At 41.8% G+C, this 284281-nt stretch overlaps 5 protein-coding genes across 5 annotated transcripts; 4 read left to right on the top strand and 1 right to left on the bottom strand.

The window, feature by feature from the left end:
* Positions 1 to 17726: 17726 nt before the first annotated feature.
* On the top strand, positions 17727 to 30825 carry LOC311005746 (uncharacterized protein). Its single transcript, XM_083998292.1, has 4 exons — positions 17727 to 20061; positions 22740 to 22863; positions 23935 to 24831; positions 29539 to 30825. The coding sequence occupies exons 1-4, from the start codon at positions 17901 to 17903 to the stop codon at positions 30110 to 30112; spliced, it is 3756 nt and encodes a 1251-aa protein (XP_083854418.1). The 5' UTR covers positions 17727 to 17900; the 3' UTR covers positions 30113 to 30825.
* Positions 30826 to 49206: 18381 nt separating this feature from the next.
* LOC311005358 (acireductone dioxygenase-like) lies at positions 49207 to 58192 on the top strand. Its single transcript, XM_083997742.1, has 4 exons — positions 49207 to 49384; positions 49984 to 50103; positions 51447 to 51626; positions 57583 to 58192. The coding sequence occupies exons 1-4, from the start codon at positions 49262 to 49264 to the stop codon at positions 57697 to 57699; spliced, it is 540 nt and encodes a 179-aa protein (XP_083853868.1). The 5' UTR covers positions 49207 to 49261; the 3' UTR covers positions 57700 to 58192.
* A 4082-nt stretch (positions 58193 to 62274) lies between these two features.
* LOC311005359 (acireductone dioxygenase-like) lies at positions 62275 to 64349 on the top strand. The gene is made up of 4 exons (XM_083997743.1): positions 62275 to 62467; positions 62725 to 62844; positions 63029 to 63208; positions 64060 to 64349. The coding sequence occupies exons 1-4, from the start codon at positions 62345 to 62347 to the stop codon at positions 64174 to 64176; spliced, it is 540 nt and encodes a 179-aa protein (XP_083853869.1). The 5' UTR covers positions 62275 to 62344; the 3' UTR covers positions 64177 to 64349.
* Positions 64350 to 71303: 6954 nt separating this feature from the next.
* Positions 71304 to 121604, bottom strand: trappc12 (trafficking protein particle complex subunit 12). Its single transcript, XM_083998295.1, has 12 exons — positions 121547 to 121604; positions 119668 to 121030; positions 117362 to 117478; positions 89728 to 89841; positions 86986 to 87124; positions 83739 to 83851; positions 83404 to 83476; positions 81462 to 81535; positions 78868 to 78966; positions 76056 to 76159; positions 74268 to 74355; positions 71304 to 71672 (listed from the first exon to the last, which is right to left on the bottom strand). Exons 2-12 carry the CDS (start codon positions 121015 to 121017, stop codon positions 71430 to 71432), a joined length of 2514 nt encoding a protein of 837 aa, XP_083854421.1. The 5' UTR covers positions 121018 to 121030; positions 121547 to 121604; the 3' UTR covers positions 71304 to 71429.
* Positions 121605 to 121666: 62 nt separating this feature from the next.
* On the top strand, positions 121667 to 197282 carry eipr1 (EARP complex and GARP complex interacting protein 1). The gene is made up of 9 exons (XM_083998305.1): positions 121667 to 121934; positions 122088 to 122171; positions 134078 to 134210; positions 137834 to 137990; positions 154329 to 154428; positions 166061 to 166197; positions 186529 to 186696; positions 192843 to 193010; positions 196933 to 197282. The coding sequence occupies exons 1-9, from the start codon at positions 121893 to 121895 to the stop codon at positions 197105 to 197107; spliced, it is 1164 nt and encodes a 387-aa protein (XP_083854431.1). The 5' UTR covers positions 121667 to 121892; the 3' UTR covers positions 197108 to 197282.
* Positions 197283 to 284281: the final 86999 nt, after the last annotated feature.

The following is a 284281-nucleotide window of genomic DNA, read 5'->3' as shown; positions in this document are numbered from 1 at the left end:
TTGTACATTTTCGGCAGCTTTTGCAACAAGAGAAAGGTCAAAATCTGGCTAAATATCCAACTGTACAAAATAGATTTGAATATAGGCAGTAAATGTAGATGTTTTTCATAGCAGTTGAATGTGAATACAGCTCAGAAGTCACCCTCTCTTTTTGCTGTACAACTTATATTTACCTTCCAGAGATTTACCACACTTTGGGGGTTTGTTTCGAAACTAAATTTTAAATACAAAAAAAAAATTTCCCCCTGCTTGCGCTGCTCTCTCGATGTCAAGGTGCACGGACTCACATTTGTGGTCAAAGACACACACTCACACACCCATGCAGCCAAGCTTCATAACTGTTCAGCAGCTGCTTCCTGTGCAAACAGCAGTGGTCACACAAGCCTGACTCCTCATCTACTTTCACACTAAGTTTTGAAAAGCAGTAAATAGCCAGGAGAGGGAGCTATGGTACAGAGGATTACACCATGTAGTGGTGGTGGCCGTTGGGCTACCCTGGAGTGGAATAACAAATCCTATCACACACAACAAGCCTTGGTCAGTAGGCAAAGTTAGAAACGTGTTAGACAGTGGGGTCACAACAGTAGAGGACCATGTCCTCTGAATCCTGGTGTCTCTTCTGTTGAGGCAGCAGACGGCTGGGTCCGAATCTGACATCAACAGCATGGTGGCCTGGAAGCTAGGCTGCTGCTGGTGCAGTGGTGGGAGGAGAGCGCTCCTCAATTCAATGTCACAGTCTATAATCTATGTGTCATTACTGACCACACCATGGCCACCCCATCGTGGCTACAGTTCACCATCTTCTACTTCCAGCAGGATGATGATCTGTGGCACAAAGCTCAAGTGGTCTCAACCTGCTTGCATCATGCATCAAACATCGGTGGTGGTTTCTTAGGGCAAAGGGAGCCGTACCCTGCGTGCTGGTCCCAATGAAACACTCTTTGTGAACATACACAACACAGGTGTCAGTCTACACAAACAGCAGACATAGAAACATTGGCGTTAAAGGGATAGTAGCATTCTTTTTTAAAGTGGGGTTGTATGATCTACAAATAGCCCCTAAGTACTTTAAATGCAGTAGCAGACTCTCTACACTCCTCCCGTTAGCAACGCCAGCCCATAGCCCTGCCCAGAGATTTACAACATAGTGTTGTGAACGGACCCAAAGAAACGGCCTATTTTTGTGGCCTAAAAGAGGTTTTACCTGAAAAAAAAAGACACAGTTCCATTGTTCGCTATAATATAATTTTTTCCAGCCCCTCAAAGTGCAGGAAAAACACAGTTTTTATTTGGAGCTAACCAACTGCTGATCAGCAGGTGCTAACCCTGGGCGCAGGGATACGTGAGTTGGTTAGGTCCGAATAAAAACTGTGTTTTTATTATAGCGAACAATGGAACTGTGTATTTTTTTTCACGTAGAACCTCTTTTAGGCCGCGAAAATAGGCAGTTTCTTTGGGTCCATTCACAACAATGTATGTTGTAAATCTCTGGGCAGCGCTATGGGCTGGCGTTGCTAACGGGAGGAGTGCAGAGAGTCTTCTACTGCAATTAAAGTACTCAGGGGCTATTTGTAGATCATACAACCCCACTTTTTTAAAAAAAAGCTGCTATCCCTTTAATGTTGACCTGTATTTTCCTGCTGAGTCCAATAGAGGGTATGCACGTGACGTCACGGTACTCAGAAGTCGCTGTGGAATGTCCACTGAGTGGCAAAAAGACGAGTGGCAGAGCCGCCAAAGTTAAAAAACGAGCAAGTAACAGAGCGATTTTCTCCGAGCCCACACAAGTCTGACATGTCTAGCTTTACCAGCATGTAAAGCAGCATGACCTCACAGAGCTGCTAAAAATCTTGAGGATACGTTTCACTTTGACCGAGTTACATTCAAGAACCTGTTCTCAATGACAGAAAGTAAATTCACTGGAGCGGTCATTTTTTTCGATCGATCAGCTGTGTTTACAGTTTCAGGTGTCGTAGTTCTGATGTTTAGACAGATAAATTAGTCCTCTAACACATCCTACAGTTTGACTGGTCAGAGGTTTTCAGAATAAAAGCAGCGCGCAGGTTTAAGTGTCGGGAGTCACGGTCAGGACGACAGTAACAGCCAGGGGCGGAGTGGCCATCGGGAGGACCGGGAGATTTCCCGGTCGGCCGGCGGCCAATAAACTCAAGGGAGCCAGCCACAAGCTACCCTGCGTGGCCGTATGGTGTTCACGAGTTAATGTAACTTTACGCCCCCATGAAAATCTCCAAGCTCTACCTCTATATTCAAGTCGAAAGTCCAACCATTATTTGTACCCCTTCATGTCTCTCTACATCTCACTCATGGTTGCGGTAGTGAATCACACTCTCATCAATCCAGCCTACTAAATGATTTTTGTTTAGCCTCCTATCTTTATCTAATTATTTTTGTTCAATGTTACAGAACTTTCATGACCACAAAATATAAAATAACCAGCAATTTAATTTGTTTGTTTGTTTTTAAACTAATGTAGAATGGTGCAAAGCCTCATGGGAAACGGTAAATGCGTCAGCCTATCACTGTGAAAGTTATCATTAAACTAGCGGCTACGGCTAAAAACAGAACGACTCACGGAAGCTACCCAGCAAACCTGATCAGTCCTGCCCGTGTGTTACGTTATCTACAAGTTATATTCATTTAACAAGACAACACAGTCCGTGCTTTACTGTAAGTGGGCCAGTGCGCGTCGGTACGCGGACCGCGGTATCATTACGAGCCGGAACCTCTCACATCACAGCAGCAGCTGCTCTGTCTTCTCCATGGGCACCGAAGCATGTTGGTGAGTAGGACAAGACCCGAAACGAAACCGTGGCGTTTGCAGCGCGCTGTCAGTAAAATCCATTTGCAGAGTAGAGTAGTTGAGAGGGGGAAATAAAGGAGTAAACATGACTGGATGTAATGTTATGGTCAGCAGTGTTAAGTAGGCTAAATCTGCTCGGGAGGCACTAATTGAAGCTCTTTCACATTCTGTATTTCTATTTCTTTCTTTCTTTCTTTTAGCTAGATAAAAGTAAGTTAACAATGTGTTAAAATGCACCAGAATATGGGAAATGGTGTAGCCTTTATAAAAAAAAATTATGTGGGAGGACCCCCAGACCCCCAATTAAGTTGTTTCACCCACATTTTTTTTTTTTTTTTTTTGCTTCTGGCACTCATATATTTTGCCATATGGAATGACACATAGCTCTGTTTGAGTGGTGAGCGGTACAGAAATATGTAAATGGTGTGTGTGTGTGTGTGTGCGTGCGTGCGTGCGTGCGTGTGGGTTGGGCCGATCGTGGGCCGGTGCGGTCAGAATTTTCCCGGTAGATTTTGGTGCCCCACTCCGCCCCTGGTAACAGCTGTAATCTCGTCCTTCTGCACAATAACAGCAGCCTGGCAGTCACTCTGCAGGCACCGCGGTCACACTGCGTGTTACAGGAAGTGTCCGTGCAGCAGACGGCTTTGTGGAGCTGGTTGTCGATTCCTTTTTACATCAATTTGTTTTGATATAAGATATTTTATCCAGTTTATGAGTCCACCGCTATCCGCCAGCATGTTGAGGGACGCTTGTTTTGCCACTCAGTCCGATCGAACGGGGCGTTGCCGAGGGCAACGTGACGTAAACGCATACCCTCTATATTCACTCTCCTTGTTCGGTCCAGTGTTGCCAACTTGGCGACTTTGTCGCTAAATCTGGCGACTTTCCAACCCCTCTTGGTGACTTTTTTTGTCAAAAGCGACTAGCGACAAATCTAGCGACTTTTTCCCGTGATATTACAAACGTTTCTGGACCTGAAATCACGTTATCACAGCTGTTTTCAACGAGCAGCGGCGCTGCCGCAGGTATTCAGCCTACACACAGTAGTGTCACGGAGCTGCCTCCGCTGCATTCAGGGACGCACTGCTCCACGCCACAGACATAAAGAGCGCCGCTGGCCGCTGCTGCCGCCGGCACCCCCCCCCCCCCCCCCCCCCCCCCCCCGCTGAGATAATGACGTCATTTAGCGACTTTTAGCGACTTTTACGACAGCCAATAGCGACTTTGCTTACTGAGGAGTTGGCAACACTGGTTCGGTCTCCACAAACTCCTGAGAAAATATTATATGTAGCTGTTGCTCCACATCTTCTTTTTATACAGTACATACATTTGATCCATGTTCATATGAAAACACTGACTAGTGCAACTTTAAAGCCCCACTACAGGGGAAAATAACAATACTCAGTCATTCCAGCAGGTGCAAGAGAACAAGTAGCCTACAAAACACTAGTTCAAAAAAGGACTATTATTAGTCCCACACAGAGTGGTGTTATAACGGCATACACTGCACAGTATGTATAGTGTTAAATAATTTACCAGACATTTCTGTTGCTTCTCCTCTCTCCTTGGCAACTATTACTGTGAAAATGTGATTTGTGGTATTTGTGTCAGTTTGAGGCCACCATATGCTGTGGCAGAAGTCTACTGTGGTTCCTCTGAATATCAGTAACCAGTACTTCATCTCTTATTTCTTTTCTGAATACAGACACTCTTCTCTGTTTCAGCTAAAATAGACAGTGAGCATTTGGTTCTGATGATTCATTTGTTTACCAGGAGCTGGGTGTGGGATTTGACTGTCTTTCAGTGTCTCTTGCTTACCAAAAAGAGGACTGATGAATGAGTGGAGCCACAAGGCTTGCTGCTGATAGACATGATTGATTGAAGAGGGTGCATAATTAATATTAAACACATGACAATTGAACAATTATATATATTTTTTAAAACTAACATACATGGATAAATGCTTTATACTTATTAAACCTTATTACACAGGGCACTGAAAACCTCTTGTCACATTTTCATATGGTGCCGACAATGCTGAAATTACACTTCACACAGAGAAAGTAAAACTGGAAAAGGTAAATTGTTATTTAGAATGTCAATTCAGACTGTAAGAGGGAGCAAAGCTGCCCAAGGAAATAAAACTGTTACCATATAGATGAAACAGCTGTAGCTAATGCAGTATTTTACATCAAATGCTACAGGTGTTTTCACCTTGAGTCTCTCTCTCTCTTGGCATGATGAGTTCTTCAGTGAAGATCAGAATGAGGGCAGCTGTTGATTGTGTTGGGCAGGCGTCTCGGCTGCTGTAATCCCATCAGAAAATGGTTTCTAAAAAAAAAAAGGTGTCTAGAACTGGTCAGGATCAGGGTGAATGTGGACCCAAATGCAGACTCAAAGTGGTGGGCAACAAAAAAGGTGTTTATTGAATGAAGGCAAACACAAAAAGGGGTCTAGGAAGTCCAACATAAAATAGCAAAGCAACAACAAAAAGGGTCAAGCACGGACGAGCACGGAGTAAAAATCACAAAGAACTAAAACAAGAGACCTTAGACATAACAACTCACAGGGAGAAACACAATGAAAGGAACAAGGGACAAACACAACGCATGGACAACAGATGAGAACACTGGGGTTATACCTGTCCTACACAAGGAAACCAGGCAGGTGGTGCGATCAGACACAGGTGAGACTGATGAGGAAAGCACAGGAGGGAGAGCACAGGGAGACCCTGAACTTTAAAAAAAAAAAAAAAAAAAAACAGGAAGTAAACAGGGGACGAAAGACACAGACCATGACAGAACTTCAACCATTGCTGTCTTTATAATAAACCAAAACTTCAGATCAGACTGCAGTGAGTCGCTATCAGAAATAGCTGGGGCTAGTTAAGTTAGCTTGCTAACTTCAGTAGAAGAAAAAACATGATAGAGATAAGAATGGACATTGGTGATTCTATCCTCCGGTGACTAAAGGAATTTAGTGATGTTGAATGTTGAGCAGTTGCTAATCTTGCCAACATAGTAATTAGCAAAACTACAAATAGCTGATTTGATGACATGAATGTTCATTTGTTGATATATTTAGTAGGTATTATTGGCATGTAAACATTGTCTTTCTGAGGACAGTGGGATGTTGCTTTTGATTATAAAGTCAAGTACGCTACTGAACAAACTGTTATTCCAGCCTGCTAATGGCGCTATAACTTGTGGAACAGGGGGGTCTCTCATTCAGAAACAGTAAGTGTGGTGTTGGGTGATGTTATGAAGCATGGGCTCATGGGAGTTGTCCTCCCCACCCTCAAGAACTTTAGAATCTCCTCAGCACCAGTGGTTCAGGAAATCAGACAGAGCCAGTGATGTACGTATATACTGTAATAAATCAGACAGTTTCACACATAAAGCCAGTATTTCACTGAGACTGTTCGTCAGACAGAGGTGTCAGGGGAGGGTCAGGATGGCAGCTTAATTATCCATGGATATTAACACTGAATAAAGTGTCAATGATAAAGTTCTTCAGCAAACACAGGACAAGACATCTCCAGCAGCTGGGAGCTGGGCTGTCCAACATTTACTCAGCTTTTCTCCCTGATCACTTAAGATGCATTTCTGATGTCTAAACTCCAAAAGACATAAATGTAAAAAGGTAAAAAAAAAAATGAATCTTGAGTCAATCTTGATCTTCTTGTAGGCAACCATAACACTAACACATGCACACATACAGTATTATGACATCATTAATAGTCAACTAAATGAAATTTACTGTTACCGTGATCATGTATTTCTGAATGGCTGGAAACATTTCAGCTGAGGCCAACCAGTCGGTGGATAAATTGCATATCCAATGCTTGTATCTTTGGATCAAAACTCATGGTCTAGACTGTCAAACTTGCAGCCTCATTAGCAAATAGCACCTCAGGAAACAGAAAAGAGACATAAACATAAAGTTTAAACTCATTACTGCCAGGCTTCATGCTTTCACAGCTGTTGGTCTTATCAAACTCAACATGATCAGCTGTCTGATGTGGACACGCCAGACTGTGGAGACTGGATCAGATGCAGCCACGGAGATTCAGGCAAATTCATTCCTCACTTTTTTCAGACATTTGTTTTGTGTTTGGCTGTTGACTGAGATCTCTCTCCCTGTCTCTGCTTGCCTCTTCCTGTCTGCTGTCACACACGCATTCACAGAGTCAACACCATGAGCTCACAGAGCGAGCAAGCATAATAAAGAAAAGTGAGAGTCACTCTTTCTCTCTGTCAGTCATACAAGACATGAAAATGACTGGCCTCATTTTAACAAGACTGTGGTGAATTGAACATTTTCAAATTGAAGCTGCAGATATCACATAGAATCTATTTTTTTTTTTTTTTACCTATTGTTTTCTTCTTCTTCCTCTTCTTCCTATAATCCTACTTCCCATACATGAAAAATCACCAAACTTTGCACAAAGGTCCAGTCCCATGCCAGATTTACTCAACTCCAAGGACATGTCAATATTCCTTGTGGAGGGGCCACAATAAGTGTTTAAATATAAAAACTTTGAAAATTCCTAACATGCTACGGTTTTACAACTTTCACCAATATGTAGCCCCAATACTTTAGAAACTTTTGTCCATTTAAACTCATTACAAATTATGAAGTCCATCACTCTGTTTTTTTCAAAAACGGTATTTCTTGTCCCACACTTTTTGCTCAATTGGCACCAAACTTGCTACACTGCATCTTCAGACTGTCCTCCACAAAGTTACCACCTGAGTTTAATAATTGATAATAATTATTAATTCTTGCTTAATACATTTTCAATCTTCCTGAAAAAAATTGAGAACATTTTGGAGGCATGGTTGATAAAGTTAGACAAATATCAGAATTTGGTCAAAAACTGAATTTTTGAAAACATTTTGAATTTTACCCTCATAGGAACAATTGGAGTCAATGTAAGAGTGGCATTTTTAAACATCAGATTTTCTCTTGTGAAGCAAAACACTTAAAGGTGTACAGAAATGGCCGTTTGTCCTGTTTGTCGCGCCGAGTTGTCACGAGCTGCAACACGAGTTTACCCGAGTGAGGAAAACGAATTTGATTGGTTGTTATCGAGCGGGCGGGATATTCAAAGCTTGGGGCGAGACCGAGCTCCGTGTGTGTGTGCGTGTCTCAGACGTTTGAATGACGGATGACGGATCCAATATCAGTGGCTGGTGAATCGTGTACAGGCTGACGTATAATCCGTGCGCCTGCATTATCCAATGGGGAAAAAAAATACACACTTTCATCCCGGATTTACTCAAAAATAGAATTTTGCACAAAGTTTGGCCTACAACGTCTGAAAGATGAGTTATCACATTAATTTTATGACCCAAAGTGGGCTCAAATTCAATTTTCTTTTCTGTACACCTTTAACGTTAAAAACAAATCACCAACATCTCCATGCTGTCAAGATGCAATTTAAGTATTATCATATTTTTGTCTTGATAACAGAATTTTTGACATTTTGAAAACTCTGAGTTAGTTGACTCTGAGTAGGGAAACTCTGGGTTTTTGGTTCCACAAAGCCGGTTCAGCTCGACTGAGTCAGTTACCGTGACAACATAGCCTACTCCGTGAACCTATCCTGGTCGGGAGCAGGTTTTCTTCAACTAACCCTCCTCTTTATCTGAAGCTGCAGACTGAAAGCAGCGGCTGATAGGCCGTTTATACTCCGTCAGGAGGTGCAAACCAACATTACAAAATCCGAAACACTTTTACAAAGCTTGAGACAAATTAACATTTTAGAAAACATTTTTACATATCATAAAACAAAATTACATTACCATAACACATTTACAAGTCCCGAAACAAATTTACATTTCAGAAAACAAATTAACAAGAAACGAAAACACTTTTACAAACACAGAGACAAATTTACAAGTGTTGAAACACTTTTACAAGTCCCAAAACAACTTTACAAGTAACATATCAACCGGAAAGGGAATGTACCAACTACTGGAAGTGATAACGGGAGCAGCCACTATGAGTTGGTATTGTTCATGGTGACCCAAGATGGACAGCACTGGGTGCTGTCACCGGCAGTAGACTAGCCTAAGTGAATTTGCCGCCGTCATTACCGGCACCGCAGCGAATTTACAGGCTACAGTGGAGACCTGTCACAGTGTCATCTGTGCATTTCATTAATATGAACTTCAACCTCAGACTGTCTGCTTCCCAGATGATCACACAGGGAGAGCATGTAGCTGCTTGTGTACCGGTGCCGTCGCCGGTGCGGTAATTACGGCGGCAAATTCACTAGGCTAGTCTACTGCCGGGGACAGCCATGGTGACAGCACCGATCGCTGTCCATCTTGGGTCACCATGAAATAACAACTCGTATTGGCTGCTCCTGTTATCACTTCCGGTAGTTGGTACATTCCCTTTCCGGTTGATATGTTACTCGTAAATTTGTTTCGGGACTTGTAAAAGTGTTTCAACACAAATTTGTCTCGGTGTTTGTAAAAGTGTTTTTGTTTCTTGTTAACTCATTGAGTGCCGCGCTCCTTTCCAAAGTTTTAGTCAAGTGTACCGGCAATTTAGACCATTTTTGACTTTTTATGTAGAGCCATAGTGTATTCTATATTATTGCCACCAACACATACTGTAGCTCAATTGAAAGGTTTAACTTTATGCTTCAAATGACCACAAACCGTTTGTTTCTACGTGCCTCCGTTCCTGAGAAAAGTCAAGCTAAACATGGCTGGGTTTCACCAAAATCCCTCCTTTTTTTCTAGAAAAGGAGATAGAGCGTCTTTTATGAAAGGTGCTCTGTTTGTGTCTGTCGCTCTTCTGACACTCGCATTTCTGGATCAAAGGGCTCGTATAAGATAAATATATACAACAATTGTTGTTCTATTCACAAAACCACCATCGGGGGCGGGGGGGGGGGGCGCCACTAAACAACAATAACACAGCCGCGCTGCATCTGCATGCAGAACTCCGTTTGCAAAAGCCGAGTTATGATAAAAACTTCCAGATCATGAGCTGTCATGTGACTTTGATCGTCATCTATTTCAGTTCTCCTCGTCGTAGAGTCCCCAAATTTACATATAATGTGTATTAAAGTGTCTATTTTCATAATTTAACTCATTGAGTGCCAACCACGTAATTTCTCGTTTTTCGTTCCCATGCGTTGAGTGCCAAAAACGTAATTTTACGTTTTTTGCTTTTTTTTTAAATTATGAAAATAGACACTTTAATACACATTATATGTAAATTTGGGGACTCTACGACGAGGAGAACTGAAATAGATGACGATCAAAGTCACATGACAGCTCATGATCTGGAAGTTTTTATCATAACTCGGCTTCTGCAAACGAGTTCTGCATGCAGATGCAGCGCAGCTGCTCTGCTCTCACCCGCGCTGCTGCTCCAGCTGCTCGAGCTGCTCGGAGCTGAACCAGGAAGCTCTCAGCCGACTGTCCCGCCCGGTCTTCATCTGGAGCAACACCGTGTCCTCCCCAAAGTCCTCCCGCGGTAAAATCTGATGGTCTCTGGGCCAAAGCAGACCGGCATCACCGACCCGAAGCACAGAAGGACCGCGACCACCGGCGGGACCGGTCTTCCCGAGCCGCGGTGGCCGACAGACCCTCACGTTCCGCGGGGAGAAGCTGTGACACGGCACGGTGCGTCTGTGTTATTGTTGTTTAGTGGCGCCCCCCCCGCCCCCGCTGGTGGTTTTGTGAATAGAACAACCATTGTTGTATATATTTATCTTATACGAGCCCTTTGATCCAGAAATGCGAGTGTGAGAAGAGCGACAGACACAAACAGAGCACCTTTCATAAAAGACGCTCTATCTCCTTTTCTAGAAAAAAAGGAGGGATTTTGGTGAAACCCAGCCATGTTTAGCTTGACTTTTCTCAGGAACAGAGGCACGTAGAAACAAACGGTTTGTGGCCACTTGAAGCATTAAGTTAAACCTTTTAATTGAGCCACAGTATGTGTTGGTGGCAATAATATAGAATACACTGTGGCTCTACAAAAATCGTCAAAAATGGTCTAAATTGCCGGTACACTTGACTAAAACTTTGGAAAGGAGCGCGGCACTCAATGAGTTAAAAAAAAGAGCAAAAAACGAAAAATCTCGTTTTTGGCACTCAACGCATGGGAACGAAAAACGTGAAATTACGTGGTTGGCACTCAATGAGTTAATTTGTTTTCTGAAATGTAAATTTGTTTCGGGACTTGTAAACGTGTTATGGTAATGTAATTTTGTTTTATGATATGTAAAAATGTTTTCTAAAATGTAAATTTGTCTCAAGCTTTGTAAAAGTGTTTCAGATTTTGTAATGTTGGTTTGCACCTCCAGGCCACCGTAATTATTAGACCTCGATTGGAGGTTTTATCCTTGATGAGTTGTTTGAATGTTACCCTTTCTCTACACCGTCAGTTTATCTTATCCTCACATTGCTCACATGACACATCGTGGAGAAGCGCACAATTCAAATTGCTTTTCTCTCTCTGTCTTTATTTTTTCATATAGGCATTCATGTAAGTTAGGCTATCAGTCTGTGTGTTTTGGTATCAGTATCACATAGCCTATTCTAATGTATATTGACTGGACTGTGTTGCTGTATAGTGAACCACTTATATAACCAAATGTGTGCTGACTAGCTTCTCAGCTGGCGAATGTATTAGTCTGATGTGAATGTGATGTTACCAAAGTCAGTGAGCAACACAAGTATGTGCAAATAGGCTTGAAAATATTTGTTGTTATCATCCTCCTCCTCCTCCTCCTCCTCCTCCTCCTCCTCCTCCTCCTCCTCCTCCTCCTCCTCATCAGTAACATCATCTTTTGTGATTGCTGTTTCTGTTTCAATGTGTAGTTAATCAAGGTCCTAATCTCATTGTCACCTTAAGCTATTGGCATGACTGTCTGTCTCACTGTATATAGAGAAAATACAGTGGCCAATATTAGCATATCAGAGATATATCTGTATATCTCCCCCAGTGCTAAACAGTATGTCAGCCGACAGTTAAAAAAAAAAAAAAAAAGGCAGAAAAATGCCACACAGTGGCTGTTCTGCAGTTTTTGATCATATCACACAATCATCCTAGGCAGATGGAGTATGCCCGGTTGTCATGGAAATGTACAATAGATGTTCAGCAGTATGATTGTAAATGTGATGTTTCTGAGGTCAACAATAAATTTCAGTCTCAACTAAATTTAATGTTATTTACCTCAAAGTTTATATGACTCTCATTACAAATATATCTTTATATCATGTGTTTAAATCATATTCACGTTGGTCTCAGTGGGATAAAGTTCCCGTTTTGCCAGAGCTTTATATCTGATGCAAATATTGATAAATTACACATTTTCTCAGTGACTTAAGACTCTAAATGCAGTTCTCAGAACAGTTTATCATTTCCCCACATAGACCTATACTATACTGTACTTTTTCAATGCATAGTTCCATTTTTTCACTTTTATTCAGTTACAACAATTTACAGCTTTCACAGCTTTTTGCTGCTCTGCTTCTTATTTTTTATTTTCAAAACTCTACACGCAAAGTAATATAATTACTTTTAATAATTGAATATCAAATACAGCAAGAAAATCTAAAAACTTCAAATCTGATACTGGTATGTGCTGCATTAAGAGTGGTGAGAATGACGACAGCCCTTCCCAAGTGTTTTTTCCCACTATATTTCCCATTGAGATTACATGTCAGTCAAACCATGTGGGCAGCACCGTGACATTTCCATAGTTGGATTTTTTTTTCATGGTGTCTGCTAGAGCTCCAAGTAACTGTTCTGTCTTTCCTTTTCTTTTTACTCAGCCCATAATAGAGAGAAAACACATCACTCCTTTGTCATCATTGCCTGTGAGTATTTGGAACAGTAGATGAAAAAGCTTTTATATCATTCAGATACAAATGACCCCCAAAAAATAGATTATGATGCTACTGGTCATTAGTTTAACACCTCCTGATGCTAAAAAACATATAGATTCTGTTTCTCCACAATGCAGTAAATGGTCGAATGATGGTGCTGATGACGATGCTTTTAAATTGTACTGTACAGTATGTGAGTATCCATTGTTGGTCTTTCTTTCTCTGTCTCTCTCACTCTCCCTTCCGCCTCCACAGTGATGCGTGTTGCATTAACGCTGAGGTGAAGAGTGGGAGGTAGAGGGCAAACTGAGAGGGCTACAAGAGGGATGGAGAGAGCTGGGAGAGAAAAATAGTGTGTGTGTGGGAGATAGATAGATAGATAGATAGATAGATAGATAGATAGATAGATAGATAGATAGATAGATAGATAGATAGATAGATAGATAGATAGATAGATAGATAGATAGATAGATAGATAGATAGATAGATAGATAGATAGATCTAGATAGTTCTCCTTTTTCGTTACCTCATTTCTAAAATGTCTGATGGTGATGATTTCCCTTGGGTATCCCACTCAGGTCAAACTAAATCTAGATGGGATTGAGAGAAGAGGGAGAGAAAGATTGAAAGACAGCAACACAGAGAGAGAATGAGTGAAAGATGAGAATGAGAGATGAGCTGGAAGAAGAAAGGAAAGAAAGGCAGATGGAGAGGAGAGGAGAAGTTGGTCTCTTTGCAGCTCCAAAGCTCTGAAAGCCCCGAAGCTGTGTAGTGTACATGGGAGGGAGAAAGGGAGAAAGAGGGAGAGAAGGAGAGAGCGAGAGGCAGGGGGAGGCTATATCGAGGAGAAGAAAGGCCAGAAGGGAGAGAGTGAAAGGGAGAGGAGGAGGAGGAGGAAGAGGAGGAGGAGGAGGAGGAGGGTTTGCGTTGGTGTGTTGGTTGGCAGAGGGAACGCTTGTCAAAAAAACCTTCCTCTGACAGAAGGCATGATTCACAGCAGAGAGAGAGGGAGAGAGAGAGAGAGAGGGAGACAAGCGACAGAAAAAGAGAAAAGCGGCAGAGATAAGGAGAGAGAGACAGAGAGAAACGACAGGGGCAGAGATGCCGGTAAGAAAAATAAATGAGGATGCTGATCTGAGACAGGATGACAACACATTACCAGGACGGGACTGAGTTCGATGGACTGGATTGACTGATGCCCTTAATGACTGTGACCATGTTGATAAGGTTTTGGCTTTTCTATTGATCGGGGTAAAATAGAGCAGGTGGCAGCAGCAGTGATGAAAGGCAGGATGGGTGGGGGGGGTGGTGGGTGGGGGGTGCTTAAGAATGAAGGCACACTGAAAAGACGGAGAGAGGCAGACTACGCACGATTCTCAGTTCTCAATAGAGTCCTTTGATGGAGCTTGACTAAACTGTGAGGAAAACGTCACTAACATATGCAAATTTGACAGTTGTGACTCTTTTATTCTACATTCGAGATGGATTTAAGCAGCGATACTTTAGGACTAATTTGGAAAGATGTCTAAAGATGTGTATCAGTATGGGACTGTCTTGTTTTTTTCTCTATTATGGCAAAGATATTCACTGATTCAAAAGTTTTTGAAGCAGTCAATAATCTTTAATTTTCCCCTCTGGACTGATTCAAGTGTGATGAAATGAGTTGGTGTTGTGCTGAGGTTATCAGGGTGCCTGCTGTCTTTAGTGGTCAGTGCACTGTGTTAAATGGCTTCTCTTGAGATGTTGACTCTTTTGGGGAGTCAATGTTTGGAGCTGATCTAATAATCATATAGGAGTTGGCTACCAGTTGGGTACAGTCACCATCAAACCAAATGTTCACAGTGTCCTATGATGACAGGTTGAAACCCTCAGCCTCAGATTTCCCCTATTGATGGAGGGAACAGCTTTGAAAGAATATTGACGTCATCTGGACTTTATTTTTGGCACCAAGTTTGTATGGTGCTTTAGGCTGCTTGGTGCAGGCTGTCGCAATAACATCTCCCCAACTTCAAAATGTTTGCAGAGTTGTTTGAGGATTTATCTTTTGTTGTCATGGTACTGAGGGAGTTTTTCCACATTTGAGGTTGTGAGAACTTTTGGTATGTTTCATGTCCTGATACGTGACTTCAAGCTGACCACAGAGACCAACCACGTAGGGCTTCAGTGTTTAGCTTAGGATTCAGCCCATTCACTAATACTGTCTGAGATTCCTGTTGGTTTTGCTATGAGGCACTTTTTCTACAAGATAACATATTTAGATTACAATATTTTGCTTAGTATTGAGCCTATGGTGGAATAACAAATGCCATGTTTGTGAACACTTTACACAGTGGCCTAGAACATTTATGTCATTTTATTTTTGTAGAAATTTATGTAATCTTTAAGGAGGCAGGTGATATACATGTTGTGCATTTGTAACTTGTTAGATTAAATGTTTCTGAATCCTTGCTAAGAGTACCTTGTACAGTGCGGTTATATGTAGTACATTTGTACTGACAGTGTTTTTCGAAGTGACGGCTCAACAGCTAACATTACAAAATTGATTACCTGTTGAGAAACCAGTCTCAGATGTTTGGAATGTGCAGTTTGATTTTTTCTTGTGATTCTGATATAATAATAATAATAATAATAATAATAATAATAATAATAATAATAATAATAATAATAATAATAATAATAATAATAATAATAATTCATTTATTTTGTATAGCACTTTTACAATGACCCAAGGATGCTTTACAGATACAGTATAATACATAAAGAACATTATTATGTTCATTTTTTGGTCTAACATTGAAAAGGAACTCAGTAATCTAACATTGCAGCTTCATTCACTTGTCGATTAACATGACTCAACAAGACAGTTAAAGCTTGGTAAAGTGTCAAGTAATGCATCCTCTGTTATTCCATCTTAGGTCATTATTAAATCACATACCATAGCCATACCTGACCAAAATGACTTCTAGTGTAATTAATCCACTCTCGTTTATCGATTCATTCAGCATTTATTTCCTACCACATGATCCCTAGCGGAGCTACATACCGACAATATCTTCAGGTTCATTCTCTCTGAAGAAAGCTCCGTTCAGAGTAACTGAGTCACACATTATACAATTGTTTCCACAGGCTGACAGACATGTTTAAGACTGATGGCCTGTCCCTTTAAGTGAACATTCGAGAACATTGATTATTGACTAATGTCTTCTCACTGAATATTTTATTAACGACTCACTTTGATGTTTATGGACAGACTTTTTCAAGCTGATTTACATTCAAATCTTTTTGTTGTTTGCTTTGTTCTCCATAGACAGATGGCAGTGATCAACAAACACAAGAATGAGCGGAGAGACTCTGACTGGATTTAGTCCTCCATCCACTGTACTCTGTCTTTCTGTTGCTCTGTGGCTGACTGATGCTCAACTTGATAAAGACTTAATTGGCTCTTAATAGACAGCCCCCCCAACCCCCACCCCAAAAAACAAAACAAAACAAGAATAATTTCAATGCTGTTATGTCAGAAAAGATGAGCTAAGAACAGTAGCCTCGTGGACATAAAAACTGGACATATTTTGTCTTATTTACATGTGTTTCTCTGAAATCTGTTTGGAATATTTCTTGAAGTAGGACTCAATTTTCAATCTAAAATGGACATTATGTTTTTTAAGTCTTTACGTCATGGAGATTTTGACAAGGAGGAGCTTTTTATTGCAAGATTTTCCTGACCTCTCATTACAACAGAAGGAATACACTTCAGTACATTACAATCAATGTAATGTTTTCCCTATTCTTTTGTTTTTCCATGGCCCTCTCAAAACCAAATGCCATGTGCTTTACACCCTCTGAAAGTCATTTTTCGAGCAATTCTTTTTCAATTTAGTGAAATTAACAACTTCACAATTCGCTCTTCAAGCTTTACGCGTACCTCCCATCAACCCCTCCCACCATCAGCCATCCAACCAATCATGGGCAAGCCTCTTAGCCGTCCCGGGTGTTTCCGGAAGAGCTCCTGTTGCCTGGAGAAACATGGACCTGGGGATGGGAGAATGGGAGGGCGAGATGGGGGAATGGAAGGGGGATACGGGGATGGCTACGTACCCCAGCGGTCCATTTATGATACCATGTGCATCAATCAACAGATTGATAGCCATCACCACAACCCTGGATCAATACGGCGAGATGGCGGAGGTGAAGGGAGTTTTAGCTACTCTACAAGCGGCTCCCTGAGGGTGAGCCGGTCCCCAGCTGATATGTTTGACTCACAGCCTCGCTCCTTAACTCCGAACCCCTCATTTGTGCGGCGACTGGATGAAAGAGCTATTTATGATTCACTGAAGCTAGGGGGTCAGGAAGTTGATGGTGGTGGCTGCCACTCACCAGGACATTTCAACAGATCAGTTTCTCCCTCTGTGTCCTCGTTCTCTGCACCGGGGGTTTCCTCATCCAAGAAACATCACCATCATCACCACCATCACCATGGAGACAGCACAAAGAGCAGAGATGGACGACATTCCTGGAAAGTTTTGCCACCTCCAAAACACATGGAGTGTGTGGAGCTTACTACAACTGATATGATGGACAGAGGAGGGGGGTATCTGAACCCAGGGCACTATCCTCCTCCAGGGGGCCAGTCCTCCTCTCTTACCTCCCCCCTCATTTCCCCTTTCTCTGGATCACCACTTTCTTCAGGTTACCATACTCCCGTATTTTTCTCTCCGGCTAAACCTCGTCCCAGTCAGTCTCAGAGTTTGCGCTGTTCCCCTCCCCATGTAATTCAGCCAAGGCATTACTCCCAAACCCAGAGTCTTAGGCTGTCACCTCCCCACGAGCTTAGGCGATCACCCTACCGTGCCCAGCTGGTCCAACTGTCTGCTCACGACCTTGAGCAGGACCTGAGGGATCGAGGAGGGGGGTGGGGGCGCAGTGAGCGAGAAAGGGAGTGGGAGAGGGAAAGAGAAAGGGAGATGGAGCGAGGGTGGGCCCAGCGAGAGTGGGAAAGAGAGAGGGAAAGGGGGAGGTTGGAGAGAGAGAGAGCGAGAGAAAGAGAGAGAAGGGAAACATCGACTTTTGGAACATTTGGCTATGGCCAAGTTCGGCCAGTTCCTCTGCATTCTGACCGAGACTCCGTGTTTTTAGAACCCGACCAAGTGTTAGACACAACACCCCTGTTGCTCCCCCACCCCTCACCTTCACCTTCTCCTTCCCCCAATGCACCCAGAATGGGAACTGGGGCTGTGGGTAGGAACAGAGCTGGGTCAAAGGTTGGCCCTGAAAGTGGAGGTGGGGGAATGGTTTCAAAGTTCGACAATGGGGGTGTCAATTTGGTGTTAGTAGACAGCAAATCTGGCTATGGTCCAAAGTTAGTCAGTGAGATGAGTGCTGCAAACATGTCAGAGGCTGAAGTCAGGGCTGGAATACATGAACACCATAGAACTGAAAGTTGGAACAAATACGACAATAGATCAAGGGCTAGCACTAAAAATGGGTCTGAAACAAGAATGGGCTCTCAGGTGAAAACAAGGCCAGGCGGCCGGGACTTGGAAGGAAAAGTGCAGTCTGGGTTGGAGAAAGAAAATATGGGCCCAGTAGTGATGGAGGGACATAGAGGAGGGGCAAGGAGTGAAGAGAAAACTGGAAGATGTGTGGCTAAACCAGACCGCATTGCTGAGGCGATACCTTCAAGTGTGCCTGATACTGAAAACAGGATTAGGCCTGTAGATAAAATTGAGATTAGAAATGGATCTGATCCAAGAATGAATCCAGAGCTTCAGGCAGAGATTGAGGCTAAAGCTAGGTCAAAGCAGATGGAGAACAGGGCTGGAACAGAAGCTGAAGTTGTAGCTGAAGTTAACAATCAGTTTGGTTCAGCAATAGAATCCAGAATAGAAGCTAAAGTTGAGATTGAAACGAGCAAGATATTTGCATCTGAGCCTGTGACGGCACCAGAAGCTAAGGTTGAAAATGATACCAGGACTCAGAGTAACACTGAGTCTGGGGTTGTCAGAGAAGCCCAGAAAAGCACCAAGACTTCAGATAAAGCTCAGAGTGTTGTTTCTGGACAGAAACTAGACATTGCTCCTGCAGATGAAGCTGAGAAAAAGCCTACGGACATTGACAGGATTCCTTCTAGACATACAGAGAAAGGTTCCAAATCCCACAAGTCTAAATCATCAAAGTCCAGCTCCAGGACTCGACCTGGCACAGCCACAGGGTTGCGACCAGGCGTGGCCAGCCCACAACTAAGCAGAGGTCTTGGAGATCTTGAGTCAACAGGTCCCTCTGAGGGCATCGAGTCCACCTGGCCTCGACGAATCATTGTCAGAAAAAGGACTGTTCGGCAAGGCGGGGCACTACACAACCTCCCTATTCTACCCCCGCTCCCCTCTGTCCTCTCAGCATTGGAGAAGAGGCGCCCACATGGCCACCTCCAACCTAAACCCCTAGCAAACATAATTAATGCTACAAGTATGGTGGGACGATGTTCACTTAAAGAGCCCTCCAATCAAGAACAAGCACAGGTGGCCAGTTTAGTGGGCAGGGCTTCCTTGAAAGAGCAAAACCTGGAGCACTGGAGGGTCTACAGGGAGCAGGAAGAACCCAAAAGATCCCAAAACAAGGAGAAACAAGGAGAGCAGAATAAGGAGAAGACTGAAAGGGAGGAGAGGAATGTTAAGGAAGAGAAGAGAGAGGAGTGGGGAGAAGACAAAAAGGAGGAAAACATAGGTAAGGAGAAAGAGAAGGTCACTCTCAGTGAGAGTCTGCTAGAAGAAACCAAACAACAGACAAGAAAGGTTGAACAAAAGGTCCAAGGAAGTGTACACAAACCTAAGGAAGTGAAAAATGAAAAGGGCACAGAAATAAGGCCTGTAAAGTTGGAGGGTAGAGGTATGACGATTAAGGATGGAATTCAAGAGCGGCACGAACAAAAGCCGGGGGTTGTGGTAGCCAAACTACAGAAAGAAGAAGGTGAAGTAGAGGGAGGAGAAGCAGGGACACAAGAGGAAGGGGGAGTGGAGAGTTGGGATACTGTCCTTGACATGGTCAACACATTGTGGGATGATGGTTGGGAAAAAGGGGGAGCAGGAGGAGGATGTGATACTGATTCCTTCTCAGGGTCCCTGCAGCGTTGGCCTCTACTCCGGCCCCCGGTTGGCTTTGGGGGATCCCACCCTCCCTCCTCTGCAGCCTCAGAGCTCAGCCTTACCGAGTTAGAGCGGAGAGCCAGGGAGCTGGACTGTGACCTGGAGCACTTAGACCTATCTCAGCCCCATAGGGACAACCAGGATTTATACCAAACCCTGCTGGAGCCACAGAGGGAAAGAGCTGACATGTACCAAACCCACCCTGGGCCACAGAGAGAGAAAGCTGCTTTCTTGACAGGTAAATATTTATTGGATTCTCTGTATGTCTGTTTTCATTCTTCATTCATGTGCCTGTAATGATATACAAAAACTAGGAAGTTGCTTTGATAACTTTAACGGATTTTCATTGGGGGTTTTATTGGCTAATCAAAAAGCACGATGTACCTTGGCCTGTGGCATTAAAATTTGCAATTGGAATATTAACCAGCATACAGCATACAGTATAGACAGAAACTCAGTATTTTTGTAGAAACCCCTCTTTAATGCAACCAATTATCTAGCAGCAGTGGTAGATCATGTTAACACAGATCCAGTTTATTTAGAAATCATGATGGATCAGTATCCCTAAGGAATGTTTCCAACATCTAACATCCATGCCATGAAGAAGTGAGACTGTTTTGAGTTGAGAGCAAAAGGAGAAAAGAGACTAGCTACTATCAGTATGATGTTCCTAATAAAATGCCAAGTCAGTGTCTGCAGCAACTTTTCTCCTCAAAATTTCCTCAGAGACAACAGCACTCCGATGTTGCAACAATAATATGAATCTCCAGATTTCTATGCATGAACTATGTTGACCCACTGCACTGAGAAAAAACATAGACTAATAAAAATGGAAATAAAATTTGACACATGGTTGCTCTATATGACATGGGCTCAATAAAAGCCGGGGCAATATTTTGATAGTGTACTTTTGTAATATGAGATTACAATTTGTAACAATTTGTTATTGGCCTAGTTATCAAACTCCATGTGACACATGCTGAAGTTAGGGCTTTGCAGGTCCCTTAAGGTTTGGGCTGGTAATTCAGCCTCTATGGACAACAACTAAATTGACAAATAACCAGCAGATCATCATATTACAACCATGAGGTGGATTAATGCTTCCTTTATGTATTAATATGGATGTTGATGTTGTAAAAGTTTTAATGGTCACTGACCACACATCCTCAAGTGTTCCTTACGTTGGGAAAGACATAAAACTGTAGAGGGCACCACTCTGGACCAGTCTTTCATGGACCTCCACTTCTCCTTTGCTTCCTTCCATTCAACTTACTTCAAAGTGTTCTACTTTGTTGTGTTTTGCTGGTCCTGGCTTGAACTGTCCCTGACACTGTCCCCACAATTTGTGGTGGTAGGCTTCCAGGATACATGTAGAAATATGGAGGAAATGAGACCGAAGGTTCCGTCCATATTTGGAACAGAGCATAAATGGGGCTTTATTCTTGTTCTTGCTCTAAAGTAAAAAAAGTATAACAAGTTAATAAATAGAAGAATTCATATTTTATGATGCATGGATGAAAATAGATTTATGGAAAATAACTAAAGTAAAATGAAAAGTGGGAGTTTTTTGTAATAGGTTTTCATACATACTTCCCAAAACTCAGTTATTATTATGGTGTACACTGATTATTCCTCTGAATTTTGAAGTTTTCTGTGTTATCTGTGACTAACTGAGTTTGGCTGTGATGTTGACTGTGAATTATTTTATTTACACATAGACAAAAATAATACACAGTGAATAAATGCCAGCTAAGTGCAACTGTTAATTTGATTGAACTGATTAATCAGTTGCCATACACAGACATGGTTTCCCAGTAGCTTCTCCTCATTAATATCAGGACAGACCTTCGATGTGACATTAGAAAAGAGGAATGAGGCAGAGGAGCAAGAACCCCTAGGATCACACAAACCTGAATCTCTACAGCTCATAATTCATTCTTGGTTTGGTCCATTAAAAAAAAAAAATTCAGTGAGAGCATGTCATTCCCTAAGTGAGCTAGACTTTAGAACATGTCACACCTCGGTAATATAGTTCAATGAAATCCAGTACTGTCTCACCTTCCCTGGATTTCTCAGAGGCCAAGTATTTCTAAATTTGTATCTTTGAGATACTTTTCAGAAGGCGCAGGCCAGGAACAACACTGCTTTTTTATGTGCAATAAATGGAAAGTACAAAGTACCATGGGGGGATCCCTTGATGTATTGGTCCTTAACATCAGTAAAAACCAAGTAGGCTATGTAACACAGCATTGGCCAAATGGAGTGTTATGAGAATATAGAATATGTACATTAAACAAGTTAAGCATGAAGACAATCTCCTGACTTCCCACAAAGAAATACAGGGCCCAGCACAGTGGGGAACAGGCAGTGACCAAGCGTGTAGAACAACCTGAAGTGACCGTGACCTTCAGCTTACATAAAAATGACAAAGGCCATCTAGTGACTGGTTTGTTTAATTTGGACCATTGAAGTGCAAGAAGACCCATCCCCTGTTTAGATATAAATGACTCATTCTAAGTTTACACAAACAAGATTCTTAGTTTCAGGTGAATACACACAGATGAAAACACTTACAAATATTATATCATGGTATATATTCAATAATACATTTCTTCCAGTTAAACCCAAAGCTTTACCCAGTGGTCCTTTTAAGAGAGATGTGGATTATGGCTTGTTTGCTTGATCGTCATGTGTCTGAGGTTTGCTTGTCCTATCTCAGACTCTACCTGCAGCTCACCATCCCTGTGGCAAAATGAAATAAAAAGAAAACATGGATAAATAATCCAACAGCCACATTTATAAAATAAATAAAATCGACCCACTGGCTCTGATAAAATATCCAAAAGTTTGACCAGAAGGTAGATAAATGATGTAATCCATTGCTTATATCTCCTGTTGTCTCCCTTTATTTTCCAGGAGTGGGAAGCAGATCCCAGGTCAGTTTGGAGCTTAGCACTGTGGCCTCAGCAGCTACAGACACAGACAGACCTCCTGCTGACTGGCCCAACAAAGCTGCTGGGACTTCCACTGCTGGCACAAGGTAACTCCACCATCATCATCATCATCATCATCATCATCATCATCATCATCAGCACTGACTCGTTACAACAGGTGAAGCTACTTTGCACAAGGCAAAAACAAAATCCAGATTTGAAGATACACTGAATATGGAATCAGAGGTTGTTCAAGTCGAGGCCACAGTGTTGTATTACACATTATGCTGATGAGTTTTGAAATTGTTTGACTTTCATAGTAATTGTTTGGGTATTTTAAATTTATTTCGGTAACACTTTACAATAAGGGTCCCTTAATTAACATTAGTTAGTACATTATTAAGCATTAATATATAAACTAATGTGTTAATTAATGCTGAGTAATGCATACATAATGATAACTAATTACATTATTCAACTTTTATTATTACTTAATAATTTCTTAACTAACTTTGAGTAGTAAACATTAATTAACTGCTTACTAATAGGCTACATTCATTAATGTGTTTCCTAATCCCAAGTAATACATAATAATGATTGTTAAAATATCTGTAAACACTTAATTAATGCTTAATAATGTACTAACTAATGTTAATTAAGGGACCCTTATTGTAAAGTGTTACCATTATTTCAGTCAACTCACTCATATAGAACATAGAACCTCGAACAGGGTTACAAAGTACAGTAATATATAAACCATTGATTGTGCTTGGATTCTGCATGCTAATAAAAAATGCATAAATGCATAAAATGTCATGAGACTGATCGGTGAGTAATATGAATGAATGAAATAGCAGTTTCACATCATCATTTTTCAAACTGTAATTAAGATTTAGTTTTGTGTGTTTTGCTTGTTTTTTTTTGTATTCAACACCCTACTATACTGGACCATTATATAAAATAGGGTTATCAGAAAGATGAAGAATAAGGAAGTCCAGGAGCTGGATGCACATGACAGAACACATCACACTGAACTGTACAGGTGTTCATACTGGTGTAGTAGGTTGGTAGGTTGTGGTCACCAGTGGTAGACAGACACCATTAGAAGTCCAGATGACAGGAGGATGATGGACACATGTGGGTATAACTGTCATTTGACTGGCTTGTCTTTTTTCCAGCTCGACTAAGGAGGACAGCTCTCCAGACTCCAACCTAACGCTGGAGTCCGACTCCAGCGGCGTCTTCCTCTCCTTATCCAACCAGAGCCAGGAGGAGGCGGGCTCCGACAGCGACCAGCCAGTCAGCGGCTCCGACTTAGGCAGCAGCAGCACGTCACTGGAGAAAGATGGAGAAGAGGGAGGATTAAAGGAATGGGGAAGGGAGGAGAGTACAGATCTTCAGTGGTGCTATCCTTCCCTCCTGAGCACGTCCATGCATGAAGATGGAGATGGAGATTTTGAAAAAGAGCAAGCTGAATGTGGAATGGCAGGGGGAGATGAAGAGAGAGGGAATGATGACAATGGACGGAGAGATGGTAAGATAGGAATAGTTTCAATCAAATCACCACTCAGCCATTCAGATATTGAGGACTCCCCCTGTCACCACCCACGTAGTGAAAGCAGGAAAAAAGTGACTCTCATGGGAACTGATTCCCCTCTTCCCCTGTCTCCTTCAAAACCAGTCAAACACCTTCTAGACCCTCATCAGAAACCACTCAGAAGCTCAGGACTGGATTGTGGCGACTTAGATCCCTTTGTCCAATCGGACAGCTTTGTTTACCTTGCCGTGTCTGCAAGACCCGCCTCCCTGGGTGAAGTCACCACAGCAACAGAAGTTCCTTTCTATGATACAAAACAAGACTTGATGCAAACAAGACTTGGTGATGCAAAGCCACATTTGGATTGCATTAAGACACAGTTGGACCAGTCAAATCCAGAACGCGATGCCAAGCCAACTCACACTGTCCTACAAAAACCGGAGGAAGGAGATTTTCTGTGCACGGACAGCTTCGTCTATCTGGCTGCTCCGGCCTGTCTCCTGCTGGGCCCTGCAGGAACCTCACCCTACAGTGGCAGGTATGTGGATTTCTCTGGATTTACTATAGCTCTAGTGCATTTTATTGTAATTTTCTGCTTCACTTATGCAGGTCCAGGTGATGGGAGCAGTCAGCCAAAGAGCACAGATGTCTTTGTCTATTGCTATTTCTAGCTGTTTCTTACAACTCTCTTATAAGGCCCAGATGGGATATGTGATCACTCCAGCGTGTCAAGTCAAGTCAAGCTGTATTTTAGCACCTTGCTCAGCATCACAGATCGTAGATTTGCCTGAATGGGCTTGAGAATCTGTACAGCAATGTATTCTGGGTATTTACTGTTGGTATTTTAACTTGTGGTCTGTATTGCAAGGGCCAGCAACAGCCTCCCTGACACCTGTGTGCTGAGGAACTTAGGTTTGTTAAGTCAATCGAGGAGAGGGATGAACTGAACTGATTTCCTTTAAATCTGTCAGATGACTTTGTCTTCCTGTTCAACAGACCAGACGCTTCCGTGTCAGACACTTTAGTCTGTGATCAGTTACTTGGCCGTAATGCAAAGGAAATAGGATCAGAGGCTAAAAAGACTGTAGAAGCAAAAAGTCAGAGATGTCCTGTAGAAGGGTCAGATGGTTTATATGTCAAAGGGAAAACACCTCAGAAGAGGGATTAACCAGGACTGGAGAGCTTTAGTTATCAGTTACCGGTAGGACCTTTTAGTTTGAATGTACATTCTATATAGTAGACTACATCAGTCACTTCATTAATGGCTTCGTTGGTCAATTTCATTTAAAGTAATTTTTTTCCTCAAGGCTTTTCTTTTTCTTTTTTTTAATTACCAACAACATACAATACAATGAGTATTTCTCTGGTTTTGGCCAACAAAGACCCTTGTAAATCACCAAGGGACATGGTTTTAAGTTAAATTTGAAAGCTACATGACCTCCAAAATGGAGTCACAGAAGGGCAACTCTAGGAAATATAAAAGTGGTTAGTTACAGAAGTCTCCAGCAGGCTGTCCATCTGGGATAGTCGGTCTTTTGTGCTGAGGAAGAGAAGAATTGAGTGATGTTCTTCCAGCTGAATTCTCTCTTTTATCTCTATGTTTTACACATTTATTCCGATAAAAATATTTACATTTGTGCATTAATGAAGTGATCCTGATTCTGAAGTTTAAAGTTATCTTTTAGTTCCTGCAAGCTCAGTAAGCCCGTTGTCTGTCCAGCATTTGAGTCTAGTATCATATGTGTCGGGTTGCAAGCAAACCACATAAACAGTGCACTGTCCTGTTTTTGTAAAGCACTTGTTATCTAAGGATTTTGGGGTCTCTGAGGTGGCTGGCTGCTAATGAAGGATCTCCAACTCACATGCTAATTGGCTTCCCTTTGCCCATTTAAGTTTCTGTGTCTTTCCATCTTGAGTCATAGGTGGGTCTGCACCAGCCGATTAGTGGTCGAGTTAGCTGCTTTATGTTAAACATGAAAGGGCTAACCCTCCTCTCTCCCTTGTGAATTGCAAGCTTAAGTTATTGGTTTCTTACCTACCCAAACCATCTGGAAATTATTTTATCCCACTAAAACAAAAAATAAAAATGCTTTGATTATCCAAAATAAATGTAAAGAAGGAGGATATTCATCTTACCTCTACATCTGCAGTAATTCCCTTTTTTTTTCTTAAGTATATTTTTTGGGTGTTTTGCCTTTAATTGGTAGGATAGTTTAGAGAGACAGGAAATGGGGAGGCAGAGAGAAGGGGAATGACATACCACCAGATTCGGGATTCGAACTGGGGCTGGCTTCTGCAAATAATTTCCTTTTTGAGAGGACTGTAGTTAAAGCAGATGTAAGCGATGATCTGGTGGTTTTGGCTAACTTCCTGTCAGCCGATGGAGTTAGCAGTCCCCGCCCTCGTCCCTACGTCACCACATTCACGCGCATCCCTTGGCTGCACACACAGAGAGGACCGCCCCTTTATGCCGTTCTCTCTCCTCATTGGATAAAGGTTGTAGGATACAAGGAAAGTTTTCTCCTCGGCTTACAGCAGAGCAGAGTGACTGACAGACCCGTGTTTCAGACCAAACACTCTATATAAGTGATTGCCGTCAGAAGATATAACTATTTAAGACTTATATTAACACAAACATTCCGCTTACTCCTGCTTTAAGTTGTTTTTGGGATAATTATCCAAGTCCGTTCCTTATCTGCAGCAAAGATACTGAGGGGGATTGTAACTAAACCTAAGAATCTGTGTGGCTCATTCAGTTTATAGCCAAAACATAATAGTTCATTGAGCACAGACATCACTCAGGTAACTGTTGGCATTGAAAGATGCAGAATTCTATTGTCCACAAATGGGGCAATTTTTATTCCTCTGCTGACATTTATATTCTTTTAATGGCCTTGTTCTGCCTGGTCCATCCTGGCAGCACTTCCATGAATGCAAATAAAAAAGGACTCAAGGGACAGCCCTGTCCTGTGGGTTACTCTAATAAAAAAGAATTGGTGAGTGAGTTCACCATTAATTTGCATGACCTGGCTGCATCTTATGGAGAAAGGACATTTGGTGATAGCCTGGCCTTGATTCTGTTGAGTTCCAGTTTTAACCTCTTCAGGTCTGCAAGCCCTTTCATAGGTCACCCTTGAGCTTGGAGATAGGCATATATACAGTATATATTTATGTCACAGATGTCTTCGGAGATTCCACAGAGCAGACCTAGCCTCTGTCACTAGCATCCTCTCCGCTAGCTAGCATGGCACTGTTCTCATTGTCACAAGGCTGGTCTTTTATCTTTTCTCTTGGAGTCTTCCTACCTCTCTGTGGTTTCCCCCTGGCCTGGTCATTTATCTTCCTTTAGAGTCCACGAGAAAGAATGTTCGAGCGGGATGAATGTGTGGAAATGTAAGTGGCAGCTAGTGTCCACTGTACAGTGTTGGAGAAGACCTCTGCTGATAATCTGGCTTCTGAATGACTGATGCTGAGACTGCAATTGACAGCAATGACAGTGATAGTGAAGACAAACCTCCCATGATCCTACACCACTTCATGTCATCAAACTCTCTAAAATGACATACTGTAAATTGTGCATTTGAATAGAAGTGTAGGCTATTTATGATTTATTCCTTTCTCAGTTTAAAATTTAGCACTACTTGTTACTGTGCCATTTCTTTTTTCCAAAATCTTTTTATTGAAAAATACAATTAGATATTTCCAATTACAGGGATACAATTATCCTTTTTTTTTTTTATACATATATGTGTAAACAGTCACATATACACATAAACAAATGAAAATTAACAAAAACACACTCTGATAAAATTGTAGAGGAAAAATAATTAAATTAAATTACAGAGTGCAGAGTAAAAAAACAAACAAACAAACATAAAAACAGTGAACACCCCCCCACCCACCCATGCCCCAACTCGGCACATCACGACCAACACGCATACTGGTTGTTTATGCAATATAAAATGTACAATGGTAATAGGCAGAAATTCAATCAGGTAGTACCCCTAAATTTGTGAAATAGGAAATAAAGGGTTGCCATTTGTGAAAAAATGTTACTGCACATCCTCTTAATGTATATTTAATTTTCTCAAGATTTTAAAAAAACATCATGTCTTTAAGCCACCGGGAGATAGAAGGATATTTAGCAGATTTCCAATGTAACAATAATAAACGTCTTGCAAGTAAGGATGTGAAAGCTATACTATCCTTTTGTGTAGAGTTGAGTGCAAGTGAGGGGTTAGGAATCCCAAATATAGCAATCAGAGGGCAAGGTTGGAGATTTACACCAAGAACAGTCATAGACATAATAACAAAATAACCCGCCCAAAAATCTTTCAGAACAGGACATAGAAAAACATATGACTGAGGTGACAAGGAGAGCCATGACATTTATCACATTTGTCTTCCAGTTCCGGATATAGTACCGACAGTCTAGACTTGGAGAAATGCACCCTGTGTAGAACCTTAAAATGAATAAGTCCAAGACGTGCACAAGAAGTGGTAGATTTTACCCTCTCTATGGCTTTTTCCCAGGACTCCTCATGTGTTTGTATTCCAAGTTCCTCTTCCCATGTACACTTAAGTTTAAAGGGATAGTAGCATTTTTTTCAAAGTGGGGTTGTATGATCTACAAATAGTACTTTAATTGCAGTAGAAGACTCTCTGCACTCCAGCCCATAGCCCTGCCCAGAGATTTACAACATACAGTGTTGTGAATGGACCCAAAGAAACGGCCTATTTTCGCGGCCTAAAAGAGGTTTTACCTGAAAAAAAATACACAGTTCCATTGTTTGCTATAATATACTTTTTCCCAGCCCTTCAAAGTGCAGGAAAAACGCAGTTTTTATTTGGAGCTAACCAACTGCTGATCGGCGGGCGCTAACCCTGGGCGGAGGGATACGTGAACTGTGTATTTTTTTTCAGGTAAAACCTCTTTTAGGCCGTGAAAATAGGCCGTTTCTTTGGGTCTGTTCACAACACTGTATGTTGTAAATCTCTGGGCAGGGCTATGGGCTGGCGTTGCTAACGTGAGGAGTGCAGAGAGTCTTCTACTGCAATTAAAGTACTTAGGGGCTATTTGTAGATCATACAACCCCATTTAAAAAAAATGCTACTATCCCTTTAACATTTGAATGGTCGCTAAAAGCCCAAATAATATTGTACAATTTTGAAGTGATTCCTCTGTGATGAGGAGTAAATGTACTGTGCCATTTCTAATATTTCATCTTGGTCTGTGTTTTCCCAGGGATTCAGACTCGGAGAGTTCAGGCTCTGGCCCTGTTGATCTGTCATTGCTGGGCTGTGACTCGGTGGCCGGGGACAGTGACTGGGACTCCGATCTGTCTGACTCAGATCCCAGTCGCTCCTCCAGAGTCTCCGCTGCCGGAAGCAAATCCGTGGCTGTAGCACGAACCAAGCGACTGCCAGCTGAACCTGGATGGGACTTGTTTGGAGAAACCACAGAACCTGAAGTGCTGAGCGAGCTCTTCACAGAACAGGATAGAAACAACAACGGCAAGGCGAGAAAGAGTACTACGGGCGTGACCAGCAGCGTGGCAGCGACAGCAGCCCAGCCGGCCGCTGCACCGGTCAGGCAGTCAACTACAGAGCAGGCGTCAACTAAGAAAGTGACATGGCAGTTTAAGCCAGCCCAGAGGTCAGTGTGCACGGGAAGCAGGAAGGAAAGAGAGAAGGAAGTCACATCATCATCATCATCATCGGCAAGGTTTACGGAGCTGGGTGGAGCCGAGACCCATAGACCCCCGCCTTCGTCCTCGTCGTCTTCGTCATCCTCGCCCTCGTCATCGTCTTCTGGTTGACCTGATGAGGGAAGGGTTTTTGGTTTGATGGTGGCAGCGGTTTTTGAAGCTGATTTGGTTACAGAGAGGTTGAAAAGATGCTCAACTTGTTTTGTAGAACCTGATAGTTTGAACGACTACAGCTTTTTTGTCTGTAAATTTTGAATTTTGCATCTAGCTGCTGCCATTGCCTTCTTATGACCTTCTAAAGACTGCATAAAAAGACTAGTTAATTGTCGCATTTAATTAGATTAGCCTATACAATACCATATATAATCAGTTGAAGTTTGAGACAGTATGAGACTCAGGCTACACAGAAACCTTCAGGTTGAGATCGTGAGGAAACATGGCCACCGATTGAACAGTTAGGTAAGATATGCACAGTGTCATTCCTAATGGGTTTTATCAACAGTCAGCTGACACACAGGATTGATTTATTAGCTACATATTCTATATCTAAATAATATGTATGAGTAGTTCTGTGTTTTTTATGATTTTATTCTCCTGAATGTACTGTACAGTGTATACACAACTACAAGGAAGATTCACCTTAAAACAGAATGCACACATCAGGTATTCTTGATAATTTAGTTAGGTCGCTTGTATTTAAATATGATTACAATACCTGGAATTCAGTCACAATAACACATGTTGAATGTGTTAATGGTTTCTGGAGAAAAGAATGTCTGTTCTGTTGTTGTCTCTTTCCAGAGATGACATTCTTCCATATAATGCCTCACTGCCACATCTGATCTTACTACTTCATTTATGTACCTGACTTTTAAAAAGCGGCTGACATTGAACTTTGCAGTGCACAAGGTATTTGATAATCACATCCATCTTTACTATGTACAGTGTGTTGATAATATATTTTGAATCATAGAGCAAAATTATTATGTGATGAATGTGAAGACATGAACAAATAAGGGAGGATTAAGGGTATCACCTTGCAGCATTCCAACAGTAATAACATGGTAATAGGAACAATTTGTAAAGAGGTAATAATTGAGCATAACATGTGAATACCAAAGAAATAAACTGGTAACACTGTGAGGAGGTGCCAAAAACAATGGCTAATAATGGGAAAACACATTTAAAAGTAATTAATTAAGTAATTCATATTTAATCCAAATATTGCACCAGTATAACCCTTTATTGTAAAAAGTTGCATATTGCATAATGACTACACCATCCCTACATATGTTTGACTTGTTGCCATCTTAAAATGTGTTTTCCCATCATTATTACACCTTGTTTTTGGTAATCATGTGATAACATGATTACTTAAATTTCAGTGTTACCTGGCTAAAACCATCGTTAATACTCTTCTTTTACCTTATTACATTTTTGGCATTTACATGGCATTGCTCAATTAGTGCCTCAACAAACATTTACCCCAGTACCATGTTATTACTGAGCTGTAATGGAAAGTACTACCCGATTTAGTAATAACTTTTAATTTCAATGATTTATTTACCAATTAGATTTGAAATTGTGAATGTAATAACTGAGCAATATGCTTACAGGTTTCTGCTATACTCTATGTGTCATAGGTGGAATGTTACCTATGTGATGTGTATAATAATGTTTGAGGTAAATTTTATCTATACAGCCAAATACAAGTTGTAAATGCAGTAATTATGGTCATTTAGAGGTCCAATGTGTAACATTTTTGAACAAATTTATCATTAGCTAGCTTTATAATTGCCCTAAACAATGAGACCATGGTTGTGTTTCCCAAAATAACTAAATCTCCCATAATCCCCTCTGCACCCTGTCTCTCCTTCTGTGGCATCTTTAAGGGATCAACATGTTGGGGACATTTTTTTTTCACTTGCCTCTCACTCCTGTTTGCCACAGTTAGAAACTTTGACAGGTTTAGTTATGTCTGTGCCTCCTAAATGATTTCTGCATAAATCCATATTGGCAGCACACAATGTAAAATGCAGTGTGAATGTAGCCTATGGTAGAGCCGCCAGTCATCTCAACACTGGTCTTCTTGTTGAGTAATTATAAAGTTCTTATGTCTAAATTAACTATTGTCAAAAATGATACATGTAGCACCTTTAAAAGAGTGCACCATGGGATCAGATTTGTTACCTTATCACAAAGGTTAACAAAATACTGTCAGGTACACAACATGATGTCACAATGAAGGCCTGCCTGACCAATCATAAAACAGGCAAATCAGTTGCTAAACAGGTTTAACTGTGGTACTTACACAGTTTCAAATTGGTTAGTGAAAGGAAAGTAGAAGTGTTTGAATTCTGATCATCTCCAGATCAACTATAAATACTGTCTCACTGTGTGATGAGAGTAAAGATAACTGAATCTGTTGAGAGGATGCTGCAGCCATATTCCTTGACTGAGACTGATGACGTTTTTCTATGTGCAGCTTAAAATGCTTTGCGTTCCTTGTTGCTGAAGATGATGGTCTGTGTAAACCAAGAGGATTTGGTAGAGCTCTAAACACACCTGTCAGGTCCAGTGATTCATTTATTTCTGGTGCCTTTGAGCACATCCACAGTGGAGTGAAGTGGTTTGTTAACATATCTGTATTTCTAAATCTGTAGGTCTCTGTTAATGAAGGTACATGATCACAACTGAACTAATGACTGGTCAAGGTATAAAATGACCACAGCCAGTGGCTCCTTGTGATTTTCTTAATCATGTCAAAATGCAAGCAGTGTGCATTTCTTGATATTGTTCTATCACCCAACAGCAACTCAAATCCTGCTGAAAGTCATCTCCAGACATGAAAGGGGAGCTGTGAGGACATTGTGGCGTCTGGATGAAGCAGCCGGTGGCCTTCCACAGCACCACAGCAGGAGAAACCATGCTGTGCTGGAATAATATTATTCTACACAGCTTGGTTTCTCCTGACCCGGGTTCTTTGTGTGTAAATTAGTGGTAATTTGATTAAACATGAAGTTATGCAAGACGAGGCACCATAAAAACACAAACGGTTGTTTAACCTGTAAAATCCTACATGGTCATGGAATGTTCAGGATGTTGAAAACTATAATCAATCAATCTGCTCATTGAATGTGTAATTTAGTTACTTTCATTATGTCATATTATTGGTTACTTTACATTTTGCTTCTCAGCTCAGCTCTGTCAAAGGTGTCGGTGAAGAAATCCTCCGTGCATACACACACACCAGTGGCGGCTGGTGACTGAAAAAATTAGGGAGGACAGGAGGAACACCAGTCCACGGCCTCATTTTATTTTATAGCACTACTTCTCCCTACTTTATTATATTCAATGAAAATTAAACAGTAAAACAATGTCTTACAAGATTTCTTAAAAACAACATAATTTTATTAAATCTTACTGTTTTCAGATTAACACAGGCCTAATGAAAAAGACAGAGCCATGATCTTGGATGTGGGATGTAAAAAAAAAAAAAAAAAGCAGGCCAGTGTTCAACACCTGTAAATGCCACAGTGGGGATTTACACCCTCTGATTTAAAAAGGAAAAACAAAAACCATGAAAATCTGTAATTATTAATAACAAAACAAAGTGTTCCACTCAAATTACATACATATTTGGCTTTTACCTCTTAGATATAGCTATGCTTTTACCTGAGCTGATGGCGGAGAAAAAAAAAAAAAGTCCGGTCGTGTCTTTGTTTACCCTCCAGCTGCCCAGGTCACGTAACTGAAAACTATTAACAATCTCTCTGACTGCTTCTCTCTGATATCTCCTAACAGTTTATCCAGAAATCTGCTGATATTTCCTTTCAAATCGATGCCAATATCTCTGAAAACTCCGTATTTCTTGTGCTAGGAGCAGCATAAGCAGCACGGCTGGGAGTGAAAGTTTGGCGCACATAGCAACAGTAACCAAGGGGGGTTGGAGAACTGTCATTGGACCAACCTGCTGTCAATCTTGTGTTCTGATTGCTGATTGGTACAGAAGAGCCTCCTCCGTCATGACGTCATTTTACGTGTCTTAGCCAATCACAGGTCAGGATGAAGACATCCTAAATGCATTGAGTCAATGGAAGAAGATCCCGCCCCGAGGCCAGTTAGGGAGGTAAAAATCTTGCCACCTCCGTAGAGCCCCCACCTTCCTGCTCCCTGCTCCTCACACAGCCTGCTCTGTCTCCTGAGCCTGCTGGCGGCGCAGTTGAGCCGTTTTAAGTGGATTTTCTTCCAAAAAACAAACTTTTTTATGATAAAATACATATATAATATTTTATAAATTATACTGAGATTTGGTAATGATTTATTTCAACCAGTTACTCTTTCTTAAATAAAAAATAAATTTTCCTTTTGCCTCTCAAAAATAGAGGAGGACCAACCTCCTCTGCCTCAATGGACCAGCCTCCTCTGACACACACATGTACACACACCAAAACTTTGTTGTATGTAATGACCATAGAACAACAGGTTTCGCCTTATTGTTCTTTGTTTCATAAAGTCCTGTTCAGCTGCACACACCCTCCACATCCACATCAAAGTGGGTGATTGCTGAATACCCCTGTCTACCTTTAGCAGACCTACACACACAAACACACAACATGTGTTTCTCCATGAAATTAAAACGTAACTAAATTACTTAGACATGACAGTACAGCGTTACAGAGGAATTCTACCATGATTCCTGTTGCTACATCTAGTAAAAACTAATTTCATAAAGCGCATGTTTACAATTCCATTTGGTATGAATTCTTTTTTGTGTTATTATATCTAAATCATAGATAAATAGAGCAGAAGCTGATTATTTGATATTTTACTTTACAGCTGCCAACAACTCACCACAATTTATCAAATGACCAAACTGAACACTAAACCTACTGATGTGCAATGAACCTGAAACACAGCTCCCACGTCATAGACTGGTGTTGTTAGTTGAGATTTGTTGGTCAGCGTTCAAACATTGTGGTATTTGACATTCCATGCAGATATGAGCAATACAGGGACATGGGAGAGGCTGTAGTTATGAAACACATCACACTGATGCGATCTCATACCTCCCCGTTTGTATCCTATAGATAAAGATTTCATGATTGGACCATGGCTGCAATCAAATTTAGCAGAGCCACTTTTTCCACTGCAGCTGATTCTGTGCCGGCTCTGTCATCCTGATTGGGAAGCAGTGCTGTTTGTCCAAAGTTGACTGTTTCTTGTCGAGGAAATGTAATATTTTACATTTGTTAATTACTATACCTGGACGAATAGTCAGGTGGTCCACACTGCCTATTTTTAAATGCACTTATGTCACACCGGCCCTACTCGCTGGCTGAGGTCTGGTTCTATGACACTGTTCAAGGGATTTATGGGTTTTTTTTTTTAAACGATTGGCTTTGTGCTGTGTAACACCTAAAAAGCTGCGTTCTATTTGAATAATGAGTTTCTATCCCTGCTGCTTTATTTGTTTGCTATAAGTGACTTTTGTCTAAATGCTCTCAACTGGGCCCAATGAGAGGAGGAGCCTGATAGCTATCAGTGAAGTAATCTTTGATTTCTGCTTGCATTAAACTGTGGCAAAACATCTAGTTTCACTGTGATATATTAAGAATAAATTATGTTACACATCCTACACTGACTTTTGTAAAAAACAAAACAAACAACAACAAAAAAAATCAAACACACAAAAAAACAAACAATAACAACAGTAATATCAGGCCAAATGAGTAATATTTTGCTGTTCATGTAAACTCTGGTCACTGTTAAAGCTTAGTGGTGATTAAGAACTTAGACCTGAGAGGGTTTGGTAGTGGAAAAAGATGATAAATGTGAAATCTTATTGTGTGCCGTATTCCCAAGCCTTGCTGAAATGCATTCATTTACAAATAAAGACTAAACTTGATGGTGGAATGTGACTCATTCAGCCTGTTTGATATGTGTTTCAGTTGTTTTGGCTCTGTCCTACTCTGAGCAAGTTGAAGATCAGCGTTTGGAAAATACATCATTATATACAGGCTGCACTATGCCCTTACCAATATGCACGTTGTGATTGCTCTCCCGCTGGCTAGCAGGTTGTCCTGGGTGACATGAGAGGGTAGTGATGATGTCACTCACCTGAGTGCTGCTCCATATGTGCTCACTTGCCCTCTCTATACTGGCTGACATCCATTTTGCATCATCTTCCTGTTTTTCTTCTGCACATACAGCATCCCCATCGTAGCTACACATTTAAGTTAGAACACGTTGTTATTAGATTTTTGACTTGAACTCTCATCTTGCCAAATTCAAATGAGTCACTCTGTGAATGAAGTCATGAGAACCAGAACCTAAAGAAAAGAACCCTGAAGAAAACTGTGCTACAGCAGCGATTAGTGTTTTATATTAACAATGCATCAAACAACTGTGAACTGTGAGAGGATTTGCTATTATTGTATAATTACAACTAAATCTACATTTCCCATTAGATATAGGCTACTGAGAGTTTCAGTAGCACTTAAGGACTTATTTGGGTTGTAAAACCTGAAGGGTTGTATTTGGTGCCTGCCATGAAACTTCAGCCACTTGGCTCTTTCACCAAACAAGCGGCTGGCTGGTGAACATAGTGCAGGATTTAGCAGCTTCAAAGACATAGTTTTCTCAGTAGTTGGTAGATGCCAACACAGAGTTAGTAACGTCCCCAAGCAGCATTCTTCTGAGCAAGCTCACCACAATAACAAAGGCCGGAGAGATTATTAGCAACACTTCAGATGCACTAACCTATGTTTTACCTCCAACTACGGCGATGCAGATGACTGTATGTTCATGATTCTCAGTGTGACCAGAGCAGTGTGTTCTTACATCTCTACAGTGACCTAATGCTGTTAGAACTGATCGTTGTAATGAACTGGAAACTATCTAATCTGACATTTGGAAAATATAACACCAATTTAGGATTTTACAAGGGTTTAAAGGGACAACAAGGAGTTTTGGAAAAGCCTCCACGTGCAGCGTGAAATTCTTTGACCGGCGCAAGACAGACTCATGTTTTCATTCATCAAGAATTAAAGTCAGAGGTTGGAAGACGATCACATACCGTTGTAGTTCCCACCATAAACAGCGATTCGGCGGTGTTATTCTCATGACTCGCCACGAAACCGAAAGTAAAGAAACGCTGGTCGGCTCGACCAGCATTTCCACCACCACTAATAATAACAAAATAACCATAGAGACAAAACCATATATTTATCGAAAATGGGCCCATTAACAAGTGTGGCGTAGATTCATCCACATTAACGTGAGACTTTTTTTTATAACCAAATAGAAACTCCTTGTTGTCCCTTTAATACACTTTGAATTTGGTATCAAAGTGAAGTGTTGGAGCATCACTGACACACAACTTAGGTCTCCACCCATGGTTATAATGATTAAAATACAAAGACTGAGTCTCCATAGCATACGCGCGCGCACACACACACACTGCCGACGATGCCATCTGTGTATTAAGCAGTACATGGTGTATAAGGGCTTGTGTCAGTAATGTAGGTCTGTCCATCTATTTAAGGCTGATTAATTAGAACACTTTGAATAAGGCCAGAGAGAAAGAGAGAGAGAGAGAGGGAGAGAGAGAGACTACCATTATGAATAGTTAATCCATGTGCCAGTTCCACAGCCACCACAGGGACTGTGGTGATTTATTGGGCCTGATGACACAGTCTGTTTGTCACACAGACTGTAAAAATATATGACCAGATTCACCATCATTCTTGAACTGATTTGAATAAACTTTTCAGAATCATTGCACATTGAGAAAGACGGGCGACTTAGAAGAAGTTGTCTGGTCTGATCAAATACAAATGTACAGGCTGCTAAATTTGACTGTTTCTACTCTCATCATAGTGAGTCAGCAATATATCAACAAACAACCATATGTCTGCAGGGACTGTATGCACTCCAGTGGCCCTATAGGAACCAAGAATAGGCTTTTTCCAAAAAAGGAAAGAAAGAAAAGCTGCTCTGAACAACTTACCATAAGGCAGCACTGAGGTACAAATGTTAGGCTATTTATGTATTGATTTATTTGTTTGCCAGTTTACCTGTCTACCAGTCCATCAGCAGATTTGAACCTGTGTTGCCTGTGGATTTTTACCTAGTCATACTTTTAAAAACTCTGCATGGATATCCAAACTTACTTACAGTATATCTGTCGCTCTCTCTCTTTCTTTTTTAGTCTGGTTTATCATATTGTTTTTGTTGATATGGACTGGTTATTGTGTCTGCAATAAAGATTGATTGATTGATTGAAACCACTCCTAGTCATTGTGACGTGGACTAATCACAACCAAGTCCAGTTGCATTCGATTTAAATTTATTTGAGATAACTATGACCTGGACAAATGAGAATATTCACAGGCTTCAAACTAAGTGTTGTTGAATCATCAGACTGTGTCTATAAGTGCTGTGCTGCTGTAATATCATGAAGCACGGCCGTCGTATAGGGAAGAAAGGTGATGATAATTCTAGGGGCCCAGCGCCGAGTAGTGCCCACAAAAACCCCCAGTAGTCTAATCTTTGTATGACTGAATTATTCTGCATAAGACCCTGACTAATACTCATAGTAATGCTGTTTTATTTGTTATTTGTTTTATTTGTTGGGATCCCCATTAGCTGCGCTCTAGAACGCCGCTAGTCTTCCTGGGGTCCACAGTTAAAACTAGTACATTTAAACATAAATCTGCAATCACAACATAAAGACAAGTCAACAAAATCTTACATTAAATCTGTACCATCAGATTATCATCCACATCAAAGAACCTGTGTAAGACAACTCCAATGTACAGCAGTTATAAAATAAAATAAAAAAAAGAATAAAATAAAATAAATAAAATAATGCTACATTAGCATCTAAACAAAGTAGGCTAAATAAAAAATGATAATACATACCTAGTCTAAGAAAAAAAGTGGAAAAATCAGAGGCCCATTTTAGTATTCTTTCAGGGGCCCCAGAATTCCTAGCAACGGCCCTGCATGAAGTTACAGTGACAAAGCAGAGTTGAAAGTGACACATGATATGACCTCACTGAGGATAGAGTTTAAAGAAGTAGAGAGAAATCTAGATATACTACTACTGCTGTTGATATTTGTACAGAACTGTATGGAGAAATGGAAGCAGTGAATGATTTGATGCGTCACATGAGGTGACGAGCCCCACCGAGCCCTCAGGTGAGTCCCTCAGGTGCTGCACTTAAAGTCACAACACTGTGAGAGGAAGAAGAAATATTTGCTGTCATAGCCTGGTGCCTCAGACCATGCACCATGACAGCTGAGCAAACGCTGCTGATGACCCTCAGCAGTGTGTTTACCAGCAGCTCAGGATGGGAGTCCAACAGAAAGAGAAACAGCCCCAGCCCTCTGGAGCCACCCGTGTTGTGAAACAGTGCAGCTCCGACAGCAGAGACGTACCAGACCTTGGTTGTCATGGTTACTGTAATAAACATGCAGAGTGCCAACAATGGTGTACCTACCCTTGTCACCATGGTTACTATAATGTATGTGTAGCTGGCCTACCCTGACACTTTGTCTTGCCACAAACTCTGTGTTGTTGGCCATGCATGTTAAACCACGCAGGGAGGCCAGCAGTGGGCCACTACACTACCTTACATGAATAAGAACAACACATCATAATCCTCCTCTCAAACACCAAACTTAAAAAAATATGAACATAGATATACATTCAAATACACTATGTTGTCTAAATTATTGCTGTTTACATTAATCATGAGCCTAAATTATTTTTAACCTTGGCAAAGTGTGAAGTATTTTAATAACTGTATGTTTTGTTAACTGATATGAAATAGGCCTATGTCCTGAGTGTTTGTGATGTGTGAGAGAGTGTATATGCATATGTGTATGGATGTTTAGAACGCTATGTAAATAGTGAGTCTCCACACCAGATAGTTGGACCAGTCCCAGCCTGGTCAGTTGCGTACATGAACTGATGAAGCCTCTTGGATGAGAGGTGAAACGTCTTCCTAGACAAATAACTAAGTCCAGTTGCATTCGATTTAACCTCCTTTGAAATACTATGACCTGGGCAAATGAGAATATGCACCGGCTATGTAAATTGATAATTCTTACATTTCTATTGTTCTTATTCACCTGCCCAGGGACTACGGATGGAAAGTAGCTAGTAAGCTAAATCCGGTACAAGGCATCTCTTCTCATCTCGAGACTAATGTTATTTTGTACATTGTCCCTGATACAAATAAACTTATTAAACTAAACATCACTAAATGAAATAACAAAGGGTTATATTACACTGACTTCTGTGTTTTAGTTTATTTTATTTTTTTCTTTTACAAATGACCTGTAGAATAAAGAACTTCAGTTTTTTTAATTTAAAGCAGAAGTAAGCGGAATGTTTGTGTTAATATAAGTCTTAAATAGTTCTATCTTCCGACAGCAATCACTTATATAGAGTGTTTGGTCCGAAACACGGGTCTGTCAGTCACTCTGCTCTGCTGTAAGCCCAGGAGAAAACTTTCCTTGTATCCTACAACCTTTATCCAATGAGGAGAGAGAAAGGCATAAAGGGGCGGTCCTCTCTGTGTGTGCAGCCAAGGGATGCGCGTGAATGTGGTGACGTAGGGACGAGGGCGGGGACTGCTAACTCCATCGACTGACAGGAAGTTAGTCAAAACCACCGGATCGCTTACTTCTGCTTTAAAATGAGGGCACTGCAAACAGAGTCCAGATCTACTTGTAAACAATAGTCTCTTCATTACATTTCATTTGTTACTGTTATTCAACTGTTGTATATTAACAGATTTTTTTTCTTCTTCGTTCGATCTTGTGCACAAATTGTTACAGCCAGGCCTCTCTTTCCTTAAACATTTTTTGAATATTGTTAGGGAGTAAATTATTCTTTGCTTTGTACAGTATATTATCTGTGCAGATTCAAAAAGTCAAAAAAAAAAAAAAAAAAGGACCCACATCATGAACAGCCAGGGTGATCTCAGCTCTTTTCAGCCCAGCCTGGTGTGAAGAAGCCAAAATGTCAAAAGGATGCTCAACAATTAACAAAGTAAAAGCTCCCCATAAGAAATATACACACAAATTAAACTTGTTGTTTAAATACATGACATGTTTTTGTTGTTTTTGGCAACAGATATGGGCTTGATCTTACAATTAGACAAAGTTAGCAGACAAAGGAACAATAGAAACGACTAATATGGAATCTCTCACTGGTCTCTGGGTCCACGAGTCTATTGATCAGACTTCTTCTTTACCTCCTGTTTATAATACATATAAATATAACCACTAGATGCCACCTAACAGCATAATGTAACTATGATAACCCTCTGTGACTGTATTTTCTCCAGATGACTGTGTGAACCAGCTCTTCTCTTCTCTAACGAGCAGTTCTACAGCTGAACAGTGACATAACATTCAGAACACCCCAGATCTCCTCACCAGGTGCCTCTTAAAGGGATAGTTCAACATTTTGGCAAGTTGGCTTATTGCCATAATCCCTACTGTATAGTCATAGCAGTAGGTTCGTAACCTTTAATTGTCGGTGTAAGCTATTTTTAGAACGGTGGATCAGAGCTGCAAGCTGCTCAGAGCTACGCTATGAAGGCTAATGGGATTTCTTGGTTTCCCTCATCAAACTCATCAAATACACAATCCAACAACTCCACAACGCTCTGGTGGACAAGTTGTGACCTGCACATTCACCACGCTATGAGATAATAACGGAACGTTATGAGACAGAGTTGTTTTAGAGGTAAGTTCATGCAAAAAGCGCTGATGCACGTTTCTGTCAGGGGCAGTTTTTCGGCAAGCAGTCTCTGCATTTACCTCGAAAACAACCGTCTCGTTCCGTTATCTCATAGCGTGGTGAATTGGCAGGTCACAACTTGTCCACCACAGCATTTAAGAGTTGTTGGATTGTGTGTTTGATGAGGAAAACCAAGAAATCCAATTAGCCTCCGTAGCATAGCTCTGAGCAGCTCTGCTCCGCCGTTCTAGCTTGGACCGACAATTAAAGGTAACGAACCGACTGCTATGACTATAGAGATTATGGACCAGCTGAGAGTGGAGATGTGGCTGTTTTTTTCACTAAAATATCAAGGAGACTGTAAAAGAATAAAAGCTGCATGTGCCGAATGAAAACCATGCACACACACCTGATGTAGTGTCATTATCCTCCCACCCATGAGCTGGTGATGGCTGTGTGTGTCTGCACAGTGACAGACACTGTCCACACACCCTGCAGGGACACCCAGCAGTTGAGCCCTGCCCTTTGGACCGGAGCTGCTGTCTTCATTCAATGTGTTGTTACCTTGCATAAACATTACAGTAATATTAATAGATAGAGTGAAGTTGATGTGAATACTCCATTAGTACCTCTCTGCCCCCGACCCCTCTCTCTCCCCTTCATATTGTTGTTGTGTGTTTAACTGTGCGTGGGCGTGTGTCTATGTGTGTGGGTGCCTGCTGGCTTTTTCGGCGTGTGTGCGTGTGTGTGTGTGTGTGTGCTGTTCTCTGTGGGTGTTAGCTGTTTGTATTCTCTGCATGTGTGAAGAGAGGAGGACGAAGCGAGCTGCTGAATCTCAGTAAAATCTAACAGACACACACGCATACACACACACACGCGCACACACACATACACACAAGTATGCAAGAATATAAAGTGGAAGGCATTGGGATTCAAGGCTCAGGCTGTACAGCAGAGAGAGGTTGCATACTGTAAGCTTATCTGGGCTTCTTCACTGTCAACAAGGACACTCACAATCCCATTCATATTAATAACTGACATCATCACCATAATCATTGTCATCATAATTAGTATTGACCTGTAACTACTTGTGCTACCTACAAATGTTCTTAACTTGTCAGGCTGAAATAAGATGAGTGCATATACAAGATGGCTCTTTTTGTGAAATCTATAAACCTGCAATTACCTGGGACAGAAAGAAAAAACATAACCTGTGATGTCTTTTGTCATGAATGTTCAGGGATATTACTAGCTGATCACAAAATGAGTTAATTGGTGAGGTAACAGCAGAACATTGCAGGAAAGAAAAACAGCATTAGACATCTCAAAATAGTAATAGAACTGTTATATGACATGAGGTCTGGGGTAACCATGGGAAAAGACTCATTGGATTCAAAGTAATAATGAGCATGGATTACACTCATTTTCGCAAATGTATTTTTTTCTTTTGCTTATAAAAGCAACATGCAACACATGCAGAGCAGCGCCCATTTGGACATTCAACACACATATAGAGAAACATTAGCACATATGGAGACATAGTCCAACATGTCAACATGACTGACAACATGTTGTCCTAAGGAGTACCAAGGGTTGAATAGCATCTCATAGCCTTTTGTTTTGTTTTGGAACAAAAGAGCCATAGAAGCCACAGTGTGATTCACACTGTGAGACAGTTCCATCACTACACACACAGTCAGGTTGAGCAGTGAAAAGCATTAGTGGTGGACCAGCCTCAGTCAGAGAGCTCCACATCATGCAGCTAACTGCTGTTTGGTACATTTAAATTGAGCATCCAGGACTATTAGCATACCGCCATCCTTTATGTTTTAAAGCATTTTCCAACCACCACATGACAAAAGCAGGAGGACTCACTGTAATGTTTGCCAGTCTGTCTGGGCAGGAACACACCTAATTTTGCCATGAATACTGTTCTGACAATTTTTTTCACGTTTCCTCTGTCAAAACTACTGAAGAGCGAGAGAGAAACAGATAGAGGTAGGCAGAATGGGATACAAGCACCAGGATGAAGAGGAAGAGGAGATCAGGAGGTGCAGATTATGTAAGACCATCACAAGTATCATGGTAAAGACCTGAGAGGGAGCGGAGCTATTTTAAACCTGGGCTAGAGCTCAGAGAAAGAAGCAGTGTGGGCTGAGATGTTGGCCATTACTGCAAAACTGTGCTTGTGTGTGTAAAGAGTGTGTTCCCTGCCCTGCACAAACCTGGCAGATACCAGAGTGGGGCTTTAAAGACATATTACAGATCCCAAATGAAAAAATCTGTTGGTTTTGTCAGGGTTTTGCTGTTTTGCATCCTGGGCAAATCCTGCCCATTAAAGGGATAGTTCACCCAAAATTCAAATTTCACTCATTATCTACTCACCCTCATGTCGACTAAGACCTGTGAGAATCCTCCGTTCCTTCTCTGAGTTACGGGGGGGTCCGCACAGCAGTATTTGTCCATATAATGGTTGTGAATGGATACCAACTTTCTCCGTCCAAAAAGACACACCAAAAAACATCCAAATACCTCCATAGTGCTCGTCTGTAATGTCCCTCTTGTATTGAAGCCCTGACATGAGAAATTGTTCCGAAAAAAATTAAATAAGTCTATATTTTAAGCTTGTTTGTAGCAGAAGCTCCCAGTGTCTCGGTTCACTGCTCATGTCGGGGCTTCAATACAAGAGGGACATTACAGACGAGCAGTATGGAGGTATTTGGATGTTTTTTGGTGTGTCTTTTTGGATGAAGAAAGTTGGTATCCATTGACAACCATTATATGGACAAATACTGCTGCACGGACCCCCCCCCGTAACTCAGAGAAGGTGACATGAGGGTGAGTAGATAATGAGTGAAATTTGAATTTTGGGTGAACTATCCCTTTAACCCTGTAGAAACTGTACAGTATGTGGTGGCAGTTAAGACAAACATATATTGACGGATGAAAGAGATGATAGAATTTAGCTCCTCATTAAACTTTAACAGGAAACCAACTCAAAGATAAAGAAGCTGCTGTTCCGGTTTCAATAGCATTGCTGCCCTGTGTTATAAAGCTTCTAAAGAAAGAGGACATGTCCTGTAAATGACAAGGTGGGGTGTGATGTGGGTTTTGTCACCCTGAATTTGACCTTTGATCTCACAATAGGACATGTTTGTGTTGATTCAGCTACCACCATCCAATGCAGTTTCCTGCTCATTATTGGAGCCTGCTGCTGCTGCTGCTGCTGCTGCTGCTCTTCCCTGACTGATTTTAATGTGAGACACATGAAAGAAGACGATCATGTGGGATCTGTATCTGTAGCAGCGACATGTTCCACTGTGCAGAACTACAGTGGTTAAAACCCTGGGTGAAGGTGATAATCACTGAGTAACACCTCTCAAATTAGATCATTATTTGATCCATTATCAGGATAACACATGATTAGTGCAGCTTTGAAGTGCCTCAAAATTAAAACCTGAATACAATATTTCTGGCACATTTGTAAAATTCTCAATCATACACTGTGAGTTTAATGATTTAATACAATTGAATGAAAGGTTGACTTATTTGATACACACATGGCATGTTCATGTAACTGTACTGTTGAATATAGTAAAGCACAGAATTCGTATTACTGTGTCACAGCTTTTCCACACTTTGAAAACTGTCATGTAATATGGGTGACCTATCCCTTACAGGGGTGTTTAACTGGTGTCATCACAACAAGCCTGCAGCTGATATGGTTCAAACTGGGCCTGCAGTAACACAACCAGAAAAAAAATCCGTCATATTTTGTTGATATGTAATGTAAGGTGATACTCTCCTGGGTGTGGGAAACCAGGAGGTGAAACAATTTATATTTAAGACACTAGAAAAATATTCTTTGCTGGCCACAATCCCAGTACACAAGTCCAAGTAGCTACACAATCCTGTGTGTGTCCAGCAACAGGGTGATGAATCTGGTCTCAGTGACTCCTCCTCTTGCCCTTCTTATTTTCATGGTTACTCCTGTCTTATAGTGTGTCTCAGGCTGCTCACCTTTTACGTTTTTAAGATTACACATGAACAGGTGTGTGCTGTCTCATTGGTTCTTGCAGGAGGAGTTTGGGCTCTGGACTCTGACAAAGGTCACAAAACAAGCATGGCATGCATATCTCAAGCCCATTTCTGAGCTGAGTCTGAGACAGTGTTTCAACATATTCTGGGTCATGTCTTTGATCTTTGGAAGTTTGAAGTGATGAGCCCACAGGGAAGCTGTCAGTAGCCTACATCATAACCCAATGGTCTATCTGCGAATGCTGAGCTGAAATTGATCAAAACGTGTGTGGATTTTCTTGACAACTTCATCAATGGAAAACTCAGAAGTGACTAAAGATTTTCCACTGGCAGACTCATTAACTCTGTCTGTGTTTTCATAAATTGCTCTGAGCTGAAAAATGATGTTGAAAAAAACATATTTGGGGTAGCCTATAAATGATCTAGGCCCATAGGAAGAGTAACTGACATCATTCATCATGTCAGCTCTGAGTCAGACTGGGGTTTGTGTGTTTTCACGACCAGTTCTGTTTATATCAGTGAGGCAGTGAATAGTGCCAGCTGATATGACACATCCACATGACGTCTTCCCCTCCTGTCGAGGCCGAGGTGTTGGGTTCACCTTGAAATAAAGAGCAGTGACCTTCTTTAGGTTATTTCATGCAAAAAATAATAACGTTCAGACTAGGCTACATCATAATCCTGCATTTGATAATCAAGATTTGTCCGTCTAATTTGAAACGAGTCGTATACCAAGGTAGAGCTTCATGTTTCCAGCTGTCAGAACAGCTCTCAGGTGAGACTGGGAGAGAGGCGCCCTCTGCTGGTCCTATGTTGTCAACACTGGCTGCATAAAAGCGGGAGGTTTTAGGATGAGCACTGTGTTTCTTATGTTATTTCTTTCATGTGTATGTCATCTTGAACGTAAAAAAGAGAAAATGTGTAGCCTAATTACTGAGTAATTGAAGTCAGAAACCGTCAGGCCCAACAACGGGCGGTATAAACTGGAACTAATTCACAATGATATAAAAAGCTCACAATACTGACACAAGAGGGCACTATAGAGGCCACCACGCATCCTGACGAGGTGGCCGAGTGGTTAAGGCGATGGACTGCTAATCCATTGTGCTCTGCACGCGTGGGTTCGAATCCCATCCTCGTCGGCAAGAAAGTATTTTCTATACTTTAATACATTAATAATAGCCTACATTTGATTTGTAAAGCACTTTTTCGTAAGTGATTTACAACCTTTGGTTTTCAATGCTGGGTACACCATGAACTATTAAAATCATAATCCCGGTAATACAGATATACTGAAGCCAAGATAACACACTGTTGTTATTGTATTTCCCTTTATTTATTGTATGTATGATGGCCTGCATGAATACGTAGGCTACACTGTCTTCATTCATCTTTAATCTGTGAACACTGACGGCACAGAAAGCACGTGGCCTCTACAACATAGCAGGTTACTTCCGGTGAAAACTCTCACATCAACACCAAAGATCAATCAAAGGAAACGTTTTAAATGTTTGCATCGAGATTTATAATGAATACGTAACATAAACATTAGTCATAAGAATACATAGGCGAGAACTGACAGCTGCATAAATAGTAATATCCATATAGTAGTAGCCTATAGTTCCTCAGTGTGACCACTGGAGGGCGACATACACTCACGACTCATTCAACCTGAAATATAGAGCATTGATGTAGGCTATTATAGGCCTATTATATCCATGATAGAACAGAGATTGGTTCCGATGGCTAACTTCAAAACTGTTCAACCAAATGAGAAAATGTACCGTGTAACATCCCCTGTACTCTCATCAACAACCCACAGTTACCATGCCGACATGATAAAGACTGGTTCTCACAGATGCTGAGCGCCATCCTGAGGACCGACCGGGACATGGGCGCAGCTATAAGGTTTCAATAGCACAGCTCACCTGACTGCTGACGAAAAGCATCTTTAAAAAAAAAGAAAAGAATGTGTGGGTCCCTAAAACTACCAGACACGAAACTCTTCCAATCTCCACACTGCCTTCTTTAGAACTGCTCTTGGGCAATTTTCAATTTGTTATCAAGGTCCACGTCTCTGGAATCAGCGACTATCTGAAAAAAAAGGCCTATATATATATATTTTTTTTTTTAATCATTTAACATCGTTTAAAAAGGATCTCAACAAGTACCTCATCAGTCAAACCATAAGACATTTATTGTCATGTTTCTCTCTCTCTCTCTCTCTCTCTCTCTCTCTCTCTCTCTCTCTCTCTCTCTCTCTCTCTCTCTCTCTCTCTCTCTCTCTCTCTCCTTCTTTTTCTTCATCATCTCATCCATTATCCTATTGTTTTGTATTATTCATTCATATGTATTTTTCCTTACTTCCTTATATCTACTATCACTTACCTTTCTACTTATTTTTCGTTATTGTTTAATTATTTCCTAATGTTATTGTTTTTAAACTGTAGGAACAAATTTGGTTTTTGAATATGTGGGTATGGTTTTTATATTCATACCTCCCCTTTGCACATCCCAGTCATGATGATTGTCAATGCTGTTTTAAATTATACTGTTCGTGCTAAATAAATAAATTGAAACGAAAATGTTAATCAAAATACAACTTGTATCGATTTATAAATTGCATTAGGCTATCGCATCTGTCTGGTCTCTTCTCCGCTGTTGCGCTGAGCCTCTCGGTCGTGTGCATTTCAGCGAAGCCTTTGATAATCAATCAGTGGATCGATGAATTTACATATTAAGATGTGTGTATTTGTGTAGTCGTATAGCCTACAAGAGATCACAGGTTTAAGCGCGTTTGTGCCGCGGACTCACTGTGTCACCGGGTCAGAGGTCAGAGGCTCTGCAGGTTTGGTTTCCAGCCACAGTGTGGAAGGAGCCTCCACTCTCCCTGTTAACAAGTTACCAGTCATTTAGCCTATCTAAAATCACAATCAGGCTAGTCCCAATCTGTTTAATGAAGGTAAATTAAGCATGAGGTTAATGTCCTGCATAGTTTCTCTTTTCTGTCTCCTCTGATCAGAGGGCGTCAGTCAATGTGTGTTACTTGAAGACGGTGATTACAGAAATAACAGACTGTAGCTATGCAAAATCACAATGTAGCCTAAATAAATATCAGAAATATCAATGCATTATTGGAATGCAACATTCAATAGAGCAGGGTAGTAATAATAATAATAAAAAAAGGCAAAATAATAAATAATAAAAAAGTTTATCCACTCTTTTTGTGAGACAGCCCCATGGATCTATTATAGGCTACATCCATGGACAGGCCTTTGGAAGTCCGTACCCAAGATGGCGCTGCTGTCTATGCTGCGGCCACTGTGTGACGTCAGATGACAGGAAGTGTACAGTACCGTCACGTGACAACGACTACAACACACGTCCATGGATGTATTAGCACACGTCCAGTTGCAAACTTCGCAGCAGTGTGTTTTGTAACGGAGCTGCGGCTGTTCACCATGACGATAGAAGCCTGGTTCATGGACAGTTCCGATGAGGACCAGAGGAAACCGCACAGACTGAGTCCCAACCAGCCGGTGTCCCTGGATCAGCTCAAGGAGCTCGGGGTGTTTTACTGGAAGGTAACAGCCTGCCGGATTAACCAGTGAACATTCATCCACTAAGCCTCGTTCAGGGTTCCTACACATTTGAAATTTCCAAATTCCATACTTTTTCCAGACCCGAGTTTCCAGACTTCTCGGTAAAAAATGCAAATAATGTGTGAAATTTGAGTAAATAGTTGTGCATTATATTTAAAAAATCATGCAATTAATCATTTGTTTTCATTATTCTGAATGTGTATGCCATTATGTACCGTAACCAAATAATTTCCAGGAGATTGTAGCTATAGGTAGGAGCGCATACAAAAATAATTAACCCAGATAACTTCAGATAAGACCAAACCCAGATAAGTATTAAGAAAAATATAGTTCCATAGAATAATTTCCATTTTCCATACTTTTCCAGACCTGGAAATGTATAAAATCAAATTCCATACTTTTCCATACTTTCCATACTTGCGTAGGAACCCTGCTCGTTTCAGTCTAACACGGGTTAATGTGACATAACAGAATAACTATTGCTGTACTTTTTACAACGTTGATCTGACTGAAAAATTCAAAAAAACCAGTCACTTCTCACTCATGAGGTTGTGATGATGAGAGCCTTTTTTTTTCCACAGTTGAATGCAGATACATATGAAACAGACCCAGAGCTGGAGCAGATCCGCAAAGACCAGGGCTACTCCTACCAGGACATCATCACCATCCGCAAGGACACACTACCCAACTATGAGGAGAAGGTAAAGACACTGCTGTCTTGTTGGTGAATAGCTGGAGAAGATCCAGTATATTTGAACCTGTAGAGAATTAAAGCAGATATCAGTGGAATGTTTTTGTTAATATAAGTCCTAAATAGTCCTATTTTCCGTCAGCAATCACTTACATGAAGTATTTCAGCCTAAACACGAGTCTCTCCGTCACTCTGCTCTGCTGTAACCCGAGGAGAAAATTTTCCTTGTGGGATACAAGTGTTATCCAATGAGGAGAGAGAACGGCATGAAGGGCTGTGTGTGCAGCCAAGGGATGCGCGTGAATGTGGTGACGTAGCACGAGGACCAATTGATGCCTGACAAGGGCGGGGGCTGCTAACTCATGGTGCGTTCAAAGAAACTCGTACTTTGTGTTTTTCCTTCCTGTGAAGTCATACCAGTTCGATCTGGTACGAGTTCATGGGTCGGAAGTTACGAGTGGCCGTTATAGGGAACTTTCACAGACAACAGGATGGTAAAAACACGAGCTACGGGTTACCTGGAACGCTACCAAGTCGTAGTTGTGACTTGAAGCTGTAACTTACGGTTTCAAAAGCCTGCCTTGAACGCAGCATTAGCCGAAACGGCCGTGAAGCTGATATCTGCTTTAATAAGTATCCAGCAGTGTGTGAGTTGAATATGACCCTCTGTTACATTACGTCTTTTAAAGGGATAGTTCACCCAAAATTCAAATTTCACTCATTATCTACTCACCCTCATGTCGACTAAGAGCTGTGAGAATTCTTCACGAGAGTCCTCCGTGCCTTCTCTGAGTTACGGGGGGGGGGTCAGTGCAGCAGTATTTGTCCATGGTTGTGAATGGTGCTCACTTTTCTTCGTCCAAAAAGACACACCAAAAAACATCCAAATACCTCCATACTGCTCATCTGTAATGTCCCTCTTGTATTGAAGCCCCGACATGAGAAATTGTTCTGAAAAAAATTAAATAAGTCTATGTTTTAAGCTTGTTTTGTAGCGGAAGCTCCCAGTGTCTCGGTTCACTGCGCTGCTGGTGACCGGCGGAACAATTTCTCATGTTGGGGCTTCAATACAAGAGGGACATTACAGACGAGCAGTATGGAGGTATTTGGATGTTTTTTGGTGTGTCTTTTTGGACGAAGAAAAGTGAGCACCATTCACAACTATTATACGGACAAATACTGCTGCACGGACCCCCCCGTAACTCAGAGAAGCCACGGAGGACTCCCAGCCCTTAGTCGACATGAGGCTGAGTAGATAATGAGTGAAATTTGAATTTTGGGTGAACTATCCCTTTAATTCAAGGAAGAAACCAGCGTTATTCAGGCCTGTGTGTCTTCTCCTCTGTCCTCCAGCTCAAGATGTTCTTTGAGGAGCACCTCCACCTGGACGATGAGATCCGCTACATCCTGGACGGCCAGGCTTATTTTGACGTGAGGGACAAGGAGGACAGATGGATCAGAATCGCCATGAGGAAGGGAGACCTGATCACGCTACCAGCAGGCATCTACCACCGCTTCACCCTGGATGAGACGGTACATTCAAGAGCATCTGCAGCTAAATGATACCAAACTAGATGATGTGGCTCTGCTGCTGCTGCTCCCAGAGGAGACCAGAATCACTCTCATACATAGAGAATACAGAATGACACCACCTTTCTATCCCATCTGAGTGGTGTAAATGAATATGGAAATACCAAACTACTTTTTGGTGATCTAGGGATGGATGTTGAATACTAACAGTTGCACCTCAGTCCACTGGACCAGATAAGATCAAGTGTAATAGTGATGTCACTGTGATGCACAGTATGTGTTTTATCTGGATTCTTCTCAAATGTAAATGACAGCTGATTTTCACTTTTGGTAAAATGAATATTATTTGAGTGTCAGCTCATTCTCTGCTTGTGTACTGCTGTTTTAGTTCAAGTGCTCTCAATATTTGCACTCTGTTGTTTAAACATTCTTCTGTCCTGCAGCAACAGACCAGTTTCTCCTTGGGCAACAGTTACGCCAGGAATACACTGGGAACGGGCGCGAAGCGATACGTAAGCGGGGCGGAGCGGAGTTTTGTAACTGCTACACCAGGCACGGACGCGATGCGACACGGCTTCACTGTTTGTTGTTGCAGCTGTCAGCTTCACCTGTCAATCCTGCAGTAAATGAGTGCACTTTATGCATCTCAACCATGATCTCAACACATTTTCACATCCCTCCTGTTAAAATGGATTGACAGTACCTTTTTCACAGGTAATTTGCTGAATATGTAGGGTTTGCAAGTGCAGACTATATTAAATGGTATCAATTAACTGTTAATTAACACGATCATGGATCCACAATGTAAAAAGAACAAACCCCATATTGTTGCACTGCTACTGGCTTTGCCTCTGGTACATGAGACATTTATTTTCACTTTTAAACGTAATATATTCGTTTTATACACAGTTCTCTGTAGTTTTCTACCTGTTGGAGGGCCGCGTAGCCACCCGACGAGGAAATAAAATAGACTCGGCGCGAAAAAGAAGAGAAACGCCGCGCGACGGCCGCAGGAGCGCGCGTCAAGATTACATGTAAAGTCAATGCAAAGACGCGATTAGACGCGATAGCGCGGCGCGATGGACGCGAAAAATCGCTTCCATCGCGCCGCCCGTGAAATAATTGAACTTTTGCGGCGAATTCGTGTGAAGACGCGCCGTGACAGCCTATCAGCTTTGAGATCATCAACGACGTGCTGACGTATGGACGTACTGGTGTTCCCTTGGCAGTTTAGTCAGAGCGAGTCTATTGACAATATTAGAAGTTATCTGGTTGTTAGGGGCACGGGCAATCGCACCGGGCACTGGTCCCAACAGCAATGAAATAGCTGCAGGGAACGAAGCCCGGGCACTACTGTTATTGTGTGGATTTTTTCTTCTTATTAGTGTGAATGCTGAAAGCATTCACACTATTGTTCTTCTGTTCGGCCATTTTCTTCCGCCTTTTTACGGTCTTCTTCTAGTCCTTCATACTTTGTGCTATTTCAACAATTCATATATCAAAACGTGCAGCTTTTTCTGGACTTTATCGGATGTATTCAAATTTTTCATACTTTTTATACTTTTTCAAATATTTAACTTTTTCTGATTTTTTTTTCCCCCATAGAGAATGCATTGGAACAGTCTTCAAACTCTTCAGATCTTCTTACTTCTTTCAGCCACTAAAGCTTCACCATACTTTCTGCTAGAGACTTCATTCAAATTCTAAGCTGTAGACAAACTTTTTAAGTGTTCCTCTATGACTCAGCTTATTGATATCTTCAACAGTTTCTGATATGTGGCAGTTTTAAAATCATTAAGTTTTTTGACAAAATCCAGCTTTATAATGGGTGTGTGTTGCGTCTAACGAGCAGAGCTAGAGTGGTGCCAGAGTGGAGAGAGACAAAAAAACATTCTAGAATTTTTCTGGCTAAACTGTCAGCACGGCCACAAATTAAACTCTAGACACATGATTTTCTCCAGTTTTGTAGCCACACTTGTCTTCTGGCTAAAATTCTGGTAAAAAATGCAAAGAGACTTAGATAATAATTTAAAATATTTTTTAAATGCAGCCAGGGAGCTCTCTGCTCTCATTGAGCCCAATGTATTTTTTTCACAGCAGCAGGAGAAGGAGCTCAACTTTGTAACTTGCTGTTAAGTGCTTTTTAATTCGTTTTAATTCACCAAAAAATAGTCACAGGTCACAAAAAAGTCCTCTTCTTACTTGGTGTGGCTAATTTATGCACTTTCCATACTTTTTTTTTTTTAAGCAGAAGCCAGTGATCCTCTTATTAAAGGTTTTCTTTGCCCCTCAGATACGGTCTCTGTCTGTAGCCTAGTGGTTAGCTTGCTGGGTTGAAGACTTGAAGGTTGCTGGTTGAAATCTTGCCCCAACAACAATTGTAGTGAATTATTTTCTCTGTTGACTTCTGATAACTTGCTTCATGTTGAAACTGCTGCTCTCAGCCTGAAATTCACAGAAATTTTCATTGTAAGTCATTCAAGCTTGACTCTCAAGCTTTCTTGGTGTTGACACAGTGTGTTTCCAACAGGTGCAGCTTTGGGCTCGTTAACTTCAGAGTGAGACAGAGTGCAGCTCATCCACAGACAACAGTCTTTGCAACTGTGTGTACACTGTGGCCTAGAGGCACAGTGAAAGTCTACTGACCATGAGGTTGTGGGTTCGATGCTGAAAGCATTCACACTGTTGTTCTTCTGTTCGGCCATTTTCTTCCGCCTTTTTACGGTCTTCTTCTAGTCCTTCATGCTTTGTGCTATTTCAACAATTCATATATCAAAACGTGCAGCTTTTTCTGGACTTTATCGGATGTATTCAAATTTTTCATACTTTTTATACTTTTTCAAATATTTAACTTTTTCTGATTTTTTTCCCCCCCATAGAGAATGCATTGGAACAGTCTTCAAACTCTTCAAATCTTCTTACTTCTTTCAGCCACTAAAGCTTCACCATACTTTCTGCTAGAGACTTCATTCAAATTCTAAGCTGTAGACAAACTTTTTAAGTGTTCCTCTATGACTCAGCTTATTGATATCTTCAACAGTTTCTGATATTTGGCAGTTTTAAAATCATTAAGTTTTTTGACAAAATCCAGCTTTATAATGGGTGTGTGTTGCATCTAACGAGCAGAGCTAGAGTGGTGACATTGTCAGCCAGAGTGGAGAGAGGCAAAAAAACAAAAACAGAGTTTTTCTGGCTAAACTGTCAGCACGGCCACAAATTAAACTCTAGACACATTATTTTCTCCAGTTTTGTAGCCACACTTGTCTTCTGGCTAAAATTCTGGTCAAAAATGCAAAGAGACTTAGAAAATAATTTAAAATATTTTTTAAATGCAGCCAGGGAGCTCTCTGCTCTCATTCAGCCCAATGCATTTTTTTCACAGCAGCAGGAGAAGGAGCTCAACTTTGTAACTTGCTGTTAAGTGCTTTTTAATTCGTTTTAATTCACCAAAAAATAGTCACAGGTCACAAAAAAGTCCTCTTCTTACTTGGTGTGGCTCATTTCTGCACTTTCCTTACTTTTTTTTTTTTAAGCAGAAGCCAGTGATCTTCTTATTAAAGGTTTTCTTTGCCCCTCACATACTGTCTCTGTCTGTAGCTTAGTGGTTAGCTTGCTCTCCCACACTCTAACACACACAGGTAACTTCATGTGATTATATACACACACACACACACACACACACAAACACACACACACACACACACACACACACACACACACACACACACACACACACACACACACACACACACACACACACACACACACACAGTTAACATAATGTGATTACAGCTCCTCCATATCAGTGCTTATAGAAAGATGATCATGTGTCTGTCTGATCAGCTCTGTCTTGACCTTAAGATCGTGGGTTTGATTCCCATGTTGACAGAGATGGCAAAACCCGCAGTAGCCCCGTGGGTCTTTCAAAATTTCCCCAGAGGACATTTTCTAGTTTAGTTTATTATTCAGATCCCCATTAGCTGCAGCAAAGCCACAGCTCTTCAGTGTTGCTTTTCCGGTGCTGTACAAACGTTTCTGGTTTGGAGATTCTGACCTGAAAGCACGTTATCACTGCTGTGTTCAACCAGCGGGCGCTGTGAGCCACCGACCCGTCCCAAAGCACTCAACAGGCGGTCAGTCACACAGTAGTGTCACAGAGCTGTCTCCGCTGCAGCCAGAGACCCACACCGCTGTTCCTGTCCCATCTACAGGGACAGGAACAGTGCAGCGACGGTGGTTATCTCAGCCATGGTCGACCAGAGAATGAAATAGTGGAAGAAATGTTGTTGTTTGGGCGGGCTCGTCGCGCGACGCGATGCCGTGACGAGGTGTTTTTTGCATATTGGACCAGTGTCAAAACTGGAGCGTCTAGCGCGACGCGATTTCATTTGACGCGCGATTACATCATCGCGTTTGGTGGGAACACACCGTAACTGTTGCCCAAGGAGAAACCGGTCTGTTGCTGCAGGACAGAAGAATGTTTAAACAACAGAGTGCAAATATTGAGAGCACTTGAACTAAAACAGCAGTACACAAGCAGAGAATGAGCTGACACTCAAATAATATTCATTTTACCAAAAGTGAAAATCAGCTGTCATTTACATTTGAGAAGAATCCAGATAAAACACATACTGTGCATCACAGTGACATCACTATTTCCTCTCAAGTGTTGCAGCAGTGTGATTCACTGTGACTGTTAGGGTCTGTGCTGTTGATACAACAAACTTAAAGGGATAGTTCAGCTTTTTTGAAATGGGGTTGTATGAGCTACAAATGCCCATTAAGTACACTAGATGCAATAGAAAGGTCCCCCCCCCCCCCACCGAGACACAGGCAGTACACTGTTGTCAATGAGGGACAATTAATCAGCGTATTTTCACCACCTATGAGAAGTCCTGTCTCTAAATAATACATCAGTTCAAGAGGACGATCTAAAGTAAAACATTACGATGCATCATCTGGTCGGAAAAACGTTAGTTTATCTGGAACAACCCAACTCACTAGGCTACTTAATGGACATTTGTAGGGCTGCCCCCGACCAAAGATTTTGTTGGTCGACCAGTAGTCGTCACTTATGGCGATTAGTCGACTAATCGACCCCCCACCTTGAGGGGGAAAAAAAAAAAAATAAATAAAAAAAAAAAAAAAAAAAAAAATTTTTTAATAATTTTTTTTTTTTTTTGCCCGCGGTCAGGTTGAGAATTAATTAATGCTCGTGACTCCGGCCGTGTTGGGTCCGAGATTCGGGTCGGGTTTCACCGTTATTACCGGCAGAATGCCCGTTTATCACCAATAAACACAGTAGATGAGGAGGGTAACTGAGCTCAGGATGTGTGACGGGGGTGTGGGGGTGGGGGTCTGCGGCGTGGAGCGGTGCGGGCATAGACACTATGGGAGTGGGTCTCTGACTGCAGCGGGGACTATCATGGATCCGCTCCGTGACACTGAGACTGGCCGCCGGTGAGCGCTGTGGGACGGGACCGGGGCTCAGACAGCACCCGCTAATGGTGACAGCGGTGATACGAGAGAGACTGCCGTGCCTTGTAAAAAAAAAAAAAAAAAAAAAAGTGTCACGTCACGACTTCCTGTATCTGGCCCTTCAAAATAAAAGCCCCATAACCTTTCCTATACAGTTCAGTCATTGATGTTGGCTTAATTTTGACAAGACACGGCTCCAAATGTTTTTGTTTTTTTTCCTGCGACCAATCGACCAATGAAATTCTGGTCGGCTAATGATTTTTTGGTCGACCAGTGCTTGGTCGACTATTTGGGGGCAGCCCTAGACATTTGTACCTCATTACAACCCCACTTCACAAAAGAGCTGTATTGTTAAATGTACAACACATCACCGTTTAATAAATCCAGACTTTTCATTTTCAAACAAAGTTAGTTTTTATTTATTTTATTTATTTGGGCTGTTGATGGCCGTGTGTCTGACGTCAGCTCTGTGTCTCTTCAGAACTTCACTAAAGCCATGAGGCTGTTTGTGGGCGAGCCGGTGTGGAAGGCCTACAACCGCCCAGCTGATGACTTCGACATTCGCCAGAAGTACATGGCCACTCTGCAGGGATCCTGATGCTGCACACACACAGCATCCAGCACAGGCTGCATTCCATCAGTGTCCCTCTCCTCTCACACACAATGCAGACTGTCAGTTAGAAAGTTTAGAAATGAATTCTGTAGCAGAGATTGACATCATCATGACCAGTTACTTGTGAGTTGTAATTTCATTGTTTCATTCTTTATGGGAGGAAACTGTTTTGATTTTACTAGAGTGGGCAACTATAGTCATTTAACCTACTTTTAAATGCTGCTGACACACGTGTCAAAACTGCGTAATTCAGTCCAGGGGTTCCTACAGTTTAAGCCAAGTTAAATGTAAGACTTTTTAAGACGTTTTTAATGCCACTTGAAATGAAATTTAAGACAGACTTCACATTAAACACAAATGCAAAAAAGACCAAAAAACAAAAACATCACCACATACATAGGGTTAGGGACAATTTTACCCACTTTCCTATGGTCCAAGGTAAAGCGACTGCTATATGAATAATTGGGGGGGGGGGGGGGGGGGGTGACATCATTTAACAGCTGTGTATTTGTGGAGAGAAGATAATAATAATAATAATAATAATACATTTTATTTGGAGGCGCCTTTCAGATTGGGTCAGTGATGGGCGGAGTCTGGAGATGTTGCGGAGGTGGAAGAATGCGGTCCGGGTGATGTTTTGAATATGGGGTGCAAATGAGAGGGTGTTGTCCAGTATGACGCCGAGGCTCTTGACTTGGTGGGAGAAGGGTACAGGGAATCCGTCGATGATGATGGGTGTGGCTGGGGTGTGTTGTGATTTGGCGAGGGTGGATTTGGAGCCGATGAGCAGGGCCTCGGTCTTGTTGCCGTTAAGTTTTAAAAAGTTCCTGCTCATCCAGCTCCGGATGTCTTCTAGGCAGGTGATGAGGGAGGTGGGAGGGATGGACACGTTTGCTCGTTCGTATGTTTCCATCCAAAGTGATTCAAATAACTGGGAAATGCGCTGTCCTTTCAAAATAAATGCATAAAAAGTCAGAAAAAAAAAAAAAACTGACTCGGGAGCTGGTGGCGGTGAGAGATTTAGCGGTGACGGCCGCCACTAACTTCTCTATGTTGGAATGTTACCAATTATTTTGAGATTTGAGACTAATTACAATCATAAAATCCCACTGTTAACATTTTTAAGACGTTTGAAAAATTGATTTAAGACATTTTAATGCCAATTAAGGCCTTATTTTTAGATTAATGAATTCAATGCCTTTTAAGACTTTTTAAGGATCCGTAAGAACCCTGTCAGTCTTATTTTTAGTATTTCAGTTAGCAAAGCGTCATTTGCTACAAGAGAAATGTCAAATGTAAAAACTGAACTGTGATGTGAAGAACAACTTTATGCTTTTCTAAACCATAACAGTTGTCCCACCTCTGATCCACCTGCAGTGCCTTATTTTTATTATTCTCTTCAGGCATTTAGATGCTGTCAAACTTGGCTTGGCATGTTGAAAAAATGAATCATACAACTGACTGCAGCGTTTTCCAGTGTCATATTCAGATGTCTCTAAATCACTAGCTGCTAATGTAGGTGAATGTGAACTTTGTATTCAAATGAAATTAAACAGCTGCTATTTTAAATCTGTTTATTTTTATTTATTAAAATACACACACTAACTCAGAGTGTGTTCTGGGAGTTAGTGTGTACATGTGTATCTTATAAAAAGCCATCATCTGTGGAGCTCTGGTTCAATGGTTCACCATGGAAACAGTTCAAAAAGAGCAGAGCCTCCATTATAAAGATTAATAAATGACATTAATGCACATTTATCAGCTACAGTAGTGAAATAGACTGAGCTGAAGAAAAGAGTCCATAATAAAACTATTTGTTTATGTTTTATTTAGTGTTTCACCACATTATTTAGCCTTTGTGAATATCCTGGATGGGGGAAGGCTGAAGACTGTTCTAGATTAAAGGTTTAAATATGATCTACTCAGGCCCCATGATGGTGAAGACTCTGCTGCAGCAGGAGATGAAGATATACATGAAACAGATGAGACAGATGTTTATAGGTCTATGAACAAGCTCAGTAACAGCCTCACCAGTTTTGGTAGAAAAAGCTGCAACGTTTCAGTTGTCTAATTCACATTAAAAAAATCCTTCCTCTCTTTCTTCTTCTTCCTCCCGGCCGGGCAGTCCATTTTGCCCCTTCTTTCAATAGCACAGCTCACCTGACTGCTGACGAAAAGCATCTAAAAAAAAAAGAAAGAAAAAAAAAGGATACTTTAAGTTTCGATCCGTATTTACTCTGTGTGGGTCCCTAAAACTACCAGACACAAAACTCTTCCAATCTCCACACTGCCTTCTTTAGAACTGCTCTTGGGCAATTTTAAAATTTCAATTTGTTATCAAGGTCCACGTCTCTGGAATCAGCTCCCTGACGATCTGAGAAAAAAAAAAAAATCCTTTAATATCATTTAAAAAGGCTCTCAAAAAGTACCTCATCAGTCAAACCATAAGACATTTATTGTCATGTTTCTCTCTCTCTCTCTTCTTCTTCTTTTTCTCATCATCTCATCCATTATTATTGTTTTTGTTTTGTTATTCATTCATATGTATTTTTCCTTAGGCTACTTCCTTATATCTACTGTTTAACCACTTACCTTTCTTCTTATTTTTCGTTATTGTTTAATTATTTCCAAATGTTATTGTTTTTAAACTGTAACAAATTTGGTTTTTGAATATGTGGGTATGGTTTTTATATAGGCTAAGCCCTTTTGGGTTTCATACTTATGAATCATCATGATTATTGTCAATGCTGTTTTAAATGATACTGTTCGTGCTAAATAAATACATTGAAACAAAATGTTAATCAAAATACAACTTTTATTGATTTATAAATTGCATTATATAATATTAGGCTATTTAGCGCATCTGTCTGGTCTCTTCTCCGCTGTTGCGCTGAGCCTCTCGGTCGTGTGCATTTATCCTACTTTCAGCGAAGCCTTTGATAATCAATCAGTGGATCTTACATATTAAGATGTGTGTAGGCCTATTTGTGTAGTCGTATACAAGAGATCACAGGTTTAAGCGTGTTTGTGGGACTCACTGTGTCACCGGGTCAGAGGTCAAAAGGCCACACTTTTCATGTAGGCCTATGTATTTTGTATCACATTCAATTTCTTGTATTAACACATATTTTAAACTGGAATGGGGGCAGGTACAGTGCACCTCATTGACTTGACGTAGCTAAGGCCAGGACTGGCTACTTGTTTGATCCAAAACATAAAGTTGCATCCCACTTAAATATAATAGTCATATTAATGCCTAGCCTGTGAAGAGGCTGTCACATGTTACACATGTAATGATTCCTCACAACAGCCTAATAGGCTTTATGTACAGCTCCACTACTTCCTGAACATTTAAACAAGTTCCTTTATTTCCTGTATTATTGGACAAACTGATTAATCCAGGTGTGTCTGACCTCATTTCATCCCTCTGCACATTAACGAGCCTGTCTGTGGCTCTGCCTGTACCGTGGTCACACTGTGTGTGTTAACAGGATTATTTAAAACACACAACGTAAACAATGTGATTGTACATGTAGATAGTGCAGGAGGAGGACAAACGTGGATCACGGTGGACCAGGAGAACAGCTGCATAACATTTAGGCAGTAAAATGGCCAGCGCCGAAGATTTTAAGCCGTCTGAGTTCACATCTTACTTTAATTCCAACGACAGTGGACGTTATATATAAAAAACTAAATAGATTAAATATTACCGACCCTTATAATGCCCCCGGGGTGCTTTTCAAAAGTATCTCCGGCCGCCGGCGGCGGTCCCAGACCTGCAGTAGGCTATCTGGACACAGCTAACTTAGCTGATCAACTTTGCATCGCGCTGCTCTAAAAGCATACACAAGCCTGGAGGGTTACGGGGGTTACACATGGACGCAGTCTGGCTTTATGATGAACATCCAGCTGTGGAATCTACCAGCAAAAACCTGCTGTATCCTCACTAGAAGGGTAAGTGTCGTATCATCCCAGCTAATGCAGTGTAGCATGGCTAACGTTAGCTCGTAGCTGTCCGGGGTGCTATCGGGGTGCCGACCGGGAGCTCTCCCCGGTGCTGATCAGCCCGCGGCGGCTCTGGGTCAGCTTGGAAAGGCTGGAGGCGAAGGAGACTCACAGCTTATGTGTTTGCCTCTTTCTTTTCTTTTTGTCACCGTCTTCCCTGTTTGTGTCATTTTGTGGAGCACAAAGAGCAAAAGGCCAGCTTTTGTATGCTTGTAGTCTAGTTGATCAGGTAGTTGTAGGCTATGTGGATACTGCAGGTCTGGGACGTCCTGTTCGGCAGAGATACTTTTGAAAACCACCCCGGGGGAATTATAAGGGTCGGTAATATTTAATCCATTTAGTTTTTTTTTTTTTTTTTTAATATAAAGTCAATGTCGTTGGAATTAAAGTGAGATCATGTGAACTCGGACTGCTTCGGCGCTTACAGTCAATGCTTCGGAGCCAATACATCCATGTTCGGAGCTGGCCGGTTTCCTGCCAGAATGGCGTGTCGAACGCTGGAGGTCACGTGGGGTCCGGAGCTGCTGCGGCCACTGTGTGACGTCATGTGCCAACGACTACAACACAACGTCCAGTTGCAAACTCTCCAGCAGTGTGTTTTGTAGCGGGGCTGCGGCTGTTCACCATGACGATAGAAGCCTGGCTCCTAGACAGCTCCGATGAGGACCAGAGGAAACCGCACAGACTGAGTCCCAACCAGCCGGTGTCCCTGGATCAGCTCAAGGAGCTCGGGGTGTTTTACTGGAAGGTAACAGCCTGCTGGATTAACCAGTGAACCGACTGACAGAGAGGATACAGAATACAGCTGTCATGTTTACATCCATCCATCCACTGAGCCTCGTTTCAGTCTAACACGGGTTAATGTGCAACTTACAAGTGATATAGAAGTCAAACTTTTGCTGTACTTTTTACAGTGTTGATCTGACTGAAAAAGTTTACACCAGTCATTTCTCACTCATGAGGTTGTAATGATGAGAGCTGTTGTTGCCCCCTTTTTTTCCACAGTTGAATACAGATATATATGAAACAGACCCAGAGCTGGAGCAGATCCGCAAAGACCAGGGCTACTCCTACCAGGACATCATCACCATCCGCAAGGACACACTACCCGACTATGAGGAGAAGGTAAAGACACTGCTGTCTTGTTGGTGAATAGCTGGAGAAGATCCAGTATATTTGAACCTGTAGAGAATTAATAAGTATCCAGCAGTGTGTGAGTTGAATATGACCCTCTGTTAGATCACGTCTTTTAATTCAAGGAGGAAACCAGCGTTATTCAGGCCTGTGTGTCTTCTCCTCTGTCCTCCAGCTCAAGATGTTCTATGAGGAGCACCTCCACCTGGACGATGAGAGCCGCTACTTCCTGGACGGCCAGGCTTATTTTGACGTGAGGGACAAGGAGGACAGATGGATCAGAATCGCCGTGAGAAAGGGAGACCTGATCACGATACCAGCAGGCATCTACCACCGCTTCACCCTGGATGAGACGGTACATTCAAGAGCATCTGCAGCTAAATGATACCAAACTAGATGATGTGGCATACATAGAGAATACAGAATGACACCACCTTTCTATTGATTAAATATCCCATCTGAGTGGTGTAAATGAATATGGAAATACCAAACTACTTCTTGGTGATCTAGGGATGGATGTTGAATACTAACAGTTGCACCTCAGTCCACTGGACCAGATAAGATCAAGTGTAACTGTTGCCCAAGGAGAAACCGGTCTGTTGCTGCAGGACAGAAGAATGTTTAAACAACAGAGTGCAAATATTGAGAGCACTTCAACTAAGACAGCAGTACACAAGCAGAGAATGAGCTGACACTCAAATAATATTCATTTTACCAAAAGTGAAAATCAGCTGTCATTTACATTTGAGAAGAATCCAGATAAAACACATACTGTGCATCACAGTGACATCACTATTTCCTCTCAAGTGTTGCAGCAGTGTGATTCACTGTTGCTGTTAGGGTCTGTGCTGTTGACACTGGTGTTTGTTTCTGCTCATACAGTACATGTTAAACTTAAAGGGATAGTTCAGCTTTTTTGAAGTGGGATTGTATGTGCTACAAATGCCCATTACTGTAAGTACACTAGGGGCAGAGACCTTTCTACTGCATCTAGTGTACTTAATGGGTATTTGTATACATACAACCCCACTTAAAAACTGAACTATACCTTTAATCTCAATAATAAGTTACTTCCACGTGTAGCTGGTAAAAAGAGCTGTATTGTTAAATGTACAACACATCAGCATTTAATAAATCCAGACTTTTCATTTTCAAACGAAGTTAGTTGATGGCCGTGTGTCTGACGTCAGCTCTGTGTCTCTTCAGAACTTCACTAAAGCCATGAGGCTGTTTGCGGGCGATCCGGTGTGGAAGGCCTACAACCGCCCAGCTGATAACTTCGACATTCGCCAGAAGTACATGGCCATGCTGCAGGGATCCTGATGCTGCACACACACAGCATCCAGCACATCAGTGTCCCTCTCCTCTCACACACAATGCAGACTGTCAGTTAGAAAGTTTAGAAATGAATTCTGTAGCAGAGATTGACATCATCATGACCAGTTACTTGTGAGTTGTAATTTCATTGTTTCATTCTTTATGTGAGGAAACTGTTTTGATTTTACTAGAGTGGGCAACTATAGTCATTTAACCTACTTAATGAATTTTAAATGCTGCTGACACATGTGTCAAAACTGCGTAATTCAGTCTTATTTTTAGTATTTCAGTTAGCAAGGCGTCAAGAGAAATGTCAAATGTAAAAACTGAACTGTGATGTGAAGAACAACTTTATGCTTTTCTAAACCATAACAGTTGTCCCACCTCTGCTCCACCTGCAGTGCCTTATTTTTTTATTATTCTCAGGCATTTAGATGCTGTCAAACTTGGCTTGGCATGTTGAAAAAATGAATCATACAACTGACTGCAGCGTTTTCCAGTGTCATATTCAGATGTCTCTAAATCACTAGCTGCTAATGTAGGTGAATGTGAACTTTGTATTCAACTGAAATTAAACTGCTGCTATTTTAAATCTGTTTATTTGTATTTATTAAAATACACACACTAACTCAGAGTGTGTTCTGGGAGTTAGTGTGTACATGTGTATCTTATAAAAAGCCATCATCTGTGGAGCTCTGGTTCAATGGTTCACCATGGAAACAGTTCAAAAAAGAGCAGAGCCTCCATTATAAAGATTAATAAATGACATTAATGCACATTTATCAGCTACAGTAGTGAAAGAGACTGAGCTGAAGAAAAGAGTCCATAATAAAACTATTTGTTTATGTTTTATTTAGTGTTTCACCACATTATTTAGCCTTTGTGAATATCCTGGATGGGGGAAGGCTGAAGACTGTTCTAGATTAAAGGTTTAAATATGATCTACTCAGGCCCCATGATGGTGAAGACTCTGCTGCAGCAGGAGATGAAGATATACATGAAACAGATGAGACAGATGTGTATAGGTCTATGAACAGAAGCTCAGTAACAGCCTCACCAGTTTTGGTAGAAAAAGCTGCAACGTTTCAGTTGTCTAATTCACATTAAAAAAATCAGCTGCATTCAGTGACTGTTACAACATGTTGTTTCCACATGAATGGAGATAGTTTTTCATCACTGCAACCAATCACAGGATGAGAAAGGATTATACAACGATCAGAGTTTGTGTCTAAATGTGAACAGAGAATTTTGTATTTCAGTCCAAAGTAATGATGTGGCCACTAGCTAATAATTGAGTTATATAAAAACACTGTAATGAATGTAATGTTTCCTGTAACTTCTCATCACCTTTGTCCTCTCAGTGTGGGGATGACTTACTGGCTGGGTGATACACAGGTGTGGTATATTGATGTGTTGATGAAAAGAAGGGATCGGCGCCGACACGTCTTCACTTGTATTCAAAAAAGTAGTTTAATAACAAGAAGAAGAACAGTGTACAAAAAATGTCAAATCTTGGAGCATCGAGATCTCTCTCTATGGCTCAAAACCACAATCTTTATACAGTATGCTTTCTAACTCCAAAACTCCACCTTCTCCCCACATAAGGATATAGCTTAGCATATTAGGCATCAACTGTTTGACATTAACAGAAGCATTCTGTAAATCCAAACAATACCTGTATCTGTCTAACATACACAGTTCATGTTTTGTGTTCATAAACACAAGACAGGATCTAGCCTATATATCATTTTACGACCTTGAGTTCATCCTTCTGACGAGGCTAAACATCAGCTTAAGGCTCTGTGAACAACAAAAACACATTCTCTTAGGGTGCATCTCATCTATTACTGTTACTAAACACTTTCCTTCAGTTCCAAGAAAAACATAATGCTTGATGTTCAAGCAAAAAGTTCAGGTGGATAATACACTACACAGGCAACCAGCCCCCTCCAGTTTGTCCTGTAGTCGTCCATCCAGTCTCCTCCTCCATGGTGAGGACTGAGGACGCTGATGCTGAAGCCTGGACAGAACAGAGCTCCACCTGCCTCCACAAGAAAAAGAATGTTGTTTGACTCTTTCTGCTCTGTCACAGACTGGTCTGAGCAGCAACGTACAGTACGTAAAGAAAAGGTCATGTTAAGACTTGCAGGAAACATCTGTTTATGTTTCTATTGAGCATTACTTATATTAGTTTGCTGAAGCTTTTGCATCTCCTCCAACAGAGTGACTGAGAGAGATACTCTCTGACCTGGAAAAGAAGAAAAAGCAACATGAGCAGGACACAGTTCTGACTGTTGTTTCTACCTGTTTACCTTCCTCGGTGTGGGTTTGTAGAGCTGATTAAACATGGAAAAACAACAAAGTAAACAAGCTGAAACCACCTTTCCTCCCACAGTTTAAATCTCCTGAGGTAGAACATCTCATACAATACCTTCAGGCTGTTGACGCCTCTCTCTGCAATAACCTCATTAAACCACATAACAGCCCACCAGAGTGGACAGGACCAGGACCTCCGTAGTTCCTCCTCAGGGTCTGAGTCCAAAGGTGTCCACAGACACACGTCGTAGGAACTGACTGTAAACTGTCTGTAGGGATGAGTGTGTGACCTGTGTGTGACCCTGTGAGTGATAAAACTACAAAACCACTCTACAGCCGATATGCACAATACAGAAAAGAGCAATAAGGACAATAAACAATTCAGGATACAGAGATCACACAAACCCACTATTCATAAAATCACACATGTTGAAATTGATGGATCTAAGTCAAATTCAGAACAGCGCAAATCATGTACAAAGTGAGAAATAATCTATTGCCAAAAAATATACAGGGAATGTTTAGTGAAAGGGAAGGGGGATATAATCTAAGGGGAGACCTAAACTTGTTCAGACAAATATGAAAAGCGTGTGCGTATCGAGCTGTGTGGTGACTTTGTGGAACAGTCTGGAGACAGAAATAAAACAAAGTGCAAATATAAATCTGTTTAAAAAAAGGTATACAAATTTTTTTCTAAACAAGTATAGGGAAGAGGAAGTGTGTTAACGGAGGATGAGGAGGGATAAATCAATAAATAGAATAGTGTTGATCGTTATATTGTAACTAACTTAGTATAGGGTATATATGGTATATATTTAATTTTGGGGATAGTTTATATATTTATAAGGATATGTATGTAGTATATTTTTATATTTGGAATTATATATTTATACAGTTATTTATGATGTGTATTTAGGGTATATATTTATATAGGTGTATTATATTATTTAGGATTGAGATAATTATTATGTGTGTATATATATGGTATATATTTATATAGGTATTATGTAGTAGTTGCAAACTGAAGAATAGTTAAAAAGGTGTGGGAAATTAAAACGTTTTTTACTTCTTCCTACTCCTTTTTCGAACAATATGCTGTGTTTTGTTATGTCTTGACTCTATTTTTATTTTACTTTTCTTTGTTTTGTGTGTACAGATAGTTGCATATATTTTTTTTTATACATGTTCGAAAATAAAAATACATTCATTCATTCATTAAGGAAACTGTCCGGGGTGAACCGCCCCCACACCAGAGCAGCTCTGTAGCTAATGGATGGAACATCTCACTGTGTGACTGGTAAAGCCAGAGTTGGTTTGATTCCCGCCTCCTCCTGTCATGGGCGTAATTTATGGGGGGGTTAGGGGGATTATAATCCCCCCCCAAAAACAAATCCAGCCAATATAACCCCTAAATAATCATATAATTGCAGTGCATAAAATATCTACAAGCTATGAAGAAGTTGAGGTTATACTGATTTAATTTGATTTGGCAGCAACCAAAAGTAATCTGACAATGTGTAGCTGCTTTGCTAGTGGTGAGAAGTAAAGCTAGGAGAGGACGGCCGCCAAAGAGTCACGCTGCTGGTAGCGTTAAGATGATCTGAAAACTGATCTGCGTATCTCAATCAAGCAAATTTGGTCTTTACATTGTATTAATGACAAGGTGTATGTGCTACAGTACGTTCACAATACCACTGCAGGCAGGCTAGCTGTTAGCCTTGTCATAGCCTAGCTGCCTGAATCACAAATTGTGTCATTAAGAAGAAGCTACACGGTGGCAAGTGGTGATATGACAAACTAATGAATAAGCCTTAGTCCTGTCAGAACAATAGTAATCAACACAATCAATTAACAACACAATAAAATACATTAAGACTAATGGTGGGAAATGACTGAAATAGCCTTTTATTATATTGTAACGAATATGGGAATGCCAAAATAAAGAGGTAAATGAGCCTTGTCCTTTTATCCCAATGTTTAACCCAAAGTTACACCCTTGCTTCCTGTCCACATGTCCAAGTTTGCTTGGGCAAAACACTGAGCCCAAAATTGCTCTAGATCTATGGTTTAGATGTGAGCCTGCCTCCTAGTTTGGTGCCATGAGTGTGTGAGTGTGTGTGAATAAGAAACTAGTCTGTTGCTGCAGGGGAGAGGAATGTTAAACAACAGGGTGCAAATATTGTGAGCACTTAAACTAACACAGCACAACACAAGTAAAGAATGAGAATCACACTCAAATAATATTCATTTTACCAAACATGTGAAAATCACCTGTCATTTGCATTTTAAAAGAATCCAGTAGAAACAGACACTGTGCATCACAGTGACATCAGCATTCCCTCTCAGTGTGATACACTGTTACTGTTAGAGTTACTGTTGACACTGGTGTTAGTTTCTGCACAAATAATACAATCACATGTTAAACTAAACTAAACTAAACAGTCACTGTAAAGGTGCATCAGTGGAAAGTTCAGCTGCTTTTCCCACCCAAAGACTGTCACTTTACAAAAAGGAACGTTGAAATACATCACAATTTATTACTATGACTATTTACTTATAACTGGTCACTAACTAATTACAGCTGATGTGTACTGCTTTTTACAACAAGACTGGTAGATGAAGATGAAAATGGAGAGTCGTCTCGCTCCACTGGTACAGTATGTGAAGACTGGGTGAGCAGTTCACAGATGATGGAAAGTCACCATGTGTGGGACAGTTGCAGAGCTGCAGTCCTGCAGCACAGACCAACCAGCAGCAAGCACCTCCATTTAAATCAGCACTGTGCAAAACAAGCTGACGAACAGAATGAGGCCGGCTGCTGAACAGGTCAAGATGAACATGGACCAAGAGTGTGAATCTGCTCATTTGATTTGTAAATAATTTGACCTGCCATATGAAACTTTTTGACCGTTAACATGCAGATGGTTCATTTGGTGAAGCAGCAGGTAAAAAAGCTGGATGAAGGTTCAGTGCTTACTCAGTAATCCTTCCGTTTTTTGGTCAGGTGTTGGACTGAACTCAGCCTTGTCCATCTCTTCCCCAAGTTAAAGATAAGAATTACATTACTGCAGTTTTGGAGATGCTCTGATCCAGTCTGGTCTCTGTTCACATCCCTCACGACTAAATGTTTACTTGCTGTCTAATTCCCCCTACTGACTAATAACCAGTGTTATTCCTGTCTGTCGATGTACATACATGTGCAGAAACACACACACAAACACTGGTCACTACACCTGCTGATTAAAACAACTGTTTTATGTTCCACCATTATTCAAGCCTCTTTTTTATTCCAGATGTCTTTTTAATATACACAAACACAGTATGTAAACAGTAATAATTACAGATCAACCAGGACAAATCAATAAAAGATTTAACAGGATAATATTTTATATATAATTATTATTTAAACAACAAAAAAAATCTATCTATCTGTGTACAACTTTAGATTGAGAATATTTGAGTTGATTTTTTAGTTTTGAGGAAGTGATTTATTTTGCTGCATGAGTTGAGAAGCCTGGAGTGGTGTGTGTTAGTCCAGTCTGTTAATCCTGCTGATTAAAGGAGCTCTGTGGACATTTATTAGTCTTAAAACACTGCAGCTCAGGATAATGCCCGTTTCTAGTGCTGGACCATAACCTGGTCAGACATTCCTCAGCGACTGCCACGCGCCATGACCTGCAAGGTGGAGTCACCAGACACAGCGATACGCTTCAGTCTGTTAGTCAGCCTACCACAGCGCTTTATTCTTCCCGTTGTATTTAGATTAGACAAAGCAGAACCTTCTCACTGATTCTAATGTGATCCGTCCACAGGCTGTGAGTTGGAGAGGTTGAATCAGAAAAGCAAGCTTAAGACGAAAGGAAGAAAAAACCTGGTTCCAAACAAATAACCTTCATTAATAATAATCATGACGACATAACCTCTAGTTTCTAAGATTTTAAAAACTTTTATGTTACAGTGCTATTATCACAGAATTCTGCTCAAATTCTTGTGTGTGTGACTCTCCACTCCTGTTCCTACTGTCCACCTGGAGTTGTACAATTAACAGATCAGGAAAAGGAAATAGTGAACTATGGTTTTCAAAAGTCAAGTCCCATTGAAATACATCCACTGTGACATTAAAATAAAACATACATACACCATGTTTTATTCTAATGTCATAAAGTAAAATACATAAAACATTTTCAAATCCACATCCAGTATGGTCTAAAAGATAAAGCTCAACATGCTAGCACATTAGGTAGCAATGATTATCTGGTTAACAGCAGGTGACCGTCACGTTGCAGGTCAGAGCTCAGTCTTCCACTTCCTGTCTGGGTCATGTGACTTCTGCCAGTCTCTGACCGGGTCTGGTCAAGAACCGGTTCAGTAAAACGTTAAAGATTAGACGTAACACTTTACTTGAATAGGTATTCATAAGATTGACATAACACTGTCATAACCATGACACAACAGCTGTCATAAACATCAATGAATACTTATGACAGCTGTCGTTAAGTGTCATTCGGTAAGTTATGTCACTTTTAATGTAAAGTTGACATTGTTTGAGATGTTTTTGTTCTGACAACTTGACATAAAGACAATTTAAACTGTCATAGCAGACCTAATTGCCAAACTTAAAAAATGATGTCAAGTTCTCATAACAAGGACATCTCAAACAATGTCAACTTTGCATCAAAAGTGACATAACTTACCGAATGATACTTAACGACAGCTGTCATAAGTATTCATTGATGTTTATGACAGCTGTTATGTCATGGTTATGACAGTGTTATGTCAATCTTATGAATACCTATTCAAGTAAAGTGTTACCGATTAGACTAACTCATTTAAAACTCATTCTACTTGTTGAATTAGTGAGCTCTACCCCCGGGGGGTTTGCTTGCAGTCACAGTGAAGGAGAATGCAGTAGTGTGTGCTGTCCCAGTTCAACCTGTCCCCTCTTAGACCAGTTTCAGACACTGTGTGTTGAAGCTGTCCCCCTCCCGACAGGCCACGGCCTCCAGCAGAGCCTGCTTCTTCTGGGTGCTGCGGGACGACTCCAGCTCGTACATGGTGGTCAGGTTGAAGAGGACGCTCTCGTGGAGGTAGAGGGCGGGGTCCTGCTGCACCAGACCTTCTAGCTGGCCCAGAGACTCCTTTAAACGGCCCAGATACAGCAGGCACACTGCTGCGTTGTTGTTCGCCTGGGAACGGAGAGGTAGAGGAGTTTCAGTAACACTTTACTTGATGCCTATCTCTATTACACATTCTAACCATACTTATGAGTAATAATGCAGTTATAGCACTGTATAACTATCATATAAACACTCATAAATTATTATAAGGTTTTATAACAATAAGCATAAGACATCATAGAGCATTTTATAATGCCTTATAAGGTCAAGTATTATAATAGAGTTATAATGCTCTATAATGTGTTATGCTTATTGTTATAAAGTCTTATGATAATTTATGAGTGTTTATAATAATAGTTATACACGTTTATAAGCCAATTATAACACATTATAACTATATTTATAATGCATTATAAATGTGGGCATGTCAGCCAGTTACTAGAAATTATAACATATTATAATACCTGACCTTATAAGTCAAGATAAAATGCTTTAGTATGCATTAGTGTGTTATGATTATGTTATAAAGTAGTATGATCATTTATGAGTGTTTATAACTATAGTTATACAGTGTTATAACTGCATTATAACTCATAAGTATGGTTATAATGCGTTATAGAGATAGGCGTCAAGTTAAGTGTTACCGGAGTTTCAATGTGAAATCAACAGTGTCATCCTGCCTGACTGTTCCCGTTAGCGGTCGGCCTCAAAACACATTCAATTCAATCAAACAACACTTACCACTTTACAGTAGAGTTCCAACTTCCAAACTACATAACTATCTGCATTTCATCAAAGTTTTATTGTGTTTTCAGATTAATTGTCTCTTGGAAGCTTTTTAGGATTTTACCACGTTTTATTTTCAGATCAAATTAACAGTTAAAGGGACAACGAGGAGTTTTGGAAAAGCGAAGTGTTTTCACACTACATTTATGAGCCTCCGCGCACCGTGAAATTCTTTGACCGGCGCAAGACAGACTCATGTTTTCATTCATCAAGAATTAAAGTCAGAGGTTCAAAGACGATCACATACCGTCGTAGTTCCGACCATAAACGGCGATTCGGCGGCGTTATTCTCATGACTCGCCGGGCAGCGTCCACGAAACCGAAAGTAAGGAAACGCTGGGTTTCCGCCACCACTAATAATAACAAAATAACGATAGAGACAAAACGATATATTTATCGAAAATGGGCCCATTAACAAGTGTGGGTAACGTAGATTCATCCACATTAATATGAGACTTTTTTATTGTTGCGGAATTTTTCGTTCTGCCGATGGAGAAACTCCTCGTTGTCCCTTTAACAGTTAAAACACAGAAGCAGAAAGCAGCCTCCTGTAACGAGCAGCAATATTTCTGTTACAGTTTTTCTCAATTGCTAAGACACATTGTCTTGAAACCGTCCATCCTTTTCTCTAAACTGTAAACACAAAACCTCTGACTCTTCCTGCAAAACCAAACTACTGCCTCAAAACAGATCAAACTGTGCTCAAAACCAGACATTGTCAGATCAGACCCCGAGCCAATCAAAATGAAAAACACCACTGAACAATCATTACACAACATAGAAAAAAGGAAAACACAATGACGTTCACAATAGGAAAATGTATTTTGCAAAACAAAACAAAATTCCTGTTTAGCACTTGCAGTAAAAAATAATAAATAAAAACAAGAATCACATTACAACTACAAAAGTGCGTACAGTAGCTACTCTATTCTTCATCATGTGGACGTGTGGGTCAGGACTCAGGACTCACCTCTCGGATTGTTTCTATCCATGGTGAAACTTCAACAACCTCTGAACTGGCTTAGACTGGTTTCTTCACACCATTAGCCACAAGTGTGATCAGTTTTGAGTTGCTGTGTTTAAGTTTAGACACCTGTGCTTTGATCGAGTTTCACTTTTGCTACCGGCGCTTACCATTATGAAAGAACAGAATATGTTTGCAAGTTGTGTCTAACTAGGTAAAACGTGCTTAAGGTTCTGAGGCCAATTCAATAAATGGGTAATGTAAACAGTTCAGGAAGTGGAAGATATAAAGTTAATATTAAACACTCTTTTGCAGTATATTAAGCAATACAGTATTAGTGTTTTTTTCTCTATAGTTTCAGAGTGAAAAGGGGAAACAAAGCAGCAGCCTACAAAAGAATAGAAAACCCAGGAGACTTGATCTCTCAGATAACTCTGACCAAGGTATCAGACAAGATGTTTACTATTCAAGACTGTTTGTAAAAAGGGGCTATACAAATGCTATAAAAACGAGGGGTAGAAAATATAGTTTCAAATGTAAAGGGGATGTGTCATCTGTAACTTTCTGCCTTTTGGAGATCATTTCATCTTCCACTTACTGAACTGTTCACATTAACAGATATTTGGATCAGGGGTGCCCAGACTTTTGCATGCCACTGTACACATCGACATTTTCAAATAACTATGTTAGTTCTGTGTCTCTACTAACACACCTAGAATCTCTGACCTTAGCACAGACTGCACTAGATATAGTCATCGGCCAAAGTTCTCCATATTTTCTGGACTACAATGCAACTGCAACATTTTCAAACTACTATCAGCAGTGTGTGTGTGTGTGTGTGTGTGTGTGTGTGTGTGTGTGTGTGTGTGTGTGTGTGTGTGTTGTGTTACAGTGCGAGATAAGGTTGTACTTACAACAGGGTTTTTGGGGTCAAGTTTCAAGACTTCAGTGAAAGATGCATGTGCTTCAGCATAGTTGTTCTGACTGAGGTAGACAAAGGCCCTGGAAAACAAACACACACTCTTAGATTTCATGCTAGAAAAATCATTTCTGAGGATTCAGTTTTGGTGTGTTAGTGCCTGCGACTCCCTCCCTGGTGAACTATTGGCCCTGGTTTCACTTTCAGTTTTAATATTGCGATTGGCTCATTACACAGCTCATGTTGTTCACATTTGTAGCATATTCATGTTGGTTTTTTAATAAATAAAACCATGTTAAACAGAGAGCTCCTGTGCTCAGCAGCTCACAGGGTGGAAACACCGGCTCACAGAAGATCCTGAAGAAAGTTCTGGAGATGTGGAGTGAAAATCAAGTCAAGTGCACGTATGAACACATGCACGCAAATGCACACACATCTGATCACGAGTAGAAAACTTGATGTACAGGTTTGAAGCCTTTTTTTTCATTTATTTGTTTATCTGGAATGGGACTCTGCATATTCATGTACATACAAAAAACTTGTTGTAAATTTAGCTCTGGAGTGAATTTCCATCTGTATAGTTTATAGTTTAGTTTAGTTTATTTTGGTTTTGACATGACACCTCATTGTACAATAGAAATTACATCTCAACATAAATACAGCAGCGAGACAAGGTCTAAAAAAAATAAAAGTAACAAAACAGAAAATATGCAAATCAAAATAAACAATAAATGAAGAAAGAACGTGAACAACAGACATTTAGACTGAAAAGGTGTAGGCTGGAGCTTATCTTATTTAGCATACCCTAATATAAATCAAGTTATATTAAAAACTATGCAATCTTCTAGTTCCTTTATCAGCAAATAAACAGAGCCGAAAAAAGAAGAAAAGGGAAAAGAGAGAGAGAGAAAAAGCTCTACAGCATCGCAGGTACCACAGTTCATTGGTTTAACTTGTAGAAATTGATCATCCTATTTTTGAGTGTTTAAAAAAAAAGAGATTAAGGTACTTCATGTTTTAAATCATTCTCCAGATTATTCCATAGACTGACAGCTGTTACCATTGTACATCTTAGTTTGGTGTTGGTTCTGACTTTTAACTTTCTAAATATACACACCCCTCTGAAGTTGTAATGGCTCGGTCTTTTATTGAACATTTTCTGAATACAGTCAAGCAGCATGTTGTTGTTCACTTTGAACATAAGCTGTGCAGTTCTTTGAATTTGAGTTTATATGTTTATAAACTGATTGATTGGTTGCTTATAGTCAGCTTTGTTTGTGATTTGAATTGTAAGAAAATTGGTACAAGTCCCACAAGACACATAGAGGACAGATTAAAGATGTGATCAGTGGACTGGGCCTCATGTGGCCCCATCCTTCAGCAGTGTGACCATGAGTCTGTCCTGGGCCACACACTGACACCTTAGAGCCACAGGCTAATTAATTGCAGTGTTGTGTGTAGTGCTTTCCACTCCACCCTGCTCTCTCTCTCTTCACATCACATCACACATATGTTGATCAGCATATAAAGCAGGAGGTGAGATCTGATCTGAGGTGGGCAGTGGAGGCGCACTGTAAACAGACACGCATGATCTGATATCACCAAGTAATGAACAGCCCAGGAGCGCTGTTATAACTAACCGGTTAGGGTTAGGGTTAGTCCTGGGCTGTGGATTACTTGGTGATATCAGATCGTGCAAACAGACACACTTCATGCTTACCACTGGTGATGGGATCAGTGAGGATGCGTGTTGATGCGGGTGTGCAGCGGGCCACAGACGTACCTGTTCATCAGCATGCATGTGGTGTGACTGGCCAGGCTCCCTTTCATCTGGCAGGCTTTCTCCACGTCCTGGAAGTACCTCTCTGCCATCTTAACGTCTCCGATCTGGCCAAGAACAAAGCAGCAGTAAGTAAGACATTAAACACTCACCTGTGTGTTTGTGCCAACGCCGCTGTCTATTGTCAAGTGTGAATAATTCCACAGTGTATCCACATTACATTCACTTCTTGTTCACCTTTTGTTGCAGCCTCACGCTAACATCATTCAAATGAGTTTGACCCCTCGTCAGCCTGTGCTTAACTCATTGAGTGCCAACCACGTAATTTCTCGTTTTTCGTTCCCATGCGTTGAGTGCCAACAACGTAATTTTACGTTTTTTGCTTTTTTTTTAAATTATGAAAATAGACACTTTAATACACATTATATGTAAATTTGGGGACTCTACGATGAGGAGAACTGAAATAGATGACGATCAAAGTCACATGACAGCTCATGATCTGGAAGTTTTTATCATAACTCGGCTTCTGCAAACGAGTTCTGCATGCAGATGCAGCGCAGCTGCTCCGCTGCTGCTCTGCTCTCACCCGCGCTGCTGCTCCAGCTGCTCGAGCTGCTCGGAGCTGAACCAGGAAGCTCTCAGCCGACAGTCCGCCCGGTCTTCATCTGGAGCAACACCGTGTCCTCCCCAAAGTCCTCCCGCGGTAAAATCTGATGGTCTCTGGGTCAAAGCAGACCGGCATCACCGACCCGTACCACAGAAGGACCGCGACCACCGGCGGGACCGGTCTTCCCGAGCCGCGGTGGCCGACTGACCCTCACGCTCCGCGGCGAGAAGCTGTGACACGGCACGGTGCGGTCTGTGTTATTGTTGTTTAGTGGCGCCCCCCCGCCCCCGATGGTGGTTTTGTGAATAGAACAACAATTGTTGTGTATATTTATCTTATACGAGCCCTTTGATCCAGAAATGCGAGTGTGAGAAGAGCGACAGACACAAACAGCGCACCTTTCATAAAAGACGCTGTATCTCCTTTTCTAGAAAAAAAGGAGGGATTTTGGTGAAACCCAGCCATGTTTAGCTTGACTTTTCTCAGGAACGGAGGCACGTAGAAACAAACGGTTTGTGGCCACTTGAAGCATTAAGTTAAACCTTTCAATTGAGCCACAGTATGTGTTGGTGGCAATAATATAGAATACACTATGGCTCTACATAAAAAGTCAAAAATGGTCTAAATTGCCGGTACACTTGACTAAAACTTTGGAAAGGAGCGCGGCACTCAATGAGTTAATACTCCAGAAGTGAAAACAGTATGACAGAAATGTTTGCAAAATTATTAAAAAGGAAAAAACGCGGGGCGGTGCGTGGCGCAGTGGTTAAAGCGGCCGCCCCATGTAGAGGCTACAGTCCTCAACGCAGGCGTCCCCGGTTCAAATCCCGCGTCAGGCAGACCTTTCCTGCATGTCATTCCCCCTCTCTCTGCCTCCCCCTTTCCTCTCTATCTCACTATGTGCTATCAAATAAAGGCAACAAACGCCAAAAAATATACTTAAAAAAAAGAGAGGAAAAAACGCTCAAAATACTGCTATAATACAGAACTCTGTTAAAGAAGCTCTGCAGTGTCTTCTTGGTGTGATGAGTCAAGCCTGCACACCTGGATTAGGAGTTTTCTGCCTTAGTTTCAGATCCTCTAAATCCGTGTCAGGGTGGACCAGGACGTCAGTGGACAGACATGTTCAGGTTTAGAGATGATGTGTCTGGGTTCAGATCAGGGTCCTGGCTGGGCCAGTTAAGGACGCTCACTGACTTGTCTCTAAGCCAGTGCTGCGCTGTGCTCAGGCTCTGAGGATATCTCTGTCCTCACACCGTGATGCTGCAGCCGCCGCGCTTCACTGTTGTGAAGCTGCAGGTCAGCTGATGAGCAGAGTGCTGCCTCCTTCAGATGTGACATTTAGAACTGACAAACAGTTCATTCAGGTCTTTTCATGTGTGTTTCGTGACGTCTGGCCACTAAACCTCACATCAGAGAGCTGCTGTGCTGGTCGGCCTTCTGGAACTTTCTCCAACCACCACACCTGTTCTCTGGAGCTCAGCCAGATGGACCATCAGGCTCTAGGTCACTTCTATTTTTCAATAGGACTTTCCCCCCTAATTATGAAGCGTGATGGATGTCCACCTAGGAGAGGTCTTGGTTGTCTCCTACATGTGTCTCAACTCAGACCTGACTGCGCTCTGCTTGGAGCTCCCACCTCCTCGTGGCTTGGGGTTTGCCATTTGCTCTGATCTCTTTGTCAGCTGTGAGACCTTAGACAGACAAGTGAGGTGCTGCCTTAAAGTGCTGAGTGGGCAGACAGGTGTTTGTTAAAGGTACATTGTGTAAGAATTACTCCCATCTAGTGGTGCGGTTGTAGATCGCAAGCAACTCAGTCGTATTTTTCTGCATTCACGTGAAATTGGGCTTAAGGCAGACGGTCGACAGCCGCTGCACGTAACGACTTTTGAACCAAATAATACATTTTCGTGAATAGATAACAGGATAAGTTACACAATGTACCTTTAAGAAAAGGCTAAAATAAATAAATAAATACACACACTATATATATATATATATATATATATATATATATATATATATATATATATATATACACATGCGTCACATTTTTTCTCTTTTATTTTTTTCTTAATTTGTACTGATTAAATAAAGAAAAGTTTGCTTTTAAATTGGCTGCTTCCAGTCTTTATGATAATCTTGGCCAGGCTGTGCTGTGTGTGTGTGTGTGTGTGTGTGTGTGTGTGTGTATGTGTGCGTGCAAACCTGCAAGAAGATGCGTCCTATGCCACTGAGCAGCTGCACTCTCTGCTGTGGTTCATACTGGATGATGGAGTGATAGGTCTCCACAGCCAGAACATAGTCCTGGAGAGAGAGAGAGAGAGAGGGGGGGGGGGGGGGGGGGGGGCATTAATCAAACATATGGAGTATTAGCGGGGCGATGTGACCCTTCTCCCACCTCCACACTGCACTGCTACACATCGCTCACACGGTGACTGGACTGCTGAGCCGGGCGATGGAGAGAGGTCAGGAGCTGTGTGTGTGTGTGTGTGTGTGTGTGTGTACTGAGGTGTGTACATACCTGTGTGTATTATGGTGCAGTATTTTACAGCTACTTTGGCTCAGACCAAACCCACTGAAAAACTGACTCAAAATCTAAATAATTATCAAACTGTGATTTTTTTTAAACATTTATTATCTATAGTGACTTACTGTAAATATGGATAATGTGATAACGTCTGATTTTACACTCAAGTAAAATCCATATTGAGACAAACAACTATTCCATGACTGTGGCTGCTTCATTGCATCTATTCTACAAAGTTGGTGCTTATTCCAGTCACTCTTTATGTGCTCTCAGCTCTTTTCTAGGACAGGTCTTGAAACATTTTGTAAAATTTTTCATGGTGAATAAATTCCATGAAATTACCCAGACCAACAATGTGTGTATCCTGAAGTGTTGCATTATTATCCTCTGTGCCACAGAGCTCCGTTGTTGTTTAATCATTCTTAAAAACATCAGTGAGCCACACTGGGTGACATGTTCCTACATTTTCACCAGCACACACATGCTCATTTCTTTGGACTGGGTGCTACATACTCCTGCCTGCAGAACGCTTGTTACAAAGCTGATTCAGGCAAATGTTTGAACTGTGATTTGAAGATTAACATCTTCAGTCGCAACCAAATTGTTTATTCTTTGCCCTTTCATGTCATTTGCAGGCAAAGAAAAAACTACTCAGTAAAACTAGTGCAACTTAAATACTGACTGTAGAATTCCAGATTTTCTAGAAAAACATTAAATCTTTTTTAAAGCTCCAGTATAGTGAAGTCTTAACACAGTTAAAGGGTTGGATGATACGAACAGTCTTCATTCTTCCTCTCACTACAACAACCAGGCAAGTTGTTCTTTATTATACCATTGACTTCTGTATAGAAGCAGCTGTTGACTCCCATGCTTTTGTAATAATCTAATAATAAAAGGGAAAAATACATATAGATAATTTTGATTTGCATTATTTCATTAACACTTGGTTACCTATGAAAACATTATACCCAGGGGGCAAAGCAAAAAAACAGACACGGAGCGTTGTAAAAGGTTTGACACCAGAAATGATATCTAGGAACTTCAAGGATTAAAACCTGGGTGGACAACCCGGTCAACTCGCTGCTGGAAAGCTACAGGGGGCCAAAACCCCTTTCTTGGGCAATTTTGCTGGCGAAATGATGTAAATGCAAATATTTAGGTACTACAATGGCATAAATAGTCATACAACTATAAAATTTGACAGAGAGTATCTTGACACATAGGGGGAGGCATGAAAAAAAGTTTCTGGGGTTTGTTGCAACTCAATTTTAAGATATCACCCTCAACATCCCAAAAAGGTACTGTTCGCCTGACAAATTCTCATGAAAATTATTATTTTTCAGCACTTTATGGAGAATATCTATGCTTAACATGTATATAGAAAACTTCCTTAATTCATAAGCTTCCATTTGAGTCCAAGATAGCCTTTCTACTAGCTACTGGAAAGCTACAGGCTGTCTCCAAACAATGCAACACCTATTGTGAAAAACTCCATGTTAACTGGCATGATCAGAAAACATTCTATTTCTGGTCTCCCCAAAGTCAACAGATAGATAGAGAAGACCGTTGGCCACAGCAAGTGGGACTTTGGAGATAGAAAGGGGTTTTGGCCCCTGTAGCTTTCCAGCAGCTAGTTGACCGGGTTGTCCACCCAGGTTTTAATCCTTGAAGTTCCTACAGATCATTTCTGGTGTCAAACCTTTTACAACGCTCCATGTCTGTTTTCCAAAAAACTGGGATTTTGCCCCCTGGGTATAATGAAAAATACATGTATGTATTTTGTTCATTTTAAAACAACACAACAACAACAACACTGCCTGGCACTTGACTTGTAGAGACAGTGTTAAACCCTTTTATCTAAAGGTGAGAGTTCTGAGTATTTAAACTGAAACTGAGGCAAGGTAATTGAAAAACATGATTAAAACTGTAATCTACCAGTAGATGGCACTGTGGTTCTCTGTAGAGTCCTTTTCTAAAACCCCTCTTCATCCTCCCTCCCTTCCTCTCTCCCTCTGTCTTGTTCCCTCTCTCACTGACCACGAATCCAATTAGTGGTCAGTCTAGGGGGATTTCACTGTGAATCCTCCACCAGCCTGGCATCAAAGATCTCTGAGACTCTCCCTCTCTCTCACACACACACACACAAACACTCTCTCACAAAGACACACATCCAGACAGACTCAGACACGCACACAGGGACACATTCACTCCAACACACCATGGCACACAAACGTGAGCCAACGCACGCACACACACACACACACACACCTACCTTCATCAGCAGCAGACAGTTGGCCATGGAGTACATGACCCGGCTGAGGCGAGACTGCCACAGTTTAAGAGATGCTAAAAACAGGGAGAGAAGGAGAAGACAGAGACAAGGCTTTATTTCTCTGAGGGTGACTTCCTATTTTCACTTTTGCGGGTGTCCCTGTATCGTCACCTTATCCCCCCCCCCTTTACCCTTCTATCCCTCTCATTACACTTCCCCTCTCCCTCACCCCCCCACACCAGGGTTTATTTTGAGGCAAGGTGGTGAGGAAGACACTGCGGCACACTCCGCTTTCCTCTTCTCCTTAGTGCACAGTGTGGAATAGCTTGTGTGCAGCCCTATTAGTATTCATCACTGCACTCGTGTGTGTGTGTGTGTGTGTGTGTATGTGTGTGTGTGTGTGTGTGTGTGTGTGTGTGTGTGTGTGTGTGTGTGTGTGTGTGTGTGTGTGTTGGGAGAAGAGCTAATCACTCAGTAGGGGTCTGATGTGTGAAGGCAAGGCCCTGCGCTATTGACTTGACTGTCGACTGTCTGCGTGGGCAAGGAGAGGAGAGACAGAGGGCACAGCTATTACTGTGCCTTTAGAAAGAGGAGACACACCCTCACACACACGCGCGCAAACTCACACATGCGTCACCCTGCCAGTTTTATAAGCAAGCATCTTACATTTCACTCAACTTCACCAAGTGGCTTGTTGTTGCTCATAGCTGTATATTAGCTGTTTAAACAGCTACTGGTCGCTTCAGAGAAGAAAACTAAAAGTCGCTAATAGTCTCTACAGAACGCACAAACAGAGGGCTGACTAACCTGTATTAAGATGTACTAAGAAAAAGAGAGAAGAGAAGAGAAGAGAAGAGAAGAAAGGAGAGGAACAGAGAAGAGAAGAGAGGAGAGGATGGAAGAGAACAGAAGAGAGGAGGGAAGAGAAGAGAAGAGAAGAGAAGAGAAGAGAAGAGAAGAGAAGAGAAGAGAAGAGAAGAGAAGAGAAGAGAAGAGAAGAAAGGAGAGGAACGGAGAAGAGAAGAGAAGAGAGGAGAGGACAGGAGGGAAGAGAAGAGGAGGAGAGGAGAGAAGAAAAGAGGAGGAGAGGGGAACAGAAGAGAGGAGAAGAGAACAGAAGAGAGAAGAGAAGAAGATAAGAGGGGAGGAGAGGAGAGAGAAGAGAACAGAGGAGAGGAGAGGAGGAGATGAGAACAGAAGAGAGGAGGGAAGAGAAGAGAAGAGAAGAGAAGAAAGGAGAGGAACGGAGAAGAGAAGAGAAGAGAGGAGAGGAGAGGAGAGGAGAGGAGAGGAGAGGAGAGGAGAGGAGAGGAGAGGAGGGAAGAGAAGAGGAGGAGAGGAGAGAAGAAAAGAGGAGGAGAGGGGAACAGAAGAGAGGAGAACAGAAGAGAACAGAAGAGAGAAGAGAAGAAGAGAAGAGGGGAGGAGAGGAGAGAGAAGAGAACAGAGGAGAGGAGAGGAGGAGATGAGAACAGAAAAGAGAAGAGAAGAGAAGATGAAGTCTATTTACGTCAGCTTATATTGAGGCGTGTCTACCTAGACCTGGTGAATTTTAGATGAAGGTGCCTATTTCCCCAGCACACTTGTGCAGATGTGAGTGGATTGGATGGGATCGATCAGTATCGATCTGCTTGGTGTGAAGGGCTTGAGAGACTGTTTGATATTCAGCGCGAGTACTGAAGCAGTGAGGTGCTAAACACTTTTAGAGCACTGAATTGGTGTCTTTGTGTGGCTGTGAATGTGTGTATGTGTGGCCAAGGTATGCTGCAGTCTTGCACCAGGTGTGCCTCTTCCTTGTCCTCACTGTGTGTGTGTGTGTGTGTGTGTGTGTGTATTACCCAGTGGGCCCATGACCTCACTCTCCTCCTACAGGGTGATGCAGTCTGGGATTGGGGCCAGGTCTGTAGCTAAATGTCTGTGTGTGTGTGTGTGTGTTTCTTACCTTGCCTGTTTTCCCGTGTTAGGGTGACCATGCTGCCGTCCTCAGCCAAGCTTTTCTCCAAGTTCTCCAGAATCTGTGAACCAGAGGGAGAAGTGGCTTCACCGCCGTTGCTGAAGGCTTTTCTTTTTTTTTTTATGTGTGTGTATTAGAATCTGCATATTCAATACCTCTAAAATCCAACCATTTGGCTGTTTATACAGGTGGGCTTGAAGATTAGTATGGCTAATGTGCTTTTCTGCGGGTGTGTAGTTTTATTGTGCAAATGCTACAGAGCATGCATATCTTTATGTTCATCCAGAGGCTGTGTTGGTGTATGTGTGTGTGTGTATACTAACAGTGAGGCAGACGCTTTTGAGATTGTGCAGGCGGTCCACAGCCTCCTGGGGCTTGGCCAGGTACTGGGGAAGCTCGGCATGCAGCAGACGCATGGAGAACGGCACCATGGAGCCTGGACAGGAGGGAGGGAGGGAGGGAGGGAGGGGACAAGAAAAAAACAACAGAGGACAGGGGGAGAAAATGTGTGAAGGGAAAGAGGGGAAATAAGAAACAGGGTGGGATGAGGACAGAGGAGGAGGAAGAGAAAAAAATGAGAAGGAAGGCAGAGAGAGGGAGACAGAAAGACAGAGAGCACGAGATGAGAATATAAACCTTCCACCCACACACAGACTGCACAGCCCTGGAGGCAGGAACCTACAGATGGCATTGGGCTACGTATGGTTGCTTATTAAACCCTCTCATCTCTCTCTCTGGGTGTGCTGCACGGCTCCATCACTCATCTCTCTGCCTCATCCCTCTATCTCTCTCTTTCTCTCTCTCTCTCTACATCATTCACACTGTCTCACTCGCGCAGGCACACACACATCCCCGAGGAAGAGCCTATATTCAGGTGAGTCCCCAGGCTTTGATCAGGGTCTCTTTGATACTGTCATCAGATCTGAAACTCAGCTAGCTAGTCCATCTGTGGCTGCTGCTTCTGCCAGTCACTATCTCTATTTCCATCTCCCTTGTTTGTCTGGTTGTGCTTCATGTCTCACCCATCGACAGTACAGGATACACACTCCTTTCCCTCAATTATTAAGTGTCTGTATCACCGCCCTCTGTTCATCAGTTTCTTAATGCTAAATGGACAGTTCTCTCCAGGTCAGAAACTTCTATTAGCTTAGAATTAGAATTAAAGGGGACATATTATGGAAATATCACTTTTTGAAGGCCCTTTAACATATATTTAGGTGTTTGTCTTGCCTTCTGGCCCCAAAATGTGAGAATTGACAAAATAATTTGTAAAATGTGGTTTTATCAGCTCTTCCCTCAGTTGTCTCCAATGATGTAACTAGTTTTCAAATTTGCATAACCCCACCCCTACCTGGTACCAGTAGAAGGGGTGGGGCAAGCAGTGGTTCATTAGCATTTAAAGGGACAGACACTGAAAGCAGCCGTTCTGAACAGAGCTGTTTAGAGAGGATGAAAAGAGCTGTGATGTTTGATCCTTGGAGTATTTTGACCAAATCATGTCACAGACATGTCTTTAAGACACATGGGAACTATTTTAATTTGGGGGCAGAATATGTCTCCTTTAATGCAACTTCAAAACTGAAAGCAACCTATGATATCCCATACCCCATCAGCCTTGTGCAGACATAATAAAAACATTTTAAAGGCACCCTGTGGAGTTATTGACAAGTAATGGAGCTACAGAGCACTACTGTGACGAGTGGGTGAACACTCTGTTATATCATGGTCTTGTTTTGCACATTAGATCCATCTGCACTTTGGGACCTGGTCAGACTGTTCTTCTATTTCAGTAACTTTGACTCACTCATTTGTGCTGCTGACCAGCAGCACACTATCAAAACTTCAGAGTCCGGTGTGACCTAAATAGAGGGAGCTGTCACATCAGCTGTGCAGCGATACCCAGTTTTTAAACAATCCGCTTTTGCTGGAGCACAAACTGCTCTGGAAAAGTTTGAAGGCAGCTGTGATACGAGAGCTGATGGAACTAAAAACGTTTCTTCAATAAACTGTGTTCATGTATTGTTTACTGGCATGGCACTAGCCAGCTCCTCTGTCTGGCTAGTGACAGCTTGCTGCCAGTTAGTTTGCCAGCTGCACAGGTTTGTTCACCATCCCAGCATACATTCACCAGCCGTGGCAACCACTGAGAACCCCTGGGTTATTATTCCGTGTGGGGTTATTCTAAGGAAAAGGGAGAATAATAATTAAAAAAAAAGATAAAACTCCAAATGAAGGGAATGTGTTTTCTCCATACCAGGCTGTGTGAGTTGAAACTAAACTAATAACAAAAATTTCAGACCATAACATGGATAGATATTTATAGGGAATATAACTAAACAATTACACCAATAAAGACAATACAAATTGATAAATATGATGAATGAGCTCTGTTCTTCTTGTGTTTGGTTGCAATGTGTCAACAGAAGGGAGGGAGGAGGAGGAATGCCAGCTAGCAAAAGTAAATCTAAGTGTTGCACTAAACATGAAAGGAATGTAAACTTGAAGCTTTAATAGGACATAGAGGTTTGAAAAGGACATGAATGGACGCTCTTTGAACATGAATGAATGCTACTTAATATTTCTCTGTCCAGATTTAATTGACTCTTTCATTTGGCAGACAATTTAATAACTGACAAAGAAAGATTTTTTTTTTTTTAATGTCTAGTCCATCTTCCTTCTTGAGAGTGTGATACATGGGCAGCTGTCTCTTAAGGCCGTCAAGTGTTGGGCCTGAAAAATGTTGGGCCTGGAGAAATGTTGGACTTGTGATGCCAGGCTACACAACTCATGCCAGTTTGTCTGCGAGCACCTAGCAGGGTACAAAGCATTTAAAATTGAGCAATGGAAAGTCAATTGGTGCTCTCTAAAGAGGGCTGTGCAGTGTAGCTTAAAGTGTGGTTTTTTTTGTACGTGTGTGTGTGTGTGCATGTGTGTATGCAGCTCTGTCTCTGCTGCTGCCTTCACTGTAGTAGCCCAAGGGGCGAAGCAGATCCAAAGTAATGGGAATACATTAGAGAGCAATTCATGCAGTGTAAAAAGAGGAAAAACAAAACCAAAGAACTGCTGGAGACAAGTGGAGTTGTTGGAGCTTCTTGACGATACAGTCTCATATCAAGCTCCTGGCAGAAACTTTCCTTTGAATATTTAATAGGACAGTGGTGGTATGCTTGTGTATCCTAAAAAATGTGGGTAAAATACAAAATCCTTTTGGAGAGCAGGGTAATAACACATTCAAAATTCACAGATAAGAGTTTCGGAGCAGTTTTTTCAGCACCGTTATGAATAGTACTATTCAAGCTTCAGTTGGGTCGCCATGGGAATTTACGGTATAGAACAGCTTTTGGACAAGTGCAATAAGAGATGTGAAACTACACAGGATTAGAAAGGAGAGACTTTCTACGTCCAATCTTCTATGATCAATTCCAAAAGTGCTCCTTCAACATAAAGATCAATAATAATGAGCCAAAAGGTCAGAGGATGGTATTGTTTTGTACAAGTGTGTGTGTGTGTGTGTGTGTGTGTGTGTGTGTGTGTGTGTGTGTGTGTGTGTGTGTGTGTGTGTTAATATACCTCTCCTCCCCGGGTAGACAGTGGGGTAGTACTCATAGTAGAGGTCTGGATGGTCCAGGTTGCCAAAGGGTTCAAACTCCAGCTCAGCGTTTTGGAAGAGGTTGAGCTTGGTGAGGAGGGCCAGACGCACAAACCACAGCTGGAACACACAAACACACAACCTCCTTCTGTTTGGAACATGTACACAACACAGTCATCATGTTGACCACATAACCAAGGCAGAAATATAGCTTCAGGTTGAACTCTCAGGTTTACAGGAATGTGATGCTGGTGCACCATCACCATGGTAACTCTTGCTCAAATCCTTTTTTTTTTTTTTTTTTTTTTTCTCTTCTTCAATTTATTCTTCAAATCATTACAACAATTGAACAATGGACAAAAACGAACTACAACAACCCTAACTTCATAGAGATCAAATGAAACCTGTCAACAGCCCAACTACTAACCAATCAGAAGCATCACATTATCAGACCGCTGAGGGAACAAATGATGATAATGATGTTGATGGGGCAGCGGCAACAGTTCTGCTTTGCTCCAGGATATTTCCCTAATGCTGGAGACTCTGACTGTCTCTACATATGATGGTCTTGGAAAAGACAGGTCTGGGTTCAGCTGTAATGTTGTTGACTCTTTGAAGAGCAGACATGAAGGATGGATGTTCTCTCTGCTGGTTTAAGATCTTGAGAGAGGGAACCACATCAAAACTGAGCACTGATATTGGGCCTTCTTCTGCTTCCTCCCATCTCCTTTAGATTATTTCAGATGAGACTGTTGTGCTCTTGCTATTAGGGGTGGGAGAAATATCGCAATATATTTTTTGACGATTAAAAATTTATTTTTTTGAATTTTTTTTTTTTTTTTAAAGATTTTTTTAAATATTGTGCAGTGTGCATTTGTTAGCCTTTTTTACATACAGAGAGTACAGGTTTTGAAAAGGGTTATAAGGGTATAAAGTTCACTTTATAATGGAGTATGTTCATTTATAGGCTCCTACAGTATTTGTGTGCAGATAAATGTTAAAAATGCAGACTAAAAATCGAGAGAATCGGCAATATCGTAGAATCGCAATTTAAATCGAATCACCATCCAAAAGATCGTAGAAGAATCCAATCGGGAGAAAAGCATATCGTCCCAGCCCTACTTAACACATCCTTTACTCAAGTACAGAGAATGTATACTGTATAAGTCACTTCCCCTCCCTCTCTCTTTGTCATTCAGACCACATCTCTGTCCTGCATGCATACAGGCCACTGGTGAAACTATGCAGACCAATCAGGGAACAGATGGAGGTCTGGCCAGAGGGAGCTGCAGGACAGCAGACAGAGCACTGATTGGAGCATGTTCAAACAGGCAGCTTCCTGTGGGGAACGTATCGATCTGCAGGAATACACAGAGACTGTGACAGCCTACATCACTAAGTCTACTGATGATGTCACCGTCACTAAAACCATCACCCCAAGGGCAGACCAAGGCTGACAGCGGCAGCTCAATGATGCAGGCAGAAGGCAGACATGGCACCAGAGAAGCAAAACAGAATCATACACAGACAACCACGGGGTGGGGGTGGGGTGGGGGGGGCATCTGGATCGTTACTGACTATACAGCCCCAATGCAGATGGATCAGTGATGTCACCCTCCAAGATGCGCTGAACAACTTCTACATTTTCACAGGTTGAACAACGTGCAAAGTGAAGTTCCTCATTCCCCCTGATGAGCAGTTTGTGCATACAGTACAGTATGACTGCAGACAGGTTCAGACCTCCTAACCTTGGGAAAATACATCACAAGTTTAATGTTTCATTCCTATTCACTCACACCACTTAGCTTTTATATTTGTGTTTATATAAAGTGATAACCATAATGTGTAAATCAATTATGTATGAGCACATGTGATGTGGTATGAATGGCTGAGATGATCATCTCAATTATAAAGCCTGGTGCCCCTGCAGGGCTCCTACAGTCCAGCACAAAGTACAGGAGCAACAAGGCCCAGACTTTTTTTTTGGTCTTTTCTCTGTATGGTGAGACACACATATGTGTAAATGTAGTAAACAAAACAACTTCTACAAAACACTTTGTCGAATTCAAAATACTATCATTGAGAAGTAATTATATTAAAGCAGAAGTAAGCGGAATGTTTGTGTTAATATAAGTCTTAGTTCTATCTTCCGACAGCAATCACTTCTATAGAGTGTTTGGTCTGAAACACGGGTCTGTCAGTCACTCTGCTCTGCTGTAAGCCGAGGAGAAAACTTTCCTTGTATCCTACAACCTTTATCCAATGAGGAGAGAGAACGGCATAAAGGGGCGGTCCTCTCTGTGTGTGCAGCCAAGGGATGCGCGTGAATGTGGTGACGTAGGGACGAGGACCAATAGATCCATGACGAGGGCGGGGGCTGCTAACTCCATCGGCTGACAGGAAGTTAGCCAAAACCACCGGATCGCTTACTTCTGCTTTAATGTGGAAACGGAAATGAACTAATACTAATAGAAATTGCTGTAATTCGCTATTATTCTTCATATACAAATACATAATTGTAGTTTCAACATAAGCAAATACAAAATCCAAGTTGAGTTTTTCATTATTGATCATAACAGCAGACATGAACAGTGTGCATTGCAGGGCCTGCCTCTGCCTTGGCTCAGCTTTGTCTACCACCAACAGAAAGCCAGTGAGAGGCAGACTGATGGAGAAACTAAAGACTGAATAGCTGAGCTTCTCCTCAGTCACTGGCATCTTACCTGCAGTGAGTCGGTGGTGTGGGAGGTTGGCTGGCCGGCCTTTCCGTATCCCTGACCATGAGCTGTCAGCAGCCGGCCCGTCAGATCTACCGCAGCCCGCCAGTTCTTGCTGGTCTGCAGGGTGGAAGAGACACAATGTAAGTGAAACACAAACCATGACTGATTGATGGAAACACGGGAAAAAGAATATATTGCTTGTTTTCAGCTGTCATTATTACAAAAACACTTTGCAGGACACATCACTAACAAGGTAAACACTTGGTATCAAGCACCTTGTTCTGAATATTCAAAGGTACTTATCAAACTACTTGCTGTGCTTCAGGAATTTCAATTTCATGATTACTCCATTTTTTGTCAGCTATGAAAACACTGTATTCTCTTGCTGACTTCTAGGAGCATTGCAGCATCACAGAAACAAGTTACAAACAACACTTTCTTGACATGGGAAGTGGCAAATTAAAACCAATCTTAAAGATCCCACAGGGCAAATTAGCATTTTCCTGAAAATGTGCAAAAGAAAACCTGAACTCTGTGGTCATTTGGGGTTCAGTGTCTTGCCCAAGGACACTTTGACATGCTCTTGTAGGAGGTGGGAATTCAAACACTGACCCTCTGATTAGGGGATGACCCATTCTGCCTCAGGCCTACGGAAGCACTCATTCCTCATCAGAAGATTTAGATTGGTCAGTTGCAGTGGAAATGTTCAAACATGACCTGATTCTGAGGCTCTGTTACTGATAAAAGTATACTCTTATTGGAATTTTTGTTATTTTGTAGGAGAAAAAAGCTTTTTTTTAATGTAAAACACTCCCATAGACTATGATATGCTTTAATGATATGTAAAACAAAATGTATTTCACCTCAAAATGCATCATAGGTAACTGTCTTAATCAGAGTTGGTCAGATAAAATGTGCACTGCCAAATAGGAAATCAGTTTGGTAGATTTTTCCTGAAAGGAGAACAGAACCGATAACGTCAGAGCTTATCGAAAACCACAGCCTTTAAACATTTAACACCGAAGTGTGTTTAATAGCAGGGATTCATTCATTAGCACACAGTCAGACAGGACAGATGATCCACACCAGTTTACTTGAAGGTGAACACACCTGAAATGATCCTATGTGCCTGTAGCAGGTTACGATATATTTATCGAAAATGGGCCCATTAACAAGTGTGGGTAGCGATTCATCCACATTAACGTGAGACTTTTTTATAACCAAATAGAAACTCCTCGTTGTCCCTTTAAAAATCTGAGATAAGAAACTATTTAAAATAGTGAAAAAATAACTGATATGTTATGTACATACATGTTATGATTATTATAAGAAAATTCAAGTTTGTGTCTAAGTGCACGATTCAAAGTGTTTACACTGGCACACGCACACACACACGCACACACACATGCACACACACACACGCACAGAGATATTAGCAGCATCTGCTTCCACAGGAGGTGGTACAATAGGTAAGAGGGGGGCAGAGGTGGGAGGGGGGCGTACAGTCACCCCACCCCATCAACACACATGACAAGGTCGGCTCGCCAATTGGGTCAGAAGAGCTGTGCCATTCATCACAGGCAGGGAGGTAATTAGGAGAGAGAGAGAGGAGAGGTGTGTGTGTGTGTGTGTGTGTGTGGGGGGGGGTTCTAGTCATCTGTATCACAAAACTCATCACGCCTTTGTCTCTTCCTCTGTTGTAGCTGCACTCTCTTCCTCAGCCTTCCTCTCTCCTCCTCTTCATCCATTTTCTCCTCCTCAGGATTCTTTGATACTTTCTTCTTGCCCAGTCAAGATGCTTCCTCTTCCTTTTCTTTCCCTTCCCTCCATTTCCTCCATCTCCTCCCTCTGACTTTCATGTCTGCCTCTCTTCTCTTCTCTTCCTGCCTCCTCTATTGCTCCTTCCTCATCCCTGCTCTGCTCTCCTCTCCTCTCCTCTCCTCTCCTCTCCTCTCCTCTCCTCTCCTCTCCTGCCCTGTGCCAGTAGCTGCACTGCCTCTGAATCTTCATTACGAGGGGAAATGAAGCTGAAAACGAGGAGGCAGCCTGGATGGCCAAAAGCAGCTGCAGTCACTCAAACACACACATCCTACAGTATACGCTATAGTACACTGCTGCCCTGCCACAGGGCACAAGAAGACAGGTGTGTGAGTGTGTGTGTCTACGTGTCTGTGTGAGACTTGGATACAGAGCAAGTATGGAAATGAGAACAGCTACCAGTGATGTACAGTAGCTGCATTTACACACACACACACACACACACACACACACACACACACACACACACACACACACACACACACACACACACACACACACACACACACACACACACACACACACACACACACACACACACACACACACACACACACAAGAGACAGGGCACAGAGGGATAAGGAGTTTCAACAGAGGATAAGCAGCATATGGGTGGAAGGAATATAACCACATGTAGTGAAAGAATGCAGGAGTCAAAGTTGGCCATAGTGGAAGGAAGAAAAAAGTGCTGAAGCTCTGGGCCAAAAGAGTTGGAAGGAGAAAAAAGGAGCAGTGGGTAGCAGAGTGGAGAGCAGGAGGAGAGGGGAGCAGAGGGCCAGGGGAGCTGCAGAGAAGCACTGTGAAAAACCCACAAAGTCTCAGACATAAACTTCAACTCAGCTTTAAGTAACAATGCAGCACATCTGCTATGCAAAGACTTATTCTCTTACACCAGCCTATAATTCAAAGTCCTGAATCAAACTGATCCAAACTAAGCATTACAGCCATACAGAAACACTGGGTGAGAGCTGAGTAGACAGCAGCCAGGCTTATGGCTCCGGTCTGTGACCAGAGGGTCAGGGCTCAGTCTCACTTAAAGAGCAACTAAACCCCTAAACCACTTTTTTCTGCTGAAAACAAATATATTTGGGTATGAAGTAGTGCTGTCGATTGATTCTGGTCCAACTTTTGACATTTTAGTCAAAATATTTCAATTTAGTGTATTTTGTAGTAAAAATGTAGAGTGACTGCCCTCTATGGGTTGAAACACGGCTATTACAATCAAATTTTTCTATTGGCTGAGATGGAGGCAGATGACGTTTTGGAGGCAGCTTTCGTCACCGTCCACCAGCTCCCGGACCAATCAGCACCGGCTGCTGCCTGCGGCTAACGGTTGCTAGGCACTCTAGCTGCTCTGCTGCGGCTAACGGCTCTGCTGCGGCTAACGGCTGCTAGGCACTCTAGCTGCTCTGCTGCGGCTAACGGCTCTGCTGCGGCTAACGGCTGCTAGGCACTCTAGCTGCTCTGCTGCGGCTAACGGCTGCTAGGCACTCTAGCTGCTCTGCTGCGGCTAACGGCTCTGCTGCGGCTAACGGCTGCTAGGCACTCTAGCTGCTCTGCTGCGGCTAACGGCTCTGCTGCGGCTAACGGCTGCTAGGCACTCTAGCTGCTCTGCTGCGGCTAACGGCTGCTAGGCACTCTAGCTGCTCTGCTGCGGCTAACGGCTCTGCTGCGGCTAACGGCTGCTAGGCACTCTAGCTGCTCTGCTGCGGCTAACGGCTCTGCTGCGGCTAACGGCTGCTAGGCACTCTAGCTGCTCTGCTGCGGCTAACGGCTGCTAGGCACTCTAGCTGCTCTGCTGCGGCTAATGGCTGCTAGGCACTCTAGCTGCTCTGCTGCGGCTAACGGCTCTGCTGCGGCTAACGGTTGCTAGGCACTCTAGCTGATCTGCTGCGGCTAACGGCTGCTATAGGCACGCTAGCTGCTGCCTGCGGCTAACGGTTGCTAGGCACTCTAGCTGCTGCCTGCGGCTAACGGTGGCTAACGGCTGCTAACAGCTGCCTGGATGGGAATCGTTAGCGGCTCTGCCCCAGTCGCGGTGCCGGTGACTGGCGGATCAGCTGTAGATGCACTGTGTCGCGGCTCCGGCGTCCTCTCCTAGTGTCCGCACTACTAGTTCTGTCAGAGTCGCTCGTTAGTAGCTCGTTAGTGTGATAGGAGAAGTGTCGATGTGTGTTTATTACTTTTTTTTTCTCCTTTGTGTGATTTCACGGGTGTGAATGGGGCGCAGGGCAAGGCAAGGCAATTTTATTTGTATAGCCCGTTTTTACAAACAGTTTGTCTCAAAGGGCTTTACATGGCATCGTAACAACATCCTCTGTCCTTAGACCCTCACATCCACTGAGGAAAAACTCCATGGAAAACCCTTTCAACAAGGAAAAATCGGAGAAACCTCAGGGTGAGCAACAGAGGAGGGATCCCTCACCCAGGACGGACAGACGTGCAATAGCCCCGCCCATAATCAAGGCATTTTTTGAATTTCAAGCCTAGGGCACGTCAGCCAAAACTGAGGGGTTAAGTTGCTCTGTAAACAAATAAATATTGTTACTGTAAAGGTCTTTGCACACCAAGTCCGTTTTTTTTCGTATGCGTTTTTTCAATCCGTCATCCGACAAAAATCGTTACGCGTTGCGTTTCTATATTCTGTTCCAAACTTAGGAAAGGGAGACACAGTGGTCATGCAGTGAGGATGACTTTTTGGTGCTCTCACTTGTCGAGAAATAAAAAGAGAAAAAGAAAATACTGTGTCCATCCAAGAGCGAGGGGACCTGCTTGTAAATGAGCAGCGGATTTATCATGATCACTTCAACTGTTTATTTTAGGATGTCAGTGGTCCAGTTTGATGATTATCAGATCTACTGAAGCCACACGTTAAAAAGAAGATTACCAATTTCCATGATTCTGAACAGCGGCTGACACACACGCAGGCAGCTCAGTGGGACCTCAACAGCCTCCAAACACTGATGTGAGTGGTCACAAAGCATTTTCACAGATGCGAAAAATGCAGAAAATCAAACCTGTTCTGAAAACTTTAATGATGGGCGACAGTTTCAGAGTCGGTGTATAAACATGATCGACACAACATGAGGTTGAATTTATTTTTTAACGTGCGGCAATTTTGGATTCAGTGTGCAAAGGCCTTAAGTGCTGTGAAAGAGATGTGATGATGATGGACAGCGGTCGACTCAAATGGTAAAACCTGAGCTCTGACCCCACTGAGGAAAAAGAGCAGGGACAGGGACAGGGACAGTGACTGGACTGTGTTTAAGATGCTAATCTAACATTTAGGATGCACAGGCTGCTGCCTCCAGCTGTCAGCAGCCAGTACAGTCAGGGACTGACATTTGTAGACTCTTTTCACTTTCTAATGGCCCAGTGTCGCCTGCTTTAGCCATGTCTTATGATCTGTGATCACACACATTTCTGCTGGAGCCTCATGGGAAAGACCATGCTGACCTATCGCTGTCACAGCAGAGCAGCCCCTCCCTGTAACCAATCTGCTGCTGAGGCCCCACAACCACCAGGCACCACCCAAACTCATGGAGACCCAGTCTACAACTAATCGCTATGTGTTGTTTTGAATGTAATGCGTGCTGCTGATGGTCTTTCATGGTTTGTCTGTTGTCTCCACTGCAGAGCGGGACCCGCTGCACTCTGGAAGCTAATGGCGCATTTCCACTAGCACGGCTCGGCTCGGCTCGGCTCGGTTTGGTTGTGTTTCCATTACAACTGAGTATCACTAGTGCCGCCGTGACGTCATTTACACAGCGCCGAGCAACGCTCTAAACTCTGTAAATATATAACTTTAGCAACATTTGAAACATTTTCAGGCGAGAAAGTAGTCGTTTAGATCCCCAACGTGTTGAAAATCTGACAAAATACCAGCTGTTTACAATTTTGTTTCAACGAAGTCGGTGTTACTAAAGCTAGCCGTAGTGAGCAACGCACTTCCTTTATTTTCAGAAAATAAAATACCCGTTGCCTTTTATCATAAGGAAAGCCATTACGATAGAATTGGTGCTTTTACTTTGTAAACAGGAAGTGAACCTACCCTCGCTGTAGCTAGCTTTAAACCGCCGTTTGGACTGCTCTAGTCCCGTTAACGGCATTTAACCGTTCAATATGCCTTACCGGAGAGTCTTGCCAGCTCTGAGATCGGCCTGGTTCATTGTAAAACATTTATTTATTGATGTAAATGTGGTGTTTTCTGTGCGTACAGACCCCAAGGCAGTGCTGCTCTTCTGTCTAACCACAAACAAACCTCTGCTACAGCCACAATTGTTAGATTTCATCAATGAGACCAACATTTATCCCCTAAAAAGAGTTTAACCAGCCGGTGGTAAACCTCTAAAAGCCATCGGGTAAGTTAATTAGCGGTCGTTTTCTCCCCGGGGTGACGATGGTAGGTTGGCCGGCGGAGCACGTCAGGAGCCGGGCTGCTGGCTCTGTGATGTCGCGGTCGCTGCTTGGACCTGGAGCTTCACTTCTCCCAAAAACATCGGGGCAAACTTCTAAACAGCCGTCGTTTGGATAAACTAACCGCACACTGGGGATCTAAACAGTTACTTTCTCGCATGAAAAAATAGTAGGTATAGTAGTAGTAGTCTGTTGTCGGTCGTCGCACGGTTATGACGCTTCCAGTGACGACACTCATGGGCCAATCTGTGGAAGGCAGTCGGCTGACGTCACGTTTTAGTAACGCTTCGGCTCGCTTGGAACCAGGGCTGAGGTGATACCAAAAGTGTACCTGGTTGCAGGTACTGCGTGCTAGTGGAAACACGCAAATAGCGCGCCGAGCCGAGCCGTATCGAGCCGAGCCGTGCTAGTGGAAATGCGCCATAAGTAATCATTGTCGTGGAAATTTTGGTTCTGCCGGGGGAGAGTCAAAGAACAAGACAGGAGAGGTAGCATGCACCCAAGTTTATTCTCCATTCTCCACAGAGAAGGGAACAGAACACAGAGCTACATGGCAGGTAGCAGTTCGGAGTAGTGCCCCCAGAACAGAGATTGCAGTCCCTTCTTACCCCACTTTATGACTCTGGTTACTTCATTACTACAAGCACTTCTAGCTTTCTCAGACAATAAACCACTTCAACAGATGTGTTACTCAACAAATGTCTACCCCAGTTGTTGGTTTCCCTATAGGAATTTACAGCCTAGATCAGTTAGTTAACAAGGTTGTACATGGGTCGTCCTAGTGTCCTTCCTCTGCCCCCAGGTTTATTGTAGTCAGAACACAAATGTCTCCACTACTTGAGTTAACAAGATTGCTACAAGATTTTACTACAACATTTCAAAGACTACTCTACCACTTATTACAAGGAGAATACCAATGGCAGCAAATCTTCCACCACATCATTATGCAATTGTTTTGAACGTGGCACAATCGTGTAGTCTCCATCCACTTATACATCTTGTCTGCTTTTACGGCACTTGTTGTTTTTCTGACAGCATAGACACTTTCTACCAATGTCTTTGTTTTAAAAATGCCGCTTATTTTTGCGCTTTGTTGTCTCATCGAGCTGTGAGCTCCAAGTAGGCCTGGGCGGGAGCTCAGAGTACCTACCCCGAAGCAGAGACTCTAAGTCCTGGGAGATGCTGCTACTATGGAGACACTAGGGGTGTCAGAATGAACTTTGCTATTCGAACTAGGGCTGGGACAATATGCTTTTCTCCCGATTCAATTCTTCTATGATTTTTTAGATGCCAATTTGGTTTAAATTGCGATTCTACGATATTGCAGATTTTCTCGATTTTTAGTCTGCATTTTTAACACCAGTGAAACAGTTAAATGATTATGACTGTCTACAGTCAACGACGTTCTAGGAAACAAACTATTTTGTTGTTGTTGTGCACGACATAGAGCTGCAGCTTCAAATTTACCAGCTGGGTTTTTAAAATTGCCCGTTTATTCGCCTACGTGTTCCTACACTACACTTTTTATCAATTGACCACCACTACTTATAATTAGTGCTGTCAAAAATATTAACGAAAATAAATTTTAATGCCGTCAATTTTTTTATTGCGAGATTAACGCCGGGGACACACCGGACGCGGAAGTGCCACGAATAGCCGCGAAGCACCGAGGAGTGGAGCCAGCAAAGATACTCTACACCGTCTTTGGAGCCAGTTTCCAGCAGCGCCGCGGCGCACATCTCCACGGCCGGCTTTCAGCACCTGGTCTGTTTTGTGCGCAAGCCGCGAGCAATCGCATCAAGCCGAGCAGGAAGTCAAACAAAGTAACACAAGACAATCAGGTCAATTTTCAAAATAAAACACCGCGATTGGCGAATACGGCCAATGTGTAAGTTTGTGTTTATTTATCTAAACAGAGTGCGAGAGAGATGAACACACACATACCTACACATAAGCTACACATTCACAACAACACACACATGCACACTGGGTACACACCCACACAGCTGAGGGGCAGAATCGTCAATACGATGTGTGTGTGCGTTTGTAGCTTATTTGTGTTTAGCTATTTATCTAAACAGACACACACACACACACACACACTATTGATAGATTTTGTTTCAAATGTGAATGACTGCTCAAAGTGAGAATGTTAGTGTGTGTGTGAAATACTGTATAACACTACATGTTTTCAATAAAAAAAACATTTGCACAAAGCAAGCCTATCCACGTTTCCATGTTGATAAGAGTATTAAAATGATAATTCAAGGGACATTTAGAATAGATAAAAATGTGTGATTAATTTGCGATTAATCGTGAGTTAACTATGACATTCATGAGATTAATCATGATTAAATATTTTAATCGATTGACAGCGCTACTTATAATATTTCGATTTCCCTTCTTAAAGTTTTATATTGAGTTGTTAAACCTAAGTGTGTTGCTTACTGTTACATAACAGAGAGATTGACAGCCCCAGCTCTGTAGAATTACCCCACAGTTCCTGAGGTGGACACACGGCTATAGAAATGGCTGTAGAAAGGTTGGTGCCAAGAGGACTGCTTGTGTCTACAGAGATAGACGGATGCTCCTCTGATCTTTGTCCTTCGAGGTGACGGTCGGTGCCTCTTCTCAGTTTCAAAGCAATAAACCTCATGGTTGTGGAGATGTCTCAGTCTGAGCAAAAGTGGTGGAAGAACACACGAGTCTCACTCCTCCAAGTTCTAGCTTGCTATGAATTGCATCACACACATGCATGTTGTCACTCCCCAGGTTGGATGAATTCAATTAACACAGAATGGGCAGCAGGAGGACAAAAAAAAAAAAAAGGAAAAACAATAGGCTGATTGTGATTAATAATTGAGCTCAGCTAAAATAACTCTGCAATAAGGCATAATCAGATCCCCCCCAAATCAAATGAGGTAGAATTACTCCGGTGATTTATTGCCACTGATATTAAATAAGGAATTGACTACAGGGGCTTGGTGAGAGAAGTGTGTGTTGGGGATTGTGTCGGCGCGACGGTGGGGAAGGGACGTTTTCGTTTGTTTGCCGATGCTTGCTTTTGGCGGCTGTGAGCAGTGGGCTTGCCTTTGTTCCTGACAGAACAAAACAGCAGGCAAAAGAAAAGAGTAATACAAGAAATAACACAAAAGAAATCAGATGCGACCCGCTGAATGACACAACAGAACCTGAGACATGTCCAAAGGTAAGCACTCAAATCCTAGAGCCATTAGGGAACAGAAAGTTTTCAGCAACATGGAGAGGAAATGTACAGACCTTTGCAGTGACAAATGAGCATGACGTGCTCCAGATAAGACAGGAGCATGTATGAATCAGGGGTGGAACACTAAATCCACGGTTTGGATCATATCACATTTTTTGTGGTCATGGTTTTCGGTTGGTTTCCGTATACCTTGTATATATTTTTTGACTTTTTATCCTTTAATTGATAGCACAGTGGAGAGAGAGACAGGAAATGGGGAGGTAGAAACCAGGGCCGCCTGCAGTGAGGACTGTAGCCTCAATATGGGGCTAAACGCCGCCCCACGTTGTTGTTTTTAACTACACACAAATACCAACATAAGATATCCAAAACTTATCAGTTTAAAAAAAACAATGTCTTGTATAGTCATGTCAAAACTGAAAGGGTTAGGGTTAGTGACCCTACACACACACCCATGCTTTCTGACGTTTATTCTAGTATAATAATAATATATGATAACACAATAAGGTGATCCAATGCAGTTATTTTAATTGCCAGGACGTCTGTGAAGAGAGAACTGGCATGTAAACAAGCAAAGCTGGCATAATAATGGGTCTTAAAGGGATAGTTCACTCAAAATTGAAATTTCAATCATTATCTACTCACCCTCATGTCGACTTCTCGAAGCTCCTCTTCCCGGTTCGTCAAATTTGGACGAACTGGAAAGAGGACGGACCCTGGTTTGTCCAAATTTGATGAACCGGGAAGAGGAGCTTCCGCTACAAACAAGCTTGAAATATAGACTTATTTAATTTTTTTCCGGACAATTACGCATTTCGGGGCTTCAATACAAGACGGACATTACATACGAGCAGCATGGAGGTATTTGGATGTTTTTTGGTGTGTCTTTTTGTTACGAAGACAGTTGGTATCCATTTGCAACCGTTATATGGACATGCACTGCTACGCCGAGACCCCCTGTAACTCAGAGAAGCCACGGAGGACTCTGAAACTTCTCCCAGCCCTTAGTCCACATGAGGGGGAGTAGATAATGAGTGAAATTTCAATTTTGGGTGAACTATCCCTTTGAGGGCATTATAGGGAATGTGAAGTTACGTCACGCCGTGGCACGTTGGGCGCCATCTTTGGAGGATCGTGGATGTAAACACTTGCTCGTCTCCCTAAAAAAAGTTCCCCAAAGTCGCTTAAAAGTAATCATGGTGGGACAGTACTGCTGCGTAAATAAATGCCACAGTAATATATGCACTAATACCAAAAACGAGATAGTTCACGATGTCTGGATCAGTCAGTGGAGGGAGTAAATCTGGGTCTTGAATCCAGTCCCTTAACGGCAAAACGTAGGATCGACACCGTTAATAAGTTGTAGTTTTTCTGTGTACCGTTGTTTCTCGTTAGATTTGAGTTTATCACGATATGTTCCTCCTTCGTTTTCCTCCCCCTTCTCCATCTCTTTTTCTTTCTCTTTTTCTTCTTGCTGGTTTTCCTCCGTTTTCCCCACTCTGTTTACGTTTGCGTTCCTCCAAAGATGGCGCCGACGTCCCACAACGCAAAGCAGCGTGACGTCAGCTTCACATTCTCTATAGCGGGATCTCTGTTTAAAACAGGCTTCAGAGTGTGCACGGAGAGGAGGGGCTGCTCATGGACAGGTCCGCTGTCAATGTGTTTGTGAGAGAGAGAGTGGGGCAAGGTCCACTCATTCACATCTCTACAAAAAGAGGAAAAACAAAAAAAGTTGCACATGCGTATGAACCGAACGACACAAACACTCAGGACCGAGACGGTCGAAGTGAACCGCTTGGAGTGTTTTCATAAACCATTCCAATCCTCGTATGATTAGTATGAATTGCCATGGCACGGACATTCCCCTATAATATCCTAGAAGCAAAGAAAAGGCCGGTCTAAGGTACATTCAGTTCAACACACAACTTCATTGATTGGAATCAAGAAGACTGACTTTTACAGTAGTATGACAATACTTCACACATACTCCTACTTCCTAACACCCACACAGACAATGTGTGCAAGGCAAACACACACAGATTTCATCCTCTCTCTCTCTCTCTCTCACACACACAGACACTCACACACACACAAAAACACATATACATAATTAGTCTCCTCGCAAATTTAAAAGGGGTGAGGCTTCTTAATTGTGTTGAACATTCCAAGTTCATTGCACCTTTTCCTTTGGTGGCTTAAAAAAACCCCTGCATAACAAAGCTCAATGAACAAACGAACGCCCACTTGTTCTCTCTCAAGACGCAAAGCCTCCGGCTGAATCAGACTTAAAAAGGCTTCCGCACACCAGCTTTAGTTAACACAGAGAGCTTCACTGCTACTTCAATTAAGCCTTGGCATTTTGGATTACACAGAGGATGTGGGGAGAAAAAAACATTAGTGATATGCAAAAAGTGCAAAGCAGTCATTGCAACGGTGACTAACTTTACTTTGATGCCTCTGTAGTTAGTCTCTAAACACTGGGATGGAACATTACCCTCCAGCAGGAGGACGGCCTGCTTGGCTACTGTACTGATGTGAACTTCGCACAGCAGCCATTTTGTTTCCCACGGGCAATCGCTGGACTCTTCAAAACAGTAACACTGAGAGATGTTGAGATGCAAAGTGGCATAATATATCATGTGAAGGAACTGCACTAGCTCTCGGCTTGTGAGAAAACTCTACATATCACTCCCTCAGATGGTTGAAGACAGCCTCCCAGTTCTAAGTGATGCTCCACTGGGTAATATCAACCACTGATTGACTAGTGGGCTACTGGATGGCTTTTGATTGTCTGGTTGTCAATAATAACAGCATGTCCCATTTCCTTTTCCCCTCTGAGATTGCAGCTGAAGACGGCATTCAAGATTCAAGTTCCATTTCAGGCCTGAATCGCAGCCACCGACTCCCAATGTACAGCACACACAGGGAGTTGATGCTGACTGACTTGGTTAAGGAATCATGAGGACACTGTTATTACAAAGGTGATTTCTGAGATCTGGTATATTGGGAAAAAAGAAAGCTTGAGGAGGAGGTTCAGATCATGCTTACTTCTCCGTAGCTCATAGTGCCCAAATGATGAAGACTACTAACTTTTGTGATCCCATAACCTTTCCTCAAGTGCCGCCAACTCCATCCTGATGATTATAGGATGGATTGCCATGAAATATTTAGTGGTAGTGGTCCTCCTCCAGTGTCAAAGTTTTAAAGGGGACATATAATGGAAATATCACGTTTTGAAGGCTCTTTAACATATATAAGTGTTTGTCTTGCCTTCCGCCCCAAAAATGTGAGAACTGAGAAAATAATCTGTCATTTGCAGTCTCCCTATAAAATGAGCTGTTCCCTCAGTTGTCTTCCAGTGATGTAACTAGTTTTCTAATTTGCATAATCCCACCCCTACCTGGTAGCAGTAGAAGGGGCGGGGCTAGCAGTGGTTCATTAGCATTTAAAGGGACAGACACTGAAAGCAGCCGTTCTGAACAGGGCTGTTTAGAGAGGATGAAAAGAGCTGTGATGTTTGATCCTTGGGGGATTTTGACCAAAGCATGTCACAGACATGTCTTTAAGACACCTGGGAACTATTTTAATTTGTGGAAAAGGGGCATCACATGTCTCCTTTAACTCTTTTGCGACCACACTAATTGCTCATCACATCCGCTCAGGACCACATGTTTTTGGCTATTTGTTTACCTTTTTTCTCACGTCGAACCGAACTCTGTACATCACCTAGAAACAAACGGTCTTCACGTGGTTGAAGAGTGACTTTCCAACGTGCTCCTCGAAAAAACGGCGAGTTTTTCCGCCGTTTCGTTCGTGATTACGAAGGAGAAGAAGAGAGCTGGGTTTCTCCAAAAACGGAGCTCCCGCTCTAGTTTCAGAGAAAAATGCACTTTTGTGTCAAGTGGCAGTCGGCTCATTTTACCGCTACTCTGCAGTGTGGCATGTCTCCCAAATCATACGGCTAAATAAGTATTTAGCGGAGACAGCTCCGTGACACTACTGTGTGACTGACCACCGCTGAGTGCTTTGGGACGGGGCGGCCGGTCACAGCGCCCGCTGCACAGCATCCACTGCTGCACGGTGAAAACAGCAGAGATAACGGGCTTTCAGGTCCGAATCTCCAAACCAGAAACGTTTGTAACAGCACCGGAAAAAGTTGCTAGATTTGTCGCTAGTCACTTTTGACAAAAAAAAGTCGCCAAGAGGGTTTGGAGTTGGTGTAGCCGACAGCCGCACAGCGCTGCACGCTGTCCCCAGAGCAGCATTCAAGGAGACCGATTACTCAGACAAAACCAAGATCACACAGTTTATAAAAACCATTAGCCTATGTTTTGATTGTAGTTTAAAACAGTTTTACATATCAGAGGACTACCATATTCACACACAGGGTACCTGAGAGTGTCTATTATCATAATCTGTAAAAAAAACAAAAAACGGTTTTGACAAGTTATCTCGTCGATGGTCGTGAACGTTCGGCAGGCTGTGACGAGTTTACTCATCAATGGTTGCGAAAGACTTAATGTGCCCAGCAGGAATGGCGTACCATCAGTCATTTTGTGATCTCCAGGCCAGTCTACATCACTTCAGTCAACTTGGTACATTTAACTTCAGTGCAATTATGTTCTGGAATGATGACAACAATTCAACAGATGATATAATAAATGGAAATGATGCCAACAGACCAACAGGCCAGCCTCCTGCTGCCCTTTTACTGTAGGTCTGATCACATGACTGCAGACAGAATAGACAGAAACCCAGCCAGCCACTAAGGTCTAAACATGCTCCTGAGCACTACGATAGTTGACGTTGCATTCACAGACCTCAGCCTGCAAGTGGAACTGCTGGAAATGACAGCTATGGAAAAAGGTTATGATAATGACAAGTAAAGGTTACAGCAATGATATCAAAGTGCAATGCAGCAGCTGGGTCGTTGCAGTGATTATGGGGGTGTGTCTGTCTGACCCAGCAAGGTGGGTCGCTCTCTCACTCTTCTGCACACGCACACGCACACACACACACACACACACACACACACACGCTGGCCCCAGGCCCAGACAACATCATGCTGTGGGAGGAAAGAGAGAGTCTGCGGTGGATAGTACAGAGGGAACGGAGAGAGAGAGGAAGAGGGAGGGACGGGGCAAGGGGAGGAGGAGGAGGAGGAGGAGGAAGAGGAGGAGGGCTGATTGCTAATGAGAGAGACAGATGAGGCCAGCCCAGGGTGGTGCTGAGCCAGAGATTAGCCCACTGCGGACCACACCACAGTGAAGACAGGAGAGGTCAGTGGGAAGACAAAGGGAGAAGTAGAGAGATGTTGTGTGACCAACCTCAGGTCACACAACATCCAACTTCAACATTCACATGCACAGTTCACATCCTGCTTTGGTGAGACCTATTGTCAGAGTTTTGGACATTTCTGACACCCTCATCGTTGTCAAAGAGTGATCTGGGACACAAAGGCAACAAAGAGGGAGACAATCAGTTAATCATTATGAAACATTGCTAATAATTGCGGATTGCACAGGAAACTGCCGTCTGTCAATAAAATTAAAGGGATAGTTCACCCAAAATTGAAATTTTACTCATTATCTACTCATCCTCATGTGGACTAAGGGCTGGGAGAAGTTTCAGAGTCCTCCGTGGCTTCTCTGAGTTACAGGGGGTCTCGGCGTAGCAGTGCATGTCCATATAACGGTTGCAAATGGATACCAACTGTCTTCGTAACAAAAACCAAAAAACATCCAAATACCTCCATGCTGCTCATATGTAATGTCCGTCTTGTATTGAAGCCCCGAAATGTGAAATTGTCCCGAAAGAAATTAAATAAGTCTATATTTCAAGCTTGTTTGTAGCGGAAGCTCCTCTTCCAGGTTCGTCAAATTTGGACGAACCAGGGTCTGTCCTCTTCCCAGTTCGTCCAAATTTGACGAACCGGGAAGAGGAGCTTCGAGAAGCTTCCACTACAAAACAAGCTTGAAATATAGACTTTTCTAGACAATTTCGCATTTCGGGGCTTCAATACAAGACGGACATTACATACGAGCAGCATGGAGGTATTTGGATGTTTTTTGGTGTGTCTTTTTGTTACGAAGACAGTTGGTATCCATTTGCCACATGGACAAGCACTGCTACGCCGAGACCCCCTGTAACTCAGAGAAGCCACGGAGGACTCTGAAACTTCTCCCAGCCCTTAGTCCACATGAGGGTGAGTAGACAATGAGTGAAATTTCAACTTTGGGTGAACTATCCCTTTAAGTACAACGGGTCTTTTCTTTTTCAATGAAATATTTTTTACATCTGACAGTAGGACGTTCACATGCCAACAATGGCCTGGCTGACTTTTCCTGTGACAGTTCAAAATGTTTGCAGTGAAAAACAAAACAAAACAAAAAACCGCTACTGGTCAAAGTTACACCACAACGTCTGTAAGCAGTGATCAATGTTTACAACAGACAGTTGGGGAAATAACTTTTCATTTGAGCTATGTGGCTAACCTGGAGGTTTGTTTACAACCTGTACAACGACCTGTGTCTCTTGCTCTGTTGTAGCGATGTGGCCACATTTACAGATGTCAGAAATTCATTTGGTTACAGCAGTTTCAGCAGCAGGATGGACTCTCAGAGCTCTTAAGGTGGATAAGTCATAAGTTCTGAGAAATTTAGATTCAGAGACTTAACCACAGACAGTCACCGGATCATTTAACACAGACAAACAGCTGAATCCAGCTTAACTCATTCATAAAAAAAATGGCCTAATTGTTTATAACTGCTCACTTAACTGACTTCGATATTATTAAATGAATTATCAAAGGCTTATACAAAATGATAAAAATTTCTTGCTATTTTGCCTCAATCAGCTCCCTTATTTTTTCTGTGAACTTTAAAAAGTAACAGCTACTTATAATTTTGAGTCAGTCAGTTAATCAAGTGATTAAAATAAATTATTGACAACAATGAATGATCAAATAATCATTTAAGTAATTTAACAAGAAGTCTACCAAATATTGTGGTTCCAGTGTGTACGACAATTGCAGGTAACCCTTGAGTCTCTGTGGAGATTCATCAGTTTATTTCTGTGTGTAATGGCTACTCTCCAACAGCTTTGAGACTAAAAAATGGTTTTAAAGGAGACGTATTCTGCCCCTTTTCCACAAATTAAAATAGTTCCCAGGTGTCTTAAAGACATGTCTGTGACATGTTGTGGTCAAAATCCCCCAAGGATCAAACATCACAGCTCTTTTCTTCCTCTCTAAACAGCCCTGTTCACAACGGCTGGTTCCAGTGTCTGTCCCTTTAAATGCAAATGAACCACTGCTTGCCCCGCCCCACCCCTTCTATCCACCTTTTTCCGAACGTCAAAAACGTAAGCCTGTTTTGCCGGTTTTGCTCTTCCGGTGGAATTTTATATTTACGTTTCCATGGTTTCGGTAGTCGCGGTAAATGCATGGATTTCTTTTTTTTTTCTTTTCAATGAAAATCTGCAAAACGCATGGATCATCACAGCAGCTTTTGACAGTGGATATCACAAAAATTGACATCCATGTTAAAAGCCAGCATTAATAGATCCATGCATTTACCGCAACTATGACAACGACTGAAAACCATGGAAACGTAAACGTACAATTCCACCAAACCGGCAAAACCAGCTCCCGGTTTTGACCATAGATGACGTTTGGAAACTTGTGGATTGGTAGGGGTGGTATGCAAATCCGAAAAATAATTTCATCATTGTCAGTATAGGGCTCACATACCTGAGTGTTTTATGTGAACTGAGCGTGTTAACAGGAGGCAGATCGTTTACTCTGCGATGGATAGAAACACTACGTGAGGAACAACAAAGAGCTACAGTGTTTAAATGCAGAGTTTAACACCTCAACAGCTGCTAGCCAAGACAACAAGGTCAGTACCACCTTAGTTTTATCATCCAAAACTGGTAGCTGAGGCAGATAAGCCCCAATCAGGGAGCAGCTGGGAGTTTTCGAGCTAACATGAGGCAACCAGCGTTTCCAAAAGTCTGTTTTTGTTGCTTTGAACCCTGATAGAGTAAAACTCATGCTACTCATCTTTTTACCATGAGAGCATCCTCTGTGGGTGCTTATAATTAAAAATGATCAAATGTAATGTGTTACATTACTTTGATGAAATAATTGAAGTAATTATTAATCTGTATTATATTTAAAAACCTCCCCACAATTACTGGCATTCTTATTTACTTTGCATGTGTGTGTCTGTACGTATGAACGGGGGGAGTGTGTGGTGGCAGTGGGTGCAGTCACACTCTGCAGCATGACTCATTCTGCCAGCTCATACCATAGCCCTGCAATACGCACGCACACGCATCTCCAAGCCCCTTCTCCTATAACCTTAGCCATCACCAGTAAAATCATGCCTTAACCCCCACGCACGCACACACCCACACACATACGTGAATGAGATCAAATTACTTGACATGTGTATTTGATACCCATGGCGATCGAAAACACTAACACCCACATGACAACATACACACACTTGCACTGCGTGTGTACAGCCAGGTATCAGCAATCGGAGCTTCTATGTGACTGATCAGGTTTGTTGAAAAGCATCAAGTTTCAGCAGGCTACACTTTTAATGGCCATGAGCTTACTGACATTTCCGTCTCTCTGTGTGTGTGCGCGCCTGTGTCTCTGTGTGTCTTCTGCTTGTGCACATCCTCTCATTTACTAAATCTCAACCTCCCTCCCAGCTCAGTGAGCTACATCACCTACGACAGCTTTGATCAATGAGTTTGCTTGATCTTTGAAGTTTGGAAATTTCATAATTTATTTGTAGGTAAGAAATGTGAATGTGAGTACATGGGTGTTTATGGAGATGTCAGATGGTGTCTGATCCATTCATCAGAGGGGGTGATTCAATGATTATTAGATCAGCAAAGCCATCACTTGCTCTGATTGAGACCAAACTGAGCAGGTTGTTCGGGCCAAGCACTGAGGTGACATGTCGTTTGGCTGGAGGCCTTGGGATCACGTCTCTGTGTTGGCAAACATCTGCCTGACTGAGGTGTTTTTCAACAGCTCATTGAAAGGAGCTCTGCAGCTCACGCTGACGTTGATTCCAGTGAAAAAAAAGGGACAAGTAAAAAGAGAATTTCAAATAATGTGATTTTCTAGGTCTTGGAAAAAAAAAGATCCTGGTGTTGTGAGGACCTGATGACAGAGACGGTTTAGAAACCAAGACGGCCCATGACGAGTCAGCTTCCTGTATACATTCTCCACGGCCCGCCCCTTTAGGAGACTAGCAGCAGTCTCGAGTCCATTGACTCCAATGAGAGAACACAGATTATGGTTGATTCTTTTGCCCCATATTAACTTAAAGGGATAGTTCACCCAAAATTCAAATTTCACTCATTTTCTACTCACCCTCATGTGGACTAAGGCCTGGGAGAAGTTTCAGAGTCCTCCGTGGCTTCTCTGAGTTACAGGGGGTCTCGGCGCAGTACTGCATGTCCATATGACGGTAGCGAACGGGGCTCACTTTTCTTTGTCAAAAAAGACACACCAAAAAACATAGTGCTCGTCTGTAATGTCCGTCTTGCATTGAAGCCCCGACATGAGAAATTGTTCCGAAAAAAAATGTTGTTTGTAGCGGAAGCTCCCAGTGTCTCAGTTCACTGCTCTGCCTGTGTCAGTGCAAATCGCGCACAGGCAGAGCAGTGAACTGAGACACTGGGAGCTTCTGTTCGCTACCGTCATATGGACATGCAGTGCTGCGAGGACCCCCCCCCCTGTAACTCCAAAAAGGCACGGAGGACTCTGAAACTTCTCCCAACCCTTAGTCTACATGAGGGGGAGTAGAAAATTAGTGAAATTTGAATTTTGGTTGAACTATCCCTTTAGGTAAATATTGGACTTATTTTTCACAAGACACATCTCTTCTGAACATTTTGACACGAAAATGTCAATTTTCAGATGGACGCATCAGGAGAAAATGAACTTTGTTCACAACCTCTCTGGCAAGATTTGGCACAGATCTCCTAGGCAACGTCAAACAAATGTTCACAAACGGCCGCGCTAATTATTTTAATAATATTCGTCATGCTGAATATGACTGTTAGCTATGTAAACATTTAATGTTATCATAGAAAATATAAATAGCTCACTTTTGTCTACCTACAACTTTTATAAATCCACACACATGTTCACAACACGAGGTGGGGGGACGGGTGACCACGCCCACCTAGGAGACAGGAAGCGATACCATTTGGAGCAGCTTGTTAGGGGCCATATAGAATATATTTGCTGCTGACAAGACATGCTGAGGTCTATAAGTTCTTTTGTGTCCAAATATTCATCAGGAAATACATTAGCTTTTTCATAGATTTGTAATGCAACTACCAATTTGCCTCACACTCACAATTAGGTGAGAAAAAACACATCAAATCAAATGTTAACAAGGGTTAGTAAAGCAGATTAGTAGAGCATCTCTAGCAAAAAGCACCACATTTCCTAAGATCAGAGGGCTTTCAGTGCTTCTGAAGAAAATGCATTCTAGAGGTCAAATAAATGGATTCCACGTATTTCCTCATATTTGCAAATGTGTGCTCAATGAACACAGTATGCTGGGTGTGATAGTCACTGGAGGTGGCTGCACTCTGGGCATCACTGTACTGTTCTTTTGGAGTTTAATTGTATCTGTATTTGAGTTGTCATTGTGTCATGACACTTCTCCACAATGATTACTATGTGTTAGCCTTGAGGAGAGGGGTCGGCTAGACTACAACTGAAAGAGGTGCATGATGGAATCAATGAGCATCATGGTTCTGGGATTGGGAGGGAAACATCTGTGAGTTTGAAACAAAAATGTCCATGCAACAACTCTATCAATCTCTATTCCAGCCTCCACTCAGTCAAGCCATTACTCAAAAAAACACACTTTGATACCTGTTCTCTGAGCACTTATAGGTCCACATCCAATCTTTCTGTTCAAGGTAATATCTTGGAAAGAGCTGTGTTGAATCAGTTAGTAGTTTTTCTACTCAGAAACAATTTATATGAAAAGTCTCAGTTGGGTGTGGGCTGAACATAGCAAAGTGATAGCAATGACTGAGTGCAGACCATAAGAACATCTGACTGATCACAAAATACTTCTGCACAGACTGGAACATTTCATTGGTCTCACAGGAACCACACTTAAAGGGATACGCCAACATTTTTTTTTAAACGTTATCTTGCCTCACTCCCCAGTCCATGACAAGCTGATAGACACCATCCTTTCGACTGTGCGTGCAGTAACAAGGGAGATGCGGGCAGAGCTGGCGCACCGCTAATTAGCTTAGCTCAAACGCCGGACGTCTACGGGTAATGGTATCCTGCCTCATCCTAAAGTCATCAGAAACACTCTTCAACAACTCTAAACGGACCGATCTTCGTCTCAGAGCTGACAACTCTCCGGTAAGGCATCTTGAGCGGTCAAATGCCGGTAACGGGATGACATCGGTCAAAACGGAGGGTTCAAGCAAAGATGGTTAATTTTGGTGGTAGGTTTCGAGGGTAGGTTAGCTTCCTATCTCAAAGTAAAAGCACTTCTGTATGTAAAGGGCAACGGGTGTTCTATTTTATGAAAGTAACCGGTAGTGCGTTGGTCACAACGGCTATCTTTAGTAGCTCCGAATTTGTCCGAACAAAATTGTAAACAGCTGGTATTTAGACAAATTAACGACACACTGCTGATCTAAACGGCTACTTTCTCGCCTAAAAATGTTTGAAATGTTGATTAAGTGATATATTTACAGAGTTTAGAGCTAAAATGAAATCAGCTTCGGAGCTACTAAAGCTAACGCACTTCTGGTTAACGTTGCTTTCACAAAATAAAACACCCGTTGCCCTTTACAAACAGAAGTGCTTTTACTTTCAAATAGGAAGCTAACCTACCCTCGATGTCGCTAGCTTGAACCAAAATAAACCGTCTTTGCTTGAACCCTCCGTTTTGACCGATCTCGTCCCGTTGCCGGCATTTGACCGCTCAAGATGCCTTACCGGAGAGTTGTCAGCTCTGAGACAAAGATGGGTCCATTTAGAGTTGCTGAAGAGTGTTTCTGATGACTTTAGGAGGAGGCAGGATACCATTACCCGTAGACGTCCGGCGTTTGAGCTAAGCTAATCTGCTGTGCGCCAGCTCTGCCCGCATCTTCCTTGTTACTGCACGCACAGTCGAAAGGATGGTGTCTATCAGCTTGTCATGGACTCGGGAGTGAGGCAAGATACAGTACATTAAAAAAAATGTTGGCGTATCCCTTTAAGTGTTTGAAGACCTACCTCTAGGCATGGGTCAGTATGGAATTCTGATGGCAAAAAATATCATGGTTTTACAGTTTCATATTGTGATTACTGCTCTTAAACGTGTTGTATTTTTTTTCTTACCCAGACATTCAAAACAACTCTTCCATTGAACACAGTCTTTTATTTCTAAATAACATATATATTAGAGAAAATATATACAGAATATTCGGATCTTTAGTATATGGTATATCTTGAGCATGGTAACCGGCTAATGCCTATACCTACCTCACTGACAGATCTTACTTTGTGAGTCTTGGTTCGTTTGACCTCTATGCACTACTTTTACATCTGATGGTAACACCTAGTCCAAGTCCTAATGGCCTCTCTAAACTGTGATAGACTGTCATATAAAAGTGCATCACACATTGCCACTTCAAATAACCTATACCTACCAAGAAAAACAAGTTAAGACATCACAGTAAAGAGGTATTTATTGTGAATATGTGTTTGTCTTTATTACTGTAATCTGTACATGAATATAAATCCAATCTAAAGGAGAAGTTTTTTTTTTTTTTTTTTTTTTAAATCTCTGTTATAGAAAAATGCAGGTTTAATGTGGATATAGTAGTGATATTAAGTCAAATAGTTTCAAGAGAACTTCTATGGGTTCTGTGCATTCATTGTTATTTTTTATGTGGTTATATTTTGCATGTGATGCCTCAGAGGTTTAAAGCTACTGAATAATGTAACTGCCTGTTTGTTTTTCCCTTTGTACCATATCTTCTCCTTTGTTTCATCATCCATCTCTGATCTATCAAAATGCAAACCACTACCTAGTAATTATTGTCCAATCACATTTGTGTTAATAACCAGGCTTAATGAAGCATAAGACACAATGAGCATAACGACACAATTGAACCAGTGTCTTAGCATAATAGTTAAAGAGTTATGTAAGGGAAGTTCATTTTCAGGCTCAAAGTCACCGTTATTTAAAATTATTCATGATAAAAGTAACCGGGTGAAGATCTAAGCTTGGTACAACAGCATGCTGCATCTCTTACTGTCACAGCACACAGAGCTAGACCAAGAAATCCACAGAGATGATACATCAGCTGATAGGAGCTTGTAGATACCGAATAAGGTTTATGTCTACCAGTTAAGTAGCCCAAAAACTGCATTAGATGAATGCCAAAGATATATTTGTCATTGTCAGAGAGCAATGACAAGTTTATTTCTCAGCTGTAAAAGGGGGCAATAAAATGGACCAAGCTGTGACAAACCTTTCCAAAACACACAAAATATGTAATTTCACCTGTAGATGGGGGGGGTGGGGGTGGGGGGGGCAGCAAGCTGTGACACTGGAGTGATTGTTACATTTTGTACAATTAGGTTTATTATTAGTTTCCCTACTAAATTCCTTGATAACACATTGAAAATAACTCAATTTATCAAAAAAGATATACTCTCTGAAATGAGGCTCTCTTTTCATTTGGCGACTCAGAAGCTGCCTGTGTCCATCCCCAGAGTTACAGTCTGGATCTGCCACTGTGAACCACCAGCTGTTGCTGCGTGATCCTGTCTAACACCTGCTGCAAAACCTACTAGTTTTTTTCTTTTTTAAATAAATGTTATTAGATTTTGTCTGCATTAATTGTACATATCCAGCAGGTTGAGGTGGATGGCTGCCCACCCTCAGTCTGGTTCTGCTAGAGGTTTTCTGCCTCTAGAGGAGATCTAAGATGCTGGTCCGGTCGCTTTTTGGCTGTTTTGCTCACTTTTTTTCTCTAGGGAGTTCCCCCTACTGTATATTTTAGAACACTGTCATAAAAACTCACAGCTGACCCTCCTCCCTTTACGATGTGTATATTTGCTAAGTCTTATCTGTCATAAACAAGAGATTATGGATTACGGGGCGCGTTTGTGTCGTAGTGCTGTAAAGCAGTCCATGTTTGCAAGGTTGGTTTCCGGCCACGAGATGCAAGGTAGAGGGCAGAGAGCCTTCGTCCTAACTAATTTAACCATCACAATTACTCTGAAGCTGTTTAATTAAAGTCAAAATCTTGTATAGTTCCTCTTTAAAAAGGAAGTTTTTCCTCTCCACTGTTGCCATGTGTGCTTGCTGTTGTTAGGATATGTTGGGTCTCTGTAAATACTTTTATGAAGAGAAGGTCTTCACCTTCTTAAAGGTATGATATGTAGGAATTACCCCCATCTAGCGGTGCGGTTGCATATCGGAATTTCGGAACGTATTCTTGATCGGGCAGACGTCAGAGAGACAACAGATGCTGCATGTAACAGGATAAACAAGCGTCTATGTAAACAAGTGGTCCGCCAGCACGAGGAAAAACAATACAGGCGTGACAATATGTTGTCATGGTGATGTGGTATTGTTTTACCGTCTTTCTCTCGTGGAGTAAAATGACATCCGGTTGGTTTGCCGGCGGCCGTCTGCCTGACTGCACCTGAATGCAACACCAGTGCCTCCGTCCTTCCTCACACTACACAGTGGTGACAGTTTTAACAGGCCGAGCCCACAGCTCCGCTGAGTTTCCGTGGTTACCTCCGGTCACGCTGCCACTGAATGTAAAAAATGGCGATGCAACATGGCCGCCTCGGTTCGGTGCGTCGCCCACTTATGTATTTGTAACGACTTGTAACAACTCATTCTAAGGTACCAGAAAGCTGTGATTCCACTTCAGTGAAATACGTATTTTTGATTTTTGGTAATAAAAAGCCAAATAAGTTACATACTGGGGCTTTAAGTTGCGAGGTTCATTGAGATAACGTTGGTTGTGAATTGGCACGATATAAAGGAAACTGACTTGACTACATTCATAATAATTTACTTGAAATATTCAAGAAACCTAATCACAAGGTGCCTAGAAGTGTCCCTGCGTGTGTGCTGAAGGCTGGCTGAAGTCGTCCTCTGCCTCCGTACCTCTCACTCTCAACACTGCTGTCTCTTTCTTTTCGTTTTTTTTTGCCTGTCATTCCGTGACAACTCTCCTGTAGGCCTGTGTTACCTTCCTGGCTCACTGTCTTTCTCCTTTCTCTTGCCTCTTGCTCCAGGGAGCCACCTACACCAATTGGCAGACAGTGTGTGATCCTCTTGCACAAGCACACACAAGACAGACACACACACACACACGCACCATACAGTGTGGTATGCTGAAAGAACCATCTTGTGTGTGTATATACACCAAGTCCAGAAGGCCCTTGAAATATGCACAGCGATCCCATGCATAATACATGGGCACAGCAGGAGGAAAGAACTTGTGAGCCGAGTGGATGGCCACCTCTCCACTCCACCCCTCTCTCCATCACACTGTCTGCTGCTGCTGCTGTGTATATGTTTTAAATAACAACTGTCTCAGGGTCATTTGTGGGTCAGAAATGATGATGGAGGGAGCACATGAGGGCTGCAGTGAAAAATAGCAGCTGGAGGGGGAAGAGGACGAGACAGTGCAGTCCCAAAGACAGAAGCTGGGTAAATAAAATAAGGAGAGAAATGAGACAAATGATTCAGTGTTTTCAGTCAGGCTTCAGCACGCAGCAGTTTGAGTGGAATCACCGAGCGACAAAAGGTGAGAGGGGTTGAGACGTCACATGATGAAATGCTGTGGTAATCTACCAGCGGTTTAGTCATTTACCTCAAGGAAATGATGCACTGTTCCTAGAAAGCACCTGCTGCATATGCACAAGCACAACAGTGATGCTGTTAAAGTAGCGTGACAGAATATTTAAAAAATGCCCCAATATGTAGCTGCCTGCGGCTTATACCTGGATCAGAACTGGAGCTGAATCTGAGCTGTGTTGACTTTTTATGTGCTTACATAGATCAGTGTTTTTCAACCTTTTTTGAGCCACGGCACATTTTGTTCATTAAAAAAATCCTGTGGCACACCACTAACCAAAAATGTTACAAAATGACACAGTGCAGCCTAATACAGTATAATACAAATTTAGTCTCTTACAGTGTCGTTAGTTTGTTCTGACTCAGTTAGGACATTGCCAGGTCACTGTGCAGGCTTCTGCCACTACACCCATCGACATAAAAGAGTCCTATTTCATTAGCCAACTCTGCCAGACAGTCACTATTGCAGACACAGATGCTCAACAAAGCCAAATTATCCAAATTATCTGTTTGTGCCTGTCGCTCTTCTGACACTCGCATTTCTGGATCAAAGGGCTTGTGTAAGATAAATATATACAACAATTGTTCTATTCACAAATCCACCATCGGGGGCGGGGGGGGGGCGCCACTAAACAACAATAACACAGACGCACCGTGCCGTGTCACAGCCTCTCGCCGTGGAACGTGATGGTCTCTGGGCCACAGCAGGTCAGGAACACCGGTCCCACCGGTGGTCGCGGTCCTTCTGTGGTACAGGTCGGTGATGCCGGTCTACTTTGGCCCAGAGACCATCACATTTTACCGCGGGAGGACCTTGGGGAGGACACGGTGTTGCTCCAGATGAAGACCGGGCGGGACTGTCGGCTGAGAGCTTCCTGTTCGGCTCCGAGCTGCTGGAGCCTCGCGGGTGAGAGCAGAGCAGCTGCTGCATCCACATGCAGAACTCCGTTTGCAAAAGCCCAGTTATGATAAAAACTTCCAGATCATGAGCTGTCATGAGTTTTTGATCGTCATCTATTTCAGTTCTACTCGTCGTAGAGTCCCCAAATTTACACATAAGATGTGTTAAAGTGTCTAGTTTCATAATTATAAAAAAAAAGCAAAAAACGTAAAATTACATTATTGGCACTCAATGAGTTAATAATAATATTATTATTTTTAATCAGTATTATCATTATTATTATAAAGTGTGAAGCATCACGTATAATGTGTTTATACGTTAAGGTTCTTGTCATACTGTTGTGTTTTTTTATGTAATAGTCTATAATTAATGTTAAAGGGACAGTATGTGAGATTTACCCCCATCTAGCGGTGCGGTTGCATGTCGGCACGTATTCTTGCTGTTGCGTTTACGTAAACTCGGGCAGAAGTCAGAAAAACAACACACGCTGCATGTATCAGGATAAACAAGCCTCTATGTAAACAAACGGTCCGCCAGCACGAGGCAAAACAATACAGGCGTGACAATATGTTGTCAAGGTGATGTCGTATTGTTTACCTGACCCACGTTTTACCGGCTTTCTCTCGTCGAGTAAAATAACATCCAGTTGGTTTGCCGACGGCGTCACTCACGGCGTCATTCAGGTGTCTGACTGCACCTGAAGGCAACACCAGTGCCTCCGTCCTTCCTCACACTAGCTACACGGTGGTGACAGTTTTAACAGGCGCTGTCTGGAAAACTTTCTCCCCGAGCCGAGAAGCTCCGGCGGCCCGAGTTTGAGGTTACTTACAGCCACGGTGACACTGAACGTAAAACATGGCGATTCAACATGGCAGAGAAGGTTCGGTGAACCCCCCCCTGTATGTTTGTAACGACTTGTAACATCTCATTCTAAGGTACGAGAAAGCGCTCGTTTGTATGCGGGCGCGATTCCACTTCAGTGAAATACGTATTTATGAAAGCGATATTTGATTTTTGTCAATAAAAAGCCAATAAAGTCCCATACTGTCCCTTTAAGTGTGGAGTTAGGGGTTTGGGTTGGGAGAGTAGCAGCTGTATGGTGAGGTCACCACTTGTTAAATGCATTAGCCAATAGTTGGTGACACTTTGTATGAAGATTGTCTGCCCTGTTATGTTGCTACCATGCTGATGTCTCTCTGCAAATTAAATATAAAATAAAATAAAAAACTGATCGCAAAAAAAAGGAAAAGAAATATATATATATATATCATCATCGAATCATCACCCAGACCTAGTTTCACATCACAAAGAATAATGCTGTGAACCTCAGAGGGGAGTGGGGACATTTGCAAACAACGTGCACAAAAAGTAGAGAGAGTGACTTACAACGAGCTGTTTGAGGCCTGTGAAGGATTGCTCCACGGAGTTGGCGGTGAGAACCTGGCGCTTCATCGCTGCCTGTTCTCCCAAGAAGCGAACCATTAGGTCTTTCACAGCATCACCCTGCAGGAAAACATGTTAGAATTCATCCCAATACAGCTGCATTTTTCACCAAGAGCCCAGGGAGTTGCAATGCTGCGTTTGCATAACAGCAAAGTTTCACAATACCAGAACATCATTTTTTATTGGTGTTTTCGTTATATTTAGTGGATCAGGGCAGAAAAAAGCTTTAATCTGGACATCCCCAAGTTTGGACAGGATCACAGACAATAAGAACTGTAACCAGCCCTAAGAGGAACTGAAGAAAAAAAACCCAGACAACATAAACTGCTATATTTCAGCTGTGGAGTGGCTCTAATTTGTTTGTTGAAAACTGGTTGTTAGTGGGCAAAAACACCAAGATAACGGAAAAATATGTGAGTTTTATTTATTTATTCAAGCAGAGATTCAAACACGTTCTGAGGGGATAATGAACACAGTCTGAGCTGGGAGGTGGGCGCACAACATAAGATTCAGCTGAATAAATAACTAAATTGTTGCTTCATCAAGGGTTGTTATTATGGAAAACGTTGCTGTTAAAAGAGCTCAGAGGATGTTTATGAGAGAATATGGAGGAGCATGGAGGGCCATGTGTATGCTGTTTACAGACAACTGTCTCCATGTATGTAATGTGCCAGAGCTGCTGCTTAAACCCGTTTTAACCACTTCTCTTTGGTTGATGGAAGACACACTGTTCAAATGTGTAAAATAACCAAGATAATTGGGTGGCGCGCATGGCTGATAATCGACTGAATGTTTTCAACATGTTATGGCAATATTTTTTTTTACAGTTATGCACAGAGAATGTGTCCAAACTGAGAGATTAGATCTGTCTGTTATGACTAAACCGCATAAAATTAAACCTGAAACAATTAGTGCATTATAGGCTAACCTACAGGTGCATTTTATAAATTGGAATATCATGGAAAAGTTTTTAGTAGTTCAATTCAAATAGTGAAACTTGGAACACACAGACTGAAATATTCCAAGTCTTTATTTCTTTTAATTGCAATGACTATGGCTTACTGTACGTTTAATAAAAACCCAAATAACAGTTAATCCAAAAAAATAATGTAAAAGTTCACTATTGTAACATAATGATGTCACACTCTAATCAGCCAATGAACTCCAAACACCTGCAAATGTTTCCTGAGCCTTTAAATGGACTAGTCTGGTTCAGTAGCTCCACAAGGAGAAGACTGCTGACCTGACATCTGTGTTCTCATTTATTGAGATGCACCTAAAAACATTGTTTTATCACGTTGTATCACGGCTCCAGACTAACTTTTCTTTTTACTAGGATCACAGTGGCCCCCTAACTTAAAATTTTAGGAGCGCAAAAAGAAAATCCCTCACACACATTGGCCTGACACCTGTAATGACAGAACAGATTCTTTGAGTCAACCCTTTCCATGTTTCACCAGTGTTTGAAAAAGAGAAACAGCTCATTTGCTGGTTGCACATGGGCAAGTGGATTTAGATTCAGTAGATTTAGGCTACTTGCATTGTTTCAAATTCTAGGGGCAACCTTGATTGGATATAATAAGATCTTTTTCGTTGTTGTTCTTTTTCTAATGTGTTGCTGATAGAAATAAACTCAAACTCATTTATGCATTCACATTTAGCTAAAGGTCTATTACAATGCTTTAGGGTGGTGAGGTTACTTTTGAAATAGCTCTCTGTAGAGTCACATAAGTTATGTCAATGTTATTACCGGCTGTGCTACAATACCCACAATAAGTAAAGTTAAAGGGACAACGAGGAGTTTCTATTTGGTTATTTAAAAGTCTTTGGATGAATCTACGTTACCCACACTTGTTAATGGGCCCATTTTCGATAAATATATCGTTTCGTCTCAATCGTTATTTTGTTATTATTAGTGGTGGCGGAAATGCTGGGCGAGCCGACCAGAGTTTGTTTACTTTCGTGGCGAGTCATGAAAATAACGCCGCTGAATCACCGTTTATGGTGGGGACTATGAAGGTATCTGATCGTCTTCGAACCTCTGACTTTAATTCTTGATGAATGAAAACATGAGTCTGTCTTGCACCGGTCAAAGAATTTTACGGTGCGCGGAGGCTCATAAATGTAGTGTGAAAACACTTCGCTTTTCCAAAACTCCTGGTTGTCCCTTTAACTTCAAGAGTAAAATTAGCGTGCAAAAATGTATACTTTTAACCTGCATATTGCATCACAAGCAGCTTTGGTCTTACCTGCAGGTTGTCAAACTTGAGTCCAGGCATGGTGAGTCTGTTGCTCTCTGCGTAGGCTGGGCTGTATTGCTGGGTGGCCACAGAGATCAACACCTTCCTGGTCTCCTCCGATGGCAACCAGGCATCATGACGCCTGTCCACCTCACTCAGGCTCAGAGCTGTTGCAAACGGATCATCGTTGCCTGAGAAAACAGCTTGGAGCTGGTTGAAGGGCTGCGGCTGAGAGGCAGGGGCTGCGGCGGGGGCTTGAACAGGAGCTGGGACTATCTGCGGTGGCAGAGGTTGGGTCTTGGCAGTCGCGGTATCGGCGGGGGCGGGCCCAAAGACCGAGCTATGGGTGAGAGGTACAGAGTCCATAGGCCCCCCGGTGGAAGAGACGGATGAGGAAGTGGAAGAGAGTTGACGCTCGGGGGTGGGGGCTATGGGTGCTGGGCTGTTGACAGGAGTGATCTCTGCGTTTGGGTTGGAAACAGAAATGAAGGAGGAGGGGGCAGTAAAGGAATCAAAGAAGTCAGAAGCTGGATTGGTCTGTCCGTTGTCAGTGAAGAACTTACTGAGGCTGGGGCTGGGCTGACACACAAGGGGGGCCGTCAGCTTGCTGGGGGTCACAGCCTCGTCGTTTCCCCCGCCGCTCCCCATGCTAAAGCTGGGAGACTTGATGAGCGTCGGCTGGAACCCATCGGGAACCAGAGATTTGGGCTGGCTGCTGTGGCTGAAGATGGTGCACACTGGTACAGGAGCTTCTTTTGGACCTGCCCGTGGTGCTGGTTCCTCACTTACAAGGTCAGATGGGCTGTGTGTGTCGACCAGAGGTGAAACACTGCCTGCGACTTGCTCTTGTGTATCCGTCTGCTCCTTTGTGTCATCTTCTGCTTCCTCCTCAGAACCCTCTTCCTCCTGTTCCTCTACTGACACTTTAATCTCAGTTGTTTTCTGTCCAATATCACTTTGTTCTTCTTTGTCTCCTGATGTTTCCGCTGCATCCTCCTCCTCCTCCTCCTCCTCCTCCTCTTCCTCCTCCTCCTCCTCCTCCACTCCATCCAGAAAAGAGTCACTGGGCCCTACGTCATTCTCCTCACTGTTATTGGGCGAGTCAGAAATCATGACACTCTCCATCATCTGGTCGTTGAGCTTGTCCATCAGGCTTTCTGATGGTGTGGCGTTGCTGTCCTCCTGGGGGGTGGCAAAGTCCCCGCCCAGGTCGATGCTGTCTTCCTGAGGTAGGGTGTTGTCTCTGGAAGGGGTCTGACTGGAGGGTGACTCCAGGGGAGCTGGAGCATCACTGTTGACATCCTCCACCGTGATGTCCAAAGTGACTGGCCGCTGAGCAGGAGTCTCCCCACTGTCCATCTTACTGCATTTACTGTCAGGATGAAAACACACAACACAACAATGTGTGTAATGCTGCTGCACTGTCATTTCATTGTAATCGTTTGGGATCAATAAAGTCTGTCTGTCTGTCTGTCACCTGTGCTGTCCACAGTGACTTACAAATAACACTTTACAGCATCTATCTTAGCCACTTCCTGTCCATGTAAACAAACGCTATCTTTTTAAAGCCTATTCGTCATCACCCAGCTACAACTACAATGAACGAGTCGGTTAGCTTTAAGTTCTGTCACGACAGAGCCGCTAACCGGGACCCATAGATGAGTTTCTTGTCTGTTTTGATGCAGGCTATATTGCTAATGCTACATTAGCCGGTGGGCTACAGTGAGCTAACTTAGCAACTGCTTATGTCAAGTACATAAGTTGCTTCACTAACAGCTGGTCACGCTTTAAAAAATAAATGGCAATGCTAACGTGCAATTGACACCAGTAACGTTACGCAATGACAGACAAATAAAAAACGGAAACACAAACGCGATAATGTTTTTACCTTACTCCAGACTGACAGCTAGATATTCCACCATAGAGTTCCACAGGAAAGCTACACGTACGGTGCCCCACGGCGGACAAATTTCATGCCGACGTGTTTTTCTTGGCATTCTTGATCCCTTCTACGCAGTTATAGTAGCCTTCGCAACGTTGTACGGCTGTAGTTACGTACGATAGTCACACGGTTCGTTTTCCCCCAGTTTTTAAATCGCGGAAGTACGGCAACTGTGTTGTGTTTTGTACAGTCCGTAGCACCCATTACTTCAAATCTAATTTACATGTGATTTAACCGTGATACGTCGTTTTTCAAAGGATAAGAAAGCGTCAGCCCTGTTAGCGAACTGAACATGGAGGATGACGCTCCTGTCATTTACGGTCTGGAGTTTCAGGTAGGCTACATACTGATGCTACACGTCATTCATTTCCCCCTGTATGTCGGCTAACGCTAGCGCTTCTTTATTTTGTGCTATTCAAGTCTGTTGCCTTCATTTAAGCGTGTTTGTGTGAGTGGTCAGTAATGTTCTGTTGTGTCTACTTTGCAGGCACGAGCACTGACAGCCCAGACAGCGGAGACTGATGCCATTCGTTTCCTCGTGGGCACACAGTCACTGAAATTTGACAACCAGGTAAAACACTTCATAGCAGAATAACAATTTAAAGCCGGGTGGGAGGGACGTTCGACAATGATGAACGTAATAAGGCAATAATTCATTTCTTAGTAAGAGTTTGTGTTTGTGCAGCAAAGTGTGCAAATAATGTCGACAGTGTTGTACCTTTCCTTCCCGAGAGATCCATCAAGCTGCACCAGCTGGACCCAAGCAGTAATTAACAACATTGGACAGAATCACAACATTTTGTTGAAGTTTTAGGCAGAGGTAAAACAAAAATAGCCCAGTTTGACTTATTATCATTTAAAACCAGGGGTAAAATATATATAGGCTATATAGCTTTATTTTACAGACTCCAAGTCCAATAATAACAAAGAAGTCCACACACAAGCTAAAACCAGTATTTCCAAAACATGGAAGTGTTCAAGTGTAGCCTACATTATAATTCCATTTTTTGATCGACACAGTCTGCACATAAACTTATAAATAAAATTTCTTAGCAAAGCATTGAATGTGGGGACATTACAGGACACAAACAAATGGCTTGCACGTTCCCACCGTGGATACAAGATACGAAGATTATACGCAACCTTGATCTTATTCATCTTACCTTTACTAACTGCACCAGAGGTGTGCTGTATTAGGCTCTAAAGAGAGCAATTATAACATCCTTTGAACACATGTGAAATTTGCGAGCAATCATGTTTGCTTGCACATACAGTTTACAGCATTGCCGTTGCACATCATCATCATCACAGAGATCATCTCGAATAATATGTCCCAGGTATTTCACCTTGGTGACAACATTGAGTGATTGCTCAGACAGACAAAAAGAGGGAAACTTTCGCTTTTGGTCCTCCTTAGTTCTAGCTATCATAACCACACTCTTTTTGGGATTAAATTTGATATCTAAATTTAAAATACAATGATTTCAGCTATTTTAAGGTAGACTACTTATCAAGTAATATGAACTGGAACATACTGTAGTTTGATTTCTGTGATCAGGCATTGCTACATAAGAGTGATTATAAGATTAACACTTTAGTTTTTGGCATCTTAATATCCCAAGTGAAAAGATGGCAAGAATGAGGGTCGACAGGTTCATAAAAATAAAAAATAAAAAAGCTGGATCATTAAACATAGGCTACAGGTGATACAGATGTTCAGTAGCCTAGTATGGAGTGAAACCAATTGAGAGCAGTCACTGTCCTCAGGAAGGTCCTGGAGAAAAACAGACATGACTTATTTTTGAAATATCTGTAAAATGTTTAAAGTACAGTATGACCAAACCTGCGTGTCACCTTTTGTTTTAAAATATAAAAGAGCAAAATAATTCCTGAATAAGTCTGAAAGAGAGTATGGTATGGGTCAACATGGAGCCCAGATTTTTATGAAAGTCCAGGGTGGAATTGAAAAAAAGAAAATGGAAAATAACAAAAAAACAAACAAACAGATCATTTCAGAGGAAAGACAAGTTCAACCTTTTTCAACTTAAGACCTTGACCAAAGACTCCCCTATATAGCTCTGACTTAGGATCGAGGGTTTTCTTTAGGGTCAGTTTCAAGTTTCCATCCCCTTGAAAGAAACAGGGTGACAGGGTGGTAATAATATAAAATATAGTGTAGTGTTGTCCTGCAAACTGTAAAAAGTACTGTAGCTACAACTGCTTAGTTGACCTGAATAAGCCCCAGTCCACACCTTACTGCCTTAACCTCACTGAAGTAGCCACCTCTGTGACGTTGTGTGTGTCACACACTGTAAGTGTTTATCACAGCCCTTCTGGGGAAAGTCTGGGTTCATAGGGACATCTTGTCTGCACATTTTATTAGCTGGATCAAATGCGTGAGTAATACGATTAAAAAAAGGCACTGATTAATATAGAGCCATACCATTATAATATTTTGATGCTCTCTGATAAAATTGAAAAATACATCAAAATATCTTTTGTGACACAATCTTATTAAAACTTTCTACACATAGGCTACATAAGCTCATTCTGGCTCTTCTTCTCAGTCTGTTTTTGTGTTGACCAGTTCAAATAATGTCAAATATTAGACAATTAGATGAATTTGGAAAACCACAGAATTTACAAATGAGAAATTTTCATTACCTTAAATTGCTTGAAATCTTTTCCTCATTATTTTTTCCCCCCATTTTAACATGCCATTTTCACACCTTGAGAAAAACAAGCCAACATTACCACGAAGTGCAAATTTCCTGTGCTCTGTTCCTTTTCTCAGAGGAAGAAAATTAGACCTTTTTGGTTTTTTCACATGCACATTGTTTTGCTGCTCTGGAGTGTATGTACTGTACATGTATGTGTGCACTGGATACAAGACTTGGTGGTGATAATCTGCTGTAAGATGATCATTTTTTCATTATTAACGATGAATCCATTCTTTCCATTAATCAGTGTAATACGAAATTGGATGTGAAGCAGTTGTGTCACCAAAAAACATTTGATAATCAGTTAAGTATTAGGAAAATATTTCATGGAGAGATAGAAAAAGATAGAAAAGATTGAAATACGTTTTATGGCCAATCAAAAAATAATCAACCAAAGAATTACTGATGGAAATGATGGTTAGTTGCAGTTCTACATTTTACTGTTTGTTTAGTGCGCAGACTGTGCAGAGCAGAATCATCAATCATCACAATTTCCTACAGCTTAAGCTAACATCCACACATATTGATTCCAAAATACTACACATTACCAAAAAACATGATGATTGACTGGTTCACTAATTCATAATTTTAGTCCTAAATGTTTGATTGCTGCTAGTATACATTTTTTATGAAACAAATGTTGCAGATCTCTCTTGTGTCAGTAGTCTGACTGATTAATCAACTTGTTTATTCAGTAAGAAATTGTTAATCATTTATCAAAATTGTTGTTAATTATGTGCTGATTGATAATTAATACCTATGATATCACCCAGCTATTTCACTATACAGCCATAAATCAGCGTTTAAACCAGTGACATCCGTATTGATAGACAGAGCTGTTGCATATACATATATGTTGTATGTACATGTGGTTTCGCTACAAAGGTGTGTCTGGGTGTCAGCGAGGGTTCTGTGTGTGTGTGTGTGTGTGTGTGTGAAGGAGGAAGAGTGAGTGTGGGCATGCATGCATGCAGAGGTCATTACAGAGACAGATGACAGAAACAGTTGGCTCCAAATGTGGGGAGAAATAATTAGCTCTCTGAGAGCATGAGGAGGAGAAGGATGAGAGAAGGAGAGAGAGAGAAGATTTGTGCCTTGATAAAAACCAACCTATTTTCTGGCAGCCTTCAGTGTGAAAACGGTCTGGCCCTGAATACAGACGTGGTGCAGTCCAAGTCTTTTGTAGCCGGTCTAATACGGGGCTTGTTGGGAATGGCAACAATGCGTTCAGTCAATCTGTGTGATTTCTTATTACACACTCACACACTCCTCCCAACACTTTGAAATGTAGCAGAAAAAGACGGAAGAGGTGAATAATTTATGTAAACCTAATCCTTGTACAATTATTAGATTTATATAGTGATGAAATACTTATTGCCCATTTATTAAATGGACTGTTTGCTTTGAGGCCACAGCGAGTGACAGTCGTGAGAGAAATGTAGAAACCTCAGTGTCAGTTTGTGTTGTGCAGTTTGAAGTCTGACTGGATACCCTCCTTTCAACACGGTTCAGTCACTGCTGTCTCAAACGGTTCTCTCAGACGTTGGGGTGAAATGATTCTGGAATCAAGAATACGATGCTGGCCAATCACTGTGCATCAAGCTGAGCCTCAGAGGTTCAGAGGAGACCTGACAGAATCACCCTTTAAATCTGACGTTGCTCCAATACAGTTTGTCTTCATCGATCTGTCTGTTCTCTGGTGAACATGTCTAGCACAAGTTGGGGAACTCACCTTCTTGACTGTTTCACTCACTTTATTTTCTATGGTTGCCGTGGCAACCACACGGGCACTGGGTGATCCCGAACACAGGCGCTCTCCCACATGCTGCACGTTTACATTGAAAACAATACAGGCATGTCTGAAAGCACCGTGGAAGCTTTTACTACAGTTTTCTTGTGATTTTTGTAAGATTTGACAATTCTGCCTATTTTTAAAGTGTTTAAGAGATGCAAGATCATCAGTTTTTGAACATCTCTTCTTTTTAAACACAAATTTTGTGTAAACTGAGTTCAACATTTCAACAACTTGCCTAGAAGAGACTCTCCCATCACTAGCATCACCCCAATCCCCATTTCACGGCTATATGCCAAAAAAAAAAATCACATTGTGAACACGCAATTGCCATTTCATATCTTTATAAACTTGAGCTTTGTTTTCTGATATCAGTGTCAAAGAGCATCCAAAGCTGTAAAACCTAACAGGGATCATTATTCATCTTCCAGGTCTTGTTCTTGGAGATGACCTGACATTAGAGTCCTGGGTTCAGTCCGTGCAGACTGTTTTATTCATGAAGCTCATGAAGTTTGAACTTGCTATATGAAAAATGTTTTTTCAATTGGCATTTCAGTCCTGATAGCTTCTGCCGTAGCCATAAGCCTGCTGGCCTCTGCACCTCCCATTAAGCATAATGCAGGTTGGAAATGCCTCTCTTAACTCGCCGAGAAGCTCTCAAATCCCTCAGAGACCAATAGCTGGAGTGACGGATCGGAGGGAGCGTCAGCGTGGCATTTAAGGCTGCTAACGAGATAAAGTGGCCGAGCTTGGCACCTCTCACCCATTTGCTACTCCTCCGCCCCGCTCGCTGTCATCTGTGCAGCTCAAGAGCTTTAGAGGAGAGGCCCCTGAAACGGGGGCCACGAGCCAGCTTGGCTTTATCCCTCCCTTGCCCCCTCTTCCCCAGTTTCCCCTCCCCTCCTTCTTCCTGCCTCAATTCCTCCCACCATCGGCACATAATTAACAGCGCTGGGCTGGATGCCCAAGTGGCTAAGGGCTATGAGTCACTCCCCAGGCCTGGAAGAATGAGGGATAAATCACCTGGGGGAGGAGGGCTGGAACTTCTCTCTCCCCTCACACCTGAGTTCATTTGGGGGGACCCTATTACCAGGCCTTCCAATTACCCTGTCCCACCAGCCTGAATTTATTTGTACCGCTCCCCCACCACCATAAAATTATAACTTTGCGTAATAATTTTTTGCTCGATGCAGTCCAACCCAAGGTTAATAGCTGCCTAGCTGACTTTGAAAAGGCTGAAGGATGCTGCTGCTCTGACGCTCCTCTCTTCCTCCTCCTCGTGCTCCCCCTATTCATCCTCTTGTTCAGCCTGTAAAAGTAGTACAGGCAAGGGGAGTGGAAGTGCCTAGCAGGAGTTATTGTCCAGTGCGACCCCATTAACGGTCCCCCAAGGTGCTGTAAGTGTCTCTCTTATGGGAGAAACTGCCATATATTGTCTGATCAAACCTTGAGACCCTTACGGTTTTACGGCACTGTGGGCCCTGAACTGCATTCAATCGAGGGCCCTCATAGAATAGATTTCCATCTAATGAAAAGAGCTCAGTTAAGGATAAGTTTCTATCAACTTGTTATGGATAAAAGTTTAGCCTGTTTGTTCAACTTCACTGCTGTGAAGTCCGTCCAGCTGTTGATGGGGTTTTAAAGTGCAGCCGTGGCCTGCCCTCCACCCAGCTGCTCCGGAACAGCAGGGAAGTAGAGGAATACTTCCATACACACCTCCGTTACAGCAAGGGAACCACTGTCATTACATGTATTTTATTAGTAAAGGGAAGAACTAGCAGAGAGAGCAGGAGAGAGGGAACTCATTGGTAACGAGGCTTTGTACTAAAGATTAAAGCAGAAGTAAGTGATCCGGTGGTTTTGGCTAACTTCTCCAGCAGATGGAGTTAGCAGTCCCCGCCCTCGTCCCTACGTCACCACATTCACGCGCATCCCTTGGCTGCACACACAGAGAGGACCGCCCCTTTATGCCGTTCTCTCTCCTCATTGGATAAAGGTTGTAGGATACAAGGAAAGTTTTCTCCTCGGCTTACAGCAGAGCAGAGTGACTGACAGACCCGTGTTTCAGACCAAACACTCTATAGAAGTGATTGCTGTCGGAAGATACAGTGGGTACTAGTTTCATTTGGACGTTTCCCTCACGGAAAGCGTGATTCACGCGTTGCGTGAAATTGTAGGTCACACTGTAGCCACTAGGTGGAAGCATCGTACTGAGATGCAGCTCAAAAGATTTTGGGGTAATTCCACGTTTGACCACAACGTAGCTGCAATGGAGAGTGGCGCTGTTCATAGGCCATAGGTACTTAATTTGCAGCTGTGGTCGAGAGAGCTAGAGAGTGGATGGAGAGAGGGACCGCTACGCCGGTCAATCAGATCAATGTTGTTTTTTTATTGTTTCACAGTGGTTACGTTCAACAGGATCAGTGGTTCTCAGCCTTTTGGGGGTCCCCTGCATATTTTGGATCTCTCCTGTAGCCTGTTCGGGCTCCAAGTTTGAGTAGTTTGAGTTCTGCAAGTTCTGGTGAATGTAACAATCCACTCATAGACCACGACCGCTACGTCTGTGCCAGCAGCCTGGACCCGATGCTGCTGGACTCACGAGCGGAGCAATAATGCACATCTGTCAGCAGCTGCTCTTGAAGGGACAGATTAGATGCTGATTTTGTTAACAGTGACTTTGTTGCATCCAAACATTTAGCATATCTGTCGGGTGCTGTCTCTTATCCGGTACAAAGTGGGAGATGACAGAACTACTTTAATCGAGGGAAAGCTACATTGTTGCGAGTGACTCCGGCCGGCGTGTGCACATGCACTAAGCCTGGGAATATTCTCGTTTGTCCCGGACTCCCGGTCATAGTTATCTTAAGGAAATTTAAATCGAATGCAACTGGACTTGGTTATTCGTCTAGGAAGACGTTTCACCTCTTACAAGTTACAGTTGCATTCGATTTAAATGTCCTTGAGATAAGTGCACACTGTTTCTGCTGTCAATTCGGTCATAGTTCATTTGTAACGTGTTTTCTTCATTCTTCATTAGGCTAATGTTAACACTAGAGCCACCCAGATGGTCTCACACAGACGTTTGTGTTTTTCTTACGTAAATGACTTTGTTTACATTAAAACTACAGGTCTCTCAGTCCGTGACTTTTCCATGTGTGATGGTTTCTGAAGCTTACAACTTACACAAATGAAACATTCGATTTCTGGGCATTTATACCTCGAGCCGACAATAGCTTATTTTTTTCTTCAATTATTGTTTTTATCTACAGTAGCCTATATTTATCATAATATGCCCAATTCGGGAGGGAGAGAGGGGGGAGAGAGTGCCGCGTTCACGTTACATAATGTAACAGTTTCCAGAGAAATACAAAACAGGATATTATTCATGTTACCCTCTGTTTAGGTAGATAAAGGTCTCAGTCACATTTGAATACAAATAATGCAATTAGGCTATATCATAGGATCTTTTTTTTTTAAAGATAGGCCTATTTTATTTTTAGTTCCATAATTCAGAGATGATTTTCATTTAACGAAATGAAACGAAACAATGAAGCGAAGCAGTTTTGTCCCCCGGCTTATGAAAAGTGTGAGGAGAGGTAGCTATCTGTAAGAACCGGTTTTTCTAAGCTGACTGAACAGCTGTGTGAAGTTCTGTGGGGGGCAGGGCTGTGAACTACTTGAGTGAAGTATCCACAAGCACACCTATAAATGAAGGTGCTAATGTGTCGCTGATGTTTCTAAGCTGGTCCTATAGACCGCTGCATATAAACCACACTAGTGATATTCACCCAGCCTCGCTTTCAATAAAACACACACTAGCATTCTATAGCCTAATTGCAATCAGTGAAATATATGAAATCAATATAAAACACAATTTAATATGAGAGTTGCTGTTGCTCTAGTTTAATAGCGCTGCAGTTGCATTTACCGTGCACCCCTGTCTGTATGTGAACCTGTGTCTGTCTATGTGCAGGCAGAGATCAGAGATGGTGTTTTTTTTAATAATCATGTTAGCCTTTCACCAGCTCTCATCTCCGCCAGTCAGCCTCTCAACCTGCCGCCTCTCTCGCGTGCGGGCGCACCGCACGTAAACACACGTGAGACGTGGACACATTTATTAATTTATTTATTTATTTTTTCTGTGGGAAACACTGATCAAGCTGTGCGTACGCACAACTCTCCGCAATATTCCATTGATAAATCACACCGGACCCAAGAATGGTGCGGACATGAACACACCTCATATTCCACCCCCAGAATGCCTCAGCAGCACAACCATATATGGTCAGCACCACTGTTCCCTCTAAGGTGTTTTACTGTGCAATTGCACACTGCTCCCCACCTCTTTGCCCAGAAGACAAAAAAAGTTGCACACTCAAATATCCACAACTAGTTTACTAGTTTACTACTAGTTTATTTCTCCCTAATGTGCGCTTCGAATTGTGAAATTTATGACCTTAACCGTGGTCTGTAGTGCAACTACAATTTAAGTTTTTGCTTGAGAATTATTATTACTGTTCATATGCTTCTGTGCCAAGAGTTGATGACACCAACTTGATGTTAGTTTTTTTTTTCATATTGTTCAAATGGCAATAAATGCTAAATCTATTTGCCAAAACAATATTGTATTTTGTTATCATTAACTGTAACTGACCTAGATATGGAGTAGCCTAGGTAATGTTGTCAAAATAATCTGTTATTAATCATAATAGTAATAGCCAATTGTATTGATATTTGGAGTATGAGAGGTGAGGCCATAGCACCAGCATGTGGACATACTGTGTACGCTTGAGCTTTTGCTCACAGTCGCTCAAGCATATCATCAGGGGAGTTGAATTTCTGCTCAGGAGTTTTGAAAATTAGAGTGAACATTGGTCAGCACGTGCATAATTAAGTAGCCATGTGCGCTCTGTGGAGCCGCAACAAAGACAACACCCGGAACGATGCTTAGGCGGACCTGCCCTCGCTTTTGAGGTCGGTTGTGAGAAAAATGCCAACTGTGCAGACAACTGTGTTTTTTTTAAAGCACCCCTGCATTACACAAACACACACATACGGTATATATAGCCGCACATATAGGCTATATCAGTGATCATAATAATGATGATAAGAGAAAATGCATTGTTCACTAAAACTGCACGTTGGCATCCCAGACTGAAATAAAATATTTGCTTACAGTGAGAGCTGCTCTACTAAGTGAACTATACCTTTCTTGCGTTACTAATGTTATTGTGTCTCGAGTGTTTCAGAGTCGGCCGGCTGTAAACCAGCTGACCCCGACTGACTTTTGTTTTTTTGCGGTCACATCAGCACGGCTGCATCTTCGGTCGCGGCTGCTGTGGCCATTCATCCAAAACATGGATGAATGAAACCTATATCCACACATCTTGTAGCCTATTTCTATCGAGGGAATGTTATTTCAGGATATCCTGTTTTATCGCCCAGCCCGAAAGTGACATAGGCTATTGCCCGTTCATTCGTGAGAAATCATCCAGCTACACTCTCAGTCAAACAAGGTGGGGAATGAACACTACTGTACAGTAGTTGGCTCATTTTAAAAACACACCGGCAGCATCGCCCACTGAGTTAATTAACTGCTGTGTGGAAAACCACGCTGTGGTCCATAATCGCGGTGCAGATGGGTGTGTTTGGAGCTGACAAGAGGATCGATAAAAGAGAGTGAGACGTATAGCTGCCGTCGTTACATTTTTCTCATTGAAAAACTATACTGTATTATTATTATATTGCATTCCCCATTCGTGTTCACTGCTCCGTGCTGCTGTCTTATAGAGGCGATCTGCTGCTCACAGATGCCACCTGGCGGTTGTTTGGACACATTGCAGCTTCTGGTGAAAACACAATTACTCCTCCACAAAAAATCCGCGTAAGCCTCCCGTGACTCACGCGTGAATCTCGCGTGAAACCCTCCAAATGAAACTAGTACCCACTGCACAACTATTTAAGACTTAAATTAACACAAATATTCCACTTACTTATGCTTTAAGACCAACACTACATTTCAAAGGGATATTTCAACATTTTGGCAAATTCTCCTATTGCCATAATCCCTATAGTCATAGCAGTAGGTTCATTACCTTTAATTGTCGGTGCAAGCTGTCTTTAGAACGGCGGGGCAGAAATGTGAGCTGCATGGTATTTCCACATTTCCCCCATCAAACTAAATACACAATCCTGGGGCGGTGCATGGCGCAGTGGGTAAAGCGGCTGCCCCATGTAGAGGCTACAGTCCTCAGCGCAGGCGTCCCCGGTTTGAGTCCCGCGTCGGGCGGACCTTTCCTGCATGTCATTCCCCCTCTCTCTGCCTCCCCCTTTCCTGTCTATCTCACTGTGCACTATCAAATAAAGGCAAAAAAAAACAACTAAATACACAATCCAACAACACAAATGGACAAGTTGTGACCTGCACATTGCACGCTATGAAATAATGACGTATAATTATGTAACATGATGACACATGAAGCAAATACTTGGAACTACTTGCGCTTTTGAAATCACTCTGCCAAGCAGCCGTGTCTGGAATGTAGTTCCGGCTACACATTTACCTCGAAAACAACTTCCCAACTCCCCCATTATTATCTCATAGCGTGGTGAATGTGCAGGTCACAACTTGTCCATCAAAGTGTTTTGGAGTTGTTGGATTGTGAATTTGATGAGTTAGATGAGGGACAGGCGGAAATACTGCGAGCTGTGCAGAGCTCAAGTCTCTGCCCCCCCAGATCTAAAAACTACATGCACCGACAATTAAAGGTAATGAACCTACTGCTAAGACTATAGAGTTATAGGCAGTAGGCGAATTTTCCAAAATGTTTCAAAATAAAATCTGCCGTGTTCATGGCGGATCAGATTTCTCTGCACTACACCTTGAAAACATTGTAATGAGCAGAGGCCGGCCTGAAGTCAACAGGTCAGCTGTTTTCAGACGTCATTTCACCCCGTTGACACCATGGACGAGGAGATGCTGATTGTGGAGGTCCAAAATTACAAAATAGGTCAGCACTGACTTGTTTTCCTATTACTCATCTGGATGGACACAATAAAATGTTTTGTGGTTCTCTTTATAGAAACTACATCACGCTATATCGTGCAATTCTGTGTGAATTTGCAGACCTTGTGGGTCCTCCTCATGATTCCTGCTGGCTGGAGTTTTGGGTGCCTATTTGAAAACACTGGGCTGATGTTTAGAGATTTTCCCACTCTGGGACCTGTTTCCAAAAAATACAAAATAATTCAGATTCATACTCGGTTTTGACTTAGTCTTCATCTAGTGCACAACCATTCCACACATATGCTATCTTTTCCAGGAATTCCATGTTTTCTGTATTGTTGCAACCTGATGACACAAGTACTACTGTAACTGATAGCTAAGCCTCAGACTGCACAGATCAGTACTATACTATCTGTGAAGTTGGGATATTCTATCTTCACTACAGCTCAATCATCACCTGCAGTTCAAAGGTTTGTTTCAAACAAACGTCCACAATCAGAGGCATCTCAGACAAAACGTTTTGTCTGTCTTGGATAATGCAGCTCATTCCCAGTCCTCTTTTATCAGGGCCATTTGTTTTAAAAGATAGAGTGAGCTTTTATTGATTTCAGTTTTGGTGCACCTTTCCTTCTGACTCTAGCAACATGTCATATGCATAACTTCTATGGATCCAATGTGACTTCTAAAGTGTCTTAATCGTTGCTTTAAAGGGAAAATCAAGATGAAGAGTCTTCAGTCGTATGGAGTTGATGGGGGGAAGAACCAAAGCAAAGTCTGCCTTGAAATTACATATACTGTCATATTAAAAGAGAAGCCTTCTTTTTTTTTTAGGGGGGGATCAGAAAGATGAGTAGAGCTTTGAACTACAGTTGGTGTGTGGAAGGAGGTGCATGCAGTGTTTTTTAACTCCAGCTTTGTCCTCAACACATCTCTCCCCTCTCCTCTGTCTCTGCTTCCAGATCCACATCATTGACTTTGATGATGAGAATAACATCATTAATAAAAACGTCCTTCTGCACCAAGCTGGGGAGATATGGCACATTGGCGCCAGTCCTGCAGATAAGGCTGTGCTTACCACCTGCTATAACAAAAGTGAGTCCTACTGTTTCCTTCTGTCTCTGGCTCCAGTCTCTGCTCCTTTATGCAACATGTCTCTCTCTCTCTTTTTTTCTCCTTCTGTGTCTCTTTCTCTGTCTCATTTTTTTGTAGACTTTATCTTCCTCCTCCGATGTATTTCTTCCATCTAATGACCTCATACGGAACTAGAATTTAGTGGAGACTTCTGACATGTAATGGGTCCTTAACAGATGACCTGTCTTCACAGGTCTTACAGCAGCAGCTGTGTTCAGATTCTGATAGAATCAATACTAATGTGTGGACATGATGACCCACATTATGAGATAATAAAAGCCACTGCTGTCAGGACAAAAAAACCTTGAGGGTTCCGTACAGTTCTTCTTCAGATTTCTTTTCTTTTTTTTTTTTCAAATTGAAAACTGATCTTCCAATCAGAATTGAAAGTTGAAACAGAACAACACAGCCATAAGTTTGACAAAAAATACTACTTTAACTCTAACAAGTAAAAGGGTGACATGGATGTATTTATGCTCAGTTTTAATATGTGTGATAGCAAAATTATAAATTGTGAACGAAATGCATTCATAGATTTTTTTTAAATGTATTTATTTGATTAGGACATTGCATATTAATCAACATGTCAGCCAGAGCATTAATGTACATATGCCGGAGTTAGCATAGTTGCTAATTCACATCCGTTGTCCTAATTTAAAAATTGAGCCTGATGGAAGCTTTTTTCAAATCATTTCGTATCGTATATAACCCATTTTTTCACATGAACATGCAATATGAAGGGAATAATGGCATAACTGCACAACATGTCAAGGTCTGGTGTATGACACTGTGTCTCATGCAGTCAGTTCAGTTCAGTATTTGTGAGACACAAATCTCTCAGATTTGTGTTAAAAAACCAGCTGGGCCTCCCAGTCCAGTCACAAGCTGTTAAAGAAGTTGATATGAAGGACGTGCAGAATTCTGGGCCCAGAAATGTTGCTCTTCTTACTCAAACATCAAACTATCAAAAGGACAGGAGATGGAGACAAAAGGTCCGTCGGCACAAACACACAAGCTTTAAGCGTGTCACAGACATGTAACTCAAATGTTTTACTCCAAAGGATAAACTGAAGGAACACAAAGCAACAACACAACCGAAACTTTAGTTTTATAACAATGAGGTTTTACCTCTGTGTTGGTGTTTAATTGTGATAGAGGAGTAGTCTAAGGAGAAAAGTCACGACTGTCCTTCATTTGTGTAGTCTCTAGTCTGTGTAATATAATCCAACAGATGTGTTTGTGATTGTGTTAAATGTTTCAGTTCTACTCTATAGTAGGACCAAAGGGTAAAATGTGACACAATAACAGACATTAAAACTCTTTGTTCTTATTGTTACTGATTCAGAACAGGGTTTCATTTCCCAAGCAAAGTTACAAACACAACAAAGTCTGAGGACGGAGCTGATGACACCAACAGGACAGTGTTTGGAAATGAAACAATGTGGTCAGACATCTTGGTATTTTCCAAACAGCTATAGACTAAGACTAAAAAATAAAAAAACACACACACACTAAACACTGTTTTCACTTCCAAAAGCCAGCACGGAGCTGCTTCTGTCATTACAATTAACTCTGAATGCAGGTCAGATGGATGGTGAAGGAGCAGTGTAGTCTTGTTCACTGCAGCTATAAACAAATGAAAGAAGACAGCTAAATTGTATTTGGTGATAAATGAACAATCATATTTTTAAAGGGATAGTTCACCCAAAATTCAAATTTCACTCATTATCTACTCACCCTCATGTCAACTAAGAGCTGTGAGAATTTTCAGAGTCCTCCGTTCCTTCTCTGAGTTACGGGGGGGTCCGCGCAGCAGTATTTGTCCATATAATGGTTGTCAATGGATACCAACTTTCTTCGTCCAAAAAGACACACCAAAAAACATCCAAATATCTCCATATTGCTCGTGTGTAATGTCCCTCTTGTATTGAAGCCCCAACATGAGAAATTGTTCCAAAAAAAATTAAATAAGTCTATATTTTAAGCTTGTTTGTAGCGGAAGCTCCCAGTGTCTCAGTTCACTGCTCTCCCTGAGATTTGCACTGACCGGTGGAACAATTTCTCATGTCGGGGCTTCAATACCAGAGGGACATTACAGAGGAGCACTATGGAGGTATTTGGATGTTTTTTGGTGTGTCTTTTTGGACGAAGAAAGTTGGTATCCATTGACAACCATTATATGGACAAATACTGCTGCACGGACCCCCCCGTAACTCAGAGAAGGCACGGAGGACTCTGAAAATTCTCACAGCTCTTAGTCGACATGAGGCGGGTGAGTAGATAATGAGTGAAATTTGAATTTTGGGTGAACTATCCCTTTAAAGTCTACCGACAGCTAAACACAGTTTGGTAATTTAGTAATTCTTCAGCTATATTTGATTTGAATATATATTTCTGAATCCCGCATCAGCATTTCAACATGCTCAGTTGACCACAGGTGTCAGTATCATACAGCCCTGGGTGGGAAATGTGTTGCAGAGACCGTGCTGACTTCTATCACACATTCTGTTGTTTGTTTTTATGGATCCCAACTTTTGCAGATGGGCAGTGTGAACGTGCAGCTGACAGATGTGCAGATGCAAATACTGTACGTCGACATGGAGCAGAGCCTCAGTCTCAGAATTCTTTGCAGAGTTGTGATATGAATAACTATCAATTAGTGTTAATGAGTGTCCTCACATGTATACAGGAAGATGTAGGCCTACTGTATGTGCCTGAGGCGGCATCATGCAGGAACAGCCACCCCCCTCCCACCACCACCACCACCACCACCGCCACCGCCACCATCGCCCTCTTCCTTCTCTTCTCTCTTTCCTCCAACTGTCTCTCACTCTCTGTCAGGAGACTTGTGCACGCTTGAGTTGACAGGATGACAGCCACTGTAGCCCAGGCTGAGTCTTAGACAGCCCACCATGCGCTGCTGCACACAGCACAGCACAGCACAGCACACACTCACACAGATAGATAGTACACAGCACATACAAATACGCACACACACACACAAGGGCATTCCTATAACGTTTCCATACCACCCCCCACTGGGGCTCCACGTATGGTTAAGAAAAGGCTTTTGTTCAAGATGATTGCTTTCCCACTTAGTCCAAGTGCAAGGTTGTCTAAAACCACTCAAGAGCCTGTGGACTCGCACCAAGTTGCTTTTTAATTTGACAAATAGGCCTAACGCCAGTGTTTCATAGCCCAACGCCTGCCCACATGCTGTCAATAGCTACACCAAAAAGAAATGAAGCTCTTTGCTCCCTGTTTTCTATCTCTCTTTGCTTTCTCTCTCTCTGTTAGGTTATGCCCCCGAGCCTCAAACTTTTATTCCAATTACTGAATCAGTTCTGCATTTACCCTACTGGTTCCAATTAGCAGCTCTGGCTCTAGTGAGGATGTGCCAAAATAACTAATTTGTGATGTGGGCTTGAAGGAGTGTATACATGTCACTGTGTTAGCGCCTCTTCACCCTCCCCACGCCCAGCCTGGAACACACATTCGCACGTGCACATGCACTCTAACAATGTGTGTGTGTGTGTGTGTGTGTGTGTGTGTGTGTGTGTGTGTGTGTGTGTTTCCCCCTCCAGCCAGTGACAGCAGGGTGGTTTCTTGTGCAGCAGTATGGCGGATGCCCTCTGACTGGGAAACAGGAAGCCATGAGTCACCTGACGACACTGCCCACAACCCCCAAACCCTGGAGCTCCTCTGCCACCTGGACAACAGTGCCCATGGCAACGCTGCCTGGTAGGTGTTGCTGAAGAAGCATTTGAGCTAACAGCTCAAAGTGTTACAGTACAAGTGATGCATGTCCAGTGTGATCCACAATATGGTGCAGTTCTGAGTTTGACTGTACTGTCGATATCCTTCCACTCTAGGCAACGTCAAAATGACAATAAACAGCTGTACAGTACATTGATGTCAATCTAGCATCAAGATATTTTATTAAACACAAAATAAGTTTTAAGTTGAAATAGGAAAAGGAACAAAGGAGAAGAAAAATTATGACACAATTTTGACATAGGTGTGATCTTAAAGGAATAGTTCACCAAAAAATGAAATGTAGTCATCATTGACTCACCCTCATGCTGATGAATACTCCGGAGTAGTTTTTTATTCCTCAAAGTGCATCTGGAGATGCGTGCATCACGTGAACATGAGAGCGTGCCCCAGGCAAATCCAATACAGGACTGTTTAGGCTGTAAATGTTCTAAATGACGTCGTTTCGAGTAAACTCTGGACTACATCCCTTCAGGACACTTGGATTGCATCGGATGAGCAGTATGGAGGAATATTACAAGGTTTTTGTGTAGTTTTATTACTATTGACTCTCATATAAGGATAATAATATTTATAATATAATAATAATAATTGACACTTCCTAACCTTTTGATAATGACAATTGATGGATAATTTATGTTGCACCATTTCCAGGTGTTAGTTCTAAAGCAGTAGTTGCCAATGGCTGCACAGTGCAACTTCTTGTGTAGACTACTGCTTAAAAAGTGCATCGATTTCCAGGAAAACGGCATTTTATGTATGTATGAATGAAATAACAAAGTTTACTAATGCAATGGATCACTAAATTAAATGTACTAATACCCTCTTTTGGGCATTGGGAAACTCTATTCAATATTCCTTCTGGTCTCTACCTTATTATGTATAATACATATTTTTGATTTAAGATTTGGATTTGGCTATTGGTATATCAAGATATACCAGTTTAGCTATATGATATTGGCTGACAGTGAATATTTGGACATATGTTCACATTAGAAATAATTGTAAAAGTTTGACAAAACAATTCAAAATTAGAACACCACTTAACACTTTTTCATTTCATTTCATTTCATTTCATTTCTTTATTTACTGAGTTGGGACAGTGCACATTCATCAACATTGAAAATGCGCCGGACTTGGCATAACAGCTAAATTTCAGCTGTAGTGGCAGGTTCCTAGACAACATAAACACATGAGACTTTAAAACATTGCGACAACAAATCATACAATGGACAATTACAAAACAGAACACAGACAATATCAAGGCAAAACAGACGCAGACAGACAATTTTAACCCACAGTCACAGAACAATATACCAAAAGCCCTGGGAACAGGCATCAGATTAAAAGCAGTATTTATATGGGTACATGTCTGATTTGTTTTTAACCAATGTTTGAGATTTCTTTTAAAGAGTGAGTAATTGTAACTTATTCCAGGACTGTGTTCCTCTTACAGAAACAACCATTTGACAAAATGTTGTTCTACGCCTCGGTACATTGCAATCACCTCTTGTTAAGGCTCTGGTTCTTCGTCCTTCATTATTTTTTTTCTGAATGAATTCATTCAATGGTGAGGGGGCAAGTGCATTTAAAACTTTGAAAATGAGTCTGATAACTGTCCAGGTCAAGAATGTTAAACTTTTTTAAAACATTACAGTAATGAAAATGAAGAGGTTTCCTGTCCAAAATTTTAACTGCCTTTTTGAAGAGAGACTTGATGGGTTTTAATACTTTCTGTTGTGTGCGTCCACGTTGTAAAACAATAATTTATGTGTGAGAATATCATGGCATGCATATAAACTTTAGCCGTCTTGGAGGTAAGAAATGTTCTGGTTCTTTCTATGGTGTCACAGTCTTCATTACTGGAACAAGCTTCTTAAGCTCAAAGGTAAAGAAAGCTTGCTGGTTGACTTTGAGTTATGGCACGTTCCATTTACGTTGGAAGTCAGAAGTTGGAGCTTTGAATGACGTCGCTGCGTTGAGAACTTTCCTGTTCAAAAACCCAACACAAAAATGGATGATCAGTATGATGAAAACGAAAATTCAACAATAAACAGTTACAGTTCAATGCTAACAATTGATAACCTCTTTTAAACGCCTTACAAACTCACAACAAAAGCTGTTAGCCACTGCTAGTCATTGCTAGCCATTCTGTTTTGATAAAAAACACTCTGTTTTACACACTGTGGGAGAATGTCCAGGGAGAAGAAGCAAGCACCTACTGTGCACATGACAATTATGACAGAATAAAAAAATAAAATTGCAACATAACTATTCCCGTTGACGTGAGTAGCAGCCATCTTAAATTTTCATGTTGGGGCTGGTGGGATTTGTCCGACTTTCTGTTGGCGATCCCACTTCAGGAGCAATCCAGATTGAAATTCCAACTCAGAGCTTGGAATTTCCAAATTCCGAGTACAACTGGAACTTGGATTAGTGTTACATTAGCTAACATCATTGTATAATGCTAACATTACCTCTTTCTCTATCTCTTTGATTCTGTTCTTCATATGAATGTTTTTATGTCTTGGGCTAAGACTATTGTCTGGACCACACCTCAGATTGCAGTCATGATTCCTCGGTGTTCCAGTTAGTGCTCCATTGCCGGGCTACAACACAGCACCTATATGAGAATGAAAACCAATGGTCATTCTCCTCTGTAGTCCACTGTTCATCATGATTGCTATCATCTAAAGGTGCCAGTCAGTTAGCAGGATGCTGCTGCAGCTGCTGTCTGCCGGGCACAGATAAAGATGGAGAGAGGGAGAGGGCCTGGATTTGTGCAACTTGGTGTGTGTTTTGTGCTGGAGTGTGAAAACTTGAGGGCGTTGGATGTGCAGAGGTGCACCCATGTATGTGTACTATATGTGTGTGTGTGTGTCAGAGGGTAGGTCAGGCAAGGCTGCTGGGTAAAGATTGATGGCTCTGTGCTCCACCATCTTAACACCCTGAGAGCTGTAACCCTCACAAGGGCATCACACTGTGTGCGTGCGTGCGTGCGTGCGTGCGTGCGTGCGTGCGTGCGTGCGTGTGTCTGTCTGTGCATGTTAGTGTGTGTGTGTGTGTGTGTGTGTGTGTGTGTGTGTGTGTGTGTGTGTGTGTGTGTGTGTGTGTGTGTGTGTGTGTGTGTGTGTGTGTGTGTGTGTGTGTGTGTGTGTGTGTGTGTGTGTGTGTGTGTGTGTGCTGGTGGGAGTGCTGTGGGCGCTGTGAAGCCTGTAGCCTATGCTGTGCACTATTGGCTTCCTTAGATGGATGGCTTTGGTCTGCTGCCCACCTCCTCCATCTCTCCATGACACACACACACACACACACACACACACACACACACACACACACACACACACACACACACACACACACACACTTATCTCCACTCATACACTGGTGCAAGCTGCCAGTATTATCAGAATGAGTGGAGATAAGTGTGTGTGTGCGCGCACGCACGTGTGTGTAAGCAGACAAAGAGTAAAGCGATTGGAGCTTGTATTCTTATGAGGCTTTTGTCTATTTTGTGTGTGTGTCTACCTGCCTGTGTGTGTGTGTGTGTGTGTCTACCTGCCTGTGTGTGTGTGTGTGTGTGTGTGTGTGCTGTAGTCTGTCTGCCTGTGTGTATCCTGCATCCTTCATGGCTGTGTTTTCCAGTTGCTGGTGTCCCTCCACTCCCACTAACAATAACACTTTCTCCTTCCTCCAAATCCCCTCATTGTTTGGGTGGGCAAACATTTGAGCCTCTGCCCTGTTGTGAATGGAAATATCGTCAGAATCCACCCAACATAACGGGGCTAAACAGAGCTAGGGAAAAATGTTTTTTTTTTTTTTTGGGGCATTTGGCTGTTTTTTCTTTCTACTTATTCTTCTTGCACTTGGTTTCGATTGGAAGCCATGCCAGTTGAGCAAATCGATTCCTGTGGAGCCATTTTAGCCAATCAGGGCCCTAGGAGGGAATGGTAAAGCACAAAAGGCAACAAGGTTGATTTTCTAAAGTGGGGTGTGACAGGAGGGGGTGGGAGTATTTGTGGGTGTGATTATGTGTGTTTGTGCACACACACATGAATGCAGTCGTGCATTATGTGGCTTTCAGTCGCCCCGGTCTTTCAGTCTTTCATCTGGCTGCATGCAGTATCTGTATCCTTGCATCCTGCGCTGTGATACCATCTCTGCTGTGTCTCTACTTGTGCCATGCGATAGTGTGAGGGCCAATTTCTGGTGATCACTACTGCTCTGTATGGACATGACACGAGGACATGCAAATATTAGCTGTGTGTGTGTGTGTGTGTGTTTAAGTTGAAATTTGAAAGCATTTAAAGGGACAATGAGGAGTTTTGGAAAGCGAAGTGTTCTCCTACTACATTTACCATGAGCCTCCACACGCACGGTGAAATTCTTGGACCGGCGCAAGACAGACTTGCCAAGAATGTTTTCATTCATCAAGAATTAAAGTCAGAGGTTCGAAGACGATCAGATGCCGTCATAGTTCCGACCATAAACGGCGATATGGCGGCGTTATTCCCATGACTCACCGATTTATCGAAAATGGAGCCATTAACAAGTGTGGGTAATGTAGATTCATCCACATTAATGTGATACTTTTTTATAACCAGATATAAACTCCTCGTTGTCCCTTTAAATCCCAATGTCGTGCTGACTCCACTTGTTAAAACAGAACCCCTTTGAATCTCCTATGCAATCTAATTAGGTTTAACTTTTAATATTTTTTATTCAAGTTAACTAAATAAAAGATCAATGTGTTATTTTTGAATTTTTCATATGGATTATGGGATTCATTGTTGTTGCAATAGTAGATAAATAATAAAGATAAATGATTAAAACCACATTTAATAATCAGAATAGAACTTGTGAAGAGGTTGGCTAAAAAAAAACTACCATGGCAGCCTGATTCCTGTTGCCAAGCTGCAACCAGAAACCAGGATGAGTAGTGACAGCTGTGAAATATTTATTCTATATGTATTCTATAATATGTCCTTGACCATTTGAGATAAATGCTGCAGCCCTTATACTTTGCACATGACTTGTTAATGAGCTGTGGCTCCAAATAGGTCTACATTCAAAATTAGTAAATTGATAAGATTAAATTATTGACAAGACTCAAAGGATCCTCTGAAAATTATGTGACACAATCAGCTTTTTGTTTTTTCTCTGGATAAGTCACCTGTTGTTTGGTGTTCAGTCTGCAGAATCAGTCTACCTACAGTAATAGACATAGACTGATGGGATGTTTCCAGTAAAAACAGCAGGTTTAAAGGAGCATATTATCTAGTCTGGAGCCAAAAGTTTATTTTTTGCCATCATGGAAAATTGTAAAGTGTTAATTAACGACAGCTGATGATATTAAGCACTGCCAGGAATAAGGAATAAAGATAGGGCTCAATAGCATTTTAAATCTGAATCCAGCCCATAATCTTTTTTATTGAACTTGAAACCTTTGGAATCCCCACCCATATCTTCAAGTAGTTTGTTTGGTAAGGAACATTTGTTCAATTTATTCTATTAAACTCAGCCCAAAACGCATGAACTGGTGTGTGTTTAAAAAGCAAAAGAAAATAACTAGAGAGAGAAATTCAAAAAGGGATTTGGTGATGGCAGCTGACTGAAGTCAGGTATTTTACTCATGTGGAACCAGGTCTAAAATGAAACCAGTTGTGAAAGACTACTGTAGCCTATAGCTTTACTCCAGTAGTGTTGCTTAACAGAAATTGCACTGTAGTAAAAAGTAATAAAAATGTAAGTCAGATTACTTCTGTAAAATGCCAGTAAAACTACAAAATATGTTTATGTTTTTTTTTTGTTGCTTTTTTTTAAAGATGGTATTAAATAGCATCATGAGGGAACTGCCATTAGGTTCCAGTGATTCACTTCAGCCATGTGCTTATGATACACTGATACCTGCACTCATTCTAATTCAACACCTGCATTCAGTGTTCCAGATAATGTAATGCCTTTTTATTGAAAATTCTTTCTAGTGAAAAGTTGATTGAGTTTCATGATCATTTTGGAGGATGTCCTCTGTGTGTTTGTGCTGCTCCTCAGCTGTGCTGCTTTCCAAAGAGGTGTTTCCATTACTTATCCTTTCATTGACATAAATGGGACAAAATAACAGAGACACCCAGGAACCTCAGCCATAGATTTTATTTAGCACTATTAAATAACATAAATCAAGCAGATGAAGATTGCAAGTGACTTACAACATCAGTCATTTGTTGCACAGACTGATCTGAATCTCACTCTGAAGTCCTCAATGATCTGCTCCACATGTAACTTCTCTGCTCACTCGCTGTATAATAGAAGGTTTTCAAACACTGGGCTGAATAGGCCCTTTAACATTCAACCAGACCCAGCATGCACCTGATGGTCTCACAACAAGGCAGGTGTGTTTGATTTTGGACTCAACAGATCAGCTGCTTTTTACTGCTCCAGTTGCTGGTGTAGCTTTTTCATTTGTTTGTTCTCACGCTGTTAATCATAACATCTTTATGAGACCTTTGCTTTTGCACTGTAATGATGTGTTAAATGTATTGAATTAAAATGCTTAATACTATCCCACTAATATTAAAAGTACTCCACAAAGCTCACCACTTCGTTATAGTAATGGTAATTCTACCCCTGATACCCATCTCTAACTAGGAATGTGAATCCTCTAGAATGGAAGAGCTTAACAAAGCTAGGCATTTTTCTAACCATGAAGTGAATCCTTCCCCTTCACAACATTTTCTCACATCACTTGACATGGAGGTTAAGATAAGTCCTGGGAAACAGACTTCACCACAACACCAGAAGCAACATGGAACTTGGGATCTGAAGCAGTCCTTAAAGGGATATGCCAACATTTTTTTTTTTACATGTCTTGCCTCACTCGTGACCATGACCAGCAGATAGACACCATCCTTTCGACTGCGCGTGCAGTAACGAGGGAGAGCCCGTATCGGCCGTAATTAGCTTATCTCAAACGCTGGAAGTGTATAGGTAGTGTTAGCCTGCTTCCACCTAAAGTCATCAGAAACACTCTTCAGCAACTCTAAACGGAAACCAGCGGGCCGATCTTCGTCTCAGAGCTGACAAAACTCTCCGGTAAGGCATCTTGAGCGGTCAAATGCCGGTAACGGGACGAGATCGGTCAAAACGGAGGGTTCAAGCAAAGACGGTTTATTTTGGTTCAAGCTAGCTACATCGAGGGTAGGTTAGCTTCCTATTTCAAAGTAAAAGCACAAATTCTATCGTCATGGTTTTCTGTATGTAAAGGGCAAAGGGTGTTCTATTTTGTGAAAGTAACCGGAAGTGCGTTGGTCACAACCGCTAGCTTGAGTAGCGCCGAATTTGTCAGAACAAAATTGTAAAGCTGGTATTTAGACAAATTAACGACACACTGCTGATCTAAACGGCTACTTTCTCGCCTAAACATGTTTGAAATGTCGATAAAGTGATATTTCAAAGGAGGTTAAATCGAAAGCAACTGGACTTAGTTATTTGTCTAGGAAGACGTTTCACCTCTCATCCAAGAGGCTTCATCAGTTCATGTACGCAGCTGACCAGGCTGGGACTGGTCCAACTATCTGGTGTGGAGACTCACTATTTAACCTCTTGTGTGGGCGTTTCACAAGGGTGATGATGTCACTGGTTCCCTTTTGTGCTCCAAGTGCCAACGACAGTCGATAAAGTGATATATTTACAGAGTTTAGAGCTAAAATGAAATCAGCTTCTGACTGCTGATTTCGGCTCGGGTAGGAGGCAGGCTAACACTACCCATACACTTCCAGTGTTTGAGCTAAGCTAATTACGGGCGATACGGCTCTATCTCCCTTGTTACTGCACGCACAGTCGAAAGGATGGTGTCTATCTGCTGGTCATGGACTCTGGAGTGAGGCAAGACACGAAAAAAAATGTTGGCGTATCCCTTTAACTCAACAAGATAACTGCTTAGGTCAAACTTGCAAGTACAGTACTGCTACACCTAACATTAGTAACATGATGCGGTTGACAGCTAACACTACTGTACATAAATAAGACCCACAATACAATACATAACGATTGTCTTCTGTCACCACTGGAAACCTAATACCCTATGTCTGAACAGCTCTTGAAATTCAGTTGCTTTCACAAACTGCAACATACACACACACATACACAGACACACACTTTGTATCATTGTATCCATGTTAAAATCTCATCCATGAGGAAAGAGACACATACACATACTCTCTCTGTGCAGGTTGTCAGGCCTGTGTGTGTGTGTGTGTGTGTGTGTGTGTGTGTGTGTGTGTGTGTGTGTGTGTGTGTGTGTGTGTGTGTGTCCCAGTCTAGGATATGAGGGGCTGTAAAACCTCCATAGCTCTCCTCCAACGTATTTACATTCCATCCCAGCAGCAATGTGCCAGCTTGTTGCAGAGCTCAAGGTCAAATGCATAAAACTTATGTTTTTAATAAGAGAGGAAGGCAATGTATACCTTAGTGACTCTATTGCATTAATTAATCGATACTAGGAAAGCAGACGGTGTGTAAATCCCAAAGTGGCGAGTTGATGTAAATGGTCCTATGGTAAACTGATGTATGTGTCTGGGAATGTGTGTGTATGAGGGAAACAGAGGTGGTATATCTGGCATCCTGCTGCATCCATCTATACGGTCTAAGTGCTGCACTGAGATCCTCCACCAAGCTGTGTGTGTGTGTGTGTTTGGAGACACACATCTTTTCACACAAACACATTATTACTTTGCATTTGAGGACAAAACCGTGGTCCTCCTCAAGATAAACTTTAACGAATACCATTGGGTTTTGTTAACTTCATTCAAATACTCACATTCTATACATTATTCAAAAATTCTTGGTCACTGTCATCATTCCTCTATTCATACTGGCCATGAGGGGAAGCCTTTGTGGTGTGCTTTCACTTGGAAGAGATGAGGTGCAAATAGAGTCCTTGTTCTGTACAAAAATCCACTTGTTAACCAAAACTAATATTGTGGCTTTAGACTGAACTAGTCAAATCACCTTGGATCTCCTAGATTTGAAGCTTTTAAATTCCTGTGACTGTATTTCCTTGATGAGATGTGGAGTTGGGTTGTGTCCAGGGGCATAATACCCAGGACTCAATGATGAGTGAAACTTTCAGACAGCAAGAGCCACAGTTTTAACTAAGCTCTAATTGATAATCATTAAATATGTCTGAACACATCAAAGATGTCTCATCAAGTTAACTTGGGCTGAAAGAGAAAAAGATAATTACTGGATGACTATCAATTTCTTCTTTTTAAAAATGACATGACATTTAAATATATTCAGCTGTTGCTAAATGGTAACTATAAAACTTAGTGGATTTATATGGAAATATGCCAAATGTATGCAAGTCTTGTGCTTCATTTACATCATGATGGCAGTATTGGTCAGAAGACATTTTTTCCTTCATTCAACTTAAAGCCATTAATCCTAATGAATCTAATAATCGACCTTTGCATTAGCAGCTGTTTACTTACCAGGCTAGAGGAAATGCTGACAATCAAACATCATGATTTTACTCACTAGTAGCAGCAACACAAATGTTAACTCTTGTTTAGTGTTGGACATCGTTTGACTGCTATGTTCCTAAAGATTCTCGATTCTGACTCTTTTAAGAGGCGAGGCCAAAAAGTTTGGATGGTCTGAATGAGGGAGCTAACCTGAGTTATTTTTTTGATTAAATAGTACCTGTTTTAGCAAATACCTACCCTTGGCCTGTACCTGCATTACCATTTAGAATAATCAAGCCTTCCAGGTGTGTTAGAAACTACTTCTTGGTTTTTTGGGGGCTTCTTCTAGCTTTACCGGTGGTTGGCAGACTGCAAACCAAAGACAAAGCACAAATGAAAATTGTTTAGGAACTGTTTAGGGGAATTCAAATTAAAACTTCTGAAAGATTCTGATGGAATTGAAATGTTAGAACCAGTTCCATTCAATTCTTGATTCTGGATGCTCCAAACCTACTCTTGTTTCTCTTTCATTTCTCCTAATAAAGGTGTCATGGTAACAACAGAGACGTTCTGGACTTTAATAACAAGCTAGCCCTGGCCTTTATCAGCTTGGAGCATGATAATACAATGGAGATTCACTGTAGCTTCCAGTTTGATCTAAGGACACAGCTGCATGGACCTCGTATAATCCCTTGGATTGTAAATACGATGATATCCGAAGCTCATATCAAGTATGCAGGGTGGACAAACCCTTGCTGTGGGCCCTTTTGCTTTTTTGTAATTTTGAAAATGTAAGAAATGAAGAAAAAAAGATATTGTTTAAAATGTAAAAGAAATGTGTCATCTGTAACTTTATGCGTTTTGGAGATAATTTCATTCATTTCAACTGTTCACATTTACAGAAATGTTGACCAGGGGTAACCAAACGTTTGCATGCATGTGCATGGAAATAGCAGAAGTTGGCTAAGTCAGACATTTCAGAATAACAACTGTGCCGTAGCACTTGAACTATGAACAGGAGGATATTCACAGTAACTATTCAACATACATATTGTCAGGTGAGTAATAATCAGTAATCAGAGCAGTGTCCTCCTAACTGACAAAACCAGTCATGTGGAGTGTGTATCCCATGACTTCTTGTCCTTTAGGTGAATGTAAAAGATGTCCCTCAGCAGCCAAGAATTTACAGCCCTTATTAACACAGCTCCTCTTCCTCAGCCCCTCCCTCTCTCTCTATCCTTCTCCCCACTCCACCTCTTCTAATGGGACTCTGCATATACCAAGCTTGGATTCAGTCCACAGGCAAACTTAAAACGTGGTCTCTCTTTCTTTCCTTTGTCATGTCTTTTATCTCCAACTAGCACTCTCACCCTCTCTAACGCACACACTCTTTCAAACACTGCCATTGTTGCTGCTGCTTCAAATTGACAAATAAGTCCTAGGAAATGGAGCTGTCTAATTGATGTACTAAAAAAATAAATCGCATCGTTTTGTAAAGCTCTAATGATAGCCGCTTTGGAGCTGTGACAGCCTCAGACATCCTCCACTTCAGCCAGACCACGTCTGCACCTCCCTGACATTTTACATCCTTTAACCCAGATTAGACACAGATTTTTTTTTTTCCTTGAGCAAAAAAGTCACACCAAATCAAAACCTTAACAAGCATACAGCAGCTTTTTCAGGCCAAGGTTATGTTTAGCTTTCTGCTGGGTCTCTGACTGCACTGACATATTGCTTTTAAAGTCGACAGAACTTGGAGTTAAAAAGTACTGTTTCTTACTTGGGTAGTTGTGTCTGCACCTACATTTAGCTGTTAGACCTATCCAAACCCAGAACAAACAACAGAAGCATATAAGTGATCCAGTAAACACTGGGGGACACGGGTTAAGGCTCCAGCATGTCAGGTATGTTTAAGTCCCAACGGTTGGCCCACAGAATACATAAGGTAGAGCAAAGTGGAGCATTACAGCTCTAAGAAGCATGCAGCGTGGAATCAATACTTTGCTCAAAGTAGTATGTAGTGTGGAATCAAAGCTAAATATGCAGTTAAAGCTACCACTTCTTTATCACCAGCGAGGCAACCTGCATCCCACAGCTGTGTTTGAAGACTAGATTGACAGAATTGGGCCGCTAGATTTGCCAGCTCTGCTGTCGTCAATTCCTTGGCAAAGCAATGATGCTGATGTGTGAGAATCAAATGTGCTCGACACAGTGTCACGCTGAAATCAGGTAACACGACTAACCGCATACGACTTCCTCTGGCTGGCGACGACACTGGCTCCTGAGTGGAGGTTACATAAGCTCCCTAAATGTGACGGGATTGAACGGTTAATCAACAAAATGCATTTGGAATCACACAAAATTAGAAATTTAGGATAACTAGGCTAAAGTCATTTTACAGTAATAGTGAAATATTTTGGTATATATATGCTTATTGACTTTCTTTCTCCGACTGAGATGAGAAGATCAATATCCCACTACTTTAGTGCAGCGTGTGTGGTCCTAGCACAGACCTGGATGCAGCCAGTGAACACAGGGTTTGGTTTTGGTTGCTGTAAAAGTGCGACGATACTGGGTGATTCCATCATCGCCCACCAGCAGTGTGTATTCCATACTTGGGGTGTTGATATGTATTGCAAATTTGCAAAATTGTCTGATGTTGTTGCTTTTATCACTTAGCTTGGACTGTCTTAGCGGAGGACCACAGTGGAAATAAGTCTTGGACTTTTCTGTGTCATCCTCGTCAGTTTTTGGAGTGAGTGGGGACTGTGCAGGTTCTCTCTTTTTTTTTTAAATCGACAAATAAATCAAATCAAATCAAGAATACCAAACCTCCCCTTACTCTACATTCAGTATTTGTCCCCTAAGATAAAGTTCTAGCACGTGACTCAATGAAATTCCTCAAATTTTAGCTTTAGATCTATTAAAGGGATAGTTCACCCAAAATTGAAATTTCACTCATTATCTACTCCCCCTCATGTGGACTAAGGGCTGGGAGAAGTTTCAGAGTCCTCTGTGGCTTCTCTGAGTTACAGGAGGTCTCGGCGTAGCAGTGCATGTCCATATAACGGTTGCAAATGGATACCAACTGTCTTCGTAACAAAAAGACACACCAAAAAACATCCAAATACCTCCATGCTGCTCGTATGTAATGTCTGTCTTGTATTTAAGCCCCGACATGCGAAATTGTCCCACTTTTTTTTTTTTTAAAGTTTATATTTCGGGGCGGTGCGTGGCGGTGCGTGGCGCAGTGGTTAAAGCGGCCGCCCCATGTAGAGGCTACAGTCCTCAACGCAGGCGTCCCCGGTTCGAGTCCTGCGTCAGGCAGACCTTTCCTGCATGTCATTCCCCCTCTCTCTGCCTCCCCCTTTCCTGTCTATCTCACTGTACTATCAAATAAAGGCAAAAAAGCCTAAAAAATATACATTAAAAAAAAAAAGTCTATATTTCAAGCTTGTTTGTAGCGGAAGCTTCTCTTCCCGGTTCGTCAAATTTGGACGAACCAGGGTCTGTCCTCTTCCCGGTTTGTCCAAATTGGACGAACCGGGAAGAGGAGCTTCGAGAAACTTCCGCTACAAAACAAGCTTGAAATATAGACTTATGTAATCTTTTTTTGGGACAATTTCGCATTTCGGGGCTTCAATACAAGACGGACATTACATACGAGCAGCATGGAGGTATTTTGATGTTTTTTGGTGTGTCTTTTTGTTACGAAGACAGTTGGTATCCATTTGCAACCGTTATATGGACATGCACTGCTACGCCGAGACCCCCTGTAACTCAGAGAAGCCACGGAGGACTCTGAAACTTCTCCCAGCCCTTAGTCCACATGAGGGGGAGTAGATAATGAGTGAAATTTCAATTTTGGGTGAACTATCCCTTTAACAGGTTTTTCTTTCTGTGGGCATTTATTGGAAAAGCACTGTTGTGCCCTAATACAGTCTGACAGAGCTGTTACTACGACTGCTGACTTGTCTGATAATTGTCAACAGCCATGATGAAGGAGCTAAAGCCTTTAAAAGCATCTGTGAACACGTATTGTGTCTGTATCTAAAGCCTGACGTGTTATTCTCCTGCGCCTCACACAGCTCCTTTGTTTATCAAAAACACATGAATGAACCACATTGTTGCATTGGTGACATGTTTGTTTATTACCATGAACACTGGCACTGTAGTTTATTTATCTTGAATGAATGCAACACAGACCACATGTCCTGCTGCTGGAAATGTTGTGTTTAGTCCTGATTTCCCTGGGCCTGGCTGTGCCCTGTTGTTATAGGGAATGACTGAGCTTCACATCATGAAGGGAAGTCAGAGAGACAGACTTTTGTTCTTCTTTAATGGAATTTGGTGATAATATTTTCACATTAGTAGCTATGTTTCCATCCACTTGTCAATCGAATTATCTAAAGATTGCTAAAAATAAAAAAAAACGTGAATAAAGCCGGTGAAAATGTGTTTCCATCTAAGAGCTTTAAACCGAGTTTGCAATCAAACTGGTGTATCGAATACATTTCTTGCATTTTAAGGTGTTTTCCATTCATTTTTGCCTGAATCGCCAAGTGAATCGCCCCTGGAGTTGTTGCCTGGAAACCAAAGAGTGATACAAACACCAGCTAAGTTCAGTTAGCTTTTTAGCCAACAAATGGTAAACATTGCACAAGTTATAATAGTACTACTGCTGATACCTTGGTATGACGCTATTAGTTAGCACAAGGTGCAGGTGCACCTAGCATTTATGCTACACAACACCATGAGCTGACCTATGATCTGGGAACAGAACCGTTCCAAACTGTTCTGGGAGATCGTGGTTGAAAGACACTTCATAGAAAACCTGTCTGTCCGTCTGTCTATCTGCATCTTTCTTTGTTCACTCACCGTGTCTTTGAAAAGCCAAAAATACCAAGCAGCATTGACATGAAACACGATGGCAATTTCACTTTTATCCTTCAAAGAACTGTTTCCATCAGCATTTATCGATGCCTTTTATCGATCAAGAGAAAATCCAATGAGACTGACAGTATCATCATGACATTTAAATTCAATTTCCATGAGCGTTTTTAATTAAATAAAATAATATAACTAACAAGTGCTCATATAAATGTGTGGATGGAAACCAGTGGAACCAGACCAGTGCTGGTTTTTCAAAGAGGGGAAGCTCATTTTCAGCCGACGAAGGAGACAGCGACGCTCACATTTAGTAACCTATATTTAAAACAACAAAGATGAGTAGTGTGCACAGACCACAATATAAACAAATACCATGCGTAACGGGGATGAAATCAGAAGCATCTCTGTGTAAAGGATGCATCACCAAGCTCTGTGGCCCGGCCCCGGCCCCGAGCGTCTCTCTTTTTCTCTTTTCTTTCTTTTTTCTTTTTTACGTATATTTTTTGAGCATTTCTGCCTTTAATTAATAGGTGAGTGGAGAGACAGGAAATCAGGAGGCAGAAAGAGGGGGACTGACCCAAGTCGGGATTCGATACGGGGCCGGCTGCAACAAGAATAGCCTCTGTATATGGGGCGTCTGCTCTACCAACTGAGCTTAACAACGCCCCTTGCCCCCTTCTTTTGACTTTTCATGATCTGATGCTGAGGCTGTTTGTGGTTGGCTGAGAGAGATGTGAACTTGTTAGCTGCATCATGTTTTAATCTGTGTTAAAGGGATAGTTCACCCAAAATTGAAATGTCATTATCTACTCCCCCTCATGTGGACTAAGGGCTGGGAGAAGTTTCAGAGTTCTCCGTGGCTTCTCTGAGTTACAGGGGGTCTCGGCGTAGCAGTGCATGTCCATATAACGGTTGCAAATGGATACCAACTGTCTTCGTAACAAAAAGACACACCAAAAAACATCCAAATACCTCAATGCTGCTCGTATGTAATGTCCGTCTTGTATTGAAGCCCCGAAATGCGAAATTGTCCCGAAAAAAATTAAATAAGTCTATATTTCAAGCTTGTTTGTAGCGGAAGCACCTCTTCCTGGTTCGAAGAGGAGCTTCGAGAAGCTTCCGCTACAAAACAAGCTTGAAATATAGAATTTTTTTCGGGACAATTTCGCATGTACACTTGAAGCAAGTCAAGAGTTGATATTCCTGTGTTTATGACACAAACAGTAGCTACAACTGCACCTGAACACACCGAGCATGGCAACTTGGGTCTCGCGCAAGACTCTGGGAGACTTTGAATTGGATCTAGTTTTACAAACATGTCGGCTTGCTTGAAGTAAATAAACTTCTCGGTGCATGTTTGAGGAGCCATCTGACGCTGTCTGTGGAAAAACATTGCAGCTTTGAGGGATGTAAACAGCCTAAGCAGCGGAACTTGCATCCGCTCCCATTCATTGCTGCCGTGGCGATGCGGGGACAGACACAAGTACCGCAAAACAGGAGCAATTAAACTGAAAATCTTCAGATTCCTTCTTTTAGACCTAAAATGTTAGGAACATACAGCCCCGAGTTGAATTTCCCTGGAATTGTCCTTTAATGCTACGGGAATGTACTGTATGATAAGGAAAGTTGACCTGCGATAAGGAACTGATTCTGAACCAAATCATTTTAGAGTAGAATGTTTTCTAACCCCTTTTTTAGTCCATGAAATATAAACACAACAGTTCATACTTGACCATTTGTTTTTTGACCGTGTCAGTTTTTTGTCGAGGATCCATGTGAGTGTTCTCAGATGAGCTCTGGGTATACATAATGTACACACTGTATTTAACATGCATGTGCAATGTGACCAGAATGCTCGGTTCCTTCATCTGCCCCATGCAGGGATCAGCTTGTATCCATGCTTCACCAACATCTGGAATCTAATTGACTGTGTGTGTCTGTGTGCGTCTATTTACAGTGTGCTGTGGGAGCCCATGGGGGACGGCAAGCGGGTGATTTCATTGGCTGATAACCACGCACTACTGTGGGATCTGCAGGAGAGCTCCACACAGGCCGTGGTAAGAGACACACACACACTGTAAACCAAAGTACATATGTGCGCACTCACACCGTATCACACAATAGCTAACTCATTATTTGATAACCACCGTATCGTCTTGGTGTAATCAGACACGGACATCCTTTCTCTGCTACAGCCGAATTCGCACTATTCATTCTATCTGTCTCTCTCTCACACACACACACACACACGCAGACACACACACATACAGAGATCCACACAAAGAACATTTACCTGCATTTTGATCAGAATAACCAGGACCTGAACTTTCCTGTATAAGCCTGTTCCTGTATCATTGTTCTTCACCTGTATCAAGTATTTGAGTTGGAATTATCAGTTTTAAAGACTAAGAGAGACCAGTTTAGAGCCATCAGCTTCCCAGCTAGTCTGAAAAAAGTGAGATAGTGTGTGTGTGTGTGTGAGCAATCTGAAAGCAAAGAAAGCCTAATCTTGACCTAATCGTTATTGTTCTTTGGTTGCAACAGTGAATCAGAAAACAAAAGGTTCTCAGTTTATTCCCTGAGTTTAGTTTGGATGGTGACATAGTTTGTAGAACTGCTTTGTAACAGCCTCCACTGTTTTACAAAGGCTTTCTGCAGTGGTTTGAGATCTGGCTGCAGGGATTTGCTCCCATTCAGCGGCTGCAGGGTTAGGGAGGCTGCCCATTGATCTTGGGTGATCAGGCTTGGCTGAGCTGCAGTTCTACTTCATCCAACAGGAGTTATGGTGTATGTACTTTTTTTTTTTTTATACAGACCTGACTCTACGCACATGGGCATTGTTGTATAGAATCAGGAAAGGGACGAACACAAAGTGTCTCCACAAAGTTGTCTGAGAGCCAAACTGAGTTTTCACTGCTCCAGAGATGCACTATAATGGCTTTTAATAGACTAGAAATAGATGCATCAGTTGTAACTGAATTGTATGCAAGAGCTTTTGGTCAGTTCATTTGTAGTCTTGTCCTTCCTAATGTAAGGTGAAGAGGCTCTTTACTGTAAAATCCCCGTCTCAAACCTGCCAGCTTTGCAATTAAAATGCCCATTATGTATTCAGAGACTCAAGATAATGGTGTGTGTCAGGTGGGCACATGTGTGAGGAAGAAGTAATAGTGGAGTGTGCCAGGCCAGCCCGTGTGTGTGTGTGCACGCACGTGTGTGTTGGTCCATTAGAAGTCATGAGCAATTAAGAATATAGATGGGCCATTACTAATTCATGTGCTCATTGAGAGATTCACATAAAGGGCAGCCAGGCCACACACCTCATAGATTCCAGCGTGTTTGTCTGCATATGTGCATGTGTGTCATTTGAACTCAGTAGTTTGACCTTTTCCAAACTCTCTAGTCGCTGTTTGGAAAAATCCATGCTGAAACTGGCCTTGTTGTGCAACAGTCTCTTGCTCTTTCAGTGTGTGTCTGCTGGGGATGCAGTCCATCATTGATTCATTTCACTTCACAATCCGCATCAACCACGGTTCAAATCACAATGAAGAGTTTTATTTCAGGTCTTTTGTATTATGTTGACTTTTTGGTCAAACTGGCCTGGGACACTGTAGTAAAATCCTTAAGATATAATGTTTTTAGCTAAATTAAAAACTACAGATGAAAAATATTATAATATTTGCTATTTTTCTATTTTTGCTGAAACACAACTATAGCAGTGACGTGTAAAATGTTTACATGTATCGTACATGTAAAAATGTACGATAATAAAGACATTGGTGGCATAAATCACTCTTATCCAGGAAACATTTAATCTTTTCATTGATATTTAACACTCTGATGATATTTCAAAGTCATTTTCACGACACCTATGGGCCCCAGGCTCTGGAATCAAACCCATGCAGGACCCTCTTGCTAACCACCGTGCTGCATGATGAGATAAGTCCATAATATGAAGAAATATTCTCTGTCCCTATACCCAACTTGTGTTCATATTGCTGGTGTATAAGTGGCATATACACTGTGCCCTCCACTGATGTGCAGGCAGCTGTGAAACTGAAATCAGAATGTGTTAAAATAACATTGTGTGGTTCCTACATAGAAAAAAATGCCATTATTTTGGCAGATCCTGTAAATATGTGTCACAATTTCAGATTTTATTTTTTCACAGAAAAATAAGTGTTAAAATTCAGAAGATGTGAAGATTTGTGTTTAGCTTGGGCTTGTACCACTTAAGCATGTTCTTTTACTGGAGATTATGACCTGCAGGTCAGGGCACCACCGCAGCACAATCCTTGTTGTGACACACGCTTAATCTTTTTTCTTCTTTTTCTTCACCCTCACCCTCAACCTCACCTTGACTCCTCTCGTGCTCTGATCCTCTCCTGCACCTTCCTTGTGGCTGTGAACTAGGCCTACTTTCAGTCCTGATCCATATGATTTAATCAGTAAAATCAACTAATACTTTTTCCCACAAAAGCAAAACTAATGACGTCTTTTCAACAAACTGAGTGTGTTTGCATGCAAAAGAGACAATACTCTGCTGCACAGTCATGAAAAGTGAACAAATTTCAGTAGAGCACCACTGCTTCACTGTAGTGACATACACCTGCAATTGCATTTATAAATGTTATATCTACCAGGAAGTAATGATTTCTGTAAAAACAAGTTCTAGATTTTTTCAGCATTTTACAGGGGCAGTCTCCTTGCAATTATTTGCAGGAAGAACCTTGTACTAATGGAAATTATCCATATTGTTTGAACATGTCAATGTCAGACAGCTATAAGATATGAGATGTAAATATCAAACTGTGGTGGTTTGTCATTAGGGATGGGAACTGTTCTCTGAACTCCTTCAACTCATTGACATGATTTGCCAGTGGCTTGTAACAGACCATCATGTTCACTAAAGCAACGTGAGGATTTCATTACTCATCAATGACTAAACATTTCCAAGATAAAGTTTGGTGTAAAGTTAAATCATTGGAAGCCTATTAATATTACTGAGTGAGTAAACATTTAGCAGTGATGCTAATCTGTCAGATCACCTGAATGAATGAGAAACACTGGGTCCAGCTCATCATTACACTGCACTGCACCATCCATTCAGAAAGACAACGACTGTCACTGTGCAGTATTTGATGTTAAAGCAGTTGTCCATGTTGTTCGAATAAAATGAGTGAAAACTTGTATAGGCTAACCTTTTTCACACAGAAATCGATGGGGACTCCATAGAGAATTGAATCGATTAGCAGAATTGATAATGGCATTTATATCAATAAAATCTAATCATTCCCACCTTACATGTCATGTTTCTGGATAACTACTGTATAAAGTCTTGTTCCTAATGCTTCAAGCTAGCATTGATGACAAACTGATGTCAGAGAGACATTTCATAATAAACATTTCCACTTGTCATATTCAGATAGAGGTGGAAATCTAGATGGAGACATCAATCCTGAATGCCTGTTAGTTGATGCAGTTATCCTGTTAGCCAATCATGTAGTAGCAGACCAATGCATAAAATCGAACAGAAACAGAAACAGACTCACTTTATGTTCATGAGAAATTTCTGAATGTGGGGGAAAAAAAGTGATCTCAGTGACTTTGACCTTGGCATGACTGTGGGTGTCAGATGGGCTGAGTTGAGCTTATCTCATGGGATTTTCCCGCACAACACTCTCTAGAGTTTTTAGTCTTTCTTTAGTCTTAGAGTGGTGTGAAGAACTTAAAGGAGACATATTCTGCCTCTTTACCACAAATTCAGATAGTTCCCAGGTGTCTTAAAGACATGTCAGTGACATGCTTTGGTTAAAATCCCCCAAGGATCAAACATCACAGCTCTTTTCATCCTCTCTAAACAGCCCTGTTCACAATGGCTGCTTTCATGTCTGTCCCTTTAAATGCAAATGAACCACTGCTTGCCCCGCCCCTTCTACCGGTACCGGTACTCACAAGTAGGGGTGTAATTATGCAAATTTGAAAACTAGTTACATTATTGAAAGACAACTGAGGGAACAGCTCGTAAAACCACATGGATTTCAACATAGGGAGCCTGAAAATTACTGATTTATTTGTCAATTCTCACATTTTGGGGGCCGATAGGCGAGATAAACATCTAAATATATGTTAAAGGGACATTGTGTAACTTCCCCTGTTATCTATTCAGGAAAATCGATTATTTGGTTCAAAAGTCTGTTTTTCATTAATCAGTAATCACTCCCATCAACAAAGTGAAGTGTTCCTTTCAGCTCTGAATTATCCGTTCATATCATTCATATCTCCATGGAGCGGGTAAGCTCGGTGCTGGCTGCCATGTGGTGTCTCCATGTTTTTACGTTCAGTGGCAGCGTGACGGTAGGAAACCACGGAAACTCAGCGGAGACACCGGAGCTGTCGGCTCAGGTCCAGGTGGCGTCTGTGAAAAGTCACCGTGGTAACGCAGTGAGGAGGAATGGAGCGTTACACTGATGCTGCATTCACCTGCAGTCGGGCAGACGGCCGTCGCTAACAAACCAGATGTCATTTTAGTCACAGAAGTCCAGAGAAAGCCGGTAAAACGTGGGTCAGGTAAACAATACGGCATGGCCATGACAACATATTGTCACGTGTATTGTTTTGCCTCGTGCTGATGGACCACTTGTTTACATAGAGGCTTGTTTATGCCGTTACCTGCAGAGGCTGTCGTCTGTCTGCCGTCTGCCCAATTTCACGTGAATGCAGCATGAAAAACACCATTGAGTTGCTTGTGATATACAACCGCAACGCTAGATAGGAGTAATTCCTACACAATGTACCTTTAAAGAGCCTTCAAAAAGTGATATTTCCAGAATATGTCCCCTTTAAAACATCCAACAAAGTAGCCTGTTGTACATTTCTGAGATCGCAGGGTGTCAATGTGGCATCAGTAGCATGAATAATTGGACCCAACTTCCAACGAGTCACCCATCCAGGCTGTTGGTGGTGAAATAGTATGGGGAACATTTTCTTTCCAAACTTTGTGTTTCTTAACAGAAATCAGTCATTGTCTCAGTATCAAAGCTTATCTGAGTGCTGTATTAGTCGATGGGGTATGACTCTGGTCTGGACTTATCAGAGCTAAAACAAAGCCGTGTGTCAGAAAGAGCCTCCAATATTCTGACATGTGCTGACTGGAAGAAGTTTAGAGCAATCAGGACTCTACTTATGACAGTCTGGGTTTATTTGCTGCAACCAGCCAATGCACAGACTGTACAGACACCAACTGTGAGTGTGCACAGTTGTGCCTTTGTTGCAGTTATCTGCCAGTGCCACCCACAGTAATATACGTCTAGCTCTTCCCCTGCAATGAGTTTATACACAATTGCACCACTTCTGAAATTTGATTTGTGTTAATCAGAACATCCCATTCCTCAGCTGGCCAGGCATATAGCTGACTGCACTCATACATACCATCCTGTCTGACAAGCTAATACAGTAGGCAGAGCTGCTGGGAGAAAAATCACCTCACAAAGACAGTATATGACCTGATGAACAACTGAAACTTGCTATGTTAAATGAGCCAAAACAACTGCAATCATTTCAATGGATCTTAAACAATCTGACACCATTAATATGAAAAAGTACTGAAATGTCACACATATGTCCTGCTGTGTGTGTGTGTGTGTGTCCTGTGCAGTGACCACATTGTGAGGCGAGTGTGTTGTCGATCAGATCCTTTGACACAGTCAGTGGACAACACGTAAGGGAGAGGAGGGAAGTAACGGCAGCAGAGGAATATAATGAGAAAGGGAAGATGGAGGGAGGATGGAGACTTAGGGAGCAATGAAGGGCCCTGCTGATTGGAAAGATGGAGATTAGGAGAGAGAAAGAGAGAGGGAGATGTGGATAAGGAAAGAGAGTGGGCTTGATGAGGAGAAAGGGAATGAAAAAAGAGGAGAAGGAATTTGGCAGGCAAGACAAATTCCTCCAGTGCTGATGAGAATGCTAATCTCCCTCCCTTCCCTCTCTCCTTCCTCCTCTCTTCCTCCTTTCATCCCACTCTCTTCTCTTCCGTTCCCTCTATCTGTCAGACGTGATGTGTTCATCTCAGGCCGTGTCCAGCTGCAGTTTGGCTGTGTCTTTCCTCTCATGGGTCTGGCCTAGATTTGTGTGTGTGTGTGTGTGTGTGTGTACGCGCGTCTGTTCCATGTGGGTGTTTGCATGAGTTTGTGTTTGCATATATAAGAGAGGATCATGTGCGTAAGCGTACCAGCGTGCATTGTTGAAGTAAGATTTGTGTGTTTTTTATGTGTGTGTGTCTCCATATGCATGTCTCATCAATTAGAATCGCTGGTGGAACATCTCTGCTGGCTCACGGCACACCCACACACCATGTCCTGCACATCTGCTCATACACACTCTCCCTCTCTCTCCCTCCCAGTGTGTAGAGAAAGCATAAATGCATGGCGATTTGACAGATAGCTTTGCATTAGTGCCGCTTGCATCCCAAATGAATGCATCCCCTAGTGTGGTGTGTGCTGCCTTGTTAGGGCCCCTAATTTGGTTAGTGCACTAATAAAGCAGGGAACCTGGGATGCACGAAGCTCAGGCTTTTCTATTGCACCATTAGTGTATCTGCAGAGAGGGAGTCTCCTGCTGCAGGCCTCCCGCTGCTCACACAGCTCGCTGGGCTTCTGCTCTGTTAAGGGAAAGTAAAGTTACTTTAAGCCCAGCAAAAATGGAAACTTAACTGTCAATATTCACCACAGTGAAATTGCAGAAAGCATTTTCCAAAATCTTGTCTGTGTACCATTCTCACACATCGACCAACTCTCAAAACAAGGACTACTTCAAAAGGATTGTAACAAGCTGTGAAGAAGAATGTGACCTGCTGGGACAGAGTTTTAATGATCAACCACCTGTATCATTCACTGGGTCATCTTCTCTGTTGTTTGTAGGGCCCGATTATAGCCCGTTTGAGAATAATCGGTAATCGGCCAAAACTCGCCGATTGTCGCCGATATTTTCAGAAATGCGGGTGCGTGTCTCTGACTGCAGCGGGACCATCATGTCTCTGCTCCGTGACACTGTGCGCTGTGGGACCGGGGCTCGCGGCAGCACCCGCTAATGGTTGAAAACAGCAGTGACACGTGCTTCCATGTCAGAGTCAACAAACCAGAAACGTCTGGAACAACATTGGAAAAAAGTCGCTTTTGATAAAAAAATAAATAAAAAAAAGAGAGAGAGAGAGAGAGAGAGAGAGAGAGAGAGAGAGAGAGAGAGAGAGACCTGCCGTGCCTTGTAAAAAAAAAACAACAACAACAAAAAAGTGTCACGTGTCATGACTTCCTGTATCTGGCCCTTCAAAATAAAAGCCCTATAGCCTTTCAGTTCAGTCATATTGATTTTGACTTAATTTTGACAAGACAGGGCTACAAATGTTTGGTTTTTTTTCCTGCAACCAATCGACCCAGAAATTTTGGTCAACCAGTGCTTGGTAGACTATTTGGGTGCAGCCCTAATTTATATATTATATATAGATATTACTTAAATGAATACAATTTTAAAACTTTATTAAAAAAAAAAAAAAATTGTCCGATTAATCGGTTATCGGATTTCCCCCCCCCTAATAATCGTATCGGCATCGACCCCAAAAAATCCATATCGGTCGGGCCCTAGTTGTCTGTATTTGAAGCTTCATCAGATGTTTAAAATGACACACAAGTTGGCTTAATATTGAAAACGGCACATCTATGTTGAAAACATACTGTATGTAAAAACACCTGGACCTCTTTGGACAATATTAACATGTTAAAGGTCCAGTGTGTAAATAATTGGGAAGGTTTATTGGCAAAATCTGAATATACTACCCATGAATATATTTGTATAAGTGTATAATCACTATAAAATAAAATTTGTTTGGTTTTCGTAGCCTTATAATTCTTATTTTATATACTGCATATCTCCACCAGTGACAGCCGACCAGGGGTGTGTTGGTTTGGGGTTTTCCACTTGCACACATACATTTAGTCAGAAATTCAATTCTCAATCTTCTTCAAATTGGGATGAACTGGTTTTATTTTGCTGGTCAAAGGTCAGGGTCATTAGGACCTCACATAATATGGTTTTGGCATTTTGAACGCAGTATGTCATTAATGCCTTGATGTAGTTTCTTTAAATTTGGCACAAATCTTTGCTGGTGGTCAAGGATGGAGTGATGAGATTTTGCTAGTCAAAGGTAACTGTGACCTCATAAACATGCTTTTGGCCTCAATTCAAAGATCCAAATGTTAAATATGACAGAATTTAACCACACTGTCTTTTAGGATAAAATATACTGCAGACATGTCGGATCCATATGGTCAAATTAAGGTGAACTTCATTGTTACATCATAGACTAACTCCTCTGGCCATTATTTAGTCCTGTAGCTCAGGAAGCTGTAACTTAGCTGGTTGGTGGAGGAAACAGTCATTTTACTTAAATGTTGAACTTTCTTTTCCTATAAAAAGCATCCTACTGAAGGGCTATATGCATAAATATATGCAGTCAAAAGTGATTTAGTGTGACCATCATCTAAAAGTGTAGCTACTTGACTTCACTGTGCCTGGGTCAAAGCAGAACCAACACTTTCAAACAGACTTAGTTTCATGTGGATTGCCAGTGGAAGTTCAGCTCCTGCTGTCGTCAGTCTGCCTCCATCGTTCATCTGCTTGATTGTGTTTAATAGAAGCACAGTTGTGAGTGTGAGTCACACTCAAGACCAGTGATCCAAAAAAGCAGCGATCATGCACAGCTAAGGAAGTGTATCAGTGCACGTCCATGTCTATAACTGCTTAGTATGCTCAGTAACCTTAAAGGGATAGTTCACCCAAAATTCAAATTTCACTCATTATCTACTCACCCTCATGTCAACTAAGAGCTGTGAGAATTTTCAGAGTCCTGAAAGTCCAGTTACGGGGGAGGTCCGCGCAGCAGTATTTGTCCATATAATGGTTGTCAATGGATACCAACTTTCTTCGTCCAAAAAGACACACCAAAAAACATCCAAATACCTCCATGCTGCTCGTCTGTAATGTCCCTCTTGTATTGAAGCCCCGACATGAGAAATTGTTCCGAAAAAAATTAAATAAGTCTATATTTTAAACTTATTTGTAGCGGAAGCTCCCAGTGTCTCGGTTCACTGCTCTTCCTGTGTCAGTGCAAATCACACGAGATTTGCACTGACCGGCAGAACAATTTCTCATGTCGGGGCTTCAATACAAGAGGGACATTACAGACGAGCAGTATGGAGGTATTTGGATGTTTTTTGGTGTGTCTTTTTGGACGAAGAAAGTTGGTATCCATTGACAAATACTGCTGCGCGGACCCCCCCGTAACTCAGAGAAGGGACGGTGGACACTGAAAATTCTCACAGCTCTTAGTCGACATGAGGGTGAGTAGATAATGAGTGAAATTTGAATTTTGGGTGAACTATCCCTTTAACCTTTACCCAAGATACACAATGTTTATTTGTTTACAGAGGTTGAAAAGTTATGGAATTTTACATCAAGGCAACAAACCAAACCTGCTTCTCTTCTTGTCTATGTTTGAACACCTTTCCTTAGCTCCTTTCTTTCCACTCCTTTCCTCTTCTTCCGTTTATCCTCTCAGTCATTCTTACTTACCCTTCCTCCATCCCTCCCTCCTTCCTTTCTGCTCCGTTGGCCTGTCTCTCTCCTGCTCGCTCTCCCTCTGTCTCCTCTAGCTAAAATAATGAGAGTGTACCAGGGAGCTGCGCGGTGACGGGGCGATCGATGATCCCTGCTCCAACAGTCAGAGATGGGAGAGGGAGGGAGGGAGGGAGGGAGAAATGGGAAAGGGAGAGAGATCAGGATAAAAAACGAAAGATAGTCAATGAGCGGAGAAAAATGGAGCAGTGGGATGCTGCTTTTTTACAATTGTTAGATGCATGGTATAAGGGACAGATAGTCATTTCCATATGCAGCCAGATGGATTAATTGGATTCCAGTTTTAAAGTAGCCTGATGAAGTGAAATGCTTTAGAATTCAGACTCCTTGAAGTGTTTTGACTTTGATTAATTTCACCTTCATTGTTGCCCTGTGAAATATATGTAGCTGCTGTGATAAATATCCAGTGACAGGCATGTCATCTCATTTCAAAAGCCTTAAATGTTGCAATTTAACCTGACTGTCTCTCAACTTAAAATGCTCTAATTTCTGTACCCGCTGACATTTTGTCAGTTAAATGTTTTTCTCTTGAAATTCCAGTCAGTATAATACATTTAGATGAGCTTCAACCAAGTTGATTTGATTCAGCTTTCATCAGTACAATACTCTGAGTGCTCGTCTCCTCTGTTAGGCCATATGCGTTCACATCTATCCAGCATATAGATTCCTACCACATGAAGGAGAGCCAGGGGTCGGTGGGGTGGACTGGCTGAGCAGAAGGTTACAGTGCAGACAGAATGAATCCATGGTGGCTCTAAAATATAAGCAGCAATGCATTTATTTAAAGTGTACAAGTTAACGAAAAGCTGTTTTATTTCCTGCTGTAGAGCTGGTATTACGTCACTTTATTAAGTTTTATTTTTTCATGCGAGAAAGTAACTGTTTAGATCCCCAATGTGCGGTTAGTTTATCCAAATGACGGCTGTTTAGATGTTTGCTCCAATGTTTTTTTGGAGAAGGGAAGCTCCACCTGTGTGAGCAGCGACCAGGGCAGCAACCCGTCTGCTGACATAAAATGTTATTTTATTTTATTAAGTTATATGTTATGACTTATGGTACATGGCAAAGATGCTTCACTACTCTAAACCGTCTTTGGTTACAGTATAGGATTAGAGGCGCAGCATTGTGGGATACAGTACACAATGTAGACTGGTCAGATGATACTGGAGCTATTACCCAAATCAGTACCACATCCAGGAATGTTTTGCATACTGTAGATTTAGCTTTTGTTTGCATACTGTATACTACATACTGCATTTTGGCCAAATCAATACATATGCGGTTGGTCTCCGTCAGCCATGATTGTTTGGACACTGTGTATATATATCTGCACCATTAGACCAGAGTAGACCAGCAGACATTTGGTATACATATCAAGATCATGAAATAGTTTCTATGTAGCCAGCCATTGGGTCTGAGGCTTTAAGGACACATGGCAACAGAAGAATGGCAACATGCATGAGTCTGACATGGCTGTACAAATGATTGAATCTAATTATTGAATTGGATCTAATGTCCATCATTTAGTTGCCAGCTTCTCCAGTCTGCTGTGTGTCCACCAGAACCTTTAGCTGAAGATGTCTGCCTCCTACTGGTCAAAGGGTTCATGAGCTGAAAAGCTGCAGAGTTTGGTATCAGTGCTAATACATGTATGTCACAGTGAGTGGCTCCGTCATGTGATCCATGATATTGATTGGTTGTGAGTCTTAAAACAACAGAACCAGACCAAATCAAAGTTAGAGTCAGACACTACTGGAAGTGTCTGTAGATATGTTAGTGTGTATGCATACATGTTGCAGCATGATGCTAATCTGCAGCCAGTTGGTCTGCCTGTTAAGCCCAAAATATTCTACAAGAGTCATAGTGAATACATGTAGTCCTGAGTGTGGCCTGTAGAGAGAATGACTCCTAATAATGCCTCATTATGCTGATTGAATGCAAAGTGCTGGCGGATCCAGTCACAGACATTGTGATGTTAACGAAGGTGTTGCTGTGTTGCTGCAGGTCTCCAGCACCGCCACACTGGAGGGCAAAGGTCAGCTGAGGTTCACCTCAGGCAAGTGGAGCCCCCACCACAACTGCAGCCAGCTCGCCACAGCTAATGACACAGCTATCCGAGGCTGGGACCTTCGCACTATGAGGTGAGGGCTGGTATATAACACAATGTTCCATATGTTCTATATGTTTTTGTCTTTTTTCAGATCTGTGCCTTTCATGCAAAACCTGATATTGATACATTAAATAAGCATGATTTAAAGGTTATCTGTAATGCTTTTAGAGTACAGCTCTGTTCACCAAAACTCCTACTTGAGTGCACTGTTTTGGTATTTAGTGTTCACCATACAAATAGCAATGGTCACCCAGTCAAGGATCCATGAGGTCAGCCTGAGTCAAAAAGACACCAAAAACCATCCAAATACCTCCATACTGCTCGTATGTAATGTCCCTCTTGTATTGAAGCCCCGACATGAGAAATTGTTCCGAAAAAAATGTAATAAGTCTATATTATAAGCTTGTTTGTAGCGGAAGCTCCCAGTGTCTCAGTTCACTGCTCTGCCGGTGTCTGTGCAAATCTCGCGTGATTTGCACTGACAACTGACAACTTCTCCCAGCCCTTAGTCGACATGAGGGTGAGTAGATAATGAGTGAAATTTGAATTTTGGGTGAACTATCCCTTTAAAGAGCCAGGAGCTGATTTGGGCTGTTTGAGTCAAATACTCAGCTGAGAGGCTGCACAACAGGCACTAAATGATAAATAAGATTTTTTTTTCTTTTAATTAAACTGTGAGTCATGCAAAGCTACACTAGTGGAGCCCCAGAGCAGGCTGAGCTGGAGCATTTCAAAATTGTTGTTTGTTTGTTTGTTTTATTTTATTTTATTGTATTTGTTTATTTCACATGACTTCCTCTCCCTCTCCCTCTCCTCCTGTTTTATGGTATTAGTCATTTTCCTGGAAACTTCCAGAAGCACAGATGCCCCAGCTGATAAGACCACATCTGCTCAATAATATTGTGGCAGCCATTAAATTGGCGCCAGGAAGAGGATTTTTTAAAGTAAAAGCGCTTTGGTTACATGGAGGATAGGAAATCAAAAAGAACAACATGTGGCATGTTTGCTATAAGCTTTGCCACTCAGTATTAAGACACTTTTTTATTTGGTACATTTGCACATGCACCTGACTTAAAAGCAGTCAGATGTTCCCTCAGCCAACATTTAAATCTGACAGAAGAAAGTCATGTAAGAGTCATGTAAGTTAAAGTCTCACAGATTAATGCTCAGTGAGTGTTAACATGTCATTACAAGACATTTCACTGCAGTACACACGAATGTGCATTTAATTTGACCCATCATCCTGAATGAAAATATTACAGATGCGTTTTGGCGCAAGATTCGGTCTAATCCCCATGACGACTCCACATGTATTGCAGGTATTTACATGTAATGCAGATTTAATAATGTGGTATTCAGTAATAGTTTAATTGCAACATGCTGTTTCATTCTATCTAGGTCCAGTTGTTGAACCTTAGGACTTTTTGGTACTGAAATTGAATGAATGAATGAAATGCTGATACATCTGCTACTTTATGATCCTAATGCAAGATTTTCTTGCTAAACTAATTTCTACTTTCTTGCTCTACTTTTCCTCTCTTTACTGTTGTGTGTTTACAAAAAAAAAAAAACATACTATCAAGCAAAACAGCACACTGTAGTAAAACACAGTAACAGGATTAACAACCTGGAGTCAACATCCTTCCAGCCGTCAGTGCGTCTTAGTTCAAAAGCTTCATGCCATTTTGGCAGCAGATGTTCACATGTGTAATGTATGTGGACATTGCAACATTTCTTTACATTAGGCATGGGCCGGTTTCAGGGTTCAAGGTGTACCACAGTATGACAAAGTCACGCTTTCAAAACCATAAAAACTTCCCATCATACCGTTCCTATGGTACCAGCTGTTTTTATCTCTTGCTTCCATTAGAAGACTGCATTTATTTTAATTTTATTAATTATTCAATTATATATTTTGTTATTATTTGATTATTTATTTTAACTTGATACACATTGTCTTTCTTTTTTCCTTGTTTTTCTTTCTTTTCTGTTTTTTATGTTGTGAATTTCTGTGTCTGTCTTCCTACTCTGAAGACCACCACTGTTTTTTATCAGCCTTTTTTGGCTTCTACCTTTCCTGCACAATGTTTAATTTGACTATTTTCATTGTTTATGCAGGTTTTATAATGTGCAAATAAAAAAACTAAAACTAAACTAAAACTAAAACTAAAAGTAAAACACTGTGTCCAATGGAAATGTAGGTTTTTTGTTTTTTTAAACACAGACCTTTCAAAGTAAGACATTTCAGGGCTGTAATCAGTAATACCATGAAACCGTAACATCATCATACCATCACAATCTCATACTCCCTTGCCATCAAATTATTTCTCTTAATACCTTTAGCACATCTATTTAATGTCTTTCTCTAGAATGCTGCTATAATCACTACATTCCATTCATGTGGAAATAAGTGGAATATTGTCAAGTTGTCAGTTGGAAGATTATACATTTATGGAGGAAGAAACCTGGACATTATGACCATTTTGATGTGAATTGTGCAGCATCAAGTGTCCAGCTCTGTGGTGCTGCTCAGGCTGGTGGAGGGAATCTCTGTGAATTTCCCCGTCGTGTTATGACACATTCTGTTTGCAGCACGCTGCTGCGAACATGAATCTAATGAAGTGTGTGCCTCTCCTCAACACATGATAAAGTGCGAGGCGCCGGAACGCTAATGTTCCTGCTTGACATGGAGCATTGTAGCATCAGACATTAACCTTGTAACTGCAGGTTATCTTCAATCCACCTCACAACCTCTTGCTGTGTGAGCGTACGTGCACGCACCTGTGTGTGTGTGTGTGTGTGCATTGTGTGTAATATGTTTTGTTTGTGTTCCCTGTGCCTCTAAGATACGTGATGAGTGAGGTCAGCATGTGTCTATGTGTGGGCTCCGGTGGAGGAATAATAATCACCTCACTATTGATCGCCGTGATAACAGCAAAGTGCTGAAGAGATGGAGAGAGAGAGAGAGAGGGAGAGAGAGAATATATTTACAAGATGTGCATCACAAGCCCAGATAAGATAGCTGAATCATTGATATCACTCCCCATCAGCCGTATAATAAATTAAAGAGTTCCTGCACACTCCGTTTTGGCCATTCTCCTCCTGCTGTGCTATTTTGAAAGATGCAACAGTGCTGATTTGGCCATGGGCACAAAGTGAGGGAGGGGGGGCGGGGGGCTGCAGCACAGCACAGGGCTTGTTAGCAGACACCACAGTCTCATCTCAGAGAGTCATCAGAGAAACATGATCCGGACAGACACCTGCACCAGTAGAGGGAGCACCGTGCAGCCGCCTTCAACGCAAATAAAATACCTCAATGTTCTTCTACCCAGAGCCACTTTATGTTTCTCCTCTCCGTTTGGCTGCATGGTTGTTTTGTTCTGTCTTCCTGTGCATCATTTTCTAAACATTTTTGCAAAATTCACAGAGAAGCTTTGCTGATTTACAATTAATTCCACTGTGATATACATATACATATACATATTCTTGACTTGAAATGATGAGTTAAATGAATAGATGAACATCTTACATCATACAGACTTTGCAGCGTGCACTGTTTGAGAGTTAAAGGGATAGTTCACCCAAAATTGAAATTTTCGTGGCTTCTCTGAGTTACAGGGGGTCTCGGCGTAGCAGTGCATGTCCATATAACGGTTGCAAATGGATACCAACTGTCTTCGTAACAAAAAGACACACCAAAAAACATCCAAATACCTCCATGCTGCTCGTATGTAATGTCCGTCTTGTATTGAAGCCCCGAAATGCGAAATTGTCCCGAAAAAAATTAAATAAGTCTATATTTCAAGCTTGTTTGTAGCGGAAGCGAAATCATCAAATTTGAAGGAACCAGGGTCTGTCCTCTTTCCAGTTTGTCCAAATTTGACAGTTGGTATCCATTTGCAACCGTTATATGGACATGCACTGCTACGCCGAGACCCCCTGTAACTCAGAGAAGCCACGGAGGACTAAATTTCAATTTTGGGTGAACTATCCCTTTAAAACTCTCCATAATAGTCATGTGCAACCAAACAATAAACAATGCTATCCCTACAAGTTAGCACCAAAAATGCTACTCAAATAATGGTTAAATAACTAGTGCATGTTGCAGCCATGCAGCAGTGGGTGGAGCCCCCCCCCTCCCCAGGCTAGAACCTGGAGGTTATGAAGGAGTGAAGCAGAAAGTGGAACAGAAGATGTGCAGCTAAACGGGGGTGACTGGCAGTATGCTGGTCTTCAAAAATGACAATAATCAGATGACGTAAGACCACTGGACTGGAGCAATGCATAACGTCAGTAAGGACAGGAATGTCAGTGTCAAGGAAAGAATTCTGCTGATGATAGCACTGCTAATATTAGCCACATTACGCAAATTAATAGTGTCCCATTAATTATTGAAACTTGCCAATTTATTTTTTCCCATCAGTGTTTCGTAATGAAGCAAACTTATCTTAATAACATTAAAAAAACATTCACGCAGTGTCTTGTGCCATTGGGGACATATTCTCTCTCTGTCTCTCAGTGGCCAGTCCAAATAGTCGACAGGGCTCCGGTCTGCCCCTAAATCGAGGGATTTTGCCCCTAAAATTTGAGATAGTGCAAGTACTTTTTTTTATCTACTTGCGCATGTGTAGCTAATAAATTTACCTTCTTTTTTTGATCCTGGTGAAAGGGGAAAGAGATGACACAAAGTATCTTGAATCTGTCTTTACAGGTGGCAGGTCAATGTGTGTGAGGATCATGAATGGAAAGGAAATGTGAACATCTGCTTTGCAAGTGGATTAACAGTGTGCGCCCCTACATTTTCTGCTTGTGCTCCTAAGATTTTAAGTTAGAGACCACTGCTCCTAGTCAAAAAAGTTGGTAACACTAAGGGTCCCTTAATTAACGCTAGTTAGTACATTATTAAGCATTAATATATAAACTAATGTGTAAATTAATGCTGAGTAATGCATACATAATGATAACTAATAACATTATTCAACTTTTAAATTTGATAACTAACTTAGTAGTAGAGTAGTAAACATTAATTAACTGCTTACTAATAGGCTACATTAATTAATGTGTTTTCTAATCCTAAGTGATACATAATAATGATTGTTAATATATCTGTAAACAGTTAATTAATGCTTAATAATGTACTAACTAACGTTAAGTAAGGGACCCTTATTGTAAAGTGTTACCAAAAGGTTAGTCTGGAGCCCTGGTCTAAATTCAAATTGCACTTTAATTACCATGATGTCATCTTGTTGTTCTTTTCATATCATAATGACCTTGATGACAGATGAAACTGAATCCAGAACAGCCGCATGCTGCTTCTAACTGATTCTGGTCCAAAGTGGCTTCAGCAGCTGTGGTTACTGTCAGTTCTTCATGTCATGTTTAATTTAGCTTAGCCAAATGTAACCAGGCTGACATCTCTATACAGCACGCATGGTTAAGCTGATGACATGTGCAAGGGCCAATATCATGTTGATATAAAGATGAACTTGTATAGTGATTCCTGTTCACATGTTTTTCACTTAGACAAAGCAAGTCATCTTAGACCATAATAGTCTTTTCTTATACTTTAAAGAGCAATCTGAATCTGTACATGTACGTGATAAGCCCAGGTGATGTTGGTATTGTTAATATCAGCTCTGTGGTTTCTATGGTTTCTTGTCCAGTGGAGCTATTAACTGAAAGAATCTCTCTGTAGCCTTCTTCAATCCAAGGTTTTAGACTGACGCAGACAGCAGCCAAGGGCACAGTGTGTGTTTGTGTGTGTGTTCATGCGTGCACATCTGTGGACAAGTGTGAAGTGGTTGCAAGTGGAAAGCTTGCAAGTGTGAATTAGCAGTGAGTCACATTTGTCCGCGTGTGTGTGTGTCTGTTTGAGTAAGTGACTTGCATATGACAAGTGCTCATGTGCTCGCCTGTGTTTGCTCTTTGCTGCGTGTACCTTTCTGCTTCTGTGTGTGTGTTACGTGTGTGGTGTTGTGCATTCATGCCTGTGCGAAAACGCAGCCTGCTCGCGATTTACTGTGTGTGTGTGTGTGTGTGTCCAGTTGGTGTGGCAGCTGTGTGATGGCAGCCTTTCAGCACGCTCCACTGCCTCCTCAGACAACCTCTGAGGTGTTCCCTCACACCCGCACAAACACACATCAAAGTACACACAAAGCAAACTCTCCTCTCCTCTCCTCTCCTCTCCTCTCCTCTCCTCTCCTCTCCTCTCCTCTCCTCTCCTCTCCTCTCCTCTCCTCTCCTCTCCTCTCCTCTCCTCTCCCGTCCTCTCCTCTCATTTCCTCTCCTCTCCTCCCCTCTCCCTCCCCCTCTCCTCTCCTCTCTTCTCCTCTCCTCCTCCCTCCTCCTCTCCTCTCCTCTCCTCTCCTCTCCTCTCCTCTCCTCTCCTCTCCTCTCCTCTCCTCTCCTCTCCTCTCCTCTCTTCTCCCGTCCTCTCCTCTCATTTCATTTCATCTCCTCTCCTCCCCTCCCCTCTCCCTCCCCCTCTCCTCCCTCCTCCTCTCCTCTCCTCTCCTCCCTCCTCCTCTCCTCTCCTCTCCTCTCCTCTCCTTTCCTCTCCTCTCCTCCCTCCTCCTCTCATCTCCTGTCCTCTCCTCTCATTTCCTCTCCTCTCCTCTCCTCTCCTCTCCTCTCCTCTCCTCTCCTCTCCTCTCCTCTCCTCTCCTCTCCTCTCCTCTCTTCTCCTGTCCTCTCCTCTCATTTCCTCTCCTCTCCTCCCCTCTCCCTCCCCCTCTCCTCTCCTCTCTTCTCCTCTCCTCCTCCCTCCTCCTCTCCTCTCCTCTCCTCTCCTCTCCTCTCCTCTCCTCTCCTCTCCTCTCCTCTCCTCTCCTCTCCTCTCTTCTCCCGTCCTCTCCTCTCATTTCATTTCATCTCCTCTCCTCCCCTCCCCTCTCCCTCCCCCTCTCCTCTCCCTCCCCCTCTCCTCTCCTCTCCTCTCCTCTCCTCTCCTCTCCTCTCCTCTCCTCTCCTCTCCTCCCCTCTCATTTCCTCTCCTCTCCCTCTCCCTCTCCCTCTCCTCCCCAGTGCCAGGGCTTGTCACCCCCTCTGCCAACTCAAACACGGCTGCCCTGCTCTGAAATAAGGACAGGGAGGACAGCCCAGCAGTAGCACCCACATCTACTTAGTTATCTAACACCATAGAGAGAAGCAGGGTATCTAGCTCCCTGTCTCCGAGACACACACAGTGCTTTGAAAAATATAAAGATAATACTACTTATAAAACATATATGGATCCTGTTCTAGTTTGTACTGATGTAATATGCAGCATTATGTAAATTATGGAATACTCCACTCCGATATTGGGGACAGAAAGCCGTGTTTAATGGAAAGACCTGACACATTTTCACTTCTTCTCAGCCTGTCTTTTTCAGTGTACCTTGGCTTTTACATTATTCAGAGACTAATCTCTCTTGTGCAGGGCAGCTGTTGTGATTTTTAGGCAAGGTGTTTTTCATTAATTGTGTTTTTGAAAGGTCATATTTCACTTTTGCCATAGGTTGTCAGAGGGTGCTTGGCAGTATTTTGAAGAAACGTATGACTTTGGTGGACATTCATTTCTTGTCCTTTTATGGTCAGAGGGGCTGACATAAGAGATAAATAACTATTCACTCTCATTCACACTCATGGACAATTTAAAGTCACCAGTTAATGAATGAACAAGAAAACCCAGACACGTATGGATAGAACTGGTACATAGAAAGACCGGCATAGGTTCAAACCCAGAACCTGCTGGCCTCATGTTGAATCTATAAGTTTGTCTCTGTTCCACTTATCCTGGGATATATTTTCCTTTTTCAAATTGCCATTCACCACAGCTACTATAAGCAAAATTGGCAAAGAGGTGGGGCATGTGTGGAGCTGACATGTGGAAAACACGAACAGCAGTCACTTTAAGTGACACAGCCTCAATCATACAGAACTTACGTTATATATAGATTTGCCCACATGCAATTATGAATATGCTGTTTTTGTAAACAAATGTATTTCTGCTTTAAAGTTGAACATTTTAACATGAGAGTCTCTAAGGACTGACTGACTGTTGGGACCAGACTCTAGTGGTCATTAGAGGAACTGCAGCTGCTGCTTCTTCAGAGTTGGCTTCATAAACCAGCCTCTCCCGGAAATGCATTTCATTTCATTTCATTTCACAGGGAGAGTCTGAGCCTGTCTGGCCTCATTCATGGCCTGAAACCCTCAGAAGGCTGAGCCAATCAGCGTCGCCGCTCAGGTTTCTGTGATTGACACAGCACGTTGGCCAATCAGGGACCGACTGGTGCAAAGCCCCGGATGATAAAGTCACTACACTGCGCGACTCTTACCACAACAAACATGGCGGAGCTATCTAGCAGTAGCAGCCTAAAACAGCAATAAGGGAAGTTCTTACTGAAACACCATCCATTACAGCAATTAAACAAGAGCAAGAGTTGGTGCTTGTTGAGTTTCTTGAAGGAAAAGATGTTTTCGCTGTTCTTCCAACTGGATTCGGCAAAAGTCTGATATACCAACTTGCACCATTGGTGGCAAGAAACGCTGATTGGCTGAATGGGGTTGTCTGTCAACGCTACTACTCCCGCCCAGCTCCCGCCCAACCCATACGCTTACGGGGGGAATGAGGCCAGACTCTCCCTGTGAAGTGAAATGAAATGCATTTCCAGGAGAGGCTGGTTTACGAGGCTATCTCCTTTCAGGGTCAGAGGTTGCAACTTGATCCATGTCCAGAATAATGACTTTTTGACTTAATATTGTGAATCTCTGCTGTGTGGTGCTGCAGAAATGAGTTAAAAACACATGCAAATTAAATGGGACCAACACGGGAACTCTGGTTTAACTGGCACAACGGATTTGATGCAGAGCAGCTGCATTAATTGGGACAAAGGACTAATAATGGTGTTTGTATCATGTTTCAGGCATGTCATGTTACAAATAGCAGTAGTTGAACGAATGAACAAAAACATGCACATGCGTCGTTATTGTACGTGACCTTCAAATAACAGACATTTCAAAGACTCACATGCTTGCAGATTTACTTTCTTATATTTTCTCCTCGAATATAACATGCGAAGTCACATAGCAACAGTTGCTCCTCTATACACTCAGTAACTACACTTAGATGCCAGCACCAGATGTTGTCATATTCACAACATAGGTGTTGCACAGGTGTGCATGGCCTATTGGCAGCGATAGCAAGTAGTTCATCCATAACATGATTAAAACGTGAACAGGTTCAGTCAGCCACAGATGGAGCCTCTGTGGCTTGTAAGACTACAGGCTAAATGAATCCAAGCAGGCCCAATGTGTCTGTTGACAATGGGTCTGTGTCCACTGGCACAAGTTAATCTTCTTGCCATAATTGGCACAATTGGTTTCAGAATGACTCTTCCTTAATGCAGGGCTTTGACAGAGTTCATTCTTTTGTGTTGAAAAACTTTATTGGAAATCGTCTTAAATTCATGACATATTTTTGATGCAGCAGTTTTTTGAGGAAAATTCGAGGAATTAATGACTGGAGGGGGGAAAAAGTCTGGATTCAGGAAATAGATTTTGAAGAGACAAACTACACATGCATTGTGCATACTGTACAACTTCAGATGATGGAAAAAAAACAAACAAAACACTGTCAGTTTGAAGAAAACCAACTAGGTGTCATTTCTGGCACCCTGGCACACAGCCTTTTAATAAAGGCTAGCTAACAGACATGTAGTAGCCACTGGGCATTCAGCTCTCCCTCTCCTTCTCTCGTTTGCTCGTTTGCTCTCTGTGTGTGTGTGTGTGTGTGTGTGTGTGAGAGAGAGAGAGAGAGAGAGAGAGAGAGAGAGAGAGAGAGAGACAGACAGACAGATAGGCATACCTGTCATTGGGAATGTTCTTACACCAAATCTCCCCCGAATTCCCTCTTGGATGGACAGTCCACCACACACACACACACACACACACACACTGAGCCGTGTAACAGCAGCCAGGCCTGCAGCCATACCATGCACTGCAGGGTGCATACTGAAAAGCAGTGCAGTGCTGCAGTGAAGCATGGACTCTTTACATCTCCCCCGTGGTGTGTATTTGTGCATGTGAGTGCCAGTGAAAGAGAGTCTGACAGAGAACAAGCAAGACAGAGAGGAAGCACAATGAGGAGATACGGAAAGAGAGAGAAGTGTGTAAAGGAGGGCAAAATGATTGATAGTGGTGCTATTTGCTCCTTCACAGTCCAGGTTAAAAGCCAGCTGTCTGTTGGTACAAGACAAAGAAGTAGACAGCATTCAAACTCCTCATCCAGTCAGTCACACACACACACACACACACACACACACACACACACACACACACACACACACACACACACACACACACACACACACACACACACACACACACACACACACACACACACACACACACAGGCTGTAACAGCACCTGACCCAACACATCCTCCTGCCTCCACATGCTGTAATGATAGCCTAGGCTACTCAGGGTAAACTATTTTTCAAGTGTTTTCCATCATATTTTATTCACATATTTAAATATAGCACCGTTATGCAAAAAGTGATTATTGTATTTCACATTCAGATATGGGGCTTTATGTAAAAGATGTCAGCTGTTTTTGAAATAGTGCTATTCCATGTGCCACTGTTGATTTGATGGTGACCTTTTGAACCCTGCCACTGTCAAATCAATCTTCTGTAACCTTTTCATGTGCTTTACCCCCCCCCCCCCCCCCCCAGCAGACATGGACCAGACCTCATAATAGTTACATGGTCCCTCTCACTGTGCTGTATTCCTGGCTTTTTGCAGACCTTGGATTAAAGGAGTTAGATCTGTGATTCCGCCCCCGTTTCTGCAACTGTCAAGCTTTCCATATTCACATGGCACACATGCAGTTTACAGTAATTATAGTGGCAGTTTTGTTGTGCAAAGTAACTTTAGATAAACTGTAGCAACATTTTATAAAGTACCATAGGTGTTCAGATGGAGTTAGTTAGTCAGATCTATGAATTGACACTCAATTTTGCAAATAAAGCAAATTTTATTAGCTTTCTTAGCCAGCTAGCTAATTGATTAATGTTAGCTACAGACTGAAAAACAAATATGGTCTTGAATTAGGACATCATGTTACAAGACTGAGGTTTACACACAGTCTTCTACTTCTGCTTCTAGAGATACACTACCAGTCAAAGTTTGGATTTTTTTTTTTGGAGACATCAAGGAGCACATATAGAGTTATGTTGTAAACACATAAAGTGTTCATTAAAACCAAAGTGTCATCTGTCACCTGACCTAAACACAACTGAGATGTTGAAGACAAAACAGACAACAAGTGCTGAGCTCCTCTGGGAACTCCTTCAAGACTGTTGGAACTGTTCAGGTTCAGGAGTTTACAAAGCTGCCTCAAAGCTAAATATGGATACTTCAAAGAATATAAGATACAAAACATATTCTGCTTTGTTTAAGACTTTTTTGTTACATGTAACTATGTGTTCCTTCATAGGTTTGATGTCTTGAGTTTGAATCTGACATGTAGAAAGTAGTGAAAATAAAGAGTCCAAACTTGTAACTGGTAGTGTAAGTTAATGACAAAGTAATGATGTCATGAAAGACTGTGGGATCATGGGAGTTGTTGTCCGTTACTGTAAGCTCCTCTGGCTATGAATTCCTCAGGTGTCAACGGTTCTGAAAACCAAACAGACCTGGTGATTACAGCCATTTAAAATGCTGAATGAAGCAGTTTAATGTTAAAAATACTGACAGAGACTTCATCGAAGAGTTGTGACATGACATAGTTACTAACCATTGTTCCTTTGATAACTTCTCAATCACACATTCACTGTGTTTTTACTGGCAGCCCAATTACCCTCAGAGGTGTGTGTGCTCCTCTTCATAACAAACAGACAGGGATTCAAAGTGGTAGAAACATCCACAAAGTAGTTTCACCTTAAAACTCTGAGTTTATTGGACAAAGGTCAGGTCGTCTCCAGCAGCTGGAGCTGAGCTGTTAACATTTACTCAGCTTTTACTGTGATCATTTCACATCCAGATGTCTGATGACTGAAGTCCTCCTTCTGGTTAAGATATAACCTGCTGGTGAAAACCACCAATTTGAAAAAGGTGGTTTTTTTTTTGCTTAAAACGTGTTGAAAGTCACACACTAACACATGCTCATAGAGGATATGACATCATTGTTGACCGAATGGCACAGACCATTATGATCTATGTATCATATTGTACACAAATCAGTGCTGCATTGTTGTGATGGTGTGTTTGCTTCAGTGTGACTGACTGAATTCAGACTGAATCTTTCATTACAATCCACCTTTTTCCGAACGTCAAAAACGTAAGCCGGTTTTTACTCTTCCGGTGGAATTCTATGTATACGTTTCCATGGTTTCAATAGTCATGCATGCATCGATTTTTTTTTTCCCCAATGAAAATCTGTAAAACGCATGGATCATCACATCAGCTTTTAACAATGGATACCATATATGGACAATCATCCATGTTAAAAAAATCTGCATTATAGCATATGTAAGCGGAATATTTGTGTTAATATAAGTCAGTTAAAATAGTTGTATCTTCCGACAGCAATCACTTACATAGAGTGTTTGGTCTGAAACACGGGTCTGTCAGTCACTCTGCTCTGCTGTAAGCCGAGGAGAAAACTTTCCTTGTATCCTACAACCTTTATCCAATGAGGAGAGAGAACGGCATAAAGGGGCGGTCCTCTCTGTGTGTGCAGCCAAGGGATGCACGTGAATGTGGTGACGTAGGGACGAGGGCGGGGACTGCTAACTCCATCTGCTGACAGGAAGTTAGCCAAAACCACCGGATCACTTACTTCTGCTTTAATAGATCCATGTGTTTACCGCAACTATCACAATGACTTGAAACCATGGAAATGTAAACATACAATTCCGCTGGAAGTGCAAAACCAGCTTCTGGTTTTGACATTGGGAAACTTGTGGATAAAATGAAGTGAAGGGGAAGTAACATTATATTTAGGAAATGTACACTTGGTCAGTTGTGATATTTTTCCTCACTCATCAACTCCCCACTCATTTAAGTTGCTCAATATAATGATCCCTTACTTTTATCTGTGGTCTACCCCCCACCTTCTCTCCCTCCCTCTCTCTGCCTCTCTCTCTCTCTCTCTCTCTCTCTCATCTTTCTCTCCCTGCCAGCTCCGTCTCAAAGCCAGGCTTTAATTTTGATCAGCGATGAAATGATTGCTCTCCTCTTTCGATTTTTCTTTTCTCCCCCTCTCTCCCCACAGCAGTTGCATCTCTCTCCCCACAGCAGTTGTCATAGAAACAGAGACGTATGTGTGTGAGTGTGGTGCGCGGAATCGTGTGCTTGTGCGTGTGTATTTGTGTGTCTGTGAGCGTCTGTGTTCCAGTCGATCCCCCCAGTAGAGTTAGATTTATCACCCAAACTAAGCCAGGAAGGTGTGTGTGTGTGTGTGTGTGTGTGTGTGTGTCCTTGTAGCTTCACTCTTACACACCTCTATCTCCTTCTGTATTTACACATATAACAGTATTTTAGGGAATGTGTTTTCCAGTTTTATGTTATCATCTGTGTGCGCCTAACAGTGTGTGTAATAGGTCCCCTGTCCCCTCATCAGCCCCACATCACACACACATCACACACACATCACACACACACACACACACACACACACACACACACACACACACACACACACACACACACACACACACACACACACACACACACACACACACACACACACACACACACACACTCTCTCTCTGAGCATCGCTGGCTGGATGACTTTAGATTGAGTGTGTTTGGTGGCTTAGGCCAGCCACAACTCTAATCCTCCACACTCATACAAACACAAACACGCACACAAAAATTCCCAGGTCTCTCCACTGGGCCGAGGGAGTTTATGCGTGAGTGTGAGTGTGTGTGTTTGTGTGTGTGTGTGTGTGTTTGAGGAGGGGATTGCACAGAGACAACAAAGAGGGAATGAGCGAAACTAACCCAATTTCCTGCTCCATTTCCTTTTCACGCGGCGGCCGCGTCCCGTTCTGCAGCAGCCGGGGTGTAACCCCCGCCCCCCCCCAGCAGCCCGGGGTCACACCTTCTACCTCACAGTCACACCCAGGAGAGGGAGGCAACGCTGTAAATAAATCATGGGCCCCAGCTCCAAATTACATTGAAAAAAAAAATGAAATTGCTATTTTGAGTGGAACTGAAGTCCAACAACAGTTTCAAGTCCACTCATATCAGAACAGCAGCAGTGGTTTAAATGTTTCATTCAAACATGTAGACGGAGGGGGGGTCGTTTGGCTCAGTGGGTGGAGCAGGCTATAGTCCTCACCACAGAGGCCCCGGCTTGAATCCACTGGTGGATTCACTTTGCTGCATGTCATTCTCCCTCTCTCCGTTTCCCCGTTTCCTGTCTCTCTACAGCTGTTCTATCTATTAAAGGGACAACGAGGAGTTTCTCCAGCGGCAGAACAAAAAATTCTGCGACAATAAAAAAGTCTCATATTAATGTGGATGAATCTACGTTACCCACACTTGTTAACTCATTGAGTGCCAACCACGTAATTTCTCGTTTTTCGTTCCCATGCGTTGAGTGCCAAAAACGAGATTTTACGTTTTTTGCTTTTTTTTTTAATTATGAAAATAGACACTTTAATACACATTATATGTAAATTTGGGGACTCTACGACGAGGAGAACTGAAATAGATGACGATCAAAGTCTCATGACAGCTCATGATCTGGAAGTTTTTATCATAACTCGGCTTCTGCAAACGAGTTCTGCATGTGGATGCAGCAGCTGCTCTGCTCTCACCCGCGAGGCTCCAGCAGCTCGGAGCAGAAACAGGAAGCTCTCAGCCGACAGTCCCGCCCGGTCTTCATCTGGAGCAACACCGTGTCCTCCCCAAAGTCCCCCCGCGGTAAAATGTGATGGTCTCTGGGCCGGCGGGACCGGTCTTCCCGAGCCGCGGTGGCCGACTGACCCTCACGTTCCGCGGCTAGAGGCTGTGACACGGCACGGTGCGTCTGTGTTATTGTTGTTTAGTGGCGCCCCCCCCGCCCCCGCTGGTGGTTTTGTGAATAAAACAACAAGACAGTGCTGTATATATTTATCTTATACGAGCTCTTTGATCCAGAAATGCGAGTGTCAGAAGAGCGACAGGCACAAACAGAGCACCTTTCATAAAAGACGCTCTATCTCCTTTTCTAGAAAAAAAGCAGGGATTTTGGTGAAACCCAGCCATGTTTAGCTTGACTTTTCTCAGGAACGGAGGCACGTAGAAACAAACGGTTTGTGGTCATTTGAAGCATAAAATTTCACCTTTCAAATGAGCTACAGTATGTGTTGGTGGCAATAATATAGAATAGGCCTACACACTATGGCTCTACATAAAAAGTCAAAAATGGTCTAAATTGCCGGTACACTTGACTAAAACTTTGGAAAGGAGCGCGGCACTCAATGAGTTAATGGGCCCAATTTCGATAAATATATTGTTTTGTCTCTGTTGTTATTTTGTTATTATTAGTGGTGGAAATGCTGGGCGAGCCGACCAGCGTTTCTTTACTTTCGGTTTCATGGCGAGTCATGAGAATAACGCCGCCGAATCGCCGTTTATGGTGGGAACTACGACGGTATGTGATCGTCTTCCAACCTCTGACTTTAATTACTGATGAATGAAAACATGAGTCTGTCTTGCGCCGGTGAAAGAATTTCACGGTGCGCGGAGGCTCATAAATGTAGTGTGAAAACGCTTTGCTTTTACAAAACTCCTCGTTGTCCCTTCAAAGGGATATTTCAACATTTTGGCAAATTCGCCTATTGCCATAATCCCTATAGTTTTAGGAATAGCTGTTTTTAGATCAGCGGGGCAGAGACGTGAGCTGCTCTGTATTTCTACGTTTCCCTCATCAAACAAATCAAATACACAATCCAACAACTCCAAAACACTCTGGTAGACAAGTTGTGACCTGCACATTCACCACACTATGAAATAATAACGTGCAATTATGTAACATTACAACACATGAAGCAAATACTCAGAAATACTTGCGTTTTTGAAATCACTCTGCCGTGTCTGGAATGTAGTTCCAGTTACGCATTTACTCTGTCTGGTAACGTTGTGTTATTATCTCATAGCGTGGTGAATGTGCAGGTCACAACTTGTCCACCAGAGTGTTTTGGAGTTGTTGGATTGTGTATTTGATGAATTTGATGAGGGGAAGGCAGAAATACCATGAAATGCCCCTTTAAAGGCATAAAAGACCCCCAAAATGCTTCCCTCAAAAAAAGAGAACACACACTGCATGTATTTTTTCCTGTTGACAAGCCACTTTCCTTACAATCAGAATTGCAATACATAGACGGTTCATTACTGTAGCATTAGTACAGTAAATACTGCAGACAGAGTCTGTTGTCACAGTATTAATGGTGCAATATCAATGGAAGTCATGAATGAAATTCTTAATTGAGAGTAGGAGCAGACAGGAATCTACTACTAGAAAAGAAGGAGAAAAAAGACAGATCAGTGTACATCAACTTGTTGTGAAAATCCTCTTAGTCCCATAAAGCCATAGGACAGTCCTTTTTATTGCCCACAGTGGAACAATACAGCATCACACCAGAATCTCTCCAAACCCCCAGATTTGTTTGGGTTGAGGGTTTAACCTAAGAAGTCTTGATCCAGTACTTATTGATGGATTATTGATATTACATGCATGAAGAATCCTGGTCAGAAACTTTGGAGAAAAAGTGACGGATAAAGTATTTTAGTCATCGCTCCACCTGCCAGTCACACGCAGTTGTAGAGTGACGTTCAAGTGTCACAACTCATACATGATTTTCAGGTGAGCACAGACACACAGCACAATAATACTGGGTTCATAACAGATCCATCTATCAAAAGGAAACATTTTCATTTTGGTTTAATTGCTACCATTATATAAACACTAAAACTCTGACAAGTTTATGTTGTCTGAAATTCATATAACCCAACCACTCAGCAATACTTTAATGCAGTCTTTGAAAAATAAGTCAAATAGTTAGACATCAATCACACAATAACCACTGCCAGTGTGAAAACTAATCAACTGAGAATACATTTCTTTGTTTTTTTGTGTCTTTTTGATTCTCAAGCTGCCACCATATCTACAGTGACACTGTGCACACACTCTGTGGAGCTCCTGCATAGAGACAAAAAACAGGGCCTGTGAAGTGATTTGTAGGTGTGTACAAAGTGCTGCTTTTGATAGAGAGCAGCACAGTTACACACCTGTTATCAATGTATGAACAACTTATTTGTAGAAAGTATGTTATTTTGAATGCTCTCTCTTAGCTCCATCAAAACGGTGTTTTCAGTGGAAGCTTTTACTTGTTATTTGACATTTTCTGTCATGCTCCATAGGACAGCCCCAATGCCACGGTCTAGTGGGAGCAACACACACACACACACACACACACACACACACACACACACACACACACACACACACACATACAGAGAGTCACACAGTCCCTGAGTTGTCTTGACCTAATTGAAGCCCAGCAGTCTGCCCCAGGTCATTCTCTTATACCTCCCTTATTTTAATGAGATTTTTAATTAGCATGTTAATTGCCTAACATGATCAGCAGGGTGACTAGCTAGCTGGCTAGCTGCTGTTGGCATCCAGCTGGGCAATAGCACTGTGGCTTTCCACTCCGCTGAACAAATCAGTGGTGAACTGAGCTTCTGCTAGGCTAGTCTGGAGAGGAAATGGTCCCCAAGAAGAGAAGTGCTTCTTTTACACAGTCTCATGTTGCAGTAATGGTGCAGGCAGAGGTCTAGATCCAATTAATTACCAGTTGATTCAAATGATTTTCCATTCCCTGACCCCCAGTTCATTTCTTTTTATGTACAAGAGTTATTTGAAGGCAACAAGACAGCTAGCAAGTACCGGTGTTAACAACTGAATCATTAATATACATTCAGTCACATTATAACACATGGAGAAGGGCTGCTCATGCAGGAATCACATTTTTCATACAACATAACAAGATGTTTTGCTGCATGTAGAGGAATCGGAGAAGTAAACAAGCTGCCGTGACTGTGGTGGCGTGTTTGTGCATTCCTGCACAAAAACACTCATCTATGCAAAGGATTCAAGTGTTAGGAATACTGTTGTATGTCTGGGATCTCCTGTCCTGTATTTGTGGGGTTTAAAAAATAGAAGGCAAGCTTATGAAAGTTATAATAAAAAGCACAAAAACGTTTCAGCATCTTCTGCTTTTGTTTGAACAGACAGATACATGTTGTTGACCTTCAAATCACTGGTCACTGTGTCACTGCTTCAGCCATAAATTGCTGCTCTTGTAGTAAAAAACAGCAGGTACTGTAGGCTAAACTCCACAAGCCTCTGCTTCAGTAAATAACTTGTACTTTAGCTTGTCTCTGCTAAATCATGTTTCATTTCCAAGTAGAGTGTTGCATGTTGGCCACAGAGGACAGACCGCTGGCCCCTTATCATATCTGATCTGGACAATCTCTTGTTACATTTCCTGGCACACAAAACTTTTACTTTTTACTTTTTTATTACAACAACAAACAACGAAACGAACAACAGAAATGTATTGTTTTTGTTGTATGTTTTTCCAGTCTCACATCACTGAGGAAAATACACACAGACTACTGTACCACCCTCTCATTGGGGGCAACATCTCTTTGCTTTGATCTCATATATCCAAGTATCCGTTCATACTCACTGACAGCGTGTTTAGTTCAGCCTTGCTTCCATGGTAATAATATTATTGTAATTATTTGGGCTTATTTTGGACAAAATTCAGCAACATTTGATAAATGAACATAAATGAATGTTAACAAATTAAATGTGTGAAATTTTAGAAGACATTGAATTTCCTCACCATTTGGTCTGTAGTGTAGTCTGTGTCTTACAGTGGAACAGAGTAGGTGACATACTCTGGGCCAATCAGATGTTTCTACTGACAATATCTTCAAGCTGCGTGTGGAACCGAGGTTGATGACAGCAGAGTTTATGGGCTGGACAAAGAGTTGAGTTGCTCCATGGAGCTGAGGGAACTTACAGAGTTTTGAACATCATCCCTCATATTTTGCTGTTTGACTGTCTTATTAAAGGGATAGTTCACCCAAAATTCAAATGTCACTCATTATCTACTCACCCTCATGTCGACTAAGAGCTGTGAGAATTTTCAGAGTCCTCCGTTCCTTCTCTGAGTTACGGGGGGGGGATCCGCGCAGCAGTATTTGTCCATATAATGGTTGTCAATGGATACCAACTTTCTTCGTCCAAAAAGACACACCAAAAAACATCCAAATAACTCCATACTGCTCGTCTGTAATGTCCGTCTTGTATTGAAGCCCCGACATGAGAAATTGTTCTGCCGGTCAGTGCAAATCACGCAATATTTGCACTGACACATGAAGAGCAGTGAACTGAGACACTGGGAGCTTCCGCTACAAACAAGCTTAAAATATAGACTTATTTAATTTTTTTCTGAACAGTTTCTCATGTCAGGGCTTCAATACAAGACGGACATTACAGACGAGCAGTATGGAGGTATTTGGATGTTTTTTGGTGTGTCTTTTTGGACGAAGAAAAGTGGTATCCATTGACAACCATTATATGGACAAATACTGCTGCGCGGACCCCCCCGTAACTCAGAGAAGGAACGGAGGACTCTGAAAATTCTCACAGCTCTTAGTTGACATGAGGGTGAGTAGATAATGAGTGAAATTTGAATTTTGGGTGAACTATCCCTTTAAGTTTGCAGCTTGAAATCTCTAATTGCATCAAGGAACAAGAAAGCAAACAAAGAGAGGCAGTGTTATTCTCTACACATTGAAGGGGAGATTAGTCAGCTGAAGAGAATGTATGTATTGATATAGGCGAGATGAAATACGTAGATAAGAGGTGGCCAGAAAGACACAATGCACACAGAGTCTCCTGGTCCATTGTGTGGTTGTGTTAACTTTTGCAGGAACTCAAGGCTGTGTGGTTATGAGGTTACCTTCATAATTTACCACCGTCCGTGTCGGCTGCTTTATTGAGCCTGGCCTTCACTGACAGACACAGACACAGAGGAGGCTTTGATTCAGTCTGGGACCCTGTGAATCATCCTCTCTCTCTCATATCTTCCTTTGTTGTTCTGTCCTACCCCCCCCCCCCACCCACACCCACACCCCTCTCTATGCGCTCTCTTCTATACCTGTGTATACCATGTCATTTCTGTCCCCAGCTGTCTGGCTGCTTCCCCTCATCCTTATCCCTCCATCCTAATTCCTTTCTCTCCCTCTCCTCTGGCCTCTCCCTGTTTTAATCAACCCAATCTCTTCTCTGTGTCTCTCTCCTCTGCAGTCAGATCTACTGTATAGAGAACGCCCATGGCCAGCTGGTGCGCGACCTGGACTTTAACCCCAACCGCCAGTACTATCTGGCCAGCTGCGGAGATGACTGCAAGGTCAAGTTCTGGGACGTCCGCAACGTCCAGGAGCCTGTCAAGACCCTGGAGGAGCACTCCCACTGGTTGGTGAACTGTAGAGGGGCTTGGGGACGGGGCTGAGGACAAACGTCCGTCCTGGTGAGGCGTCAGATCAGGACCCGCTGTCAGCCATTTTCAAGACATGAATTAATCAGCATTTTCTGTTAAAGCAGGAGGTTAGTGTTGAAACACTAAATGACTCTGACCGGGTGCTTTGGGGTTTTAGGACCTTAGTTTTTGTGAAGAGAGATATTTATTCTCTACAGTAATCTGACCCCTACTGGTTTTGAGTTGGGCTTGATGGATTTTATTCAACTCAACAAAAATTCAAATTGGTTCAAAAAAAGAAAAAAGAAAAAAAAAAACCTCTCTCTCTCTCTATTTCGCCCCCTGGTCCATGTTGCTGCAGCAGCTTTGTGAGCCAGAACCATTTTGAAATGAAATAAAGCAAAAACCTACGACTGCAGAGTGGTGGAATGCCTCGCTTAGTTCAGGGAAGTCCACTGACTGGTGCAACCACCGAGGCCTTGTTATGAGATCAAATCAAAATAATCCAAGACTTGATAGATTAATTGTACCTGCAGAAGTTTCTGTTGAGGATTGTGATTGTTCAGTCTGGTATTTCCCTCAGCAGTGAAGCTGATATTGCAGTAAAGGAGAATTTGAAAATGTGGGATTTTGCAGTACTAAGTAAAGCTGCTAGTCAGGGCCAAACTGGGGCCTTAAAGGGATAGTAGCATTTTTTTTAAAGTGGGGTTGTATGATCTACAAATAGCCCCTAAGTACTTTAATTGCAGTAGCAGACTCTCTGCACTCCTCCCGTTAGCAACGCCAGCCCATAGCCCTGCCCAGAGATTTACAACATACAGTGTTGTGAACAGACACAAAGAAACTGTCTGTTTTCGCGTCCTAAAAGAGGTTTTACCTGAAAAAAAAAATACACAGTCCAGCCCCTCAAAGTGCAGGAAAAACGCAGTTTTTATTTGGACCTAACCAACTCACGTATCCCTCCGCCCAGGGTTAGCGCCCGCCGATCAGCAGTTGGTTAGGTCCAAATAAAAACTGCGTTTTTCCTGCACTTTGATTGGCTGGAAAAAATTATATTACAGCGAACAATGGAACTGTGTATTTTTTTTCAGGTAAAACCTCTTTTAGGCCGTGAAAATAGGCCGTTTCTTTGGGTCCATTCACAACACTGTATGTTGTAAATCTCTGGGCAGGGCTATGGGCTGGCGTTGCTAACGGGAGGAGTGCAGAGAGTCTGCTACTGCAATTAAAGTACTTAGGGGCTATTTGTAGATCATACAACCCCAAATGCTACTATCCCTTTAAGCAGAATTTCTACTTTTTTTTTTTTTTTCAAAAGGTGCTCATGTGGACAAAGTTTTACATTTTAATGTCAACAACATATCCACCTTCAAGTGAGGTGAGAGCTTCTCTCTTGTTGCTCCTGATTGGTGATGTCTCTGACTCCCTCTCCTAACCTGCAGCCTCTGGCCACTGATTGGTCAGATGTTGATTGCTGTCAATCATTGCAGTGACATGTGTGGTGTCAGATTACAGCTCTCATTACTCTCTTGTGTTGCACAGTGCATTAATTGCGTAAATTGTGCATATTGCTCAAAATGCAGCTCCAAACCTGAGGCCCTACACACAGGTTGACCATAGTGACTGTATTGCATCTAAACCTGTGGCTTATGTGCTCCTGCATACTGTCATTATAATGCCATTATAAGCATCAGTATCCTTCAGACTTTGTGTTGTTGAAAAGGTCCAATCTCATGAACACTGTTGTGGCTAAATAGAAGCCAGTCCTACTGCCCCTCTCTAGAACCCAGCAGGAAGCCTCTGCAGTAGAAGCTTCCTTTGCCCGTGTTGTGCATCTGGGACAAGATGTTAAAAATTACAAAATCATCTGTCATGAGAAACATTATCTGAATAATCCTCAGACCTGACTGAGCTGAACCTGAACTGAAATGACCCATATGAAAACAGTTCACAGTATGTTGTTCACAGATGGATTAATAATAAACAATACAGTTCACTAGTCCAGGTCATGAGCCACAGTTTTGGCTGTGAGATGAGATGTTGGCTGCAGCAGTAGCTGCTCCTCTGACCTGCCTGAATCTTGTGTTTTGTCCAAGATGGCTGCATCTCACAGTGCAGCGCTGGAGTCACTGTTCATGGATGAGGAGGGAGTGTGAGGGCTAGCAGCTTTCATTTTAAAATTATAATTGTAAAGTGTTGTTTGAGAGGTCAGATGGCTAGATGGCTAGATACCACAGGAAGTATGACAATACACTACGCTTTACAGTAAACCTCATGTGTATTATAGATTGTTTGTTGTTGAATTATAAGACACTAACATTTTATCTCAAATCTTTATGGTTGTGCATTTTAATATTGAAAAGAAAAAAAAAACATTTTTAAAGGGGCATTGTGTAACTTCTCCTGTTATCTATTCACGAAAATCGATTATTTGGTTCAAAAGTCTGTTTTTCATTAATCAGTAATCTCCCCCCATCAACAAAGTGAAGTGTTCCTTTCAGCTCTGAATGAGCCGTTCATATCATTCATATCTCCATGGAGCGGGTAAGCTCGGTGCTGCTGCCATGTGGTGTCTCCATGTTTTTACGTTCAGTGGCAGCGTGACGGTAGGAAACCACGGAAACTCAGCGCAGACACCGGAGCTGTCGGCTCAGGTGGAGGTGGCGTCTGTGAAAAGTCACCGTGGTAACGCAGTGAGGAGGAATGGAGCGTTACACTGATGATGCATTCCAGTGTTTCCCCCAGAAAATGTGTTAGTTAAGGTGGTGTCTGTCCTGTTGGCGGGGGGGGGGGGGGGTGCGCGAGCGGATCGATCGATCGTCCGGGGGGGGGGGGGGGGGGGGGGTTCGGCGTATTAAGTTTCACCACGCGCGCTGCTGTTATGCATGCGCGCTTCTCTGTGGTGTGTTTGTGTGTGTGTGTGAGAAGATGCGGAGATGAATGAAGGCGCTCGTCCGACGGAGGGGGGGGGGGGCGACGCCGAATATCGCTACATTTTAATTTTTTTAAGACGTTAGTTTAGGCGGCAGCTCATTGTTGTTAAGGCGGCCGCCTTAACAGGAAAGCGCTGCAGGAAACCCTGCATTCACCTGCAGTCAGGCAGACGGCCGTCGCTAACAAACCAGATGTCATTTTAGTCACAGAATTCCAGAGAAAGCCGGTAAAACGTGGGTCAGGTAAACAATATGACATCGGCATGACAACATATTGTCACGTGTATTGTTTTGCCTCGTGCTGACGGACCACTTGTTTACATAAAGGCTTGTTTATGCCGTTACGTGCAGCGGCTGTCGTCCGTCTGCCGTCTGCCCAATTTCATGTGAATGCAGCAGGAAAAACACCATTGAGTTGCTTGAGATATACAACCGCAACGCTAGATAGGAGTAATTCCTACACAATGTACCTTTAAAGCATTCATCATTTCATTTCAAATTCAAAATTTGACCATTTGAATAAGACAGAAATGTATTTGCATAATGGCCACAATGCCTCTTACTTAGCACTGGAGGATAATTCAGGCACATTCAGGAAAACACTCTTAACACTAATGATAAACATGATGACTCTGTCAACTTCGCTGTTGATTGGTTTCTAGTTTTATTAATGGCTTTATCTCCTAACTAATGAAATGCTCTAACTACTGATGGTGCAATAGAAAGTAGTAATACACTAAGTACTAATTAAATCGGGTGAGGACTGAGTCGGGGAGGGTTGAGTCCTGCTGTGGACTGTCTGCTGTGCAGCTGCAGGCACAGCCAAGCCCTCAAGTGTGTATGCATGGAGGACACACACTCTCCCTCCTCTGTGAGCTGAATAGATGATCAGTGTGTCTGCCAGCCAAACTGGGCTACTGCTGCAGCACACCAATCCTCACCTGATAAAGGCACACACACACACACACACACACACACACACACACACACACACACACACACACACACACACACACACACACACACACACACACACACACACACACACACACACACACACACACACACACACACACACACACACACACACACACACACACTCTGAAGCCGGCGTTATCTCTAAAAGAAAGATAGACTTGGCAACCATATCCATAACTGTAGATCACTGCAGATAACAGACGTGTGTGTGTGTGTGTGTGTGTGTGTGTGTGTGTGTGTGTGTGTGTGTGTGTGTGTGTGTGTGTGTGTGTGTTTAATCACCTAATCTGTGTTTTTTCAAGCACACTCTTTGTATCTGGATGTGTGGCTATGTGCATTTGGGTGCATTCAAGCATTGTTGTAATGCATATGCATTATAGAAATGACTGTGTGTTTGTCCAGTGTGTACACTTATCTTTAGCGTGATGCGTACGTGTGTAGGTGTTTCCCTGAGTTTGTGTGTGAGTGTGAGTGTGAGTGCGTGTGTGATTATTGTGCATGCTCATTTTTCGGCGCGCAGCCAGGATATGGCCTCAGGGCTGCTGGGGGTATTAGGGACTATTTTTTAGCAGGGAAGCGGATTAGAGGAGCGCAGGGAACGGCGTGGCCAAGGCTGATTTTCTGTCAACAGCCTTGGTTATCCCTCAATCCCTCCCTGTGAGGGAACTGGGACCGCACTCTGAGCTGTGCCCGGGGCTTAGAGAGAGAGAGAGACAGAGAGAGAGAAGAGAGAGAAGAGAGAGAGAGAGAAGGGGAGTGACATTGACGAACACAAAGAGAGAGAGAGAAAGAGGATGAAAAAGAAAGAGAGAGAGAGAGGGGACAGAGTGTTGACAATCAGAGAAAGAGAAAGAGGGGGATGAGTTGAAGAAATGAATGAGGGAAAGGTGAAACAGCTGGATTGAAAAATAAGTGAAAGTGAGCAGGAAGTAAAACCTGGATCAGGTAGTTTATGATGATAATCATCCACACACGTGAAGGATGCCCAAATATAGAATATCCTCCTTATGACTGGAGTCAGAGAGCACAACACAGGCCATCAGTATATACTCCTACCAATCCTAACATCAGAACTCTGCATTATCTGCATGATTTGGTTTGGCACAAACTGTGTGTGTGTTCTTGTACTTACTACGTTGTGAGGACTGGAAAGAGTTTTTAACCAACAGAGTGAGAATGTGTTTGGGAAGTGAGGACATTTTGGCTGGTCCTCACTTTTTCCAAGGGCTGTTTGAGGGTTAAAGGGATAGTTCACCCAAAATTGAAATTTCACTCATTATCTACTCCCCCTCATGTGGACTAAGGGCTGGGAGAAGTTTCAGAGTCCTCCGTGGCTTCTCTGAGTTACAGGGGGTCTCGGCGTAGCACTGCATGTCCATATAACTGTTGCAAATGGATACCAACTGTCTTCGTAACAAAAAGACACACCAAAAAACATCCAAATACCTCCATGCTGCTCGTATGTAATGTCCGTCTTGTATTGACGCCCTGAAATGTGAAATTGTTCCGAAACAAATTTAATAAGTCTATATTTCAAGCTTGTTTTGTAGCGGAAGCTTCTCGAAGCTCCTCTTCCCGGTTCGTCAAATTTGGACAAACTGGGAAGAGGACAGACCCTGGTTCGTCCAAATTTGACGAACCGGGAAGAGGAGCTTCGAGGAGCTTCCGCTACAAACAAGCTTGAAATATAGACTTATTTAATTTTTTTCGGAACAATTTCTCATGTCGGGGCTTCAATACAAGACGGACATTACATACGAGCAGCATGGAGGTATTTGGATGTTTTTTGGTGTGTCTTTTTGTTACGAAGACAGTTGGTATCCATTTGCAATATATGGACATGCACTGCTACGCCGAGACCCCCTGTAACCTGAGAAGCCACGGAGGACTCTGAAACTTCTCCCAGCCCTTAGTCCACATGAGGGTGAGTAGATAATGAGTGAAATTTCAATTTTGAGTGAACTATTCCTTTAAGAGTAATGGTTAAGGTTAGGTATTTGTTTTGGATGGTTAAGGTTAGGGTTAGAGGCTAGGGAATACATTATGTCAATGAGTGTCCTCACAAAGATAGCATTACAAGGATGTGTGTGTATGTGTGTGCGTGTGTGCGTGTGTGTGTGTGCGTGTTGTGTGGTCTGCCTATATGAGTGTGTGTCCTTTCTGAACAATGGAACATAGATGGATGGCTGCTTCATTGCTGCATTGTTAAATGAATGTTTGTTCCATCCCAGGGTGTGGAGCGTCCGCTACAACCACAGCCACGACCAGCTGGTGTTGACCGCCAGCAGTGACAGTCGCCTCATCCTCTCCAACATGGTGTCCATCTCCTCGGAGCCGTTCGGACACCTAGTGGACGACGAGGAGCTCAGCGAGGGGGAGGACAACCACCAGGACGACAAGTAAGAGCTCCACAGAGATGTGTGAATGTGGTCAGCTCAGCTTCAATATGGTTCATCACACTGTAGCAGGTCTGGCAGCCCCCACCTCTCTGACCTCTTTACCACTTTATTGATTTAAACCAAAAAAAGGATTTGCATCACTTTCATTATTGTTGTGGTAAATTTTTTTTGAAAAAATGGGTTGGTCCTGGCTTCTGTGTCCTATTTCTCCTTTGTCACTATGGACTAAGCAGCGTGTCAGATGTGCAGCCAAAAAAACAGATCTAATGAGCGATGTGGTTCACTGATGATTATGATTTATTGTCTAACATGAAAAGCAAAATATGAAAATAAGGTTGTTTCTGGTGGTGAGAGGGTTTGTCCACCTTTCCGAGGAAGATGCACAGTTAAGTACAGTCAATCAATTCATTGGTTGACCATTACTAGTCCTGTTGAGTTGAGAGTAGACCCTCACGGGATCGGGGTTGTGTACTGTATCAGCTCATTGTATAATTCAGATTTTTTTTATTATTATGATACTGTTCTTACATTTCTGAAAAGCTACAAGAAGCCTAATGACACAAAGTGGGAGATAAGTGTTTGGAAAAAGACGCTGCATTTGAACTGTTCATTTGATATTAGTCCTCAGATCAAAACCAACTGCTTTCACATCCACACACTTTGACATTTAGAATGAGAGAGGAAAAAAAAAAAAGCAAATAAGTCGCTGTGAAAATACTTGAGGAGTTTCTGTCTACTCCATTCAGAGTTGATTTTTTCAAATTGCAGGGATATCATCTGTAATGGTTACTATTCAGTGCTTTCCAAACCTGCCACTGTCCTCCATCCACCATGGTCCCATTCCCCCTCTCCACCATAACGACCAGCTCCTACACTCAATGACAGACTCTCATCCACAATTATCAACTCTTCTTCCTAATCACCAGCACTCAGCTCCAGTTTTAACCCTTCCACTACAGTTATTGACCCCTCTTGTACGTACAGTACACATCCACTCCACAGTACCTGAACACCATGCACTGAAGTCCTCCACTGCTTGGACTTGCTTTTAAAATGCAACAATTCACTTCAATTTGAGGATGATGATTATTTTTGAGGAGCACAAATAAAGCAAACTTCGATTTGTGTTCTTCTTAAAACTTATATATTTTTATTTCTTTTCAGGCTGTTTATCAATTATTGATTTAACCTTGAAGTGATGTTAATGTACAGATTTGTAAGAAAAGCCGACAGGTGTTACTCCAACACAGGCCGCTGGATTAGACTCATCTGTGGAATTACAAAAACTGTTGTGACACACTTGAGGCAAATGCAAGAAACACACACCTTTAGAAAGTACGTCCAGGTACCAAAAGCTGAGCATGCAGAGAAAAGAAAAGTAGCTTGTACAACAACACGGTCTAATGTAAAAACTCATATTGGGGATGACTCCAGTGTAATTGTGTCAGTACAGGATTTAATCAGTATTAATGATCAGCTGAACACCACCACCAAAAGAAACTGTAGCCTCTTTATCATTTTCTATAAAGTCATAAGCACATCTCCATCCAGAGACATCAGTGTGTTCCGCTCCGCTGTCACACACTCTCACACTCACACAACCTCTAAATGCAAGTCAGACACTGAGCCAGAGTGTTTTCATGTAAGCACTTTAAATGAATGTTGCTAACAGCCTGTCTTTAAAACTGGAGGTTATTCAGCGTGGAGCCATTCTCAGCCTTCATGAAGATTGTCAAAAACAAATAGTCAAACAAACATTTTTGAGAAAAATTGAGAGTTTCAGTTTCATATTGGTACTGTAACTATTTTATTTTTTTTATTTCTGTTTTCCTCCAGGGTTTTACATTTACCCCTCAAACAAACGAAGCCTTCAAATATCAGCCACTACTCAATAATAAAACAGGTTACTGCTCTTAATTCTCATGAAACAGAGGAAGTATTCCCTGGTTAATTAAAACGTATTAGAAATAAACTCACCAACCTATTTATTCAAACACCTGTACACCCACTTTATTCATGAGATTTTCATTCAGCCAATCATGTAACAGCAGACTGCTTTAAACAGGCAGGAAGGCTACAGTAACTACTCCATACAACATGATGAGCAGAAGACATCTCACATTACACAACTGTTGCATCCCAGGATACTTCCTTCCATTCTCATACAGCATATCCTCTTATTCTTTCTTCCACAATCAATCTATATGAGCAGAGCACATGCAGTGTTTTTATCTGAGGCTGCAGCCCAGAGAGAGCAGCTACTATCGAGGTGAACTAGTTAATGTGTAAAATAAATCCAAATATGTATGACAGTGTTTTTCCCTCAGGACTACTTGCAGCAATGGGTTTGGGGGAAATTTGAGAAGACAATAATGCTACATCATAATTCTGAAATTGTCACATTGTTGTGGCAGCGGTACAACTGTCTCTCCACTGAAGAGGCTGCTGTTCATGTTCTGAATGCACAGAGCAAAGGAGACACACTGATACAATCAACCTGTGTATCCTGTGCAGTTTTTGTCCACTAGTAGACTGACATTGTAACCAGAGGGTCATTATTCTGTTTTGTACTAGGCAATTTCACTTGATCTTATTCCATGTTATTTTATTATACGTGTATACACCTCCATATGAGCATGCAGGCAAATACACATCACTATGCAGCTATACAGCCTGAGACAGAGAAGAAGAATTCAAGATAGTAAACATGAAAAACAATGACGTCTCACATTGTTCTGTCTTCAGATGTGTTGTAAATAATGATGTTCATTCAACACATTTGACTTGAATTGAACCCACACAGTGTATTCTGATGAAATGTACTGTAAACATTCATTTATTTACAATATTTTATTGTATTTTGAAAAAAATGAAAACACGATTCAGTAAGTAACTCCTTGTTCTCATTGTTAACGTACTGAAGGAACTTCAATCAAGGGAAAGTGAATCTTAAAGGGATAGTTCAACATTTTGGCAAATTGGCCCATTGCCATAATCGCTATAGTCATAGCAGTAGGTTTATTGCCTTTAATTGTCGGTGCATGCTGTTTTTAGAACGGCGGAGCAGAGCCGTGAGCTGCTCAGAGCTACGCTACGGAGGCTCATGGGATTTCTTGGTTTCCCTCATCAAACTCATCAAATACACAATCCAACAACCCCAAAACGCTCTGGTGGACAAGTTGTGACCTGCACATTCACCACGCTATGAGATAATAATGGAACGTTACGAGACAGAGTTGTTTTGAGGCAAATGCAGAGACTGCTTGCCGAAAAACTGACCTGGCGGGAACGCGCATCAGCTGTTTTGCATGAATTTACCTCTAAAATAACTCTGTCTGGTAACGTTCTGTTATTGTCTCGTAGTGTGATGAATGTGCAGGTCACAACTTGTCCACCAGAGCGTTTTGGGGTTGTTGGATTGTGTATTTGATGATGTAGCTTGGCTCTGAGCAGTTTGCCGCTCCTCTGTTCTAAAAATAGCTTGCACCAACAAAGGTAACACCTACTGCTATGACTATAGCAATTATGGCAATGGACCAATTTGCCAAAATGTTGAACTATCCCTTTAAGTTACCATACATTAGAAATATGAGGTTTTCACAAAATCTTTGATTGTAACTACAGTAAACTACATGCACTTTAACATTAAAAAGTGCATGTAGTGCAGTTACAGTCTTTATAATAAACTCTTCAGGAGTGCAGATAAACAAGAACAAGCATCTGAAACCGACTGAGTGACCAACCTGGTGACTGGTGATCTGATGATACTTGAGTTACATCAGCTTTATCCATCCAACTGTGTCATGACATCATAGATTAAATATTGTCTGATGTTAGACAATTTAGTATCTCTAGATCCTCCATACATTTCTACATTCATGTTCCACAGCTCACCTCTGTGTGTTGTGCTTGTGTGGTCCAGGTGTAAGGAGCCCCTTAAGGACAGCGTGGTGTCCACCTACGAGGAGCACGAGGACAGCGTGTACGCAGCCGAGTGGTCGTCAGCCGACCCCTGGCTCTTTGCCTCACTCAGCTACGACGGACGCCTCGTCATCAACAGAGTCCCCCGGGCCCTCAAGTACCGAATCCTCCTCTGAGGAGGGGGGGGGCAGGGCAGGTGACCTGAACGTGTTAGTGTGTGTGTTTGTACAGCAAGAGCGCAAAGGAAATGAGGACAACACATCTGTTCACAGACATTCCATTATAAGTTGGTGAGGCAGCAGTGGTGAGGAGTGTGTGTTGTGTAAATAATCTGTAATAAATCTGCTCCCACTTCAAGTCAAAGAAAAGACTCCTGGACACAAGTGATTTGGGTAGAATGGATGTTTCTTCATATTGGCCTTAACCCACTGTGTCTTAATAACCTGCACTCACTGACAACTCTCTGTCACCCACTCAGCTCCCACTACCAGTATCAGCATGTGGACCATTTTACTGCTCTTACATTTCTAGATGTTCAGGTTATAAAATGCAGACATCTGAAGACACAACACTTTGATGAAGTCAAATACTGAATGAATGAAGCAGACGGAATTAATGGAACCTTAACCATTTGCATGAACTGAAATGTTCTTAGTGCTCAAGGACAATTATGGTAATTTCTTTTTTATCCTGAGTCCTTTTTTACTAGCTTAAGTTTTCCTGAAACTGATGATTATTTCGTTTGTAGTTTCATTTATTGTTAATTTAAACATATTTATTAGAGCAGCTTTCAGTGAAATGTCAGATAGTAGTAAAAGTAAATAAAAAAAGAAATGTCATAGTTTACAGAGGTCAGGGTCCTGTCTTCTGAATGACTTTGTAGTCCAGGGGATAAATGCATAAACCATACAGACACCATTTCCCATGTGATATTAAAAAAGACGCAGCACACTTCACACATTCCTTTGTAAACACAGTTTTTCAACTACAAAATTAGACATTATTTAACATAAAACTAAATTAATTATCATCATTATTAGTTTATAATTCCTAAACTGACATTGCATTTCTCTGATCCATGTTTCCTTTGATATTGTTCTCTTCCCTCCATCCTGTCCCTTGTGCATCTGATTGGAAACAGTTTCATCAAAGTTTAAGCCAAATGCCGCCCCATGTTGAGGCTACAGTCCTCACTGCAGGCGGCCCCGGTTCGAATCCCGCATCGGGCAGCCCTTTCCTGGATGTCATTCCCCCTCTCTGCCTCCCCATTTCCTGTCTCTCTCTCCACTGTGCTGTCGATTAAAGGCAATAAAAAGCCCCAAAATATACTTTAATAACAAAAAGTGTAAGCCAAATAAAACTAAATGTCCACAGGTAAACAGAATCTGTTCCTCACATGACGGTTCCTGTGGTGCCCCCACCCCAACATGCCACACAGCGTGACAGACCTTCATATTCAGTATTCAGTCTAAACCTGGTACATTAATCAGTCCTTCTTTATTATGTCCAGGATCTTGATGGCTCTTATCAATGAGGTGCAGCCCTTAATAACTTCAAACGTCACAAAGCATTGAGCAAGAAGAGCCTCCCAGCCCCGTTCGTCACTGTCCAGTCTCCCCTTGTCAGTCCGATGACGGTGTTTACTGAAGTTGTTGCCTGTTGTGGTTGTGTTGCATGGGTTTGTGTTGAACTCTCAGGGTCACTTGTTGTTAAAGCAGAAGTAAGCGATCCGGTGGTTTTGTCTAACTTCCTGTCAGCTGATGGAGTTAGCAGTCCCCGCCCTCGTCCCTACGTCACCACATTCACGCGCATCCCTTGGCTGCACACACAGAGAGGACCGCCCCTTTATGCCGTTCTCTCTCCTCATTGGATAAAGGTTGTAGGATACAAGGAAAGTTTTCTCCTGGGCTTACAGCAGAGCAGAGTGACTGACAGACCCGTGTTTCAGACCAAACACTCTATAGAAGTGATTGCTGTCGGAAGATACAACTATTTAAGACTTATATTAACACAAACATTCCTCTTACTTCTGCTTTAAGCCAAAAATACGTATCAACATGTTGCCACATCTGAGCAGCTGACTGATGATTCAGTGTGTAATGTGTCTTTTCTCATTTTCATTATTTCAACAATGACAATAGTAACAGTAACCCCCCCTCCCAAACCACCACCATCCATGCTGATCACTTTCATTTCTGGTTACCAACACCGAGCACTGTGCTCCTTCATGTACAGCTGTTACAGCTGCATCAATGTAGACCAGACCAGGGACTATGGATGGAAAGTAGCTAGTAAGCTAAATCCGGTACAAGGCATCTCTTCTCATTTCGAGACTAATGTTATTTCGTACGCTGTCCCTGATACAAATAAACTTATTAAAACTAAAAAAAAAACTAAAACATGAAATAACTATTGAAAATAGAAACAGAAAATGACTCCGGACAAGGTCAATACAACAAATAAAGTAAGCTCTATGTTAAAGAGAATTGGTTAACAAATAAATGTAAAAATAATTAATTAAATAAATAAAAGCAACAATAGCAAAACAAAACACAAACAAAAATAAGAAGAAGCACTGTGATGTTATTTATTCACAATAACTTGCATCTCTCCACTATACAACCTCTTTCAGGAGCCCTTTAAAACGTATTAAAAGTATTTGCCCCACTTTGCTTCATATACATCCACTCTACCCAGTTGTTTAAATGACATTTCTTCGAATGCTGCAACTCGTGCCTCCACAGCCCACTGTTGAAGAGAGGACACCCCCTCCGTCTGCCATCCCCTGAGAAGTATTTGTCTGCCAATCATAATACTGGTTTGGACATAACTTTTGATAATGTTTATCCCAAAACAAATAACCTAGGGTCAAATGGCATTTGTATCTCTGTAATCTCACACAAATGATCATAAATATTGGTCCAGAAAAAGGGATAGTTCACCCAAAATTCAAATTTCACTCATTATCTACTCACCCTCATGTCAGCTAAGAGCTGTGAGAATTTCCGCTTTCGTGCCTTCTCTGAGTTACAGGGGGGTCAGCGCAGCAGTATTTGTCCATATAATGGTTGTGAATGGATACCAACTTTCTTTGTCCAAAAAGACACACCAAAAAACATCCAAATACCTCCATACTGCTCGTCTGTAATGTCCGTCTTGTATTGAAGCCCCGACATGAGAAATTGTTCCGAAAAAAATTAAATAAGTCTATATTTTAAGCTTGTTTGTAGCGGAAGCTCCCAATGTCTCAGTTCACTGCTCTTCCTGTTCCGGCGGAACAATTTCTCATGTCGGGGCTTCAATACAAGAGGGACATTACAGACGAGCAGTATGAAGGTATTTGGATGTTTTTTGGTGTGTCTTTTTGGACGAAGAAAGTTGGTATCCATTGACAACCATTATATGGACAAATACTGCTGCGCGGACCCCCCCGTAAATCAGAGAAGGAACGGAGGACTCTGAAAATTCTCACAGCTCTTAGTCGACATGAGGGTGAGTAGATAATGAGTGAAATTTGAATTTTGGGTGAACTATCCCTTTAAATGAAGACTGTATTGATTCAGACCAGGTAGAACAGTACTACTTACTGTGGATTCTGTTCTGCTTGCTGTTGACGTTGCTGCTTTCTTTTGGCTTCTCTCTGCTCTCTCTTCACTCCTCTGCCTCCTTCCTGTCGTCCATCTTCCCCATCCTCCTCCTCCTCCTCCTCCTCCTCCTCCTCCTCCTCCTCCTCCTCCTCCTCCTCCCCCTTTGTACAGTGTGTGTTGGGGCTGGCTGATAGTGACAGTCCAAGCCTCTGTTATGGCAGACACCATTGACAGGCTTTTTACATTACCATTGACAGGCATTGTAGGCTGACTTAATGGATCACACAATCACACATGCACACTGGTGCCAAGGGAGAGGAGAGGAGGGGAGGGGCACGGACTCTTCATAAGATATGACAATTGGGGCAGGCAGTGCTGTGGCTGAATGCAGAGTATATTCAGATATCTAATCAGGCGAGCAATCACATCCACCCACCCACCCACACACACACACACACACACACAGCCCTTGTTACCCTTCAGTCAGTTATAGAGAGGAAGGATCAGAGTGTAGATACAGAGGGATGGTGAGCGCTGAAAGGTAATCACTGAGACTTGTGATGCTGGTTGCAGACACACGCACACACGCACCATTCATTGTCACACTTCCACCATCTTCTGGGCACCAGCGTCTGAAGAGCTGCGAGGGTGATAATCATGTGTGCCACGGTCTTATCTGTAGCGGAGTATCTGTCTGTGTATATAGGATGTATTAAAGGACAAATGGCTGAGAGATAAAGAAGATAGACATCTTCCCTTGTACACAATGTATAGTACATGTGAATGTGACCACCACAACAGCAGAGTATAAGTGAATCGATGAAGGTGCCTCTTTAGTATTCCTGAATCCTTCCCCGTATCAAATTACACTTAGTATGATGCAGTGGTAGTCAGTGCAGAGCTATGTTTATATACATGACACACAACCAACATCCTAGTGCAAATGCCCTCATACAAATGTAAACATACATGCTCAGGCTGCTACAGCCATAGAATCCAGCGAGGTTTGTATTCATTCTTTCACAAAGATCCAAACACAAGAAATGCCTGTGTATATGAGCCACTTCATCACAGATCAAAGGGATATTTCAACATTTTGGCAAATTCTATCGCCATAATCCCTATAGTCTCAGCAGTAGGTTCATTACCTTTAAAGGGACAACGAGGAGTTTTGGAAAAGCGAAGTGTTTTCACACTACATTTATGAGCCTCCGCGCACCGTGAAATTCTTTGACCAGCGCAAGACAGACTCATGTTTTCATTCATCAAGAATTAAAGTCAGAGGTTGGAAGACGATCACATACCGTCCTAGTTCCCACCATAAACGGCGATTCGGCGGCGTTATTCTCATAACTCACCACGAAACCGAAAGTAAAGAAAGCTGGTCGGCTCGCCCAGCATTTCTGCCTTCACTAATAATAACAAAATAACGATAGAGACAAAACGATATATTTATCGAAAATGGGCCCATTAACAAGTGTGGGTAACGTATATTCATCCACATTAACGTGATACTTTTTTATAACCAAATAGAAACTCCTCGTTGTCCCTTTAATTGTCGGTGCAAGCTGTTTTTAGATCGGCGGGACAGAGACATGAGCTGCTCATCTAACATAATGCGTAAGGCTCATGGTATTTCCATGGAAAGTCGGAAATACTGTTCGCCGTGCAGACCTCACGTCTCTGCCCCACCCATCTACAAACAGTTTGCACTGACAATCAAAGGTATAATGAACTGCATGTACTGCTAAAACTATAGGGATTATGGCGATAGGCAAATTTGCCATTTCAAGCCTTTCATATCACCATATCATGAATAATTAATATGGATTAAGTGGATAATTAAGTGGATATATAACAAATCCTGCAGAGCTGCACATTCATTTATCTCCTTTTGGTCAATGCTATAGAAATATGTTAAAAACACAAATTCATAGCAGAAGGTATTTGATAACAGCTGTATTTGGAGTTCATTTTAGGAATGCTTCACAAATTCATTAAATTCTTTAGGCTTTGTCCTAATTGCAGCAGCCAGTGGTTTGACTGTGACCTGCAGCCTGTCGCTGTGTGTCGTCCTCTCACTCTCTCTCTGGCTCCGTCGCTCTGCACCACCAGAACAAAGGACACAACAATAAAGCTGCATTCATGTCTGTGTTAGCCCACCTGGGAGCAGCAGCATGAGCTCAAACAACAACTATGAAGATTTTATCAAGTTATTATTGCTGAGAATGGGATTTCATTTTATACCAATATTATTATTGGTTCTTTATTGATTTTTTATTGATAGCCTTTGCAATTTCTGATCAGGTTCATTTGTGTAAATAATGTACACTTACACTTGTTTTTGCCAATAACCCTGCTCCATCTGTCAGTCTTAGACTCAGTCCACCTATGGAACTGAATGGCCCAAAGTCTGCTCAGTGTGGCAGATTTCCTTTTATCAATTTTCAAATATAGTGAAAATATACGCACATCCCTTGCTTGGGGTGCTGGGCCAAATGGACAGTAGTAAATAGAAAAAACAGCCCGCACAACCTCGTTTTTGCTCCAGAATATTTTACTGACACAACGTTTCGGGCTCTCAGCCCTTCATCAGGTAATCATCATAATGTGTTTCACCCGTGTAACATCTATATGTAGACACCCCCTGGTGACGTCATGTGACGTGGCGTCATTCACAAAAAAATAATCACACACAAAATGGCAACATAGTAGCCTGTGTGAGGACAACTGACCAATGGGGAAACATTTGACATTCATACATCATACATTATATCTGAAACGTCCAAGAATGACATCAGGTTAAAAAGAACAGTGCGAAATATACATATACATATCTTGTCCCTCACATGCATCACAAAAAATGACTAATAGGGAACTCTTCATTCATGCCTCTAGGAGACATCGTGCCCAAAGTGAATATCCAAAAGGATTCTCGTTGCAACAACAGTCTATTCGTGTCACCTCCTCGTCTTGGTCGTTTAACATGTTCGATTCCCTGATACGTGAGGGCTGCCACGTTGTGTTTTGCCTGCAGAAAGTGCATCGCTACTGGACTTTTTGGGTCCTGATTTCTTATGCTGCATCTATGCTCTGCAATGCGTGTCTTTAGTGCTCGATTTGTTTTCCCCACGTATCCTAAACCACACGGACATTTAAGTAAATATATAACATTGGTGGTGGTGCACGTAATAATGCTTTTGATATCAAAACGCTTCCCTGTAAGGGGATGCGTGAACGTGTGGCTCTTACTGGTGAAATTACATTGCGCACAATTGGCACATCTGTAATTGCCACCTGGGACCTGTGTGAACACAGTGTCCGGTCTCTGAGGGAGGAGGTCTGATTTTACCACAATTTGCCTGATGTTGGGGGGACGTTTGTATACGATTCTAGGTGTGTCCTTAAATGTTATGGACAGCTTAGGATCACCGCTCAGGATATGCCAGTGTTTTTTTACAACTTGTTCGAATTCCCTTCCCAAATTAGAATATTGTAGAATGCATAACGGGCTGTTGTTGGAAGACTTTTTTCCTGTGGCCTGTAGACACTGGTCCTGTGTTACATCAGTGAATTTGTCCCGTGCTTGTCTTAACCAGTCTTGTGGGTAGCGTCTTTCCTTGAAACGCATATCCAAAAGATCTGCTTGATGTACATAGTCAACGTCTTCACTACATAATCTACGGATGCGGTTATATTGGCTGATGGGCAGGCTCCGTTTTAAAGAAGGTGGATGAAAACTGTCCGCTCTTAAGAGAGCATTTCTATCTGTGGGTTTTTTATATACTGTTGTTTTGAAACCTTTTTTTTCCCTTATAATCAGGATGTCGAGATAATTGATTTCATTCATATTAAACGACATCGTAAATTTTAAAGATTGATTACAAGTATTAATCCATTGAAAGAAATCATGAAGTGTTTGTTCATTTCCAGTCCACAACAGAAAAATATCATCCACATAACGTTTCCATATTTTAATGTGGGACAAAAAAGGATTTGTGGGACCAAAAACCATGTCTTGTTCAAATAGACCCATAAAAAGACCAGCGTAATTCGGAGCCATCCGGCTACCCATCGCTGTGCCACGCACTTGGAGAAAAAAGTCACTTTCAAACATGAAAAAATTCCTCGTGAGAACCAGTTCAGCCAACTCTCTAACACAAAGTGTGGAAGGTAAAGACTGTGGGGCACGTTTGTTTAAAAAATAAGTCAATGCTCGTAGTCCATCTTCATGGGGAATACAGGTGTATAGACTCTCGACATCCAGAGTGACCATGATGACCTCACCTTCAATATTGTCTATGTCCTTAAGAGTATTTATCATGTCCATAGAGTCTCTTACATACGAAGACAGCGAAAAAACATGGGGTTTTAAGTGAGAGTCCACATAGGTAGAAATTTTCTCTGTCAGTGACCCTATTGAGGCCACTATAGGTCTACCTGGGGGGGACTCAAGAGATTTGTGTATCTTTGGTAAAGTATATATCACCGGAGTGACCGGGTTCTCAATTTTCATAAAATCCAAAGTCTTTTTGTCAAAATCTCCATTATCAAAAAAATGCTGTAATTTATTGTGAATCTCTGTTTTAAAGAGAGGAGTGGGATTTGACGACAACTTTCTGTAGAATGTGGCATCTTCAAGTTGTCTGAGAATCTCATTTTCATAATCCACACGATTTTGCAGTACTATGGCCCCGCCCTTATCTGCGGGCTTGACGACCACTGTATAATCATTTTTTAGTTCAATTAAAGCATTTCTTTGTTCTTTCGGGAGGTTATTCATGGTTCTATATTCTCGTTTTTTATTCATGATATGGATCACATCTTTTTCCACGAGACGACAATAAGTTTCTAAGGAGGGGTTTCTGTTTCTAGGGGGGCAAAACGTAGATTTTGGCCGAAACAATGATTTTGTGTTAGTCTCATTCACATTAGCGGAGGATGAGTGAATAGGCCCATCCGCAATCACATGTCTCATCGCCAAATCATTCGGACCACTGAGGGGGCTATAAAATTCCCTCAACCTCAGGGAGCGGAAAAATTTTTGAAAGTCAATGATGGTATTAAAGTCATTACATTGTGTAGTGGGGACGAATGACAAACCTTTGCTGAGGGCTGATTTGCAAGATGTGCTTATGGTCTTACTGGACAGGTTGATCACATTCAATGTTTCATCCTGCTCCGTGTGGGGTAGGGGGAGCGATGCCTTTCTCTTGCTCCTCCGGCATTTCCTCCAGGTCTTCTCCCTCCTCGTTCTCCTCGCCCTCGTTGTCCTCCACGGCCCCGGTTCCCTCTCTCTAAAAAACTTCCCCGTTGGGAATAAACTCCATCGCTGAACTCAGACTCGAAGGAGGATGTGTCCGAAAAATCAGGAACTCTGCGTCTCCAGGTGCGTCTTTCGCCGGCACGGGGAATCCTCTGTGACGTATCTGGGGGTGTGTCCCGGGGAAACCCTCTCCATCTGTACACCTGGGCATCCTTGTAGTCCTTACTGTCACGTTCAAACTTTTTGATTTTTTGAAACCTCAGTTTTGTCTCCATCTCCGTCTTGAAATGTGTGAGTTCGCCTTCTAATTTGGACAGTTTTTCTTTGTCAGTGACCATCTCATTCAGTTGCGCACTCGTATGGTTGATCTCTTCTCGTGTCATAGACAACTGCTCAGACACTTCCTGGATCACCAACGCCATCAGATCGAATGAGCATTTGTTCATAATTTGGCACCACTGGTCGCAGAATTTCTCATTCGTTTTGCCGATCGTTGGTGCTTTCTGTATTCTCAAACCTCGAGGGATTTGTCTCTTTCGTAGATAGTCACTGAGTGTCATGGCGTGTAGATGTAGGCGCGTTTCTCTATCATAGAGGCGTCTCAAGTTTTTGCCCAGGCCCTCACTTGTCTGAAGGCTTTCTGTGGCTTCATCAAAAAGAGAGTCTTTCACCATAATCCTGTTGTAATCCTCTGTGGAAAAGTCTAATGTTTTAGAAAGTTCATGGTTATCTCCTGATGTCATCTTGAAACAATTCTTGTGGAGTCTCGTCCGGAGTGCCGTATCAAAAAGATATCAAAAATAGTGAAAATATACGCACATCCCTTGCTTGGGGTGCTGGGCCAAATGGACAGTAGTAAATAGAAAAAACAGCCCGCACAACCTCGTTTTTGCTCCAGAATATTTTACTGACACAACGTTTCGGGCTCTCAGCCCTTCATCAGGTAATCATCATAATGTGTTTCACCCGTGTAACATCTATATGTAGACACCCCCTGGTGACGTCATGTGACGTGGCGTCATTCACAAAAAAATAATCACACACAAAATGGCAACATAGTAGCCTGTGTGAGGACAACTGACCAATGGGGAAACATTTGACATTCATACATCATACATTATATCTGAAACGTCCAAGAATGACATCAGGTTAAAAAGAACAGTGCGAAATATACATATACATATCTTGTCCCTCACATGCATCACAAAAAATGACTAATAGGGAACTCTTCATTCATGCCTCTAGGAGACATCTTGGGCACGATGTCTCCTAGAGGCATGAATGAAGAGTTCCCTATTAGTCATTTTTTGTGATGCATGTGAGGGACAAGATATGTATATGTATATTTCGCACTGTTCTTTTTAACCTGATGTCATTCTTGGACGTTTCAGATATAATGTATGATGTATGAATGTCAAATGTTTCCCCATTGGTCAGTTGTCCTCACACAGGCTACTATGTTGCCATTTTGTGTGTGATTATTTTTTTGTGAATGACGCCACGTCACATGACGTCACCAGGGGGTGTCTACATATAGATGTTACACGGGTGAAACACATTATGATGATTACCTGATGAAGGGCTGAGAGCCCGAAACGTTGTGTCAGTAAAATATTCTGGAGCAAAAACGAGGTTGTGCGGGCTGTTTTTTCTATTTACTACTGTCCATTTGGCCCAGCACCCCAAGCAAGGGATGTGCGTATATTTTCACTATTTTTGATATCTTTTTGATACGGCACTCCGGACGAGACTCCACAAGAATTGTTTCAAGATGACATCAGGAGATAACCATGAACTTTCTAAAACATTAGACTTTTCCACAGAGGATTACAACAGGATTATGGTGAAAGACTCTCTTTTTGATGAAGCCACAGAAAGCCTTCAGACAAGTGAGGGCCTGGGCAAAAACTTGAGACGCCTCTATGATAGAGAAACGCGCCTACATCTACACGCCATGACACTCAGTGACTATCTACGAAAGAGACAAATCCCTCGAGGTTTGAGAATACAGAAAGCACCAACGATCGGCAAAACGAATGAGAAATTCTGCGACCAGTGGTGCCAAATTATGAACAAATGCTCATTCGATCTGATGGCGTTGGTGATCCAGGAAGTGTCTGAGCAGTTGTCTATGACACGAGAAGAGATCAACCATACGAGTGCGCAACTGAATGAGATGGTCACTGACAAAGAAAAACTGTCCAAATTAGAAGGCGAACTCACACATTTCAAGACGGAGATGGAGACAAAACTGAGGTTTCAAAAAATCAAAAAGTTTGAACGTGACAGTAAGGACTACAAGGATGCCCAGGTGTACAGATGGAGAGGGTTTCCCCGGGACACACCCCCAGATACGTCACAGAGGATTCCCCGTGCCGGCGAAAGACGCACCTGGAGACGCAGAGTTCCTGATTTTTCGGACACATCCTCCTTCGAGTCTGAGTTCAGCGATGGAGTTTATTCCCAACGGGGAAGTTTTTTAGAGAGAGGGAACCGGGGCCGTGGAGGACAACGAGGGCGAGGAGAACGAGGAGGGAGAAGACCTGGAGGAAATGCCGGAGGAGCAAGAGAAAGGCATCGCTCCCCCTACCCCACACGGAGCAGGATGAAACATTGAATGTGATCAACCTGTCCAGTAAGACCATAAGCACATCTTGCAAATCAGCCCTCAGCAAAGGTTTGTCATTCGTCCCCACTACACAATGTAATGACTTTAATACCATCATTGACTTTCAAAAATTTTTCCGCTCCCTGAGGTTGAGGGAATTTTATAGCCCCCTCAGTGGTCCGAATGATTTGGCGATGAGACATGTGATTGCGGATGGGCCTATTCACTCATCCTCCGCTAATGTGAATGAGACTAACACAAAATCATTGTTTCGGCCAAAATCTACGTTTTGCCCCCCTAGAAACAGAAACCCCTCCTTAGAAACTTATTGTCGTCTCGTGGAAAAAGATGTGATCCATATCATGAATAAAAAACGAGAATATAGAACCATGAATAACCTCCCGAAAGAACAAAGAAATGCTTCAATTGAACTAAAAAATGATTATACAGTGGTCGTCAAGCCCGCAGATAAGGGCGGGGCCATAGTACTGCAAAATCGTGTGGATTATGAAAATGAGATTCTCAGACAACTTGAAGATGCCACATTCTACAGAAAGTTGTCGTCAAATCCCACTCCTCTCTTTAAAACAGAGATTCACAATAAATTACAGCATTTTTTTGATAATGGAGATTTTGACAAAAAGACTTTGGATTTTATGAAAATTGAGAACCCGGTCACTCCGGTGATATATACTTTACCAAAGATACACAAATCTCTTGAGTCCCCCCCAGGTAGACCTATAGTGGCCTCAATAGGGTCACTGACAGAGAAAATTTCTACCTATGTGGACTCTCACTTAAAACCCCATGTTTTTTCGCTGTCTTCGTATGTAAGAGACTCTATGGACATGATAAATACTCTTAAGGACATAGACAATATTGAAGGTGAGGTCATCATGGTCACTCTGGATGTCGAGAGTCTATACACCTGTATTCCCCATGAAGATGGACTACGAGCATTGACTTATTTTTTAAACAAACGTGCCCCACAGTCTTTACCTTCCACACTTTGTGTTAGAGAGTTGGCTGAACTGGTTCTCACGAGGAATTTTTTCATGTTTGAAAGTGACTTTTTTCTCCAAGTGCGTGGCACAGCGATGGGTAGCCGGATGGCTCCGAATTACGCTGGTCTTTTTATGGGTCTATTTGAACAAGACATGGTTTTTGGTCCCACAAATCCTTTTTTGTCCCACATTAAAATATGGAAACGTTATGTGGATGATATTTTTCTGTTGTGGACTGGAAATGAACAAACACTTCATGATTTCTTTCAATGGATTAATACTTGTAATCAATCTTTAAAATTTACGATGTCGTTTAATATGAATGAAATCAATTATCTCGACATCCTGATTATAAGGGAAAAAAAAGGTTTCAAAACAACAGTATATAAAAAACCCACAGATAGAAATGCTCTCTTAAGAGCGGACAGTTTTCATCCACCTTCTTTAAAACGGAGCCTGCCCATCAGCCAATATAACCGCATCCGTAGATTATGTAGTGAAGACGTTGACTATGTACATCAAGCAGATCTTTTGGATATGCGTTTCAAGGAAAGACGCTACCCACAAGACTGGTTAAGACAAGCACGGGACAAATTCACTGATGTAACACAGGACCAGTGTCTACAGGCCACAGGAAAAAAGTCTTCCAACAACAGCCCGTTATGCATTCTACAATATTCTAATTTGGGAAGGGAATTCGAACAAGTTGTAAAAAAACACTGGCATATCCTGAGCGGTGATCCTAAGCTGTCCATAACATTTAAGGACACACCTAGAATCGTATACAAACGTCCCCCCAACATCAGGCAAATTGTGGTAAAATCAGACCTCCTCCCTCAGAGACCGGACACTGTGTTCACACAGGTCCCAGGTGGCAATTACAGATGTGCCAATTGTGCGCAATGTAATTTCACCAGTAAGAGCCACACGTTCACGCATCCCCTTACAGGGAAGCGTTTTGATATCAAAAGCATTATTACGTGCACCACCACCAATGTTATATATTTACTTAAATGTCCGTGTGGTTTAGGATACGTGGGGAAAACAAATCGAGCACTAAAGACACGCATTGCAGAGCATAGATGCAGCATAAGAAATCAGGACCCAAAAAGTCCAGTAGCGATGCACTTTCTGCAGGCAAAACACAACGTGGCAGCCCTCACGTATCAGGGAATCGAACATGTTAAACGACCAAGACGAGGAGGTGACACGAATAGACTGTTGTTGCAACGAGAATCCTTTTGGATATTCACTTTGGGCACGATGTCTCCTAGAGGCATGAATGAAGAGTTCCCTATTAGTCATTTTTTGTGATGCATGTGAGGGACAAGATATGTATATGTATATTTCGCACTGTTCTTTTTAACCTGATGTCATTCTTGGACGTTTCAGATATAATGTATGATGTATGAATGTCAAATGTTTCCCCATTGGTCAGTTGTCCTCACACAGGCTACTATGTTGCCATTTTGTGTGTGATTATTTTTTTGTGAATGACGCCACGTCACATGACGTCACCAGGGGGTGTCTACATATAGATGTTACACGGGTGAAACACATTATGATGATTACCTGATGAAGGGCTGAGAGCCCGAAACGTTGTGTCAGTAAAATATTCTGGAGCAAAAACGAGGTCAATTTTCAAATATAAAATACTCTATCTCTCAATAAAGCTTGGCTGAATACGGGAATGCTATTATTTACTGAGGGGTGTGCATGCTCAGCCTGCCTGGCTAATCAGTATTTGAAAATTCAATATTTAATTAGTTGTCAAACTTTCCGTCTATTGGTGCTAAATTGTAACTAAACCTTCACTACAGACTACAGTAAGTTAAACTAGACTCTCATGTATTGTCTTGACTGGTTCTCTCAAACAGCCGTTCCAGTTGGTGCATGCACATCTGAATGACATGCTTATTGCCCATTGGTGTTGAGCAACTCTGATCAATAGTTGCATTCTACTCTCACTTCAGGCACAAAGCCACAGGACACACAGACAGATGAGCATCAGATTAACACTACTGTTGTTCACTGACATCACACTTTATAAGGAGAGATGTAACTATGACTGTTGAGTTCTGTTCAGTCTCTCCTCTTGTGTCTAGTTGTTGTTTTGTTTTAGTGAGCAGACGGTTCAAGCTCCACTTCCTTGTTCGAAGGAGACCTTCAGGGACTCAGAGACTCAACTGTTGTGTGCCACATATGCATTTTTATATGATCACATTTTAATATGTTAGAAAAATACGCAAAAAGGAGTATTTCAAATATATACAGCCAATCCAAAAAAAGAACAGAAACAGAATATCGTTGCCCTGTTACTGCAATAATGTGAGAGACAACAAGATGTGTTTGCCCTGTAGGCTCATGCCACCATACAGTTATACTATCAGCGTGAAACATCAGTAACCCCACTCTGATAAATACATGTGAAGTCTTCTTCATCTACTGTACTGCAATTCTGCTTCACATAAAACATCAAAGGATGGATGCAGATTCAGTCCTAACACATGTGACCTTGGTCTCAGGCAGCCATAACTCAACATGTGGGAGTGGGATGTTCTCCCTCTTCCCTTGTTCCTATTGGCTTCTGCAGGACACAAGAAATGCGCACACGAAAAAAAAAAATCAATTGCAAAAGCTTGACAGTGCGACGAGCGGTAACTTGAAATCGAGCATGAAAACCCACCTGCCCTAAACATTTAGAAGAACTCAGCAATTATGAAATTAAGTTTAAAGGGATAGTTCACCCAAAATTCAAATTTCACTCATTATCTACTCACTCTCATGTCGACTAAGGGCTGGGAGAATTTTCAGAGTCCTCCGTTCCTTCTCTGAGTTACGGGGGGGGTCCGTGCAGCAGTATTTGTCCATAAAATGGTTGTGAATGGATACCAACTTTCTTCGTCCAAAAAGACACACCAAAAAACATCCAAATACCTCCATACTGCTCGTCTGTAATGTCCCTCTGGTATTGAAGCCCCGACATGAGAAATTGTTCCGAAAAAAATTAAATAAGTCTATATTTTAAGCTTGTTTGTAGCGGAAGCTCCCAGTGTCTCGGGTCACTGCTCTGAGATTTGCACTGACCGGCGGAACAATTTCTCATGTCGGGGCTTCAATACAAGAGGGACATTACAGACGAGCAGTATGGAGGTATTTGGATGTTTTTTGGTGTGTCTTTTTGGACGAAGAAAGTTGGTATCCATTCACAACCATTTTATGGACAAATACTGCTGCGCGGACCCCCCCGTAACTCAGAGAAGGCATGGAGGACTCTGAAAATTCTCCCAGCTCTTAGTTGACATGAGGGTGAGTAGATAATGAGTGAAATTTGAATTTTGGGTGAACTATCCATTTACACTCAGGAACACATAGTTAGGAAGTTCTTTACACGTTTTCAGGAATAGTTCTGTTATGTATATGATGGTTTTGTAAACATAACGGTAAGTTTGCTTCACGGGATATTTAACATTTGTGTTGACATCAGGAATCTGGAGTACAACATGCAGGCTCCTCGTAGCCAGAGTATGGAGAATAAATCTAGTGCATAATACAAATGTGACATGTAACTGGAAGAAGCCAGGATAATTGTGTGATGTCATGGGGTTAGAAGCTGTAAACATGACTTATTCTCTGCCCCACTCTGGCTCTCCTCAGGGATCTATAGTGTGAGAGTGCTGCTGTATCATGGGGTGGCGTCACCTGCAGGTCACATGACAGGGGAGCTATACGTGCCGGCCAATCAGGGCTTCCTCGGGTCATGAACCTCTCGACCTGGAATAAGAGATGACAGGGTTGTTGTGGCTGCTGGCAGCATCACGTGAGTCAGTGGGAAGCCGCTCGCATGAAACCCAGAGAAAATGACTGAAATATTAATGTGGCTGAGAAACAGGATGTTTTCCCAAGGAAAAAGGTGCATATTACTGGAATCTACTTTTCACGTGTGGGTGCGCAATGATGGAGTCTGGTGTTGTAAGCTAAAATCAAATCTATGAGGAAAACACCGTGGAGACATTGCAGAGATCAGTGAGCGTGGCTCTCTCTGTTCATTCATTCTGCCCCTCTGTAAATGATGCTGATGCTGCCAGCTGTTTTATACGTTACTATTTATTTACACTGTTTTATTTTACACAAGGAATTCAGTGCGGTTCCAAAACACAGAGTGTTTGTGTAACGGCTTCGGTGGCGGCAGTTGTACCTCAGGGTCACCCGGGTGTCGTCCTGAAAGGGCGGAGGCGGAATTGGATTCAGCTGCTGTGGAAATGAAATAAAAAAAATTAGATTTCATTTAATTATTTATTCATGTCAGCGATGCAATATGGAGCCACCTGGGGTGTTTGTGTGTTTGTGTGTGTGAGGCGGAGGTTTCAGGTGATTATTACCTTGGAGAGTTTGACTCATTTGCATGTAGGAGGATTTATATGACCTCTTGAAATGAAAATTATGCACAAACACGGTGCTCTCTGCGCCAAAAGGAGAGAGGAAGACAAAGAAAAGAATGAGTGACTGATAGCAGGAACAAGACTTCAGAGATCCAGGGCCGGCCCCCGTGGGAGGGAGGAGGAGAGGTGACCGGGAAAAATGTGTGGAGAATTTCTACATCTTTCTGTGTTTGTGTGTTTGGTGGAAGAGGGAAGCCTGACCAAGAGTGTGAGCTTAAGATTTTCCAGAATCATGCAGATGCAGCGTTTATGTCACTATGACTTATTCTATAAGACGACTGAGCTGGAGGGGATTCAGGACTCACACAAGATCACTTCAGACGGCAGCACGGACCAGAAGACTGGTATTCCACCAGACACGTTGGAAATATGTATCAAGAAGCAAAATTTAACAGTGCGCAAAGCCTGCAGACAACCAGAAATACACAAACTAACTATACAAGGATTTACTGTAGAGGGGAATAAAAACTGTGTTAAATGTGAACCTTCCTCCACCCGAGCTACCGTGTGTTAGTTATTGAATTTCTCGGGCTCTGAGCTCAGTAGTGGTAGAAGCCCTGATGGTCCCATCACTTTTGATGTTAGCTTGGAGTGTGCAAGGATAGCTACTTAACACTGACAACAACCCTGTAGTGGAGGAAAAGCTCCTGTGTGCTGTAAGCTACTTATTTACCATCCTGTCGCTTCTGGAGAAGATAAAGTGCTTTGGGAAGGGTGAAGACTGTTAAAGCCATCGTGGAAATTACAGGAGGGGTCTGTATTTAGGGTATACTTTCAGATAACCCTTTATGGTGTTGGCTTTTTAAAAATATTTTCATTCCATGCCATGCAGACCAACGCTCTAAATATTCCAGGGCAGGAGTTATACATGAATTAGCACTAATAGATTCAATGTCTTTATAAAAAGGCGCGCTAAAAGGCTGACAAGCTTTTTCCGCCGCTTTTCTTTTCTCTCCACCTCATTGGCCGTGTTGTTGCCCTGATGCTTGATAGCATTCAGCTTTGTGTGGCTGACCGACCTTACTTTCTTCTGGGGTGAGAGGGACCACAATGGATGAGGTGCTATCGCAATGCGGCATGCACGCAGCTCCCTTCTGCCACCTCATTGTTCCTCAATTACTGAACAAGCACATGGGGTGGATCCAGCATTATTTATGGGCCCCTGCCATCACAACGCACATATAATTACCTCTCAAAAGCTGTAATTGCACTCATTTCTCATGTCTGGTACAGACATCCACTCCCGTGCCCTCGTGGCGTCGCCATGGAGATTGAGAGCCATTTGCCGTTGAGGGACATCGCAGGTCGTAGGTCACTCATTGGATTGCGGTAGGTGTTTTGGGTATGTGCACTGGACAGTGGAATTTTGGATGGAGCTGATGCAAGTCACAGATGGTTGTTCATACTGCATGTTCTTTTTAAAATGTGAAGTTAAACTTTAAAGGAGACATATTCTGCCACTTTTCCACAAATTAAAGCAGAAGTAAGTGGAATGTTTGTGTTAATATAAGTCTTAAATATTATATCTTCAGACAGCAATCACTTACATAGAGTGTTTGGTCTGAAACACGGGTCTGTCAGTCACTCTGCTCTGCTGTAAGCCCAGGAGAAAACTTTCCTTGTATCCTACAACCTTTATCCAATGAGGAGAGAGAACGGCATAAAGGGGCGGTCCTCTCTGTGTGTGCAGCCAAGGGATGCGCATGAATGTGGTGTCGTAGGGACGAGGGCGGGGACTGCTAACTCCATCTGCTGACAGGAAGTTAGACAAAACCACTGGATCGCTTACTTCTGCTTTAAATAGTCCCCAGGTGTCTTAAAGACATGTCTGTGACATGCTTTGGTCAAAATCCCCCAAGGATCAAACATCACAGCTCTTTTCATCCTCTCCAAACAGCCCTGTTCAGAACGGCTGCTTTCAGTGTCTCTCCCTTTAAATGCTAATGAACCACTGCTTGCCCCGCCCCTTCTACTGCTACCAGGTAGGGGTGGGGTTATGCAAAATCAAAAACTAGTTACATTAGACTTTTTTTTGTCACTTCTCACATTTTGGGAGCCGGAAGTAAAGACAAACATCTAAATATATGTTAAAGAGCCTTCAAAAAGTGAAATTTCCATAATACGTCCCCTTTAAAGATCTTAAGGTTAATTAATGACTAATGCTGTTTATAGCTTTATTGCTAGGCAGATTTAATTAAAGTAGTCCTTTGTGTCACTTAGACAGTCATTCTGTGCAGTAATGATATTCAAGGACTTTTTATTTTACCTTCAACCAAATGAAAATACATGCAACAGTATCCTCCTGCCTCAGTCTTGGACTCCAGCTTTTGGATGTGAGGCTGATTGACTAATGATTGAAGTGACTGGTAAGTACGTCACCGGCGCCCTGGCAATACGGAGTGACAGTTTGTATGTGTTTGATCAATGGTGCATAGCTCGGGGACAGAGCGGGAGCAGGGGGCTGTGGCGACTCGCAAACCTCTTTGTCAATCAAAACAGCCCACAAACGGCACCCCATGAAATCCATTAAAACCAATTTAGCCATAGCCATACAGCTCACAGCTCCATGAATGTGCAGCCCATGGTGAATTAATGATGGATTTTCAAAACTTTGGTGGTATGAGTTGATTTCTAAGTATTATGCCTAGGACCTGGGGTGTCATTCATTATTACGTGGTGAAAAAAGCACTCTCCATGAGGCTGCAGCTTTCATCCAGCCTGATCTGCTGTCAGAAACAACAGTGTTCTCTAATTATTGGATCTAATGTGGAACCTTCTAGTAGTGGATGTAATGTAAATACATTCTAACATAAAGGAAGCAACATTATCATACATGTGGATTCTGTTTTTGGACTCACTGTTCACTAACTATGTCTGCTGCTGGGTAGGTAGTTCCTGGAGCCTTTCACCTGCTGTAGCCATGACGACACAGACAGGTGAGGAAGGACCAGAACAACAGGGATGAGGTTGGAGCAGCTGAACGATGAGCAATGAATAGATATTAACAGCTTTTAGTTGTAAGTGTGGAATTATTAAGTGGTGGACAGTAACAGAGTACATTTACTTGAGTACTGTACTTAAAGGGATAGTAGCATTTTTTTAAAGTGGGGTTGTATGATCTACAAATAGCCCCTGAGTACTTTAATTGCAGTAGAAGACTCTCTGCACTCTTCCCATTAGCAACGCCAGCCCATAGCCCTGCCCAGAGATTTACAACATACAGTGTTGTGAACAGACCCAAAGAAACGGCCTATTTTCGTGGCCTAAAAGAGGTTTTACCTGAAAAAAATACACAGTTCCAACTGTTGATCGGTGGGCACTAACCCTGGGCGGTGGATACGTGAGTTGGTTAGGTCCAAATAAAAACTGCGTTTTTCCTGCACTTTGAAGGGCTGGAAAAAATTATATTATAGTGAACAATGGAACTGTGTATTTTTTGGTTTCAAAGAGTTCATTCTCAGAAACAAGAGTTAAAAGCTCCTTAAAGCAGAAGTAAGCGGAATGTTTGTGTTAAGTCTTAAATAGTTGTATCTTCCGACAGCAATCACTTCTATAGAGTGTTTGGTCTGAAACACGGGTCTGTCAGTCACTCTGCCCTGCTGTAAGCCGAGGAGAAAACTTTCCTTGTATCCTACAACCTTTATCCAATGAGGAGAGAGAACGGCATAAAGGGGCGGCCCTCTCTGTGTGTGCAGCCAAGGGATGCGCGTGAATGTGGTGACGTAGGGACGAGGGCGGGGACTGCTAACTCCATCTGCTGACAGGAAGTTAGACAAAACCACCGGATCGCTTACTTCTGCTTTAAAATCATTTAGAAACAATTATAGTCATTCATTGATGTGAAAAATAAGAAATTTACTCTTACTCTTACTTTTACTTAAAGTAAATTTAATAGCATGTACTTTTGGATACTTAAGTACCTTTAAAAGCAAGTACTTTTTAACTCTTACTGGAGTAACATGTCGACTGAGCTACTTTTACTTGTAACAGAGTAAATTTTGACCAGTAGTATTTGTACTCTTACTCAAGTACTGGGGTCGAGTACTCTGTCCATCTCTGGAATTGCAGACTTGCTGCAGACACCTTGTGTGTTACGGTTGGTTCATACATCTCAGTGTGTGTGTGTGTGTGTGTGTGTGTGTGAGAGAGAGAGAGTGAGATCATGTGATAGCTCTGTCCTCCTCTGACCCCTGGCTCCTCCGCTGTCTGGCTGCACGCTCACTTTCTCTCGCTCTTCCTCCCTCTCTTCCTCGCTCACATCAGACGTGTCATCCGCCGCAGAGTGCTCGGACACACTCATGGGAACTGCCTGCCCCAGATCTGTCTTCTCCTCTGCCCAGTTGACCACACACACACACACACACACACACACACACACACACACACACACACACACACACACACACACACATACGGGTTTATGTGGTTTATGAGGACACTTTGCCCCAAACACGTCTGGTGGTGGTTTAGAGGGACACCCCTTTCCGCTTGCTCTACAGAGGTGTGGAGGACATCCAAAAATCTAATTTGAGCCCCACAACACAGATCTCACTTCAGAGTTTGAATACACACAACAGAACTCCCAATATAACAACCTGACAAAATCCATAATAACGAGGACAAAAGTTAATGAGCTGCTTAAGCCACGCCCATGACACAAAACGTTATTATGAGGTCTAAGGTGATTTTTGAGGACAGTGCCTATACACACACACAAAATTGTCACTAACGTGTATTAAGGGGTCAAACATGAATAAACGGGACAAAACTATACACAAAAACTGAAGTGAAGGCACCGTGTAAGGTACTGACAGTGTTGGGAGTAACACGTTACAAAAGTAACGCAATTACAGTAATGTATTACTATTTGCTGTAACGCAGTAATATAACGCATTACAAATAAAGTTTCGGTAATATTTTACCCGTTACAATCTAAGTAACGCGCGTTACAACGCATTTTCATAAAAACGTGTGAAAGTCTGATTTGCTCCTTTGTATTAATTCATTGGATTAAATTTCATTCTGCGTTTGCGGTCATGCAGCTCTCTGCTCTCCTTCTCTCTCTCCATGAAGGACATAATTTACAGCGCGTAAAACTGTCATTTCAATCCTGCGGTTTGCATGTGCTGTTATTTAGGCAGTTACTCTTAGTAGATTATCTGCAAAACGTAGTTTTAGTAGCTGCAGAGGCCTACACATTATTCTACATCGCCCTCCACTGAATGTATTATCAGCTGCAATGAACTGAACTTTACAGCAGTGTTTTTCAACCTTGGGGTCGGGACCCCATGTGGGGTCGCCTGGAATTCAAATGGGGTCGCCTGAAATGTCCAGTAATTGATAAAAATATTTTTTTAACTAATTATTATTCTTTTTAAAATTATGATTAAAACACCACAAGCAATTCTAAACAACTGTATTCTATACTTTCACTTTCTCAAATTTAAATCGAGTTGCAGCATATAGAAATATCTGAGCTGGTGCATCTTCGACAGGGTCGCCAGAAATGTATGATGTCAAAAAGGGATCACGAGCCAGAAAAGGTTGGGAGACACTGCTTTACAGTGATATTTCTGCTGTTATTTTGGCGAAAGTAACTCAAAAGTAATACAAAAGTAGTGTAACGCATTACAATTCTGAGACAGTAATACTGTAATGTAACTAATAACTTTCAAATGACAGTAACTAATAATATGTAATGTATTATATTTTGGATGTAACTTGCCCAACACTGGTTACTGATTGTATGAGTTATACACAAACACTGAAGTGACGGCACTGTGCATTGCAAGGACATTACTGATGAGGACAAAGTTATACACAAACACTGAAGTGACGGCACTGTGCATTGCAAGGACATTACTGATGAGGACAAAGTTATACACAAACACTGAAGTGACGGCACTGTGCATTGTAAGGACGTTGCTGATATATGAGGGCAAAGTTATACACAAACACTGAAGTGACGGCACTGTGCATTGTAAGGACGTTACTGATATATGAGGACAAAGTTATATACAATACACAGCACACCAGCACTGTGCATTTCAAATACTTGTATCAACTGTGGGAACAATAAAAAACCAAGAATTTAAAAGACACTGAATGTATAGTACTTTGTATTATGATGCAAGTGTCCAACAACACCTTTACCCATACATTCAAGGACCTGCCATTTTGTTCTGTGATTATGTGATTAATTATGATCTTTTCATAGACACAAGGACATATCACAGTATGCAGTTAGTGAACAAGGAATCGTTTAATTAGTTGGTTTTTGATAATATAACAAGTTAGTTGGGACAACTTACCAGTTGTTTTGAACATTTAACTGTTTAAACATTGACAACAAGTACAAACACAGTCAAACATTTAGTGACTGTTCTGTTTTCTCTTGAGCATTACGCCCCGATTCCTGACAAAGTCTCTTAAGTTCTGAACAGAACGATCAGCCAGGGCAGGATGCTCAGCGGTCTTGCACTGCTGGCATTGAATCATAGTGGCTAGTTTACCTTTGGCGATGTACTCCCTGAAATGCCTCATTATTGCTGCTACCTCTGTTGAAGACCACGGCCTTTTTTGTTTCCTCCGAGGATTGTCCTCTTCAGCAAGATTTTCAACAGACACTATGAAAGAGAAAAACAAAACACTGGGGTTAACGCTCAGGTGTCTTTACATTTGTCCTGTTATTAACTAATTTTATTAGGTAGGTTTTATTAAGTAAATGGATGTACAAATAAGACTTTTTGTATACTGATAATGATATCCTGAATCTTGACACTAAACTTAACATAAAGATGAGATGCCAAAGCTCTCACTTCATCAAATTTAAAATGTAGTAAAGTAACTGCAAAGAGTGTGCTCTTGTATTTGTAAGGTAACATGAAATAAGCCTGTGAATATTCTCATTCATCCAGGACATAGTTATGTCAAGGAAATCCAATCAAACACTTGTCTGACTAGTCGAGCCTTGTCAGATGAGCGTGAACTGGTGAAGCCTCTTGGATGAGAGGTGAAACATCTTCAAAGGCATATAACCAAGTCCAAGTCAATAAAATAAATGATGATTATTAGTTTGCTGTCCGTCTATAAATATTTGTCAGTTGCGTCTGCACACAAGACACACATCCATACAGCGCTAGAGACAGACCTGTGTGTGTGTGTGTGGAAAACCGAGCAGCCTACAGACGGGTCGATGTTTGACCGGCGTGGAGAGAGAAGCTGCTGCCTGACACACCAGCCAAGCGCCTGTGAGGCGCTCCGCTTCCGCGGGCTGCCGGCAATTAAAAAAAAAAAAAACTCAGCTCATATCGACAGCTTTAGGTTGCGCACAACAACAACAACCAACCAGGAAAAACAAAAACTGTGACTGAGCAGGACTGTGATGGTGACGAGGCCTGTGTGTTGTTTTCCTCCCTAATTGTTTAACGGACAGTAAAATATTTTCTTTTACACTTGTATAGGAGTGTGTTACAAAAAACCAAACTGATTTACAGCTTGTTGTTTAAAAGCTGCTGTTCTGTGGACTCATTTCTGTGCATGAGCGTCAGTCAGTGAATACAGATTGTTGCAGAGCATTTCCCTCCTCCTGTGATTTTAGTTATGATGGGAAAAATATGAATGACGTCATCAGCGACTAGTCGACGTCGACTCGACTTTCATAACATTAGAGTCGACTTTAAAAAATCTGAAGTCATGCAACCCCTAGTGCACACAGTGTTTTGCAAGAGCTGTAGCTCAACAGGAAAGAATAACAAATTTGTCTGTGCTGGCCAGGTAATACTTGTGTTTTCTTGCTCCAAGTTCTTGTTCAGAAAGTATGTTCATACTGAGGGTACTGATCATTAACCTGCCTCACGCAACATGAAATGATTCAGTGGTAGAATCTTCATTATATATTTTTCTGTGCTTTTACCAGATTGTTTATGCGCTTTCCTTCTGCGGGGCACTTTGTCCTTCCCACCAGTGGTTTTTTTAACTGCTGAAACAAAATGTAAAAAACGTCCATGTCAATCCTAACAATAAGGTTAATGTTTAATCTTCATTTTAACTGTCAAATAATTTACAAGATATAAATTCAAATCTCCAAAGCAATATCATCTGTATTTCTAAAAGCTTCAGAGCATGTTACAATTGCTGATGACATATCAAATCATATAGAAACAGTGTTCAGAAAACTTGACAGACCATGAAATATTCTTGTCACAATGATTATTAGTAGTATTCATTGTAGTTTCAAAATCAGTTGCTGTGTTAATTAACATTAATCTCTCTTTAAAAATAGCTTTAGGGTTAATATTAACAACGTATTCTTGTCATACCTTGAGATGTGCCTTCTAGGGCAGAATCAGCATCTGTGAATGAAACATTACAGAACAAATACACCATATCAGTATCAGTGCTTTGTCTATATGTAATAAATCACACATTAATGGTCATGTTAGTATACTGATGTAGATGGTCATACCATCCGAGGTGCCTGGAGGTTCCTCAACAGGTCGCCTAGCTCTCTTCATCCCTGTGGTATGAAAAGTAAAGATCAATATATGGTCCTCTGATCATTTCACCACAGTCTTTATTAGTCTTTATCAAAACTATCATTTTTCCATGTGTCACACACAGTGCATAGGTCACATATTTCTGTCCAAAACCAACCCCAGTCTGAAAAGGTAACCGAGTTCAACCTCCACCAGAGAGGTTGATTTGACCTGTGTCTGTCTGTTCATTTGTCAGCAAGAGTACGCAAAATGAATGGATGGTTTTGGTGGAGGTATGTGTTCTACTGAGTGCCCTTATACTTAAGCTTTATCACGCTGATTAACCCAGTAGTCTCATACCAGTCCAAGTCATAGAAGTGCCTTAACTGTCAGGGACTAACACTGTCTATGGGAAAAATGTATAGGGAATTTTGTTGTAGAGAACAACGTTGCCTGAAGTAGCTCCTTCCCCTTCACAACTACATCATAGAGACATTTCAGTGGTGTGCTTCATGCAAGGACAAAACTTTGTGACACAGTTCCTATCAAGTCTACAAGAAGTTATGTCTCCACCTTTGAAAACATGTTTCAGTAATAGTTGTCTTTGTGTATGTTTTTGGGCCTTTACCAGGTTGTTCACACGCCTCCGTTCTGCAGACTGCTTTGTCCGTTTCAGTGTTTTTGGTCGGTGCTGACAAGAGAAAAAAAGATGTCCATGTCAACCCTAACAATAAGGTTAATATCTAATCCACATTTCAAATGCCAAGTCATTTACAAGATATTATAAATTCACGTTTCCAAAGCAATCCCATCTACATCTTTATAAGCTTCAGCACATCTTACAATGACTGATGACATATACAATCATCTAGAAACAGTGTTCAGAAAACTTGACAGATCAGACAAAATGTCTGTCTGGCAGGACTGTGTTACACAACACAACATGACAAAATGTACACAGATATATAATTAATTAACATGTGCAAATTGGTGAAAGAAAAAGCTTTAAAAATAGGACCTGAACTGTCAGACCTAGATGGGACTGCAAAAAACCCTTCAGTGAGAGCGAAGAGGAGGGAAAAATTTCAACCAGTTTAAACAACAACTTTGTACTTGTACAAATAGAATGGTCATTCATCTGTATGGACCTTTTTTAGGAAACAAGGAGATCTGAAGGGAATCGCGTGCACACTAGGGGTTGCACAGACTAGTCGACTTTACTGCTCCACAATGACGTTTTGAGCTTGACGTCGACTAGTCGCTGATCATGTAACAGTACGAGAGGAGCGGCTTGAAACAACAGGTGAGTGCGCTGAATGAAAAAAATACGAGTGCCGTCAAGCTGGATAGAACCAGATCTTACCAGACAGGAAGTCGGGCACAGAAAAGGCGAGAGAATCCGGTCAATTTTCAAAATAAAATAAATGATGATTATTAGTTTGCTGTCCGTCTATAAATATTTGTCAGTTGCGTCTGCACAGAAGACACACATCCATACAGCGCTAGAGACAGACCTGTGTGTGTGTGTGTGGAAAACCGAGCAGCCTACAGACGGGTCGATGTTTGACCGGCGCGGAGAGAGAAGCTGCTGCCTGACACACCAGCCAAGCGCCTGCGAGACGCTGCGCTTCCGCGGCCAGTGTGTCGGGCTGCCGGCAATTAAAAAAAAAAAAAACTCAGCTCATATCGACAGCTTTAGGTTGCGCACAACAACAACAACCAACCAGGAAAAACAAAAACTGTGACTGAGTAGGACTGTGATGGTGACGAGGCCTGTGTGTTGTTTTCCTCCCTAATTGTTTAACGGACAGTAAAATATTTTCTTTTACACTTGTATAGGAGTGTTACAAAAAACCAAACTGATTTACAGCTTGTTGTTTAAAAGCTGCTGTTCTGTGGACTCATTTCTGTGCATGAGCGTCAGTCAGTGAATACAGATTGTTGCAGAGCATTTCCCTCCTCCTGTGATTTTAGTTATGATGGGAAAAATATGAATGACGTCATCAGCGACTAGTCGACGTCGACTCGACTTTCATAACATTAGAGTCGACTTTAAAAAATCTGAAGTCATGCAACCCCTAGTGCACACAGTGTTTTGCAAGAGCTGTAGCTCAACAGGAAAGAATAACAAATTTGTCTGTGCTGGCCAGGTAATACTTGTGTTTTCTTGCTCCAAGTTCTTGTTCAGAAAGTATGTTCATACTGAGGGTACTGATCATTAACCTGCCTCACGCAACATGAAATGATTCAGTGGTAGAATCTTCATTATATATTTTTCTGTGCTTTTACCAGATTGTTTATGCGCTTTCCTTCTGCGGGGCACTTTGTCCTTCCCACCAGTGGTTTTTTTAACTGCTGAAACAAAATGTAAAAAACGTCCATGTCAATCCTAACAATAAGGTTAATGTTTAATCTTCATTTTAACTGTCAAATAATTTACAAGATATAAATTCAAATCTCCAAAGCAATATCATCTGTATTTCTAAAAGCTTCAGAGCATGTTACAATGACTGATGACATATACAATCATCTAGAAACAGTGTTCAGAAAACTTGACAGATCAGACAAAATGTTCTTGTCACAATGATTACTAGTAGTACCCATTTTAGTTTCAAAATCAGTTGCTGTGTTAATTAACATTAATCTCTCTTTAAAAATAGCTTTAGGGTTAATATTAACAACGTATTCTTGTCATACCTTGAGATGTGCCTTCTAGGGCAGAATCAGCATCTGTGAATGAAACATTACAGAACAAATACACCATATCAGTATCAGTGCTTTGTCTATATGTAATAAATCACACATTAATGGTCATGTTAGTATACTGATGTAGATGGTCATACCATCTGAGGTGCCTGGAGGTTCCTCAACAGGTCGCCTAGCTCTCTTCATCCCTGTGGTATGAAAAGTAAAGATCAATATATGGTCCTCTGATCATTTCACCACAGTCTTTATCAAAACAATCATTTTTCCATGTGTCACACACAGTGCATAGGTCACATATTTCTGTCCAAAACCAACCCCAGTCTGAAAAGGTAACCGAGTTCAACCTCCACCAGAGAGGTTGATTTGACCTGTGTCTGTCTGTTCATTTGTCAGCAAGAGTACGCAAAATGAATGGATGGTTTTGGTGGAGGTATGTGTTCTACTGAGTGCCCTTATACTTAAGCTTTATCACGCTGATTAACCCAGTAGTCTCATACCAGTCCAAGTCATAGAAGTGCTCCAACTGTCAGGGACTAACACTGTCTATGGGAAAAATGTATAGGGAATTTTGTTGTAGAGAACAACGTTGCCTGAAGTAGCTCCTTCCCCTTCACAACTACATCATAGAGACATTTCAGTGGTGTGCTTCATGCAAGGACAAAACTTTGTGACACAGTTCCTATCAAGTCTACAAGAAGTTATGTCTCCACCTTTGAAAACATGTTTCAGTAATACTGCCCTACAAAGCAAAAAGGCAGTAACTGCATTTTTGGTCGAAAATGAGTTATTATCATTTTCATGACATTCAAGGCATCCTTTGTTATGTGACAAAATATCTTATCTCAAATGTGTGTCGTTTTGGAGAAAAATGGTAGTCGTTTTTACAGTAACTGCAAAAAGCCCTAGTGAAACAAAGCAAGAAGGCAGTAACTACCGTTACTCTGTCAGTTACTGTACTTTTGCTTTGTTTTACTTAACATAAAAACAACCGTGTTGCCGCAGAGTGAAGTTACTGTTTCCATGTTTCCCATACCCCGGTTTCCTCTTCTGAATATAAAAATATATTTATGATTTCCGATAATTCCTCATTATCATTACTCAATCAAAATCATTTAGTTCTGCCCTGTTGAATTGGAGTTAGCCTATCTTGCCTATATTGCTTCAAAGTGAAGTTGACAGTGCTTTAAAGTTAATGTGATTTTTTGTAGATATAGGCGATACATTAGATAAACACACCCAGATACACATTAATCTAATATTCACACATAAGAATGTGGTACTATTCAAAATAAATTGTCCTAATTTGGGCCTTGATACAGTTTAGGAATGTAAGACACTTTAAGCAGCAATTTCAGCACCAGAATTTTGGGGTGGAAATTATTGGCCTAAAATGGTCAGATTACTTTGGGTTTGGTATATCCATGTTCAGGGAAACAAATGGTTCTAATTAGTCCAAATGCAGTGTATCTAACACACCTAGAGCACAAGTTGTGACAGAATAGTTTTTGAAGAATTTGCAGTTACTGCCTTTTTGCTTGGTATGGTGCCACATTATTGGCAAGTAATACAAAGCAAGAATACAGTAACTGCAAAATAGGGGTAAAACATCAAATCAAATGTGAGAATTAATATATACAAAGAATAAGCTAATACAAAGTAACAAAACTATCTCATGTCCAATAATCTACCTACAACTACTTAGGCTGGACAACAGGATAACTTTAAAGTAATTTTTCTCAGTTCGGAACTCTGCGTAGTTACTGCCTTTTTGCTTTGTAGGGCAGAATAGTTGTCTTTGTGTATGTTTTTGGGCCTTTACCAGGTTGTTCACACGCCTCCGTTCTGCAGGCTGCTTTGTCCGTTTCAGTGTTTTTGGTCGGTGCTGACAAGAGAAAAAAAGATGTCCATGTCAACCCTAACAATAAGGTTAATATCTAATCCACATTTCAAATGCCAAGTCATTTACAAGATATTATAAATTCACATCTCCAAAGCAATCCCATCTACATCTTTATAAGCTACAGCACATCTTACAATGACTGATGACATATACAATCATCTAGAAACAGTGTTCAGAAAACTTGACAGATCAGACAAAATGTCTGTCTGGCAGGACTGTGTTACACAACACAACATGACAAAATGTACACAGATATATAATTAATTAACATGTGCAAATTGGTGAAAGAAAAAGCTTTAAAAATAGGACCTGAACTGTCAGACCTAGATGGGACTGCAAAAAACCCTTCAGTGAGAGCGAAGAGGAGGGAAAAATTTCAACCAGTTTAAACAACAACTTTGTACTTGTACAAATAGAATGGTCATTCATCTGTATGGACCTTTTTTAGGAAACAAGGAGATCTGAAGGGAATCGCGTGCACACTAGGGGTTGCACAGACTAGTCGACTTTACTGCTCCACAATGACGTTTTGAGCTTGACGTCGACTAGTCGCTGATCATGTAACAGTACGAGAGGAGCGGCTTGAAACAACAGGTGAGTGCGCTGAATGAAAAAAATACGAGTGCCGTCAAGCTGGATAGAACCAGATCTTACCAGACAGGAAGTCGGGCACAGAAAAGGCGAGAGAATCCGGTCAATTTTCAAAATAAAATAAATGATGATTATTAGTTTGCTGTCCGTCTATAAATATTTGTCAGTTGCGTCTGCACAGAAGACACACATCCATACAGCGCTAGAGACAGACCTGTGTGTGTGTGTGTGGAAAACCGAGCAGCCTACAGACGGGTCGATGTTTGACCGGCGCGGAGAGAGAAGCTGCTGCCTGACACACCAGCCAAGCGCCTGCGAGACGCTGCGCTTCCGCGGCCAGTGTGTCGGGCTGCCGGCAATTAAAAAAAAAAAAAACTCAGCTCATATCGACAGCTTTAGGTTGCGCACAACAACAACAACCAACCAGGAAAAACAAAAACTGTGACTGAGTAGGACTGTGATGGTGACGAGGCCTGTGTGTTGTTTTCCTCCCTAATTGTTTAACGGACAGTAAAATATTTTCTTTTACACTTGTATAGGAGTGTTACAAAAAACCAAACTGATTTACAGCTTGTTGTTTAAAAGCTGCTGTTCTGTGGACTCATTTCTGTGCATGAGCGTCAGTCAGTGAATACAGATTGTTGCAGAGCATTTCCCTCCTCCTGTGATTTTAGATATGATGGGAAAAATATGAATGACGTCATCAGCGACTAGTCGACGTCGACTCGACTTTCATAACATTAGAGTCGACTTTAAAAAATCTGAAGTCATGCAACCCCTAGTGCACACAGTGTTTTGCAAGAGCTGTAGCTCAACAGGAAAGAATAACAAATTTGTCTGTGCTGGCCAGGTAATACTTGTGTTTTCTTGCTCCAAGTTCTTGTTCAGAAAGTATGTTCATACTGAGGGTACTGATCATTAACCTGCCTCACGCAACATGAAATGATTCAGTGGTAGAATCTTCATTATATATTTTTCTGTGCTTTTACCAGATTGTTTATGCGCTTTCCTTCTGCGGGGCACTTTGTCCTTCCCACCAGTGGTTTTTTTAACTGCTGAAACAAAATGTAAAAAACGTCCATGTCAATCCTAACAATAAGGTTAATGTTTAATCTTCATTTTAACTGTCAAATAATTTACAAGATATAAATTCAAATCTCCAAAGCAATATCATCTGTATTTCTAAAAGCTTCAGAGCATGTTACAATTGCTGATGACATATCAAATCATATAGAAACAGTGTTCATAAAACTTGACAGACCATGAAATATTCTTGTCACAATGATTATTAGTAGTATTCATTGTAGTTTCAAAATCAGTTGCTGTGTTAATTAACATTAATCTCTCTTTAAAAATAGCTTTAGGGTTAATATTAACAACGTATTCTTGTCATACCTTGAGATGTGCCTTCTAGGGCAGAATCAGCATCTGTGAATGAAACATTACAGAACAAATACACCATATCAGTATCAGTGCTTTGTCTATATGTAATAAATCACACATTAATGGTCATGTTAGTATACTGATGTAGATGGTCATACCATCTGAGGTGCCTGGAGGTTCCTCAACAGGTCGCCTAGCTCTCTTCATCCCTGTGGTATGAAAAGTAAAGATCAATATATGGTCCTCTGATCATTTCACCACAGTCTTTATTAGTCTTTATCAAAACTATCATTTTTCCATGTGTCACACACAGTGCATAGGTCACATATTTCTGTCCAAAACCAACCCCAGTCTGAAAAGGTAACCGAGTTCAACCTCCACCAGAGAGGTTGATTTGACCTGTGTCTGTCTGTTCATTTGTCAGCAAGAGTACGCAAAATGAATGGATGGTTTTGGTGGAGGTATGTGTTCTACTGAGTGCCCTTATACTTAAGCTTTATCACGCTGATTAACCCAGTAGTCTCATACCAGTCCAAGTCATAGAAGTGCTCCAACTGTCAGGGACTAACACTGTCTATGGGAAAAATGTATAGGGAATTTTGTTGTAGAGAACAACGTTGCCTGAAGTAGCTCCTTCCCCTTCACAACTACATCATAGAGACATTTCAGTGGTGTGCTTCATGCAAGGACAAAACTTTGTGACACAGTTCCTATCAAGTCTACAAGAAGTTATGTCTCCACCTTTGAAAACATGTTTCAGTAATAGTTGTCTTTGTGTATGTTTTTGGGCCTTTACCAGGTTGTTCACACGCCTCCGTTCTGCAGACTGCTTTGTCCGTTTCAGTGTTTTTGGTCGGTGCTGACAAGAGAAAAAAAGATGTCCCATGTCAACCCTAACAATAAGGTTAATATCTAATCCACATTTCAAATGCCAAGTCATTTACAAGATATTATAAATTCACGTTTCCAAAGCAATCCCATCTACATCTTTATAAGCTTCAGCACATCTTACAATGACTGATGACATATACAATCATCTAGAAACAGTGTTCAGAAAACTTGACAGATCAGACAAAATATTCTTGTCACAATGATTACTAGTAGTACCCATTTTAGTTTCAAAATCAGTTGCTGTGTTAATTAACATTAATCTCTCTTTAAAAATAGCTTTAGGGTTAATATTAACAACGTATTCTTGTCATACCTTGAGATGTGCCTTCTAGGGCAGAATCAGCATCTGTGAATGAAACATTACAGAACAAATACACCATATCAGTATCAGTGCTTTGTCTATATGTAATAAATCACACATTAATGGTCATGTTAGTATACTGATGTAGATGGTCATACCATCCGAGGTGCCTGGAGGTTCCTCAACAGGTCGCCTAGCTCTCTTCATCCCTGTGGTATGAAAAGTAAAGATCAATATATGGTCCTCTGATCATTTCACCACATTCTTTATCAAAACAATCATTTTTCCATGTGTCACACACAGTGCATAGGTCACATATTTCTGTCCAAAACCAACCCCAGTCTGAAAAGGTAACCGAGTTCAACCTCCACCAGAGAGGTTGATTTGACCTGTGTCTGTCTGGCAGGACTGTGTTAAGGCGGGCTTACACTGCACGACTATTCGTCTGTTCACATCTCAAACTGCACGAGCTTCCCTCTTCAGTCCTACGTCTCAGACTCCCACTAATTGCACGTCGGTCTACAATTGCTCCCCACCACGATTACCCTGCGATGCTGCTGAGATTTGTGCTGCTCTATAATTGCTCGATTGTAAACATCAAATTGACATTGGTTCCTGATGTTGGTTCCTATAGCAGAGTTCATGGTGGAAGATCAGACCGACAAACACACAGACAGACAGCGTGCATCAGCTCCAGGGACGGTGCTGCAGCTGAGAGAGAGAGAGAGAAGCGCTATACTCTCTCCAGCCAGCTGACGTGTAGCTCACCTGCGGCTCACCTGCAGCTGTCAGACGAGCCTCGCTAGTTCTCTCTCTAGCCTGCACTTTGTTTAAAAGTTCAACATGTGAAGATCTAACTACAGTACCATCTGCACACCGGTCAGCTGAGCCAGAGCACAGTGGACGTGGCTGGTGTATAGGCTCGCTATTTTATACTTTAACGGCAAAAAAAAAAATCATCCTCAATTGTCTGATAGTGTGTGTAGTAGCCTACTGTACATTTGTCGGGCTGATCTTCCATCACGGACTGCGCTGCATTACTGATCATCATCCCGTCACCCTGTCTCTCTACAGCTGTGGTTCAACTTCAGCTTACTCCCCTGTCCCTCCTCTTTCTGTCTGCCCATTTTAACTCCATCTGACGAAGTTCAGCATCTACTATGTGTCCCGATTATGATCACGACCCCGTGATCCCTCTAAGATTATGCAAATTAGGCTGCGACTCGTCTGGGACGACAAAATCGTGGCAAAATCGTGCAGTGTAAGCCCACCTTTACATAACATGACAAAATGTACACAGATAAAAAATGAATTAACATGTGCAAATTGGTGAAAGAAAAAGCTTTAAAAATAGGACCTGAACTGTCAGACCTAGATGGGACTGCAAAAAACCCTTCAGTGAGAGCGAAGAGGAGGGAAAAAATTTCAACCACAGTTTAAACAACAACTTTGTACTTGTACAAACAGAATGGTCATTCGTCTGTATGGACCTTTTTTAGGAAACAATGAGATTTTTTTAACTGCTGAAACAAAATGTAAAAAACGTCCATGTCAATCCTAACAATAAGGTTAATGTTTAATCTTCATTTAAACTGTCAAATAATTTACAAGATATAAATTCAAATCTCCAAAGCAATATCATCTGTATTTCTAAAAGCTTCAGAGCATGTTACAATTGCTGATGACATATCAAATCATCTGGAAACAGTGTTCATAAAACTTGACAGACCATGAAATATTCTTGTCACAATGATTATTAGTAGTATTCATTGTAGTTTCAAAATCAGTTGCTGTGTTAATTAACATTAATCTCTCTTTAAAAATAGCTTTACGGTTAAAATTAACAACGTATTCTTGTCATACCTTGAGATGTGCCTTCTAGGGCAGAATCAGCATCTGTGAATGAAACATTACAGAACAAATACACCATATCAGTATCAGTGCTTTGTCTATATGTAATAAATCACACATTAATGGTCATGTTAGTATACTGATGTAGATGGTCATACCATCTGAGGTGCCTGGAGGTTCCTCAACAGGTCGCCTAGCTCTCTTCATCCCTGTGGTATGAAAAGTAAAGATCAATATATGGTCCTCTGATCATTTCACCACAGTCTTTATTAGTCTTTATCAAAACTATCATTTTTCCATGTGTCACACACAGTGCATAGGTCACATATTTCTGTCCAAAACCAACCCCAGTCTGAGAAAGTACTAACTGAGCTTGGGTTCAGTTACTACTTTACTACTTTTACAACTAAGAAGTTGTTTTTACTGTCTGTTCAGTTCATTTGTCAGTAGGATTACACAAAAAGTACAGAACTAATTAGCAAAAAACTTGGTGGAGGGGTGGAGAATGGACATTGCTAGGACCCATTCAATTTTGCTGTTCATCCCCTTGAATAATGTATGGATGGCCTTGGTGGAGCTATGTGTTCTGAGGTACGTGTATGTGTATTGTTGTCATACCTTGAGGTGTGCCTTCTAGGGGAGAGTCAACATCTGTGGATGAAAGGTTGCAAAACAAATACACCATATCAGTATCAGTGCTTTGTCCACATGTAAGCTTACTAATAAATGGAGAAATCCGTCTGACCCAAGGAAGCGCATTGTAAATGGAGGAGTTCTTTTCTTGAGTAGTTCTCAAGAAACATAAAAGAAACCAAAAGCTTGCTAGTAGACTGACACAAATGGTCATACCGTCTGAGGTGCCTGGAGAATCTTCAAGAGCCTGCCCAACTCTCCTCATCCCTGCGGTATGAACATCGTAGCTCAATATAATGGTCTGGTATCATATGTTCAAACATTTAATGAACAGTAACTGTTTCTATATCCTATTAGAGAAAAACGGTCAAATTCTAGCAAGATCATTTCAGTATCACAGCAAAAGGACAGCTGAAACTGTAGGCTTTATTCCTTTGCTTTGTAATGATTTAGCTGATCCTTTCCATTGTGGTATTTTGGTGTCAAGGTTAAACTCAAATAGCTCTATTTTGCAACACGCCCAAGCAGCATATCAACTTAAAACCACAGACAGTCAAGACGCTTGCAGTACCTGAAATGTACTTGACACATTCAATCTATAATAGAAGTGTACACCTAATGTTATAGTTTCATGCATATGCTACACGTCTTATGTGGACTGAAATAATATGTTTGCATTTTCAGATGGAGTTACCCATTTCAGTTTGTTGCTGTGGAAATGCCTCCTCAGCCTCACTGTCTTCACTTTGCCCAGAATCAGTCAAGTCTATGTTATCTAACAAAAAATAAATATTTTGAGCAAATAAGTTTAACATTGTAAATATTCATAGAGCAACAGACTTAAAACAAAATGATCAATCTGAAATTATATGAATATTACATTATTAATGTTATAACATTGCTTTGTTAAAGATTGCCATCAGAATACTTGAAAACCATTAACCTACAAAACAGAAATGACAAAACAGTGTTAAATAGCAATACCTTCAATATCAATCTCTTCAAGTGTTTTGCCCTGAAGATTTGTGAGGGAGCCTTTCTCCATGGCAAGTAGTAGTTTTGATATTTTGGCCAGCTGGGTTGTCGCCTCTGGAAGCCTGTAATATTCTCTGTGTACACGAATATCATGCCCCAGAAAGTCAGCAACTTGGTCCAGCTCATGGTTTTTCAGGTTCAGGACCTGTGACAAAGTTGCAACATGTTTGCGTAACTGTGTTGACCTGAGGAGCTCAGGGTTTTGTGCACCACACTCATTTGCATAAATCCTCAGACAGTCCTGTCCTCTGTAAGGAGTCAAACAGTTGGGTCTTCCAAACAAAAATGTGTTATTTTCTGGGACTCCACAGTCAGTTCTTCTGCTTACGAGGTCTGTTAAGGCATCAACCATGTCTGGTGATAGCAGCACAGCAACTTTCCGTCCCCTTTTACCCCTGATTTCCACACGACTGAAATGTGCACAAAGTTTTTGTTCAAACTTGGTGAGGCCGACTGCAACATCCTTATGTAGGGCAGCTGTGTCTCTCTCTAGAAAACCTTTTAGTAGCATCTTTGCAACCTCTCCTCCACGTCTTCGGTTGAACAGTATTATTTTTGCTAGAGTTGCTCTGCAAAGTTCCCCATAGACTTGTGCTGATGGGCTTGTCTTCAGGTTCTCAGCTGCTGAAGCTGCAGTCTTTTCAAGATGCCGGTGAAGTCTTTGCACATCCTCCGTGAAAGGGAGGGTGGATGGTTTGTTAAAGTGCCACTCATTCAAGGTGGTCAAAGCTGTGTGTGAAACAAGTTCAGACCACTTTGCAGTATACAGTTTCTGGAAAGTCTGAGTTGATTTTATCAGCTCACTGTCTTCTGCCATCAGAGCTCTGCAGTGTATGATGTCACATATCTTTTGCAAAGAGTGACCCAACTTAAAGGATAATTTTCGTTTTTTACAACCTGGACCTTATTTCTAGCATAAAATATGATCATTCTACTCACCCAGACAACTTTGGTGTCATTTGGAGTTGTTTTGAAGAAATTAGCCCCAGTGGAGCGGCGCGTATATCCGTATAATGCGAGAACACGGGGCACGCAATGCAGCCTCTAAATAACACATTATCCGCCGCAAAACTCGCTCATTTCGCCAATATTTTGTTATGATACACAAATGCTATTCCCCTCCGAGCCCGTGGTGGCATGTCATCAACATGCTGCGCCTGTAGGTTGACTTCTAACCTCTTATCTGGATGATGTCATCTCCGACCGCTGCCCGGCGCGGCTAACTTGCTACGGCTAATGCTACGGTTCGTTTCTGCGTGTTTCTGACTTGTCAGAACAAAATGAGCAGCTGGATGAAGTTCAGCTTCCACAGGCTTCCTCTCCTCAGCCTGGACTCACTAAAGCTCCGGCTAGTTGCGCTAAAAATGGACCTGAATGCCGAAGCAGAATGATTATTATCAGAATGAGCCGGGCAGCGGTCAGAGATGACATCATCCAGATCAGAGGTTAGTAGGTCAACCTAGAGACCCCAGATTTTGATAACATGCCACCACGGGCTCGGAGGGGAATAACACTAGTGTATCATAACAAAATATTGGCGAAATGAACGAGTTTTGCTGCGGATAATGTGTTATTTAGAGGCTGCATTGCGTGCCCCGTGCTCTCGCATTATACGGACGTACGCGCCGCTCCACTGGGGCTAATTTCTTCAAAACAACTCCAAATGACACCAAAGTTGTCTGGGTGAGTAGAATGATCATATTTTATGCTAGAAATAAGGTCCAGGTTGTAAAAAACGAAAATTATCCTTTAAGGGCAAGGCTTGGAGTTTGGTAGCAGTGCTTTTCTTCATCAAACCCTGACACCTTCTTGACAGCTTGGATAACCACATGGAAATTTGCAGGTTTTACAGCATCCTCAAGGGTATTTATCAAAAATTCTCGACGCAGTGTCAGCAGAAGTCTTCCAACTTCACGGAGCTTCTGTCTGATATAGTCATATTTGGTAGGATCCTGTCCATGTTTATTGAAGAATGACTGGGCCAGCTGAAGAATGCAGAAGTCACTGCGCACAGCAGCAGAGACGTCATCATCTTTCATTACAGTTAAGAGCTTCCAAACACCCTGGGATATCTGTTGACACAGCGCTGATTCCGACATGGTGGCCAAACTTAAGACCCTGGTTCTTCCTGACTCAGCATTGTCTTCTCTTGGTTTTGATGAACAGTTTCTTGTGTGTCGCCACAGGTCTCTCCTGAGAAACATAGCCTGGCAATACATACAATGCACAAACTCTTTTGAACCATAATTTTTCTTTGGCTTGCGTCTGACTTTTAGGGATCCAGTCCCACCCTTCAAAACATCTGTATTATGTTTATAGTTTCCTTTGTTCCGTAGTTTGTCCAGCTTTTTTTTGCGTTCTTTTGAGTGTTTTGGCAGTGCCAAAACCTGAGCAACATCCACATTGGTTTTCTCATGGGTTTTCAAGTGACGTGCAAATTTTGACTGTGGCTTTCCACAAATGTAGCAGTAATTCTTCTTGCTTACTGAAGAGGATACGTTTGAAGACTGTATGCTCTGATCTTCCCCCGGACCTGTTCCATCTTTAACAGAGATGTCTTCAGTACTGCCACTGCTAACTTCATGAACCTTTGTCATACGTTTTTCCTTTTTTTGGGATACTTTCTTGCCTTTCTTACAAGACTTTTCAAGCTGTGCTGTGGTGACTACATCTTTGGGCAATGGCTCTTCACCTCTGGGGCTGTCTTGGTAGTGTCTGCTTTTTTTAATTTTGCAGGACACTTTAACATTCTTTTTTTGAAAGAGTTGTCTCTGAGGAGGCTCTAATGTATTTTCTCCTGGACTGTCTGAATGACCATAATCAGGTACATATTCCTCATCCGAGAGTGACTCCTCACTTGAATTGTGTTCCTCGGAATGCTGAAAGATAAAAAAGTAATTTCTACACTTTGGCTTAGAAAAGGGATACGTAACGTTCAGGATAATTCAGCAAATGTACTTACTGATGTGGTAAAAGGGGGTTCAAGGTAAGGCCTCACATGTTTTTCGTAACAGGATTTGTGCCAGAAGCAGAAGCAAACTAAAGATGGGGGATATGATGATCATAAGCATGTTTCCTTATAAAATATATAATGCATTTGTAGAAAACTGCTTTGAATGTATTAGGTTTAGTTTGGATTTCTACAATCTGTATTAGAATTGGAGTAGAGTTTCCAATAGTGAATACTGCTGAACTAAAATATTTAAAAAGATTAAGCCAACTTGCAACAGTCACCTTTACTGAAATGGAAACACAAAGACCTCTGTAGTAATTTGAAATCTTATGTCAAAGCATTTACAGCAAATATTTTGTTCATGAGAACAAAATACTCACCTTTACATCTAACACCAAGCCATTTAAAAGCTGCGTAGGGTCCACTACAGCTGGAACATTTATTCAAGCTTGATGCATCTGCACAGACCATGTCATGTTTGCATTTCTGTTGACAAAAAAAAAAATGTATATGCGATAACATGATGAACATAACACTTTATCTGATCATGTGAGGAAACTTCAATTCAAAACATGAAATGCCTCTTTTAGTAATCAGTAAACGTTTTCACGTCACATTTGAAGTGAAAAAAAAAAACTCACTTGAGGTTAAGAGATTAACAACAATCGGGTTTCAATACATTTCAAGTGAGTGATTTTAAATTTTTTCAGTTATGTGTTGCAGGCTGTGCCCACACCTTCACTGAGTCCTATCCATTCCCCACAGTACACAGTGTGACAGTGAAGTAGGGTGAAGAACACAAAACTGTAATCCACTCTAAATATAAAAAAGTAAATACTGAACCTCTGCCCATCCCCCACAATACACTGAACTGCTGATTACTCACAAACACAATAAAAAAAATTCCACATTGTGTAGTCTTTCTCTCCCTCTCTTTCTGGGTTACAACTTTAAATATTTTTAATTTGCTGTTTAGTTTGAAATGGGAAATCTAAAGAAACCAAATTGTTAAAAACTTGCCTGTGTTTTTTTTTTTGTAACACGCAAACATAGGGGTGTCATATCTATTCACTCTTAAAAAATATATAAGCTCATTTATAATGTATGACAGTGACTGAAAGGAGATGGCAAACCGTCCTCTAAAGCTGCAAAAATGACCACAGTTCCAGCTCTCCCTATTGACCAGTATCATACAGTGCTGTATTCTCTACGTCACTGCCACTTTAAATCAAATCTGGAGATTCTCATATTTAAAAATCCCCCATTAACACATGCTGCCCAAAAATACTTTACCTGGAAATTCATTACATTACTGAAGAGATGCTGCGACTACCAATTAGATGTAACTTTAACAGAGGTGGGTAGTAACGCGCTACATTTACTCCGCTACATTTACTTGAGTAACTTTTTGGAAAAATTGTACTTCTAAGAGTAGTTTCAATGCAGCCTACTTGTTACTTTTACTTGAGTATATTTCTTCAGAAGAAGCGGTACTTTTACTCCGTTACATTGAGCTTCATTCCTGTCGCTACTCGCTACTTTTTCTTATTGATCCAATGTGCAAATTGTTTGTTTTGTTTTAATGGAGATACTTCTGAGCCTCTGTCACATGACTGCGTTTCACCAATCAGATGTAGCCACTCGCGACGTTTGCCTCCATGTAACCAATCAGACAGAGCCAGGCAGTCACATGACTGCACACAAAATCTCCGCGGTAAACAGGACGGCCACTCCGCCTCAAATTTGAGAAACTGCAGCTAGTAAATGATTAGGATGACGTCAGCCCTGGTATGTCGTCGTGGATAATAGTGGATAATGTCCGTGAAGGTTCTCAGTCATCCAGGTCGTCTTATTCTTCTTCCTCCCTAGGAAGTTTAAACCCCATACACACCTGGAGACATGTGACTCCTGGTCACATGACCACCCCTCCAGTTTCGGGGGTGTGGTCATGTGACTTTGGTTTCACTAGAAACCAATCATAGGACCCCCTAGGCCTACATTTACGCGCTGATAATTAAATGAACAAATCAGAGGCTACTCAGCAGTTACTCAGTACTTGAGTAGCTTTTTCACCATGTACTTTCTACTCTTACTCAAGTAAATATTTGAATGGCTACTTTTTACTTTTACTTGAGTAACATTATTCTAAAGTAACTATACTCTTACTTGAGTACAATTTTTGGCTACTCTACCCACCTCTGAACTTTAACAACACTGAAACATATTTTCTCAATCATTTTCATACTGTTAATTGTACACTCATTCCCACATTACCCACATTCATTTATGAATCATTTTCAGTTTAAATCAGGTTAGAACTACACTGCTCACAGACATTTACCTTCTCGGTTGCATCCTCTGGTGAACAGCTGACCAAATCTTTTGACTGTTGTGTCCTCTCCATAGTCCCCTGTGAAATACGCAGCAAACATTTAATATTACATAACTTAAAGCTTTTTCTGAGTTTAATTAAACAGCATTGTTAGTATACAGTCCTCGGTGTGCATGTACCTTTCAGGTTCAGGTTTTGAGAGGACAGTGTATCAAAGAGTGTATTAGGACAGTGTATCTCAGTGTGTATTTCTCTCTCAGGACATGACAATATGCATCATTTTGCCAAGTTCAATGATAATTAATCACCAGTTGAATTAAAGGGAGACATTTGATGACTAAATATAAAATTTTGCACACTATGTAGTAAGGACATGATTGGCATTGAGACAGTATCTACCAGTTAACATAAAACATTTGTTCATCTTCAGAGGGAGAGAAATTTTTACCCACATTTCACTTTAATTAAATATCCTAACAAAACCTAAGTCTTGTCATGTCATGTCTTTCAAGGTTAGAGCTTAAAGGATCCATCACCTGAAAAATGTTTTCAGGTTATTGCATGTATACCTCAATCTTCTCTGTCACTGACAATAGCTGACATGTTTTCCTGGCAAAGAACTTCACTCTCGCCTCCTCCCCCATGAATTCACCAGGACGGGAAAAACGTGAATTCAGACAATGCTGCTTCTTGACGTCAGAAAGGAGCAGAGGAGGGGCCAGGGGGGAAAACCCCTCCCACTATTTTATCGAGAGAAGGAAGCGAATCCACCATTTGTAGTTCTACCTGGCATATTCAGATTGCACCAGCATACTTGCATTGTATTTACATGCATCTGTATGTGCTGGCAAAATTCAATAAAGTTTGAAAAAAGAAAGAAAGAAAAACAAAAGTTCTACCTGGCGTAACTCAAACAGAGGGAAGCATGTGGAAGGAAACTAGTGTTATGAACATAACTGTTCAGTTGTTGGCTGTCAAAACCCATATAAAAAGATTTTTCATCTGGTGATGGTGAGTGGGCGTTCTCGCTTGCCAGGCGGAAGCGAGCAGTGAGCTTCTGCTTTGGCGAGTGCCCGGATGTCCAGATGCACGTTGCTTGCTGCTCTCTGCCCGCTTTCGCCCGGCTGGCTGGTTGGCAGTGGACGCTTGCTGCTCCTCTCCTGTATTTTGTTACTGTGGATGCTGTGTTGCTGTGCGGAGATTGTGAAATGCCGCTACCCCTCTCCCTATCCCCCCTCTCAGCAACGCCCCAAGCTTCCGGAGGACTCAAGATCGCGTATTTCTCTTGCGGGAGGAAAATTGGGTACTCACTAAATATTGCATATTTCTTTATCAAAAATGTGCTTTTAAGACCCCTTCAACATCTGAAACATATATATATATATATATACCAGGTGATGGATTCTTTAAGATTTCAAAGAACTGTACCTTCTCTGTTGCATCCTCTGGTGCACAGCTGACCAAATCGTTTGACTCTTGTGCCCCCTGTGAAAAATGCAGCAGAGATAGAATATCTGATTATTTTGGCATTGACTACAGACAACAGTAGCCCGCATTATCGTGTTACAACTAACTAAATTCATGAAGCCCTGATTTCAGTGTTTAATTCATTAACATTATATAGTCACCTGCAGCATGTTGTCATTCAGTCTCAGCTGAGGGTCAGTCCCAGTTGAAATCTTGTGGAGAAAAGAAAGAAAGAGTTTGGTTACTGAATATTATTTACACACCAATGATGGAAATGCTGATACTTTGAAACCAGCAGTAATTATGAGGACGTACAACACACAAACCATAGTCCAACCTGAACTTGTCGAGAGAAACACTGAACCTCTGCCCATCCCCCCACAATACACAACATGACACCAACAGTTAGTATGGGGACATGGACTGTCAATATCTTTGCAAGTTAGAAACACGCACTCCACCGCACACTTACCGTCTCTGTTGCATCCTCTGGTGCACAGCTGACCAAACCCATTGACTCTTGCACATTATTCGGACTCCCCTGTGAAATATATAGAAACTTATCACGTAATTTAATGTTAATTCTGGGTTTAATTTAACTGAAACAGCATTTTGTCATATTCATTAAAGTAAGAATATTCAACATTTGTGAACATAACATGGTAGGAACTCTTGTCTGTCACAGTGTAAAAACATAAAATGGTTCTTATTTCCAGGATCTATTCATCCTAAAACTTTGATTAGACCACAGAAATTAAAGCATATTGTGCCACTGAAAAAACCAGAGAAGAATAAAATAGCATGTCAATTAAGACTGCAAAAACAAATTGATTCAGACAATTAAAATAGATTATTAAAGGTGTTTTCAACTCATTCAATAACCAATTATTGAATGAGTTGCCGACACCTTTAATAATCAGTTTTAATAGTTCAATTGATTAGTTGTTGCTGCCCTAGCGTCAGTGTACAATTCATTAACATTATGTAGTCACCTGCAGCATGTTGTCATTCAGTCTCAGCTGAGGGTCAGTCCCAGTTGAAATCTAGTGGAGAAAAGAAAGAAAGAGTTTGGTTACTGAATATTATTTACACACCAATGATGGAAATGCTGATACTTTGAAACCAGCAGTAATTATGAGGACGTACAACACACAAACCATAGTCCAACCTGAACTTGTCGAGAGAAACACTGAACCTCTGCCCATCCCCCCACAATACACAACATGACACCAACAGTTAGTATGGGGACATGGACTGTCAATATCTTTGCAAGTTAGAAACACGCACTCCACCGCACACTTACCGTCTCTGTTGCATCCTCTGGTGCACAGCTGACCAAATCGTTTGACTCTTGTGCCGTGTCTGGAATCCCCTGTGAAAAATGCAGCAGAGATAGAATATCTGTTTATTTTGGCATTGACTACAGACAACAGTAGCCCGCATTATCGTGTCACAACTAACTAAATTCATGAAGCCCTGATTTCAGTGTTTAATTCATTAACATTATGTAGTCACCTGCAGCATGTTGTCATTCAGTCTCAGCTGAGGGTCAGTCCCAGTTGAAATCTTGTGGAGAAAAGAAAGAAAGAGTTTGGTTACTGAATATTATTTACACACCAATGATGGAAATGCTGATACTTTGAAACCAGCAGTAATTATGAGGACGTACAACACACAAACCATAGTCCAACCTGAACTTGTCGAGAGAAACACTGAACCTCTGCCCATCCCCCACCATACACAACATGACACCAACAGTTAGTATGGGGACATGGACTGTCAATATCTTTGCAAGTTAGAAACACGCACTCCACCGCACACTTACCGTCTCTGTTGCATCCTCTGGTGCACAGCTGACCAAACCCATTGACTCTTGCACATTATTCGGACTCCCCTGTGAAATATATAGAAACTTATCACGTAATTTAATGTTAATTCTGGGTTTAATTTAACTGAAACAGCATTTTGTCATATTCATTAAAGTAAGAATATTCAACATTTGTGAACATAACATGGTAGGAACTCTTGTCTGTCACAGTGTAAAAACATAAAATGGTTCTTATTTCCAGGATCTATTCATCCTAAAACTTTGATTAGACCACAGAAATTAAAGCATATTGTGCCACTGAAAAAACCAGAGAAGAATAAAATAGCATGTCAATTAAGACTGCAAAAACAAATTGATTCAGACAATTAAAATAGATTATTAAAGGTGTTTTCAACTCATTCAATAACCAATTATTGAATGAGTTGCCAACACCTTTAATAATCAGTTTTAATAGTTCAATTGATTAGTTGTTGCTGCCCTAGCGTCAGTGTACAATTCATTAACATTATGTAGTCACCTGCAGCATGTTGTCATTCAGTCTCAGCTGAGGGTCAGTCCCAGTTGAAATCTAGTGGAGAAAAGAAAGAAAGAGTTTGGTTACTGAATATTATTTACACACCAATGATGGAAATGCTGATACTTTGAAACCAGCAGTAATTATGAGGACGTACAACACACAAACCATAGTCCAACCTGAACTTGTCGAGAGAAACACTGAACCTCTGCCCATCCCCCCACAATACACAACATGACACCAACAGTTAGTATGGGGACATGGACTGTCAATATCTTTGCAAGTTAGAAACACGCACTCCACCGCACACTTACCGTCTCTGTTGCATCCTCTGGTGCACAGCTGACCAAATCGTTTGACTCTTGTGCCGTGTCTGGAATCCCCTGTGAAAAATGCAGCAGAGATAGAATATCTGTTTATTTTGGCATTGACTACAGACAACAGTAGCCCGCATTATCGTGTCACAACTAACTAAATTCATGAAGCCCTGATTTCAGTGTTTAATTCATTAACATTATGTAGTCACCTGCAGCATGTTGTCATTCAGTCTCAGCTGAGGGTCAGTCCCAGTTGAAATCTTGTGGAGAAAAGAAAGAAAGAGTTTGGTTACTGAATATTATTTACACACCAATGATGGAAATGCTGATACTTTGAAACCAGCAGTAATTATGAGGACGTACAACACACAAACCATAGTCCAACCTGAACTTGTCGAGAGAAACACTGAACCTCTGCCCATCCCCCACCATACACAACATGACACCAACAGTTAGTATGGGGACATGGACTGTCAATATCTTTGCAAGTTAGAAACACGCACTCCACCGCACACTTACCGTCTCTGTTGCATCCTCTGGTGCACAGCTGACCAAACCCATTGACTCTTGCACATTATTCGGACTCCCCTGTGAAATATATAGAAACTTATCACGTAATTTAATGTTAATTCTGGGTTTAATTTAACTGAAACAGCATTTTGTCATATTCATTAAAGTAAGAATATTCAACATTTGTGAACATAACATGGTAGGAACTCTTGTCTGTCACAGTGTAAAAACATAAAATGGTTCTTATTTCCAGGATCTATTCATCCTAAAACTTTGATTAGACCACAGAAATTAAAGCATATTGTGCCACTGAAAAAACCAGAGAAGAATAAAATAGCATGTCAATTAAGACTGCAAAAACAAATTGATTCAGACAATTAAAATAGATTATTAAAGGTGTTTTCAACTCATTCAATAACCAATTATTGAATGAGTTGCCAACACCTTTAATAATCAGTTTTAATAGTTCAATTGATTAGTTGTTGCTGCCCTAGCGTCAGTGTACAATTCATTAACATTATGTAGTCACCTGCAGCATGTTGTCATTCAGTCTCAGCTGAGGGTCAGTCCCAGTTGAAATCTAGTGGAGAAAAGAAAGAAAGAGTTTGGTTACTGAATATTATTTACACACCAATGATGGAAATGCTGATACTTTGAAACCAGCAGTAATTATGAGGACGTACAACACACAAACCATAGTCCAACCTGAACTTGTCGAGAGAAACACTGAACCTCTGCCCATCCCCCCACAATACACAACATGACACCAACAGTTAGTATGGGGACATGGACTGTCAATATCTTTGCAAGTTAGAAACACGCACTCCACCGCACACTTACCGTCTCTGTTGCATCCTCTGGTGCACAGCTGACCAAATCGTTTGACTCTTGTGCCGTGTCTGGAATCCCCTGTGAAAAATGCAGCAGAGATAGAATATCTGTTTATTTTGGCATTGACTACAGACAACAGTAGCCCGCATTATCGTGTCACAACTAACTAAATTCATGAAGCCCTGATTTCAGTGTTTAATTCATTAACATTATGTAGTCACCTGCAGCATGTTGTCATTCAGTCTCAGCTGAGGGTCAGTCCCAGTTGAAATCTTGTGGAGAAAAGAAAGAAAGAGTTTGGTTACTGAATATTATTTACACACCAATGATGGAAATGCTGATACTTTGAAACCAGCAGTAATTATGAGGACGTACAACACACAAACCATAGTCCAACCTGAACTTGTCGAGAGAAACACTGAACCTCTGCCCATCCCCCACCATACACAACATGACACCAACAGTTAGTATGGGGACATGGACTGTCAATATCTTTGCAAGTTAGAAACACGCACTCCTCCGTACACTTACCGTCTCTGTTGCATCCTCTGGTGCACAGCTGACCAAACCCATTGACTCTTGCACATTATTCAGACTCCCCTGTAAAATATATAGAAACTTATCACGTAATTTAATGTTAATTCTGGGTTTAATTTAACTGAAACAGCATTTTCTTATATTCATTACAGTGAAAATATGCTAAGTTTGTGAACATAATTGGTAAGGGCTCCTCTGTACCACCATGAGCACATGTAAACAAAATGTTTCTCATTTCCAATGCCCATCCATTCTCTCATCCATTTACCTTCTCTGTTGCATCCTCTGGTGCACAGCTGACCAAACCCATTGACTCTTGCACATTATTCGGACTCCCCTGTGAAATATATAGAAACTTATCACGTAATTTAATGTTAATTCTGGGTTTAATTTAACTGAAACAGCATTTTGTCATATTCATTAAAGTAAGAATATTCAACATTTGTGAACATAACATGGTAGGAACTCTTGTCTGTCACAGTGTAAAAACATGACAGTAAAGATGAATAAAATGGTTCTTATTTCCAGGATCTATTCATCCTAAAACTTTGATTAGACCACAGAAATTAAAGCATATTGTGCCACTGAAAAAACCAGAGAAGAATAAAATAGCATGTCAATTAAGGCTGCAAAAACAAATTGATTCAGACAATTCAAATAGATTATTAAAGGTGTTTTCAACTCATTCAATAACCAATTATTGAATGAGTTGCCGACACCTTTAATAATCAGTTTTAATAGTTCAATTGATTAGTTGTTGCTGCCCTAGCGTCAGTGTACAATTCATTAACATTATGTAGTCACCTGCAGCATGTTGTCATTCAGTCTCAGCTGAGGGTCAGTCCCAGTTGAAATCTAGTGGAGAAAAGAAAGAAAGAGTTTGGTTACTGAATATTATTTACACACCAATGATGGAAATGCTGATACTTTGAAACCAGCAGTAATTATGAGGACGTACAACACACAAACCATAGTCCAACCTGAACTTGTCGAGAGAAACACTGAACCTCTGCCCATCCCCCACCATACACAACATGACACCAACAGTTAGTATGGGGACATGGACTGTCAATATCTTTGCAAGTTAGAAACACGCACTCCTCCGTACACTTACCGTCTCTGTTGCATCCTCTGGTGCACAGCTGACCAAACCCATTGACTCTTGCACATTATTCGGACTCCCCTGTGAAATATATAGAAACTTATCATGTAATTTAATGTTAATTCTGGGTTTAATTTAACTGAAACAGCATTTTCTTATATTCATTACAGTGAAAATATGCTAAGTTTGTGAACATAATTGGTAAGGGCTCCTCTGTACCACCATGAGCACATGTAAACAAAATGTTTCTCATTTCCAATGCCCCTCATTTCCAATGCCCATCCATTCTCTCATCCATTTACCTTCTCTGTTGCATCCTCTGGTGCACAGCTGACCAAACCCATTGACTCTTGTACCTTGTCTGGAGTTTCCTGTGGGAGGAATTCATAGGGATTCAGTTTGTAGCAAATCTCAAATTATGGAAACTCTAAACTAGGCAATCACTGGAGTAAAGAATGTAAAAAAAAATGCAATATTTAGTTCACAACGCAGTCACAGATCATCACCTTTAGAACAGAGGGCATTTTTTTCTACTGATGTACGATGCTAAATGAATTTCATTTAGCATCGTACATCAGTACAAAATTTCCATTTTCCACAAGTGAAAAAAAATGAATGATTACAAACATTTGACTGATGCTGAAACTACTCTACACAGTGAAACTTGAATTTGCTGTCTTGTGTTAAAATAGACTGTCAGAGCCACATCTTAGTTCTTTGTTAATATTAAAGTGTCATTTGTACCTTGCTTCTCCATGGCCAGTTAGAATCTCCATAGTTGTATGTAATTTCTTCCCCAGGACTGATGTCCTTCAGAGCAAATAAGCACAGATGAGGCTTTCCATCCACTGTGATTGTTTTCATTTTGCTGTTCGGGTTAATATGATCATCGTTGACCAGTCTCCCTAGAGAGCCATCTTCTCTGGCTGCATCAACCCTGAAACAGCAAGAACACAAATCTAATTACAAGGTGTAACAGCCTGAAACACACTAGCAGTGAATGGAGGTTTTACAAAGCAATTCAAGAATCACATTTTTGGTTGAATTACTCATCTGTTTAAAATAACTACTACTTTTAAAACTAAGAAAAAGCAGAATTTGCAACTCTAGGTGACCTACAACAGGCAAAACATTGTAAATTAAGTACAACAATATACATACCACAGCTGCTTTCCATTGAAACGAAATTCAAAAATAAAAACTTGAAGTGCATCATGGTACACTCTGTGCCTGCTTTCATAGTCTTGTTTTGTCAAGAGTTCTCCTCTATACTCGACAAGGAAATCTCCTTTTTGGAAGTGGCGGCAGCTGAACACTCCCCGTCCTAACAAAAAACAGATGATTCGTAAGTAAAAGTGACTAAAGTGAGTGATTAAAGTAATTCTTACACACAAGCCTGCGTCACTCACCTTTGAATGAATTTATGTAGTTTATATCAAAACCACCCTTGTCTTTGGACAGGGATGAAAAATAGACAGCCTCCTCCTTAGGTTTTATTTTTGATCTCCTGGGCCTTGTAAATGCCATTTCCTGCAAAGGCCCAGTGATAATGTTTTCAGTCACTTTACAATATAATTTATTTAGACATATTTACTGTCTTACAAGGAAGAGAAGAAAATGGGTTTAGTATCGCTGATCATGATACAACTTATTAATCAGATCGACTAAGAATTTACACTACAAAAAATAAATAACACTAGTGATAGTCTGCACTACTTAGCTGCCCCCCCCCTTCCCCTCACCAGAGACTGCCTTCATCAACTCCTGCTAACATTTCCATATTTCGCACATTCTGTGACAAACTGTTTTCTTGTCTGTAACAACATCTATTGCACGTCTGTCCGTCCTGGGTGAGGGATCCCTCCTCTGTTGCTCACCCTGAGGTTTCTCCTGGTTTTCCCTGTTAAAAGGGTTTTCTATTGAGTTTTTCCTCAGTGGATGTGAGGGTCTAAGGGCAGAGGATGTTGCTACGATGCCATGTAAAGCCCTTTGAGACAAACTGTTTGTAAAAACGGGCTATACAAATAAAATTGCCTTGCCTTACCAGTAAGCATTACCATTGAACCAGTGCAATATTTAAGGCTAGCCTAAGACAGACCAGTGTATTCAGCATTTGCATTTGCAGCATGCATCAGCTATTTAACCAGTCATGACCTTTCCCATCCCAAATAACCACACAGTCTATTTTAATGGGTGTACTGCGAAGCCAGTTTAGTGGGTTAGCGAGGTATGTTGAGTCTAGCCAGGCTCTCCTGTACTACAAAGGTGGCTCTCTTTCAACCCGGCTAGATCACCATGGTAATTTATGCTTAGCTCATAACCATGTTCAGAGTTTAATAATAAAATCGGCTATAAAAGCGCCGCTGTTTCACTATTTTAACTCATTTACAGCTGCGGCACCTTTACTTTGAAAGTCCAGTGGAGCTGGATCAGAACGGAGCGTTTGTACGGAGGGAGAGATCAGCTGATCCGCTGCTGTTGACTTTCTCTCTCCGCCTACAGTTGTTCTCCTCACCCGTTGAGCTGAGCGTCAGGAGCTCATTATATATTAGACTATAGTCTATATATTTTACTTTTATATACAGTCAGTCACGACTGATAGAAGTTGTTCGCTCGCAGCAGGACAGATAATCAGATGGATAATCGGTAATAATTTCACTTAATGTGGCCGTGAATAAATTAATCCGATGTGTCGCCTGTTATATTTCAGTGTTGCCCAAACGCAAATCTTGAATATGTCTCCGCTGTTTTCACATTTAAAAAGGTCTTCGTTTATGAGATTTGCTTGTAGCTACAGCACCTAAAAAAAACCTCACTGTAACCTATCCAGCCTCGCTTCCAATAAAACACACACTCGCGTTATAATAGCGATCAGTGAAATATAACAATATAAAACACACTTTAAATGACAGTTGATGTTGCTCTAGTTTATTTAGTTTAAATGGATAAAGCTTCATATTTAAAAGTAGCGAAAGAGCTGTCAGAAAAATTAAAAGCAGCCTCCTTTCTTGTCATATTTGCAGCAACACTGATGCTTCAGGCTGCGACATACTCTCTCCATTAAAACAAGCTGCTGCTCTTGGCTGAAATCAGCCCGTTGTGGATTAATTTCGTGCAGAAGTTGAATCATATGACGCCAAACGCCTCCTTTGATGTGAACATGCACAGATAATAAAGCCGACTTAACAAACCAAGTTGATAACCAGCTTGGTAGTACCATGTTAACCCGGGCCGGGACTTGAGGTTTTGTTGAGCTGGAAGATGAACACACAGCCTGGCCACGTTGAACCTCCTCCGCAGTAACTTACAGGCCTCAACCTTATGTCCAAACTTGACTTCTCTGTCTTTTAAGCATAACCTTATGGTACTTTTACTTTCATGAATTAACAAGTCATCATAATATCTTGCTAGCATACAAGTTTGCTAAAAATCCCCAGTATCATTCATTTAAAAATTAAACCGTACAGTTAAATAAACACTAACTAAATGTCAACATGCGTCACCCAAGCTAGCTATGCTAACCGCTAACCGCTAACGTTAATTAGCTCGTGGGTGGTCTAATCAATTGTCAAATACTTCGACTTTCAACCTGCCACCAATATAAAAACAAACGTGTTTAAAATATTCTCGACTGAAGTGTGTAGCTATGAATTTAGGTTTAATCGCTGGTCTTACCCGTGTAACATTACAGTCTACTGTCTTACCTTGGTGACTCCTCTCTCCGGGGATTTAATCCGCAGGTGTCGCGTGCATACTGATCAGGAACATGTTGGACAGGTGTCGTGCCAAGGTGCGTATCCCCGATAGGAAGTGTTCCCCCGGGCCGCGGGAGCGCGCATGCATCCAGCGAAGGTGAAACTAAGATACTGCGCTTGATTTCATCTAAATAAAAGGAAACTACGTACATTTGAGTTGTTTTATTAGTGTTCTAGTGTTATCAGCGAGGTTTTGCAAAGTGTCTCGTCTATCAAAATAAATGATTCAATCTATACGTGTTTTAACATTTTTCTTTGAGCAGGTTCTTTCTCATTTTATAATTATTATTATTTTTTATCTCATTTTATTTCTTTGATAATGACTGATTTCAGAATACCTATAGTAAAAAAAAAAGAATAGTAAAGCTGAATACTTTTTTATGCCAGGCATGATTCATGCAAAGGACAGGTCTCTTTGAGTCAGACCTTTATTTTTTTCCTTTATCTTTCATTGTTTTAAAACGGGCCCAGTATGCTGATTCTGAGGGGGGAAAAAATCAGAATACATATGAATTGTAGTGGATTATTAGTGATTTAAAATCATGCATCAAACACTTTTAGTTAAGAGATGTACTTTTTTGTTTTTTTACACAAGGTCAATGGATTATGTACCTATAGAAAAATAATAACAATGCAAAACAATATATATAGAGAAGAGAAAAAAGAAAGAGAAACAACTTTGTTGAATTATTTCACTATATCATGTCAAAAGACAGTCAGCAACTTGTCCAGATAAAAACACTTCACTGGAGGCAGTTGATTCAGTAATGTGGCTGATCCATGGTCTCTGGCTAAACTGGAACAGCATCAGGAGAGCAGGGAGGGATGACAGGGGAGGAGATGGGGCTTCCTGGCTCTTCTTTCAGCCATTTCCTAATAAGGCTATTGCACAAAACCCAGATAGTGGATTAAGCCATGGTTTTCCAGTTATTCTGGCTGAACTTGACCTTTATTGGGTTGCACAAAAGCAAGAATACATGAATTACCATGGAGATGTATTTTGTGCAGCCAGCAAGGCCTGCTTAATCCTGCTGCCTTATCTGAGCAGTCTGCTGTCACTGTGAGCAGAAATGTTTTACTGTTCTTCAACAGTCCTCTGTAGTTTTGTAAAGATTGTATCTGTATTGATTGCTGTGTATTTGGTGACTCATCACCTTCCCTGGCCACAGAAGAATTTGACACATAATAAGGGAATCCTCAATCCAGGTCATTTTCTTGGATGTCAATGCCTCCCTGTGTATCACACAGTGAGTCAACTCAGCATCAGGATTTTTCTTGTTAATGTGCGCTTTGAGTCCTCTCACACTGCCCGTCATTGATGCTGCTGCGTCCGTGCAGATGCTGCTGCAGGATTTCTAGCTGAGGCTGTTTTCACAGAAGGTGTTTACAACATTGAAAATATCCTCTCCTGTTGTTTTTGCCTCAGAGTTTAGCAAAATAGTATGTGTTAATAAATAGAGGAGAAGAGAGGAGCTCATTTGATTGGTGAAGATGTGACTCGGCTGTGTTAAAGCCGCTCCACGCCTTCTCTCCTCCTTCCTTCACACTTGTGCCAGTGGGTGGGTAAAGGGGCAGGCTGCGCCGGGGTATGCCGAGGTGCGCTCCTCAGGATACTACCGAAGTGCGCCTGGACACCCCGCTGACGTGGCGAAGCTGCCCTGCGCCTAGACTGCGCCTGCCGTACCAATTTAGAGCGCAGTCTTTAATTTCTCTGCTGCGTTTTTGTCCAGCAAGGTCTCAGCCAGCACAACAGCAGCTGGAAGGTGCTTTCTTGGCTTTAGCTATGAGCAAAGACACCGCATACGAGGCCTCCAGGGCTTTGGCTGATTTCATGGAGGCTTTCCACATTGTGTCTTGAGATAATTTGAATTCTGAAAGTTTCCTTTTGAGAACTCAAGTGGCTTACCAACATGACATAGATGTTTTGTCCTGAGATGGAGATATGCTGGCTTCATGGCACTGTTATCCAACTTATCCCAACGGAAAAAACATAATGCTTTGGGTGGACTGGAGCTTGTTTGTCACTTGCCCCTCTGTGTTCTCAGCAGTACTGCTGCTATGCTTTATCCACGACATGAGTTGTCATGGCAGCAGGTGATGTGGCACATGCCAGGTTGAGTCAAACCATCCTGGTATGGAAGAGACCCTGATTTATTTTTTTAGGATAATGAAAATGAAAAGGCTACCAAATATAAAATACAGTTTATGAACTTATATAATACTTATATTTTATTGAAATATTTATTAAATGATAGCTATCATGGAATTTTGAATTGATGCTATTTTTAAATATTTATATTTTTTAAATAAGTAGTCTACCCCTTGGAGTGCCGTCAAGTACCCAAAGGGGTACCTGTACCCCCATTTGAGAACCACTGTTCTAGTTAACAAACTGTGAACGTGCACCTCTCAGAATTACTCAACCTGGTTTGACAGTCGCTCCTTCTCAGGGCCGTCCCTGACCAAAATGGGGCCCTAAGCGAAAAAATTTCGTCGGGCCCTCCTATAATCGATTATAATGCAAACTATATCCACTAATACTGGCAGTTTAGCAGTTCTATACTTATACTAATATTAATTTAAAAAAAAAACAATTGCTATTGCTATCTATTATTACTATTATTGTCATTATTATCATCGTTATTATTATTATTATATAGGCTACAACTACAATCCTAATAAAACATACTAATTCAATACCAAAGAGACTGATATTTCAAAATGTAGCTACATTCAAATTTAGTTCCTTCTGTCAACCAAAGTATCAAATACACTCATTTCTATCAATATTTATCTCTAATATCTCCTCCAAAGCTGCCTGTCATAGATTAAATTCACCAACAGATCCTTGTGTGGAGATAAAATAGATATAAAGTTTAGCCGAAAATACGACCAACAACTGATAAATTTACCACTGCCTTTCAACAGAGGTGAATGCATATAGACAAAGGTGTTAGACATTTAATAAATGGTAAGGGCTGCTGGAAAATTACTTTCATCTCCAGACCACAGTCCACATCTAGACTCTAGCTAAATGGACTGGAGGCTAGCATCTCTCCTCCTACCTGCAGCAGCAGCAGCTGTGCTGAGCATGGAGGTTTAGTGCTTGCCTATGCCACAAAGCGTTAACGGACAATAATGGCGGTAACGGCGCCGTTAATACGGCCCAGCACTAACTTCAACAAATGCCCACCTTCGAGAGAAGCACGAGTTTCCTATTGTTTTGCTTTTTCCCCCCCTCTTGCTCGCGCCTGACTCGTTATTTTCGAAGCTATGATCACGTCTTCACCTGCAGCTGCTTGACAAGTGCCTGCAGCGCATCTGACCAGTGATTGGTCAGATCGACGCGTGACGGCGCGTGCGGTGTCAGATTACAAAAAAAGGTCTCTTCTCCCTCTTCTCCTGCCTCGAGTTGACAGCTGATCTAGTAGCGCGCACCACGGCTGTGCATATGCGCATCCTTTGTGCAAAACGGGGCCCCTATTGGATCGCGGGGCCCTACGCACTGTGCGTGATCTGCGTGTAGGCAGGGGCGGCCCTGCTCCTTCTCATCCTGGATTGGCAACATGCAACGGATTATGCCATGGTGCAGTTATCAGAGTCTTGCTTTTTCATTTATCCTGGATATCTAATTATGCAGTGCCCAGGAGTAAGCCTCATTAGCCTCTAGCCTGGATGGGGTCACCAAAAAGCAAAATAGTAAACTTACTCCCATTTGGACTACTGTAACGGTGTCCTGTTCGGGGTTCCCAAAAAAACCCTAGACAGGCTCCAGTATATCCAGAACTCAGCTGCCAGGGTTCTCACTCGTACCAGGCCCTGGCAGAACCTCACCACCACCCTCATTCACCTCCACTGGCTCCTGGTCAAGTACCGCATCAAATATAAAATCCTTCTCCTCACATACAAGTCCCTCCACGGCCTTGTCCCCCGGTACCTGTCTGACCTCCTCCATCTCCACACCACATCCCGGACCCTGCGCTCCACGGACTCCGGCCTGCTCTCCATCCCACACTCCAGACTTCACACCTTTGGGGATCGGGCTTTCAGTGTTGCTGCACCCGCCCTCTGGAACTCGCTCCCCCCTGACATTCGCAATGACCCGTCTCTGGAGATCTACAAAACCACCCTCAAATCTGTTCAAGCTGGCTTTCAAACATTAACAGTATTCCTTTTTCACCCTGTCTTTCACACTACTTAGGTTTCCTTGTGTTCTGTCTGTTTGTCTTTGGTCAGTGACAGCGTTTCTCTGTGTATGTTTTCTTTTCTTTTTTGTAAAGCGACCTTGGGTCCTTTGAAAAGCGTATGTAGTGTGTGTGAGGGGTCGTGTAGGATCCTGTGAGCGATGCGGATTGTTTGCTGGTCTCAAAAAGCAAATAGCTTTGTGCTTCAAACAGCCTCCAACAGCACACGACAAACTCTGCACAGTCATTTTCAACATGCGCAAGTTGTCCAAGATAGAAGGGACAGGATGCCATTGACAGTACGCCTAAATATTCTCAAAAGCTACTCATTCTGCCACCGGTCACCACACGATCAGTAACCCGAAAGTTCGAGGGGAATACACTTAAATGTTAATAAGCAGCAGCCCGTGGCAGTTTACTGATCTTGAATATATATATATATATATATAGTGGCATCACAAGGGGGCAGGTAGTAGAGGGCTGCTACATCCCTGACAAAATGGCCGCCGCACACACTACACTTCCCAGAAGACCTCACTTCTCTGACAGGTGTAGGTGTTTAGGCCACCTGATTGAGGCAGAGGGGAGAAGAACAAAGGGAGACAGAGGACAGAGAGCATGTGTGCTGGAGGTGGAAGGAACTGGACGGCAACAGACGGAACGAAGACATCGACAAGGAAAGTGATTTAAGGGAAAAGGAAGAAAGACGGACACGTTTTGTTGAATATTTTGTTGGGGTATTGGAAGAGTAAAAGGACCCTCCTCCTCCTACGGGAGTGTTTTCAGTTGGACTTGTATGGGGCTTCTGGGTGGAAGAATAAACCGTCTGCATATGATTTTTCTGCTTCTGCTTGTTTTTTCAGTTTTTGAACTGCTCCAGCCTTGCCTGCCTGGGTTACCTCTCATGACCTCACAATATGTATATATATATATGTATATATACTGGTGCAGTGTTTTGCATCCCTGCCTGGTGTAAACACCTTCCTCTGAATCGGTGATACATCTGGTTATATAATTCAAGTATCCTACATAACACACTATTGGGTCTGATCAATGATGTTGAAATTTAGAAGTCCAAAGTGCCTCAGCAGCATTCAAAGTATTGTCTGTATCCACTTGACTCATTAAGCTGCAGTGCAGCCATAAAGTGCTGTTTTTGTGTGCTCAATTTGTAAACTCAAAGTCTTACATCATAGATGAGGCCAGTTTAGTAACTTAACTGAAGTAAAAATTGTGCTAAGGTTGTGTCAGCTAAGGTGTCCTGGGCTACTGAGGATTCTGTGTTAAAATCGCATTTACACAATAGATCTGACAAAGCGCTGAATTATGGGAACTCCCAGCGGTCAGCCAATCAAGAGCTGAGCAGTATACACAACGGATCTGACATAACCCTGAATAGTGGGGACTTCCGGCGGTCAGCCAATCAAAAGCTGTAAAATATACACAAGTGTGAATTATTAAGTAGCAGGTGCAGTACCACGAACCAGATACAGGGGAGCTGTCTGAATACACAGATATACACAAAGTCGGGTAATTGTGTACTATGAGGACATTTGCAGAAATTTTGGATTTTAGCTCTCTGGACCCATAGGAATGCTACTACAGTGCGGGAATTATGAGGACACAAGGAGTGTCCTCATAATCCAAAATGTCCCTGTAGTGTGGTGTGTATTCTGACCAAATGTCCTCATAGACCACATTGGCGCACACACACACACACACACACACACACACACACACACACACACACACACACACACACACACACACACACACACTCAGAGGCACAGATGCACTTGACATTTGGGTCACTGACAAGACATCAGGTGAGGACAGAAGAACCCAGGTGACAAGGAGAAGCAGTGAACCTTTGCTGTGATATTGTTCCTGTGAGCCCAAAGACACACACACACACATACACACACACACTCACACACACGCGTCTCCTCACTGTGTTTGTCTATCAAGCACACAGGAATAGCTGTGCCTGTTTGTCTGCTTTTGAAAGCATGTGAAGGCCTCGTTATTAAGACGGTGATCTTGAGAATGTGATGGCTGAGAGCGCACGCAGCATTAAGATGTTTTATCTGGCAACCTCTTCACTCCCACTTCCCTCTTATCTTTTCATAAAGCATGTGACGGACACAACACACAGGAAGAATTGTTACACAGTCGTTACATTGGTATGTATTGTTTTTAGGTAGACATATGGAAAAATAACATTTATTTGACAAACTTTAAAGGTACAATATGTAAGAAATCTAAAGCAACTGGCTGTAAAATCGTCCTAATATGTCACAGAGACTCAGGAATAATGTTCATATAACATACTGAACTCACCAACAACAATCCTACAGCCATTCGCATACATTTTTTTTTTTGTAGACCGCAAATCATGTTTTGAATCCTACGTGTTGGCATGTGTCGCCACCCAGCGCTTTCTCCCAGTCACAGCGTCTGTGGCGTTTCAGCCTCCGGGTTGCCAGTTAACTTCCACTGAGCTGCAAATAGCCTAAGGCTGGGAGATAAAACGAGATTGTGAAAAAAAAAGATTGTTTTCTATTATCGGTTATTATGGTCATATTTCCTTGATATCACACGGTAGAAATAAGCGGCTTGTCGCTCTGCCGTTTGATACACAGCTTGCTGTTGTGAGCATGTAGCCTAGTTAGTTTGAGCTGCTGCTAACGCTAAAGCTAAAGGGAAGAATTACAAAGTGAAAGTTAGAAAAGAGGGAGGAAATGTGGCAAAATGGAGCCGATGGTAAATGAAGTGATTGTGAACGTGTGGAGCGGTTCATGAGTCAGGTCGCCTGTCTCCGCTCGTCAAGTTTTATGATCCGACGTCAGAAAGTGGAGGAGAAACGGCCTTTGAGACTTTGAGACTGACTGTGAGTGAGCAGAACAGAGGTTAGCGTGTCGCTGTCTGGCAACCTTCTGGTGGGTAGGGGAGGGGAAACAACGTGCTGCTGTGTTTTGAATTTGACTGCAGCAACAATTTTGGCCACATTCTTACATACTGCTCCTTTAAGATCTCTGTTCCCCAGTGGGTTAACTGTGCTGTCCTGTGATTAACTTCACTCTTATCTCCACTCCATCTCAGATCTCTCCATTCACAATCACTGGAAACATATGGGAAGCGGGGCACGTTCAAGTAAAGTATATACATACAGCCGTACGTTATCTCCATTACCTCAGCCACTTCTCCTCACTTCCAGATTGTGTCACATTAGTCACGTTAAAAAACAAACAAATGAAATTAATCCAAGCAGTCCATCCATCCCAGCAGCATCTGCTTGGCATCAAGTGGGATTCTAAACTCATATTTACTGTCAGATCAAACTTCTACTTCAGAACTTCCTCTCCACCTGCTGCAGCGATCCTTCCTCCCAGAGATTCTGCCCTGGCTCAGTCAGTCACAGGGTTTGTGTCTCTCAGATCAGAGAATGCTTATTGTCCTCTACATGACTGTGACTTATAAAAATCTGAAACAGCATGCTAACTGAACAGATCACTGCTCGAGGTATCCCGTTGCTAAATCAGTAAATCACTTTTCCTGTCAACTAAGCTTTTTAAAAGAATAGTTCACCCAAAATTCAAATTGCACTCATTATCTACTCACCCTCATGTGGACTAAGGGCTGGGAGAAGTTTCAGAGTCCTCCATGGCTTCTCTGAGTTACAGGGGGTCTCGGCGTAGCAGTGTATGTCCATATAACGGTTGCAAATGGATACCAACTGTCTTCGTAACAAAAAGACACACCAAAAAACATCCAAATACCTCCATGCTGCTCGTATGTAATGTCCGACTTGTATTGAAGCCCCGAAATGCGAAATTGTCCCGAAAAAAATTAAATAAGTCTATATTTCAAGCTTGTTTGTAGCGGAAGCTTCTCTTCCTGGTCCGTCCAAATCTTGCGAGATTTGCGCCGGTGTCAGCGCAAATCGCGAAGAAAAGTGGTATCCATTTGCAACCGTCATATGGACACGCAGTGCTGCACGGAGCCCCACTGTAACTCAGAGAAGCCACGGATAACTCTGAAACTTCTCCCAGCCCTTAGTCGACATGAGGGTGAGTAGATAATGAGTGCAATTTCAATTTTGAGTGAACTATCCCTTTAAGTCTAGTTTCAGTTTCCTGCTATTTGTCTTTTTGTACTTTGGTTTTATTTCTTATTTCATGGCGTAAAGATTAAAACCCAATACGTGCCGACCTTAGTTTTAATATAATATTATAATATATTATATTATAATATTATATTTTTCAGAGACTGGATTGAATAGAAGATAATTTACTATACACAACATTATATTGTCAAGGATTGCAGAGACTGGACCAAAACGCAGACTAGTTAAAACAGATTAAGTTCCAAAAGAATTGGTCAGAATTCCAGATTGAAACTGACCCCAGAGCTGTCACAGTTGCAGAGTAAAACACTGGTTGAGTTTGGTTGCTGATTGTCATCGTCATATTTGCTGTGGCTTTTGGGACTGCAGGTATAAAGCCTGAAAAGTCAGCCGGTACATCAGAAAAAAGCCTTTCAGTTGTCATGTCCAGCCATGGCTCCTGCAGGAAACTACTGAGAGTTACCACTGAAACCACCAGTGATGTGGCTTTCAGTTTGGGTTATGCAATAAGAGACATTTACTTCCTTTGTGCCAGAAGTTGAGCCCTAATTTTCCTGCACAATTTCAATGCCCAGTGGCAGATGGAATTTTGCATAATAGCACAGTGAATGCAGGGCTTATAAGGAGCCAATCTCAACACAGATGGTGTCATTCTATGTTAAGATAACTTAATGATTGGATATGTTCCCCTTGTCTAGGTCCCTCAGTAATACTGAGGCCACTCCTCCAGGTCTGGTGCTGCAGTGCAGGAATCTCCTCAAACATTCTCTCCACATAGATTTCTCTCAGGTCTCACGGTCTCAGTCAAACATATAGCTGGTGCTGCTTTAAAATCCTTTCACAGACCTTCTTTCTCTTATTCTGCCGGATTTATCGTCTCTCCCAGTGTCCTTGGTCTGCCGCTCTCCTCTGCCCCCCCTACGACCTCCAGCCCTCACTGCACAGCAACACAGCTACACAGTGTAGAGCTGATAAATGAAGCCAGCGCAGTAGTGCTAAAAGACTGAGACTGGTTCCAACAGTGAGTCAGTCCCCATAGACCCCACTGTTAAAATATCAGACAGTTTTGTTCTCTACAGCTAATGTTCTCCCTAATGACAACTGTACAGAGGATGCAATTTTATATCACTCATTTGTTTATATGTTATTAAAGGGATAGTTCACCCAAAATTCAAATTTCACAGACTGAGTGAGTACAATTTCACATTTCGGGGCTTCAATACAAGAGGGACATTACAGACGAGCACTATGGAGGTATTTGGATGTTTTTTGGTGTGTCTTTTTGGACGAAGAAAAGTGAGCCCGGTTTGCTACCGTCATATGGCAGTGCAGTGCTGCGCCGAGCCCCCCTGTAACTCCAAAAAGGCACGGAGGACTCTGAAACTTCTCCCAGCCCTTAGTCCACATGAGGTTGAGTAGAAAATCTAAATTTTGGGTGAACTATCCCTTTAAGGCTTTATTAGAGTGTATCCTCTTTGAGTAATAGATGTGTGAGTAGATATCTGCCACAAAGCATCTGAACTTCAGAACTCTACAGAAACCTGTGGGTGACATCATACAATAGAGGTTATACAGTATGCACCTTTAGTTATTGTCTTGTATACAGCAGGTGAATTGCTTCCTGATCACTCACTTTGCTTACTGGATGTTTTTCTTGGATCTCTCGGTTCTCACTGAGTGAAGATGACAGCTGACAGTTTTGGGGATAGTGTGTGTTGTGGGGTAAAGTGGAATAAAATCTAGCATTACTGCTGTATCCATTAGTGTAAGCAACACACTTGGTGAGTACAGTGTTAGAAATTATGTCCAAAAAATGACAAAAATAAGAGTCCATTCATAATAAAACTCTATCAGCACTACGGTCTAATTATTTGAGCCTCCAGTGTGCATTTACTCACAGCACTTAGCTTTTCTTTTTACTTGCTAATACAGCCACGTGACTGTGCATATTTAACCCTGATTGTATGCAATGAATATTTGATGGAATTTAAGATCAAACTAAATATAAATGTGTATCCATTTCCGTGCATACTGTATGCCATATGTTCAGCACAGGGGGGGAGTTCGTGTGATGAAATGTGGGCATCTAATGAAATCCTTCACATCTGTCAATACTGGCCTTCATGCCTCCACCCCCCCCCCCCCCCACACACACACACACAAAGCTGCCTCACTAGGTCTCTCAACAATGAATTAGTATTACCTTACGGCAAAAGCCACTCTGAGCTTCATTCATAGCTATGACAGTCTACTCTCTGAGGTGTATGCTTCTTTATCTACAGGAGCCTGTGTGTGTGTGTGCGTGTGTGTGTGTGTGTGTGTGTGTGTGTGTGTGTGTGTGTGTGTGTGTGTGAGAGAGTGTCTGCGCCTGCCTGCTATAATAAGCCTTGCTCTTTGTCTCCCTCCCGCCTTCCAGTTCCACTTTCTGAGCGATGCGGGTGGAGGAGGAAGTGACCTATATAGGCTGTGTCTCTCTCTCTCCCTCTCTCTCTCCTGTCTGCACCAGCTTCCTGCATCTCAGCAATGTGTGTGTGTGTGTCTGTGTGTGTGTGTGTCTGCAAGAGAGAGAGAGGGAGAGTGCAGTGGAAGGCGTGTATGAATAATTCAGCGAATGCCTCAACACGACCGCCTTCAATAAAACCATCCCCCTTAATGAGTCTTAATGACAGCCACGGCGTGGAGACAATCAAAGGGTGTGTGTGTGTGTGTCTGTGTGTGTGTGTGTGTGTGTGGGTGGGTAGGAAGAGGAACATCAGTGCCAGGCTGATGATGGTGTGTGGTTGAATAATTGTGTGCGTGTGTTGCAGCGAGCGCATACCTGCTGCACGCTCTACGTTGCTTGTTCAGGTACAGAGCCGAGCGCTGCCTTTGCCCCGGGCTCTGTCAAGGTTGCCCTGGGTAATACTACCTGAGACTTTGAAAAGAACATGAAAGCTGACTTCTCAGCAGGGGAGGTGAGAGGAGAAGCTTGCCGGGGTGGAGCAGCTGAGGAGAGGAGCAGCAGCATCCTTCCCTCCCATCAGCTTTTTTGGGCTTGTTTGTTGGTTTGAACTCCAAAATGACTTAATCCTTCCTCCTCCTGCTCGTGTTTACTGCTCTCTCTTCTTTTTTTTCCCACTGCTCCATGATCATGCTATAGCTACGGAGTCCTCCTTTATTTTATTGTTTGTTTATTTCCTTGTTGTGATTCACGGCCGACATTCGCCAAGGTTTCTTTCAGTTGTGTTTGAGATGGGGTGGTGGTTCAAAACAGATGAATGGAAATGAAAGATTTCAATCTAGGAAAAGATTTTTGAAAATTTGAAATTTGGGCAGTTTTGATAATACAGAATAGCATTATCAATTATTATTTGTGTGTGTGTTTTTGACATTCAGTCTAGTAAACTTATAGCTCTGTCTTTCAAAAAAAAAAAAATGAAGAAAGATGATTGATGATGATGATTTGCCAAAATGTTGAAATATCCCTTTAAATGTAAATGTAAATTTGTCTCCACAACTCATTCATGAGCCAAGGCGGCAGCTCCGTCCTCTGTCCTCCGGTGCGTCGGGACTTCATGGGCTGCTGGTGGACTCCTCCTCTTCTCATTTATTTTTCCGTCATTGTTGTTGCTACTGTTGTTTAAATGGTACGCACCCTTGTGGACCTCTCCTTCAAGCTCAGGTCTTCCATTAGAGGGTCTGGGAGCTTGAGGGTTCGTCTGCACAGCTGCTTCTAGTATAGGACTGCACTCTTCTGGACACACACAGATCTCTGATGTTGTCGATGCTGATGGAGCCACTCTCCAGTTTGGGGGCTGTAGCCTTGAGTCTTCCAGCTATCACAGGAACTACTGTTACTTCCAGTGGTGTAGTGGTCGTTGGACGCGAGGGTGCGCCATCCCCCTAGTCTTTTTTTTTTTTTTTTTCGGATTTTCCCGTGACTATGCTACGTTTTTACCTTAATTAAAAAGCTCTGGAGTATATGTGACAGTTAACTACATTACTTGCAACTTGTTATGAGTGAAAACGGAGGCTCTCTGTCTTCACCTGGCGTCTCACGGCTGAAAACCAACCTTGCAACATCAGTGTAGTAGGCTACCTGGCCGCCGCCCCGGTGTCCCAGCTCTCGTCTCTGCCATAAGAAATGAATGCAACTGATTTTTAAAATGTTTTTAATTTTGATGTTGTTAACTTACAGGCTTTGTTAGTTTTAGGTTCAATATGTGCAAAAAAGTCAAGGTCCTCAATAAACAACTAGTCCGACCCTGGACTTGTACCAATTTTTTAAGTTTGGCCCACGTATTCTAGTTCGACACCCCTGGTCTAGAGATGAAAACTTTGTCTTGGACTTTCAACACTTTGGAGTGAATGATTGTGACAGTGGCATTAGGCTAGATAACAATTAAACATAACTGTCATTACAGTGGATGGTATTTCAATGATGTCACATATTTTGTATTTCGATGGCGTCCACCCAGTAAAAAAATCCCCACTACACCACTGGTTACTTCCACTGTTACACATTCTCCTTCTTCCTTCTTCCTGTCTCTGAGGATCTATCACTATTCATCACTACTATGTCCAGTTGGTTTGACGTCACCAGTTTGTCAGTCTGTATGAGGAAATCCCACAGGATCTCTTGGTCATTCTTTACTGCCTTTGGAGGTGTGTCCCATCACGACGTTGGGAGCTTCAGCCCATACCGGGCACAGATGTTCCTCTTTACTCTGACAGCCACTTGGTTATGGTGCTCCATGTGCACCTTCCCTGTCTGAACCTTCCTCCCTGCTGTCATGTGCTTGATTGCCTTTGCACAGCCCTGCACCTGTGGTCCTGCCTAGTGGTAGACCTCAGCCTGGACTTGGTGCCATGACCTGTGCTGTCTTTCAGTCCAGCCACTGGTAGGATTTGCAGCTGCTCAAATGGTTAGGGATGGGAATTGACAACCGGTTCTAGTTAAGAGCTGGTTCCAACTCATCCAGTCCATCAACACCATTTGCCTGTTTGTTAACCCTCCTGTTGTCCTCCTGGGTCAAGGAAGGAAGGACGAAAGGAAGGAAGGAAGGCACAGGATTCAGGAGAAAGAAGATGACTGTCACCATGCTCTAACAACATTTGTTGTGAAAGTTATCTACAGTATCTTGTGCAGTGTTATTAATAAGGGAACTGATAAAGAATTGGAATGATGAACAGTATCCATAATGGTATTGGTATCAATAAAAAAAAAATAATGATCGTATTGATCACATCCCTAACCATGAAGGTTCCATCTGTTCTTCCTTCTCATCTTCAGGCTTGTGCTGCCTGAGGTGTTCACTAAGCAGCTCATCACTTGGGGTCTTGGTTTCATCCTGGACTGTAGCTCTGATGTTCACTAGTCCTCCACCTCCTCCTTCCACCTGCTGTAGAGCCTCAGAGTGTGGGGCTTGGGGTGAAACTCTCCATGGATGGTCTGGAGCTTCCTCGTCTCGATATCAGTTTATATGACTGTCCCAAACTGCTGAAATGACCTAAAGAGATTTGAAGAAATGTTTGTTTTCTGACATTTCTGCCCTCTATTTATATGTTTATGATCTTTTGTCATCTTCTATCCTTGAAAGTGACATCACGTCACTTCCTTGCACACTGACTGCAGTGAAGCCCTCTAACTGAAGACAAGCTGGACTGTTGCAGACCACGTTAAAGCCTGAGCACAGAGTGCTGTGCTTGTTACGAAGCACGGCTCCTCCTGCTGTGAGCCCCCCTGCAAGGCACACAAACACGAGGGCTGCTGTTCATCGCTGCTTGCAGTTTTATTTATTTACAAAAACGTAATTGTTACATCAGTCTTGTTGCATACAGTAAGTCCACAAGTCCTGCTCCTTAGGTTTTATTCATAAGGATTAAAACACCACCCTGAAGTAAAAGAGGAGCCTGCAGTCCTGCTGTTATAACCAGCACGTCATTGTACTGAAGTTTGAGACCTGAAAAATCTATAATTCTCTGGGGTGTGAAACTTTTGGATTTAATTCTCATAAAAATATTATCTAAAATAAATAATGTAGACCTGTAAATTGGAAAGCCATAGCTCATACAGAAGCATAGTGATGCAGTGAACATAATGAATTATCACTTCGATAATAGTTTCTATTTCAAGTTGTTTTTATTGTCAATTGTTCAATGACTGCAAATTCAATTAGATTCATCTCTGTGATGTATATTCCCCCTATGAAGAAGGCACATAGTCTATATGTATGAGAGAATCAAGTGTTACAGACATACATAAGAATTTCATTTTTGATATTAATTTTCAATGCAACTTTGTATAATAGATAACACTACAAAGTAATTAACAACATAAAAAAGTAAAAATTTTCAATTTTAGTGCGCAATAAAAATGATTAAAAGTCTTTACAAATTAATTCTGAATCCATTCATGAATAGTTCAAAAGCATTTAGCTGACTAAAACAGTCAGCAAGCACAGCATTTGAAACTGCATTCATGAATTCATAAATAAGAGTCGGAATTTTGAAAATTCAGTTTAAAAAGACAAATAACTTTTTTCACAAATTGGATTAAGAATACAGATTTTAATCAGTAGTTTCCTTCCCACCTCCCTTCTGCATTCCCATTTCCCATTTTAAGAGAATGAAAAACAAGGCAACACATACTCTAACGTTCTTGTGCTTAAACAGGCAGGTGCTGTTTTCTATCAAAGAGCTGTTGTCCCTTAATAATGTCCATAAATGATATATGTAGAATTATAATGGAGATGGTGAAAATGGTGAAATGAAGCAACAGTTCTCAGAGTGCTGCACCCTCGACTTCTGTCTCCTTCCCACATCCATGTCATATATACATCTGCAGGTGGCATCCAATTTTTTTTTTAAACATGTGTCATGTGCATATAAGCAGCAGAAAATGAAAATGCAGATGGGTGAGGAAAATACTGTCTTTAAAGGATAATTACCATTTTTTTTTACAATCTGGACCTTATTTCTAGCATAAAATAAGATCATTTACTCACCCAGATAACTTTGATGTCATTACAAGTCGTTCTGACGAAATTAGCTCCAGCCGAGAGCTGCGTATATCTGTATAATGCGAGTACACGGGGCGGCAGAATGCAGCCTCTAAATAACACATTATCTGCCGCAAAACTCGTTCATTTCACCAATATTTTGTTATGATACACTAGTGCTATTCCCCTCTGAGTCCGGGGTTAGCTGTTATCAACATCCGGGGTCTGTAGGTTGACCTACTGACCTCTGACCTGGATGATGTCATCTCCGACCGCGGTGCGGCGCGGCTAACTTGCTACCACTAATGCTGTGGTTAGTTTCTACGTGTTTCTGACTTGTCAGAACAAAATGAGCAGCTGGATGAAGTTCAGCTTCCACAGGCTTCCTCTCCTCAACCTGGACTCACTAAAGCTCCGGCTAGTTGAGATAAAAATGGACCCAAATGCCAAAGTGGAATGATTATTATCAGAATGAGCCGGGCAGCGGTCGGAGATGACATCATCCAGGTCAGAGGTCAGTAGGTCAACCTACAGACCCAGGATGTTGCTAACAGCTAACCCCGGACTCAGAGGGGAATAGCACTAGCCTATCATAACAACATATTGGTGAAATGAACGAGTTTGGCGGCAGATAATGTGTTATTTAGAGACTGCATTCTGCTGCCCTAACCCTGTAGACTCGCATTATATGGATATACGCGGCTCTAGGCTGGAGCTAATTTTGTCGGAACGACCAAAGTTATCTGGGTGAGTAAATGATCGTATTTTGTGCTAGAAATAAGGTCCAGATTGTAAAAAACTGAAATTATCCTTTAAGTGTCAGATTTAAATTCTGTGTTCTTCTCATATTTTAGTGCTGTACTTTTTGACTGTGTTGTTTTTGTAAAACTCTTTCTTTTGAATTGAATTAAGTGAGGAACTCTTATTTTGTACTTTATTTATTTTTTTTAAATATTTTTTCTCTTTCTTTTTATTGTATATTGCAATATCAAATTTAACCATACCAAATCTTTATTAATTTGTAAATTTGTGACATTTTAAATTACAATTTTATCTAACAAAATGTTTTATTATCATTTATGTGGAACTTGTGGTCTTCCGCACTTAGTGATTTGATGTGATTTATTTGGACATAAGAGAAAATATAATAGAAAATAAGTGTACTTAGGTATGAATGTGTTTCTGAGCAGGTCTCTGATGATTCAGTGGTTCAGTAGCTTATACTTTGTTTGCTTTGATTGATGCATCATAATGAATGTGAGGAAACGACTGATTCTTTGCACTGTGTCTTCAGTATCATCAGTCACGCGTTGGCCTGTTCCTCGGATCAGAAGGCAGCCGGTCGAGTGTTTACCATTAAATTATTTTGGATAGTGAAAGACACAACCAGATCCCAGGGTTCAGAGTCCTCACTCAGAGTGAACGTTCCTTTCAAGTATGTTCAATGATGAATAGTTTGCATGTTTGATTCTTCCAGATGGCCATTCTTTTTTTTCCCTTCCCCGATAAGTAAAGCTGCAGGATGAAATCAACTTCAATCTCAAACTCATTTCCACCCAAAATATCACTTCCAGCCCTCTGACCCTGCGTTTTGTGTCTCTCAGTCCATCTGCTGCAGACAGCACTGTGCTGGCTGTTGTGTTGCACAAAGCCACACATGACCCTGTCAACACCAACCCAGCAGCAGATGTAGGGGCCACTGTTGGCACACTGGTGTCACTGCCCAAACAGCTGTGCCACCAGAGGTGGGTAGTCTCCCCAGCAATGATGGATCACTCGGACAAGTTTTGCCACGCTCCCCAGCCCACACAACTTCTGGACTCTAGAATTTCACAACAGTGTGTGATGGGAGGGTTACCTCTGAAATGGAGTAGGTTACAGATGACTGATTACCCTGTTAAGACATACCAACAATGTAGCTGTTTTTATAACTTCATCAAAGTAATAGCTTACCATAATATTAATATTTTGGTGTGTATGACAAAACTCTTGCTTGAAATGTGATAATATGATAGAAAGACATACACAATTCTTGTGGCTCACATCACACAAGTTTAGTCTCAGTGTTGAACAGCTAAGTCTTAGAAAGTCAGTTTAAAAAGTATGAACCTCATCAGAAGGTCTCATGGCTGCACTCCTTCATCAGACACACTGTCATTGTTTACAACACTTTCACTTTTTCTTTGTGTCAATACATCATCTTTTTCATCTAACAGCATAAAAACATCACTGTGCTTCCAAAATCTCAAAAAATGTTTTTCCTGAAAAAATTCCCCTTCATTTTACCCTGAGACCTACTGTATACTTGGGATTTTATTATTTGACACTTTGAATTCCAAACCTACACCACGTCATAATTAGTGCCATGGGGCGAAACATAAGTTGTGAAAAACCATTGGTGTCGGAATAAAAAAAAAAAGTGGGTGGGTCCTCCTCTGGAAATGTTTTACTCTATAGAAAAACTTTTAGATGCAATTTCTACCTTTCAATGAAGCTTCCATTAAGCACAATGCTCCAGAAAAACTTGAAGGGATAGTTCACCCAAAATTGAAATTTCAGAGTCCTCCGTGGCTTCTCTGATTTACAGGGGGTCTCGGCGTAGCAGTGCATGTCCATGTAACAGTTGCAAATGGATACCAACTGTCTTCGTAACAAAAAGACACACCAAAAAACATCCAAATACCTCCATACCTCCTTCCTGGTTCGTCCAAATTTGACGAACCGGGAAGAGGAGCTTTGTATCATTAACTCCCTCAAGTTGCCGTGGCAACCCCTGAGCCTCAGGCCAGAGCCACAGCTGAGACCAATTCATTAATCAGGGACTCCTCTGATATTCTCTGCAGTTTATCTACTGCTGACCCCTGTCTGCATACAATTACATGAAGTCTCTGAGAAACACATCTACACACATCAACACATGTGTGCACTCCTCTCTCTCTCTCTCTCTCTCTCTCTCTCTCTCTCTCTCTCTCTCTCTCTCTCTCTCTCTCTCTCTCTCTCTCTCTCAAACAGACTACATCCTATCCTCATGACACAAGGCCTTCTCTTTTATTATGTTAAACAAAAAAAAGTAAAATTATGTCACTAGACTTTGGAATAAGATATTCTGTTCTGAATCACAAGACACAGACAGAGCATCATAGTAACCATAGTAACTTACTCGCACCTGTCTGGTCACTTCTGAGAGGAGCAGCAGAATGGAAATAAATGACAATAACAGATCTATGGATATTTCTCACTTTGCCTTGTTGCACTTTGCTAAGAGGCTACTTTACACAACACTATGCTACACTAGCTACACACAACGTGATAACACCAACCTCATGCCACAATCACAGGTAGAGAGTGTCTGTGTGTCTGTGTCAACGCTCTGGTCACAGAGCAGGGATCAGACCAACTGAGACAGTGAAGCACAGAACTGACAGGCCAGAGCCCAAACAGCCAATTGATGTAGGCTACTTATGCATCCATGTGTACGTAGCCTGAGTCCAACTCCATGATCGCAGTCTGTCTCATTTGATCCAGCTTGGCTGTGTCCGGGCCGGGCACAGCTGACTCGCTGGGCCGGCATGGCCCCCCAATGTCCCCCCATGCCACTGGGTCTGCAGTCTCATAATAATATATTCAGGGTTGGATACGTCACTTACCTAAGGAACCCTCTTCTTGCAACTGGGAAGAAGGCGGGGCTAAATACTTTTCCAAACTTCTCAGTATACAGAGAGAGTTAGCATTAGCACATCCACTAACACTACGATGGTCACTGCTACTCACAAGCTCACAGCCAATGAATGGAAGATGTAAACTTTGTTAACTTTGTTTCTCCACAGACTCCTCCTCTGACTCAGGCTCATACATGTGGCTGAGTCTCTCTGATGTCTCTTCTCTGACCATCTTGCTGCTCTCTGCTCTCTTACCTGAGCCTGCAGATGGTTGGCGGGGGAAAAGGCCAGATCCAACTTTATGTTACAGTATTTACTATAAGTAGTTTGAATAGATGAGCGTCACACCACGTTTTTAATTTTTATTTAAAATGTCTTTTCTTCTGTTTGAGAAAAAAACAAACCATGTTTGACAAAATATGAATCATAGCAGTGGATTGTATAATATGTCTGGAGACTTTCAATCTTATTATAACATTATACATATTTTATACAATAATTACTGGTGTCTAATTTCAATATTTGTCTCACTTATGCCTCATTGTGTAATGAGTTTATTATTAGGTTATTTAACTTTCTCTTCATGTTCAAAACAACATTAACAGTAGCATAGATAGATAGATAGATAGATAGATAGATAGATAGATAGATAGATAGATAGATAGATAGATAGATAGATAGATAGATAGATAGATAGATAGATAGATAGATAGACAGACAGACAGACAGACAGACAGACCTGGTTTCCCCAAGTGTCATACATCACACACATTATAAATATGCCAGTATTCGTACAGGTGTGAAAAAGCAGAACTAAATCCAAATAGAGGTCTTAATTCATGTCGTGTGATTGTGTTTTTAAATATGAATCAGATTTTTTTTGGTTTATGATTCTGGAAATATCTCAACCTACCAAACAAGCATGGGGATTTAGGGACCTAACGGCTTAAAAGAATGATTATTCAAATCTGGTTAATGCTTAAAATTGGAAGAGCAAAGGGCTGACCAGGTTTGCAGTAAAACTGCTCTCTTCAGAGAGAAGCAGAAAACATTGTTTCTATGTGCAATGTGTCAACAAGATGCAAATGGGCCCAAAATGGAGGTCAGATGTACTTTTGTGTAGCTGTAATAGGGAGTGCAGTCCACACATATCTTTCATTTATGCAGTGATAGATGCAGCCACAGAGGATAGAGATTTGAATAAAATCTCATTCATGCATTTGCCGTATCTCCTATGCAAATTGCATTGTCATGCCGGCACCATGGCAATTAGGCAACGGGTGGCGATAGTTGTGTTTCTCACAGCTTATTGCACACACCTTCTGTTCCCAGTAGCATCTCCCACAGCCTTGTGGGTAACAAGCAGCATGGAGGAGAGGGGGAAAGGGGAAATCTCTTCTCCTTCCCTCTTTATCTGTGCCTGAATATTTCTTCATGCACAGCTTCTCAAAAACCTGTTTCCCTCTCCAGAAGCCTCTTTAAAGCAGCTTGTCGCTAAGGAGATAAGGACCTGTGCTTCCTGGTCCTCTTCAGGAACCAGGTTTGAGATCAGCACTTGGCCACCTGAAGAGCTGCTGTGATTTCCACACTTCAGTGGACATGGCTTTGTGTTGTACGACTAAAGAGTTCTGTTTCTGTCAGGGGACTGCTGCACAGTTTACTGGAAATGCCTCTTCTCATCATAAACACTGAGGAGCAGAGCATCAGATTACGCAGGCTGAACATCATTTACAACTCTTAATACCAGACTTTCAGCAGGGACTGAGTTGTGTCTCTTTCAGATGACAAAACACACCAAGGTTCAAGGTTTAAGTTTTATGTAGTAAATCTAGTATCAAGATGCACAGTCCATGATCTGTTTTCTTTAAAGACCATTTTTTCACCTTTGTTAGTTATTCAACTGTGAACAAAATAAATCAGTTCCCCCTTTTTCTTCTCAGACCTATAGAATAAAAAATGGTTGAAAATACCCTCTAAACAGGCTGTAACAGGGGCGGTGCAGCTACGTGCTCAGGAAATAGCTAGCTAGCTATTCAGTGAATGGAAATAATTTAAAAGTTTGTAGGCTATGTAGGCTATTGTTCATGTTTTTTTCTAGATTGTGATTCCTCGCTCTGCTTTTCCATGTACCTTGTTGATTCTCCTCCTGATAATAGTGATTTGCTGCGGGGAACGTTTTTTATTTTGGTAGCCATCTTGTTACTCGTAACGTCCATCATCAATGCCGTCAAAAAGTTGTAACCCGATTCTTAATGTGAAACGATTTAGTGCTGCACGTATAAAGCAAAGATATTGATCTACTGCACACTTCACAGCCCTCCTTAAAAATTCACTGGGGCAATAAACAAATAAAAAACTCACCTGGCAAACGTTTTGTTAACACGCATGCTAATGGCTAATGATTTAGTAAATCTCGTAGTTATTTACGACTCAGAGCTTTGCTTATTAAAAGCCAGACTTGGAAGCGAGAGGTGGTCATAAATTAGCTGTCCGCTGCTGGGGGCTACCGTTGCTACGGAAGTGCATGCTGAGCTGTAAACTGCAATTTATCTTTATATTAATGTGTCTTCCATACCTGGGAAGCTGGGATGTCCCGTCCTTTTAGACCCAGTGAGTGGGCTGTGTCTGAGGCCTTTGCAATCTCATCTGTGTTAACCTCAACTGGAAATAAGTTTTGTCTTCCACTATGAGGGAATAAATAGAAATATCAGAATTCATTGCAGCACGCAGCTCTTCCTATTGCAAGAGATGATATCTCCTTCTATACACTGTATTCCCATGCTGTAAAATTCCATTAGGCTGCTAAAATGACTTGTCCTCCTGCTGCAAAAGGTGGTGTCCATTTGCAGATTCTATCACCAACCCAGCACTAACCTCCGTTTCTCAAAGCACACTTTCACACATTCTCTCAGATCCACACACACACTCACTTACACACATAAACTCGTGCTCCATCCAGCCAAGGCCGTAATAATGTGCTGTGTTGGGATGTTACAGGGGTTTCTTCAGAGAAGCAGTCTAATGGCCCAGACACTCTTGTGTCCATTAAATACATAGGAACCAGCCACGGTCTGTATCACAGTAATGACCTATAGATTCTGCTGCTGCTCTTGTTGCTGTCTGTAATTGGAGTCCTGGCTGGCTCGCGTACACACATACACACACTGTCACCATTAACACTCATCATCCCACCACGTCTTGGTAAATCATATGTTCTCCAGCTATACCTTTTACTGTAATCCATGTGGTTGCTATTTGTGCTCCTCTGCAGCATCATGGGACTCATTGCAGCCTAAACAATAGCCATCCGTGGGCTTTTAATTCACTTTGTCTAACTGTGCCAATCTCATGGTCTCTTGGATGTGCTGACCTCAGCAGCGACCTGCATTGTGCATTCAGGAGGGTAATTTTGTGTCGTATAAAAACAACTTTGCCTAAAGGGTATGTGCCGGCTTGGAGATAGCATCATTGCTGTGCAGCTTAAGGGATCATCTGCAGCATGTTAAATGGATTAACCTTTTTCCTCTGTGACGACATATCTCTGTATCACTGTCTCCTCTTTTAGCTTCTCCCTCTCTTCCCTCCATCCTCCCTCTCTACTGTATCTCTCTCTACACCTCTCCTCCAGTCTCACTCCCCCTTTACTACCACATACGACAATACCACCACATTCTACAACACCAGTAATGTCCCTCATGTGGAAATCTTCACCCCTTCAGGCTAAACATTTCAGATGGGACTGATACTGAAGTGACATGCACAGTGTTGCCTGTCTGGTTCTGGGATCCCGGGCTGTCGGCTACACAGGATACCAGCGGATTAATGTGGTCAGGGACGCTGAACTCTTTTCGATATGGCTGCCATCTGTGTGTGACAGAGAGGGATCATACTGTAGACGTGCAGCGTTCACCTGAATTTAAATGAAGCCTATTCAGAGGGAGTTTAAAGGGATAGTTCACCCAAAATTCAAATTTATACTCATTATCTACTCACCCTCATGTCGACTAAGAGCTGTGAGAATTTTCAGAGTCCTCCGTTCCTTCTCTGAGTTACGGGGGGGGGGGGGCTCCATACTGCTCGTCTGTAATGTCCCTCTTGTATTGAAGCCCCGACATGAGAAATTGTTCCGAAAAAAATTAAATAAGTCTATATTTTAAGCTTGTTTGTAGCGGAAGCTCCCAGTGTCTCCTGTGTCAGTGCAAATATCTCCTGATTTGCACTGACCGGCGGAACAATTTCTCATGTTGGGGCTTCAATACAAGAGGGACATTACAGACGAGCAGTATGGAGGTATTTGGATGTTTTTTGCTGTGTCTTTTTGGATGAAGAAAGTTGGTATCCATTGACAACCATTATATGGACAAATACTGCTGCGCGGACCCCCCCGTAACTCAGAGAAGGAACGGAGGACTCTGAAAATTCTCACAGCTCTTAGTCGACATGAGGGTGAGTAGATAATGAGTGAAATTTGAATTTTGGGTGAACTATCCCTTTAACATCGTCTCGATGAGTCATGAGTCATAATGAGGCTGATGGGGGGTGGGGGGGCGGGGTGCACTAATGGTGCAGAATGCAGCCACACACAAACACGCATACAATGGCTGGCTGGTGTAGAGAGGATAAAAAGTCATGCATATTCACAAACACTCACAGAAATGTGCTGCTGTCACTGCGGGCCACTGCGGTGGGGTAGGGTGGGGCAGGATTTCTGATTTAATTGTTTTGTGGGAGAGAGTGGCAGGCATGAAAAAAAAGAGGTGGCTTCAACCTTCTTCACACACCTCCACACACACACACACACACACACACACGGTCACATGCATATTCCCTCCAGCACAGCGCAGAGACTCTGTGGTACTGAGCGAGACAGTCTATTACAGAGACAGGGTAGGGCCCTGAGGTACACATATGGGAGGAAGATAACACATAGTGGTGGCAGTGGAGGACTGTACAAGCTGCTGGCATGTGTGCATGCATGATGATAGGTGTTGATTCTGTGTGTGTGTGTGTGTGTGTGTGTGTGTGTGTGTGTGTGTGTGTGTGTGTGTGTGTGTGTGTGTGTGTGTGTGTGTGTGTGTGTGTGAGAGAGTGTGTGCGTGTGCATGTGCACTCGGAGGTGTTAATCCTGTGTTTAATCAGTGACTGTATGTGCTGTGCTGAGGATACTAGAAGTGGTGTGGAATTGTGCGCATGGTTATGTGTTTCTGAGCCTCTCTCTCTCACTGTGTGTCTGCCTCGCTCTCTCCCTGCCCACTAAGTGGAGAGAGGAACAATAAGAAAAGAGTGGGAGTAGCAAGGTGAGACTCAGATATGAAATTAAGTATGTCTTATTACTACTGGGACAGGACTGGGAGGCTGCAGGCCGCTGGCAGCCCGCACTCACTATTTTGACTTGAGATAGAATAAAACGCCATGTGTACAACACAATACTGCTTAAACATTTGTGTAAATACATTTTTGAAAAAGTTAAGAGCTCTGAAGCTCCTCTTGTAACTGCGAGGAGAAAATACCTGTTTACGCTCGTCTATAAATAGATTTTTTTCCTTGATGAAATCGAAATGTGTAGCTAGATAAAATTCCATGTGGGTGCAAGATATTGAATGACTTGGATTGATCTTTAGTCATTTAGGAGGTTTGATGTTTTCTCCCAGATTTATGGCTTTTTTTAAACATCGGCAGAAGAGAACTGATCTGGAGTGATACAAGACATCACATAAAAGGTTTGTTCCAAAGACAAGACATCGGACCACATACAACACGTGCACCTTGATCGATTATCACGTAATGATGGCCATAATGAGCCTTAATCAACATTCTCTTAACATCCTCCAGCACTAATGCATCCAGCCCCACCCACCATCACCAGTTGATCAATTACAAAGCCATTACGCTGAATGTCTTGCACAGCTCCCAGCAGCTGCAAACATGCCATGCAGTCCACTTGCTGGTCTTGACTTTGGCCGCAGCAAATGAACTTAGTGAACAATCTGAGGATCAATCCCATCACTTAGCCAATTAGACAATAGGGAGACAGACGCCCATTACCGTAAGAACCAATCGATAGCCGGAGCCAGGGGCCGAGGCGGGCTGTCTGGTCCCGTGGAGTCGCCTGGGGTTTGTGTGCAGCTAATGGAAGGGAGAGGGGGGCGGAGCCAGGGAGGCGTTTTGATGGACGACTCGGACAGGACGCTATTGGCAAGGCTCGGCCGGATGTTGACGCCAAGAGCTGGGATGTTGTAAACATGACAGAGAGCACGGTGTGGGGCTGGACAGATCCGGGATCAGTGACAGTGCAGCGTGCAGCCCGGTCAACAGTTGATTTTCCCCTCAGCACTTTGACAGTTCTCCTTTCACACTTTAGACAGTTTAAGTGGCTGACTCGGGGTGCATCGACAAGTTGACCAAATTTCATTGTGAAGAGAATGACTTAATGTTTTTCTTTTCTTTTTTTCTTCTGTCTGAATATTGTGTAGGAGCTTTTGTTCCTCAGTTTCCTCCATGAAACACATTATTACTCTTGTTTATCAGTGGGACCATTAGTGTGAAACATTGATGACTGATGAAATAGTCGGGCCAAAAATGTCAAAATAAACAATGCTTTTCATTAAATATATCATGCTTTCAATGACAAACATTCAAAATGCTTCCAATGAAAAGAAGTTATCTGAACAGACGTATTGTATTTAAATACATCCCCTTTTATGAATGCCTGCAACATCTTGTTTTGCAGTTCACCGTCTGTGTCATTTGTCCTGCATGCAGACAGATTATGGCTCCTGATGAAAATACAAAATGAAAAGTAACACTAAAGTAGCAGCAGTGACTAAAACTATGAGTCATGAGTTGAAAACAAATAGTTCCTCTTCAGATGTTGCTTCACCTGTTGCAGAAATAAGCAGTGTCTTGCATTTGAATGCTGCTGATGTAGTGACACTCCACAGGAGGGAAACACTTTGGGTCCAGATTTTCACTCAAGCAGAGAAAGAAAAAACACCTGAGACAAACCATGAAAACATGGAGGGCTGCAAACCAACGTGCGTAAAATGACATTAACATGGTTTTATGAAGGGCTCTGGCTGCGTGCAACAGTCAGCAGGAATATGTGGGAGATATGGAGATATTACACAAGTAAACCTTTCATTAGATAAAAAAATATATTTCCACATCAGTGTTAGCTGCTCATTCAGTTTGTGCTATAATTTCTAATAGGGGGTTATCAAAGGGAAGGGGGTTATAACTTAAGGGGAAAATTTAATTTCAAAATCCGGAACATACGCACAACAAGAAGGAGCTTTTGCGTTCCTATCTGTGGAACTAAACTATGGAACAGTTTGAATGTGGGGTTAAAAGAATGTCCAAACATAATCCAGTTCAAAAAGAAATACAAAGAAATTATTTTCAGTATGTAGAGAAATGAGGGTGTCTGACAACCACAAGGTGCTTTTATTAATTATTTGGGTATTATTGACCGACTTAGTTTATTTGTTGCTCTGTTCGTGTTACTTTCAGTTTGTCTTTGTATGTATTAATGTGTTTGTATATGTTTTTATATGTATATGACTATATAGAGAGATAAAGATTAGTAATCATATGTTAGTATAAATCTATATAAATATAATAATATATTAGAATAAATCCAGTTAAATAACTCATAAATTAATTTATTGTATAGACTATAATGACTAGATCACTTGATAGATAATTTATGAATAAGGGGTGGGAGTAAATAAGTTTGACTTCTTCCCACTCCTTTTCGGATATGAAAAAACAAACAAACAAAAAAATCAAGTTATCTTTATTTTCAATTATTTTATTTTATTTTATTTTTTTTGTTCATATGTTGTCTTTGCAAAGTTTTTATTTGTTATGTCTGTCAATTTCTGTATTATGTTTTTTTTCTTTTAACATGTCCGAAATAAACTTAAACTAAACTAAACTAAACTAAACTAATATCTAATTAAGATAAATATTATAATTTCTACTGGGTCCTCGCACCCTTCTGCGTGAGACAGACTTGTTTGCAGTGAGTCAGAATGATTTTACAATCAAATAAATTCAGTCAGGACATGTTCTCATAATCTTTATCTTTCTCTTAGGTGTTCAGTTATTGTGCTATAGTGTTTGATGGTTGGTATTCATGCAGCAGTATCATCCCACCTCTCTCTCTCTCTCTCACACACACACACACACACACACACACACACACACACACACACACACACACACACACACACACACACACACACACACACACACACACACACACACACACACACACACACACACCTCTGTCTCTTGCTGCAGGATAGGATGGCCTCGGGGGCGAGCTATCCACTTGGGATTACTGTTGACATCTTCCCCCTCTCTCTCTCCCTCTGTCGCCCTGTGACACCCGTTGCTGCCACTTCCTTCACGCTCCCAACTTGCAATCTACCTGGAGAATGATTGGCAAAAAACTGTGTCACTGTGTGTGTGTGTGTGTGTGCGCAGGTTAAAATGTGACCTGGAAAACTTGATTGAAAATCCCAGGTTTTCTAAACTCAGCCAGTGAAACAATTACTAGGAGTAGTTACAGTTAATCGACAGACTTCCTGGTTCAGTGTTGACTTGTGATTTAAATGTAACATTAAAATGGGACATATTATGGGAATATCACTTTTTGACAACTCTTTAACATGTAGCTATTTACATCTGTAATGTTCAGGCTCTCTAGGTTGAAATCCATGTGGTTTTATGAGCTGTTCCCTCAGATGTCTTCCAGTGACTAGCTTCTGAATTTGCATAACCCCACCCCTACCTGGTAGCAGTAGAAGGGGCGGGGCCAGTGGCGGACTGGGACAGAAAATAGGCCCTGGCATTTTTGACAGAGAGAGGCCACACATTTTATATATATATATATATATATATATATATATATACACACATATATATATATATACATATACATATACACACACACATTATATATATATACACTACCGTTCAAAAGTTTGGGGTCACTTAGAAATTTCCTTATTTTTGAAAGAAAAGTGCTGTTTTTAAACTAATACTGTACTTTAAACTAATCAGAAACACGCTCTATACATTGTTAATGTGGTAAATGACTATTTCAGCTGCAAATGTCTGGTTTTTAATGCAATATCTACATAGGCGTATAGAGGCCCATTTCCAGCAACCATCACTCCAGGGCTCTAATGGTCCATTGTGTTTGCTAATTGTGTTAGAGGGCTAATGGATGATTAGAAACACCTTGTGCAATTATGTTAGCACACTTGAAAACAGTTTAGCTGGTTAGGTAAGCTATAAAACCGACCTTCCTTTGAGCTAGTTGAGTATCTGGAGCATCACATTTGTAGGTTTGATTTAACTCTCCAAATGGCCAGAAAAAGAGAACTTTCACATGAAACTCGACAGTCTATTCTTGTTCTCAGAAATGAAGGCTATTCCATGCGACAAATTGCCAAGAAACTGAAGATATCCTACAACGGTGTGTACTACTCCCTTCAGAGGACAGCGCAAACAGGCTCCAACCAGAGTAGAAGAAGAAGTGGGAGGCCCCGCTGCACAACTAAACAAGAAGACAAGTACATCAGAGTCTCTAGTTTGAGAAATCGACGCCTCACAGGTCCTCAACTGGCAGCTTCATTAAATAGTACCCGCAAAATGCCAGTATCCACATCTACAGTGAAGAGGCGACTCCGGGATGCTGGCCTTCAGGGCAGAGTGGCAAAGAAAAAGCCATATCTGAGAGTGGCCAATAAAAGGAAACGATTAATGTGGGCAAAAGAACACAGACATTGGACAGAGGAAGATTGGAAAAAAGTGTTATGGACAGATGAATCGAAGTTTGAGGTGTTTGGATCACACAGAAGAACGTTTGTGAGACGCAGAACAACTGAAAAGATGTTGGAAGAGTGCCTGACGCCATCTGTCAAGCATGGTGGAGGTAATGTGATGGTCTGGGGTTGCTTTGGTGCAGGTAAAGTGGGAGATTTGCACAAGGTAAAAGGGATTTTGAATAAGGAAGGCTATCACTCCATTTTGCAACGCCATGCCATACCCTGTGGACAGCGCTTAATTGGAGCCAATTTCATCCTACAACAGGACAATGACCCAAAGCACACCTCCGCTTTAACGCTTTAACTTTGACAGAGTGATCATAATGATGGGGAAAGAAAATGCATTATCCAAACTCAGACGGTTATGGAGGGATTCGATCCCACACAGGAGCAAGATTTTTGATCACAAGGTTAGGTGCTTTACCAGTTGAGCTACACTTCACACTCACTCCTCACTGTCAACGGCTCAGTGACGAGTGAGCTTGCGCATCTATGGGCCTGCAGGCGTGTTGTTGCCACCTATTGGTCTGGACATGGAACAACAGAAGTTGAAGCAAGAGAAAAAAAAAACTGTGACGGCTGCGCAGCGGCCGGCGGCGGCCGTCCTACCATACCGGCCGTTCTGGTATTCTCCAGAACGTACAGATGGCCAGTCCGCCCCTGGGCGGGGCTAGCAGTGGTTCATTAGCATTTAAAGGGACAGACACTGAAAGCAGCCGTTGTGAACAGGGCTGTTTAGAGAGGATGAAAAGAGCTGTGATGTTTGATCCTTGGGGGATTTTGACCAAAGCATGTCACAGACATGTCTTTAAGACACCTGGGAACTATTTTAGTTTGTGGAAAAGGGGCAGAATATGTCTCCTTTAAGAGTGCACACTGTAGTCCAACAGGTGGATTCCCTCAGAACGATGAAGTCTTAATGTGTTAGTAATGCATTCACGTACAATTTTAGCTCTCAACTTAAATTTTTTACGAAATACAGAATACTGAGCATGCACTGATATTTAAACATACACCTTGATACAGTTTGTTACTGTATATGCAGCAGCATGTAAAGCCACGTCATGTGCTGCAGTGGAGACATAAACATAAAGGAAGGAAAACTTAATATTGTGTTGTATCTGTCTCTTCACTGCTGCTGGGACTAGGCAACACCAAGGGGATGGGTTCTGTCTGCTGTGATTTTTTTTTGTACCACAACCGTTTTAGTGTTATTTAGGCTTAAAATTCTTACATAAATTGGGGCGTGGTTACGTTGAGTGACAACTTCACAGACAGTTACCGGCAGTTAGCTGGTTGCTTCCAGTTCAGTGGGTGGGTTCTTGGCCGGCTGAGCCGTAGAACTGCCTCTCCTCCAAATATAGAGAGTAGACTCCCACTAAAATCCAAGATGGCGCAGTTCAAATGCCCGTAGTAGGATCACAAAACAGACTCCCCCAAACCAATGGGTGACTGAGGCGGCTGAGCCCTGGAGTTCATCTCTATGTACACACATGACCCCTGTGATCAATCAGTATCTGTTCTTTCTCACATGGGTCGGGCCACATCCATCTTTGATCTCCGCCTTCCTTTTGATCTCACTAAGTTTTATGACTGATTCTAGAGCAGTTGTGACACAATTGACCTATGGCTAAGCCCCGCCCCCTCCACTCACTGGGACAAACCGTCAACATTCGGTGACAGTTGCTATGGCAGCTGTCACTAGGAGACATTTCACTGGAGGCAATTGATGATTTTTGGAGACAGAAAGATTAAATATCATCTGGAAGTCACCAAAACTTCACTTAGCTTTACTGCTATGGCTGTCGGTTGCCGCGAAACGCCGATAGCGACGGGCTAATTTCTGTTAGCCTCTCTATGGAGTTTTACATTATACGTTAGCATTAAGCTAGCGGACTTTATGCTTAGTTGTGATACTGGCTAACATGTAAACATCTCTGACAATATGTTGCCTCAAATACGTTGTTGACTTAACTTAGAACAGATGTAGACGTCCTTGTTAATTTTATCCACGTTTAGTTGGTGTTGTGGTCTACTGCATAACTTTATTCTCTCGGTTGAGATGTGGCTTGGGAAAAGGTAAAAAAAATCCACCACGTCGCCCAGCCTCTCAGGATACCTAGTGTCGGAGTTGCATGTAGCTACCCCATGCACACCGTTTGACCATTTTAAACTTAAAGGTACAATATGTAAGAAATCTAAAGCAACTGGCCGTAAAATCCTCCTAATATGTCACAGAGACTCAGGAATAATGTACTGATTCTTGAGAGTCGGGACAAAACATGTCCCACATAGAAAAGTCTTATTTATATCAAAAATAAAGAAATAAATAATGATTGACATACTCACAAAGTTAGATCTAAATGAATTGTGAATACTGATGTTATGTTTTAGCATAGATAATTCCTTTTTTGGGGGATATTTGTTTAATTATATGACCAGTGGTCAGACGGCCCATGTTATTTCTCTTGTCCTCAGCAATAGGTCACAACATTCACCAGCCCCAAAAAACTTTAAAAACCTCTACAATTGTGAAAACATTTATATCAAATCAAAGATAAGGGTTATAAATGTATAAAACAATGCATGCCATGAACATCTAAAAATATTTTCCACAGAAATCTGCCCATCAAAGTTGTGTCCTCTGTTTCCGTCAACTCCGTCAGATTTTTTCATAAACCTCATTAAATCAGGCAATAGCATGGCCAGCTATCCCCTGAGGATCCCTTTTCATTCTCCTGGCTGTGGTGAATGCATCAATACCACACATGGTCTGGTAAAGTTGACATTTTTTGATATTTTAGATGAACAATGTCAATTTTCCTATGGTCACAGCCGGAGCATGTCAACACCATCTCTCACTTATGATACTTTTTTAAAACCATAGTGGACTCAATGCAAGTATTTTATTGAGATAATGGAGACAGCTAGCAATAGCCAAAAAACTAGCTAGCTAGCTGCAGGGCTTTTTTCTGCAGAAGGAAAAAAACATGCCATTTCATCAACTCCGTCAGAGTCAACTCCGTCAGGTTTTATGTCTGACGGAGTTGACATGTAAGCTGACGGAGTTGACAAATCCACCAATAACTGCTTAAATGTGCTAATATTATACTTTTTTCAAATATAGTAAAGGAATAGAATGTTATTTTAGGGGTTTATCTGCACATTAATGTAGGTATATAGAATGCAATTACATATTTTACAATATAGTTATGATCTGTAGAGCACGGCCAGACTGTGGTCTGCTTATTGAATAATTTTCTTCTCTTTTCTATCTGCTTATTATTGGATGACTTTCCAGCACATGTGTTATATATAGCACTTGTCTACATGTTTGATTCATTGATTGATGTACAATTTTAAAGGTACAGTGTGTAGTTTTCACTATTGAAAATATACACACTTCTTATAGAGCAGGGAAGAAGTTCAATGTTGCTTTTTCAAATCAGTTTACTTGGACCATCATACCAAAAGTGCACCTGTGGTAATTTTGTCTTGATATATTTTAAGACATGATCCATAGGATCTGTGTCCAGAATGCCACAGCATCCAGTCTCTCTGACTCGGACAGTGTGCAAAACCCTGCCTTTCCACCATCATTAGTGTAATATATGCAGTACAGTGTCATCTGTGGCAGATATGTCCAAAACAGACACATTTTCCAATCAAATGCTAGATACTGTGACATTATAGAAGGGCTTCGGAGTACAAAATGAAGAAGTGCAATTTGTTATAGTTTGAAATGGTGTATTTACAGTTTTGTTTATTATAGTTGAATTTAAAATATGTTCAGTAAGACAAGGGATTGCTATTTTTTAATTTAGTGTCACTTCCATCTATTTAAAAAAGCTTTTGCTCATTGATCAGAAATGCAAATACAATTTTGTCAACTCCGTCAGCTCCGTCAGATCTTCATCAGCACAGTCAGATGTATGTTTTTGTAATTTTTGGGGAAAACAAATAATTCTTTCTTCAGTTTTTGTTGTTTAAGTAATGAAGGATCATCAGATCTACATCCTCTTGTGTCTTATTCACTTTCACACTTCACACATTTTTTTTTATAGTGGCAAAATAAAAGATAAAGTTTGAAAATGCTAATTTTTAGAAATCTGTGATTCATAACAGTGTGAAATTAAACCTTAAGTTTATATCTTACTTTTTATTGCATATCAGAGTAACTAAACACTATTAAAACATACATCAGAACTTAAGATTCTTGTTAGGCTATTATAATTATATAATTATATACTTTTAGTGTGTCTGACGGAGTTGACACAAATCAAGTCCTTAAGGTAAACATGTGAATTTGTTAAAAATGTTTTTTAACCTCCAGCCTGCACCTTTACATGGTTAAATAGAACAGATCTTTATCTACATGAATATATAACTCTAATCAATATAGTGTAAATTTTCAAAAAAAGTTTTTCAGAACGTGTTTTGTCCCGACTCTCAAGAATCAATACAGCCAGAGTATTCGCATTAAAAATCTTATTTTGCAGACTGCAAATCATGTTTATGTTTTGAATTTACGTGTTGGCATGTTGCGCCACCTAGCCCTCTCTCCCAGTCACGCAGCGGCATTTCAGCCAGTCTGCTTCCACTGAGCTGCCGCTACGGCTGGGAGAAAAAACGAGATCGCTGTGTTTTGAATTTGACTGCAGTAACCGTTTTTGGCCACATTCTTACGGGCACCTTTAAAATGTCAAGAAAATACATATAAAAACGAATGAAAACTGACTAACTGCAATGCATTTCAATGGATGTGGAAGCAGAGAATATCCGAGTGTATGGGCTGGCTATGCGCACTGTGATTGGCTCATCGCGTTTGGGGGCGTGGCTTAGCCATAGGTCAATTGCAGCATCACAATCTACTGTATGTGTGGCAGGACGAAGGAGAGTAGCCAGGGCACATGATCAGTTGGAGACAGAGTGACAGCACCGTCAACTGTCACACATGTAAACACACACAACAACTCCAACCTGTTCCCGTGGTTGTTCCACCTGATGACTTTATTTCTTTCGGTGATGTATTGCTCTTTACAGATTTCACACCTGGAAAGTTTATATAGGCCTACACAATCACTTGGTTTGTAATCTCATGCTGCATGTGGCCATGGATAAGTGCTGCACATGATGACCAACAGTACACCCCACAGTGTTTGGAATAGAAGACGCACAATGTAGAAGTTGAGTGTCAGAAGTATCAGAGTTAAAGACAAATGGGTCATGGTGGCAGCTCACAGTGCTGCAGCTGATTACCTTCTCACCACACCGCACCGCACCCAGCCGTTTCTCCCCCTTTAAACCGGCACCGTGCTCCTCCCTTTTCTCATTTCAGCTGCAGAGAGGAGGTGCAGCTGGACGGAGGAAGGTGGGGAAACCGTCCATCAGAGACGGGCCGAGCCGGGACACGGCCCATAAGGAGCAGCATGAAGCCCCACAAGTTATTACCCCTGCTACCCAGGCCCATTTTGTCTTCATCAATTCTTAAACTTATAAGACTCCCTGCCTCTCTCCTTTTCCAAATTGTACCATCTATCAAGGCCGCCACTGCACTCGCTACCTCTCCCTCTCTCCTCTCCTCTCTCCTCTCTGCTCTCTGCTCTCTGCTCTCTGTTCTCCTCTCACTTTGTGGATTTCTCTCTTGTGGTTCTTGCTCTTACTGCAGAACAAGGCAGTGCGGTGGTGGATCATCAAATTATCCCCAGGCATGAGAGGATGAGCTTTTTCACAGGTGTTAA

Source organism: Trachurus trachurus (genome assembly GCF_905171665.1).
Source record: "Trachurus trachurus genome assembly, chromosome: 22".
Lineage (NCBI taxonomy): Eukaryota > Metazoa > Chordata > Actinopteri > Carangiformes > Carangidae > Trachurus > Trachurus trachurus.
This window is presented reverse-complemented; position numbering and strand designations above follow the sequence as displayed.

What these genes read in the sequence shown, in the direction of transcription:
- LOC311005746 (XM_083998292.1), top strand. Translation starts at nt 17,901, where the DNA reads ATGGGAACTGGGGCTGTGGGTAGGAACAGAGCTGGGTCAAAGGTTGGC. An exon ending in ACTTCCACTGCTGGCACAAG is followed by an intron (nt 22,864 to 23,934) that starts GTAACTCCACCA and finishes TCTTTTTTCCAG; the next exon opens with CTCGACTAAGGAGGACAGCT. An exon ending in ACCTCACCCTACAGTGGCAG is followed by an intron (nt 24,832 to 29,538) that starts GTATGTGGATTT and finishes GTGTTTTCCCAG; the next exon opens with GGATTCAGACTCGGAGAGTT.
- LOC311005358 (XM_083997742.1), top strand. Translation starts at nt 49,262, where the DNA reads ATGACGATAGAAGCCTGGTTCATGGACAGTTCCGATGAGGACCAGAGG. An exon ending in TCGGGGTGTTTTACTGGAAG is followed by an intron (nt 49,385 to 49,983) that starts GTAACAGCCTGC and finishes TTTTTTCCACAG; the next exon opens with TTGAATGCAGATACATATGA. An exon ending in TACCCAACTATGAGGAGAAG is followed by an intron (nt 50,104 to 51,446) that starts GTAAAGACACTG and finishes TCTGTCCTCCAG; the next exon opens with CTCAAGATGTTCTTTGAGGA.
- LOC311005359 (XM_083997743.1), top strand. Translation starts at nt 62,345, where the DNA reads ATGACGATAGAAGCCTGGCTCCTAGACAGCTCCGATGAGGACCAGAGG. An exon ending in TCGGGGTGTTTTACTGGAAG is followed by an intron (nt 62,468 to 62,724) that starts GTAACAGCCTGC and finishes TTTTTTCCACAG; the next exon opens with TTGAATACAGATATATATGA. An exon ending in TACCCGACTATGAGGAGAAG is followed by an intron (nt 62,845 to 63,028) that starts GTAAAGACACTG and finishes TCTGTCCTCCAG; the next exon opens with CTCAAGATGTTCTATGAGGA.
- trappc12 (XM_083998295.1), bottom strand. Translation starts at nt 121,017, where the DNA reads ATGGACAGTGGGGAGACTCCTGCTCAGCGGCCAGTCACTTTGGACATC. An exon ending in CAGGCCTCAAACAGCTCGTT is followed by an intron (nt 89,842 to 117,361) that starts GTAAGTCACTCT and finishes TCCACCCTGCAG; the next exon opens with ACCAGCAAGAACTGGCGGGC. An exon ending in TTGACCCCAAAAACCCTGTT is followed by an intron (nt 71,673 to 74,267) that starts GTAAGTACAACC and finishes CTCCGTTCCCAG; the next exon opens with GCGAACAACAACGCAGCAGT.
- eipr1 (XM_083998305.1), top strand. Translation starts at nt 121,893, where the DNA reads ATGGAGGATGACGCTCCTGTCATTTACGGTCTGGAGTTTCAG. An exon ending in CACTGAAATTTGACAACCAG is followed by an intron (nt 122,172 to 134,077) that starts GTAAAACACTTC and finishes CTCTGCTTCCAG; the next exon opens with ATCCACATCATTGACTTTGA. An exon ending in TACCACCTGCTATAACAAAA is followed by an intron (nt 134,211 to 137,833) that starts GTGAGTCCTACT and finishes TTCCCCCTCCAG; the next exon opens with CCAGTGACAGCAGGGTGGTT.